The sequence below is a fragment of the Trichosurus vulpecula genome, chromosome 8 (assembly GCF_011100635.1).
Source record: "Trichosurus vulpecula isolate mTriVul1 chromosome 8, mTriVul1.pri, whole genome shotgun sequence".
NCBI classification, from domain to species: domain Eukaryota; kingdom Metazoa; phylum Chordata; class Mammalia; order Diprotodontia; family Phalangeridae; genus Trichosurus; species Trichosurus vulpecula.
The window spans coordinates 197,535,734-197,824,091 of record NC_050580.1 but is presented as its reverse complement, the minus strand read 5'-3'; the positions used below and the strand labels follow the sequence as shown (position 1 = coordinate 197,824,091).

Sequence of the window (288,358 nt, the reverse complement as noted above, 5' to 3'; positions counted from 1 at the left end):
CTCCCACCTCTAGGCAGAGAAGTGGTGAACTAGATTTGCTAGATTGCACTTATTTGTTAGAAGGGAGGATTCTATTCCACAAGGGGGAAATGTATGGGTGTGTGGCGGTGGGAGAAATCCTTAAGACATGACAGTGATGCTGTTTTTTTTAAGTAGCACCAATAAAACATTTTTTTAAAAAAGAAGAATAAGAAGGGGCTTGTGGGGAATCAGAATGAAGAGACCTTTGCTGACATTTTCCATTTTTTGCCTTAGTGTTGGAATGCTCAAGCCCCAAAGTAAGGCCAGCGTCACTATTAAAACTGTCCCCTTCAAGAGTGGCCAGAGGCAGATCCAAGCCAATCTGAAGAGCAACAAATTTAAGGATATCAAAGGATACAAGAATGTGAATATTGCCCCTGAATTATAAAACCTCTGTGGCAGAGCTGTTTATCTCAGGATGCTGCTGAGTTTCAATGTTACAGAGGTTAAAGTTCAACAACTGGCCACCATCTTTTCCTAACAAACACACAGGACTCTTCTGAGCAGCCACAGGGTAATACAGACTCTGGATATCTTGCTTTTACCATTTGCATATCTGTCTAAAGGCCCTCAGTGCCTGTGTTCCAACCTGTCCAAGTGGATACTGCAGGGCATACACACAGATTGAGAAGGAAGACCAGTTGGGACTTCATTGTGATTTGGCTCCCCTGGTGGCCAGGTGGAAAATAAGAGGACCTGAGCAGCTTTGCCTTTTGTAGTTGACTCTCCCCTACCAATAAACATTATTATTGTACTTAACTCTTTTGTGTTCTCTACCCCAGGTACTCCCAGTTCTTCTCCTTCGTCTTTTGTAATTGCCTTCCAGATAGCACCAATCATGCAGTGTCCCAAAAGTCTTAGTGCATTAAGATCTTAAAACTGAATCCTATAACTTCCTTTATTTCCGGGGTTATCTTCTTGTTTTTGCTCTCTGGGCACAAGTAGAGACGATAGAAAATTAGAGGAATGCCACTAAATTGAAATTAAAAAAATTTCACCTGGATTCTTGAGTAGATCCCAGTGGGACCCCCCAACAGAGGAACATAGCTGCAGACTACCCTGTGCTACTCTGCTTATAAACTTGGCATTAATCATTGTAAAGCAAGCAAAACACAGTGAGGAATTCCTGGCCAGGGGAAGAAAGAGAAATAGGAGAGGCTGTGATATAAAAACAAGGTCTTGGGAAAGATGATTGTAGGAGCAGCCCCTTCCCACCCCCGACCCTTCACCCTCCATAAAAACAATGAGCACTTAAACTTTCTTCTGGTCATCCATTCACTCATGTAGTATTTATGGAATTCCTCCTATTGCAAGACATTGTTTTGGTCCACTCAGCGGAAGCTCATGTTCATAATTCACCTTAAAGATCACCTGTCATCTCAGTGGACAGTGTCCTGACATTAACACTACTGTGCCCAATGCAATTTCTCTCTACCATTCTCTTCCCCTTCCCCGCCCCACTCCATGGGGAGCAGTATAATAGAAACATAGAATCAAACCCTCCCCCTGTACAGTGTCCAACGAGTGGTTATGGTTACTCAGTTGCCTGTGAGAGTCATTCAGGGATGGGATGTTTCTATTCCCAAGGCTACCTTTTAGATAATCCTTGTTGCTGGGAAATTTGGCATCATGCTAAGCCAAAGTCTGCCTCCCTGTATAATTGCTCCCTTCTGCCTTCAACAGCAAAGGTTCTTAATATGCATGAACTTGGTTTTTAAAAATATATACTTCTGTAACTTTCAATATAATTGATTTTCTTTGTAATCCTATTTTTTTCATTTAAAAATGTTAATCTAAGAAGGGCTTCAACAGATTGCCACGACACAAATAAGATAAAGAATTCTCACTCTAGGACCAAGCAGAAGAAATATTTTCCCTTTTCCCCATGGCAACCATTCAGGTGTTTGAGGACAGCACCCATGACGCAGTGGATAGAACACCCAACTTGAACTTAGAAAGACCTGAGTTCAAATCCAGCCTCAGATACTTAGTAGCTGTATGACTAGGCAAGTCACTTAATCCTGTTTGCCTCAGTTTCCTCATCTGGAAAATGAACTGGAGAAGGAAATGGCAAACCACTCCAGGATCTTTGCCAAGAAAACCCCAAAATGGGGTCATGAGGTGGACATGACTAAAAATGATTGAGCAGGAATAGGGCCACACTAGCGTGGTTCAGTGGAAAGAGTCCTGGAATTGTAGCAGAAGGACTTGAGTCTGAATGCTAGCTCTGCTACTTCCTGTCTGTGTAATGTTACTTTAGCAAATTGTTTCATCTGTCTGGGTCTTAATTTCTATCTCTATAAAACCAGAGAACTAGACTGCTTGACTTCTATGTTCCTTCTTACTCTAAATTTATGATATAAAGGATCAGCTATAAGGATCATATGAGGCAAATAACTGGCTCAGTGGTTGGAGCTGTAGACCTGGAGTCAGACCATATCTGAGTTCAAAACTAGTTTCACACACTTACTAGCTGGCTGTCACTAGGCAAGTCACCTGACCTCTGCCTCAGTTTCCTTATCTGTAAAATGGGGATAATAATAATAATATAATAATAATAATAAACAACCTTCCAGGGTTGTCACAAGAATAAAATGGCATAATATTTATACTACACTTGGCAAATCATGCTATTATGATGGCTATGATCCATCTAGGTTTTCTCCTCCAGCTCCTTCAATGAGTCCTCTATAGCATTGTTCTATGTGAATCCTCAGGAATAACCCAGAAAATTGCAGAGGAGCTGGTCTGCTGGGATATTTAAAGGTTCTAGAAATCAGAAAGGCTGCCACTGTTTAGAGTTTGGTGGATGTGGAGAACTAGATATTGTGGTCTCCTTTATTCTGTGTGAAGGCCTGCCTCACAGACAGCATGTCTTATAAGCTATTCTCAGGGCTGTTTTCTTTTTTGAGTCCTTGGAGCCCAATATAGAGTTGATGAAGGATTAAGGGCCTGCCACTAAATTGAAATAAGAACCTCTACCATCCCAGTGGTGTAGACAAAGTTTGGCAGAAAGCCAAGCCACACTTGATTGTGTGTGGGGTGCCTATAGAGAGTATGTACAAAAGAAGGTGGTAGAGACGGACAGATGTAATGTGAGCACAGCGGCTGCATTATTTAGCCCCGGTTCTGTTCCCTTTGCATCAGCATTGTGTTGGTTTGGGGGTGGGGCAGAGGGGGAAGAGGGGAGTTGCGTCACTACAGAGCCCATGGACAGCATGCAAAGAAAGGATGTGTTACTCCATGAGGGTGGGGGTTATTTCAGCTTTATTGTTTCCCCAGAACATAGCCCTGGTGTTTCTGGCACATAGGAGACTCTTAATAAATGCTTTTTATTCAGTAAACCAATTGTTGTTTGTCCTTTGTGTCTAAGAGGACCAATGACATCACAGGTGATGTCTTGACTTGTGAATTGGTTCTTAAGTGAGGCACAGTTGCACAAAGTCATCAGCCTCACTCTCTCTTCCAGATTTATCGAAATCCAGTAGCAGAATAAAAGTCAAGAAGACTGGTCATGGCCCAGGATGCAGTGGATGACCTTGGCATCTTCCATGTCTGACAAAGCTCTAACCTCCGTAGCACCTGCTTTGGCCATCTTCACAGCCATTAGAAAAAATTGTTCTCATCCGCCCATTCCTCCAGGGAAAATCTTCACATGCTTGGGGTAGGCATCCCCCTAACTTACCAATGGGTTTGATGCCTGTCAGTTACCCTCAACCTGGTTTAGCCTGTCTTCCGGGATAGTTTTTCTAGGGTGTGGCCACTGCACATGCTTACAGCTTCTTGGAGCCACAGGTAAGAGTTGAGTGAAGGTGGATAAGCAGCCCTGAAAAGGGCTCAACAAGCCCTCACATCCAGAGGTGCTAGGCCTCCCGGGACACTCCGTATACCCCAATAAACCAATAAATATTTAGTAAGTTCTACTATGTCCCAGAAACTGCTAAGAGCCAAGGATGCATTTAATAAAAAGAAAGACATTTGCTGCCCTCAAGGACCTTACAGTCTTAAGGGGAAAATAACACAGAAAAAAGAGGCAGGAAAGCTAGTAGGTGGGGTGGGAGGGTAGGAAAAAGAGAAGACACCAGGGGGTACCCCGTGCTAGGGCATTTTGTTCTTTAGAGTTGAAACAGGGCAGGGCAGCAGAAACAAAATGGAGTTTTCTGTTGATTGAGTCGTGATAATAAGTGAGCAATGATGTTGTGGAATCAGATCCAGCCTAGGCTGTTTATCCTAATGTTGAGATCCCTTTTGGAACTGTCCCCTATATAAGGGTGCTGGCAACTTTACTGGCAAAGGCAGCAGTCAGGTGGTATAGATGCTTGATTCAATTACCCTTATAGCAATCACTAGGAGTTATGTGACAGAGAGAGAGAGAGTGAGAGAGAGAGAGAGAGAGAGAGAGAGAGAGAGAGAGAGAGAGAGAGAGAGAAGCACATTCCTTAAGCATCTACTACGTGCCAGGCACACTGATAAGTGTGGGGATGCAAATATTGTATAAGCAGATAAGACAATCTCTGCTCTCAAAAACTATAATGATGGCTAGCATTTATATAGAGCTTTAAGAAATACCGAATCTCTATTAAAAACACTTTATGTATATCATTATCTCATTTGATCCTCACAACAGCTCTGGGAAGTAGGTGCTATTATTATCTCTCTTTTACAGGTGAGGAAACTGAGACTGAAAAAGATTAAGTGACTTGCCCGGGGTCATAAAGCTAATAAGTATCTGAGGCAGGATTTGAACTAAAGCCCTTCTAACCTCCACACTCTGTCTACTATACCACTACCTTAAGCTCAAGGATCTTAACATTCTCTGTTGCTGTGGTTGTTGTTGAGTCATTTCAGTCATGTCTGACTCTTTGTGATCCCATTTGGGGTTTTCTTGGCAAAGATACTGGAGTAGTTTGCCATTTCCTTCTCCAGCTCATTTTACAGATGAGGAAACTGAGGCAAAGAGTTAAATGACTTGCCCAGGGTCACACAGCCAGGAAGTGTCTGAGGCCAGATCTGAACTCAGGAGGATGAGTCTTCCTGACTCCAGACCCAGTTCTCTATTCACTGCACCCAACAAATGTCATTACAAGCTTTTAGTTTAGAACAGCGTTAAATGAATCATTATTTTTCTCTTTTTGTTTTTTAAGGGTTACCTTAGAGTGGTGCCTCTCAAAGCATTTAGTGTCTCATTAAAATCGTTAACTGCTAGAGTTGGCAGAGACATTAGAGATCATCTGGTCTCATATCACAGATAAGGAACCTGGGGCCCAGATAGGTGAAATAATGGAGGCAGTGAGACAGTGTGGTTCAGTGGAAAGGTCTTGTCTTTGTCCCAAAAGACTTGGATTCAAATACTCCCCCTATCACTTGCTACCTACATGACATCAAACAAGTCACCTCACTTGCATGATTCCCAGTTTTATCATCTGTAAAAAGGAATGCATCAATGTGAAAAAATGGACCAAATAAGTATTAATTAGAGATATACACATTTTTTAAAACTCTGAGGTTCTACTTCGTGCCCATCAGATTGGCAAAGATCTATGTAAAAAATGAAAATGACAAATGATGGAGGGACTGTGGGAAAACAGGCACATCAATGTAATGTTGATAGAGCTGTGAATTGATCCAGCCATTTGAAAAAGCAATTTGGAGTGGTGCCCAAAAAGTTACTAAACTGTGCATGTCCTTTGACCCAACAATACTCTAGGTCTATAAGGCCTATACCCCGAAGAGATGAAAGAAAGAGAAAAAAAGACTCATATGGACAAAAATATTTTAGCAACTCTTTTTGTAGTGGCAAGGAACTGGAAACAAAAGGAATGCCCAACAGCTAGGGAATAGCTGAGAAAATTATGATATATAAATGTAATGAAATATTATTGTTTCATATGAAATTATGAGATATTTTTAGAGAAACCTAGAAAAGTCATAGGAACTGAGGAAAAGAGAAGTGAGTAGAACCAGGAGAACAATGTATACAGCAATAAAATTGGGAAGACTTAAGAACTCTGATCAATGCAGTTACCAACCGTGATTCCAGAGGACCAACGATCAAGTATGCTACCCAAGAAATGATGGACTTGAGATGCAGATAGAAATATACATTTTTTGGACATGAACAAAGCAGGAATTTGTTTCACTTGGCAATGCATATTTGTTACAAGGATTTTCTTTTGCTTTCTTCCTTTTTCCCAATGGGAGGGAGAGGTAAGAAGGAGAGAAAATAGATGGTTATTCGTTGAAAAAATAATAAAATGAATGGGTTGGACTAGATGGCCTCTAAGGCCCCTTTCAACTCTAAATCTGCAATTTTATGATTTATCCAAAAACATTCAACTAATAAGCTCCAAAGCAAAGCTCTCCAGAGTATTCTTTCCACCATAAAGAAAAGGAATAAGCAATTATTAAGCACCTACTATGTGCCAGGCACTGTGCTAAGTACCACAAGGATGCTATGCCTGGCACTGTTTTGAACACTATCAACCCCTGCCCTCCAGGTGTTGACAACATCATTGTCAACAAAGACATTCAAGATATACGTTAAATAAGCATACCTGTTAATCATTTTCATCATAATAAAGCAAAGGGCTGAGCACAGAGAAGGAGATGAGTGAAGAGGGTGTGGTGGGAGTGCCAATTAGGCTGAGCTATGAAAGGCAATAGCCCTCACTTAGGAGTTAGGGGAAATTGGAAGCACCTTACAATTACTGTGTCCTTCAATTACAATGTGACATTAGTCATGTGAAATGGTTTAAGAAAACCCTGTGATTAGGCACATGTTAGACTGTTGGCTTGAAGGTTACCTTTCATGACAAATGCCACTCCCTAAGACTCTGACTAATCCTGAACCCAGCCACAGTATATGTATCTGTTTAATGCATGTCCCCAATCTATAAGTCCCTATCATCTTGTCTTCAGAGCTACCCCCATGCATAAGCAGTATAGATGCCTGCCTACACAATGTGCAATCAGAGGTGCAATAGTTCCTGACTAAATGGAGCTCCATTGGGCCTGCTATAAATTCTAGAAGTTTCCAAAGTTCAGTTATTGTCATTCTTTGGGGTTAAGGTAGTAAGCCTTCCAGAAAGCCTTGATTAAAATGCAAATAGGAGATAAATACATGAATCTAATAACATAGTAATACAATCTTTGCATATTAGATCTACTAGTTGTCATCTTAGAAAGTAGTATCTTCCCAAGGGACATACTGTTGGCCAAGTGAAATTTAATTGGAAAGAGAGATGATTGACATTTCTGGTAGATTTAGGTGCATCCTGGGGGAGGATGTGTTATAGGAAGCTAGGGATCAGGTTGAGGTTGGTTGGTTATTGTCCTTCATTCTTGAAGAGGACCAAAATGACATCGCTATGTTAGAGTCAAGTCACAGTGTGCTCTACCGCAGGTTGGGCACAGGTTGGGCACAGGTTGGGATTCTCTAAATTTGTACATCTTGCACTTGAGATTACAAGGTATTCAAAGAGGGTCTGAACTGATAAGACAGGAGAGCAAGAATAGAGGGTATGGATTGAAGAGAGATTTTGGAAAGGAAACAGATTTTGCAAATAACTGGATATGAAAGGATGAAGAAGAAGGAAGATTGAGGTTTTAAGCCTCATTGACTGAGTACTATCAACAGAAATAGGGAAGTAAGGTGAAGGGGCAGGTTTTGGAGGATAAGTGATGAGTTCATAGGATCTGGAGTTGGTAAGCCCTTAGTCTCTGAAAAATTTGAAAAACACTGCTTCTAAGACTATAAGTTTGGAGAAGATTGCCGTCCTGCATTGGTAGAAGTTCCTCATTGGGAGCTTTCTGCAAGAATAGATTTGCAGGTCCAGTCTACATGTCTATATGCCTATTTATTTACATGTTCTCTCCCCCAATTAGAATATAAGATCTTTGAGGGCAGGGATTATTTTTTTTCTTTTCTCTGTATCTCCAATGTTTGGCAGAGTGCCTGGCACACAGAATGTATTTAATAAATGTTTGTTGATGGATTGGTTGATAAATTGATTGATTGTATTACCCTAAGGGGTTGGACTCTCCATAGAAGGAAAACAAACAGTGTTTCTGGAAAAACAACTGTCTTCCTGTCAAAACTTCACTGTTCAAAAACCCACAGTAATAGCAAAGGCCAAAGTCCAAGTCTCTTGTCACATTTCCAGCTCTGCAGACCGTGTGTGCAGACTACTCTGCAAGAAATTGGTACTGCCTAGGCGTACAGCGCCCCTCTCTCTGTCTCCCTCCCTTCCTCTCTCTGTCTTTCTGTCTCTTTCTCTCTGTCTATCTCTGTCTCTCTGTCTCTGTCTCTCTGTCTCTGTCTGCCTGCCTGTCTGTCTGTCTGTCTCTCTCCTTCTATCTCTCTCTATTCTCTCTTCTCTCTTTCTGTGTCTCTCTGTCTCCCTCCCTTCCTCTCTCTTTCTGTCTCTTTCTCTCTTCTCTCTGTCTATCTCTGTCTCTCTGTCTCTGTCTGTCTGTCTCTCTCTCTCTCTCTCCCCTTCTATCTCTCTCTCTCTATTCTCTCTTCTCTCTTTCTGTGTCTCTCTGTCTCCCTCCCTCCCTCTCTCTATCTCTCTCTCTCTGGCTGGCTGGCTAGCTGGCTGCAGGCATTCAGAATTCAGAAGCTCTAGATTCTTCACCACTGACTTGACTGTTGCCAGGTCATCAAGTTGAGGGGTAAATAGGTAGAGGGGATAATTAGTAGGTCCCCTGAGGAGAGCTGTACCTCTGTTCAGTTGACCCTATAGTCCCAATCTCTGGGATTCTTATCTATGCTAAGTTCTTTGGATCTCTCTAACAAGGGAAAGGGGGGAGACAGGGAGAAAGATGGACTGCTGCTGACTCCCTTTTTATTGACCTAGCACCAAAAAGTATCTCTGATACAAAAAAATGCCTCAACTAATTTATCCCCAATTGAATCCACAATGATTCAAGTCAATAAATTTATTGTCAGTGAGATGCGATTAAAGTCATACACAAAGACTTAACCCACTGTAAGATCATCCACTTCATCCCAGATCATCTTACTAAATACATTTATTTTTAATTTTTAATTTTTTATTATGAATTTAACAAATATCACCCAATGTGAATATTTCAATAAACAAAGGACAAAAAAGTAATGAGGACTGCATGTGAAACTATGAACTTTGTTTTTTCAAGTACATATTAAATTCAACATGATATTAACAAAACTGTCCTGTTTTCATAGCCTTTTCTAAGCTTCCTTCTGGCCTCTTTTGTATATTTTTTTAAAGTTCCACTGATGATCTCTTGTTTTCCTTGTATTCTTTTCTTGTTTCCAGTACTCTCATTACCTACTATCTTGCTTCTCTGGCCTCAAATAAAAACCTTGCCTTTTAATCAATAAGTATAGTCAATGGAACAATGAATGAATGAATAGATAAATAAATGAATAAAATAAATAAACAAGTAAACACATCAGTTATTTCCATAAAATACATATATTGCTCGTTCTGCATGTCTACTACTTCATCTTTATGCAAAGAAGAGGGAAGTATACTATTCACAAGTCTTTTGAAGTCATGATTAGTCACTGTATTGATCAGAACACTGAAGTTTTGTCAAGTGAAACATCCCTACATTAAATCCATACATCTGAAAATGTACATTCTATTCTGTACCTCTATGCTATCACTCCTCTGTCAAGAGGAAGGAGATGTACTTTTTCATTGGTTTTCTGGAGTCACAATTGCTTTGACAAAAACTTTTAAGTCTTTCCTATTTGTTTTCCTTTCCATTATTGTGATCAATCATATAAATTATTCTCCTGGCTCTGTTCTCTTCATATTGCATCAGTTCATGCACATCTTCCAAGGGTTTTTTGAATCCATCATATTTGTCATTTCTTGTGGTGCAACAATATCCGATTACCTTCATATATGGTGATTTGTCCAATTATTCTCCCACTGATGGGCAGCCACCTTGTTTCCAATTCTTTCCTACAACAAAAAGTGCTGCTATGTATGTTGTTGTATACATGGGCCGTTTCTCTTTGTCCTTGATCTCTTTGTGGTCAATATGCCTAAGAGTGGCATCATTGATTCAAAGGGTAAGTACAGCCTAGGGAATTTTGCAGTAGAGTTCCAAAATTATTTCTAGTGTGGTTGTACTAATCTATGATTTTGCCAGTGGTATGTTAATGTGCCCGTCTTTCCACGGCCCTGCCAACAATTGCTATTTTTCTCCTTTGTCATCTTTATCAATTTGATGGATGTGAGGTGGAACCTTAGCGTCTTTATACATTTTCCTAGATAAAAATGGCATTTTCATCTCCATAGAAGTTACATAAGAATGGAAAATGTATGGTTCCTGGGTTCATGGTTGCCTTTATAATTAATCTCAAAAGATTTAGTAGCTTTAGAATACAACAAGTACAACATGCATTTAAGTACTTCTGTGCACAGAAGAGCACTGAACTCCTCATAGGTGAATATTCTAAGTTTATATGAGACACAGTTCCCTGCCCTCGAGGAGTTTACAATCTACTAGAGGTATAAGAGGCCAACAAAGCTAACTATAACCAGGGTTGTGCTGATAAATGCTTAATAACTGGCTCCCCAAAAAACCCCAACATACCCACAACAAATTTTTAAGTTTAGTATGAATTATTAATATTTCCTCCATTACTTTCTTTAGTCTAGACAATCAACAAAACAATAAATCAAGCGCTGACTTGTAGGATTTGTTGATTTCCAAGGTATTAATGTTCACGCTAAAAATTTCACAATTGGCTCTCACTAGCCAGTTTGAGCTAGCTCCAGCACACACTGGCTATAACACACAATATTATATGATAAGCTTATTAATGAGTTATAAAACAAATGCTTCATGAGGCCTTATGTGGAAGGTTGTTATCAATTAGAGAGATCAGGAAAAGCTTAATGGAATATATAGCACTTGAACTGGGCTTTCAAAAATAGGTAGGAACATAGCAAGTGAAGGCTGGAACAGCAAGAGAGAATTGCAGCCACCAGGAAGATCCTGGTACCTTTGGGTACAGAGGTGGGGAGTTCATAGGCACAGGATGGAGAGTTGTCCAGTTTGTCTACAGCACTGAGTGCCTGAAAGGGAATAACATGAGAGGGGACTAGAAAGTTAGGGTGGTGTCAGGTTGTGGAGGGCCTTGAATGTCAAGCAGAGGAGTCTGAACTTTACTTGGCAACAAAAGGAAATTATTCAAGACTTTCTGATGATCCATAAGAAAGATGATTCTGGCAAAGTAGGAAAGAAAGAGTGGAAACAAGAAAACTGTTAAGAAGCTATGTCAATATTGTAGACGGGTGGTAATAAAGCCCTGTATTAGTAAGTGGCAGAGAGAATAAAGAAGAGGGAAAGGACTTGAAGCATAGGGAAAATATTGCACAGGCAGGGGAATCAATCAACAAATATTTATTATATACCTACTATGTGCTAGGTACTGCATGCTGGGAGTACAAAGGACAAAACACTCTCTACTCATAAAGAGCTTACATTCAAATGGAAAAGACAAGTACACATACAAGTATACAGAAAATAAACATAAAGTGAATAAACACAAATTTATACGAGTAGTTAAAAGGTAATTTGGAATGGGAAAACACTAGCAAATGGGAAAGTCAGGAAAGGCTTCACTCAGAAGATGGCACTTGAGTTTTACCTTAAAGAGAAGGAAGCTATTAGTCAGTCAATAAACATTTAAGCACCTACTATGTGCCAGGCACTGTACTAAGTGAAGGGGATACAAAGAGGCAGAAGATAGTCTCTGGCCTTAAATTGAGAGTGAATTCTAGACATTTGAGATGACCAATGCCACGACAAGGAGATGGGAAATGGAGCATCCAATGTGAGGAGAAGCAAGAAGACCAATTTTTCTTGATCAGAGAGTATTGGAGGGGGAGTAAAGTCCAATGAGACTAAAAAGGTAGGTTAAGGCAAGGTTGTAAAGAGCTTTAATACTAAACAAAGGAGTTTATCTTTTTTGCCTAGAGGCAACAGGAAGCTCCTGGATTTGATTGAATTGGGAGTTACTGGTTAGTTACTGCTCTTAGGGAAAGGTTAAGACAATGCATAGGGGTAGTAACTAGGTGGTGCAGTGGTATATTAGGAAGGCAGAATTTATGATTTCAAAGAGAATCATATACATATCTGAATGGTTCAGAACTGCAGAATGTAAGGAATCCCCTAAGTAGAAGGCAGAAGAATTAAAGCGTTTATTCAAGCTCCAAAGTAGCAGACCCATGAACCAGCATCCCCATTTTGATATCTTGGTAAAGAGCTTCCAGGCCCAATAAGTCCACCTTACAAGAGTAGCCAAGAGGCCACAGAAAAACATGATGGCATTAAACCAAATCATATTCATGCTTACCCCTCCAGTAAGAAGATTACCCACTGGCCTCAAGTCCTTGCTCAGCACTCCTCGGTCCACACGCAGGCCAGCCCTGCTACCAGCAGCTCCTGGTCTTCGTCTTCAGCTCCTTTGGCTTCGGCTTTATCTTCAGCTTCAGCTGTAGCTGTCTCTGGCTCCAACAAATCTCAATCTCCAAGCTGTCTTCTCTCCTCTTATAGAGCTTTGGATGTCATCAAGCGTGGTCTGAATGACCAGAGCTTAGGCTCTGGTGATTGGTTCTTGAGTTGACCCCTCCCCTTAGGACCCTGGGAGGTTCACATCCACATAGATTAGGTTAACACCTAATAGGGGTTAGCGCCTGGGGCTTAGCACTTAGTAAGGCATGGCTCTGGAGTTACCAGCTCCCCTTAGCCAGCCCCACCTTGGGCCCCATCCCAGTCACCAATCCACACCCACATAGGTTCCACACCTAATAGGAGTTTGGGCCTGGGGCTTAGCACCTAGTAAGGATTACTCAAAGAAAACAAAGGCCATTTTGCTTACCAACACAAGTGGATAGTGCACAAGTCCTGGAGTCAGGAAGATATGAGTTAAAATTGGGCCTCAGGGGTGGAGCCAAGATGACTGGAAAGCAGGGACTTGCTTAAGCTCTCCCCCAAATCCCTCCAAACACCTCTAAAAAAATGGCTGTGAACAAATTCTAGAGCTGCACAACCCACAAAGTAGCAGAGGGAAGCAGGTCTCCAGCCCAGGATGGCCTGGATGGTCACTGGGAAGGGTCTGTTGCACAGTGCTGGGAGCAGAGTGCAGCCTACCATGGCCATGCAGTAAAAAAGGACTCAGACTCAGACTCAGATTGTAGAATCTTTTTTTGGTGACAAAAGAGATCAAAACATACAGCCAGAAGTCAAAAAAATCAAAGAGTCTACATCAAAAGCCTGAAAGAAAAATATGAATTGGTCTCAGGCCATGGAAGAGCTCAAAAAGGATTTGGAAAAGCAAGTTAGAGAAGTAGAGGAAAAATTGGGAAGATAAATGAAAGAGATGCAAGAAAACCATGAAAAACTTGCTAAAGGAGACCCCAAAAAATACTGAAGAAAATACCTTAAAAATAGACTAACTCAAATGACAAAAGGGCTCCAAAAAGCCAATGAGGAGAAGAATGCCTTGAAAGGCAGAATTAGCCAAATGGAAAAGGAGTTCCAAAAGACCACTGAAGAAAGTACCACCTTAAAAATTAGATTGGAGCAAGTGGAAGCTAGTGACTTGATGAGAAATCAAGATATTATAAAACAGAACCAAAGGAATGAAAAAATGGAAGACAATGTGAAATATCTCATTGGGAAAAACACTGACCTGGAGAATAGATCCAGGAGAGATAATTTAAAAATTATTGGACTACCTGAAAGCCATGATCAAAAAAGAGCCTAGATATCATCTTTCAAGAAGTTATCAAGGAAAACTGCCCTGATATTCTAGAGCCAGAGGGTAAAACAGAAATTGAAAGAATCCACCAATCGCCTCTTGAAAAAGATCCCAAAAAGAAAACTCTTAGGAATATTGTCACCAAATTTCAGAGTTCCCAGGTCAAGGAGAAAATACTGCAAGCTGCCAGAAAGAAACAATTTGAGTATTATGGAAATACAATCATGATAATACAAGATCTAACAGCTTCTACATTAAGGGATCAATGGGCTTGGAATATGGTACTCCAGAGGTCAATGGAGCTAGGATTAAAACCAAGAATCACCTACCCAGCAAAACTGAGTATCATGCTCCAAGGCAAAATATGGATTTTCAATAAAATAGAGGACTTTCAAGCTTTCTCAGTGAAAAGACCAGAGCTGAATAGAAAATTTGACTTTCAAACACAAGAATCAAGAGAAGCATGAAAAGGTAAACAAGAAAGAGAAACTATAAGGGACTTACTAAAGTTGAACCATTTTGTTTACATTCCTACATGGAAGTTTGATGTATGTAATTCATGAGACCTCAGTATTAGGGTAGCTGAAGGGAATATATATACACACACTCATATACGCATACACATATATATTTATACACATATATATATACATATATATATTATATATATATACAGAGGGCACAGTGTAAGTTGAATATGAAAGGATGACATCTAAAAAAAATCAAATTAAGGGATGAGAGAGGAATATATTGAGAGAGGGAGAAAGGGAGAGATAGAATGGGGTAAATCATCTCACATGAAAGTGGCAAGAAAAAACAGTTCTGTTGGAAGGGAAGAGGGAGCAGGTGAAGGGGAATGAGGGAATCTTGCTCTCATTGGATTTAACTTAAGGAGGAAATAACATACACACTCAATTGGGTATCTTACCCCACAGGAAAGTAGGAGGAAGGGGATAAAAAAGGGAGGGATGATAGAAGGGAGGGCAGATGGGGGAGGAGTAGTCAAAAGCAAACACTTTTGAAAAGGGACAGGGTCAAGGGAGAAAAATTGAATAAAGGGGGACAGGATAGGATAGAGGGAAATATAGTTAGTGTTTCATAACATGAGTATTGTGGAAGTGTTTTACATAATGATACATGTGTAGCCTATGCTGAATTGCTTGCCTTCTTAGGGAGGGTGAGTGGGAAGGGAAGAGGGGAGAGAATTTGGAACTCAAAGTTTTAAAATCAGATGCTCAAAAGAAAACGTTTTTGCATGCAACTGAGAAATAAGATATACAGGCAATGGAGCATAGAAATCTATCTTGCCCTACAAGAAAGTACGGGAAAAGGGGATGGGAGGGAGTGGGGTAACAGAAGGGAGGGCTGACTGGGGAATGGGGCAATCAGAATATATGCCATCTTGAAGTGGGGGGAGGGTAGAAATGGGGAGAAAATTTGTAATTCAAAACCTTGTGGGAATCAATGTTGAAAACTAAAATATTAAATAAATAATAAATTTAAATAAATAGATAAAAACAATAAGTATGTAATATTAAAAAAAATAAAAAAATAAAATTGGGCCTCAGACACTTAACTAGCTGTGTGATCCTGGGCAAGTCATTTAACCCCTATTTGCCTCCATTTCTCATCTGTAAAATGGGGTCAAACTAGAGAAGGAAATGACAAAGCGTTCCAATATCTTTGCCAAGAAAACCCAATGGACGAAAGTTCATGGGGTCACATAGAGTCAGACACGACTGAAAGAAAGAGTGAACAACAAGAGAAAGCATGGAGGCAGCAGTGGATAGAGTGCTGAGCTTGGAGTCAGGGAGACCTGAGTTCAAATCCAGCTTCAGACTTACTAGCTGCGTGATCCTGGGAAAGTCATTTAACCTCTGTTTGCCTCAATCCACTGGAGAAGGAAATGGTAAAGCAATCCATTATCTTTGCAAAGAAAAATCCATGGATAGGATTAACGTGCTATGGTCCTCAGGGTCATGAAAAATTGGACATGATGGAAGAACAACAACAATACCAAAGTGTAAGAAATTTAAAAAGGTTTTTTTAAATTTTCATTTATTTATTAATTCATTTATTTATTTTGCCCTGTGAAAAGTGAGGTATCCTCTCTCACCCTACTTTTTCTTCCTGCTTATACAGAAACCTAACTTACTACCAATCGAACTTGAACTTGAACTTGAACAAAAAGAAACGCTAAAGAGTACACCTAACTCTCAGAATAGTATGATTCTTCTAAGGGAGAATATTCGTAGCTAAGGACGTTATTACATCCGAACACCCGCCTCCTCCTCTTTGAGCTCATGTAGGGAAACTTTATGTCAGAATCTCACACGTGATGCTTCTCGCTTCATTGAATCACAGGCGTCACCTGGAAAATCTGAGAACTTCACCCTATAATAATACTCAGGGTGTTGTCACTGACTCTTCTTGCCAGCACACATAAAGCACGAGAAGGGAAAGTTTATTCATAGGTCAAAGAAAGCAAATAGATCTCTTAGCAGAGTTCACGAAAAGCATTAACATCTACCAATGAACAAAACTTTCCCAGTGACCTAGATAGCCTCAGTCATTTACAGTCATGCCACACCAGGAATAGATAGTTTCAGGGATTTTTTCAGTGTGGTACCTATGCAGATTTCTGCACAATCAGGATGGCAATAATCCCAGAAATTCCCTGCAGCAGCACTGTCCTTGCCTGCACTTCTGGGCTCTTCCCAGCAGGGGGCAACACTAGCCCTTTTCCCAGAGAAAGTCCCAGTTACAATATGGCAGAGGAGAGATGGTATTTTCAGCTTTGTTCTGGCAATATCACAGTTCAAGTGAAATAGGGTTCCTCCTCCACACTGCATTTTCAAGTTCTTCCCTGGCTGACCCTTCACCTCACACAAAAGTGTACCAAGGAGTCAGAAATATACTTTATCCCTCCCAACTTGTAGCCAGTCTCCATCACTCACCCATACTGGGTTGGGACAAGAGAACTTCACACTCTAAGGCCCTTTTTCCTCAACTCCCATGCAATGTGTTCTGGACTACCCACGAGCTTAAGAAAGTATCCCAGTTTCTTCCCACTAGACTTTCAAATTCGGGAGTCTTACACACTCTATATATGTACACAAGGGCGATATTCAAAGTCCCCTAACCTGCTTTGTGCCACCACTATGGAAAAGAGGGAGTATCTAGCTCTCTTTGGGAATTAATCCATACCCAAGAAAGTAGAGGAAAGAGGGAAAAATGAAGTTCCTGGTAGAGTTATTTTTTTTAATGAATTCTATATTCTTGTCTCTTTCAAAACAGGCTTAGCCAGAAAGCGCAAATGTTCCGAGTTTTTCTTGACACTTGGAAATGGAAATGCTTGTAAATTCCTCTTTCTTTGGGCTTTTTATTCTCATTGTATCTAAGGCTATATGAGAACTGAGGGGACAGCTGCATAGGTAGGTTGAGTGATATTTGTCTAAGGCCATGAAAATGTATAGCTGTTTTCCCTAGCCTGCTAAGAACACACCCACCCCACAAAACATGGGGTCCAAAGATAAAAGGAAAATGGATCATCTTCAGACAACCTGGTCAGTAAGATAACCAAGGGGAGGGGACAGAAGAGATGGAGCCTGCCTGGGGCCCCTAAAGGGAAAGTGGAAACAAGACATTGACATTAGCAGGTTCTTAAAACACATACTACGCCTTCAACCGTCAGCCTGGGAAACAGAGTCAACGTGGCAGTCCAGAAATAATAGTCTGAGAACCAGTGAGTTGGATAGACCATAAGAACTTGAAGACATGGGACAAGGTAAGCTGGATGTGAGTCTTTCCATACACGAGAAGTTACAATTAGAAGTAAAGATATTGATGGTGGTGATGGAATTAGGAGGTGGATTTCTCATCCTCATTTATGAAGAGTCAGAAATACTTAAGAATTTAAATATGAATATACGTCTTTTTCTTTCTGGTGGGGGAGGGGGAATGAGGAGTAAAGAAAGGAACAGCAATGGTCTGCTGCTGTGGAAACTGTCCAGAGAGTGACCTAGCATTATAGGTATTTACCTGGACTACTTGATGGAAGCATTTGACCATGGAGACTAATGCTTAAGAGGATAAATAAATAAATGACACTGGATAAATTCAGAATTATCTTGATTTATTATGCTATTTTTGGTTGTTTTTTGTTTTTAATATGATTAGTTGCATTAATCATTTTCCTAATTTTGAACTATATTTGTATCTCTGGTATAAATGTAATTTGGTCATAGTGAATTTTTTTTTGGAGATATTGCTGTCATCTTTTTTGTTAGGATTTTATTTAAAATGTTAAAATAGATATTCATCATACTCTGTTTTACCCCTCCTTGACTTGGATACTAGAATTTCATTTGTCTCATTTTAAAAAAGGAGCTTGGTAGAGTATTTTCTATTTCAAATTTTTAGAAAAATATGCATGTGTAGGTATTAATTGTTTAAACATTTGGTGGTATTTGCCTGTAAATCTGTCTGGGCCAGGGTCTTTTCTTTGGTAGTTTCTTTACAGCTACTTCAAATTCCTTTTATGAAAATGGATTGTTTAAGATACTCAGCTACTTCTGAACATAAAGGTGCATATTAATATTTTGACTTCACATTTATAAAGAAAAAAAGACAAAAGTCTCTTACTAACAGTAGGGATGGTTATCTATTGTTCTTTGTATCCCAAGGGATTAACATAGTGTTGTTGGGTCATTTCAGATTCTTAGTGGGTTTTCTTGGCAAAAATACTGGATTGGTTTGCCATTTCTTTTTCCAGCTCATTTTACAGATAAGGAACTGAGGCAAACAGGGTTAAGTGAGTTGCCCAGGGTCACACAACTAGTAAGCGTTTGAGGCTGGATTTGCACTCATGAAGATGAGTAGTGTTCCTGATTCCAGACCTGACACTATTCACTGTGGCACCTTGAGAATAGGGATTTTTTTTAACCAGGGGATTAACATAGTGTCTGGAACCTAGTAGGCATTTAATAACTGGCTGCCCATTTAAAGCTTTGTGCCAAAGTGAAAACCTATACAGTAGAGAGAAGACCTCTGCCATGGCCAGAAATAGGGAGAGGCAAAGTAGACATCTGCGTGGGGTACAATGAGGGATATTTTTTAATATGACCTTTCCTAAATGCACATAGTTTTTTTTAATTAAAGCATTGAGGTGAGGTTTGGGGTATCTGGAGCTGTGATTTCATTGATGTAAAGAAGTCCTAATGTGGAAAATTCCCCCAACTATTTAGCTCTACAACCATTCTATAACATGTGGTGTTGTTCAGTCATGTCCCCATTCTTCTTCATGACCCCATGTTGGGTTTTCTTGGCAAAGATATTGGGGTGTTTTGCCATTTCCTTCTCCTCATTTGACAGATGAGGAACCAAGGCAAATAGGGTTAAGTGACTTGCCCAGGGTCACATAGCAATTAAGTGTCTGAGGCCAGTTTTGAATTCAGGAAGATGATTTTTTTCTGAATTCAGGCCTAGCACTTCATTACTGCACCATTTAGTTGACAATTGGGGGCTGTCTCCAGTCATTCTGATCTATATCTTGGCACTGGACCCAGATGGCTCTGGAGGAGAAAGTGAGGCTGGTGACTCTGCACAGCCCTCCCTCACTTGTATCCAGTTCACCCACATGTCATGGTTTCATCTTTCTGACGTCATGGTCCTCTTCGAGAACAAATGACAGATAACTACAGCAGCAATAGTCGGCAATTACTAAATACTTGTTGATTGATTGGTGACTATAAATACGCAATGACCTGCTGGCCCGTGGACTTCTTGGTTGCCATTATCAGTATGTCCATCACAGTGTGGACCCAAGATAGAGAATCCTGTCTAACTACCCAAGAGAAGCCAATTCCCTATCTCCTCTTATACATCTGGAATCTTACAGAATGGGAAGGGAGGAAGGGAATAGGCATTTGTTAAATACCTGCGATGCTAGGCATTTTACAAGTATTATCTCATTAGATAATAGTAATAAAAAAACCCTAGTTTTAAGCCATTGCTGACTCATACTCTCTTGTCAAGACTTCTGGCTCTCTCTCTGTCATAATTCCACAAAACCAATCCTGCCCAATCTTGCATTTGTATAATTTGTTTTTCCTACTTAAGAAATTATCTGGCACTGTTTATTTCCATTTTCATCTTGTTTCTGTCTGCCCAGTTCTCCAGTTTGCCAAGGTCATGTTTGAATTTGAATGCATTTCTCTAAGACAAGCCACTCTGCCCACTTTGGTGTCACCAGCAAATTTGTGGGCCTCTTTCATTAGCTACATCATCAATAAAAAGGAAGAGAGAAGAAAAAGAAAGAAAGTGATAGATAAAAGTTAAATGACTCACCCTCACTTTCTGAACCTCTAACCTCTTCACCTCTATTTGTCATTATTCTGACTTAAATATAGACATCTAAAGCTTGAAGAGACCTGAAAAGAATGAAAGTTTGAAGAGATCTTAAGCTCTCTTCTCTCATGTTCTCATCAGCTCTACTTGCCCTTCACTCAGACACAGGGTATCAATCTCTACCAATATGGAGAGAATCCCATACCAATGAGCTTCAGGACTGGGATCACATATGAAGTATGCATAAACAAGCAAAACAAATTCCTGCATTGGCCATGTAAAAATGTTATGTCTCATTCTGCATTTTGAGTCCATCATCTCTCTGGCAAGAGATGGGTAGCATTCTTCATCATCAGTCTTCTGAAACTGTGGTTGGTTGTTGCATTTTTCAGAGTCCTTAAGCCTTTCAAAGTTGTTTGTCTTTGCATTGTTTCTCTTACTGTATAAATCGTTCCCCTGGATATACTTACTTCATACTGCATCAGCCATGCAAATCTTCCCATGCTTCTCCCTGGGAACCATCCCTTTCATCATTTCTTATGGTGCAATGATGTACTATTCCATTCACATACCATAATTGGTTCATCCATTTCCCACTTGATGGGCACCCTTTTAGATTCCAGCTCTTTGCTGCTACAAAAAGAGCTACTAGAAATATTTTTTACGCACATGGGTCCTTTTCCTCTTTCATTGATCCCTTCCAGGTATAGATAAATAAATAAATCATTTTAAAAGTCAAATAAAATAAATTGAAATAAATATTTAAGTGAAGAAAGAAAAACAAAACTCCTGTAACAAGTATGCATAGTCAAGCAAAACAAATTCCCAAATGGACCCTTGAATTTGCAGAGAGTTACCTTAAAGAAAAAAGAAATTTGCCATTAAGATTGGACTACCTCTCCAAAGCAGGCCAGGCAAAATCCATACTTCTAAGTCATTAGTGTTGTGATAAAAATTAGGTTAAACTGAGGCACAAAGGTCTGAGCATGTTCAATTTATTAGCAAAGTGTGAATTTACTAATAAATAGGATCTCTGCTTCCCTAGCAAAGTTAAGATCCTGAATGAAGGGGAGAGCTCTCTTTTATAGTTTTGGGGAGCACAGAAAATAGGAAGGGTAGCATAATTGATAGAATAAAATATGATTGGATGGAAATTGGAAAGGAGGGCTAGCAACAACCCCCTCCTTGCCTCCTGTGACTAAGAAATGTTCATTGTTCTGGTTCAGCTTCATCTCCAAGGAACTCTAGAGACAGCAAGCCAGACTTCTTTGGATAACAAACCAGGCGTCCTTGAAGGATAGCTTGGTGATATTAAGGTATTAGACCAGACTCTCAGGTGTCCACTTGCCTCCTTCAAGGATAACAGACTTCCTTGGCACAAGAATAGAACAATGATTAATAGGAGAACTGGATTTCTAAACTTAACTCATTACAAGCCAGCTAATTTCTGAACTAAGTTCAGAGACAAAGAATCATGACAGGCAGTTACAGGAAAAAAATCAATTAATTATAAATGGGATTGATTTTTAAAAGGCACAGAATCAATCTGATTATTTCACTAGTCAGATCCAAACTATGGCAGGAATAATTAGATAAGTGCAAAAATTGAAGGATACCCATTAAGGCAATAAGTGAATGCCCAATTGCCTTCTCATCAAAAAGCTTATTGCGTCAGACTCTTAAAGCAGCTCTTCTCTGTGGGGGGGGGGGGGAAGCAACAACAAAAACAACCAAAAGCTTTCTAACATTGGCTTACAACCCAGATGGTTCCGGAGGAGAAAGTAAGGCTGATGACTTTGCACAGCCCTTCCTCACTTAAATCTGATTCACTTGCATGTCACAGCATCCTGATGTCATGTTCCTCTTGGAGAATGAAGGACAAACAACATCTCTCATTCACCTCTACCTTGAATTCACTGAGTTTCTTTCTTCTTTATCTCTCTGTATCCTTTCCCCTAGTGATCTCATCCACAGAATGAAAGGATTTAGAAATGGAAAAAACATTGGAGGTCATCTTGTCCAGGCCTATCATTTTACAGATCCCTCATCACAGGTCCTAAATCTAGAGTGGGAAGAGATCTTAGAGGCATCCAATGTCTTCATTTTATAGCTGAGGAAAATTAGGCCCCGGGGAAATGGAAAATAAGTGGAGTATCTGTATCTTTCCATTGTATCATTCTGAGTCATCATCATTATCACCGCCACCACCACCATCATCATTATCATCATCATCAATTCTTCCTTACCCAACTCAATTCAATAAACATTTATCAAGCCTCTACTATGTACTAGGCTCTATGCTAAACCCTTGGGATGCAAAAACCAGCAAAAGACAGTCCCTGTCCTGATGAAGTTTACATTTCAATGAGGGAGATGACAGATTGTATGAGAAAAACAAATACAGAGCAGATGAAAGGGCATCTTAGAGGGGGATGGCACCAGTAGCCAGGGGGAACCAGGAGAAGGTCCTTGAGGAGGTGGTGCTTGAACTGAATCTAGGAGTCAGAGGTTGGAGGTGAACATTCAAGACATGGGCAATAGCCAGTGCAAATTAGATGGGGTGTAGTGTTCTAGGGGAAAAAAACCCTCATAGACAAGTATTGCTGGAAAATAGAGTATGTGAAGAGAGCACAAGGTAAGAAAATCAGAAGGTCAGGAAGGACCCAGGTTGTGGAGAGCTTTAAATGCCAAATAAAGAACTTTACATTTCATCCTGGAGGTAATAGGAAGCCACTGAAGTCTGGCAGGAAAGCAGGGAGGTGACATGGCACGAACTACACTTTAGGAAAGATACTTTGGAAGCTAAGTGGAAGATGGATTATAGGCAAACAGAAGAAAGAGAAAAGAAAAAAAGAATTATTTTTAAATGCACAGAAGCAAATTAATCAACCAATAAACATGTATTAAATGCCTACTACATGCCAGGCACTGTGCTAAGTACTGGGGATACAGAAAGGGGCAAAAGACAGTCCCTGCCCTCAAGGAGCTTACAGTCTAATGGGGGAGACAATATGCAAACAAACATATACAATGCAAGCGAAGTGCAGGATTGGTAGTATATAATGAACAGAGGGAAGGCACTGGAATTAAGAGTATTGGGGAAGCCTTCTCGTAGAAGGTGGGATTTTACTTGAGACTAAAAGGAAATCAGTAATCAGAGTAGAGGCAGAAGAGTATTCTAGTCATGGAGGACAGTCAGAGAGAATACCCCATCCATATCCAATCAAGTTCCTAAATTTCACTGATTCCCCACCAAAATATTTCTCTCTTCTTTTCTCTCCTACAACCACCATCCTAGCTCAGGAAATGAACTTGTCTGGACCATCAGTCTCTCCCCTCTCCAATCTAGGCACAGATCTGATCAAATCACTCTTCATGGGCTTCCCAGTGCCTAGTGGATATAATACAAACTTTTTAGCCTGACATTCAAAGTACTCCATAATCTGGGGCCAAGTGCCCTTTCAAGCTTTATTTCACACTGTTTTTCTTAGGGGGGTTTGTCATTTTTGTTTTGTTTTTGCCATTCAGAAATGTCATTTATTAAAGAAATCAGAAGCACGATCACCAGGGAGAGTCACTATGGACAGAAGAGGGGTAGATCAGGGCTTGAACTCTGATTGGAGGGGAATCACATTAGTCTTCTTGGAAGGCGTCTAAGTGGCAAAGTAGATAGAGCACTCAGTCTTGAGTCAGGAACACCTCAGTTCAAATCTAGCCTCAGACACTTACTAGCTAAATAACTCTGAACACGTCATTTAATCTGTCTGCCTCAGTTTCCTTAACTGTAAAATGGAGATAATAGCACCTACCTCATAAGATTTTTGTGAGGATCAAATAAGATAATATTTGTCAAGTGTTTAATTCACTGCCTGGCACACAGTAGGTGTTTAATAAATGCTTGTTTCCTTTCTTTATGCACTCTTCTATGTTCAGGTCAAACTATTCTAATCCTGTGCTGCCCTCTTCTGCCTCCATGTCATTGTATATACTTTCTCAGTGCCTGGAATGAACCTTCTTTCCCATCTTTCAAGGCCCAAGTCAAATACCATCTCTTCCAAGAAGCCTTCCCTGATTCCCCCAGTTAGAAATGACCTTTTTCATCCTCAGCTCTCTTATAACACTCCATTTGGACCTCTTCTATCTACTCAATCTAGCTTGCTGTCTGAGTAGGTGTCAAATCCTCTCTACTGCATCGTAAATTCCTTGAAAGTAAAGTCTCTTTAAAATTTAAAATTTTATTGATATTTTTCACTTTTGTAAATCCTTCATTCCCCAATATATCTTCTTCCCCTCTTTTCCCCAGCAAGTCATCTCTGGCAACAAAGAATAAAAAAGAAAAACAAACAAACAAACAAAATATTCCAAGAAAATGAATTAACATATCAACTAAGTATGACAGTATATACAGTGTTGTAGACCCATAGTCTCCCACATCTGCCAAGAAGGAAAGAGTTGCATTTTCTCTTGGGCCAAGCTTGGACATTATTACACAATATAAGAATTTTTTTTTCTTTCCAGTACTTTTCTTAATATTTCTTATCCATTTATTTCTTGTGGTCTAGTAATGGGCCTCTAGGTGGCACAGTAGAAACAGCATTGAGCCTGAAGACTGGAAGAACGAGGTCCAATTCCAGCCACAAACATTTACTAGCTATGTGACTCTGGTCAAGTCATTTAACCGGTTTGCCTCAGTTTCCCAATCTGTAAAATGGGGACAATAATAGCACCTCTCTCTAGGGGTTTTGGTGAGGATCAAATGACACAGTAATTGTATAGGGCTTAGCACGGTACCTGGCACATAGTAGGGACAATATAAATGTTAGCTATTATTATTATTATACCACCACATTCATATACCTCAATTTTTTTAGACACATCTCCTTTCATTTTATTTCTCGAGAAACACTACATTGCATGTCATAGGCATTTAATGAATGTTTGTTAAACCAAAAGGAACAGACTCTTTAGTTATTTTGGCTTTCCCATCTACATCATGAGAATACCTATCAGCCAATGACAATATGGGGCAGCTAGGCATAGTGGATAGAACTTTGGGCCTGGAGTCAGGAAGACCTAAGTTCAAATCTGGTCTCAGATACTTACTGGCTGTGTGACCCTGGGCAAGTCACTTAACCCAGTTTACCTCAGTTTCCTCATCTGTAAAGTGAGCTGGAGAAGGAAATGGCAAACCCCTCCAGCATCTTTGCCAAGCAAATGCCAAATGGGGTCACGAAGAGTCAGACATGACTGAAAAATGACTGAACACCACCACCAACAAATGCTCCTTCCTTACCTTGAAAAGCTGCTGAGAGATGAATGAAAGGCTGCTAGGGTGAAGTCTTATGAGTATCTAGTCAGGGGTGGGGAACCTGCAGCCTTGAGGCCACATGTGGCCCTCTAGGTCCTCAAGTGGGGCCCTTTGACTGACTCCAAACTTCATAGAACAAATCCTCTTAATAACAGGATTTGTTCTGTAAAACTTGGATTTGGTGAAAGGGTCCCACTTGAGGACCTAGAAGGCCACATGTGGCCTCAAGGCTGCAGGCTCCCCACCCCTGAGTCTAAGTCAAAGGCAGCTAGCTACATGGCACAATGGATAGAATACCGAGCCTAGAATTCGGGAAGACCTGAGTTCAAATATAGTCTCAGATATTTATTAACTGTGTAACTCTGGGTAAGGTGCTTAGCCACTATTTGCCTCAGTTTCTCCAACTGTAAAATAGGAATGATAATAGTAAAACCTCCTGTTGTAAAAATCAAATGAGGGAATTTTTGTAAAGCTCTTAATACAATGCACATAATAGATGCTTAATAAATTCTTGTCCCTTCCTTCTCTTGGATAAATCACTTCACCCTCTTGTTCACCCTTCAGTTTCTTCTCCTAGAAAGGATCTCTAAGGCTCCCTTAAAGTCTACAAGATTCTGTGGTTCTGGGTCAATAGGAATACTGTTATCCCTTCCACACTGCAACTTTCCCCATTGCGGTTTCTCTGTATCGTGAGTCAGAATAAAAGAAACAAGTGGGCTTGCTGACTAGAAGGGCTCCCTTTAACTAGTCTCCTCTCCAATAAGATGATTTGCAAGTCCAGTGGTAGCACCCCCAGCACTTCGACTCAGCTTTACCATATAGTTAGTCATTACAATGACTGCCAGGTGGGCCCCTAGCACATACTTTAAAAGGTTATTATTCGGTTCATTTAAATTGCATTTCTTGCACTATCATTGAATCAAGGTCTGCAACGATAATGGACTCTGAAACTTGGGCCCTGGATTAAGAGACCATTTCATCATTAGACCACAGAAGTGTGTTTTCAGATTTTTAAGAGAGAAACATGTGTGTGTGTGTGTGTGTGTGTGTGCGTATGTGTGTGTATGCAAACTGTCCTTTTACTACACCTACATTGGGTTGTTACAATTCAATTCTTAGGTGTTGCAGAAAATCCATCTCTTTCAGATTGCAGAGGGAAATAGCTGAAAAAGAAAGTGATGTAGAAATCTAGTTTGTGCTAAACACTGCTTTATTTTTACAACCCATATCTGCTTTCACGAGGAAAAGAATTGATTAATGAACAGGCAGTCTTGTTTTGCTTTTCAAAGACATTTTGTAGAGATTTTTCACTAATGTGCATCTAATTTTATCCACTCAATTCTGTATAGATTAAGTAAATATGTATGGTTGAAAAAAACAAATTAAATGGGAATTTGGGGGGAGTTTTGTAGAAGCCACAGATGATACCCAAAGGCCAGAAGATGATGCAGAGTAAGTTGTTTTTTTTTAATTTAATGTTAACCTACACACAGCCTGTGACCCAACACTTAATATAAATTTTACAAGGTATTGTAAACACTCCATAAAAGAAAAAGAAAAATCCAGACTTCTTCTCTAGTCCAAAGGGAGAGTCAAAAAATTTTACACGGATTTTCCAGATCTAAGGGGCACAGCACTCCTAGCCCCCATGATGTGGAAGAGAAAAGTGTATAAGTATTAGTGATCAGAGAGGTTTCATATCTCAGGTTATAGGATGCCAGAGGTGTAGATTGTAGGTTCAAGGACTGTGGTCAGTAAAGATTGGCAACATAACTAGAATGAGCCTGGTCAATGAGCCTGTACTTGATCTGAGATACTGACCCAAACCTCACACTGTCGTTTCCCCCCAAACAGCCCTACGTATCAAGAGCTGTGACCTGAAGGTAGCCAGAAACAACGAGGATCATCACACCAAGGAGATCAGTTCCAGGCGCCTCGTTGTCCGAAGAGGACAACCCTTCACCATCACTCTGCACATCCGCCCCATGGTTCGAGGATTCCTTCGGGCTTTAAAGAAGGTCACCCTTGTGGCTCAGACAGGTCAGTAACCTTGTCCAAGGCTGAACACACTTCCCAGGCGGCTGGGAAACATCGCCCTTCTTGTCCATTTAGAGGCAGCTGGGCGGCGCAATAGATAGAGAGCTGGGCTTGTAGTAAGGAAGACCAGAGTTCAAATCTAGCCGCAGATACTAGCTGTGTGACCCCGGACAAGTCATTTAATGTCCTTGTAGTAGCATGTAGTAGGTGCTTAATAAGTACTTGTCCCTTTTCCTTCTCTTCCATATGTGGTACTGAAGGGTAAAGGCGCAATCGCATCCGATGTTACACACTCTCCAGCTAGCAGACTGGCCCAAATCACTGATGCCAGCCACAGGACTGTGAAATGCCCAAATGATAGAACTTGTAGAGATGGGGAACTCACTTATTGTGGTAGGATATCACTGAAAGGCAAAGGTAAGGACAGTTCAACTCAAGAGAGTTTGGTGACTCTACCCCACACTTCTGGTTTAAAAAATTGCCAGCCATAAGCAATCTCACCAGATAGTCTGCAAGATAGTCTGACTCTGGCTATACTTTTAAAATATTAAATTCTGTTTTTCTGGATTAAAGGAGAAAGTCAGCCAAGGAATGGATTGAGGTTGGAGGTTGGCGGGAGTGGGGGTGGGGGAAGGGAGAGAATGTTAAGAAAGTTGGGCAAATATGGGGCAGCTAGATGGGGCAGTGGATAGATCGTTGAGCCTAGAGTTAGGAGGACTTGAGTTCAAATCCAGTCTCAGATACTTACTAGTGGTGTGACCCTGGGCAAGTCACTAAAGCTCTGTTTGCCTCAGTTTGTTCATTTATAAAATGGGAGGATAGCCCCTACCTCCCAGGGTATGAGGTGATAATCATAAAAGTCCTGGCGCAGAGTAAGCCCTAAATAAATATTAGCTATTAGCTGTTGAGCTGAGTACCATGGGACAGTGGGAAGAGAACCAGACTAGGAATCAGGGGGCCTGTATTTTAGACACAGCATCACCACTAACTAGCCGTGTGACCCGGGCAAGTCGCTCCCTGGGCCTCGATTTTCCCACTTGGCACATGGCCATAATAATGATGATGATAATAATAATAATAATAATAATAATAATAATAATAATGATAATATCTAACCCAATCGCCTTGGAGATTTTTGAGGAAGGCCTAATGAAATAATAATGACCAACTTAAAGTTTGCCAAGTCAGTTCACCACATTCTCTTATTTGAGCCTCACAACACAACCCTCGTGAGGAAGTGCTGTAGGTGCAGATTGCTCCTACTTTACAGGTAAGGAAGCCATGGTCACACAACTGATAAATATCCAAAGTGAGATTTGAACCCAGGTTTTCCCAACTCAGTGGGGCAGCGAGGTGGCACAGGGTATTGAGTGCTGAGCTTGGAGTCAGGAAGTCCTGAGTTCAAATCTGGCCTCAGACTCTTACTAGCTGTGAGACCCTGGACAAGTCGCTTAACTGCTGTTTGCCTCAGTTTCCTCATCTGTAAAATGGGCTAGAGAAGGAAATGGAAAACCACTCCAGTATCTTTGCCAAGAAAACCCCAAATGGGGTCGTGAAGAGTAGGACGTGAATGAAACATCTGAACAACTTCCTAACTCAAAGCCCAGTACTGTACTCTATATGCTCTGTATTGGGTGGGGAACTTGCGGCCTCAAGGCCACATGTGGCCCTCTAGGTCCTCATAGGGCCCTTTGACAGAATCCAAGCTTCACAGAACCAATCCCTTTGGTTCTCTACCCACTTTACTATACTGCCTCTCCAACACGAAAATTCCATTTCTTTTCTTCCTGTCCAATTTTAACATCTTTACAGAAGCTTGTAAAATTCCTAACCAAGGACTTTTGGAGGCAATCAGGGATAAGTGACTTGCCCAGGGTCACACAGCAAATAAGTGCCTGAGGCTAGACTTGAACTCAAGTCCTCCCAACTCCAGGGCCAGTGATCCATCCATCATGCCACCTGGCTGCTACAGATGAAGTGATTTGAACACATATCTCTCTGTACCTCCAATCCCAACTCATTCGTAATCGTACTACCAACTCCTTCTCGTTCTGAGTTATCACCAAAGTTATCAAATACCAGACTGATCCCTTTGTGTCACTGCAGGAAAGCAGCCTTCCAAGACAAACAGGACCAAAGTGAAATTTCCAATCACCAGCCAAGGTAACCCTAAATGGTGGAGCGCAGCGGTAGAAAGTAGAGATTTCCAAAGCTGGACCGTCTCTGTGACCACACCTGCTGATGCCATCATTGGCCACTACTCCCTCCTGCTGCAGGTCTCTCGAAGGACTCAGTACCCCCTTGGCCACTTCACACTGCTCTTTAATCCCTGGGGAAGAGGTAAGTTCTGATTCTAGGGCATCCGCTCTCTGGGGAAGGATATGGGCCCAGAGGACCTGTGTCTGGTGCAGTAGGCAACTAGATGGCACAGTAGACAGAGCACTGGGTCTGAAGTCAGAAAGACCTGAGTTCAAATCTGGCCTCTTACTAGCTATAAGAGCCTGGTCACTTAAGCTGTCTGCCTCAGCTTTTTCATTTGTAAAATAGAGATAATGTCAATATCTATGTCCCAGAGTTGGTGTGAGGCTAAAATAAGGAAATGGTGAGGATAAAAGAAGTTATGAGGGAAAAATCATTTGGGTTTTTTAACATTCATTTTTAAAATTTTGAGTCCTGAATTCTCTCCTGCCATCTAGTCCCTCTCCCATCCATTGAGAAGGCAAGAAATATTGTACTCAAAATAAGGTAACATTTGTAAAGCACTTTGCAAACCTTAAAGTAATATGTGTGTGTGTATTATATATGTATATATTATATATATATGTATATATCCATATATATATGCTAGCTATCATCGTCGTTGTCGTCATCGTCATCATTATCAGCCCCCAGTTGAAAGAAGCTCTCCTAGAGATTACTCTTTGTTAGGTTCAGCAGTACAGCCAGTTAGGTGATGATCTCTAAAGTTAATCCCAGAATTCAATGACTCTAAATGTCCTCTCTATTAACAAACTCTTCATCCAGACTCTTCATTCATCTCTTCTTTTGGTTTCTTTTTTTAAATTTATTTAATTTTTAATTTATGGAATAAAACAAGAATTTCCATAACACAGTCTAACAAAAAGAAGATTGCTCATTAAATAACAAATCTATTATGTACAATTTGCTATTCCTTTTAAATATATAATAAAGTTATCCTATCAATTTCCTCCCTTGGTTTCAATCCAGACACATCACTGTTACCCATTATTAGTCCTGCAGTAGAGGAAGGTAGAAAATGCCAGGGGTTGACTGCAGGAGTACCCACTTCTACCAGCAGCCTCTTCCTTCTAAGGCTATAGGCTAAGGTTCCTTTGGCTCCCAAGGAAATGGAAGTTTTACCTCTAGGGAAGAAATCTTATTATTTGTCAGGATGATCTGTTCAGAGGGAAGTTGGTAAATGTTTAATAATAACTTCTTGGAGGGAAGGGGGAATATACACATACATACTTTTAAGTTTAATCTGAATTATTAATATTTTCTCAATCACCTTAAGTCTAGACAATTTATAAAACAATAAACCAAGCCCTGATTTGTAGCACTTACCTATTTCCAAGGAATAAATGCTCACACTGAAGATTTAACAATTGGCTCTCAAGAGTCCATCTGAGCTGTCTCCAGCCACTGGTCTGATCCTTTCGGCTAGCTTGAGCAGAAGCTCATAAATGACCAGCTTCAGCTGATAACAACCACTTATCTGGTGTTCACTGTATCTATCTCCGTGAGATTTGCAGATGACATAAAGGTAGGAAAGAGAGTGACACACTGGGTGACAGAGAGTTTAACCAGCTAGAACATTGGGCTGACTCTAATAATATGGGATTCCAGAGTAATCAATGTAAAGTCTTACCCCTGGGTCCAAAAAATAATTGCCAAAAGTTAAAGACGGAGGAGCTCTGTCAGCAATTTATCTGCAAACTATGACAGGGAAGGAGGGCTAAGTGAATTGCAAGCCAACTACAAGCCAGCTCTGTGTGTCAACCAAAAAATGAATTTGATTTTGGGTTGAATTGAGAGGTGTTGTTTCCAGGAATAGAAGTGATGATCCCTTTGTACTCTGCCCCTGTCAGCCCACATCTGAAATGCTGTATTCTGTTTTGGAGGCCACCATTTGAAAAAGACACTGATAAATTGAGTATGAAGCAGAGGAGGACAACCAGGAGGGTGACATCCCATATGGCGATGGGCTGAAAGACCTGTAGATGTTCACAAGGAGATGAGACTACTTGGCGGTGACATATTAGCTGTGTTCAAATATTTGAAGGACTGTCAAATGGAAGAAGGATTAAGTTTCTCTTGTTTCACAGGGCAGGATTAAGAACTTTTATTTGCTCATTCGTTTCAGGAATGTTCAACTCTCTGGGACCCCGTTTTGAGGTCTTCTTGGCAAAGATACTGGAGTGGCTTGCCATTTCCTTCTCCAGCTCATTTTATAGATGAGGAAATTGAGGTAAATAGGGTTAAGTGACTTGCCTAGGGTCACACAGCTAGTATGTGTCTGAGGCTAGATTTGAACTCAGGTCTTCCTAACTCCAGGCCCAGCACTCTATCTACTGAGCCACCTAGTAGCCCCTTGAACAAATCTAAGAATATACAAAATAAGCAGAATAAATACAATATAAATAGGAATTAATTTGGAAGGACACAACCACTTGGAAGGATCAGGAAGGTCAAACACGTTGGCTTGTTAGGATCTGGCTCTAGGAGCTTCTTCCTGACTGCAATTGGAAGTGTCTCTCTGGGTGTAAGCATTTTATTGATTTTTCTCATCGGCAGTGTAATTAAATTAATTGTTTTCAAAAATTCATTATAGATTACAGAGACATATAAACCTCACTTGGGTACTGAATCATAAGTCTTCAGTACTCATTAACTTATGGGATGCTTGGAATTGTGTCCTCTTGACCTCAGCAGGAAAATTTAATCAAGATAATGCACAAAGGGGTGTCCTGATTTTAAGCCTAGAACTTAAAAAAAAAAAGGTTATAACCCATAATGAAGGAATGTAGCTATGTGGCTGGAAATGAGTATCTACAATGAGATATCACCTTCTTTTTCTGGAGAACTCCACATTTCAGGAGCACCTTCAAACCTTGGCTTGAGGTTATTCTGAGAGTTGTTGAGTTGTCTTCATAGAAGATACCCAGAATGAAGGGACTGATGGCCCAAGAGGAACGTATGAGATATGGGGAACTGGAGAGAATTATTAGGATGTGCAGCTCCACTTGAGGGTCTTAGAGCCATTCCTTCTAGAGTCGTTCCTTTCCTGTATCCCTGGGGCCATTTTAAACACCCACATGGGTCTAGAGAGGAGCTAGGGCACCTGGGCAACTAGAAATCAGCTTGAGGAGATGTGTGTACTGCCCTAGTTCTGAACTTCTTAGCAAACAGGACACCCACCTTGATAAACACCTATATTTTCTTCTTGAGTTCACCAACCTGTCCTTTCAGGTTAGAAGAACTGAAACTCTTAGAGTGCAAGAAGTCTGTGAGGGTTCTAGATCAACTTAGAACCCCCAGAGTAAAAGAACTCTAGCTCTCATTTCTCTCCTACCTCAATGGCGTATACATCCCTTTCCCCCTCTCCCTCACCTTCTCTCTCCCTGCCATGCTAGGGCAGAAGAGGGATGCCGGGAGTTTCTCAGGATCCTACTCAGATATTCTTTTTCCCCAGAAACGCTCTTGTATCACAACCTGACCTTGATAATTCTTTGCCCCCTTCTTTGAGAAGGAGCATTATTAACGGGCCCACTCAGATGTTCATTGAGCTCCTGTTGTGCTCGTGTGATGCTAATTTCATCTCTTTGGGTGATGCCAATTCCATCTGATGGTGGTTTCTTCTACCTACTTACCTGCCCATCGAAAATAGAGTTCACACCTTCAGTCAGCCAGGTGACTATCAGGGAAGGGCTCCTTAAATTTGCCTCATCAGCCAGTAAAACTCCTGGATATTAAGCACGTGACCATAGAATGTTGTGGGGGACTGAATCTCACTCAATAAAACAGACATGCTATTAGAGTAGGGGATAAGAGAGATGGCACAGTGGATAGAGTGCCAGGTCAAGAAAATGAATTTTCCTGAGTTCAAATCTGGCCTCAGACGCTTACTAGCTGTGTCACCCTGGGCAAGACACTTAACCCTCTCTGCCTCAGTTTCTCATATGTAAAATGAGCTAGAGAAGGAAATGGCAAACCACTCTAGTATTTTTGCCAAGAAAACCCCAACTGGGATCATGAAAAGTCTGACATGACTGAAACAACTGAACAACAACAAAGGAGAGAGGGGAGAAGCTGGTATTTAATGAGAACTAGTGAAATAAACCAATCAATCAACAGAAATTTATTTAGTGCTTATTATGTCTCAGGCACTGTGCTAAGCCCTGGGGATAAAAAGAAAAAGTGAGAAAAATGAAAAGAAACAGTCCCTGCCCTTGAGGAGCTTACATTTCAATGAGGGAGATGATAGATTGATAAATAAATACAGAAGAGGCGCAAGGGCATCTTAGAGGGGATGGCACCAGTAGCTAGGGGGAACCAGGAGAGGGTCCTTGAGGAGGTGTTGTTTGAACTGAATCTTAAAGGAAACCAGGGATTCTAGGGATCAGAGGCTGGGGTGAACATTCAAGACATGGGCAGAAGCTGGTACAAACTAGATAGTGTTTTATTCTAGAAAACAACAAACAGGCCAGTATTGCTGAACAATGGAGTATGTGAAAAGAGTACAACGTAAGAAAATCAGAAGGTCAGGAAGGACCCAGGTTTTGAAGAGCTTTAAAAGACAAATAAAGGACTGCATATTTGATCTTGGAGGGAATAGGGAGCTACTGCAGTTTGGCAGGAAGCAGGGAGGTGACATGGTCAGACCTACACTTTAGCAAAGTCACTTTGGAAGCTAAGATGGATTGTAGACAAAAAAAAGAGACAAGAAAGAAAAGAAACATTTTTTGAATGCACGGGAACAAATCAATCAACCAATAAACATTTATTAAGTGCCTCCTATATGCCAGGCCCTGTGCAAAGTGCTGGGTATACAAAAAGAGGCAAAAGACAGTTCCTGTCCTCAAGGAGCTTACAATCTAGTAGAGGAGACAATATGCAAACAAATATATACAAAAAAAGCCATATACAGGATAAATAGGAAATAATTAACAAAAGAAAGGCACTAGAATTACGATAGGTTGAAAAAGGCTTCCTCTATAGAAGGTAGGATTTTAGTTGAGACTTAAAAGGAAGCCAGGGAGGTCAGGAGTTGGAGCAAAGGAGAGAATGTGCCTGACATTGGGGCCAGCCAGAGAAAATGTCCGGAGCTGAGAGATGGAATGTCTTATTTTTGGAGCAGCCAGGACCACAGAAAGAAGGCCAGAAAGAATCATGAACAAGCAGAATAGCTTTGAAAGTTACATGTTAAATTTAGTCTGTAAAAAAAAAAGTGAATTGTACATAATAGAGATATGCAGTTTCATGTACAATCATCTTTTCCTGTTCTTCTGTGTATGAGGAATATCCATTTTATTTGGTATTTGTTAAGTTCAGAATTTAAAAAAAAACTTTAAAAATAGAGATGGATTGGAATGGGAAGAGATAAGGCAGAGAGATCCATTGAAAGACTATTGAAGGAATGATATCTAAAAAAAATTTAAGGGGTGAGAGAGGAATATATTGGGAGAAGGAGAAAGGGAGAGATAGAATGGGGTAAATCATCTCACATAAAAGTGGCAAGAAAAAGCAGTTCTATTGGAGAGGAAGAGAGGGCAGATGAAAGGGAATGAGTGAATCTTGCTCTCATCGGATTTGACTTGAGCTGGAAATAACATACACACTCAATTGGGTATCTTACCCTACAGGAAAGTAGGGGCGGGAAGAGAATAAGGGGGGAGATGATAGAAGGGAGGGAAGATTGGGGGAGGAGGTAGTCAAAAGCAAACACTTTTGGAAAGGGACAGGGTCAAGGGAGAAAATTGAATAAAGGAGGACAGGATAGAATGGAGGGAAATATAGTTAGTCTTTCACAACATGACTATTATGGAAGTGTTTTGCATAATGATACATGTATGGCCTATGTTGAATTGCTTGCCCTCTTAAGGAGGGTGAGTGGGGAGGGAAGAAGGGAGAAAATTTGGAACTCAAAGTTTTAAAAACAAATGTTAAAAATTGTTTTTACATGCAACTGGGAAATAAGATATACAGGCAATGGGGTATAGAAATCTATCTTGCCCTACAGGAAAATAAGGGGAAAGGAGATAAGGTGGGGGGGAGTGGGGTGACAGAAGGGGAGCAGACTGGGGAAAGGGGCAAACAGAATATATGCCATCTTGGGGTGGCGGAGGGTAGAAATGGGGAGAAAATTTGTAACTCAAAATGTTGTGGAAATCAATGTTGAAAAGTAAAAATATTGAATAATAAAAATAAACTAAAGACTGTTGAAAAGTCCAGCTGAGAGTTGATGAGGCCTGAATTGGGATGGTAGTTGTGTGAGAGGAGAGAAGGAAACACATGTGAGAGATATTATATAGAAAGATTTCAAGAGATCTTTTGGGGAAGGATTTTTGGGAAAATTTCTAACTTAATGCAAATGTATATCAATCGAAAACAACTTTCATAACATGAAAATACAATTTTAAACAATCCTTCTAAAGAAAGAGATATCTACCTATTCCAACAAATAAGACTAAACTAGATAACAAGTCAATACTCTTCCTAGGATCATCATGGGTTTACTTGACACAAAGTCAGGTGGCCTACCAGTTCTAAACCCCAAATGTGAGGATGAAAAGAAGGGAAGGGATAAAACAGAGTAAAAAATAAGTCCAGGCTATGTCTTCTGCTCATCAAAAAAGATAGTGGATATCCTTATATCTCTTCATTATATCCTTCTTACTTCTTTCAGTCTAGTCAAGCCACTTGTAAGAGTCCGACAAAAACATTACCTTTCTCCTTACTATCTCGTGCACCTGAGGGTTAGAGCCAAAACCATACCTTCCGTGGATCTATGCTAGATCTGACGCCAGGTCCATTTGGGGTTATCCCTTTTCAAGAGCTGTATTGACTCTGAATCAAGCAAGTCCTGCCCTATTAATAACAGAAAGATGTCACCTCAATCTAGTCACAAAATTCATCACTACCTTTTTTTTTGGAGACCTACTATTTCAACTGTAGTTGAAAGGACTGGAGTGGACGCAGGGAGGAAAGGATATTATTTTTCCTACCCTCCAAATAGTCAGAAGGTGTCAACTAATAATTATGATGTTAGAAGCCTCATAACATCCCTGGCATCCTCCCCTGCTCTCCACCAAAGAAAGTAGGCCCACATAGCCTGGTTATTGTAGGAGTGGTAAGAGAGAGTCTTCTCATTTTCCCCAGGGCTAGGAACACCTCTACCGCCTTTTTCCCCTGAGTGAGTGGAAGTCATGACATTGAGAATAACTCTGGGAACCACACTTACTTTGATCTTGTCCACTTACCCTTCTAGAGGATGCAGTATTCTTGGAGAATGAGGCACAACGCAGGGAATATTTGCTGAATCAGAATGGCCTCATCTACCTGGGCACATCAGATTGCGTCCAGCCTCAGCCTTGGGACTTTGGCCAGGTACTGGGACTCTTAGGCTAGAATGGACAAAAGTAGGTGGGTCGCAAATCTCAGTGTCCATTTCAGAGATGGAATTTCGAATTTCCTTGTCCTCGGTTCATCTCAGTAGGTCATCCTTGTCCTTTGGATTAACCTCTTGATGGACAAACACCTGCTATAGCATGGAGGAGGAGGAAGAAGAGACAAGACCTAGAGACAGTTCTTGATTGGGCAGAGAGGGTGGAGAAGAGGGGCCAACTGGATTAAAGAAAGGGGGGGGGGTAAATTCTGGAGAAGGATGAGGTGAAGGATATCTCAGATTAGGAGCCTATTTTACAAAGGACTCATTTAAGGGTCATTGGCATATCCTCCTGCATTGCAATTACAGTTTGAGCTCAACGTCATCGATCTCAGCCTGAGTTTACTGGAAGTAGATAAGGAAGTCAACCAGTGGAGCAATCCTGTACATGTGACCCGGGTACTTGGAGCCTTGGTAAGTGAATGGTATGGAGAAGCACAGTGTGTGTGTGTGTGTGTGTGTGTGTGTGTGTGTGTGTGTCTGTCTGTCTGTCTGTCTGTCTGTGTCTGTTTCTGTATCTGTATTTACAAAATAAATATGAAGCAGTTAGGGAAGGGACGGCACTAGCAGTTGCAGGGTTGGGGCAGCAGTGGCCAGAGAAGATCAGAAAAGGCTTCAGGTAGAAAAAGGCAGTACCAAGCTTTGCACCTCACTCTAGCACCTAGCACAGGGCTCTGCACACAGCAGGCATTTAATAAAGGTTGTTGATGACTCACCTTGGAAATAATGGGGGGGGGGGCGGGGACAACCCAATTTTAAGTTCCTAGTTTTTAATCCTACTATCTTTTATTCCTTCTCCCTCCCAGAGGCTAGAGCTCTTGCAAAGTTTCTATCTTTAAGAGACACTATTTTGCTGTTTACATATTTTATTATTTACATATTCATAGAGGTTTGGCTTTTAAATTGTACTTAAGAGTCTAAGGGTCAGGGTCACCCATAATACAATTTCCTAGAGATTCTCCTGGTCCTTTCCTTAGTCTGTCTAAAACCCTTCCTGAAGAATGACATTTTTCATCAGTGACTCTGGTCACCTCGATGAAGAGATGGGTGAGGGGCAGAGGTTTAGGCTAAGAAAGGACATAGAAGTGTCCTGATATAAATTAGGAGAAAAGGAGAAAGAGAAGGAGAGGAGGCAGAGAAGAGATGGAGGGAGAGGAAAAGGAAGGAAGAAGGGAAAGAAGGAGAGGAGAGAGGGAGAAAGAAGAGAAGACAAGAAATGAGGAGGATGAAAAATGAAGGCAGTTCTAGGGGACACCAAACCTGGAAGTAGGACCTTTTCATATGTCGCTTCCATATGGCACAAAGCCTTTCCCACTGAGGTGCCCTAGAATATCGATACTAACTTCTCATTCTCACTCCCACACAGCTTAATGACAGAAAAGAGAGGAGTATTCTGACCACTTCCCAAACACAAGATTCCGAGGACATGAGATTCTTGTACAAACGCCGAGGAAGCTTGCCCATCCTCTGGCACTGGCTCACTGGCCAAGGGCGGCAGGTGCCTGATGGGCAGGCCTGGGTGTTGGCACCTGTCATCTGTTCAGGTAAAAGTCGCTTCCTACCTGCCTAGCTCCCAGAACTCATTAGCTTCACTGCTTTTCTATGCTTTGAAAGAAATACTCTCCCCTTCTCCTCAGAATATTACATCTTCCTCCAAACACAGTTGAAATATTACGTTAACCTTACCCTGCCTCAAGGCTGATTCCATTTCAGCATTCCCTAAGACTCTGCGTATGTAGATGTGTGGATACACATACACAGGGCATACATATTTATGTATATATCCTTATATTATATTACAATATCTCTATGGGTTCTTTTTGCATTCATTTATATATTTTACTTGAAACTCTTCTTTTAAATATTTATTTTATTTTTTGTTGTTACATTTTGAGTTCCAAGTTATCTCCTTTCCTCCCTCCCAACACAGCATTTGAGAAGGCTAAGATACCTATCTATATACGTGCGTGTAGATATGTGTATATATACATATACATACATACATGTGTGTATGTATATCATGTATCATGTATCACATGTATCACATACATATATACACATATATATGTTGCCATAAAACACATACTTCCATCTATCAGTTCTTTGTCTGGAGGTGGGATAGCATTTTCCTTCGCACATCCTTTGTAGTTGATTTGAATGTTCATATTACTCAGAATAAGGGCAGCTAGGTGGTTCAGGGGATAGAGTGCAGGGCCTGGAGTCTGGAAGACTCATCTTCGTGAGTTCAAAAATGGCCTCAGACATTTGCTAGCTGTGTAACCCTGGGCAAGTCACTTCATCCTGTTTGTCTCAGTTTCCTGCAGAAGGAAATGGCAAACCACTCCGTATCTCTGCCAAGAAAAACCTCAAACGAGGTCACGAAGAGTCAGACCTGACTGAAATAACTAAACAACAACAAATTACTCAGAATAGTCATTTACAGTTACTCTTCAAACAGCATTGTTGCTACTGGATACAATATTTCCTTGGTTCTGCTTGTTTATTAGTTCATGCATGTTTTTCCATATTTTTCTAAAACCACTTCTTTAACTTTTTTTCAATTTATTTTTTTTTTGGCGGGGCAAGGCAGGGCAATTGGGGTTAAGTGACGTGCCCAAGGTCACACAGCTGGTAAGTGTGTCAAGTGCCTGAGGCTGGATTTGAACTCAGGTCCTCTTGACTGCAGGGCTGGTGCTCTACTCACTGCGCCACCTAGCTGCCCCCTGCTCATCATTTCTTACAGCACAATAGTATTCTATCACAACCATATACTACAACTTATTTAGTCATTCTTCAATTGATGGGCGTCCCCTCAATTTCCAGTTCCTTTTCCTCTTTCCCTGATCACCTTGGAAAACAGATCTAGTAGTGATATTGCTGGGTCAAAGGGTACACACAGTTTTATAACTCTCTGGCCATAATTCCATATTTCAAAACATTTAGATGTTCTTTTCTCAAGTGTTGCTTCTGTTCAATCGGAGTGTGAATTCCTTGAACTATATCTAGGGACTGTATCTTTTCCTTCTGTTGTGATTTCCACACCACTTACTATAGTGCTCTGTACAGGTGTAGAATGCACAAGATATTCTTTACCATGCTGCCATGGGCCCAGACTTACCCACTATCCCCTTCTCCCACACAGTGCTAAGGTCCCTAGGTATTCCTGCCCGAGTTATCACAATCTTTGACTCAGCCCAGGACACAAAAGGAGACTTGACTGTGAATGAATATTACGATAAGGATGGGCTTCAGACTGGAGAGAACCAAGGAAGCCGAATCTGGTAAGGAAACCCCAGAGGGTGAAAGGGTGTGGGATAGAGGCTGAATTAAGGCAAAGGGGTACAAACAAATAAGCAGGCCATCCGGAGCCATCTGTCCCACCTCCTCTCACTGACATTACCATGATAGGAAGAGCCCACAGACACACACCCAAGGAATAGAGGCAAATGAGGTAACAACTATCCATAAGCCTTCTTCCTATTCAGTTGACAAGCATTTACGAAATGCTTACTATGTAGCAAGGACTGTGCCAAGTGCTGGGGGTACAAAGAAAGGCAAAAACAAGATCAGCAGAAACAACCAATCTCCAGTCTCCTTCCTGGATTCAGGTAGCAATTCTGCTACGTTCCATTCCTTCTTTAATAAAGGTCTACTTTGATGCTTCTCCATGGTATAAAGGAAATCCTGCGTTCTCAAAGGTTAGGGCATAAAGACCAAAAGCTCTGGTAGGACCTATCAAACTGCAAATGTCTTGTGTTCATTATTCAGAGACCAACCTAAGTTCAGAAAGGGTCCTCTCCAGAAAGTTGGCCACCAGGTGCTGACTCTTTTTGACCATAGAAAGAAGGAGGAGGAGGAGGAGGAGGAGGAGGAGGAGGAGAGGAGGAGGAGGATAATGAATCTCCTAAGGTTTAACAGTGCTTGGATCTGCATTGGTGGATAGAATACCCTCACTGAACAAATCAGGGTTCCCTTAAGTATTGAAGCCTCCTATTTCTAGAACCTCGTTAGTACTCCTTTCCCACTTCAGCTTTTCCCTTTTGCCACTCACAGCATCTTCCAAGTCTCAACAGAATGTTGGATGGCAAGACCTGATCTGTCCCCACGTTATGGAGGATGGCAGATTGTGGACACAAGCCTTCAGAAAGAAGGTGGAGCTAATGGTAAGAACGGAAAGCCAGTAAAAAGGATGAGGAGGGACAGAGGGAGAAAGACATAGTGAAATTAGCTGTGAAGTCCTTACACTTCTACTTCTCCATGGTTTCTTGTGCAACCATCTTGAGGATACTTATAACTTATTGCATGGCACATCACCTTTTGATCAAAGCAAAAAGGTGGTTGTTTCTTGTTAGCCCTACCATCAAAGGGTTATAATGCCCTGAGAACTTCTCTAAGACCCCCACTTTCAGAAACTCTATTCCCACTTCTCACATTGATCCTGAGAGAGGAAGAATGATGGCCAGAAACTAAGGCAGGAGGGGAAGGAGGATTGAGAGGAACAGAGCGTGGGGAAAGTCAAAACATCTCTTGCTTTGGGGCAGCTCCTCTCCTTCAGGGGTGGCCAGGAGTTTTCTCTAACCTCACCCGTTTCTTTCTCTCTCTCTCTCAGTCTTGGTGACCTGTGATCTAGTTCCAGTTAGGGCAGTCAAGGAAGGGGCTCTGGAGCTGAACCCTGCGGTGCCAGCCCTTTTTGCCTCACTCAATGCTTCCTGTGCAGTCTGGATAAAGGACAGAGATGGGACAGTGGTTCGAGCTGATGCCAGCCCCAAGTACGTGGGCAACAACATCAGTACCAAAGGTGTCGGAGGGGATCGTTGTGAAGACATCACCCAGAACTACAAATACCATGAAGGTACAAACAGCCAGGCAGGGCAGGCACGTGGCTCTCTTGACACCCAACACAGTGCATGAGGGGAAATGGTTAGGGGGAGTCTTTGCAGGGGACGACAACAGCAATAACAATAATAATGATGTAGTGCTTTAGGGTTTGCAAAGCACTTCCCATATATCACCTCATTTGATCTGATCAAATAGGAATAGGATGAAAGGCAGTGATAAACTAAATGATTGGTGCAGCGGTGCAGTGGATAGAGCCCTGGGCCTGGAGTCAGGAAGATCCAAGTTCAAGTCCAGCCTCAGACACTTCCTAGCTGTGTCACCCTGGGCAAATCACTTAACTCTGTTTGCCTCAGTTTCCTCAACTGTAAAATGACCTGGAAAAGGAGATAGCAAACCACTCCAGTGTCTTTGCCAAGAAAAACCCCAAATGGGGTCAGATAAAAAGTTGAATATGACTAAAACAATTGAACCATAATGACAACAAAAGTGGAGATGGCCTCTAGCAGCAATGTGAAACCACAGCATGCTTTAAATATGAATGCCTAACTCCATGGTATATCTACAGGTCAATTCTTTGTTCCTTTCCAATTATGGTGGTGGTGGTGGTGGTGGTAGTAGTAGTAGTAGTAGTAGTAGTAGTGGTAGCAGTGGTAGTAGTGGTAGTGGTAGTAGTAGTGGTAGTGGTAGTGGTAGTAGTAGTAGTAGTAGTAGTGGTAGTGGTGGTAGTGGTAGTAGTGGTAGTGGTAGTAGTAGTGGTGGTAGTGGTAGTAGTAGTAGTAGTGGTAGTTGTGGTAGTGGTGGTAGTAGTGGTAGTGGTAGTGGTAGTAGTAGTAGTAGTAGTAGTAGTAGAAATATTTTATTCAATTCAATCATCACCTAATTCAGTTTCTCTTCCTCTAATAGTGCCTCCTGACTTTTGTAAAGATTTTTACAGTGTTCGAAATGCTTTCACATCTGACCCTCACAGCAACCATGTATGTAAGGGCCTTTGTTGGCAGAATCAACCAATCAACAAGCATTTATTAAGTGCCCACAATGTTCCAGGCACTGTGCCAGGTCCTAGAGGTACAAAGATGAAAATGAAATAACCCTGCCTTCGTGAAGCTTACATTCTATTGGAGGAAACAACACACACACAGATACACATATATGTATATGTGCATTATATGTATATACAATACACATGTATGTACATGTATCAAAGAAAGGTAATAGTCTTGTTTTTACAGATAAGAAGATGGATATGTAATGATTTTCTTAAGATCACCTAGTTAACAAGTAACAGTGGGGCTAGAATACGGCCTCCATTCCTAGTCTGGTGTTCATAGTCTTCATTGGATCATAGAAACTAGAGTGGAAGGGACCTCAAAGGCCGTATAGTCCAACTCCCTTGTTACAGATGAGGAAATCAAATCCCGGTGAAGGAAAATGACATGTCTAAGGTCACACAAATAGTGTCACAGGTAGGATTTGAACCCAGGTCCTCCTGTCTCCAGACCCAGCCCTATATCCACCGCGCCACCTAGTTATTGAATTCCTACTAAACTGTTACAACCCAACTTAAAGGTCATCTCCTCCATGGAGTCTTCCCAGATTTCCCCAGTCAGTAATGAATTTTCTTTCCCCTCACCTAGCACTTTTGGTATCTCTCCTTCCAAACTCTTATGACTTTTAAAAATCTCACTTTATTTTCTATATATTGTTTACATATTATTTTGAATTACTCAGCTAGGATGACTCAACCCTGATACTCAAAGTTAACATTCATTCGTATAGAATTTTAATGTTTACAAAGCACTTTATACATGTTTTCTCTTCGATCCTCACAACAACCCAGTGTGGTAGGGGTTAGAATTAGTTCCATTTTACAAATGAGGCTGAGTCTGGTCTGAGGCAGCATTTGAACACAGGTCTGCCTGACTCTAAGTCTTACACTCTATCCATTTAGCACCTAATGGCCTCCACCAGATTAAATTCTCCATGAAGACAGGGACTATGTCTTGTCTAAACTTTTATTTTCCCTTACATATTGCCAACACAATATTCACAGTGCTGATGGCGGCTATGAATATGCCTGAATTGCAAAATATAACAGACTCTCTATATGGAAGACAGAACCAAAACATTGATTCAAACACCAGAAAGCCAAATCCATCACAGCAACAAGGAAATCCATACACAATAACAATGCAGGGGGCACCACCATCCCAAAGCCTTCCCCCTGCTCAGGCCTTCCCACAAACAAACACTCACAGCTAGATGCCTGCTTCCTCTCTCTCCCTCCACTCTAACTGCTTTGACCAACTTCCTTTGTTCTGCTCTACCAGTTCAGCAAGCCCCTCCCACCACAGGTTTCCTATAACTTAGGCTTCCATGTGACTTAAACAGGTCACATGGGCCTATTGATGGATGGGAAGATCTTCAAATTAAGCAAAAATACATTATCGATATACCATAACATCTAACACAGTGTTCTACATTCAGCAAGTGCTTAATAAATGCTCATTGAATTTAATTGCTTTATAATTTATAGTTTTCCTTCCAGACCTGCTAATGAACTGAAATGATTTGTTCATAGTCATATGGTGAACTCCTATACTAGGTACCTTCATGGTAACCATGTTGTTGTCCTATGAAGGTGTGCTGAATCCTAGAGACTACTCTATGGAAAAACTAGGAACAATGGGTAGAAACTACAGGGAGGTAGATTTCAGCCCAATGCAAGAAAAAGCTTCCTAATAATTCTAGCTATCCTGAAGTAGAATGAACTGCCTCAATAGGCAGAGAGTTGCCACTTTGAGAAGTCTTTGAGCAAAGGCTTTAAGTAGATGACCATTTGTTGGAAATGTAAAGGAAATCGTCATTCAGGTTTGGGCTAGATGTCCTCTGAAATCTCCTTTGACTGGCAGGTTTGTGATATCTGTGATATTAAAAAGGCCACTCATTGACTTAGAAAGCCACACTCTACATCCTCAATGTGAACAACTTTGATTGGCTTCTCTTTATTATACCAAACACTAGAACTGTGAAGAGCCTGTGTAACGCTGGAATCTGAACAGATTTCAAACCACAATACATCTTAATTCAGATCTTTTACTCAAGAACAACCATATCTCTAGTTGGAGTCATAAAGGACCTCTGAGAACATCTAATCCAGTGGTTCTTAACCTGGGGTCCATGGACTTCCAAGAGTTATGTTAGCAGATCTGTAAGGGTCCACTAAGTTGGAAGGAAAAAAATATTTTGACAATTGTATTTCAATATAATTTCTTCCTTTTGTAATCCTATGTATTATATTTTATACATTTAAAAACATTATTCTGAGAACTGGCCTATAGCCTTCACTATGCTGCCAAAGGTCAGCTATGACATACAAAAAAGGTTAAGAACCCTTGATCCAACCTTTAAAGATTGAGAGGTGAGTTTTCTATATCTTTCATCCTTCAGGGTCTTCACAAAAAAGAGAACTATTGGATAAAGTCTGGAAAAAGAGAGCTGAACTCGGTGAGGTCAATGGGCTCTCCCTCAGTTCAGAGACGTCGGGTCCTCTGTACATGCTCTTGCATTCATCCAGCTCCATGCCTTTGGATGGAGACTTCGAATTAGATGTGAATTTCTTCAGCCATACTAGTGAGGAGAAGGCTGTGGAGCTGTTGATAGGGATTCAGGCCATGGACTACAATGGAGTCACCACCACCCAGCTCTACAAAAAGAAGTTTTTCCTTACATTTCAAGGCAATGAAGGTAAAACGCATTTCCATACTGCCCAAGCCCAGCGCCCTCTGTCTTCCCTTGCAATAGGAGAAACAGCCTCAAAGGAATTTTTGGCAGGTCAATGAGACCTAGCTCAAGTTGCCCTGTTTTTACCTGTTTAGCAGATTTCTTCCATGGAGTAAACTTAAACATGTCCTCAATTTCCCCCAAAGGATCACCACATTCAATCCTACTCAAGGTGTGGAAGCCCACTCTAATAATTTTATTAGGGTAACAGCTGTTTAACCATCCTGTAGCTGTGTGTCTTGTTTTAAAGGGTCTTCCTCCAACCTTTCACTCTCTTCCCTTGGTCTCTGCTCCTCTTGTGTTTCAGTTAGAACCATCAGCATCAGCATTTCCTCCTTCGATTTTATGCAAAGCCCTCCTGAGAACAGCATCCTGAGATTGACAGCTGTGGCAACCCACACAGATCCTGAGATTAGCTACTTTGCTCAACGGGACATTGCCATCTGTAAACCACAGCTCACCATTGAGGTTAGGGGTTGCTCCTCACCTGAATCACTGGTCTGAATTACTTTCCTGAATTATTCTCTCCTATCAAATCATAGCCCTGCTTCAAGAGATGGAATCTGGCCCTTAAAAACAGAATGAGTGAAGAGTACTAGAGAGAGAGCCAGGTGACAATTTTACTGTAATGGCTAGGAGACACTGTGCTGGAGGTTCTCCTTCTGTATTCAAGAGATATTTATTCTTTCTCCCAGAGAGACCTCCATGTAAAATCTAAACTTCTATCTTCCTCAATTGCAAAGATTATGTTTTTGTTTTTTCTTTATTTTTTAAATTTTATTTTATTTTCAGGCCCAAATTCTCTCCCTTCTTCTTCTCCCTCCACCACCACAGAGAAGGCAAGAAAATAAAAACCAATTACAAATATGTGTAGTCATGCAAAATAAATTCCCTCATTACCTAGGAAGAAAGGAATGAAGGAACAAAAGGAATGAAGGAAGGGAGGGAAGGAGAGAGAGAGAAAGAAAAAAGAAAAGAAGAGAAACAAAGGAAAGGGAGGAAGAAAAGAAGGGAGGAAAAGAGAGGGAAAGGAAGGAAGAGAGGGAGGGAGGAAGGGGAGGAAAGGAAGGGGAGAAAGAAAGGAAGGAAAGACAGAAAGAAAGAAAGAAAGAAAGAAAGAAAGAAAGAAAGAAAGAAAGAAAGGAAGGAAGGAAGGAAGAGAAAGAGGAAGGAAGGGAGAGAAAGAAGAAAGGGAGGAAAAGAGGAAGGAAGAAAGGAAGGAAGGAAAGAAGGAAGGAAGGAAGGAAGGAAGGAAGGAAGGAAGGAAGGAAGGAAGGAAGGAAAGAAGGAAGGAAGGAAGGAAGGAAATAAGCTTCAATCTACACTCTGAATCCAAGTTTTCTATCTAGAGGTGGATAGTAGGGTGGGAGGGAAACATATTTCATCATGAGTGAAGGTTTTCTTCAGTTATAGACAACAGATACTGGCCCTGTGCTGATTTCTTTTCTCCTTGTGTAGCCTCTGGCCTCGAGCTCAGGCTGGTATCAGGGTCCAGACTGTGACTATGGGAGGGTTTGAGGAGGCTGGGAATATTGTGTTATTGTGGGGAATAAGTAACTTTCATTCCCTGTAGTTCTTCACTTATAGTCACTGTAATGATAAACATGTCCTCAATACATTCCAAGCCTGCCTTTTGTGGGTATGAAAGGTTCTATTTCTCCCCACAGGTGCCAGAGATGGTAAGACTATATGAACCAGTCACAGCCTCCATCTATGTTCAGAATAAGTTGGACTCTCCCATGGAAGATTGTGTGATGACAGTATTTGGAAGAGGACTCATTTACAGAGAGAGGAGCTATAGGTAAAAAGCTGCTACAAGAAGGGTGGCTGTCCCTTTCTTCTCAGTAATCAGAAGCAATCAAGGCTCTAAGACCAATAGATAATTTTGGGCTGGTGACCAATAGCTATGATTCATGACAACATAGCCCAAATGTCTTCCAGTTATTTATTTGTTTATTCATTCGTTCATTCATTCATTTGTTTGTTTAAAGATTGAGTCTCCCTATCTCACCCAAGTTGGAAGTGCAAGGGCTATACCACTTATTGGGCACAGGAGCTTTGACCTACTCCATTTCCACCCCAGGCAGATTCACCCTTCCTTAGGCAACCCGGTGCCCTTCCCACTTCTGGGGGCTTACCATATTAATACTGAACTTAGTGCAGACACCAAATCGGCATATTCCACTGCAGCTCAGAAATCTTGAGCTCCAGAGATCCCCCAGTCTTAACCTTCTCAGTAGTGAGGATCATAGACCCATACCAACATGCTGCACCTTTCGCTTACTCTTTTATTGAAAAGTAAACTTGATGTTCAAGGTCACAAATATGACCTACCACATCTCCAGGACTGATAATGGATATACTTTGGATTTAGCTGAAGCACTCTTGACTGCCCCCTGACTCTGCCTTCTTTCCCATTGCAGAAGAGCTGTCCAGGGCATGGTATGGTGAGGGGGAGAGATGCGGCCAGTGCTCTGACATCTAAATTGTTCCCAGATGGGGGAAATCACAGGATATCATTGCTCCATGAGAACAGAAAGTGGGTTTCAGCAAGTGAACATTCATTACATTGTAGGATTTTTAAAATTAAAATTGCAAGATATAAGAATTTAAGAACAACATAGGGTGGTAGAGAGTTAGCCTGGACCTGGGTTTATAACCTGATCTCTGATGTAAACTGACCATGTTGACGCTGGTCAAAGCACTTAACCATTCGATGCCCCAAGCAACTCTCTACATTTCAGAGGTGCTGATTTCTATTAGTAGAGAGTTTCCTGCTAAGGAAATGAAATCATAGCTCTGAACCAAAACCAAACAGCAATAGTAACTGACATCTATAGATAATTTGAATGGTAGGCGAGGCGATCTACATTTCTCATTTGAGCCTTCCCGCAACTCCCCATAGTGAATAGACAGACAGCCTTAGAGCTAGAATCGCCGTTGTGGTTATTGTGTGTCCTTCATTCTGAAGAGGACCATGACATCAGGAAGATGAGGCCATGACTTGCAAGTGGATCGGATTTAAGTGAGGGAGGGTTGTGCAAAGTCACCAGCCTTACTCTCTCCTCTGGAGCCATGTGGGTCTAGTGGCAAGATTTACATCAGGATGACAGGAGATGGCCCCTTTAGAGCCAGGAAGACCTGGGTTCAATGACTACCTCTGATATACTGGGGAGGTCACTTAACCCTTTGGTGTCCTAGTCTAGGCAACTCTCTATAAGAAGAAGATGCCACTATGCAGAGATAGTTTTCTCATCCAAGAGTTCCTTATACCAACAGAATTATAATTCTAGTCTCTCTCCCTATCCCATGACAACCCTATGAGGTAGGAGTTATTAATTGTACCCATTTTGCTGTTGAGAAAACTAAGGCTCACATAAATTAAGTGACTTTACTCAGGGTCAAAGAGACTATGGATCAAAAGGTAGTAACTGAACCCACGTCTTGACTCCAATTCTAGCCTTTCATCCATCACAGCATGGTGCTTACATCTAGCTATTGTCTCTGAAGCCAGGGTCAGGCTGATATAAAGCCATGGTCTCAGTATCTAACACCCACCTAGCCCTTGTCTCATCTACAAACAAGACTGGGACTAGTACTAAGTGGAGCCATAGCGCACAAAGTGCCAGGCCTGGAATCAGGAAGACTCATCTTTCTGAGTTCAAATGTGGTCTTAGAATACTTACTAGCTGTGTGATCCTGGGCAAGTCACTTAACCCTGTTTTGCCTCAGCTTCCTCATCTGCAAAATGAGCTGGAGAAGGAAATGGCAAACCATTCTATATTTTTGCCAAGAAAACCCCAAATGAGGTCATGAAGTCAGACATGACTAAAACGATTGAACAAAAGGATGCTGAAGGTTCCCTTTGTAGAGAATGCAAACATTCAAGATGGTTTTTCATGACCTCCCAGGTCACTTATTGCTTGGATATCCCTCACAGGAAAATTGCACATCTCAGGATATAGGTATCACAAGGGAAGGAGGCATTTCCATCTCAAATATCCTGAGGTCACTGTTCCTAAGCATAGCAATTCTAGGCAAATTTAAGATTACAAGTTGCAGATAAAGTGCCAACTTTTACTGAGAGGAGGATTTCTCATCCCTAAGTTTCCTGCCCCAATGAAATCACAGTACCAATCCCTGTCTCTATCCCATAACAACATTATAAGGTGGAAGCTATTATTTATACTCATTTTTCTTTCTTTTTTTTTTTTGAGGCAGTCAGGGTTAAGTGACTTGCCCAGGGTCACACAGCTCATAAGTGTCTAAGGCCAAACTTGAACTCAGATCCTCTTTACTTCAGGGATGATGCTCCACCCACTGTGCCACCTAGCCTCCCCATACTTGTTTTTCAAATGAAGAAAATGAGGATTAGGGGACTTGCCACAGGTCACACAACCAGGTAGGATGGCATGATGAATAGGAGGCTGGGCTTGGAGTGAGGAAGACCCAAGTTTGAATCCTGTCTCCTACACTTGTTGGCTATATAAGCCTGGGCAAGTATCTTAACCTCTCTGAGCTTCAGTTTCCTCCTCAAAAAAAAAAAAATGTGATAGCTCCCTCCCTCAGAAGGTTTTTGTGAGGATCAAAAAATATATGTAAAGCATTTTAGTAACTTTAAGGAGCTATATAAATGTTAGGGATTGTTATTTTAATCTGCAGCTGCTGGAGGAGATTCACCACTCTTGAACCATGAGGTGTAGTGGATGAGAGCGTAAGTTACCACTCAAAGTGAGGATCAGAAAAGACCTTAGGTTAAAAGGGCTAGGGTCTCCCACTGCATCCTGGGCCATCTTCAGTGGTTCTGATGCATATCAGGCTGGACCCAGATGGCTCTGGAAGAGAAAGTGAGGCTGCTGACCTTGCACAGCCCTCCCTCACTCAAATCAAAGTCAACTGCAAGTCATGTCACCATCTCCCTGATGTCACAGTCCTCTTCAAGAACAAAGGACAAAGGATCAGTGGCTTAGATGACAATGTCCTTCTGGTTCTGTGGCCCAGTAAGGCTCCAATATACCGATAACACAAGCCTTCTTATCTGCCGTACAATCAGCTCTGGCTTTAGTGGCAGGAAATCAGGTATGACACAATTTCACTGCTAAATCAGTTTTTCCCAATCTCGTAAGAGGCCATCTAGCCTGACCTCTTTGTTCTAAAGGATGAGGAAGCTGAGGCCCAAAGAGGTTGTGATTAGTCCACAGGTACACGTCAGTGACAAAACAGGAATAAGAACTCTGAGGTCTTAGGAGGCTGCTAACCCTGCCACTGTATCATCTAAACATGTGTGTGTGTGTATACATACATATATATTATACACATGTGTGTGTTGTGCATGTACATACATACATACATACATAAGTGGACAGAGAAAAAGAGATGGAAGGAGAGGGAGACAGGAAGACAGAGGGAGAAAGGGAGGAGGGAGGAGAGGGAGATCCCCCAGGGCAGGTTAGACTAACCAACAGTGGTACAGGACAGAAAGGACTAAGAAAGGAGAAAGGGAACAAGCACTTATTAAGATCGGGCGCTTTATAAATATCTCATTTGATCCTCATAACCCTGAGAGGTAGGTGCTATTCTTATCCTCATACAGTTGAGGAAATTGAGGCAGACAGAAGTTAAGTGACTTGCCTATAGGTAGAAAGTATCTGAGGCTGGATTTGAACTCAGTTCTCCCTGTCTCCCAAGTTTTTCCACAGCTCCCACCTAGTTGCCTAAGAAAAATAGGACTAAAATATAGCAACCTACTTTTTGCTTATTTGTTGTTATTGTAACTTTCAGATTAGGTTCTGTCTCGCCTGGAAATTCCCTCTACCGCCAGATCCAGTTCACTCCAACCCAGGCAGGGCTCCAAAGACTCACCGTAGAAGTGGATTGCAACATGTTCCAGAACCTAATAGGCTACAAGAGTATCAACGTGGTGATGCCTGTATCTCCAGCCTAAGTTTGCCAGATGCACCTTCCCATCTTTAGCTCCCTCCATGGTTGTGAAATGACATGCCCAGACCCACAAGCTAGAGATAAGCACTGCGGGGAGAGGCACACTGCTTAAAGTGTAACCTAGCAGATTCTCTAATGTGTTAATGTCATTTCAGAGTGGGAAGAAAGGTGCTTCTCACAGCTCAAATCATTCCTAAGCCTCTTGTATGAACAGAATAGACCCAACAGGGATGAATATGTAGGGGACTCCTACCACACTGAACTACGGCAGCCTTGAAAATTAGGTGCCTTACTATATTAATACCTTTCTCTTTAACACAATGCTTTATAGCATTCAGAACAAATACTAAATGATAGTTGCATTTATATTGCACATACTATGTGCCAGGCACTGTGCTAAACACTTTACTAATATCATCTCGTGATCTTCACAACAGCCTCGAGAGAGGGGACATGAAGGGAGGAGAAAGGGGGGGTGGATAACAGAAGGGGGAAATTGGAGAGGAGATTCAAATCTGTCCATTTTACACATTTGGCAAAACAAATACAACTCAGGGAATATTTTAAACTATTTCCCCCAAATTAGATTTGGTGATTAATTTTAACCATGTGTCACTATCATCCCTGACCATTACTACAAACAATTGATGTAAATTGCACATAATGGAGTAATAGTAATAGATAACACTTATACCGCACTCTAACATTTTAAAGTGCTTTATGCACGTGATCTTGTGTCCAGCAAGAAGTCTATGAGGTGGGTGCTCTTATCTCCACTTTACAGATGAGGAAAACAGGTTCAGGGAGGTTGACCTCTCCAGAGTCAGTTTGGGTCCCACAGCTGGAAATCTGGTATAACAGAACTGAGTAGAAACAATCAAACATACAAGGAATGGACTACATGAAGCCATAAAGCATTGATATCGCATCTCTATCTCCTTTTTGAGCAACTTTATTCTTCCGGTTGCTCCTTTGTTTTCAAAGAGGACCACCCTTCCCTAAAGGCAGGTAGGTGATACAGGCATAGAGTGCTGGCCCTGGAGTCAGGAAGACCTAAATTCAGATCTGGCCTTGGACACTTACTAGCTGTGTGACCCTGGGCAAGTCACTTAACCCAGCCTGCCTCATCTGGAAAATTAGCTGGAGAAGGAAACAGCAAACCACCCCAGAATCTCTGCCAATAAAAGTCCAAATGGGGTCATGAAGACTTGGACATGACTAATACAACTGAACAATCCTTACCTAATCTTAAGACTATTAAATGGCCCTATGATTTTTAAAAATAAAATGAGAAATTGTAAATAAATGTTGAGCTTTAATAACTTACAACTTTTGGGACTTCCTCTATAAAACCCATGCCTGTCAATGTTTCATATTTAAACATTTCCCTGGATTTCTGTTAACAAGTCAAAATAGCAGAGATTGGTTTAGAGGATGAAAATAGGCTGGGGTGGGGCCTGACACATGAAAAAAATGCTACTGAAATAGCATTCCAAGTTTCTCTCATTCTAAGACAATCCAATATATGAAGACTGAAATTTACACAGAGGCTTCCAAGTCCCTCCAGCGTGTTCCAAAGCATTTGGTTTACAAATATTCGGCTTACACTCTTATAGAGCGTATATACTATTACAGAGTAGATCGTAATACCAAGCTTACAAATCTCCCCTGCCAAGAGAACATGTGGTATATACATTCTTTCACTTTGTTCACACAAACCCTTTGAGGCAGGCAGTACTGTTACCCCCATTTTGTAATGCAACCAGCTCAGACGGGATCAAGCGACTCACTTCTGGTCTCCAGGACAGAAAGAGGCAACAGACAAAAGCATTTCATGAAATCTCTGTTCAACAGCATATCAAACTTAGACACAGCCAAGTTCCAAAGAATCTTAACCATCCCTTGTAATGTCAAGTTCTGCCCTGAAGCTTTGAGGTAGGGAGAAGGTCCTTGGTTCTCTGAAGCTACTATGGCCAGGAAAGCACAAGCTCTAACACAGAGGTCCTAAACAAAGCAGGAAATGTCTCTGGGTCTGTCATCCAAAGACCAGCCGAGCTAAGTTTGGAGAAAGAAAACAGGTTACCATGTGTATTTTTTTTGGGGGGGGGGGCGTGGAAGAGAAGGGGGATGGGGAGGAATGTGTGGTGGTAGGTGCAGTACTGTACCTTCTGAAACCATCTATATCAAAGCACAGAAGGGGTGCCATCGGCATCAGAGAATGAAGTATACACACATATGAAGTCCTAGATCTTTTGCAGTACTAGTTATAGTAAATGGTGGCTCTGCTTTTACTGATAATAAAACCAAAGCAAATGAGCTCAACGCAACAATGCAATCACAGTGATTTGGGTAAAGCTGTTCGGAGTATGCTCTGATTTTATGCATGGCAAGATATGGACAAATATAAACCTTAGGGGATTGCTTCATATTTTTGTATCTGTATCCTCAGCATCCAGAAAAGTGCCTGGCACGTAGCAGGCACTTAATACTTGGTGACTGACTGACTCATAGAAGAACTGCCATTACAGACCTGGCATCATCTCTGGAAACAAAAAAAAAAAGGTATTTTATTGTACAGGACAAAGCTCTGTGGAATCCAAGTAGCATAAATAGGTCATAGAATCATCTTTTGTTTCCACCCATAAAAAGCATCAAGCTCACATGGTTTGCACACATTTAACAGTCTTGGTTACTCGATGGCCTTCCTTTTAAAGTGCAGTCCCAACCCAGGAAGCTTGCTGGCTCTAACAGCTGACATCAGAGCCTGGTTGTGGCACCACGAGAAAAAGAGGAAAAAGGCTCAAAGTTCACCCTGTGTAAGGTTCTTGATTTTGTTCATGTTGTGATCAACGGCACTTGACAGAAACTGGATCCAGTTTTCTTCTTCGTGGGGACACACATGACTTGCCCTGAAGAGTGTGGGGAGAAAAAGAAATTGAATTCTTGATTATTTCAAGGTATAGCCTATCCTCAAACAACCTTTCCTAGACACTTCCCCGGGGAGCAGAGCATCAAATAGGTGCACAATAGGGCAGTTTTCATACAAAGTCCATGTCTACCAATCTGCTCACAGAATTAAAGATATGGTGGCTGAAAGGATAGCTCTGAACCCTCCTGTATATTCTAAGAGGGTTTGGGAACTTCATACTTACTTTGTGATTTCGAGAACCTTTTTCAACACAGATGCAAGTTTTGCAGCCTGTAAATTAAAAGCAGAGAAGTAATTCATTCTGTCAGCAGAAAAGGAAAGCAGAGTGAAGGGAGAGATATTAGGAATAAGCCAAGTCACAAAAGGTCAGTCCCTCCTCACCTCAAGTTCCCCATTCTAGAGAGCCTGGAATATATGCCCAACTGTCAAGTGAGGTGATTGGTATTCTCTCTCACTTTTCCATCAACACACAGAGAATTTTTACACATATCAATATCACGGTAACATGATAGAAGCCTGTATAACAAATTCTACACATTTTAAAGTTACCAAAGATTTAGAAGAACATTAAAACATAAGTATGAAAGTACAAAGAACTTTAAAATTAAATGAAATTTTTTTAAATAATTCAGCATTTGTAATTTTTTACTTGGCTAGACAGAATAAGTATTCTGAAGAGAAATAAAGTATTTTTTCAAGCTCTATCAAATAATTTTTTGGTATTTTGATTGGTATGGCACTGAATAAGTAAATTAGTTTAGGAAGAATTGTCATTTTTATTATATTGGCTTGGCCTACCCATGAGCAAGTGATGTTTTTCCAACTGTTTAGATCTGACTTTATTTGTGTGAAAAGTATTTTGTAATTGTGTTCATGTAGTTCCTGGGTTTGTCTTGGCAGGGAGACTCCTAAGTATTTTATATTGTTCATAGTTGGTCAATAGTCAAGTTGGGTTTATGGAAAAAAAAATTTGCATTCAATTCATTACATAGTTTTCTTTTTAATTTTCAAACTGGAAGCCTTTGGAGGAAGGAGCTAATGATCTCTGCTACAGTCATAAATGAATACACTGCCCCTTTGAGAAAACCCTGCAGAAAACTAGAATGCATATCTGCCAATTCTGTAGTTGCTCCTCTCACATAAATACTTACATTTAGTCGCACAGCCATCCGATTCAAAGGTGGATACATGCTGAGAGCCAACTCATCCACACTAGAAGCAGAAAGCAAGAAGAGTCACTAACAACAAAACTGAAGACACAGGCCCAGGCAGAGACTAGTGAACAAAAGCATTTACAATAAAGAACAAATCAGGTTTTTCCCCTAAATCTCCTGCCTCTGTTCCCTAAAAACACAATGCTCTAGACATGAGAATCCTGACAGAGCTCCCAGTAAGATGCAATTAAACGGAACACATATATATTATACATATAGTATGTACCAGCAATCTATATACGCAGCTGTAAAAATTCCATTTGTATTTTAGAGTGAAAGTGTTTGATCTGCTACAGAAATAGGAAGATGACACCCCAAGCAGAGGCCAGAGTGCTAACGTTTCCACAAATTAAGCTGCACTCATTTATTCATTCAAGAAATATCTACTGTAGTCAACTAGGGAAGATGGGTGAAGACCAATGATCTGTACCTTCAACAGTAAGGGGAGGGCAAATGGAGGCAGATGGGGAGCTGCCCAAAACACACAGACATTAAGTGACTTGCAGACAGCCACAAAGCTAATACGTGTCAGAGATGAGCTATGGATTGAGTTCTTCATGATTTCAAGGCCAGCATTCTAACCATTAAGCGACACTGTCTATTGGGGAGATGAAGATACACTAATGACTGTAATATAATCTAAAATATGAAAAAGGAAAGGGAGATTTAAACTTAGTGCTAAAGCAACATTTCTCAAATCAGTTTAGCTTTGGAAGACTCTTTGTTTTTGTCAGGTGATAAGAGGTACTTATGTGATATGCTGAAAAAACATTGTAGAAACTGCAGTACAATGAGGATATCACTACATTAATGGAATTTATAAATGCTGGTTCCAGGAGCCAGAATACCCTCAAGTTAAAAAGGGGTTGGAGAAATTCAGAGCAAAAGAGAGGGAAATTGAGTCTACTTTGAAACACTGTCATATGTAATGTGTTTTTCTGATACATACAAAATTCCATATTTACTATTTTTGAAGGAAAACTATCTAGATTTCCTCACAGCTTATAGATTCATATTACATGGAATGGCAAGGTTCCTTGGAAGTTTTGGGAAATGTTGTATTATAGGAATTCAGAGGAAGCAAAGAATTTGTTTTGTGAAAGAGAGGGAAGAGGAGACCCAGAGACAGTTTCATGGAAGAACAGAAATCTGAATAGACCAAGAAGGCACAACTGGGGGGTGGGGGTATTCTAGGAAATGAAAACAGCACAAACAAAAGCGAAGGGATGAAATACAGAGCAAGTTTGGAGACCAGCAAATAGTCGAATTTAGCTGGAGTGTAGCTTGTGTTAAGAAGAATTGGGGGCTGGGGGGAGGGGGAGGAGGTGTAATGGAGAGGATGAAGGAAGCTGAAAAGGTCAATTATCTTAAGCTAAAGACTTACCTAGGGCTGATCTCATTGGAAATATCTACAATGTCATCTAGCTGGGCAACCTGATCCGAGACAACTGTCTTCCCATGGGTTTCCACTGATGACCTGACTTTCTTGAGGCAAGCTTTAGAGGCCTTCATCAGTCCCATACATGGAGCTAAGAGCTGTTGGTCCTCTTCTGACCAATACGTGTCCCTATTACCCCGAGATCCCAATTCATCATCTTCCAAGATGTCGCTGTAAGGGTCTCCACCATCCCCCTGTGCCTGGAAGACAATAATAGTAAATTTGGATATCAGACTATCATATTAAATTTTCAGGGGAAAAGGCATCTGATTCTCTTTGGTTCAGCCCCACCCACTAAGAGCCAAGCTCATCTTCTAGTCATTATCAAAACAAACAAAAACCCCACAAACCTCCAAACTGCTGACTGCCTCCTTTGGTAAGATTTACAAATGTAAGCAATTATACTATTGTTACATTCACATAGTAATTGTTAATAAACGGCATAGTAGAAAAAGTACTGGATCCAAATTCTGGCTCTGCCATTCACTAGCTAGATGACTCTAGGCACATCATTTAATCTCTCTGAGCTTCAGTTTCCTCATCTGTGACATGGATATAGTTACACTATCTACCTTTTTAAAAAGGATTGTGAGGATCCGATGAGATAATGGTACTATGCTGTTATTAAGCTGTTTTTATAAACAGTGATAAGGGAATTAGGTCACAAATTAAGCAAACAGTGGAACACAGGATTAACATAAGCAACAGAGTGAAAATAGGATTAAGATGAATTCAGCTGATGTTTAGGAAACAGCTTCACTTTAAAGCTACTTGATTTCCATTACCTATTAACTAAGTGGTTGTTTTCCAATGACTTGGCAGGGATGTGGAATCCCCTTACCTGCTCCATTTCCTCAAGTGCATCCTTCACTACCTTCAGATATGAAGCCAGCATTGAAAGGGCTGCTGCTCTGTTATCTATAAGCAGAATAAGAGAAACCCAAATCAGAGGAACAACCCAAGTTCTCTGTCATCTTACTAAGGAGAACCAATGTTTCTGCGTCATTAATTTTGCCAATGACACCACCATTCACCCAGGGTCCCATGTTTGAAAGCTTGGTGTTACCTTTGATTCTCCCTTCCCTCTCTCTCTTCCTATCAGGTACCAAGTAACATGGATTGTACCTTACTATATATCTCACATCCTTCCCCTAATCTCTATCCCTACCTTAATCACTCTAGTTGTGGTTCAGCTATGTCCAACTCTTTGTATCTTGGAAAGGATACAGGAGTGGTTCCTATCTCTTTCTCCAGTGGATTAAGGCAAACAGAGGTTAAATGACTGGCCCAACTAAGGTCACACAACACCCAGTTAAGTTTCTGAGGCTGTATGTGAACTCAGCTCTTCTTGATTCCAGGCCCAGTGCTCTATCCAGTGAGTTACCCAGCTATTAAGCAGGCCCACATCATTATCTGCTTGGATTATTTAAATAGTCTAATAATAGATCTTGCCCCCCTATTTCATCCTTCATACTGCTGCTGGCATAATCTTTCTTATGCTTAGATCGGGTATGTCATTTCCTGCTCAAAAAACTTCAGTGGCTTCCTAATGAATACTGGATAAATGAGATTCTTTGACCTGGCATTTAAAGACTTCTACCATTTGTCGCTATCCTCCCTTTTCCAATTTTCTCCCATAATACTCTCTACTACTCCTGCCAAACTGAACTGTCCATGCTTTTCTGTTTTTCTTCTTTTTCTCAATATTCAATCATGCTAGGAAAGCCCTCCCTGACCTCCTCTGCCTATGAATTCCTGGCCATTCTTTAAAGCCCAACTCAAATGCCATATTCTCTGGAAAGTTTTCCCCAATCTCCCAGCCCTCTTCACTTTTCTGTACCTCTTATGTGCTTGTCGTATTACTCTGTGTTAGGTATGTGGGGATGTTATACGTATACCTCATAGTTCTCCTGCTTAACTATAAATTCCATGAGGATAAGAGCCCTGTCTTATGTAATCTTTACATTTCCCCCAGCACCCAGCAGGGAGCCTTGTTTAGGCATTTAACAAAAGATTGAGTTTGAATGTAAAATCCCTTCCACTGATACACCCCTTTTTCAGTGTCTAAATAAAGTAAGTCCTTACTCATCCTAAGAAGAATTGAAATGCTCAAATCACGGCCCATTTGGGAATCACTTATTTTAGCCAAGAGTGTCCCATCAGAAACACCTATCTAATGACTATTTCAGCAGTGTTCCTAACACTGAGTAACACTAAATACATGTATCCCAAATATTTCACAAATATTAAAATTCCCTAATAGAATCTGAATAGAAAGGGGAGGGTACTTTGGGGCAATGAGAAAGGAATGATAATTGAGAAGATGGCAACACCAAATTTCCTTTTTCTAACTTTCAGCTAATTCTTTGAAAATCTGTTACTTGTTAAATCTGGATTACATTATGAACGCTACAAAACTGGAAGCAACATGTGAAAAGACACGCTTCTCATACAGCTGAATACAATCAACAACACACCTCCCCCTACCTCACTCACCTTTTGGTAGGTGAGACACCTGGTCACACGTTTCCCAGACACTGCCAGTTGATATGAGATACTCCTGTGATATGCTAAATAGCAAACACAAGGAGGTTGTCAGCAACTCAAATCCTTCCTACTGGTCCCACCCAGATGCCCAAAAGGAGACTCATAGAGCTTTCCTTCCTCCCCAGGCACTATGAATCCCACCAAGTGACAACTAGAACCAGGTCATTACCATTGCGGTCGAGCTCTGACAATCACCTCTGCAAGCTGGGCCATTCCCTCCACTACATCCACGATGGTATCTCGAACCATTTTTCGTAATGTGATACCTGCAACCAAAGCCAAGTTTTAAGCATCCTAGAGGTCTTTCAGGGAGAAATCATTTTCTTCAACCTACCTGAGAGTCTATACACTGCGGGGTGGTAGGTAGTACCTATGCTTCACAAACGACCTGCCTTGTCCTTCCTACCGCTCATCAATCCCCATTAATTTGGTAGTTTTCTCTATCTAGTGAGGAAGTAGTATTCTGTCCAAATGTGATCTGGCACAAGAGTCCTGCTAGAGCTTTCACTCATTCGTCCAAAAATTACAGCCTGAGTACTTAAGTACCTGAGTGTGCAAAGCAGGTTACCTTGGTCTTTGGGAAGCCAGTAGTATGTGGAAACCTCCGCCAATACAGCATTCTGGATACTTTCACAGAGCTTCCTGCAGTCCTACAAAAAACACAGATGCATTCCAAAATGAAGAAGAATGGAGTGACATGATTAAAAGCAATTGCACTACAGAAGAGCAGAGGTTCACGTCAACTTCATCATTATCTATCAAGCATTTCCTGATTACCTACTACATACTATGTAGGGTTTGGATACTGGACACCCAGTTAACAAAATATCTATTGCACGGAAGAAAAAGAATTGACATTCTATTCCAGGATGTCGGTGACCTACTCTGGATTGCACACACCAAGATTTTGGACGGCACATTTTTGGAGAATCCCAACTTAAACCTGAGGGTAACTAGACTGGATTTAATACTCCTTGTGTCTATTTTCCCACAGTGAGCTCTTAATTCTATACTGTGCAAACTTAATTCAGGGCTATAATTCTTTCATTTTAGTGAATTGGTTCATATTAAGTAATCAAACAGACCAAAACACTTAATCCTTTCTCCTCGCCTCCATTTATTTAACATGCTGTGATTTCAAGAACACAATTATCGAGTCTATTTTATAAGTTCTGACAAGTAAAGAAATTCAAGTTAAAGAAGTTCCAGAATTCTAGAAGCTTACATATCAAAACAAATTATATGATTAGAGTACAGGTATATGATCATGTATACTGTAACCTATACGGAGATGTAGCATTAGAACAGAACATAAACAAAATACTACTTTTAATTTCCAACCTGGAGTGAAAACACTGCGATGAATATCTATATTCACTACATAGCTATAGATATCTATATAAAAAAAATTTTATGTTTCTTCATAGCGCCCCTAGGATTTTACCAGTACACCACAAAGGGTTTTAGAAAGAATAGGAAATTTTTGGGGAAAAAAAATCCAACCACTACCTTGTATTTATACAGTCTGCTTTTTATCCAAAGAACTCAAGTACTTTCATATGCATCATCTCAACTGACTGCAGGCATGAAAGGAACATACAGACAAGTTCATCGCTGCAGATGAGGTGAAAATGGGAAAATATTATACATATATATATATATATATATATATTTATATACACATACATACACACACACATATATGGCATCTTGACGTTTGTATATACCGACTTACTTTCACGTAAATGAAAAGAAGGGGAAAAGCAGTGGAGACTTGTGGGTAACCTTACCCTGGAATTTGGTACTAGGTCTGTGAAAACCTTGACACTCGTCTGTCTTTGGTTTTAGAGAAAAGAAGTGAAAAGAGGTAACAGGACGCCAGAGGGGAGAAAAGCAGGGCCTGAGTGGGCAGCAGCAGAACAACCCAAGACAAACCCACCTCTGGGGAAGGCGGGGGAGGTCTTGCGAAGGCCAGGCTCAGCTTCGTGGCTTCCTGAGACACGGCCAGGGCCCTCTGCCCTAGGGGAAGGAAAGGGTCGATGGGGAGAGGGCGGTGCGGAGAAAGCGGCAGCTGGCGCTGATAAGGCCACCCATGCGGGGCTGCGGGCTGGCCGATAACCCCACAGGCAGCCCATCCTCCACCTCCTCACTGTGTGGGCACACTTGTCATCCCGCGGACGCGCCCACCCCCGCAAGCTGACGCTCCGTCCCTAGGACACCTGGGGTGTCTCCTCTGGGCACCCGGGAGGAAGCCGACTCAGTTTCTCCTCCCGTCCGTCTCACAGAGGTGGGCGAGGGCAAGGGGTCTTCTCGCTTCCAGGAGGGAGCCCGGAGGGAAGAGGGGATGTGGGTCCCCTCCCAAACGCCGGGGGTGACGCTCACTCACCGAGGGTGTCCCAAAATCTGTGCGCGTCGAACGCCTCCGTGGTCTCCCGGGCCTCGCCATCTGCGGGGAACGGGGCGGGTCGTGACAGGGGAAAGGAAAGAGGGGACCCCAGCCCCGGCTCCCTCCCGCCGCAGCCCCGGCCCGGGTCCTCACCCCGCACCCGCGGCAGTAAGGAGCGCAGCACCCCGATGAGGCTCCGCAGCTGCGCCACGGGCTCCTCCGGGCTCGGTCCCGCCGCCCCGAGATCCATCGCGTCCAGCTCCGAGACACCGGCGTCCGCTAAGTCGGCGCTCCCGTAGAACGCCCTCAACTTCCGGAGGGGAAGCCCTAGACCTCGACTTCCGGCGCTCTCTGCCCGCTTCCGGCAACAGACGGAGGAGCCGGCTGGGCGTGGGGCAGAGGGTGGTAGCCCGCTACCCGACCGCCGCCGGGCGTGTCTGGGGCGCCCGGTGACCAGTGTTTGCTCTGCCTCCCCCTTTGCCTCCGCCCCTCGACCGAGATACCGCTCAGGGCCGCAAAATGTTCATCCATTTATTTGATTAGTTTAGATCCGTCTCCCCACTGGAGGCAGAGACCCTAAACAACCTGAACTTCGTTTAAACCATCAACAACCCACGCGGGGCGGGCGCCCGGGGTGGGCGGGGCTAACTTCGGGGTCCGGAGCCCAGCACCCCAGTCCCAACGGACCTCCAACCCGGGAGCTGCCCCCGGGGCGCAGCGTTTTCATTCCACAAAGTTCAGTTCATCCCTTTGCTTCGTGGGGAATAAGCAGCAACGATCGGCCATCACAGCATTAATTAGGGGCCGAGAATCAGCACAGAGCCCACCGGCCACAGAGGGTCAAGCGTCTCCCTCAGCAGCAGGGTCAGCCGGCCTTCTATCGGCTTCGGGCGCAGCTCCCCAGGGCGGCCTCCCCGGAGGGTGGCTAGGACCCCGGGCGGCAGCGGCAATAGCAGGCCCAAAGTCTGCCCCGCCGCACATCCATCATTGCCTCTCGGGGCTCCGATGGCTTCTGAGTTCCACTGTGAAGGCTCGGAGTTCCCCAGGGCTCAGAATCCATGCCCAACGAACAAAAATTGGGGCTAACAGCGCCAACCAGGTATATATGGGGGAGAAGAGAACGGCCACAGTGCCATAGGCCTTCCCGAGCAAATAACAGCTACCAAGCTGGCATAAGTAGGAGAGCAGCATGAGGATATGGGCAGGCAGAATCTTGTGGTATCTTCCCTTGAGATGAGTGGAAAAGACGTAACCCTGGCACCGCTGCAACAAGGTCCAGCACAAATAGACCAAAAGGGGTATATTAAAAGACAACAACTAGAAAAGGAAACAGAGAACAATCTTATCACATATGGCAAATCTCGGATAAGGGCAGAATCTAGCCAATTTGTGACCTCAAAGCTGATTCTCTATATGTAACACCTATCTTATATCCAAGAATTTTCACTGAGGATGCAGCACTGGCCTACACCATGCGTCAGTCCTGGCTTAGCCACCAACGAGCCATTATACTTTGTGCGAGTCACCGAAACTCACTAAATCTGAGTTTCTTCATCAGCTTAAAAAAGAAAAAGGATATCACTAATCCTGCCTACTTTTCAGGGTTGGTGACTTATCAAATAAGAAAATTTAGGGGACATTGCTTTTCTTTGTGAACTAGAAAATTCTTTCAAACAAAATTTTATTTACATCACTGTAGGTTTTGTGAATTACCTGAAATCACATCAAGGCAACCAAACCAATGATTTTCATTCATCTAACACTACTTACTCTAACAAGCAGCAGGGAATGTATATTAGAATTGAGAGATCTATGTGCAAGGCACTATGCCAGGTCAGACATGGGATGCAAAGACAAAATTCCTGCTCTCTAGGAGTTTGCATTCAACTGAGAAGGGGAATAAGGAGAGACCTCGTTTAGGAGGCGGCACCTAAGAAATACTATGGAGGCAGGCAGGGATTGTACAAGGTAGAGGTGAAAGGGAGGCCATGTGGCCCTGCGCAGTGTTGGACCCAAAGTCAGGAAGACCTAAGTTTAAATCCCACCTCAGATAATTCACCATTTTGGACGCTGAGCAATTCACTTAACCTCTCTTAGGTCTTTTTCTCATTTGTAAAATTTGGATAGTAAACAGTACCTCCCACACAAGGTTGTTATGAGGGTCAAATGAGATCATAGATGCAATGTACTATGAAAATGTTAGCTATTATTAAGTTATGCAAAGGCCCAGAGGTAGGAGACAGAAGGTTACATATAGCAGGGGTGGGGAACCTGCAGCCTCAAGGCCACATGTGGCCCTCTAGGTCCTCAAGTGTGGCCCTCTGACTGAATTAAAATGTGTTTGTTCTGTGAAGTTTGAATTCAAAGGGCCACACTTGAGGACCTAGAGGGCCACATGTGGCCTTGAGGCTGCAGGTTCCTCACCCTTCATAAGGAGGATAGCTAGAAGGCCAATTTCACCAGAAGAGAAAATGCTTAAGGGGAGTAATATGAAAAAAGATGGAAAAGAGGTGGGAATCAGATTGTGGAGAATTTTAAATGCCAGGCTGAAGATTTTGTATTCTATCCTACAGGCAAGAGAGAGCCAATGAAGACTTTTAACTGGAGGGAGGCAGGAAAGACACGGTCAAATCTGCTTTATGACTATCAGTATGGCAGCTATATGTAGACATTAGATTGCAGAAGGAAGAGATGGGGGTAGGGAGTGGGATGAGGCAGGAAGAATAATTAAGAGACTATTTCTGGGGCAGCTAGGTGCTGAAGTGCATAGAGCACAAGCCTGAATTCAAATCCAGCCTCAGACACTTGACACTTACTAGCTGTGGGATCTTGGGCAAGTCACTTAACCCCAAGTGCCTTCCCCTCTCAAAAAAAAAAAAAAAGACTCTTTCTTTCTTTTTCACTAGTCTAAGAGGTAGTAAGGGTAGAGATTGTATGAGTAGAGAGAAATAGATGGATGTACTGGGGCAACTAGGTGGTGCAGTGGATGGGGCACCAGGTGAATCGGCAAAGCTCATCTTCCTGAGTTCAAATCTGGCCTCAGATACATAGTAGCTGTGTGACTCTGGGCAAGTCTTAACTTAACCCTGTTTGCCTTAGTTTCCTCATCTGTAAAATGAGGTGGAAAAGGAAATGGCAAACCATTCCAGTATCTTTGCCAAGAAAACCCCAAATGGGGCCAGGAAGAGTTGGGACATGACTGAAAAGCAACTGACTAGATGTGTGAACTAAGGAAGAGAGAAGAGTCAAGGGTAATTTCAAGACTGAGAACCTTTAGGCTCATTTTTGATGTTGTCATTTAATGAAACAATACTTTAACAAGTATAAACATAAATTAATTTCTTCATATATTTCCCATATACACATATCTATCTCCAAATAGCGTTATGACTCAACTTTTCCATTTTGCTATAATGCTTTTCAGTCTCTCAGTCCCCCAGGTCACATTAGGGTAACATTTGTACATCTAAATGTTTTCATTTTCTTTTCATTCCTATGTGGTGGATGAGCTTAGGCATGAAAAAAGGAAGTATAGGAAGAGAATTCCTTCTGCTTTCTGGATAATATTTCTGGATAAGCTTTATGTGTTGCTTGGTGTTTGCTTCAGCAACCTTCACAAACATTTACCTTTAAGGTTCAAGTATCTATTTCTATTATCTAAGAGTCACTAGAACTTCTTTTCTGGTTCAATATGCATTGTAAAGAGGTTACAGAAAAAGGGAAGGTACCATGGAACTAAAGAAACAATAATTCTCTAAATGTGGTGAATACTTTCCTCCCTGGAGTGTATTTATCCTTAAATACTTTCTTTATAGATGTATAACTTCTTTAATAATAGCGCTTCTAAAAAGGAATCCAAACTCTGAGTAACTGAGAAGTCTATATGAAACACACCTCCCTCTGCAGAGAGGCAAGGTTCTACAAAGGAAGAACCGAAAATCTGCATACATTATCTGATGTAGTTACTGCACTGAGTTTGGGTTTTTGTATTTGGCATTTCTGGTTTAGTTGCTGTTGGGTTTTTTTGGCTTAACTATTTCCCCTTGTTACAAGACAGTTGTATTTTGAACTTGTATGGTACCATCTGGGAATTTTATGGATGTAAAAACAAACGATATTAATAAGATATTATTTTAAAATAATAGTAAAAATAATTATACATCATAGTTAGGTGCAGGTTTTTAGCACAATACAATATATACGCAACCACTATCGTCTCAATGTAACTTATATCCCACAGATTTCCAAATAAAATTTAACTTTTGTAATTATTTCTCAATTGAAACATATCAGTAAATTATATTTCTTAACCTTTTTTCCCTTAAAAAAAGATTCTGAACATAAAACAACTGCTTTTCAGTGGTAGTGCTACTGAGCTAGATAAAGAAGCAATTTAGAGAGAATTAAACAGGACTAGTGGATAGAGTATTGTGCATACAGTCAGAAGATCTGAGTTCAAATCCTAGCTGAGACACTTACTAGCTATGTGACCCTGGGCAAGTCACTTAACCTCTGTCTGCCTCAGTTTCCTCAACTATAAAATGGGTATTATAACAGCACCTAACTCAAAGGGTTGCTGCAAGGGTCAAATGACATACTGGTAAAGAGCATAGCATAGTGCCTGGCGTGCAGTAGGTGCATGATGAATGCCCATTCTTCTCTCCCTTGCCCTGGTGCTCATGGCAAAGTTGGTTTTTTTTTTGAAGGTGGCGGGGTTGGCCAGGAAGAATCTCAGCACACTGAATGGTAAATTGGCAATATCACAAGAAGGGTTGGAGACTTGTACACAGTTTCTCTTCAAGAATGTCCATGTTTGTTGAGCTCTTTGTGAGTTCAAGATCTGACATGTTTTGAGGTTAGTACACACGTGTAATAGATAAGTTTTATTTGCTTTTGTGAATATTACTGTGTGGGACAAGTAAAATGTACATTAAAGAAGATAATTTATTTTCTTTATCTGCTATCTGCAATATCGTAACATCCCTAATTCTGGGGCACACCGAGCAAAACTCACAACACATACTTTGAGAAACACTGGATTACAACACTGTAAATGGAATCAACAACAAAAAAGAAACTGAACACAGTGTAATTATAGTGACCAAGCACGAAGAAATGAGAAAATTTATCTCCCTTCCTTCTTTACGCAAGTGGGGGAGTATGAGTATAGAACGTGGCATATACTGCTAGGCTCAGCTAATATGTCAATTAGTTTTGTGGAACTGATTCTTTTCCTCTCACTCGTTTTTGTTTCTAGGTAAAGCCACTGGCTAGGCAGAGGAGCAAAGAGGGAAATATTCAGAAATGAAGATGATAAAACCAAATACATCAATAAACAGGTTAAAGAAAACTTTAAAGAATGGTGTATGTCAACTATTATGACCACAGTTTCACTTGCCAATCAAGCCCTTCCATTCCTTCCCCAAAACTGCAATACAAGTACAGGCCAGTGACGGCCTGGAGGTGGTCTGAGGACCAGCTTAGCTAAGGCCAGAGAGCCTCATTCTCATATCTGCTGCAGGGTGATGAACTGTCCATACCTAGCACCTCTCGGAGACGAAGTTATAGAGGGGATGTAGGCCTGCGCTGGAGGCTGGAGAGAACTCTACTCTCACCTCAGTGAGACAGCCCTTTCCTGCTGAAATGCCATGGACATGTGACACGGGGATGGCACGTGAGTGATGTGAATGACACAAGTGACATGTGAGCGACACATTTGCGACATGGAGACGACACATGGGCTACATGCAAGTAACATGTGAGTACCGTGGGGGTGACATGTGAGTGACATGTGACATGAGGGCGACGTGCAAGTGACGTGTGAATGCCACGAGTAACATGAACAACGTGCAAGCAACATAGGAATGACACATGAATGACATGGGGACGGCACACGAGTGACGTGAACGGCATATGAGTGACATGGGTGTGGCATACAAGTGACATGGGGATGACAGGCGGGTGACATGTGAGCAACATGGGGGTGGAATGCAGGTGCCATGTGAACAACATAAGAGACATGTGGCATGTGAACGATATACAAGTGACATGGGGACAACATGCAAGTGACATGGGACTGGTTTGTGGAAGTAAGTTTCATTCAGTACCACTGTTAATCTAATGTTACTCTTGAATGTATTACTCTTAATAAGTTTGGGCTACATTTTGGTCAAAAAGGGAAAATGTTCTCTGTACGTCTTCCTCACCATTTGTTCGTAACAGGGCCAGAGATCTCATAAATGTGTCAAATTATATGCCTCATTTTAATCCCAGGCCCATTTGAAAGTATTTGTTATTCTAGGTTTTCCCGCTACTAAAAATTACTTCTTTTATTGGAGGAAAAATTTTTCATGGCAGTATGATTCCTGAATTTTAACCCGTGTCTCTTACCTGAATAATTCCAATTACAAATGTCATGCTGCCTTGAAAGAACTGCCCATCAACAAATACCCCAAAGGAAAAGCAGCAGCCCATTTTACCATCGATAATTTCACCAACGAACCACGGTCCTGAAAGGGACATTGGACAGGAAGGAAGCAGAATAAATAGGTGGCATTCAGTGACTTCTAAAGATACATTTAGGAGAACGATGAAGACAAGAAACAACAGAGTCCTGATGTTGGAGTAATTTCTGAATCTTCTTTCTAAGTACAGGAAGACCACTGACTCATTATTAGATTTGAGACTGGCATATTTGTGTGGTAATGATAGGAAACGTTTTATCTGCGTCTTCTTCCCACGTGGCTCTTTTTTAGATTGAATACCTGTAAGCCATATGTTTTAGAGAGTTAACTTCTTCAGTCTGTATAATGAAGCTACCCCTGAACATCCCTGTAACCAAAGATAATATCTTATATTTTCAATGAGTAGTCTTCAGACCCATCATTTTCTAGGAAAATTTCTTTTTTGAATAATGACCACGGTACGCCTCATTTTATCTCATTTATCTAATACCAGAGGATGGTCTAGGGGATAGTTGCTGTGAATTTTCCAGGTAAGTGAAGTTTGCCCCTCCAAGTGCAAAAACCATTTATTTCAACCATTTCTGAGTAAATTCCATGATTTCCTATAAATTAACCTTTTTGATGACCAGTTATTTTCATGTACTTCCATTATTGTACAGTAACATTTTTAAGCTCTATTGATGCAGGTCGAGTTCACCTTGCCCTTCCATGTAATTCCCCCCAAATGCTGTGGTTTTGCGATGGATGGTGATTCTGTTTGCTTTATTTGGTTAGAGGTTTTTGTTTTTTTCTCAGTATGCTGCTTTGCGTCTTCCCAATAGCTTCAAAAGGGCTAATGGAAAGTCAGTTCTACATATCAACCCAGTCTCAGTCCTTCCCTACAGTCTCAAAAAAAGTCAATTTTATATATCTCTTCTTAAGAGGAAAACATTAGCAATGGAAAGTGGTTCCTGTTGGCTAGGGAGCATAGCTTTTTCAAAAGCACATGCAATCTCTGTCGACTTACTTTTGTAAAATCCCCAATGAAAATATCTTAGCCTAAATAATGTTTGTCTTTTATTTTCTAGCTTTGACAAAAGGAACAATTTCCAGATGATGTTTTCTAGCTCTATACTGTTTCTTCTTCCTTTTCTTTATGATTTCTTTTTATATCCTGAGCTCTAAATAATCAGGTTTGCTTCTCAGCGTTGGAGGGAAAAAAGGACCTGGACAGTTTCACCCCCTCCCATTTATTCTTTCCAGAAGTTCAAAGTGGAAGAATTTGCCCCCAGAAAGATTTTCTTAATGGATACTTTATATGGCCATTACACAGGATAGAGCCATGCACCAAGCATTTTATTGTAACCATACCTAATTTTCTGTCTTCTCATGCTGAAGCAGAAGAGGAAAAAAGTTGCAAAGGGGAAAAAAAAGCTTGCAAAAGTTGCGAACTGTACTGAAACAATACAACTGTATCATATAGTAGGTGCTTAATAAATGTTTTTGTGCAATGAATTAATCTGTTTCTGAAAATGGGCTATGGTCACCAAGCAACACTGGCAGACCTATGTGGGACTTGAAAGACTATTTCATTTCTATCCAAACACAGTGACTTTCTTAAAGCCCTGGGAACTCCAGGTAACTCCAATGACTCCCTATTACCTCCAGGATCAAATATAAAGTCCTGCTTGGCTTTTAAAACCCTTCCCCATTTGTCCTCTTCCAGCCTTTCCAGTCTTCTTATCTTTGACTCCCTGCCATGTTCTCTATGGTCTAGCAGCTTCTCTGGCCTACTTGGGGTTACAAAGGCACTTCATGACTTTGCACTAGCCAGCTCCCAGTCCTGGAAAGCTCTGCTCCTTCACTGCCAGCTCTTGGCTTCACTGGCTTCCTTTAACACTCGGCCTTGCCTTGCCCAGGCCCCCAGCTGTTAGTGCCTTTCCTCTGAGATTACCTTCCATCTACTTCCACTAGAGCGTAAGCACCTTGAGGGTAGGGACCATGTTTTTGCCTTTCTTTTCAGTCCCAACATATAGTACAGTGCCTGGCATATAGTAGGAGCTTAATAAATACTTGTTGACTGATTAAATGCTTCAAAGATAGTTTGGATAGGATTTCAATTTACTGACCTCAGTTTCTGACTTATCTAGGCTTATTTTTTAGGTGGTACCCACTATTATTATTTTATTATTATAATATATACTATGTGTTATTTATTATATGTATATATATATTCTTATAAATAGTAAAGCTAATTTGTTATTTTGCTTTTACACAAATAAGTTCTTAGACTGTTTCCTCAATATCCTTATAGTCAAATTGCCCTAAACTAATGTACCCTAAGCATTTTAGGTAACAGCTAGATGGTGCAATGAATAGAGGACTGGACCTATAGTCAGGAAGATCTGAGTTCAAATCCAGCATTAGCCACTCACTAGTTGCCAGATAACAGGCAGTGACTAACAGACAGATAACAGTAATTTCACTTAATCTCTTTTTGCCTCAGTTTCCTAGTCTATAAAATGGGCATAATAATAGCACCTCCCTCCTAAGGATTGTTGTGAGGACCAAATGAGATAATATTTGTAAAATACTTAGCATGGTGCCTCCAGGGAGGTAGCAGGTACTATATAAATGCTAGCTATTGCTATTATTATTAGGAAACAGCTAATCAGCCAAGACCATCATTCCAGGAAATGGCTTGTAAAGGTAAACATATATCACTTATTAAAGCAGAAACTAGATAGATGTTGAGAATTTTAATATCATAATCTTTATAAGCATCTTGAAAGAATATTCTAAAACCCCTGGTTTATTAGGCTACTTACCCAAAGCTGAATACAAATTCAGGAACAACACAATGTAGTAGAAGGCGTCTATTTTGCTCAAGACATTAAAGGAAAATATGGCCAGACTTATATATCCTGGAGTTCCTAAGAGAGTAAATTTGAAAAATCCAGTAAATATGAAACATAGTTCAACTTCTTTAAAATATCTTCTAGAAGCAAGGTGTTAAACTCAAATAAAAATGAATCCCTGCGGACAGCATATGGACTTAGAAAACCACAAATTAGCATTATTTATGCTATACTGTATTTGTTTTGTTAAACATTTCTCAATTACATTTTAATCTGATTTGGGCTGTGGGGTGAGTTTGTCACTTCTGTTCTAGAAGAATATGGTCTATAATGATTTCTGCTGTGTATTTATGTTTTGATAAGATGATCAAATGTCTCGTGATCATGTTTCTGGTTGCCTCTGGAAATGCAATAAAATAAACTTCAATCACTCCTTTATTTGCTTCCCCAAAGAGACGCTGTGAGCCATCCTTCCATTTTTGTGTTCTGGTTTCAATTACAGCAATTATGTCAAGATTGAGGTGATTCAGTTGCTCCAGTAGTATGTGTATCCAGTCAACGGACAAGGCCCTTACATTTTAGAGGACCAACAGCTAAGTAAATATTTATAGACAATCTAAAAACTGTGTATGATTCTTAGTACCTTTTGATATTTTTTCCACCACTGAGACACCATTACTACAAACACATGGAAGGGAGAAGCACAGGACTGAGGGCAATTTTGTATTTTTCTTCGCCAAGTAATGCACTAGAGAAGCAATATAAAGGATGCCAACCAGAGAGAGAGATGATCAAAGTAAGCCAATCATGTACTGTGAGTGGGGATAACCAAAGGGCAGCTCTCATGCTCCACTGGTATTCTTGCCATGTGAAGGGGTCTACAGGAAGACCTTAGCACACTGGACAGTCCCAAATAGGATTTCTGGCAGGACAAGGAGTCTAAATTTTACTCAGTGAAAAATAGGGAGGCACTAAAGATTTCTGAATAGAAGATTGATATGTCAGATCTATGTCTAAAAAAGATAAGCTGGGTAAAGGTATAAAGCATGGCTGAAGAGACGGGAAAGTATGGGCTTCAAGAAGGCATTTCTAGCAATTTCAATGACCTCTGCTTAATTAACACAACAAAACTTTAACATTTGTACTTGAAGTTGGGTTGAAAAACACAAGTCTTACATAAGATTTTTCAGGAGTGGGCTTATTAAAAGGCTTAAAGATTGACTGGCAGTGCCTCCCATTCCTCAGTAACATCAATGAGCTATCCATCCACCTAGATGACATTTGGCAAACAAAGAGGACTCGCTACTAAAGAAAGGAAGTATCAGCATCGATCAGGAGCAGATTTAGAGCTGGAAGAAACCTTAGAGGTCATACAGCCTGCTGCCTCACTTTAAAGGGGAGGAAACTGAAGAGAAAGGTTAAGTGATTTGCCTAAGGTCACACAGCTGGTAGGCGGCTGACTAAGATCTGGATCTGGGTTCTAGCACTAAAAATCTGGTTGTTCTTGCCATTGTGTTGTTTCTCATCATCTGGGCTGTCCACACCATGCCTTTAAGGGGCCCAACACTACCTGAACTAGGACCCATGCAACTTGACATGAAGCGAGGAGACGAGATGTCGAACATGCTACAAGAATTAAGATCCAAAAAGACTGTGATGGAAAAGGTGGTAAGGTAAAATTCCTAAGATCTACAGAACCTTTGCTTCAAAACTGGTAAATTACAAGTAGTTGCCTGGCAGTTCAATATGAGTCCACAATGTGATATGGCAGCCAAAAAAGCTCATGTCTGAGATGCAGGGTCTCAAATGAAGGAGGTACAGGGCCTTTATATTCAGCCCTAGTCAGAACTCTACTCCACTTCCGGAGCATGTCCAGAAGATGGCAATAGGATGATGAGAAGACTTAGAGAATATATGGAAGGAACTGGAGATATTTAACTTGAGAAGGTTTGAGGGTAAGCAATATAACTGTCTTCAAGTATTTGAAAATCTATCACATAGAAGAGGGATTCAATTTATTGTGCTTGAAACTAAAAATAAGAACTAGGAACAATGAATGAAAGTTGCTGAGAGACAGATTTATTATTGATATGAGGAAAAACTTCCAAGCAATCTGAGTTGTCCAAGAGTGAAATGAGCTTCACTTCTCATCTGGCCTGCTAATCTTCCCCCCTCTCCATTCCCTCCACTACGTAGCTGCCAAAGTGATATTCCTAAATAATAATAATACCACCTAACATTTAGGTATTACTTGTAAACACTTTCAAGATTTGCAAAGTGCTTTACAAATATTATCTCATTCCACTGCCACCAGAATCCTGAAAGGTAGGTGCTATTATTTTATAGATGAGGATACTAAAGTAGATGGACTGAGTGATTTGCCTAGCACCACAAAGCTAGTAAGTGTCTGCAGCTAGATCTGAGCTCGCACCTTCCTGATTCCAACTCCAGAGTTCTATCTACTGTGTCACCTTGCTGCAGAAGACAACTGAGTCAATCCCCTGCTCAATAAACTGCAGTGGCTATCTGTTATCTCTAGGTTCAAATACAAACTTCTCTAATTAGTTTCTTCCCTCTGGAAGTCTTCAAGAAGAGTCTGGATGGTCACTTGTTGGGGATGTTACTAACTTATGGGTTGGACAAGAAGGTCTACAAAGACCCTTCCAACTCCATAACTCATTTGTAGTTCAGTTCATAGCCATTTAAATGAGAAAGTCTTATGATGGAAGAAAGTCTGCTCTCACTGTTACATACCCTACTAGCATGGCAGGGTCCCAAGAAGACCAGAGTTAGTTCCCATAGTTGCCTGGGCTAGATGTTAGTTCTGGTGGGACAATAAAAAGAGAGGGAACAGAAATAGCACAAGTATTTCCTCATCAGCTAATTGAAACCCACAATAGAGCCGTAACTTCCATCTTGCTACCCTCCCCAATTTTCAACATGCTACTGGGGTTGTTTCTTGAGGGTGCATATGGCTAGTGCTATCAAGACTATATGGAATACACAATGAGGTAAAGGGCCTTTAGGACTTTGGAGAAATATACTGCCCAGGGTGTGATGGAGACATATTTGTCAGAAAGGTATCCCAGAATGTGTAATCTCTCAGGGGAAATCATTGGCAAGAGGTCTAGTACACGAGAAAAGTACATAATTTTCCTCTAATTTGGGAAAATGCTTCTATGATTCCTCTTTCAAAACTGCAGACATGGCCTTATTGGGAGTTCTTAACCTAGTGTCCAAAAACTTTAAAAAAATATTTTACGAAGTGTATTTTAATACAATTGGTTTCATTTGTCAGCCTGTGTCCTTTATTTTATGCACTTAAAAATATCATTCTGAGAAAGGGCCCATGGATAGTACCTGTCTGCCAAAGGGGTTCACGACACAAAAATGAAGAACTCTTGCCTTTGATCAAATGTGCTGACTTGCTTATAAAAATATAAATCATGTGGAGGATTGGCATATTAGGCTTTTCCTGGATTACAAGTTGACTTTGCAAATATAGCAATTCAGTTCAATTCAGCAAGCATTTATCATATACCTATTAAGTACAAGATAGTATATGAGACTCTGTGGAGTTGAAAGATCAAAAAAATAAACCCCAAAACCTTTGCCCCCAAGGAGCTGACATTCTACTGGAATGAACCAACATGCAGAGATTTAAGTAACAAAAAGTATATAACAAGTGAATAAAAAGTAATTCAGGTGTGTATGGACAGCAATAAAAACTAGGGTAAGGAATGACTCCATTAAAGAGGTAGTGCTTGGCACACAGAAAGGCAGAAGAAAAGGGAGAACACTCCAGGCATAGTGAATACCCTGCATGAGGGTACAGAGGTGAGAGTTGGAATGTTGTTTACAGAAATCCACAAAAAAGAGCCAGTTTGACAAGGACGGAGAATGCATCAGGAAGAGTAATATGAAATCAGTCTAGAAGGATGGCCTAGAGCAAGATTGTGAAAGGCTTTAAATGCTAGAAATCTGTATTTTTCCTAGAGATAATAGTGAGCCACTGAAACTTCTTGAACAGGGTTGGTGGGGGGGACTACATGGTCAGATTTGTGCATCAGAAATATCAACTTGGCAGCTTACTGAAAGATAGATTGAAGATAAGGGACATGAACAGGGAAACCAATTTTCAGACTATTGCAATAGTTCAGGTGATAGGTAATACGGCCTGAACTAAGTTGGTGGGTGTGTGAGTAAAGAGACAAGAATAAATAGAATAGGTAAAAAAATATGTAGTGGAAGAATCAACATATTTTGGCAATGTGACCAACCAGTCATTCTTCCAAAAATAAGATTTACATTAAATAACTGTAGTTAAGTTGGCCATTTTAAATTGTTCCATGATTCTATAATATTCAGACTGTGGATTTATTACCAGAAACAAAAAAAAATGGAAATTTTCTTCAAGGGAAGGGTTTTAGAATAAGATAGAAGTCTAAAGGAAGAAACTAAAACTCTCAAGAGCACATACCAAGATAGAATATATTAAGATTTATTATTTTACAATAGAGTTGGCATTCAGTTTACTCAACGGTAAAATGGGGATAATAATAGCACCTACTTCACAGAGTTGTTATAAGGCCCATATGAGATAACATGTAAAGCTCTCTGCAAACCCTACTGTGCTATGTGTTAGTTGTTTTTATTATTATTATTATTATTCAGTTAAACTGGTATTTAAAAATAGTCTTCTTAGCACCAAAATTTTATAGTTTTGTAAAAGCAGTACATCTTACCTTTCAGTTTTATCTTTCTGAAGTGCCTGAAAGCAACAAGGAGGAATTGTGGGACTATCACAATCAAAACAAAAATGACCCGGGCCTACAAAGAAATACATATTAACATGAATTACATAAGTTCTATAAATTCAAGTTAGGGCAGGTATAGATTTTTAATATTTCAAATGGAAATAGCATCATTTATAATGACCAAAGAAGGAAGTAGTATAGTCAGAAAGAAACAAGTAATTCTGAACATCCCCCTATCAAAAGAAAAATTTTAACAACTAGTTTCAATATTAAAATTTCCAACACCTCTTGACTTTCAATAGAAGTGGGGCATTAGGGATGAGCATGGAATGTGGTATAGTCTATGTGGTCAGACAGTCACTGTAATGGTTCATTTAATTTAAATTATTCTTTGTTAAAAAGTTAAAAGTAGGAAGTAAGTTCAAGGGAAAATCAGTGAGGTATATAAATAAAAGGCAACAATAAAATTTGTGTAGTCAATTGATTTTCTATTGTTATTCTGTTCCACAAAGTAGCTCATTTTAGATTGGACTCATAGATTTGGGGTTTTTTTTTTTAAATAAGGTTTTATGGGGTAAATAATATTTACATTTAAAGCAGAGACTTTTTTTTTACACAGTACTTATGTCAAATACATACTTGTAGATTGATTGCTTAACTGGTTTGGATTCAACACATACAACACAGAAAACTACAATATTAAAAATCCTTCACCTAAGCCAACACCACCTGAAATTCCTAGGATTTACGACACTTAGAACCAGGAACCATTATCATCATACTCAGCGTATGTATAGATAAATAGTCCTGCATAGTTTACAAAGTGCTTTCACATCCATTCACTTCATTGTCACAATTTTGTTGTGTTTATTCCAAGTGCTCCTTGTCCGTATGTCTGCTTCTAATTTAAAGTATCTTCAGAGCATTTTATTCACATTTATTTTTAAGACAAGTTCTTTCCATTAGTTTTCTTCGTTTATGTCCTCTTCCCAATTTCACTGGCATAACGGAGTGACCACCTTCTTTAGGAATTTAAAAGTTCCAAAATTCTACATAACTACAAACAGCAACACACAGACACTTCTGGCTGAATGCACTTACCACCAAATAGTGATCAGTTAGGAGAATGAATGATGGCATAAAGTCAAATTTGACATGAATGTCTCCTTTCAGAGAAAATATGTGTTTAACAATATTATTTCTTCCAGTGGAATCCTAGGCATAAAAACAATAGGAGATAAGCTTTCACGCACATTTAATATACTGAAAAATGCACAAAAATATATTTATAAGAAAATTTCCTACATAAGCAGTAATAGTTCTCACCGAATCTCTTAAATTTCTTCTTTAATTCCTTTGCCTCTTTATAAATACAGCCAAACAATGGCTCCTATATTGGTGCGACTTAATTTCTTGCTTAAATTTTTTTGTTTGAAATGTGACAGTGCCTTTAAAACTGAGGTATGAAAATTGCTTTAGTCTTTTGAGTCAGTAAAATTGGAAGCTAGTCTAAGTATCTAGAACCTACTATGCTTCCAGGAACCTTGCAAGTATTCAATTAATGTTAATAGAATGAATGGTTAATATGTGGAGTATAAAAAGGTATAAAGAGGTAAAATTCAGTTTTGAATCCTAAATTCAATTTTAACTTATCAATATTATATATTGAAAGCTGGGGTTCTTCCACTGTTGTATGAAAGGGCTGATAAAAACCTTTTTATATATGATTTCATATATCTTTGAGGATATAGGTAGGTAGAAAATAAAACCTCTTTTTTGCCTCAATTTTTTTTTCAAAAAACGTATTATTTTCAATTCTTTTCTGAGTTCCAAATTCTCTCTCTCTCTCTCTCTCTCTCTCTCTCTCTCTCTCTCTCTCTCTCTCCTTTTATACCTCTCCCCTGCCCATGGAGAAGACAAGCTATATGATATCAATTATACATGTGAAATCATGGAAAGCATATTTCCATAAAAGCCATATCACAACAAAGCAAGAAAAATAAAGAAAGTAAGAAAACTACACTTCAATTTGCACTGAGTCCATCAGTTTTTTCTCTGGAGGTGGATAGCATTTTCCATCATGACTCCTTTGGAATTGATTTGGATCACTGTATTGATTATACTAACTAAGTCTTTCACAGTTGATCATAATTATAACACTGCTGTTACTGTGTACAATGATCTCCTGGTTCTGCTCACTTCATTTTGCATCAGTTCCTATAGGTCTTGCCAAGTTTTTCTAAAACCACCCTCCTCAACATTTCTTATAGTACAAAAGCATTCCATCACAATCATATGCCCCATTTTGTTCAGCTATTCCCCAATTGTTGTGTGTCCTTTCAATTTCCAATTCTATATCACCACAAAAAGAGGTGCTATAAATATTTTTGTATATATAGATCCTTTTCCTTTTTCTTTGATCTCTTTGGGGGTACAGAACTTGTAATGGTATTTCTGGCTCAAAGGACAGGCGTAGTTTTGTAGTTTTTTGTACATACTTCCAAACTGTTCTCCAGAAGGGTTAGACCAGTTCACAACTCCACCAACAGTCCTTTAGTGTACCTATTTCCCCCCATCCCTTTCAGCAATTATTTCTGATAGGTTGAGGTGGTACATCAAAGTTGTTTTAATTTGCATTTCTCTAATCAATAGTGATTTAGAGCATTTTTTCATATGACTATACATGGCTTTAATTTCTTCTTCTCAAAACTGCCTGTTCATATCCCTTGATAATTTACCACTTGGGGAATTGTTCTTTTTTGGTTTGATTTTTTTTTATTTTCTTATTATTTTACTTTTTCCCCAGTTATGTGTAAAAACAATTTTTAAAATTTGTTTTTAAAACTTTTAGTTCCAAATTCTCTCCCTTCCTCCCCACCCCCCACCATTGAGAAGGCAAGCAATTCAATATAGGTTATACATATGTAGTCATGCAAAACATTTCCATAATAGTCACATGGTGAAAGAAAATACAGACCAAAAAAAACCCCTCAAGAACAGTAAAGAAAGCAAAAAAAAAAGTGTGCTTCAATCTGTATTCAGATACCATCAGTTCTTTCTCTGGGGACAGATAGCATTTTTCATCATAAGTCCTTCAGAGTTGTCATGGATCACTGTATTGCTGAGATGAGCTAAGTCATTCACAGTTGATCATCTTACAATATTGCTATTACTTTGTACACAGGACATTTCACTTTGCATCAATTCATGCAAGTCTCTGCAGGCTTTTCTGAGAGCATCCTACTCATCATTTCTTATGTATTCAACAGTATTCCATCACAATCACATACCACAACTTTTTTAGCCCTTCCCCAATTGATGGACATCCCCTTAATTTCCAATTCTTTGCTTTCCAGAAAAGAGCTGTTATAAATATTTTTGTACATATAGGCCCTTTTCCTTTCTGCTTTTTTTTTAATCTCATTTGAGATATAGACACAGTAGTGGTATTGCTAGGTCAAAGGGTATGCATTGTTTTAAAGCCCTTTGGGCCTAGTTCCAAATTGCTCTAAAGAACAGCAGAATCAGTTTACAACTCTGCCAACAGTGCATTAATACCCCAGTTTTCCCACATCTCCTCCATCATTTGTTATTTACCTTTTCTGTCCTATTAGCCAACCTAATAGGTAAGAGGTAGTACCTCAGAATTGTTTTAATTTGCATTTTTCCAATCAATAGTGACAGCACTTTTTCATATGGCTATAGATAGCTTTGATTAGTTCACATGAAAACTCTTCATATCTTTTGATCTTTTATCAGTTGGTGAATGGCTATTATTTTTATAAAATTTGACTCCATTCTCTGTATATTTGATGAGTCCTTTATCAGAAAAACTTGCTTCAAAATTTTTTTCACAGTTACTATTGCTAACCGTATTTCCTTCTATCCTATTCCTCTGCCCCTGTTCATTCTATTCTTTCTCCTTTCACCCTATCCTTCCTCAAAAGTGTTTTGCTTTTGACTATCCCCTCCCCCAATCTACCCTCCCTTCTATTACCCCTACCCCTTTCTTATTCCCTTTCCCTCCTACTTTCCTATAAGATAGATTTCTATACCCAATTGAGTGTATATGTTATTCTGTCTTTGGAATTGCTCTTATTTTTATAAATTTGACTCAATCCCTATATCTGAGAAAAGAGATCTTTATCAGAGAAAGTTGTTATAAACATTTTTTGATATTGCTTCATCATCCATAGTATCTTTTACAGCGAAATATAGTTTCCCTGATTATCTTTTTCAATTAGGTCTATTTGTGCTTCTGCTTTGTCTGAGATTATGATTGCCTTGTTATTCAGTCATGTGAGTCATATCTGAAACTCTGTGACCCCATTTGGGGTTTTCTTGGGAGAGATACTGGAGTGGTCTGCCATTGCCTTCTCCAGCTCATTTTACAGATGAGAAAACTAAAGCAAATAGGGTTAAGCAACTTGCCCAGGGTCACACAGCTAATAAGTGTCTGCGGTCAGATTTGAACCCAGGAAGATGAGTTTTCCTGATTCCAGGCACGGTACCCTATATGCTATGCCACCTAGCTGCCTCATTACTGATACCTCTGCCTTTTTTACTTCAGCTGAAGCATAACAGATTCTGCTCCAGGCCTTTATTTTAAATCTGTGTGTGTGTGTTTCTGTGTGAAGTGTGTCTCTTTGTTGGATTCTGGTTTCTAATTCATTCTGCTGCCCGCTTCTGTTTTATAAATGAATTTATCTCATTCACATTCAGTTACAATTATTGTGTATTTCTCTCCATCGTATTTTCTTCTGCTTATCCTTTTCTCTCTCTTTATCCCATTCTTCCTCAAAAGTCTGTATTACTTCTAACCACTACCTCTCTTAATCTTCCCTCTCTTTTATTATTTCCCCCCACCCTTCCTGTTATCCTCTTCCCCTCCTACTTCCCTACTGGGTAAGATAGATTTCTTTACCCAACTGAGTGTGTATATATATTCTTCCCTCTTTGAACCAATTCTGATGAGAGTGAGGTTCAAGTATTGCCTGCTACCATCACTCTCCATACCCCCTTTACCTTGTGTACCTCTTTTGTGAGAAAAATTTCCCCATTCTACCTCTCTCTTCCCCCTTCTCCCAGTACATCCCTCTTGCACATATCTTCATTTTTTAAAAATCATCCCAAAACACTTGATTCACTCCCTTGCCCTCTGTCCATGTGAATTCCTTCTAACTATCCCTCTAATGACAAAGTTCTTAGGAGTTACATGTATCATCTTCCTATATAAGAATCTAAACAGTTTAACTTTATTGAATCCCTTATGAATATTCTTTCATGTTTGCCTTTTTATGCTTCTTTTGAGTCTTCTACTAGAATGTCAAATTTTCTATTCTGCTCTGGTCTTTTCATCAAGAATTCTTGAAAGTCCTTTATTTCATTAAATATCCATTTCCCCCTGAAGGATTATACTCAGTTTTGCTGGGTAGGTTATTCTTGCCTGTAATCCTTGCTCCTTTGCCTTCCAGAACATCATATTCCAAGCCTTCAGCTCCTTTGATATGGAAGCTGTAAAATCTTGTGTGATATTGACCGTAGCTCCTTGATATTTGAATTATTTCTCTCTGGCTGCTTTCAATATTTTCTCCTTTACCTTGAAGCTCTGGAATCTTACTATAATATTCCTGGGAATTTTCCTTTTGGGATCTCTTTCAGGAGGTAATCAGTAGATTCTTTCCATTTCTATTTTACCCTCTAAGTGTGATATCAGGGCAGTTTTCTTTTATGATTTCTTGAAATACAGTATCTAGGCTCTTTTTAAAATTACGGCTTTCAGTTAGTCAAATAATTCTTAAATTATCTCTCCTTGATTTATTTTCCAGGTTGGTTGTTTTTCTAATGAGACAGTTCACATTTTCTTCTATTTTTTCATTCCTTTGACTTTGTTCTATTGGTTATTGATATCTTAAGAAGTCATTAGCTTCCACTTGCCCAATTCTAATTTTTAAGTATTTTCTTCATTGAATTTTTGTACCTCTTTTTCCATTTGGTCTATTCTGCTTTTAAAGGAATTCTTTTCTTCAGTGAATTTTTGTGCCTCTTACCATTAGGCCAATTCTATTTTTTTAACGTGTTATTTTCTTCAGCATTTTTGTGCTTTTTTCCCCCAAGCTGTTCTATTTTCATAATTTTCTTGCATCACTCTTATTTCTTTCCCCAATTTTTCCTGTACCATGCTTATCTCTTTCTTTACTTCTTCTAGGAATTCTTGTTGAGCTTGTGTCCAATTAGCAATTTTCTTTGAGGCTTTGGTTATAGGGGCTTTCACATTGTTGTCTCCTTCTGAGTTTGTGTCTTGGGCTTCCCTAACTCTGTAATAGCTTTTTATGGTCAAATTCTTTTTTGTTGTTGTTTGCTCATTTTGCAGCCTATTTCTTAACTCTGAACTTTATGTTAAAGTTGGCACTGCTCACCTGGGGGTGAGGAGGCATCATCCCAAGGTTTAAGCTTTTTCATGATGCTGTTTTCAGAGCTAGTTTTGGTAGTCTTCAAGTTCCCAGTGCTTCCAAGGTGGTGTGATCCAAGAAGAGATGTGGTCACTGCTCTCCTGGTCTGCTCTCTGGTCTTTACCCAGTAAGGGCCCCTGCTGTCCTGAAGCCATAAGCATTAATGTTCCTCTCTGCCTTGGAACTGTGACCAACACCCCTACTCCTTTGTGACTGACCACAAAGGCTCCTCTCCACCATGGAGCAGTGATTCAAAACTGAGTATGGGTAATAGAGGTGTTAATCAGTGCCAACTGAATCCAATGCCAGCAAAAGATCCCCTGTAATCTCTTCCTGATGACTGTCTGACCTTCTTACTGACTCTGAGCTGACAGCTCCCCAAGCTGCTGCTGTTGTTGCTGTTACCATTGTTACAGCTGCCTCCAAGGTCCACCACTGGTGCTGCTGCCACTCTCTGGGTTGGTTCCTACCCTATTGTCACAGACCTCTCCTGCTAACCTCCTAAGTTGTTTTAAACTGAAAATATGTCCCTTTCTGACCTTTTGTTGACTCTGCTACTCCATACTTTGATCTCAGGTATTATTTTAAAGTCGTTTGGAAGGGAATGTTGGAAGACTTCAGTTGCATTGCTGCCATCTTGGTTCTACCTCCTGACAATGAGCTTTCAATGTGGCAAATTCAAATTGATTCACTGGAGCCTGGTAAGATTGGGGGAGGGGCGGTGCAGCAGTATAGTGTTCAGCATTCTGGGACTCCTGAACATACATCTTTTGCCTGTGTACATATCTGAAAGTTCTGGAGTTGTCCTTGGATGTGGGTACTATGTACTTCAAGAATCAAGACAGACTCACTACTGGGGAATGCAGAGGTAACGACCTCTGTCCCAAGTTCAGGTTACAGCTATTTATCAGACTTTGCTGACAGAGCCTACTCTTATTTCTTAATATTCCATGGGGACCACAGGATGGAATAATTTAGCGTAGTAAATTTATTTATTTAGAGATTAGCCTTTTGGAACCCTTGAGAATCTGAAACTGTTTTGAGACCCCAAAATAAGTCCCTCGAAAAAGTAATAGCAAAAAACTAGTCCTTGAACAAACAACAATGGAAATAGATCTATCTTCTGAAGGATAACTTTAGTATTTCAACCTGATGTGACATTAGAAGACTAGGTATAAGCAATTAAAAATAGTTGATAAATTGCAAGGCAAAGACAAACCCAGGAACTATATGAACACAATTACAAAACACTTTTCACACAAATAGTCAGATCTGAATTGGAAAAATATTGATTTCTCAAGGGTAGGCCAGGCCAATAAAATAAAAACGACAATTCTACCTAAATTAATTTACTTATTTGGTGCCATACCAACCAAAGTACCAAAAATAAATTTACAGAGCTAGACAAAAATAACAAAACTCATCTGGAAAAAAAGGGTCAAGAATATTAAAAGAAGTAATGGAAAAAAATGTGAAGGAAGGTGGCCTAGCCATACTAGATCTTAAACTATATCACAAAGTGGTAATCATCAAAACAATCTGGTACTGGCTTAGAAACAGAGTGGTGGATCAGCAGAACAGATTAGGTACACAATACACAGTAGGTAATGACACCAGTAATCTAGAGATTCATAAATTCTAAGATCCCAGTTTTGGAGACAAGAATTCATTATTTAGCAAAAACTGCTGGGAAAACTGAAAAGCAGTTCGGCAGAGACTAGGAAAAGACGAACATCTCACATCATATACCAAGATCAAAATGAGTACATGGTTTAGACATAAAGGGTGATACCATAAGCAAGTTAGGGGAACATGGAATAATATACCTGTCAGATCTGTGGAGAAGGGAAGAATTTATAACCAAACAGGAGATAGAGAGCATTACAGGAAGTAAAATGGATAATTTTGGTTACATTAAATTAAAAAAATTTTGTACAAACAAAACCAATGCAGCCAAGATTAGAAGGAAAGCAGAAAACTGGGGCAAATTTTTATAGCAAGTTTCTCTCATAAAGGCCTTATTCTCAAATATATAAAGAACTGAATCAAATTTATTTAAAAATGAGTCATTCCCCAATTGATAAATAGTCAAAGGATACGAATAGGCAATTATCAGACAAATAAATCAAAGCTACTGTCAGGGCCAGCAAAGTGGCTCACTCATTGGAAGAGTGTTGGTATGGAGACTCTGGGTAGCTGTTAAGGAGCCACCAGCTTTGAAAACCCAAATGTTGGTGCTTCTCTCTCTGGTAACTATGTATGTATAGCTTTGGTCAGACAGCTAGAAACCTATCTGTTGATCTGTGTTATTTGCTCTGTTTATACTTTCTCTATTTGTATTTGCTCTGAAGTTCAGCGTGCTGACTTTTTCCCCTGAACTGAGTGAATGACATATGTATGTTTAATTAAAATGAGATTGTAAACCTCTTAAAGTTGCTTTCCTTAGAAAAGCAGATCAAAGAACCTATGCTAGCAGCCCTCCTATGTGCTGGTGTTATTGGTCTTACACAGCCACAGTAGCTGCAAGTAGCATAGTCGGCAGGATCTGCAGATTAAAAGGAAAGCATGGGGCCTGGGATAGTTGTTCACTGTTTCCCAGTTGTGGTAACTATGATTCTGTGGAGCCTGGAGTAGGAGCAGACAGCTGCCTGCGTGCAGAGCTTTGCTTTCTTATGTACTGACAATCAAGATGGTCTCTTAGCACTTCAACCAAGTGCCCTTGAAGAGTTTTGGCCTTTATCTCCTTGATTAAATTAGGTAACTAAGGTGGGGCTCCAGGGGGCCCATGAAGGGAGGTCTGATTATATCTTCGCTCCCAAGTAGGCCCAAAACCCCTAGCTATTAGGTGTTAAGTCGAGTGCATAAAAAGAGAAGACAGAGCTATTAGCTTAGAGCTCTCGCTCTTGGTAGTGTGCTGATGTGGAGATTCTGGGCAGCTGTAGTTAAGAGCCCTCCAGCTTGTAAACCCAGATGCCGGACTTTGTTAAACTCTGGTAACTATGCATTGAGATTTGAATCAGACAAGGTCTGTCTGTTGATGTTTGTAATTTGTTTGTATTTGCTCTGAAGTTCAGGGTGCTGGCTTTTTCCCCTGAACTAAGTGAATGATGTTTGTATACTGGATTAAAGTAAGATTGTTAACCCCTTAATGTTGTTTTCCTTAGTAAAGCAGATCAAAAGAACCTAGGCTTGCAGCATTCTGTGAGCTGGTTGTTGCTGGTTTTACACCCCCACAGCAGCTGCTGCTGGGATTACTGAAACATCCCAGAAACAGAAACTTCAGACAGGAGCCCCTAGAACCTACTGTCAGACAGGAGCAGGAAGAACTTGAAGTGGAGCAGTCCCCATAGCTGAGACAAGGAGCTGCCTGTGTGTAAATCCAGGCAAGAGCTGGGAGTGGTCAGCCCACAGAGGAAGAGACATAGGACTTGAAAGTCAACCTTGGGTCAAGATGAAAAGAGGACTTTACTTGGACATTTCATATTGACTGAGGAGACTGCAACCTGCTGTGACCTAGGGGTGGATGGTGTTTGTATTTTCTGTCACCCCTTAAGGATAATATGTTGTGCTAAGGAAGACCCTGGCCTGGGACCTCCTGCTTCTGTAAACAAGTATTTTGAGAAATGCTACTGAATGATGTTTTGTTTAAGGATGTTGCTATGAATGTTATGGTTTACTTTATTGAACAATGATATATACTGTGTGAGAATTCTGAGAAATACTATAAGATATACTGAATGATATGTTTCATACAAGACTATATGGCCACCTTACTAATAAGTTGTTACGTGATGGGATCGCAAAGTATAGTGCCTCTACTTGCTCCAGGATCCATAGCCATTTAGATTGTAAGGCCAAGGATCCTGGAGGGGTAGAATGTAATGGCAAAGTGGGACTTTTTGTTATCTTTTGCTTTGGAGTGCTTCTCAGCACTAAGGCAATCAAGTGCCTTTGACTGAGTCTTGCCTTTGTAGAAAGCCCCACACCCTTTTGCTAATTATGTCATGAGAGGTGTGAAACCCTCAAGAGGTGTGAAGTGCTCTGAACCTGAAAAAGTATATATATACTCTGAGGTTTGCACTCTGGGGGGCTCATTCATAGGAAGAGCGTTGGTGTGGAGACTCTGGGTAGCTGTTAAGGAGCCCCCAGGCTTTGAAAACCCAGAGTTGGTGCTTCTCTCTCTGGTAACTATGTATGTATAGCTAGAAAACTTGTTGGTTGATCTATGTTATTTGCTCTGTTTATATTTTTTCTGTTTGTAATTTCTTTTTGTATTTCCTCTGAAGTTCAGGGTGCTGACTTTTTCCCCTGAATTAAGTGAATGATATATGTATGTTTAATTAAAGTGAGATTGCAAACCCCTTAAAGTTGCTTTCCTTAGAAAAGCAGATCAAAGAATCTGTGCTAGCAGCCCTCCTGTATGCTGGTGCTATTGGTCTTACACAGCCATAGTAGCAGCTAGTAGCACCGTTGTTACAGTTACCTATAGTCATATGAAAATGCTCTAAATTACTGTGGATTAGAGAAATATAAATTAAAAGAACTCTGAGGTACCACCTCACACCTATAAGATTAGCTAATATGATGGAAAAAAATGACTAATGTTGGAGGGGACATGGGAAAATTGGGATACTGATGCACTATTAGTGGAATTGTGAACTGATCCAAACTCCTCTGGAGAGCAATTTCGAACTATGCTGAAAGGGCTACAAAACTGTGCATACCCTCTGACCCAGCAATACCACTAATAGGTCTATATCCCAAAGAGATTTAAAAAAAAAGGAAAAGGACCTTTATGTACAAAAAGATTTATAGCAGCTTTTTGTGGTAGTGAAGGATTAAAAATTGAGGGAATAAACATCGATTGGGGAATAACTAAACAAGGTGTGATATATGATTGTGAAAGAATATTATTGTTCTATAAGCTGGCTGATTTGAGCAGGCTGATTTCAGAAAAGCCTGGAAAGATCTACATGACCTGATGCAAAGTGAAGTAAGCAGAACCAGAAGAATATTGTACACAGCAACATCAGTACTGTAAGATGATCAACTATGAATGACTTAGCTATTCTCAGCAACACAAAGATCTAAGACAAATCTCAAGGACTTATGATGAAAAATGCTATCCACCTCTAGAGAAAGAACTGATGGAGCCTGAATGCAGAATGAAGCATACCATTTTTTACTTTATTTTTGCAGTGTTTTTTAATCTGTGTTTTCTTTCACAAGAAGTCTATATGGAAATATATTTTGCATGATGTACATATGTTGTTCCTCAGTCGTTTCAGTTACATCTGACTCTTCATGACCCCATTTGGGTTTTGTTTTTTTTGTTGTTGTTTTTTTTTGCAAAGATACTGGAGTGATTTGCCATTTCCTTCTCTAGCTCATTTCACATACATAACCTATATCACATTACTTGTTTTCTTAATGAGCAAGGAGGGGAAGGAGAGAGAGAAAGAATTTGGAACTTACAATTTTTTTTAAAAATGAATGTTAAAAGTTATTTTTACATGTAATTGCATAAAAATAAAATAAAATAAAATAAACAAATTGTAAGGCAAAAGAAAAATGTTATAAATCTTTCGGATTCTGGGCATAGCTAAAGTCAAATATTGACAGCTTTAAAAAACTATGACTGGAACTATGTCTGTAAATAAGTCTTCTTTTTTTTTGGCCTTTTCAAGACAAAGTCTTTAGAAGCCTTGAAGTACAAGTTCTTGAAACAGTATGGAAAAACTTCTCCTTTACATTCTATGATCACAGAGTGATAAATAAGAAAATCACAGGATCACAGATTGAGTGTTGAAATGGACAGTAGAGTCCCTCTAATCCAAACCCTTCATTTCACATATGAGGATATCAAAGCCTAGACATCAAGTGACCTGTCAAAGTGCACACTGGTAACTCAAGGCTTAGGCAAACAAACGGGTGCCTATGGTTACTTTTATTAATGATGTCAAACAAAGACAATAATTGGAATGTTGTTGATAGGTCATAAAACACTGAGAGCAACAATAAAAATAAAAAATTATTATTTTCACAGGATGGTCATGAGAACTACTTGGGAGAAAGCTACTTCAACCTTTGATTTATAAATTAATCTTACTCAAAGGCAAAATATAAATTGCCTATCTTTATATTGCCCCCAAGTTCAGTAGTTGCTTAGCCTTCAATTCACTTTTCTGAAAGGGCAATGGCCAAAAAGTAAGTTTATTTCAAGGAGTTCTTGAAAAAATCAAGTTTGTATGAGAAGGTCATACAAATTCAACTCAATGTCCCACACCATCTATAGCTACAGCTATTGCCATATGGTAAAATAAAAAATGTATATAATGTTGAATATGACTCCTCTGATAAAAAGTTCTTATTCTCAGAATATTCTGAGAAAGCAGGGGAAAAATACTACATATTATAAAGATTTGCAGCAAAAAATGTTTTAAATAGCTGAAGGTCAAAATGCTGGGACTTTTTTAATCTACAAAATTTTTATCCAGACTGAGTCCTTCTCTAATTATGCCAGATAAGTGAGATTTATTGTATTATATTTTGGGTATACTATAGATTAAACAGGATTTTTTGTGCTGCCTATCATTTATAGAACTGTTTCTATGGGAAAATATGTTCTGAGTTCCAGATGACCAACATAAAAATAAACTTTAAGAACTCATTCATAATTTGGGATTGAGTGTAATTGAATCTTTTAAATGCTTGCTAAGTAACTTCTACTTCAAAATTATTACTACTGGTCACCCAGAAGTTAGAGAGGAAGAGAATGTTATTAGGACTGTTTATCAGTGACATAATAATCACGATTTGGGAAAACACTCCTGGGAGAAAAAGAATTGTAGCCAGAGTGATTTCCAAGAAATTAAAATTTTTTTTTCTCTCTCTTCTATTTTCTCCTTTTCCACCACCTCTCCCACACCCTCTGTCTATTCCTTTCTAGCTTAGGTTGCAAAGAGATGAGAAAGCAATCTCTAGATTACAAAAAATTCCCAAAAGCAGAGCCCTTACTATCAAAAGACCATAGTCTAGTAGCTTCTCTGATTTCCCCCTTCTCCCAGTGTTCAGTTTAAAGCAGTCTAAAGGGTTTTTTTGGTATCATAAAAGACTCTTCCTAGAATAATGTTTTTAAATGCATAAAACAAAATGCATAGGATTATAAAGGATTCCTGTTACACTGAAATATAGCTATCAAAATATTAAATAAAACAAGTTAGACAAGGTCTAAGACAATTCCAAAGGACCCTTAAAAAAGGCTATCCACCTCCAGAGAGAAACCTAAGGAATTCTGAGTGCTGATTGAAGCATACCTCTTTTATTTTATTTTTATTGGGATTTTTTTGTGTATTTTCTTTTACAAAATGACTAATATGGAAATATCTTTTGCATAAGTTCACATGTATAATCATTATAATATTGCTTGCTTTCTCAAGGTGTGGGGGAGGGACAGGAGAGAGAGAATTTTTTTAAAATTTATTTTCAGTTTTCAACATTCGCTTCCACAAGATTTTGAATTCCAAATTTTCTCCTCATCTCTCCCCTCCCCCCCACCCCCAGGACAGCATGCATTCTAATTACCCCTTCCTCCAATCTGCCCTCTCTTCTATCACACCCCCCCCCATTCTCTTGTTCCCTTCCCTTCTATTTTCCTGTAGGGCAAGATAAGATTTCTATATCCCTTTGCCTGTATATCTTATTTCCCAGTTGCATGTAAAAATAATTCTCAACATTCATTTTTAAAGCTCTGAGTGCCATATTCTCTCCACTCCTCTCTCCCCACCCACCCTCATTGAGAAAGTAAGCAATTCAATATAGGTTATACATACATGTGCAGTCATGCAAAACACCTCCATGTTGTGAAAGACTAACTATATTTCCCTCTATCCTGTCCTACCCTCCATTTATTCTATTCTCTCCTTTGATCTGTCCCTCCACAAAAGTGTTTGCTTCTCATTACCCCTTCTCCCAATCTGCCATCCCTTCTATTATCCACCCCTCCCCCCCGGCCCTTGTCCCTTTCTCCCTTGCTTTCCTGTAGGGTAAGATAGCTTTCCATACCCAATTGAGTGTGTATGTTATTCCCTCCGTAAGCCTAATCCAATGACACTAAGGCTTACTTATTCCCTCTCACCACCACCCCTTTGTAAAAGCTCTTTCTTGCCATTTATGTAAGATGATTTACTACATTCTACCTCTCCCTTTCTCTTTCTCCCAGTACATTCCTCTCAATACTTAACTTTATTTTTTAGGTATCATCCCTTTACATTCAGCTCACCCTGTGTCCTCTCTCTATACACATACACACACATACATACACATACAAATATATATATATATATATATTCCTTCTAACTACCCTAATACTGAGAAAGATCTCATGAGTTACAAACATCATCTTTCCATATAGGAATGTAAACAGTTCAACTTTAATAAGTCCCTTATGGCTTCTATTTCCTGTTTACCTTTTCATGTTTTTCTTGATCCTTATATTTGAAAGTCAGATTTTCTCTTCAGCTCTGGTCTTTTCAATAAGAATACTTGGAAGTCCTCTATTTCACTGAAATTCCATTTTTTCCTGTGAAGTATTATACTCAGTTTTGCTGGGTAGGTGATTCTTGATTTTAATCCTACCTCCTCTGACCTCTGGAATATCATATTCCAAGCCCTCCAATCCCTTAGAAGCTGCTATATCTTGTGCTATCCTGATTGTGTTTCCACAATACTTGAATTGTTTCTTTCTGACTGCTTGTAATATTTTCTCCGACCTGGGAACTCTAGAATTTGGCTATAATATTCCTAGGAGTTTTCCTTTTGGGATTTCTTTCAGGAGGTGATCAGTAGATTCTTTCCATTTCTATTTTACCCTCTGGTTCTAGAATATTAGAGTTTTCCTTGATAATTTCTCGAAAGATGATGTTTAGGCTCTTTTTTTGATCATGGCTTACAGGCAGTCCAATAACTTTTATCTCTCTTGGTTCTACTTTCCAGGTCACTGGTTCTTCCAATGAGATATTTCACATTGTCTTCTATCTTTTCATTCTTTCAGTTTTGTTTTGTAATTTCTTGATTTCTCATAAAGTCATTAGCTTCCATTTGCTTCATTCTAATTTTTAATCAATTATTTTCTTTAGTGACCTTTTGGACCTCCTTTTCCATTTGGCCATTCTGCTTTTTAAGGCATTATTCTCCTCATTGGCTTTTTGGACCTCTTTTGACATTTAGGTTTGTCTATTTTTAAAGGTGTCATTTTCTTCCGCATTTTTGGGGTTTCCTTTAGCACGCTGTTGACTTGTTTTTCATGATTTTCTTACATCACTCTCATTTCTCTTCCCAGTTTTTCCTCTACTTCTCTTACTTGATTTTCAAAATCCTTTTTGAGCTCTTCCACAGCCTGAAACCATTTCACATTTTTCTTGGTGGCTTTGGATGTAGGAGCTTTGACTTTGTTGTCTTTCTCTGGTTGTATGCTTTGATCTTCCTCACCACCAAGGAGGTAAGAATATACCTTTTCACCAAGAAAGAAAGCTTCTATAGTCTTATTTTTCCCCATTTGCTCATTTTCCCAGCCAATTACTTGACTTTTGAGCTCTTTGTTAAGTGGAGGGTGTAGTGCCCCAAACTTTAGGAGTTTCGGGCAGCTGTTTTCAGAGATATTTCTAGGTACCTGTAAATTTTCAGTTCTTTCAAAGTGGTATGATTAAAGGAGAGGTGTTTACTCCTCACCTGGCCTGTGCTCTGGTCTGTGAGCAATCACAAGCACTCTTTTCTGCCTTGGAACTGTGAGGAGGATTCCCTCTCCACAGCTGCCACAAGCTCCACCACGCCAGCGCTCCTCCTCACCCAAAGACCGCCACCCAGGACTGCTACCCAGAACAGCCACTCAATTCCCCCACCGTCTGTTGGCTGAGAGCTCCAGAAGCAGCCACCACTGCAGCAGTGGTGGCCACCACGCTGGAACACATTCCTCTCTCACTCAGTTGAGAGACCTTTCCCACTGACCTTTGAGGCTGTCTTTGGCATTTGTGGTTTAAGAAGTCTGGAAACTGCCACAGCTGCCAGTGATTCAGTGCCCTGAGGTCTGCTCCAGCCCCATCTATTCTGGCATAGCCCACACTGGGTTGTGCTCCATTCTGAGCCTGGAGCAACAAACCCTTCCTGTTGGCCTTCCAGACTGTCTTGTTCTGGAGATCTGTTTCACCCTGTCATTATGTGGCTTCTGCTGCTCTAGAATTTATTTAGGGTCATTTTTACAGGTATTTTGAGGGGTTTGAGGGGAGAGCTTAAGCAGGTCCCTGCTTCTACTCTGCCATCTTGGCTCCGCCCCCCAAGGGAGAGAATTTTGAACTCAAAATTTTAAAAAATGAACGTTAAAATTTTTTACATGTATTTGGGAAATATTTAATAAGGTAAGTAAAAATAGGTATAAAAAAAACCAAAACATAAATTTATGGACCCCCAAGTTAAGAACCTCTAGTCTAAAGCTACGATTTTTCCTGTGTGTTTCTCTTTAGGACAAAATGAATGTGATGTATAAACAGACTGATGACAAAATCATTTTTTTTACATTTGATGAGAAAATTTCCAAAGCATAGTTAAAAGTGGATTCAACTCAAACTACTAGCTTAAGCATGTGTTTATGGTGCAAATTAAGAAAAAACAAAGACCTTACCTGAACATTTACCTCTATCATATGGGACTCTTCACTATAGTTTCTAGGATTCCACTTCAGTATGAAAATAGGACCAGACAGATGAACAGCATTCCCCAAATAAACATCATTAATCTTAACTGTGACAGAGGTAATGGAGGATGGTGAGAAGGCCAAGATTCTAAAATGAAAATATGCATAAATGTATGACATTAAGAATTTGGGTCTCTTTTTATTAGAAATACTCTAATATGGGAATAATGAAAAGGTACAGTTGAGAAAATGGGTTTTGTTTTTCTGCTTTCTAGGGAAAATACAAACAGTTTACTTTGGACAAAGCTGAATTGCTTAAGAAAGCTGGATCAAATGCTGTTGAGGGCCTTGAACATGAAAACTAACTTCTAAGGTTCCTTCCTATGATCCTATGATTCAAATCTTGAGTTGCATCTAAAATTAGGTGGGTAAGTCAAGGCAGGGCAGCTGGAGTCAAGATGATTTAAGTTCAAATCCAGCCTCAGATACTTACTAGCTATGGAATCCTGGGCAAGTCACCTAATTCTGTTTGCCTCAGTGTCCACATCTGAGGCAAATAAGAAGAAAATGGCAAACCACTGCAGTATCTTTGCCAAGAAAACTCCAAATGGAATCACAAAAGTTGGATATGACTCAAACAACTAAACAATAACCAAAGTGAAGGAAGAATGATCTTGACAATCAGTTTTAACCTAAAGAGGAGCTGGTACTTCTCACATTATCATCATTTGAAACTTTTAGTACATAGCCTAAGGTTGCATACCTTTGATAACATATAATAAATTGGTTTGCCACCGGAAGGTTTATGGTCAAGAAGAAAAAGAATGGACTTACAAAAGAAGTTATTTCAGACACCATCACCAACTGGGATCCCAATGTAACCTAGGTGAATCTTGTGACTATTTTATCTTTACATTTCATGTAATATTCCAAGTGTGGGAAGCACTAGGGCCCACTGGCTACATTTAGCTTATTTAGCTCATGAGTATTAAAACTTTATTTCAAAAAAAAAGAAAGAAATTTATTTCAATGGTACCCAAGGTGTGATTCTGCAATATGACTTTAAAAACTTTTTGCTATGATATTCTAAAAGACCAAGATGTGGATGCTATTCTATGAAGATAGCTTTTTTCCTATGAGATGACATTCCTCAATTTCCAAAGCAAGCAGCGCCTAATTTATAGTAATAATAAATGCTTATTGACTGATAAGGCAAAAGAGAAAATTTTGAGAAATCTTGTACATTCAAAATTAGGGATTAAGACACTATAATAATTCTGGCATGGTTTACCTATTTTTCTTAAATAAAAAAGGTGTAAAATTTTTCAAAATAATTGTATTAGTAAATGATCATTGCTCCGAATGACTAATAAGAGAAATACAAATTAAAACAACTCTGAAGTTTCATCTCATATATTGGCTAGATGGTAAAAGAGAAAAATAGTCAATGTTGGAGGGGCTAAAGGAAGACAGACACACAAATACACTTTTGTTGGAATTGTGAATTGATCCATCCATTTTGGAAAACAATTAGGAATCATTGGAGAAAGAAGTCATGAAATTGTTCATACTCTTTGACTCAGAGATGCTGCTACTCAGCATATATCCCCAAGCAGGTCAGAAAGGCCTCATATATGCCAAAATATGCAGAGCAACACCTTGTGTTGTAGCAAAAAATTGGAAACAAAGTAGGTGCCCACTGATTGGATAACAGTTGGAAAAATTAGTTCTATAACAGAAATATTTCACTGTAAGAAATGGAAAATAGGAGACTTACATGTGAAGATTTGAATGAACTAATGCAAAGTCAAAGAGAGCAGAACCAGAACAAAAAACATAATGAATAAAAATAATGTAAATCAAAAGAACACTAAAACCACTCAACACTGAGTTAACTGGCCCTGAAAGAGGTAAGAAAGTACTCTTAGCAGAGAAGTGGAGACTGTAGTGTGTCAGTTGGTTTTGCTTTGTTGCAAGAGAAAGAGCTCATCTGGACAGGAGTGCAGTAGATTAAAACAATTATAACATAAAAAACAAAGGCATCAGGAGAACTGTTTAGTTTCTTTTTAAAGATCTTTGCCTTACAAAGCTTTCACAGAGTTTGAATTTCTGTCTCAATATAACAGTTCATTGTCTTTCCCTTCCCTAACTCCTTTTCCTTCCTTTCAACTAACCCTCAACTAGAACTAAAATACATTTTTATTAATTCACTGAACAAATGTTTTTTTCAGCACCTACTATACTTCATTGTTGCTTAGAAAAGAATTTAATGTTGGTCCCTGAATTTTTTTTTTAAATGTGGGTTAGGAGTTCCTTACAGAAAACAGATTACTATGATGAAACATACCTAAGATCCTTTGAGCAAAGGCATATTCAAAGTCAGATTCAATTACTCTATTGTTTGTTTTTGCAAAATTGCTTTTCTTTGCTACAATGTAAGTCTAATTACAGGGTCACAAGAAGTGGTAGATCCAGAAATGACAGCTATGTAAAAACAACAGTTATCAATAAAAAACTATTTCTAATAAAAAAGAAAAGAAGTTTCTAAAACTGAAAGTAAAGATCTTTACAAATATGAAATACTGAAATTTAAAGTCACAAATAATACTTTATGCTCTATAACTAACACTAGGGTTTTCAATTTAGTCCTCTCAGAAACATTTTATTTAGCTAGGTAATTTCATGATAGCTTCTGTTTTGAACATATCAAAAAGTTACCCTACATAATCTCAGATAAATATAGTACTCATACTAAAAAGATTAACTACCTCTCTGAGAGAATTATTACCAATGTCCTACTGATATCCTATGAATTTTTATTATCTGTCATAATGAAGGGCTCAGAAAGAAGGGGAGTCAGAACTGACACTAATATAAAGGAATAAAAAGGACATCAATAAAATATATTTTTAAAATACATATTTTATCCTTAAAATATTCATAGAAACTCCTCTAGGAAACTTATACAATGAGAAATGTTTGTTAGAATTGACATTTAATTGTCAAATCAATATTTATCAGTGGGATCAAATGTACCCATCAGAAAAAATAAAGACTCACTTGTTCAAAAAAAAATTTTGTTTTTATCATATTATGCTAGTGGGTCCAGTCTTATCACAGCAAAATTTGTAGTGTACTTTCTGAATAAAGAAGAAAGTTGCTCAATGTATGATATGTAAGATAAGAGGATAACTGATTGGATTTGGATAAGCCCTAAAAATTATCATAGCCAGGTTCCTTTCTGGCTAAAAGATCAGTGACTTATTTGACTGCAAAAAAGGCTACAATGATCCCTTTTAGCAGTGGGTATCATAGAGACAACTGACTCCCCACTTGGTGCCTTCTTAAAGGTAAAAGGCACAGGCTGTATCCCTATTGCCTCAGCAGCAACTCTTCCTTTGCTCTTCTTATGATTGTGAGCTTTCCTCTCCTCTACTCACGACATCACCCTGAGATCCTGCTCCTTTTTGCACTTCAGGTACCATCAAGCAGTAGCAACTACTGCATAGTTATCCATTACAAAGCACTTTCCTAGGTGCAGTGAGGAAGTACAAAGGAAGCCACAGGCACTGTTCCTCAAGGAGCTTATTTAAATTAAAAAAAACCATAAACTGACAGCAAATCTCTCTAGGGGTATTTATTAATTTATTAGCAGCAGCATCTGCCCCCTTCAATATCTCCTGAAGGTTTTTTAAGAGTGGTTGAAGAGAGGCTTGGGGGGGGGGGTGGAGCCAAGATGGTGGTTGGAAAGCAGGGACTTCCTTAAGTTCTCCCCTAGGTCCCTCCAAACATCTATAAAAATGGCTCTGAACAAATTCTAGAGCTGCAGTAAACCCACGAAATAGAAAAGGGAAGCAGGCCTCCAGCACAGTACAGCCTGGATGGTGGCTGGGAAGGGTCTATCGCATGGAGCTAGGAGTGGAGATGAGCAGAGCCCAGCGTGGGCTGCACCAGGACCAACCAGACCAGGAGCCAGGCAGAACAGGCACAGTGCCCTGAATCAGTGAGGCAGTTACTAGACTTCTCAACCCACAAACACCAAAGACAACAGAGAAAGTTAGTGGGAAAAGCTGCTGGGACAGAGTGAAAGGAGTTCACGGTAGGCTACTGCCCCAGGGGTGGCAGAGGTGGTGCAGCTGTGAGGCTGCTTCCAGAGCTACAGCTGCAGTTGCTTCCTGCCCCAGGCCCCCCTGGTAGGAGGAATTAAGGGGTGGATTAGAGCAGGAGTGCAAAGCCTGCTTTGCCCTGCCTGGATCTGGGCCACAATCCTGGTTGGCGATTCTTGGGGGAGAAGGAGCGCTGGTGTGGCAGAGCTTGCTCTGTAGAAGTAGCTCTGAAAATAGCAGCGCAGCCCCTCAAGCTTGGGACAAAGTACTCTTTACTCTACAAGCAGTCATACCCTGACAAAAAGCTCAAGAGTCAAGTAGTTGGCTGGGAACATGAACAGGCAGCGAAAACAGTCTCAGATTCAGACTCAGACTTTGGAATCTTTTTTTGGTGACAAAGAAGAACAAAATATATAGCCAGAATTAGTCAACAAAGTCAAAGAGCCTACAACAAAAGCCTCCAAGAAAAATATGAATTGGTCTCAGGTCATGGAAGAGCTCAAAAAGGATTTGGAAAAGCAAGTAATAGAAGTAGAGGAAAAATTGGGACAAGAAATGAGAGTGATGTGAGAAAACCATGAAAAACAAGTCAATGACTTGCTGAAGGAGACCCAAAAAAATACTGAAGAAAATAACACCTTAAAAAATAGACTAACCCAAACGGCAAAAGAGCTCCAAAAAGCCAATGAGGAGAAGAATGCCTTGAAAGGCAGAATTAGCAAATGGAAAAGGAGGTCCAAAAGACCACTGAAGAAAATACTACCTTAAAAATTAGATTGGAGCAAGTGGAAGCTAGTGACTTTATGAGAAACTAAGATATTATAAAACAGAACCAAAGGAATGAAAAAATGGAAGACAATCTACAATATCTCATTGGGAAAACCACTGACCTGGAAAATAGATCCAGGAGATATAATTTAAAAATTATTGGACTACCTGAAAGCCATGATCAAAAAAGAACCTAGATACCATCTTTCAAGAAATTATCAAGGAAAACTGCCCTGATATTCTAGAGCCACAGGGTAAAATAGAAATTGAAAGAATCCACCGACAGCCTCCTGAAAAAGATCCCAAAAAGAAAACTCCTGGGAATATTGTCACCAAATTCCAGAGCTCCCGGATCAAGGAGAAAATACTGCAAGCATCCAGAAAGAAACATTTTGAGTACTGTGGAAACACCATCAGGATAACACAAGATCTAGCAGTTTCTACATTAAGGGATCGAAGGGCTTAGAATATGATATTCCAGAGGTCAATGGAGCTAGGATTAAAACCAAGAATCACCTACCCAGCAAAACTGAGTATCATGCTCCAAGGCAAAATATGGATTTTCAATAAAACAGAGGATTTTCAAGCTTTCCCAATGAAAAGACCAGAGCTGAATAGAAAATGTGACTTTCAAACACAAGAATCAAGAGAAGCATGAAAAGGTAAACAAGAAAGAGAAATCATAAGGGACTTACTAAAGTTGAACTGTTCTGTTTACATTCCTACATGGAAATTTGTTGTGTGTAATTCATGAGACCTCAGTATTAGGGTAGCTGAAGGGAATATATATGTATAGAGAGAGCGAGGGGCGGGGCACAGGGTGAGTTGTGAGTTGAATATGAAGGGATGACATCTAAAAAAATGAAATAAATTTAAAGGGTGAGAGAGGAATATATTGAGAGAGGGAGAAAGGGACAGATAGAATGGGGTAAATTATCTCACATAAAAGTGGCAAGAAAAAGCAGTTTTGTAGGAAGGGAAGAGGGGGCAGGTAAGGAGGAATGAGTGAATCTTGCTCTCATCAGATCTGACTTGAGAAGGGAATAACATACACACTCAATTGGGTATCTTACCCCACAGAAAAGAAGGAGGAAGGGGATAAAAAGGGGGGATGATAGAAAGCAGGGCAGATAGGGGGAGGAGGTAATCAAAACCAAACACTTTCAAAAAGGGACAGGGTCAAGGGAGAAAACTGAATAAAGGGGGACTGGATAGGAGGGAGCAAAATATACTTAGTCTTTCACAACATGAATATTGTGGAAGGGTTTTACATAATGATACATGTGTGACCTATGTTGAATTGCTTGCCTTCTTAGGGAGGTTGGGTGGGTGGGGAGGGAGGAGGAGAGAGAATTTGGAACTCAAAATTTTAAAAGTAGATGTTCAAAAAAGAAAGTTGTTTTTGCATGCAACTGGGAAATAAGATATACAGGCAATGGGGAATAAAAATCTATCTTGCACTACAAGAAAGTAAGGGAAAAGGGGATGGGGGGGAGTGGGGTGACAGAAAGGAGGGCTGGCTGGGGAACAGGGCAATCAGAATATATGCCATCTTGGAGTGGGTGGGAGGGTAGAAATGGGGAGAAAATTTGTAATTCAAAGTCTTGTGGAAACCAATGCTGAAAACTTAAAACATTAAATAAATAAATAAATGTATAAGATAGAAAAAAAGAGTGGTTGAAGAGGGGCAGCTAGGTAGCACAATGGATAGAGTACTGGTCCTGGAATCAGGAAGACCTGGGTTCAAATCTGGCCTCAGACACTTGACCCCTACTAGCTGTGTGACCGTGGGCAAATCATTTAACTCTGACTGCCTCACTAAAAAAAAATAATGGTTGAAGAAACTAACTGTATATGACTAGTAGAATATTATTCCAACATAAAAATGATAAATATAAGGAATTCAGAGAAACAAGGAAAGAAAAGACTTGTATGAAGTGATACAGGGAGAAGTCTGCAGAACCAGGAAAATAACAAACATAATAGCTACAATGACATAAGGGAAAACAACATTAAAAAGATATATGAATTCAGATTAAATGCGATGAACAATCTCAGAACCAGAGAATGAGAATGAAATAAATGAACTTCCCAACGGCAAGAAAGGAATGCTGTAATATACCAGAGGTAGGTTTTGCTTAAAGGTTTTTCTTTATTACCAAGAAGGGCTGGGAAGAATGTGGTTAAATGTGAAAATCTACTGTACTGTTTAAAAATGGCATTAATAAAAGTTTGAAAAAGAATTTTTGAAATATCTTTATTTAAACGATTTATTTAAATTATTAAATTATTACTTCAATAGTAAATTATTAAAACATAATTTTGCCAAGGGTTTTGCCAAATCTTCAGAGTAGAAGACTGCTATTACTTACAACGGCTTTCCAGTGTGAGGGGAAATTCTACTGGGAGAAGAAAAATGAGTCAAAAGTTCCATGGAAATAGGGGCAGCTAGGTGATAGAGCACTGGCCATGGAGTGAAGAGGACCTAAAGGGTTCAAATCTGACCTCAGACATTTACTAGTTGTGTTGTGACCTTGGGCAAGTCACTTAACCTCAAATGCCTCCCAAAAAAAAATCCCATCGAAAAATCAACAAAAATAATCAATTAGAATTGTGAAAGTTCAGGAAAAAATTTTTAAAATTCAGGAAGAAAATTTGATTGCTTATACCTCCCTTCCCAATGCTGTCCAGCCAAGGCCATTAATAACCAACACAAAATTTAATTGTTACATACTAATTTAAAGCTTAAAGGAAAAGACAGAGTAAGAAAATGCTTGGATGTTTTTCATGTTGCCTAGAAGAAATTAAACTTGGGAAATATAAAGTATTCATGTAGAAGTTCATTCCCAATGGACTACTTCTTTAAATACCAATCTGAAAAAAAAAACCCTCAAGATTTTCCTGTACCTGATGTGTGTGGAGGAGAGCAGTCTCTCTAGTGGCTCATGCGTAGAACTGCTGTAGAGGTATGGTTTCGGGTTTGTGATGAGAACCACTGGCCACTTGTCAAAAACCAAATCTGCAAAGCTAAAGAGGTCATGATCAAAAGCAAAAATCCGGTACCTGAAGGCCAAAGGTTAAAAAGGTAATTTAGTTATATGATATCGATGATTGAGAATTTATATAACAAAGGTTAAAAAACAAAAAAACTAAAAATTCTTGACATCATAATTTTGAATGAATAATAGTGTCATTTTCCCTCTTTCTTTCCTTCTTACCTAACTCTAAATCCTCATCCTTGTCACCTATACTTCATTTGGTCTAGACTGAGATAGTCAATTTCTTTTAATTTAAGCTATTATGAACCAGTTGCTATTTTAAAAGCTATTTGAAATCACCAGAGAGTAAAGAAATATTACTATGATATTCAATTTCCCAGAATCTACTGCAGTGGAAACACCAGATTAACATCTCTACAGTTTGAGTATCAACTTTGCCACCAGCAATGGGACTTTGGGTCAATCATGTAAACTCTCTGACTTAGTTTTCTTTCCTGTAAAATGAAGAGATTACCACAAACTGACATCTAAGTCCTTTCTAAGTCTGAACTTTTAGAAGTCTGTTAGCATAACTTACACTCTCACTAATGCTATTAAACATTTTAAAACCATTTACCTGATTTAAAGTCAATGCACATACATTAAAATTCAGCTTAAAACTTTTTTAAAAGAGTAATTCAGTGGAAAGAGTGTGGGGCTCAGAGTTAGAAGAACTGGGTCTGAATCTTGGTTCTGCTGTGTGACCTTATTAAATAAGCCACCTAACCCTTCACAGTTATGGTTTCCTCATCTACAAAATTAGGGACTTGGTCTTGATGATCTCCAAGGTATGTTCTGGCTCTAGATTCTGCAATTCTGTAATTCCACATAAATCATTAAAACTTGTCAATCTGATTTGAATTTCCAATTTTATTAGAAGCAAAGTCTTTTAAAATTTTATTTTTAAACTGACAAATACAAAACATTCAAAACTACTTACAATTAAATTTTTCTCAATATTAACTCTTCCATTATTTCTTTTGTCCCTTTCTGTTCTTTGTCCATTTTCCTTCTGTATATTTCAGCCATTTTAATCAAATATATACACAGCCAATTCTGCTTTCTTTAGAATGCATTATTTCCTGTTTTCCCATATTTCTTGCATTATTTTAATAATATGGTAACATTCTATTAAATTAAATACCATAATTGTTGAGACATTTTACAATATTAAGACATTTAGGTTATTTTCACATTTTTCACTATTACAAATAATGTACTAAAAACATCAACACAGTTCTTGTTATCTTTTTGATAACATCTTTGGGGTGAATTTCCCAGTAATAAGATTACTGAGTCACAGGATATGATCACTTTTGTAACTCTAACTGTACATTGCCAAAACAGGCTGAAAATGGAATAGTTTACAATGCTACCACACTAAATTAATGTACCACTTGCCCCACATTAAATTTCATTATTTTTAGTTATTTTTGCCAATTTGATGAGTTTAATGTAGCTTCCTTAATTTGCATTTATTAATGAATCATTCAGTAATAAAATGAATACCTTTTTCCAAATGATTTAAAATTTGTGTTTCTGGGGGGTGGAGCCAAGATGGCGGCAGGTAAGCAGGGACTAGAGTGAGCTCCGTACCGAGTCCCTCCAAAAACCTATAAAAAATGGCTCTGAACCAATTCTAGAATGGCAGAACCCACAGAACAGCAGAGGGAAGCAGGGCTCCAGCCCAGGACAGCCTGGATGGTCTCTGGGTGAGGTCTATTCCACACGGAGCTGGGAGCTGGGAGCTGGGAATGGAGTGGAGCAGAGCCCAGCCTGAGCGGTGTGGAACAACCAAACTTGGAGTCGGGCGGATGGGGCCCCTAGCGCCCTGAATATGTGAGCTGCGGCAGTTACCAGACCCCTTGACCCACAAACACCAAAGACTGCGGAGAAGGTTAGTGGGAAAAGCTGTGGGAGTGGAAGGAGTTCGCGGTTCGGCTTCCAGCCCCGGGGGGCAGTGGAGGTGGGGCAGCTACAGCTGTTGTTACTTCTGGCTCCAGGCCCACCTGGTGGGAGGAATTAAGTGGCAGATCAGAGCAGGAGTGCACAGCCTGCCGAAGATCTAAGCCCAGTCCGGGTTGGGGGTTGGGGAAGGAGCAGTGCTGGTGTGGCAGAGCTGGCACCTCCCCCCCAAACATAGAACATAGAACTCGTTAGTCTACAAGCAGTCATACCCCACTGAAAAACTCAAGGGTCAAGTTAGTTGGTTGGGAATATGGCCAGGCAGCGAAAGCACACCCAGATTCAGTCTCAGACTTTGCATTCTTTCTTTGGTGACAAAGAAGACCAAAACATACAGCCTAAAGAAGACAACAAAGTCATAGAGCCTACACCAAAAGCCTCCAAGAAAAATACGAATTGGCCCCAGGCCATAGAAGAACTCAAAAAGGAGTTGGAAAAGCAAGTTAGAGAAGTAGAGGAAAAATTGGGAAGAGAAATGAGAAGGATGCGAGAAAACCATGAAAAACAAGTCAAAGACTTGCTAAAGGAGACCCAAAAAAATACAGAAAAATACACTGGAGAAAACAACACCTTAAAAAAACAGACTAACTCAAATGGCAAAAGAGCTCCAAAAAGCCAATGAGGAGAAGAATGCCTTGAAAGGCAGAATTAGCCAAATGCAAAAGGAGGTCCAAAAGACCACTGAAGAAAATACGACTTTAAAAATTAGATTGGAGCAAGTGGAAGCTAGTGACTTTATGAGAAATCAGGATATTATAAAACAGAACCAAAGGAATGAAAAAATGGAAGACAATGTGAAATATCTCCTTGGAAAAACCACTGACCTGGAAAATAGATCCAGGAGAGATAATTTAAAAACTATTGGACTACCGGAAAGCCATGATCAAAAAAAGAGCCTAGATACCATCTTTCAGGAAATTATCAAGGAGAACTGCCCTGATATTCTAGAGCCACAGGGCAAAATAGAAATTGAAAGAATCCATCGATCACCTCCTCAAATAGATTCCAAAAAGAAATCTCCTAGGAATATTGTCGCCAAATTCCAGAGCTCCCAGATCAAGGAGAAAATACTGCAAGCAGCCAGAAAGAAACAATTTGAGTATTGTGGAAACCCAATCAGAATAATCCAAGATCTGGCAGCTTCTACATTAAGAGATCGAAGGGCTTGGAATGCGATATTCCGGAGGTCAATGGAGCTAGGATTAAAACCTAGAATCACCTACCCAGCAAAACTGAGTATCATGTTCCAAGGCAAAATATGGACTTTCAATAAAATAGAGGACTTTCAAGCTTTCTCAGTGAAAAGACCAGAACTGAATAGAAAATTTGACTTTCAAACACAAGAATCAAGAGAAGCATGAAAAGGTAATCAAGAAACGGAAATTGCAAGGGACTTACTAAAGTTGAACTGTTTTGTTTACATTCCTACATGGAAAGATGATGTGTATGATTCATGAGACCTCAGTATTAGGGTAGTTGAAGGGAATATGCATATATATATATGTTTATGTATATATATAAGTGAATGTGTATGTATGTATATATCTATGTGTATATGTATGTATGTGTATGTATGTATATATATATGTGTGTGTGTTTATATATATATATATATATATGTAAAAGAGAGAGAGCAGACACAGGGTGAGTTGAAGATGAAGGGAAGATATCTAAAAGAAATAAAATGAAATTAAGGGATGAGAGAGCAACATCCTGAGAGAGGGAGATAGGGAGAGATAGAATGGGGTGGATTATCTCGCATAAAGGTGGCAAGAGGAAGCAGTTCTGTGGGAGGAGGGGAGAGGGCAGGTGAGGGGGGAATGAGTGAACCTTGCTGTCATCGGATTTGGCCTGAGGAGGGAATACCATACATACTCAGCTAGGTGTCTTACCCCACAGAAAAGAAGAGGGAGGAAGATAAAAAAAATAAAAGGGGGGGGATGATGGAGAGGAGGGCAGATGGGGGTGGAGGTAATCAAAACAAACACTTTGGAAGGGGGACAGGGTCAAGGGAGAAAATTCAATAAAGTGGGATGGGTTGGGAGGGAGCAAAATGTAGTTAGCCTTTCACAGCATGAGTATTGTGGAAGGGTTATACATAATGATACATGTGTGGCCTAGGTTGAATTGCTCGACTTCTTGGGGAGGGTGGGTGGGAAGGGAAGAGGGGAGAGAATTTGGAACTCAAAGTTTTAAAAACAGATGTTCAAAAACAAAAAAAAAAGTTTTTGCATGCAACTAAAAAATAAGATATACAGGCAATGGGGCGTAGAAATTTATCTTGCCCTACAAGAAAGGAAGGGAAAAGGGGATGAGAGGGGAGGGAGGTGATAGAGGGGAGGGCTGACTGGGGAACAGGGCAACCAGAATATATGCCATCTTGGAGTGGGGGGGAGGGTGGAAATGGGGAGAAAATTTGTAATTCAAACTGTTGTGAAAATCAATGCTGAAAACCAAATATGTTAAATAAATAAATTTAAATTAAAAAAAAAATTTGTGTTTCTTTTGTGAACTGCACATTCATAGCTCTTGACCATTTTCCTATTAAAGACTGGGTATCTCCCTTTTGAGTTTGAATTTGTTGCAGATAAGTTATGAACATCAGGATTCTATCTGCTATATTTATCAAAGAAATTTTCCCCCAATCCACTGTTTTTCTTCCTTTGTAGTCCAAACTTACCTACTTGGTTTCCTATCTTCTTCCAGTTGTTAAATATATAACAATTTATTTCCCTTCTACATTTGTGAAATATTTTATCTTCTTCTAACTTATTTATGCTTTATCTCACTGACTTAAATGGAGTTGGTGATGTATGGTGAAAGAAATACAGGTCTTTACTGATTTTTTGTCATATTACAATCCAGTTTTTCTAATGTCATTTATTAAATGAGGATTACATCCCCTAGTGTTTGCTATCCATTTGGTTATCATACACTGGTATTTTGTATATATTTGATTCAATTTCTGGTTTCTTTATTCACTCCATTTATCTATTTTTTTTTGTCATTGCTTTGGAACAATACCAGATAATTGACAGTTATTGTTTTATATGTTTTGTAAAGTCCAACAGGATAAGTACCCCACTTACTAGCTTTCTCCCCAGAGTTTCTTAATATTATTGACTTCTCTATTTTATTATCACTTAATCCAATATCCCACTAGTACTACAATTGCTAATATATTGAACCCATAAATTATTTTGAGAAGCATTAATACTTTTACCATAAACATTCAAACTACGTGCAAAAGATAACTTTCATTGTTTTAGCTTTCGTCATAATACGTTTTAAATTAGGTTCATAAAGGTCTCAAATAGCTTGGTAAGTTAATAACCAAATAATTGATATTTTATAAATGATTTATTTGTAGTTCTTCTTTATCTATTCCTGCAGTTTATAAGAGTACTGTTAAATTCCGTGTATTATTTTGTATCCTTCTACCATACCGAATTCCTTTCTTATCTCAATTAATATTTTTGTTGCATACTTTAAATTTTCTAGATAGCCACATCATCTTTAAATAGTTTAACCTATTTATTTCCAATGTTATTTTAATTTCTTATTTTACCTTTTAAACAATGTTAAAAAGAATTGGTGAAACCTTTATGTTGCGGTTGTTTTCACTAAGAAAACATAATTTTTCTTCATGTTACCTCCTGGTTTTAACTAGATATTAGTTATCATATTAAAAGAAAGATAACACGTCTATTCTTTTTCATTTTTTAGCATGAATGAGTATTTTATCAAAGACCTTTCCTGAATCTAATGATAAAAATCATATGAGATGAATACTTTGTATGTGATATACTGAAATTACTTTTCCTAATTTTAAAATATGACCTACTTATTCATGATTTTTAAAATGAATTTGCTTGCACATTTTGATGTGTCCAACTTGCTAATATGTAACAGAATATATCCATTCTCATTTGCAAAATTGGCCCATCATTTTTTTATTTACAATGCTGTCTTATTAAACATAATATTTTAAAAGTCTAAGTAAAGTTTGTTGTTATAATACTTTCTTACTAGCTCAGCCCTCAAAAGAAATTCTCAGTATCCTATGTGATACAACAACTATGTAATTATTTTAAAACTTGTTATTGTGTTACATTACAAATGCTCATAAGAAGTAGCTTGGTATAGTAGACAAAAGTCTTGCTACCAGAAAGCCTTAAGTTCAACTACTTCCTCTGACACATACTAGTTGTGTGTTCTTTGGCAAGTAATTTAACCTTTTAATGCTTCAGACCATTTACTAAGAGTTAAAGTTACAGATGAGAGGCAGATATGATCTGCACAAGTGGAGGAATACAATGTTGAAACCAAAGATTTGAACAAATAAATAAATGTTTATAAAATTCTATCCCTTTAAAAGTAGAGCCCCTAACAAGAACCCAGGGAGGAGCACTTTGGCTTAATGAAGAACTTGGTATTACACTAAAATTCTCATTGAGAAAAGGGAGATATTAGAGACAAATTAGTACAGCATAACCTAACAGTGCTGACACATACCACCTGGAGTCTTAAGAATTGTATAAAGTCTTAGAATAATTATAGACCTAAGATACTTCCTGTGATGTCATTTCCAGGGTAACCACAGGAATCAAGCCGCTGCCCAGATCTGTAGCCATTTTTCATCTTATAAAAAATGAGTCCTAGATTAGTTGTACAGTGGAGTAGAGGAAGTTTCAAAACCAACTACTAACCGCTGCTGATGCTGGGAGATAGTATAGTAGATGCTCTTTATAAAACTTTGTTCTGAACCATGGAGTGCTTCTCTTTGTAGAAATCAGTTACCTATTGTTTTTAATAAAGCTCTTTTTTATGTTGGCAGAAGTGGAGAGAAATAGGCACATTAATTTTTTGCTGGCAGAACTGTGGATCAGTCCAGTCAAAATTTAGAATTTTTCAAGAAAGCTTACAGAATTGTTAATTTTTTGACCAAGTGATCTTACTATTGGTTTTATACTTTGAGGAAATTAATGACAAGAAAGATACATGTACAAAAATATTCATAGTAGCACTATCTATAACAGCAAAAATGTAGAGCTTATATGCTCAACAATTAGGGAATAGCTAAAAGACCATGATATAAGAATACAATGTAATATATTACTATACAATAGGGAATGACAAATATGAAATGTGGGAAGACTCACTGAAATATGAGTAAACACATAAAGTGATGCACAGTGAGCACAACAAAATCAATATACACTAGTGCTGAATTTTGTGAATAAAGACAACTTTCAATAGCAGCAATATTCAGATCAAACACATTAGACCATGTGGGTATTAATCCCTACCTTTTAACAAATGGAAAACTGCTAAGCTGTAAAACTGCAAATGCTACCATTTTTATATTTTTATTTAATGGTTTTTAAGAGTTATAGAGAACTTGAGTGCAGAATATGCTTTGTTTTTTTGTGTAATATAGCAAAGCACTTCACCAATAAACACATTTTTATAGATTTATATCTTCAATTAAAGTAGCTTTATCCTGGATTTTATCACCTGTATCTAAAGATAAGTAAACTGAGTGATCAAAGTTCCACATTCCAAAGTCCTACCAAAACCTGGCAGCCTACTAGAAGGCTGGCATCAAGTCCAGGAAAGAACATGGAAACCTCTTGCTGGTTTCCATGGTTCTCTTACCTCCTGTTTTGCTTCCAATCTCCTAGCTCTAGTTCCAGAGTGCCCTTTGGATGTCGAGTGTGCAAAACAGGCATCAGTCCACCAAGTAAATGGAGATGGCCACAGAAATATGCTACGGCAGAACTAAATGATAAAAATCAAACAATGTTTATAGGCTAGGTAAAACATCGTATCTTGAGATGATCCCACAGAACAATGGAATAAAAAAGTATCAAACCTAAACTATCAGTTTTGGATCTAGAAGTTCTGCCTTACCTCATTAATGCTCGTATTCCTGGAGCTGGAGAGACAATAGTAGATGTTGTATAATGTCCAAACCAAATAGTATGGTTGCTATGACTACTCTGCTTAGACAGTAAAAAGAGTTCGTTCATTTGTTTCTGAAATGGGATGGAAATCACAGGATCTTTCATTAGTGCCCAAGCTGAAATATGATCTAGCTAGTATATAATTTTCTTTAAATTATTATAATTATTGTTGACAATATGCCAAATGTATATAATATTTCATATTTTTCTAAGTGTTTTCCTGTATAATCTCTTATGTGGTCCTAACCACAACTCTGTGAAGTAAATAGCACAGTTATTACAAAAATTTTACAAAGATAGAAATATAAAATCATGACTTGTCTAAGGTCAAAAAGTAACTCAGTGACCCTGCAGAAAAAAAAAATGTAGTTCTCCTGTTTAATCCACTTCACCAAGCCTCCTAAAACAAAATATGAAACCAGCCTTTTAAAATTAAATGACTACTATTTATAAGACTACCTCCGCACTGAGCTATAGGGGTAGTAGTCCATAAACAGTCCTGCTGATACTTATAAAATCATTAAAAACTAAAACCCTCATTTAGGTTCCAGAAGTTATATATGTGGTTCAAACCTAAATACTTTTTTATATAGCAAATTATCCATTTTCTCTAAAAAATTATTAACATGTAGGTTTTATAGCAAAATTTCATCTAGAGCTATTTAATGACTAATAGCCAAGATCTGACTTCTGTGATTCTCAAATGTGAACACTACACAAATTTACTGCAGTAATAGTTCAGAGCTAACTCTGGAGAGAAAAAAAAAGCTTTAACTATTTGCTTAGCTTAAAATACGTAGAAAGTGGTAATAGGTGAGGGTCAGACAGTATGAGAGGGCATACAAAGCTGGAATCTTGTCCGATGATGTCAGGAAGAACAGGTTCCCTCTCCCTAAAAGACTGGTGGGGGCAGAGGAGAGAGGGAGGGTTAGAAGGCAGGGGGCCAGAGAAGAAGGATAAGAACAGGTATAATGATGAGAGTTGAAATCAAGGCACATAGCCTTGTCACTAGCTTGTCACAGCAAATTGAGAAGTCAATAATGTTTATTAAGCACTTACTTTATATCAGGCACTGCATTACAAACAGCAACTGCTATAACCAGAGTGAAAACTTAAGACCCCATAGATAAGGTCTCATATACCCAGTAAAGCTCAGGAGGGTCTGATGTACCAAAGCCAGTTAAAAGAAGTAGATTGCAAAGAGAATTCCAAATTTTACCATACCTTATCTAACATTCCATAGAAATTAAAGGGTTTCTTGGGCCCTGGGGTGATGGTTGCATCCACATAGATGAAAGAATAGTTTCCAAATGGGGTCTTATGGATGTAATGCATAGAGCCATGCCTACGTAAAGCAGAGTATCTCCTACAGAAATAAGACAGGGATGTTTTCAGTGCAATCCAAAAAAGAACAAAATTTAAATTTTCACTCTGAGAGTAACCTAAATTTCACTTTCTTATCAAAGGAATAATTTGGCATGTAACAGACAAGGAGTTAAAATGTATTCTAAAAATTGTCTACAGTGATTTTTCACATTCTCTATGTAAATATTCCTTTGAAGTAAAATGCCGAACCCACAAGAGATATGTACCAAATACGTCATGTGGTTAACAAGTGTACCGTGCTTGTTGTTGTTAAGTCATTTTTCAGTCATGTCCAGCTCTTCATGACCCCATTTGTGGTTTTCTTGGCAGAAATACTGGAGTGGTTTGCCATTTCCTTCCCTAGTTCATTTTGCAGATGAGGAATCTGAGACATACAGGATTAAGTGACTTGCCCAGGGTCACACAATTACTACCTGAGGCCAGATTTGAACTCATGAAGAGGAGTCTTCCTGACTCCAGTCCTCGCACTCTGGTGGCAGAGGAAGTCTATCTACGCTATAATTCTCATACATACTGAAACATAATGTGGTAAAGATGTAATCGATTATTCCAGCATGCATTCACTCAAATGTTTTTTTTTCTTTCAACAGCATCCCATGGTATACTTCAGTATATCGATCCTATCCTATCGATCAGAGAAGACAGGATTCCTGCTCTCTAGAATCTATCATTCTAAAGAGACATAGTGTAGGTAGAAAATATGCTTTGCTGAATGTCAAAATTGCAGCAACAAATTGAGTAATTTGGCCAGTACTCTAAGTGTCTACCATGCACATAACCTCTACTGTCCAACTCAAAGTGGTATAGTGATAACCCAGAGTTCACAAAGACTGTGCAAGTAGAATGCAAGCTTTAAAAACCTTTGAATAAACAAGAGATTTCTATTATCAGAGGACCATTCTATATGTCTGAAAAAACTCAAGAGGGTTGGCCACCTGGTGAAACATTTTTTCATCCCCAACAATTCATGAAGACCATTTTCAAAAGCACAGAAGGAATGTTAATCTGTAATGGTAGAAAGAACATCCACGCTGATGAAATCACATATCCTTTAAATATCTGAAGAAGCAGGACCATGACTGTGCTAAGTGCTAGGGAAATGAAAGTTTAGATATGACTTGTGCTCTCACAGAACTAATAGTCTAGTGGAAGGACTTGATACAGATAATTATGATACAAAATACTACATAATAAGTCTATTAGGGAAGGACAAAAATATGTTATATGAGAACTACAGAGGAAGAGGTCATTTTGGAGGAAGAGAAGATATTCTAGGCATAGAGAATAATGGGGGGGCATGCAGGGAAGGCAAGAAAATGCAAGATGTGTAAGGGGGAAAGTCCAACTTGGCTGCAGCACAACAGAACAAGGAGGGGAAAGCAGTATTAGATAAGACTGGAAAAGAAGGATAGTACTAGAATATAGAGGGCCTTGAATGCCAAGCAAAGAAATATGAACTTAATTTGACAGACAACAGACAGCTACTGAGAATTTTGGAATTGAGGAGCAACATGATGCATGTCTGATAGAGATCCCTCTATTGATTGGAGCAGAGAAAGAGTCCTGGTAGGAAGGTTTACTGCCAACAGAGCAGGTAGCTGTAAGCCTCAGGAAGGCAAATAAAACTGGCAGGCCACAGAGTAAGCTATGGCTTACTCTAGGATATCCCTAACATATGAATAGCCAAGTGTCGAAAACAATTTGGAATTTATGTGAGAAAAGTGATTAAACCATTCATATTTTTTGACCAAGAGACCCATCTCATAGCAGTGCATATATTTCAAGGAGGTCAGACAGAAACAAAAGTCATATATATATATATATATATATATGTATATAATATTTTTAGCAGTGCTTTTGTGATAGCAAAAAAAGTTGGAAAGGTGGGTAATCAATTAGGAAATAGCTCAACAAATTGTGGTGTATGAATATATTGCACTGTTATTGCACCATAAGATAAAGTGAATATGAGGAATTCAGAGAAAACAATATACATGATTATTTCAATAATGCAAATGAAGAGAATACTAAGCTGAAGCCAAATTCTGTGTAACCTGAATGACCAGTCTTGGTCCCAGAGAAGAATTAATGGAATCCACCTCCTTCCTTTCCATGGGGAGAGGGACAAAGGCTCAGAGAGATGCTTTCAGTTCAAAATATTGCATATAGTGCCAGATAGTTGCTGTGCCTTCTGGTTTTTGCTTAATCTTTTTTCTTTGTTTCAAGGTAAGATGGGCAGACTGGGGTGGAGTAGGAATATATCAAAAATGACTGTGATGTAAAAACAAAGAATATGAATAACACTTTTAAAAATTAAAATGAAATTAACTGTATTAACTTCCAGGTTATTAGACAGATTAAATAGTATCTGTCTTTCAATAACTAATTTCCATGGTTTTGGTTTGCATATAAAGATTCTTATGTGTAAGTGGTATTTGTGTTTGTGTGTGTGTATTTTTTATTTTATTTTTGAGTGCTTCCTTCAGAGTTTAGGTAGGTATTTTCACCTTGGGACCTATGATGTTGGTGCTTTTTGTTTTAATCCTTTGACATCTGTATTTCAGCACAATTGGTTTCCTTTGCAATGCTACGTATTTTAGTTTGTGCACTAAAATCATTATTCTAAGAACAGGTCCATAGGCTTCATCAGAATTCCAAAGGCATCCCTAACACAAAAAAAGTTAAGAACCCTTACTCTGTGGTATTTTATTAGCAAGCCTTATCTTTGTTTGTCAAATAACAAAAATTATTATTCCTCTTTCTTTGTAAATGGAAATTCCAAGCAAGAGAGCTTCCATTAAAAAAGCTTCTATGACAATGGGGCGTAGAAATTCATCTTGTCCTACAAGAAAGGAAGGGAAAAGGGTATGGGAGGGGAGTGGGGTGACAGAGGGGAGCGCTGACTGGGGAACAGGGCAACCAGAATATACGCCATCTTGGAGTGGGTGGGAGGGTAGAAATGGGGAGAAAATTTGTAATTCAAACTCTTGTGAAAAATCAATGCTGAAAACTAAATATGTTAAATTAAAAAAATAAAAAAAATCATTTAAAAAAAAGGTTTTATGAAAAGGTGGTAATACTTGCTCATATTTAGGTGGTGATTTTCAGTTTATAAAGTATTTTTCTCACATCAACATTATGAGAGATCAATGAAGCATTGTTTTAGAGAAACAAAATAACTTGCCTAAAGTCACAGAGCTAGAAAGTGGCAAAAATGGGAATCCAGCTCAGGTCTTCAAGAACTGGGAATTATTTGACTTAACAACAAATAAGAAAAAGAACAAGGAAATTTCCAAAACTTAAAATTAACATCCTTTTCCACAGCTACCTTTAAGCCACAGGACCTATGAAATACGTATCAAAGTAAATATATTACTTCAGAAATTGTCAGTAATGTTAGAAAACTAGTGTATTTTTGAGGTAAAATATAATTTAAACAAAGGCAGCATATTCTTCTGCCTCTCCTCTCTGATACTTTTTAGATCTCTCCTTTAGGATTTTTCTCCATTTCTGTCTTTATTACAATTTTTATTATTTGTTTTTAATGGCTTATTGTATTTTCATTGTTTTTCCTGAGAATTTCATGATCTCTTACATGCTGTCCTTATACATGTTCAGACATGTTAATACAGAATCTGAAACCAGAGATTAAAATATAGTATTAGTATGCCTATAAGTATTACCAATGTTAGCATGGCAGGTATTCTGAATAAGAAAACTACACTGGCAAGATTAGAACTTTGAGATGTGCATGAATTTCTATGTTATCTCTCTGTGTGTGAATATATGTCTCTGTGCATGTATGTGTGTCTTCCTATATACAAATACACATATAGACAGAGATATCTTGATGTAATGCAGAAAATAAATCTTTGATGCATTGGAGGATGGAAACTAAAATTCTTGGTTTTAAAAAATATAAAGGCAAAGGCAAGAAATCCTGGTAGTCCTCTTTGTTTTTATATTTTCCTTTACTCCCAATATCCAATTAGTCCTATCAACTACTCAAAATGTCTCTTTGTTCCATTCCTGCTTCCATTACCCTCAGTCAAGTCCTCATCAAATCATGCCTAAATCAGGGCTGTCCAAAATGTGGCCCACATGGGGCCCGCAGGGTGATTTATGCTGCCCGCCTACAAGCAAAGAAATTTACATAAATGCTTTAGTAAACAAAGCCGAGCTATGGCAGAGCTCTTGCTAAAATGGCAAATCAAAATATATTGTCTATCATTTCACTAAAAACCTAAATTATCGCTGTAGCCTTCTAACCAGTGTCTTTGCCCCCAAATTCTCTTCTGCACATTGCTGCAGATGAATCTTTGTAAAACACCATTTTTGTTATGCTACTCTCCTATTCGGAACCTGCAAGTCCTATTATTGCCTGTAATATTAAAGCCAAACTCTTCTGCTGAACCACTCAACATCATCCAAAATCTGACCCCAGTCGAATATTATTTTCTATTATTGAACCTTCTCGATTTGCCTCAGTTTCCTCAACTGTAAAATGAGGATAATAATAATAATAATAACAGCTACCTCCCAGGGTTGTTGTGAGGATCAAATGCCTGGCACACAGTAGGAGCTACATAAATGCTAGCTGTTATTGTTACTATTAGAAAGGTACATTAATACACAGAACTGGTAGAGCTCTAAATGTCCAACTGTTCTAGAAATCAAACTAGAATTATGTGAGAAAAGTGACTAACTCTTCATACCGAGCAACCTGTCTACTGAGCATATACCCCAAGGATATGTAGCAGAAAGGTCTTATATAACAATGTATGCAACAAAATATTCACAGCAGCACTTTGTGTTATAGTAAAAAGCTAGAAATAAAATGGGTGACCATCAACTGGACAATGCCTGAACAAGCTGTAGTATATGAATAGAATGAAATGTTATTTCACTAATATTGAAATTAATAAGGGAGTGAGAGAAATAAGGGTGTATGAAATGATGCAAGGAAAACAGAACCAAAAGAACAATAAACACATTGACAACAATTATATAAACAGTAACACTAAAATGCAACCACACAAATGAATTTTAATGAACAATCTGGGTCCTGGAAACTGATAAGGAATTTCACCTTCTTTCTCTCAATAGAGAGGTGGGGACTATGGATAGGGATCATGGAATATAATATTAGATGTGGTCTCTGGGGCCAGTGACTTTGGGGCTTTTTTTTATTTGTTTTTTGTTAAAAGTAAAAATTTAATGGAGAGGAAAGAGGTTTAAGGGGAAATGATTGGCATAAAAATAAAGGTAACAATAAAACTTTTTAAAAATGAATACAAGAAGCTTTTGTCTTAGTAAAGACAATCTCCTTGTCACTCTCCACATGCTCATCTATGCTTCCAGGTCTTCATTCATGCTTTCCCTCTTTCTCTAATGCCCTTCCCTACCCTCTTCAAATCATACCCATTCATCAAGGCCCAAATCAAACTCCTTCAAGTTTCCCCATTAATATCCACACTGATCCCTTACAGTCCCTTCTACCATTTCCTAAAGCATTCATAGTTTGTAAGAAATAATTTAGTAGCAGACTATATACTTTCTTACATTGTTTTTTGATGTTTTCTTAAGCATCTCTTATTTCCTATAAGCTCCTTGAGGACAGAGATCATGTCTCATACTATTCTTGTATCCCTCACAGGGCCCAGCCCAATGTCAAGCACAAAGGTGAAACCCAATGAATACTTATTGTTTTGGTTAATAGGTGTAGAGTAATACTACTGCCAATGTGAAATGTATTAAAAGATGAATCCCTAATCCAGGAAAAGAGAGAAATATCTGGCTAAAGACAGAACAGAAACCATAAACAGAAACAGTAACCATAAGGTTATGAGAATTTTTTTTAAACGCATACAACTGAATGGAAACCCTTTGCTCTCTGCTTTTCTTGTAGCCACAGAAGAGGTAACTCTCTTCTTTTAATAGTACAAAAGGCTCTATATCTGGGTATAAAAAGAACATTTGCTGATCAGTGCTTCCCCCTTCATACTGTGTATCTCCAGTGCCTGACGCAACACCTGGAACATAATAGGCACTCAATAAATGCTTGTTGATTGATTGATATTTGCTCCCCATTGACTTTACTCCTCCCAAATCACTGTCCACACACAGTGACAAGTCTATCTCCGGTTCATTTCAGTACCTGTAATAATTCTGGCTACTCTCCAGACTTGGAATGTTGAATGAATCTATAGGGGAGGAAAAAATCAAAACAAACAAAAAACTCACACAAAGGTTAATGATCAGATAAAAATTATTATTATATCTCTATAAGCACTTTATACAATAGAATCCCATTCACCCAACTAGGAAATTAATGAAGAAGATGGTATTTTGCTAACAGGTAACAAAAGACCTGAAACACTCTGAACTGAATACACGTAATATGAAAATTTTATTAACAAACAAAAGGACATATAATTGACTGAGGAATAATCAATGTTTATCATTATTATTTTGAATAAGCTAATATGGACCTAAAAAAAGTTTGAGGTTTGTTTTTGGTGGGGGGAGGGTAATTCAGCGATTTTTTTTCCACTTGTGATCAACAAAGAATGGGTTTTATTTATTACATTTCAGCGGTCCCATATTTAGGGTAAATACAGTTTTTCTGAACTGTAGATCATTTATACCTACAATAAATGCTTCATCTGTATAAAGTACTCTACGAGGCAATGGAGGATTAGTGACCTATCCTCTCCCTATTTGACCCATGAAGAAATTTTGGGAGTTAGATGGGTTAGAATGGGTTAGAAGAGATTATCGATCCTTTATAAATTCATCTAGGTATGTTGTGATTTCAAAGAAACTAGATGCTTGGTTTCCTTGCCAAAACTATTACTCACTTTTGTCCCCTGGGAATCTATTAAATCTTCATTAACCTAGAGAACAGGCTGAAAATCCAATTGAGGCCAACAATGAAAATTAAGCTAATAAGTCTCAGGCTCACTTTTAACAACCCTCCTGCCAAATGAAGAAACAGTCTTCAAAACCTCTTGAGAGAAACAAACTCGGCCCTCTTAACTAGTGTGAAGGGTTCCCAAGACCTAGAAGAAATTACATAATTTTATTCTAGCAAACACTCTTTAGTATTGAGTGTTTTCAGAGTTTTCAAAAGTTATTTCCTATCTGAAAAAAAGGGGATGAAGCACAAAATTTTCATAAACTCACTCCCGGGGGAAGGCCCTTCGATCTGAAAAGATGTATAAATCTGAGAAAAAAAAAAGGCATAGTATAATAATTATTTTTGTCATCTTAGCATCCATGCAAGGAATATGAGAAAAAGGGCAATGACCTTTTTTTTTGTGTGTCACAAATTCACTATAGGGGTTTTACAGGATGAGATATAGTTCCAGCTCTCAAGAAGTTTACTATCTAAGGAGGATACACATATTTAATACATAAGAATAAAGGTTTATAGATTTAGAGCTGGAAAGGACCTTTGAGGTCAACAATTTAGCCTAACTACAGATATGCTCATATCCGTATCTATGTACACACAGGTCAAATTTTATTGTGATTCTAAGGGACAACTCAAATTATTTAATTATATTAGAATCTGTTTTATTGAATATTATTTGTAGTAAATGACTCAGTTTTTGGCCTTAAAATGTTTGTTACATAGATTTATTATTTATTGCAAAAAAATCTAATGGGTACCACCTAAAAAGATCAGAAAAAGGCAGAATTAGCATCAGAGAATTGCAGCTTAAGTATATTTGAACTAAACTTTGACAGCTGCTTTATAAGAATTATTTTTATATAGAATACTATATCATCAAACAGAGAATTATGCACTTCATCTAATAAGAGAGTCTCATCGACTCCCAAACTGTTAGAACTGTGAGGGCCCTCAGAAATCAACTAGATTAACCCCCGATTTTAGAGATCCTTCCTAAATTCATATACCTACTAAAGGAAAGAGCTGGAACTTCACCTCATTCTTTCGATTCCAAGTATAGGGGACTTGCTACTAGGCTAGGAGGCCTCTCCAAAATAAAGGATAATTCTTAGGGATATACAGTCATTAGCAATGAATAGAATAATAATTCAGACTAATATAAATACCTCAACTGACCAATTAAGACAATCTTTTAAAAGGACACAGGTGTGCTGGGGAGGTTTATAAGCAAATATCTTAATTTGCCATGAATAGCCACATATAAGAATAGTCACTAAAATAATTTCATCCCATATAATACCTTAGAGAACAACTACATTTTCACTTGGTATTAGGCTTTTTTTAATGTTGTGTTTTACACAACCAGATTTGACCTTCAGCATTCAAATCTGTATAAGAATAACCCACTCTATAACTTAGTTCAATAGTATTAGGGCTGGAAAACACAAACTCTGGGAGAAATGTTGGCTTCAATGATACCCAAGTGTTGGCTCCCTCTTACCATGATTTCCTCTGATATCTAGCCACTTGGTTTTTTCCAAGACCCTAGTTCTCTTCAGGACATTTTGATAAGTTTGCCATTCCACTTCAAACTGCTTGGATCCCCAACGATCACTTCTTAAGCTATCTGTGAGGTCACCTGTAAGTACACAAAAAAGTCACCTATCATTCTAAAATAAATTTCCAGAGAGTCGGCAAATAATGTCCATTGTATAATAAACAGAGTAGTTACCCACTACCTACCTGACTAGGAGACCACCTGCATTCAAAGCTACATACTAAAATAGGCAAATTTTTTCAGCATATATTTTATTTATAAAGTCATAAATTATGTTTTAGGTAGATAAGAATAGAGATAGTAACTGGACCTTCAACTGCAGTGGTATAAGGAACTCCTGAATGAGGAAACTCCGTGTAGACTGGCACTTTATCTGCAACGTTTAGTCTTACGGAGTTGCCTAGGGCATTTGTTGTTGTTTCAGAACTGTCCAACTCTCCAAGACCCCATCTGGAGTTTCTTGGCAAAGACGTTGGAGTGGTTTGCCATTTCTTTCTCCAGCTCATTTTACAGATAAGGAAACTGAAGCAGAGTTAAGTGACTTGCCCAGGGTCACACAACTAGTAAGTGTCTGAGGCCGCATTTGAAATCAGGTCCTCCTGATTCCAGGGCTGGTGCTCTGAGAAATTAAATTCCTAGGGTCAGTATGTATAAGAGGAGGAACCTAAGCCAAGGTCTTCCTGGCTTCCATGCCAGCATCCACTGTGGATACCTTACATAACTTCTAGTTCAGGAAAATCCCAACCATCCTCTTCCACAACCTTGCCAACCACCTTACAGGACCCATAACCTAGAAGGAGGTTCATAACCTTTTTTGTGTCATAAATTGTTTTAGCAATCTGGTGAAACCTAGAGACTCCCTTCTTAGACTAATGTTTTTAAATGCATAAAGTACATAAGATTACAAAAGAAACCAGTTATAATGAAATGCAATTATTAAAATTTTTTTAAGAAAAAGTTCATACAACCCAGGTTAAAAAGATCCTAGAGGACTTTCTATCCTGTAATCCCATTGTCCTGGTTGATGACTGTCTCCAGTTTAATGGGGGTCGGGGGTGGGGTGGCCTCAAGGTCACATGTGGCCCTCTAGGTCCTCAAGTGCAGCCCTTTGATTGAATCCAAACTTCACATAACAAATCCCCTTAATAAAAGAATTTGTTCTGTAAAACTTGGACTCAGTCAAAAGTCCACACCCAATAAGGTCACATGTGGCCCCAAGACCACAGGTTCCCCACCCCTTGCACCTCTATTTCGTCTATCCTTCCTTTACCTACTCCCACTCCACTCCTTTCCACGTCCAGAGCCAAGAACCATGATCGAATGTTACTATTCCTGAGTGGGGTGTGTTAACCTGCTCTCCCTGTCTCTGCCATTTACGTAGCAGTTGGCAAAGCATTTAATCCTCATTTAATTGGAGGTAGGCACTATTACTATTCCCATTTTATAGAGAAACTGAGTCCAACGGAATTTAAATGACTTGCCAGGGCCACACAGTTAAGTGTGTGAGACAGGATTTGAACTTCAGGTCTTCCTGACTCCAATCCACTATTCCACCTAACAGCCACTCAATTGTGAAATAACCTCCTTAAAGAGCATGGTACGAATTTCATTATAAGGTTCTAATAGAAAAAAAAAATTACTAAGAAAACTAGTTGAAAATTTGTTTTGCTTGATACCTATTTGTACTTTTTTTTCCCCATTGCCTCTTCAATGAGTGGGGGAGTGGGAGGTGGGAGGATAAGAATTCAGAACGGAAAATAAAATAAAACAGAATTTTAAAAATAATAAAACTAGACTAGGCAAGTACCAGATATCCCCATCAAAGGATCCACCTTGGGGGATATTTGTCAGGCTTCATAAGGGTACTCTGTCAGCTCCAGGGAGAGACAATGGAAAGATTCACCTTCAAAAGTCTATCCCAACAAAGGGTTTAGGAGTTTATTTTTTGAGTCAGTCACTCAACCAGCATTTTTTTGACCCAACATTTATTAAGCACCTACTATGTACCAGGCACAGTGCTAATAGATCAACAATTAAGTAACTGAGCCAGCATCAAAGAAACTAAGGGGTCTGACAACAAAATCTTGAATCAGACATTTCAACCTTCAACAATTCACATTTAGAAAGAAGACTTTGGGCTAGTAGAGTTAGTCCCTCCAAAAAGCTCACTCTTGCTCTACATTAAATTAATTTATTCAACAAATACTTATTAATATTGGTCAAGGTTACTATGTGCAAGGAACTACACTAAGGGAAATACAAAATTTGGATAGGATATAATCCCTGCCTTATAGAGTTTACCATGCAATGGGGATAAGACATAAACATAGATAACGCATAGTACATATTAAAATTAAGGTAATTCCACTGCCTTTCTCTTAGATTCAGAAACAAAAATTTGGAAACCAAAAACAACAGATATGCAAACTCTAGATTCGTGTGTATGTCTATTGTGTTTGTCACTTTATGTTAAAGCATCTCTGAGGAGACCTGTATGTATACAAAAAAGTCCTATCTCATTCTAAAATAAATTCCAGAGGGTCAGGCAAATACTAGGCTTATCTTGGGCAAGTCAGTTGCATTTTGTCTCTCTCCCTTATAACTTTCTGTTATAATATTGATATTTTCTTATCATAAAGGTATGATTTACATATATATGTATGTATTGTGATATTTTAAGTCCCCTCAAGTGAAACGTTATAAATACAATATACTTCAAGTTCCTTAATTTTGCTAATGTGGCTGTTCCCTTTCATAGGCACTATGCATCACTTGTGTTCACCGTAACCCCAGATGGTAAACCCCTCTACAGCTTTTTAAAAACCATTCACTTTTTTCTGAGTTCCAAATTCTCTCCTTCCCCCACCCATTGAGAAGGCAAGCAATACGAGACCCATTATACATGGGAAGTCCTGCAAAACATATTTCCATATTAGCCACCTCTACAATTTACTAGAAGAATGGTCTTAACTAAGATAATAATGAGGGTGACGCGACGATAATGACGATGACGATGACGACACGTTATCTATCACCCCTCACCAGGGAACTCTCCAAATTCAGGTAACACCTGTCCTTGGACGACACGCTTTTCATCACGAGCTGTATTCAACGTCGATATATCCCGGAAGGACCTAGTAGAGCTTATCTATGACAGACTGGTCAGCCCCCGGGGGACCCGGGGAGGCTGAGGTCCACCTCCCGACCCAGCATTGCGAAAGGCAGAGAAGCAAAGCATCCTCCGCCCGGACAGCAAGGAGCCACGGGCTTACCCGTGGCTAAGACGAGTGCAGGCTGGATGACATCGACGGTTTCTGAACAGAACTTCTCCAAGTCTGTGGCTCGGCCTGGATCAAAGAACTTGCTGATGTGGAGGTCCGAGATCTGCAAAGCAGTGGTTAACATGAAACGGGGGCCGGTCGGGGAGGGCAAGCGCGTCGGGCCGGGGGCGGGGTGAGCGAGCCGGGGATTGCAAGGCCTCCCACGGGCTCGGTCCCCGCACGGGGGCTCCCTTCCCGGCCGGGAGGGCGGCTGGGGCTCCTCCCGCTGCCCGCGCTCCTCACCTGCAGGCCCCAGAAGATGTTGGTGTCTTCGGCCCCGGGCGCCGGGAAGGGCCTCTGGGAGGCTTGGGGCCGTACGGGCCATGGCGAGGACATGCCCACAAGGCCATAGTGCTCGAGCAGTACGGCCGCCAGCGCCGCGACCGCCAACCCGGCCACCACTTTGAGCACCAAGCCCAAGGCCATCCAGCCTCCGTACAGCTCCGCCCGGCTGACAGACAGCCCGGGATCCCCGGGAGCCGCTCTGCCACGCACTTCCGGGACTCTATGATCCGCCCGGGCTGGAGCTTGGCCAAAGACCGCAGTCCCGCAGGTCTGCGAACCAATCCGGCCGCCCTGACCCAGGGCATTCTGTAGTGCTTGGAGAAGAAGAAACCTCCGGAAACGTCGCCTAGACCTTTTTACAGATTAGGAAGCGGAGGACTGGGGTGTGTGACTTGTCCAGGTCACACAGACAGGAGTACAGATGTAGAGCTGGAGAGAACCTCAAAGGCCATCTAGAACATTTACAAATAAGGAAACTGAAGCCCAGAGAAGTGACTTGTCTAGGTCATACAAATTATTGGCAAAGGAAGCGGGAATGACAGGAACATAGATCAGGAAGGAACCTCAGAGGCAATATAATCCATTGTACAAATAAGGAAACTGAGGGAAACAAAAAACATCTTCAGGTCACAGATCTAGAACGTAGACCTAGACCTGGAGAGAACCTCAGAGACCAACTAGTATATTGGCAGATAAGGCTACTGAGGGAAGTGAGGTGACTTACTGAGGTCACACAGATAGTTGACATAGGCAACAGGAAATTATAAGATCATAGATTTAGAACTAGAAGAGACCTCAAAAACCAACTAGTTTCAACCTCATCTCACAGATGAAAAAACTGGCATAGGGAGGTCAAGCCATTTGCCCAAGATCATATAGAGATGTGAACCTGGGTCCTGACTCCAGAGCCAGAACCCTTTCCAGGAGGTCCCAGTGGAGCAAATAACTGCCCATTTTCTCCCTCCTAAACCAAGAGTTGCTGAACATTGGCGAAGCTCCAGAAGCCATTAACTTTGACACCTGCCTCCAAATAAGAATAAAAAAAGTACAATCCCCAAACTCATTTTTCCAAGTGCAATTTCCTTAAGTGGGCTAAGTGTCATAGGGTCATAAATGTAGAGCTAGAAGTACCCATAGAGGTCATCTAGTTCAACTCCCTCATTTTTTGTTGTTGTTCAGTCCTGTCTGACTCTTTGTGACCCCATTTGGGGTTTTCTTGGCAGAAATACTAGAGTGGTTTGCCAGTTCCTTCTCCAGCTCATTTTTACAGACAAGAAACTGAGGCAAACAGGGTTAAGTGACTTGCCCAGGGTCCCACAGCTAGTGTCAGGCCATATTTGAATTTAGCCCTTTCTGACTCCAGGCCCAGTGCTCTATCCACTGAGCGATCTAGCTGCTGAAGATCAGGTGTACTCGGTTTCATTCAGGGTACTACATTTTAGGAAGAACATTGGTAAGTTGTAGCATGTTTAGAGGATGACATCCAGGATGTGAAGGACCCAGATTTCATGCCATATGAGGATCAGTTGAGCAAGCTGGGAATGTTTATCTTGGAGAAGACTTAGTTTGAAGGGTTTTCACCTAGGAGAGGAAATAGAGTGGTTCTGCTTGGTTTCAGAGAGAACTAAAAGAGCCAAATTTAGGTTTGATTTAAACTTCCTAACAATTAGAACTATATTAAGAATAGAATTAGTTGCCTTCAAAGGTACTGGGTTCCCCTTCATCAAAAATCTTCAAGCAAAGGCTAGATGATCACTTGAAGGTGTATTGTAGAGTCAGTTCTTTTTCAGATATGGGTTGGAAAATGTTCTTTCCAACTCTAAAATCCTATAATTCTATGGTATCAGGGAGATAAAAGGACATCAGAATCACTACTGCATACCAGCCTTCAACCATCTTTAAGTCTGTCTGACTCTCTGCCTCTCTCTCTCTCTCTCTCTCTCTCTTCTTCCCTATTAAAACCAGTCATCTATCTATGGCACATATGCGCTACTCCTGTTTCTCAAAACCACTCCTTCTACCTGAACTCTGACCAGAAGTTCAGGTCGGCCAAAGCAAGGTTACTGATCCCCTTAGAGTTCTAGGGATAACTTTAAAGGATTGAGATTTTTCTCTAGTACTATCACTCTCAAGTCTCCATCCAGTGTATTACCCTCAGTATGATCTCTAGTTACCATCTTTCCAATATCAATTGCTAGTCAAAAATTCTTGTTACTTAATTATTACTTAACTAGTAATTATTCTAAATTTAAACACCAAAAAAAGAATATTTTCATACATATAAAAGTACATATATATCTGAACAACAAAAAAAGGAAATGGATATCCATTTGTTACTGCTTGCTTCAAAAAAAAAAGTATTTGATAAATTCCACATGCTATTTCCAAAACTACCCTGGATCTATGCTTCTTTTAAACTTCCTATACTTTTATTACTGTTTCAATGGTTCTCTTTTTAAATTGACTGTTGGCAAACCTTCTTCTTCTCCCCACCTCCAAGATGAAAAGCTGAAAGGAGGAAAAACTTTATAAGAAATAAACATAGTTAATTAAAAGGAATCCACACGTTGGCCATATCCAAAAATGTGTGTCATTTTCTATACCTTAAGTCTATCAGACAGATGAAATGGATAACATTTTTCCTCACATGTCTTCTAGAGATATAGTTGGTCATTGCCTTGATCAGAGTTCTTAAATCTTTCAAAACTATTTTTTTCTTTATAACATTATTTTCCATATATAAATTGTTCTCCTGGTTCTGCTTACTTCACTCTGCTACTTCATATTACCCAGGATTCCCTACAACCATATTTTTATTCATTTCCTACAATGTAATATTCTACTACATTCTTATGTCACAATTTCTTCCACCATTTCCTTATTGAAAAGCACTCCCTTAGATTCTAGCTCTAGATTCTAGTTCCAGCTTTTATTTTTTTTCTCCCTTTTAATCCTTCTCTGGCCCACCAGGATCAGGAAGTTTTTTTCCTTGAAGCTATTCCCTCTCTGTTATTGTCCTCCCTTTTACTCCTTCCTATATTTAGTTGAGTTTGATGTATTTGTGTGTGTGTGTGTGTGTGTGTTCAGTTCTCCTTTGTCCATTTCAGATGAGTGAAGTTCACGTGGTGTTCACTTTTTGCACCCCTTCTTCTAATGTTTGTAAACTCTTCTCCTTAGGAAGAATATGAGAAGATTATCCCTCATTATGAAAAATGGCATATCCCACTGTCATGTTCCTCCCTTCTACTCTAGTGTATTTGTTTTGTTCTCCCTTCTGGTTGTCCTCTTCATACTCTTAGAATTGGACCAGTCTGTTCCCCTGATAATGGAGCAATAATAATAGCTAGCATTGATATAGCACTTTAAGGTGTGCAGAGCACTTTATGTACGTTGTCTTCTTTGGTACACAATGACCCTGAGGTGAATGCTATTATTCTACTCATTTTACAGATGAGGAAACTAAGACTGATAGGTTAAATGTTATGCCCAGGATCACCTTTTTTTTAATGTTTATTGTAATCCAATAAAATTCAACCTAAGAACATAATTCTAGAAAGCAGCCTTTGGAACAAGTTAAAGAAAATTTCCATATACGGGTAGTTTTATACAGAAGCATTTCAATAATCTTGGTGTAAAAATTTGGAAACTATCAGGTGTATTGGAAAGAGAACTTCACTGGGCATCAATTAGCAAGCATCTGCAAATGATTCTACTCCAATCTCTTTATCATTAACAAGCTGCATGACTTTGGACATGTATGTCACTGTGGTCCTTTCCTATCCCTAAAATTAAGGAATGAGGCAATGATCTTTAAAGATCTTTTCAGAACTAAAATTCTGTAATTCAATGGAAAGGGATAGGAACTGGCCTAGTATAGGGAAACCCTCTCTACCAATGTAAGCCAGTACTTTCTCAACTTATATCCTTAAATAATGATCTAGAAGACAGAATTAAGTGACTTTCCTAGGGTCACAAAGCCAGTATGTGTAAGAGGTAGGACTTGAACGCAGGTCTTCTTAGCTTCAAGGACTATACCACCCTATCTCCAAAGGAAGAATTAGATTTAAAACATGAGTTTTCAAAAGTTGGAATGTTGTCTTTTGTGTACACTATAAAATATAAGATAGTTATAAGTAGTAATGGTAAAGATCCTAGCAAAGATACTAAGGTCCTGCAATTAAATATAGTATCTCTGCCCAATGAGAGGTTACATGGTATAATGGTTGGTTTTCCTGGCTGCAGAACCAGGAAGACATGGGTTCAAGTTTTAACTCTTATACTTATTGGATGTGACCCTGAGCTAATTGTTTAACTTCTCAGCGCTCTAGGAAACCTCTAAGACCAGCAGTTGCAGAAAAGATGCTAATTTGCATTGATACTGGGAGCTTTCCCACTCAGAGAATTTGCTATACCAATGATATGAGATGTTCAGTCTCTAGTCTCTGTTCAGACAAACCAAATTGCTTAATATATTACTCATGTTTAGTAACAGAGATAAGCTGTTGTATACATCCTTTATAGATAGTCACAGTGACAAAGTAACAAGACCCAAAGAAAAAATAAAATAATTTAAATTTCCTAAGAAAATCTTTTGCATGTGTAACAGTATGCATAGCTTATGTTTGGGGTTGGATGCCATGTAGTTGACAACAACTCTCAAGGCTCTCTAGCTGCTTCTGGTTTATTTCCTAATTAACTCTATCTGGATTCTAAGGCAATCAAGGTATACTCTGATATTTCCTCACAAATTAGTGGAAATGTACAGGTTCTCTCATTGGTCCCCCCTGAACCTCCACCTCAGTTTATAAACTTTTCCCATTAAGTTTTTACTTTTTTCTCTTTTAATAACGGTCCAAAGACTAATGTCACTGACAATATAATTTATTAACAGTGTATTACAAACATTAATATATTTCAACAATATATAAGATGTGAGAAAGATCATAGCCAGAGTCAAATTCTCTTCAGGAAAGCTTCTCCACAACATTAAAAGTTATACTCAGCTTTCCTTTCTTTTTTTTTTGGCAGGGCAATTGGAGTTAAGTGACTTGCCCAGGGTCACACAGCTAGTAAGTGTCTGAGGCTGGATTTGAACTCAGGTCCTCCTGACTCCAGGGCTAGTGTGCTACTCACTGCACCACCTAGCTGCTTCTAAACTTAGTTTTCTTAGAATGCCTCTTTCAGTCTCTTTCAAAAATTCATTTACACATTCTCTCTGGAAAGTTCTTAGTTCTTTCAGGACCTCACCAGAATCTGATAACCATGATAGTTAATTCTCTCTAGACAACAGTTAGACTGATACAGTAACAGTAGCCAAATTTTGTGGCAAAGGGACTATTGAAATTAGTTTAATAACTCCTATCCAGATATATCTGTTACACCCAGACATAGTCAGTGGAGTAGAAAGTAAAAGTCCTTGCTTTTGTTCATCTTTCTTTCTACTAGGAATATTCCCTCTCTTACTTGTCAAAACCCTATACATTATCCCACTCCCAATTCAATTCTCATCTTCCTTATGAAACCTTCCCCCCACCAATGCAGCACTTACTCATCTTCCTCTATACTAATAGAAGTGAGGTGTGAGGCAGCTGGGTGGCTCAGTGGATAGCGCACTGGGCTTGGAGTCAGGAAGACCTGAGTTCAAATGGGAGTTCAAATGTGGCCTCAGACACTTACTATCTGTGAGACCCTGGGCACTTAACCTCTGTTTGACTTAACTTAGTCCACTAGAGAAGGAAATGGCAAACCAGTATCTTTGCCAAGAAAACCCCATACTGGGTCACGAAGAGTTGGCTACCACTGAAGAACAATAACAAAGAAATTAATTTCTTTACCAATTTAGTACTTCATTATATTTTGTTAACTGTTGTTGGTGCCATTAAAACATCCAGGTAAGGAGCACCAGAAAGGAGGGCCACATTGAGAGGGTATCTAAATACTGGAGTCTATCTGCAAAGCCAGGAGGAATGGTGACCCAGAGGTAAAAGACTCTATCTCTTCCTGCACTGCCCTTGCCTTTCTGTTTAAATTCCAAGGTTCAGAGCTGAGACTCTGGATACATATATTTCCCTCCCTTCCCCCATTCCCTTTTCACAAACTGTTAGCAGGGCTCTTTGGGGCCTTTATCAGCCTCCTAAGAGAGAGGAAAAGTTAGCTGGAAGGAGTTTCAGAGACGTTGAGCAGTGACTCCTCATGTGTGGAATGGTTAACAATTTAGAATTTTTGCTTTGCCTAATAAATTATGTAGCTACGGCAAATTAAGTGATTATACTATAAGTTTATATATGTCATATATTTATAGAAAAATGTTTTCTCTCTTGATTTGTATGAATTATTTATACATTAATATAATAGTATAGATTACTAATATAAATTGTTATTTATATAAAAGTATATATAAATTAAGATTATAAAGTGTGTTATTTATAAATATAAATTATTTATAGAAAACATATACATAACATATTACATATACACATATAAATTAAGAGACGAAAGTCTTCTTTCAGGGTAGATTTCTACATTTTTAAATATTCTTGAGCAATATTACATAATTTCCTAGTTTAAATTCAGAATCTGACCAGTGCAGTTGTGAAAAGTCATCCAGTTCAACAGTGATGGGAGGGGGAGTAGTCTGAGCATTTGAAAGCTGAATATCCTATGGTGGTTACTGGAAATATTGCACTATTTTTTGGAAGGCTATGCAATGTAATGGCTGAAACAATTCTGATTATATGATTTGAAAGATTGCTTGTATATAGTGCTATTTGGTGGAGAAACTCAGACATTGCATTTCCTTTTTGGGTAACTGATAAAGTTAACATCCTACTTTCTCACAGATTTAAGAAAGGCAGCATTCAAACTAAGGTGGATTTTGTGTACTAGTGCAGTGACCTCAGTTACCCAGGCTATGCATTGTGTTTCATATAGCATATACCTGTACCCAATACATATTATACCATCGTGTAATTATTGAAACTTTTGTCAAAGGTCTGGGCAACAGATGGGACATTAGAGCTATAAAGTATAGATAATGAAGAGGAACAACCATAGCCATGGAAACCCCACCCAACCAACCTACAAAACATTTTTCCCACTGAAATGCCAAGGCACTACTCCTATCCTGATATCAAACCCCATGCATGTGACTTAACATCTTTGAGTTACAGATTCCACATCTATAAAATGAGGAGGTTGGATTAGATGGCCTCTAAAGTTTCTTAGAGCTCCAAATCTTACGATTTTAAAAATATTATCAAAAGTTCATTTGTCCATAGTGGGTGGTAGCAATGGGTTAGTAAGGGATTAAGAAAAGAGTGACAGGAAAGAAAGTAGAAGCACCTATTAATAGGGCATCTTCCAGGAGGTTAGCCACAAAGAACAGAAACAAGGCAGAAGGATAAAATGAGGATGGGATGGAGGGGGGCAGGTAATGGGGAAGCAATGGGCATGTCTGTAGGCAGTAGGAATAAGGCAGTAGACATAGACTGAAAATAAGTGATAGAGTAGTGACACAGGGGGTGTTGGAGGATGTGTTGGAGGAGATGACAAAAATGGGATTTCTTGTGCAGGAAGTGGGGTTAGCCTTAGGGCACCTCTTCATGTGAGATAGGGGTGAAGGAGGAGAGAATAGAAGGAGCCATTTGAGTGATATGAGATTAGAAGAGAGATCTAATGGAGAATGGCCTCTGTTTTTCTGTAAAATATGAGGAAAAGTTCTCAGCTAAGAGTGGGGGAAGAGGAAGCCACGGGAAGTTTCAGGAGGGACAAAAAGGTCTGGAAAAGCCACTTTGGAGAGTGGGATAGTGAGGTGATAAGGGAAATAGTAGGATTGCCTAGAAGCAGTGAGGGCCCAGTTGTACAACATAAATTTGCAGTGGACCCTATAAGAACAATTAAATGATTTTGCTCAGACTGGGCTGCAAGTACATTTGAAATGTCAATGATCAATGTGTCCTACGAATCACATTAATTCTCACAGCTGTGTTCTTCATTGACACACAAGCCTTGGTTCTAGAGAGCCACACATGCAACTGTCCAAACAACTTCCTGGCTAAGGAACACCCAATGCCAATTCCCACACGTTCTCTTCTCCTTCACCTAGATAGGTACTCAACACTACATTTGATGTGTACCTCTCTACATGTGTTGTTTCAATATGGCTTTAAGAAAACTTGGATAGGTATCTCTGCAATCTGGCTTACCTGCTTCAAGGAAGACTGCAGATTTCTGCCTTGAGGAGCTGGGTGATTTCTCTTTGCCTTATCTATATCCAATATGGGTATTAGAATAGAATTACATCTATTTTCCCTCTCTAATTGTTAGCAAATAAACACATTTATTTTAGAAAAGAGTAAAGAGAAATTAGATAAGTTATATAGACAAAAATATGCCCCCAAATACACAAGTGAATGAGTTTTTGGCTGGGAATGAGATGAGATTTCAGGTCAACCAAAAGGGAGGGCCCAATCTCACCCAAGGGAAAGTATCCAGTCTAGAGAAGCAAGCTAAAAATGGGACATATTGAAAAGCCAGCTTCCCTTATATGTTTGAAGCTTCCAAAGTCTTTCACTATCTTCCCTGGAGTCTGTCTGGAACCAACTGTTGTTTCCTTTAAGAAACTCTGGTACCAACGCTACCTCTCAGTCTTCAACAGTCAGCATTCTTCACACCAATTCAGAATTAGGTCTCCCTTGACAAATACAGCAGTACACACAATGTACCATTCTTGGCTCAAAGAGCCCAGTTACATGTTAAATCCCATAAATTCATATCTAATACACAAGTGGTAGTGAGAGAGAATGAAGTTCTACCTATCTCTCAGGGTTGCTGTGGACATAACCTGTGACTGAAGGACCTAAAGACTGAGCTCACATAGACTAGATAACTACCCTGGTACCGATCCAAGAGGGTAATTTTCTCTCTGTTCCATTATGCCACCACCTAGAGTTTACTTTAGGAAATCTCCAAATACAATTTAACTATATTGCCTATCGAGGTTTCCCTAAATGTAAAAAAGGGAGTCCCTCCTTCTCGTGTAGCATTCTAGGTAACAACCTGGGTATCAAGAACAGGACAGCCTTCTTTTCACTCCACAGAAAATGCAAAAGACACAAATGATTCACAGGAGCCCATAAACAGGCACAGAAAATACACAAGAGACTTAAAGGGCTGAGAGACTCATAAGCAGATAAAGAAAATATAAGACACCCAAATAGCTCATAAACTTCCCCCCAAGGCAATTATATTTGGGAGTTACTGAGGAAGCAACATCATTTCCCACTGGACCTACATTATTCAAGTCACTCACCATAATAGCAAAAGTGACAAGGTCCAGGTGTCTTGCTCTCCCAAAACTTGAGTTCCCAAGCCTTGTGGTATACATATACATCTTCTAAGATGCATTCCTGAGCATTTTCTCTTTGTTGTTGTTCAGCTATTTTCAGTCGTGTCCAACTCCTCATGACCTCATTTGGGGTTTGTCTTGGCAAAGATACTAGAGTAGTTTGCCATTTCCTTCTCCAGCTCATTTTACAGATGAGGAAACGGAGACAAACCAGGTTTATGTGATTTACCCAGGGAAAGATAGCTAATAAGTATCTGAGGTCACATTTGAACTCAGGAAGATGAGTCTTCCTGACTCCAACCCTGGCACTCTATCCATTACACCACCTATTTTCTCTCTAAAGGGGCCAGTTCCTAAACTCTTGAATTTGAGAGCTTTTGAATTTGGACAAAACTGTGAGACCCAAGAAATCTTCCTTCTAGGGTTAGGTTGTCTAACTCTGCCAACCCTCCACTCCACAAAGGTTAGAGTCCATGAATATCATACATGAGCTACCCTCTTGGGCCCAATGGCCTGGCATATATCTATTTCTGCCTTCCGCTTCTCTGAGAACTCTATCGTGGATTGCTCTAGCTAACGCCAACATTTGGCCTAGAAAATTCTATCACAGGTATCCAGTCTCCTAGTTACACTCAAGAAGCTGTGAGGGGAGGGGAAATTGGTAAAGGCTATATGCTTCTTTCCCAAGGTAGGTATTACCAGTTCAGAGGAATAGGGAGAGAGAAGAAATTCTGTGTGTGTGTGTGTGTGCTTGTGCGCAAACAGTGCTTTCCCTCACTCAGAAGAGAGATCTGTTGCTCTCTCATCTGAACAGAGAATACAAGAGTATAATATAGAATACAATACAATATAGAGTACAAAAAAAGGCCAAGCTGCTCTACTAGCTCACTTGTTTTAGACCCTTGCAAAACAGTATCTACTCCAGATGGTTCAACTCCTGAGTCTGAGGCCAGCCAATGATATTTTAGACAGTTTCAGCTACTACAAATGGTTATGGGAATTTTTTATTTCCTTTTATTATCTGGGATTCAGGGCCATTCCTCCTGCAAATTTTGGTTAATATTAACCTCACCTTACCAAAATCTGTTCCATGGGATGTGAAAATTCAGTAAAGAGCTGTAAACAACTCCTTAGTTAAGAAGCCAAAAGAAGAATATCAATTGTCCCTGAATCCTTGGCCACATTTCCTCCTCCTCAATCAGTTTGTGAACCTTCTAAATGTAGTTTTATCTGTATCCTGACTTAGTTTACTTATAGAGTTTTTTTTTGATGAAGTTTATTTTCTGAGAGGATCTATGAGCATATGGCTTTGTTTAGCTATGTTCAACTTTTATGACACCGAAGGAAGTGTGAGATTATGGATCTATCTCTTCTTTAACTTTTATGACCTAAGAGCAATACACAAGATTGTAATATGTAAATGGCTATTTCTTTGTTACTCTGATGAAATTTTGCAATTAAGAAGCCTTGTTAGAATCCTCATGATTGTTCAGGTTTTCTCCGAGGCTTGAACCTATACCTATAAATAAAGGTAGAGTTGGCACCTATACAACCTATTCTTGAACCTATAGCATAATAACAAAACCTAGGTTTTTACTCTCAAAATTTCTGTGTTGTTAAATATATATTTGGTGGCAGTTACCCACCACATGAACTCAGAGAGGAGATATTTCTCCCATAATAAAATCAAAGAGCCAGCTGTCTGTGGCTTTTAAACAAGTTTCCAAGGTGCAAGGCCATAATTGGGCTGCTTCACATCAATCCTTTTACTCTTAACTGGAAAGCAGCATGGTATAGTGAAAAGAGTATTGTACTCAGTATATGATGACATAGGTTCAAATCCTTACTCTGCCACTTATTATCTGCATGACCTTGGGCAAATCGTTAAATCTATTTGAGTCTTAGTTCCTCATCAGTAAAATGAGGTTAAATTAAGATTACTTTTAATGTCCCTTCCAATTCTGAATTTGTGGTCCTATGATGTATGATCAGCTCTATGCCACTCCCTACAGTGGCTGTTTCAGACTTCCTCTTCTCTCAGACTACCTACACTACTTCTTCCCCCTTCCCTTTTAACAAAAGGACTTTTTCTCAGATTTCACTGAAAAAACTGAGGTTATCTATCAATAGGGAACTCCCTGTCCTTCCCAACTCTGCACTTCAAATTACCTCCACATCATCCATCGTTCTCTCTTTTGCACCAGTCTTTTTTAAAAAAATTTATTTAGTATTTTTCCCCGTTACATGTAGAAACAATTAACATTTATTTTTAAAACTGAGTTCCAAATTCTCTCCCTCCCTTCCTCCTTCCCCACCCCACCTCACCGAGAAGGCAAGCAAGTTGACATAGGTTATACAGGTTATACATGTATAGTCATTTAAAACATTTCCATATTAGCCATGTTGCCTTTGCACCAATCTTGGAGGATGAGGTGGCCTTTCTCCTTGCCTAGGGCAGCACCCAAGGAGAGGAAAAATGCTGATGTCCTGTCTCGTCCAGTAGTTTGTCCATCACCCCTTCTCCCATAATTTTCAAACTGTATCCACTGATTCCTCTTCTGTTGCCTGTAAACCTTTCCCGATCTATATCTTTAAAAAACAACCTTCACTTGATCCTACCTTCCCCCCCAAGCTGTCATTCTACGCCTCTCCTCTCTTCACAGCCAAATTCCTAGAAAAAAGTTGTCTATATATTGATTGCCTCCACTTCTCAACTTTCATTCATTTCTCAACCACTTGTAATTTGCCTTCTATACTCACTACTTCACTGAAACTGCTGTCGTTAAGGTTACCCCTCTTAATTGTGAAATCTGATGGTTATTTCTAAATCTTCATCCTTCTTGATTTCTCTGAAGCATTTGATGCTGTTGTCCACCTCCTCCTGGGTTATCTTTCTTTCCCGGGTTTTCTTAAGGTGAAAAGATGTTTAATAGGAATGTACATGCAGAGCCTATATTGGATTGCATGCTGTCTTGAGGAGGGGGAGGGGAAAGAGGGTGAGAAAATTTAAAACTTATGGAAGTGAATGTTGAAAACTAAAAATAAGAAAAAAAAGAAACTGTCTTAGATTCTTCTCAGTTTCTACTGAAGGGTCATCATGAATGTCTTGCCCACTGTGTGGGGGTATAATCTGAGGCTCTGTTTTAGATCCTTTTTTCTTCACTCTCATGTAATGTGATCAGCTTTAAAGGTATTTTATTCAAATGTCTAGTAATATGACAAGAATGTAATGGTTACTTGAAGGCCAGCATAGAAAGGCACTTTATTTTCAGTCCTCATTGTTACTTCTGCTCAAGGGTTTATGAGTGCTGGTTAGACTGGATCCATAAACAATTGATGATCAGGGTGAATGTTTTCAAGGTCAGGGTGAATTCTTTCCCTGGCCCATCCTTGTTTCATAAAGGTGATCTAGTAGTCACTAGCTTCTATTAGATCAATTCAACGTTCACTTCTTGCCCCCTAGCCCCAACTTCTGACTTTATATGCTTATGTGAGGGGCAATGCCTTATTGCTTTGATGTGGTATTTTAAAGAGTAAAACTTCCATGTCTCCTTACAATATGTATTTGTATATTTTTTTCATACTTTTCTTTCCTTTTTTTGTTTTTAGAGACAATCAGGGTTAAGTAACTTGCACAGGGTCACACAGCTAGTAAGTGCATGAAGCCTGATTTGAACTCAGGTCCTCCTGCCTCCAGGGTGGGTACTCTATCTGCTGCACTGCCTAACTGTCCCTATTTTTTTCATACTTTTCAAAGTGTTCTTGTATACTTTATCCCATTTGATCCGAGAAATTATTTAGAGGAAAAAAGACCTTCCATGGGAGACAAATACCATTAACAGTTAAAGAAGAATGGTAACATAGCAAATACTAGTTTAGAAACTCTGAGGAAAAAGTTTTGGGGGGGGGTTGTGATTAAAAAGGCTTATGTATGTCAATGAACTAGTGTCTCAGCAAATCTGCATTTCTAATTCTGACTGCTCCAATTTATTGTATAATCCTGGGCATTTGAGAATGCTACTTAATAAACATTTTGTTGATGATGATTCATTTTATAGAGTGATTCACCTGTAAAACAGGGATAAGCTTGTCATTTACAAAGCTGTTGTGAGCAGAAGCTAATAAAAATAGTTCTTTGAAGGTAAAAAGAGCATAGGACATGCAACAAATACATCTAATCCAATGCTGATTTAAATTAGGCCAAACAGCACTCATATCTTGTTAAAGGACACAAAAAATCCATCATGTTATATGTCTGTCTGTACATCTGTTTTATCTGTCCTATGGTCAATACAATGGACAGGATACTTTCAGTTAACTCTGTGAATGTAACAAATGGCATCGAAACCCTGGCTTCAAATAACTTTAGAATTGAAGATTCTTTCCCAGTTACTGTCTAGTTCATTACCTCAATCAATCGATGGGATCCTGGGAAAGTATCTCTGCTTTTTGTATAACACAGGGTTACGGCATCAACAGTGTGCGATTTGTGTTACCTAATTAAAACTTACAAGTTTGATGCCATGACCAATTATTTAACAAATAATTATTGAGAACTTATTTTGTTCAAAACATTGAGTTGGGTTGCTGTGGAGGACCAAAAGAATGTATAAGATACTCCTGCCCTCAAGTAACTCCCAAACCAGTGAGGTAGATACGTATATGAACAACTGAAATACATAGTGGTATATGATGAGTGTAACCCCTGGTACAATGGAGAAGTTTCCTATATCAAACAGTTTTCATGACTTTTTACAGAGAATGTGAAAATAGATCTTTATTTTCAGCTTTCACAAAAAAAGTATGAATACATATATACATATATACATATGTAGATACATACATGCATTTGTGTATATATACATATCTGTGTATCTATGTATTTACTCATTTTTAAAAACCTGACCCAAAGTGAACCAAAAGAGGCAAATTTAGGTCTATCAGAGAAACAAGATGGACCAATTTTCAAGTACATGCTGTCTTGAAAATAGTTAATTTGTGACATACTAACCCAAATGCAATGCAGAAATTACAAGAAAGGCTCTCAGTCTCTGTTCACTTCTAAGATGAAGGGAATGTAGAATGTGATAGGTCCCTTTCATTTGTAAAATTCTATGAACCTCTTAAAACCTCATTTCTGGCAGGGAATCTTCCCCGTGGAGAAAACAATATTTGAGCAGAGTCCAGAAAGCTAAGTAGGACTGTGGTGGGATGAGATGGGGAAGATGGTATTAGAGGCAGAGGGCTAAGACGAACAAATGTTAGAAAATTGTTTGGTCAAGTGCTGGAGAAACAGGAAGTTCAAGGCATTAAAATTTAAGAAGTATTCCATTATCTCTTACTATCCCCTCTTTTTTTGGTAGAAGTTATGTATTCATTTAAGATGGATATTACTCATTCTACTTTGCCACTGCAGAATTTAAGAATTGTACTACTTTAAATCTTATTTTCATTATTATTTTAGTATTTCTTATTGTTAGAACTTTATTCTGACAGACAGCATTTTAGAGAAGAAACAGCATCAGAGGACAATAAGGTAGTCAGGAGACCTGGGTTCTACTCCTGCTTCTTACACTAATAAATGAACCACTGTCCTCTACCACACTTCGCTGGATTCAAACCAACAAACATGGTTGGCTCCATGCTAGACCTGGAGATAGATACAAGGATGACGCTCAGCCCCACCCTAGAGTGCACAATCTAATAAGAAGGGTGACAGGTAATGACTAAATGTGTAAGAATGGTCAATCAGTGCCTAAGCAAGGCTCATGCTTTCTTTTCAAAAGGGTTTCTAGACTTCATAGATTCAGGATTTATTTTGCCCTTCCAAAAACTAAGAGTAGTAGATATGAAAGCACCCTTGGGAAGCAGGAAGACATGCGTTCAAATCCTTTCTCACACATTCCATCTAGCCTTATGAACAGGAAGACACTTGACACCACAACCCTGTGGGGTGGGTGCTATTGTTATCCCCATCTTGCGGGTGAGGAAACTGAGGCACACAGGCTTGCACACGTGTCTTGCCCAAGGTCATACTGCTAGCCAGGTCTTCGTTCCTACAAGTCCTGCACTCTATCCGTCGCACCACTTAGCCACTTGTAAAATTACACAGGAGCGGCTGATCTCCAACCCCTGGGAGGATTTTCCACCCCAAGAGCTGCTCACCCTTAAGAAATCACAGGTCGGGCCCATCCGTGGAGAAACATCCCGCAATGACAAAGTACCTCCCAAATGCAAACGGCCCAACGTCCTGTCTGGGCCACGGAGTGTGGGCACGGGCCCCGCACTGAGGGCTAGGGGCGGGCGAGGGTCCAGGCTTTACCTGGATGATCGATCTACTTTTACGATCTATCTCGGGGAGACTGGTTAAGTCGCTTAAACACTACGTGCCTCCGTTCCCTCATCTACAAAAGAAGGGGAGGCTGGACCAAACGTTCTCGGTCGCCTTTTAAACCGTTTCTCGATGGGTCTGGACACTGCGGCCACCAACACGACCCCCGGAGCCACGGCCTTCCCGGAAGTTCACCTTCTGCCTTCCGTTCCTTACCCTTCAAGGAAGCCGACCTCAAAGGCTTTGGGGTGTCGAGGGGCGGGGGAGGGGACCACCTCCTGGAGTCTAGACTAGAAAAGGTAGGGTTCGGCGGCGCCCCAGGAAGTGACGTAAGTGCCAGGGACGCAAACCGGAACTTGCTCCCCGGCTCTGCGTCAACCCCTGCCACAGCGACCCTCTCAGGGGGTGTCGCAAAAGTGTCGTCCAGCCCAAGTCCGCTCGGCTCCTGGCTGGCTTTGGGTCGTCTCCTCTTCTGGGTCGGCAACTGCGGTGTCGGTCGGCCGCAAAATGGAGGATGTCGAGCTCTGGGAGGCGGACCAGCCTGGAGACCGGACTGGCGTTCCCGGGAGCGGGTCTTCGCCGAGTGCTCAAGAACTTGCCGCGGTGAGCCTTTCCTCACGGATCCTCTTTGTCGTCGTCCCCCTGCTCGGACTCGTACCGGTCTCGGCCGGGGAGATGCGCTGCCCAGCTAGACCCGGGTGGGGGGTGGGGGTGGGGGGAAGTGCGGCGTGTCGGGGACAGACCCGGCCCCGCCGCCGAGGGGGAGCAAGGGCGCCGGCGCGACTTGTGCTGCTGTCAGAGGGCGAGCCTAGCCGAGCCTGCGGTGGGGAGGCCGGGGGCAGGCGGGGAGCGGGTGCGGGAGCCTCGTCGCCGCCGGGGTCTGTTCCCTGCACCACGGGCTGGGCATCGGGATGGTCCCGGGAAGGAGCTCGCAACGCCGGGTTCGCGCCCCTGCAGTTCAGAAAGCGTTCATCGACCAAACGGCTGCTGTGTGCCTAGTGTCGTGCCCGCCCCGGGGCGGGGGCAGATCAGCCCCGAAACAATCCCTGCCCCGAAGGAACTTGTCTTCCTTTTACTGAGGGCAAACTGTCTGCCAGTCCGCCTGTCTCTCTGTCGGGCTGTCATCAGCCTGTCTGTCTGTCTGTCTCTATCGTAAGCTCTTTGAGGGCACGGACTGCCTTTTACTTTGTTTTCCATCCCCAGCGCTTAGCACAGTGCCTGGCACATAGTAGGTGATTAATAAATGCTTTTGTTTTTTTAAATCTGTCTTTACATATCGTATATTCTATGTATATACACATAACTAAATATATTATTGGGGCAGCTAGGTGGCAGTAGTTAGAGCTCTGGGCCTGGAGTCAGGAAGAGCTGAGTTCAACTGTCACTCAAGACATTTACTACCTGTGACACACTGGGCAAATTACTTAACCTCTGTCTGCCTCATTTTCCTCAGCTGTAAAAAGAGGGTAATAATAGCACGCACCTCCCAGGGTTGATGTGAGGACCAAATGAGATATTTGTAAAGGACTTAGATCAGTGCCTGGCACATAGTAGGCTCTGTACACATGTTAGCTATTATTGTATGTATATACACATAATTAGATATGTATATTCACAGATATGTGTACCTACGTCTACATACATGTGTGTGCAGACACACAGAATTACATACGTGTAGGCACAGACACGTGTAGCATATATTTATGTGTGTACACAGGCATGCGTGCTGTTACCTCTGTACATGTGTCCTGTTTGTATCTGCAGTGTATATTTACATGTGGATACATGCAGTTTACACATGTACATGCATAGATATGTAAATTTATTTACATATGCATATGCACAGATACGTATCTATATGCTGTCATAAGTTTTAATAGCTTAAAACTGCATCATGATTTGCAACACTATATATTTGTGATACAGTATCTACAGCACATGCCTATTTATATAGACATTTACATATGTATGCATCCACATGTATACACACATTTACATATGTACACACATTTACGTTACACATACCTATGCATAGACATGTCAGTGTGTATGCGGAGAGTATATATATGTATACATTAATACACATGTGCACACAGTATCTCAGAAATCAGTGCAGCTTTAAGCTTTTAAGTCTTAGATAATAAATGTAAGGATAGAGGATAGGAAATACATACTGGCCTTGTGATTTCCTTGGTATAGGGAGTAAGGAAATTCCCTCTTCCAATATAGGTTGTTACCTTCTCTTAGACTTAGAATTATCCTTGCCTTTCTTTACATCCCCAGTACTTAGTAAAGTACCTGGCACATAGCAAACACTTACTAAATACTCATTGACCTTTTTCAATTATTCAGCAAACATTTATTAAAGACCTTTTATGTGCTAAGTTCTGTGGGGTACAGAGAAAGACGAAAAAATTTCCCTGCTCTCAAGGAGCCTACAGTCTAGTAGAGGAGACAACATGAAAACAACTATGTACAAACAAGATATATACAGAATAAATTGGAGATAATCAAGAGAGGGAAGGCATTAGCACTAAGGAGGATCAGGAAAGGCTTCTTGTAGAAGGTGAGATTTTAGCTTCAACTCGAAGGAAGCCAGGAAGTGGAGATGAGGAGGGAGAGGATTCCAGGCATGGAAGAGCAGCTGATGAAAATGCCTGGAATTGGGAGATGAAGTGTCTTATTCAATGAACAGCAAAGAGACCAGTGCCACTAGAGTACTTGGGAGTGAGTAAAGGGTGAGAAGACAAGAGGGGGCCAGGTTATGAAGGACTGTGATGCTGGACAGTGTTTTATATTTGGATATGATGGGGAGCCCCTGAAGTTTTTTGAATAGGGGAATGACGTAGTCAGACTTGCATTTTAGGAAAATCAGTTGGACAACTTAGTGGAGGAAAGACTAGAGTGGGAAGAGACTTGAGGCTGACAGACCCACCAATAGGCTATTGCAATTATCTAGGCATAAGGTGATGAGAGCCTATATCAGAGTGCTGGCAGTGTCAGAAAAGAGAAGAGGGCATATGTAAAGAGATGTTACAGAGGTGAAATTGATAGGCTTTGGCACCGGATTGACTATGGGGGGGTAAGAGAGATTAAGGAGTGAGGATTGGAGGATAATACCTAGGTTGTGAGCCCAGGAGACTAGTAGGATGGTGGTACCCTTGAGAAAACCTCTTAACCAAGAAGTTAAGTGACTTGCCTAGGTCATACCAATAATATATGTCAGAGTTTGGACTTGAACCCAAGTTTTCCTGACCTTGAGGTCAGTTCTTTATTTGCTACAAATTGTTACCTTTTCAACATAGCATATATACAGGGGAGTTCCTGTGGGGGAAGAGTACTAACAATTGAGGAGAACCAGAAAGAGAGATCAGAAATGACTTAAGAGTTCTAGGAGGTGGCACCAGAACTGAGCTTTGAAGGGAACTAGGAATTCCAAGAGGTGGAGATGAGGAAGCACAGTATTCAGTCAATGTTTGAGGGCTAGTGAGAGACCGCCACAGTTTTACATTGATGATTTGAGTCGCATTTTGAAAACTTGGTGTTTTGATGGGCTGACCCTTTTTGCTGTACTAATCTGTAAAACTCAGACAGCTCTCCACAGTTCAGCTGTGTAGGCATGGCCTCTGATAAGTGGCACTTTAGTGCCACTTGGCTTGCTGAAGTAGCTTTCATTTAGTAGTGCATTGCTTCCTTGATTGCCACAACTGAAAGTGTGCTGTCCCTCCTCAGATTTTCTGAGAGCACTTTGAATCTCTCTTTTGTCCCTCTGCTTAGTATCCCTTGTGTTATATTTAGCTGTGTAAGTATTTCATTCCACATCCCTTCTCCCATATATAATGTATGCTTCTTGAGGATGATGTCTCCAGTACCTTGTACTTACTAGGTCAGTCAGTAAGCCTTTATTAAACACCTACTATGTGCTGTGCTAAGAACTTGGGGATACAAAGACAAAAGACAGTCTTTGCGCTTCTGGAGCTAAGTGCTTAATAAGTGTTTGTTGAATTAAACTGAACTTGTTAAAGTGAACCTGTACATTTTGAGAATAGAAAGACTTTCTTTTGGAAGTATTGTGTGTTCTGAATATGGAAAGTAATGTCTTTGGAGAAAAGGTATTAGAAAAATTTAATAACAAAGAAAGTTAAGGGGTTAAATACTTTTGTCGTGTGGCCTCCAGCAGAACTAAAAAAATTGAATTAAAAGTCAATAGCAACATTTTATACTGTCCTGTTCTGTGAAATAGAATTACTTTATCATTTATCAGCAAAGGAAAACTATATCTCCTGGTAGTATGTACTTTTGCCCAGAGTGGAAACAGCTGGTGATGCTGTTAGATGTTGATTTAAGTGAGAGGTGGAGTTGGAAGAAAGAGTGTTTTATAAGAATAAAGGGTTCCAAATCTCTTGGGATTGTGTAATTTGAAGATGTATAGCCACTGTTACTATATTTCTAAGACATTGTATATTTGCTTAGGGTCTGCTAATGACGGGAGATCCTAGGTGCATACTTGTTTTTACTTTGGAGCATAGAGGCAGGGACTGGTGCTGTGGTTTCATTGGGTTATTAAACTGTCAGGGAAGGAAACTTTCCCCTGCAGTTTTTCTAGTGAGCTGTCTAGAAAGCTGAGAAGTTAAGTGATTTGCCCACGGTTCACCCAGTCAGCCACCATTTGTCAAAGGAAGGACTTAAACCCAGGTCTTTCTGGCAACTTTTAGGTAGTGAAGATTCTAGTTAGAGCTGTATAGTGGAAGTAGAGCTGGACTTGAAGGCAGAAGACCTAGTTTTTAACGCTGGCTCTGACACTAGCCGTGAAATGTTTTATAATTTATTTTTAGTTTTTATTATTATGGACTTGAAAAACATCAACAGATATGAACGTTCTCATAGACAAAGAATAGAAAAAGAGGATTGTATGTGAATCTGCAAATCTATTACAGCTTTTGTTTTGTTTAAAGAATATGACAGATTCAGGACATAAATTTCAAAACTGTCTTGCTTAACTGTGTCTCCCTCTGTGAACTCCAATTTCTCTTTTCTGCATTTAAAAACTTGTTTTATTGATAGCTGTGTGATCTTGGGCAAGACATACTAACTTTCTGACTCAATTTCCTTGACTATAAAATAGGCATAGTTAACAACCCTATTACCTTCATTACAAGGTTATTGTGAGAAAAGTTTATTGTAAACCTTAAAGAGATACATACATTTGAGTTATTAGGCCTGTACGTAAAAGATTAGGGGAATCCCAACCTTTATGATCATTCTAACACTTCATTTTACAAATAAGAAAACTGAATTCAAGAAATGTTAAATGACTTGCCCAACATACAGGTTTTGTTGTAGTTGTTCAGTTGTTTAAGTTGTGGCCAACTCTTTGCGAACCCATTTGGGGTTTTCTTGCCAAAGATACTGGAGTGGTTTGCCATTTCCTTCTCCAAAGGAACTAAGGCAAACAGGGTTAAATGACTTGCCCAGGATCACATAGCTAGTAAGTGTTTGAGGCTAGATTTGAACTCAGGAAAATGAGTCTTCCTGACTGTCACTCTGTCTACTGCGCCACCTGGCTACCCTAACTCACACGTAATTCAGTTCAATTCAGTAAACATTTATTAAACATTTACCTACTGTGCCAGGCACCGTGCTAAGCTCTCGGTAATAATAGCTAACATCTATTAACATTTTACGGTTTTCAAAGTGTTTTACATTATCTCATTTGATTGTCAAAACAACCTTGTGAGGTAGGTGCTGTTATATCTCCATTTTATTGATGAGGAAACTGAGACTAAGGGAAGTTAAATGACTGGTCTAGTAGAATCATACAGCTAATAAACCCTGAGGCAGGATTAAAATTCAGGTCTTCCTAACTCCAAGTTCAGCACCTTAGCCACTGTACTACCTACTTGCCCTCAAATAGGAGAGCGACTGATGACTATCCCCTCCTTTGGTATATATCCTTGTTTACTTATCTGTGAACGTTTCAACTTCTGGTAGAATATAAGTTCCATGAAGGCAGTGTCTATCATTTTTATCTTTTTTCTCTTGTGCCTACACGGTGAATAAGTGCTTTCCGATTAATTATTTGCAAAGCAGAGGGGAATATAAATACATAAGCTTACAGTGGAATTAGGTAAGGGGAGTAAATTAAAATACAGATATGTAGATATAGACACATGTAATAGGATATATATATATATAAAAACATATACACATGCATATATGTTTGTATATGTGTATATAATATATAAATGTGTGTCGATGTGTATATGTATGTATGTGTTTCTATACATGTCTATATGTATATGTATATGTGTGTAGACATAGATATAAATATGAGGGAGAATTTGATAGTGCAAACGAGGCATAGTGCTATGAGGTATTTGAGATGAGATAGATCACTTTATGATTATTAATATCAAGTGAGGCATAAAACAAGAAGAGGGCTTGCTACAATGTTCACCTCTGTAATAGATGAGATTCAGTATATGTAGAATTCTGTAATGGAGCAAGGATTCTTAACCTTTTTTCATGTCATAGACCCCTTAATAGTGTATGTAAATGAATAGAATACATGGGATTACAAAGGAAATCAATTATGTTGAATTACAATTATCAAAAAAATTCTTAAAAAGCTAGTTGGTGGACTCCCTGCTATAGATGGTGAGAAGCTGGAGAGTAAGGAACTTCTAACAACCACTTATACTATTGACTAAATGGGGTAGCGTCTCATAAAAATACAAGTTCAGACTCATTTTGATCTTGTGGGTGACAGAAGAATAGGATTCTATCTGAGGTAATGGGTTAGGAGAGTGAGTAAAGTTTAAGACCAAAAGGTCCTGCATCCTAAATTTTTTGGTAGCTTATTCTTTTACCCTCTAAAAGGTATTGCTCCCTCAAAGAAGAAGCAGTCTGTATAGTTGTCCTGAAATGCAAAAACATCTTTTTTGTACAAGGTGACTATGGCATGTAAAATAATGCTTTGGCCTATAAGACTGAGATGATATAGCAAAATCCCACATAGACTATACTAACTTGGAACTACTAATAAGTGAGTAGGAGGTTCTTCATAGTAGAGGGCAAGGTTTATTTAGTGAATCCATTCAATACTTGAAGGAGTTTGGCAAGGGGAAGAGGAGAAAGTTTAAAGTACTTTAAGATATTTTAAAATTTTGATTTGTAGATTATACTAACTACATAGTGTGTGAAACCTTTTTAAACTCTTAGATGTGACTATATGGTTTTGTATTTTGTTGTTTTTTTTTCACTTAAAATGATGAGATGTTCATGTGTCTTTTGGCATTGAAAAGGGTAGGTGCCACAGTTCAGTATATATTTCAAGCAACAACAGAGCCCTCCATAATGTTTCTGTAACTAGTAGAAGAACTAAGGTAAAAACTCAAGTCTTATTCCCAGGCAATTCAGTGCAGCACACATTAAGTTTCAGTTATGTTCAAGGTGCTATGGTTGGAAAAGAAATACCTCTTCTTTAGTGACTTGGGCAAAGGAGGAGAGAACAAGAAATTATAGTTAAGTAGATTTTGAGGATAGTAGGGAATGGGAGTAGATATTGAGCTAGTACTAAAGTAATTGAGAAAATTAGGAGAATGACCAATAGATAATTAGATGATAACAACAAAGATTAGAAGGGGAAAGATTGAAAGAAATCCATTGCATGGACCTTAGAAGATGATTGAGAAAAAAAGTAGAATAAATGGTATACTGGAGAATAGTTTGCTCTTCCTACGTTGTAGAAGTCGGGGAGAATGAGAGAAATAGACTCCAGTAGACTGGGTTACAAAGTTAGGGTGTCCTAAAAAACGAAAACTTGTGAAAACAGCAAAGCAGTATAGCAGAAATTAGTTTTAGATCAACATGTCATGCCATATGCTAAAATAAGCTCCAAAGAATACCTGACTAAAAAAGTCACATCATAAATAAACTATAGGAGCAAGGAAAGAAATACCTTTCACAGCTATAGATAAGGGAAAACCAAAGGAGGGATGGAGAGAATCAAAGGAGACAAAATTAAGAATTTTTTTTTTTACATAAAATTAAAACTTTCTTTTGTAAAAGTCAAGTGAACAAGCATATAAGTGCTTACTACGTGCTACGCATTGTGATACAAATTACACATACAAATTGTGGCCAGAACTGTCACTAGGCTCAAGGAACTCCAATATAGTAGAGGAGCCCTCATGCAAACAACTATGTACAAACAAGATATATACAGGATAACTGGGAGGCATTAATATTAAGTGAGACAAGGAAAGACTACTGGCAGAAAGTAAGGTTTTCACTAATACTTGAAGGAAGCCACTGGGGGAAACAAGGAGGGAGAGCATTCCAGGTTTGAAGGACAACCAGTGAAAAAGCACACATTTGGGAGATGAAGTGTCATGTTCAAAGAGCAGTGAGCAGATCAGTGTCACTGGATTATAGAGTGCATCATAGAGTAAGTACATGGAGGAGAGTAATAGTGTAAGAGGACAGGAAAGTTATGAAGGGTTTTACAGTCCAAATAGAATGTTATATTTAATTCTGGAGGTAATAGAGAACCTCCAGAGTTTATTGAATAGGGAGTGACATGGTCAAACCTGTGTTTTGATATTGGAGGATAGACTAGAATGTGGAGAGATAGGAGTCAGGGAGACCAGTTAGCAGGCTATTGTAATAGTCCAGTTGTGAAGTAATGAGATCCTGTGCCAGGGTGGTAGCAGTCAGAGGAGACAAGGCAGCATATGTGAGAGATGTGAAAAAGGTGACACAGATAGCCTTTCCAACAGATTGGATGTGGAGTGTGAGAGAGTGAGGAGTTGAAGATGACCTATGGTTTGGAGAAAAAGATGATTTGGACATGTTGAATTTAAGATATCTGTGGGACTTCCAGTTTGAGATGTCTAATAGTTGGAGATGTAAAAATGGGAGTGAGTTTAGAGCTTGCTTAGTATATTTGAAATCATCAGCATAGAGATAATTGAATCCACGGAAGCTGATGAGACCACCAAATGAAGTAGTATGGAAAGAGAAGAGAAGAAGGTCTAAGGGATACCCAGGATTAGTAGGTATGACTGAGATGAACATCCAGCAAAGGAGATTGAACAGGAGATCCAGGATAGAGGAGTGTCATGAAAACCTAGAGAGAAAAAGGTGTCAAGAGAAGAAGGTGATGACAGTGTCAGAGACTGCAGAGAGCTCATGGAGGTGAGGATTGATATTTTGCATTAGATTTGGCAAATAAGAAATCATTGGCAACTTTGGAGACAACAGTGTAGGTTGAATGATGAAGTCAGAAGCCAAACTTTAGAGAATTAAAGAGGGAGTGAGGTGCCTCAAGAGAGAACTGATGAACTCTTGAGTGCGAATTGAAGTATAATTTTTTCACTTTATTTTTTCACTCTTTTTTTTGCAACATGACTAATATGTGTATTTACATCCATATTTTATATGATATTGCTTACCTTCTAAATGGGTGGAGAAGGAGCTGGAGGAAGGGAGAGAATTTGGAACTCAAAAAAAAAAGAATGTTAAAAATAAATGATTTTTAAAAAATAAGAGAGAGAGAGGAAAGCAAGTGGAGGAAATAGGGGACTTCTGATTGTAGACTGCCTTCATAAGAAGTTTAGTCACAAAAGTGAGGAGAGGTGTAAGACAGTAGGGAACAGCAATGGATATTTCAAGTGAGGGTTTTCTCTTTCTCCCTCCATCCCCTTCCTCATTCTTTGAAAAGGCAAAAAATGAAATTATTAACCATGTTGTAGAACAAAAAGTAAGAAAAATAAAGAAAAAAAATGCTTCAATCTGCACTCAAGTCCATCATTCTTTATCTGGTGAGAATAAAAAAAGGACCTGCCCCAGAGGGTCATGACCCACAGTTTAAGAAGTGCTGATGGGGTCCCAAGTGGAAAAAGTTTAAGAAGCCCTGTTCTATATCCCAGTTAGCCACTTTGGAAAGGAGTTCATAAAAACATTATGTTATTATTAAATGCTATTTGCATTTGAGATAGTGGGACTGACCATGATTGGGGAAGTAAATAGTATAGCATAGTAGAATTAACTCAGGATTTGCAGAATTAATTCACCCTACTAAATGATGATAGAGAGTTTTGAAAGAGTTACTGTACTTAAGTGTATGCCTTTTACCACCAGGTACTGGAGAAAGTGGAGCCCATTGTTTCTGTATTCACTTGGTTTATTTTTATGTCTAAGATTTTACTGAACCTTGTACTACTCTTCAGAATCAGCTTTGTTTGGGAGTATGGGCCTATATAATTGAATGGGTGTCCATAATAGGCAAAGCAATAATCATTGTATTGACTGGCAAGTTTTGTTATAAAAAAACTTGATGTGACCAAAAGATTTCTACTTTAATCAGTCAACAGGCATTTAAGATCTTACCATATGCCAGACTCTTGCCCCAGAGAGTTTAAAGAAGGGAAAAATACAGAAAGGCAAGTTGGAGATGATTTTTTTTTATTGCTGTAGCAAATTCCAACAAAAGAAAGGAATCTGGACTGTTTCTTGGATTTTGTTTTGATGATATTTTACTTACACTACTTCTTCCCATTCCTTTTGAAAATTAATTTTTAGAATTCTAAATTTAAATAACCAAATAAAATGAGCATTTTTTTTATTTAGTTTTCAGCATTGATTTTCACAAGAGTTTGAATTACAAATTTTCTCCCCATTTCTACCCTCCCCCCCACTCCAAGATGGCGTATATTCTGGTTGCCCTGTTCCCCAGTCAGCCCTCCCTTCTGTCACCCCACTCCCCTCCCATCCCCTTTTCCCTTCCTTTCTTGTAAGGCAAGATAAATTTCTATGCCCCATTGCCTGTGTATCTTATTTCCTAGTTGCATGCAAAAACTTTTTTTGTTTGTTTTTAAACATCTGTTTTTAAAACTTTGAGTTCCAAATTCTCTCTCCTCTTCTCTTCCCACCCACCCTCCCTAAGAAGTCAAACAATTCAACATAGGCCACATGCGTATCATTATGTGTAACCCTTCCACAATACTCATGTTGTGAAAGACTAACTATATTTTGCTCCTTCCAAACCTATCCCCCTTTATTGAATTTTCTCCCTTGGCCCTGTCCCCTTTTGAAAGTGTTTGTTTTTGATTACTTTCACCCCTATCTGCCCTCCCTTCTATCATTCCCCCTTTTTTTTATCTTCTTCCTCCTTTTTTCCTGTGGGGTAAGATACCCAAATGAGTATGTATGGTATTCCCTCCTCAGGTCATTTGATGAGAGCAAGATTCACTCAATCCCCCTCACCTGCCTTCTCTTCTCTTCTCTTCCTATGGAACTGCTTTTTCTTGCCACTTTTGTGCGAGATAATTTACCCCATTCTATCTCTCCCTATCTCCCTCTCTCAATATATTCCTCTCTCATCCCTTAATTTGATTTTATTTCTTTTAGATATCTTCCCTTCATCTTCAACTCACCCTGTGCCCTCTCTCTCTCTCTCTCTCTCTCTCTCTCGCTCTCGCTCTCGCTCTCTCCCCCTCCCCCTCTCTCCACATACATATATACATACATACACACTCACATATACATATATATATATATATATACATAAACATATATATGCATATTCCCTTCAGCTACCCTAATACTGAGGTCTCATGAATCATACACATCATCTTTCCATGTAGGAATGTAAACAAAACAGTTCAACTGTAGTAAGTCCCTTGAAATTTCTTTTTCTTGTTCTTTTTCTTGATTACCTTTTCATGCTTCTCTTGATTCTTGTGTTTGAAAGTCAAATTTTCTATTCAGTTCTGGTCTTTCCACTGAGAAAGCTTGAAAGTCCTCTATTTTATTAAAGTCCATATTTTGCCTTGGAGCATGATACTCAGTTTTGCTGGGTAGGTGATTCTTGGTTTTAATCCTAGCTCCATTGACCTCCAGAATATTGTATTCCAAGCCCTTCTGTCTCTTAATGTAGAAGCTGCTAGATCTTGGGTTATTCTGATTGTGTTTCCACAATACTCAAATTGTTTCTTTCTGGCTGCTTGCAGTGTTTTCTACTTGATCTGGGAGCTCTGGAATTTGGTGACAATATTCCTAGGAGATTTCTTTTTGGGATTTATTTGAGGAGGCGATCCGTGGATTCTTTCAATTTCTATTTTGCCCTGTGGCTCTAGAATATCAGGGCAGTTCTCCTTGATAATTTCTTGAAAGATGACATCTAGGCTCTTTTTTTGATCATGGCTTTCAGGTTGTCCAATAATTTTTAAATTATCTCTCCTGGATCTATCTTCCAGGTCAGTGGTTTTTCCAATGAGATATTTCACATTGTCTTCCATTTTTTCTTTCCTTTGGTTCTGTTTTATAATATCATGATTTCTCATAAAGTCACTAGCTTCCACTTGCTGCAATCTAATTTTTAAGGTAGTGTTTTCTTCAGTGGTCTTTTGGACCTCCTTTTGCATTTGGCTAATTCTGCCTTTCAAGGCATTCTTCTCCTCATTGGCTTTTTGGAGCTCTTTTGCCATTTGAGTTAAGGTGTTGTTTTCTTCAGTATATTTTTCAGTATTTTTTTGGGTCTCTTTTAGCAAGTCATTGACTTGTTTTTCATGGTTTTCTCACATCCTTCTCATTTCTCTTCCCAGTTTTTCCTCTACTTCTCTAACTTGCTTTTCCAACTCCATTTTGAGCTCTTCCATGGCCTGAGACCAGTTCATGTTTTTCTTGGAGGCTTTTGTTGTGGGCTCTTTGACTTTTTTGACTTCGTCTGGCTGTATGTTTTGGTCTTCTTTGTCACCAAAGAAAGATTCCAAAGTCTGAGACTGAATCGGGGTGTGTTTTCGCTGCCTGGCCATGTTCCCAGCCAACTTACTTGACCCTTGAGGTTTTTGTCGGGGTATGACTGCTTGTAGAGTTAAGGGAACTATGTTCCAAGCCTGCGGGGATGTGCCAGCTCTGCCACACCAGCGCTCCTCCTTCCTCAAGAACCCCCAACCCGGACTGGACTTAGATCTTCAGCCGGCTCTTCACTCCTGTTCTGATCCACCACTTAATTCCTCCCACCAGGTGGGCCTGGGGCCAGAAGCAAATGCAGCTGTAGTTCTGTAGCTGCCCCACCTCCTCTGCCCCTGCGGTAGACAGACCAGGAACTCCTTCCAGGTCCGAAGCTTTTCCCACTAACCTTCCCTGTTGTCTTTGGTGTTTGTGGGTTGAGAAGTCTGGTAACTGCTGCAGCTCACTGATTCAGGGCGCTAGGGCCCGCTCTGTCCGGCTTCTGGTCTGGTTGGTCCGCGCTGCCCACGCTGGGCTCTGCTCCGTTCCCAGCTCCGTGGGATAGACCTCACCCAGAGATCATCCAGGCTGTCCTGGGCTGGAGCCCTGCTTCCCTGTGCTATTTTCTGGGATCTGCAGTTCTAGAATTGGTTCAGAGCCATTTTTTATAGGGTTTTGGAGGGGCTTGGTGGGGAGCTCACGCTAGTCTCTGCTTTCCAGCCCAAAATGAGCATTTTATGTAATGGAACATAGTATACATATACATAGAACAGAAAAAGAGCATTTTATATGAAACTGATTTCTGTTATGTACAATTTGCTTTTCTTTTTAAATAGATAAAATAGTTTCAGCTTGTAACTTTCAAAGCTGTCCTGACTCTCTGTGATTCATCTTGATTTTCTATGCTATTTCTACTTCTCTGCATTTAAAAAAAAAAAGCTCCAGTGACCCTATTTTCTTTCTTTTCTTGGGCTACTCTTATCTCTAGTGTTGCCTAGCCCATTTCCTCCTCCCACCCATCCCCCTTGGGAAAAAGAAAAAAAGAAAAACAAAGTCCTTGTAACAAATATGCATCGTCTGTGAAACAAATTCGCACATTTTCCATATCTGAAAATGTCTGTCTTATTTTGTATCTTGAAGTCATTACCCCTCTTGTCTTAGAAGGTTTTATACAACATTTGAAAAATAAATTAGAATTACAGGATACATAAGGGCTGAAATGGTCTATGAGTCTATTTCTAGACTACTTCTGGGAGTAGACCAGAAGTATGAAAAATAGTGCTTTGGAGCCTAAGCAGAAGGGAGATATTGTAATTAAAATTTTTTTCAAATGTTCCCAAACTTGTATATAAATCCCTGGAACAGAGCTGAGAATATATCTTTTTGTCTCCTTGGGGATGAGGAAAATGCCTGGAATGTTTGGGAATATAAATGCTGTGAGAACTTGTTCTACAAGTTGGCTATATATCAGCAAAGTTTTCCCTTGACCTTAAGTGCTGAGAAAAGGTTTGGTACTGTCTTATGATTATTGAAATATATTTCTGTCCCAAATAAACACATACACAAACTCCTGTAGCTAATATTAACTGACCTCATCAAATATATTTTTTATTCTTTAATTTGTTCAGTCTTTTGGGACACGTTGTAATATTGTAATTTAATCTTTCGTGGCACTATTGCCTTAGTAGCACTACCTTGTTTTAAATAAATCTCTTTGAAAAAGAGAATAATAATAGTTTGGCATATAGAAAAATTTAAAAAATGTTTTTGTTGTTGTTCAGTTGTATCTGACTCTTTGTGACCCCATTTTGGATTTTTTTGGCAAAGTTACTGAAGTGGTTTGCCATTTCCTTCTCTAGTTCATTTTACCGTTGAGGAAACTGAGGCAAACAGGGTTAAGTGACTTGCCCAGGGATACCCAGCTAGTAAATGTCTGAGGCCAGATTTGAACTCAGAAAGATGAGTCTTCCTGACTCCAGGCCTGACACTCTATCCACTGTGCCACCTAGCTGCCTAAAAATGTTTTAGGAGATTTTAAAATACCATTACTACTCTAAGGTAGGCAACTAAATATTAAATTGTTTGTAGTAATAAGGCAAATGCTTTATTTTATTTTCTTAGCACTTTGAGGTGATGTATGTAAAGCAAGTGCTTAAATGGATTTGTGATTTCATTGATTAGAAAGTTTCCTCCAAGAGTACAGATCAGAAACCATGTATGTCTGCGTATAATGTTCAGCCCTTGTCAATATTCTTCCTTATATTTGGGGCACTGGAACCATCGTGCTGGAGGCCTTCCTGTCTTGTTTGTTGACGTAGCAAGGATGCCATTGGAATACTCTGATTTTCTATGTTAGGTCTGATGTTATGTCTGATATTAGGTTCATCATTCTTGCCACCTGACCAGTTCATCTTCTCTTCCTGTCATACAACTCCTTGATGATATCTGTTGCAGCTGCTCACATTTACCATGCCATCTCCATTGCCCTCTGTATGATAATCATTTTTAAGTCTTAGAGATACTTGCATTCCATCTTTTGCTGCTATATAGCAACACTGATAGAATGTTAGTGTTAAAAATATGGGCCTTTGCTTTAATGGGAAGTTTGGAATAAATATATAAATAGTAATAATTATTTATTTTAAAAAATTGATCTTAATTTTTTTTTTCAGATAACAGGCATTTATTTTCTTTCCCCATCTCCTCCTCCCCCACTGGGAAAAAAAAAAAAAACAAAGAAAACCAAAACTCTTGTAAGACACATACATGGTCAAGTAGAACAAATTCCCACATTGGCCATGTGGAAACTTCTGTCTTATTCTGCATCTTGAGTCCCTCTCTGGCAGGAATTACATAGCATTCTTCATTATTGGTCTCCTGGAATCATGTTCCCCTGCCTGGTTTCCTGTCTCCTTTGGGAAGAGAAGAAATACCCCCTCATCATGCACCATTCCCTTTTCTTTGGTATAAGGGGAACTCTTTCGTTGTAGGAATGTCCTGCCTTTCACTGGAAGAAAAGAAACATTCAGTCAAGCATCAGACTCATCCTTCCAGGGAAGATGAGAAAAAAACATTCCATCAAGTCTCTATCCAGCCAGTCTCTTACCTAGGGGTAACAGATAACACCATTCTGTTATCTGTAACCAGTAGGGTTCAGAACTCTCAAAACCTCCTTGAGGACTTCACTCTGAGGCCAGACACTTATTGACAAAGAAGACCTCCCTGAACTCTTTCCTGCAGGATTAACAAACTCCACCCTGGTTCATACCCTCCCCCTCTCAAGGGATTCTGAACCCAGGATGTCATCATTCACACCTCACTTTTCATCCCCCATAGTCTTATTCCCATTTCCCTTAACCCAGGCCCTCTTCTCCATGTACCACTCTAAAGCTACCCACTTCTTCCACTGTCCTCTCTGGAACACATGCTCTGTAGGTGACAAATTTGCCTTCCCTTCTTATCCTAGGTGCATTAATTTTGTCAGTGCAGAAGCTTTTTAGTTTCATGTAACCAGTTATCTGTTTTATCTTTTGTAATTGCATCTGTCATTTATTTCATTAAGAATACATCTACCCATAGCTGAGAAGTATATGATCTGCTTTTCTAGTTTTTTTTGTTTTTTTTATGGTATGATCTTTAATATTAAGTTCATGTATCCATTTGGAATATATTGTGGAATATGGTGTAAATGTTGGTCTAAGCCTAATTTCTGGCAGATTCCAGTGTTCTCTTACTGGCCAAATCTAATAGCTTTTTCTGAATCCTCACCCTTTATGACCTCTCTGCAGTCTTTGATGCTTTCATCACCCTCTTCTCTCTAGGTTTTCATGACACTTCCTTAGCCTAATTCTCCTTCTCAATCTCCTCTGTTGGATTTTCATCCAGGTCATACCTGCTAATACTAGGTGTCCCCTAAGGCTCTGTCCTGGACCCTCTTCTCTTTTTCCTCTATACTATTTCACTTGGTGATCCCATCAGCTCCCATGGATTCCGCTATCATCTCTATGCTGATAATTCTCAAATCTACTTATTCAGTCCTAACCTCCCTTAACTCCCAGTCTTTCATTGCCATCTGTCAGACTGGATGTCCTGTGCCACCAGCGGCCATGGGGCCAGGATACCAGAGGGAAAAAGTATGCTGCAGAGAGTGGAAAGAGTACACGGGCCAGGCAGAAGAGTATAGCACAGCTCCGTTTAACTGAGGGAAAGGGCTTATGTACTTTTTAGACAAGCAGATAAACTAGTTCTCACGCAAAACATTTTGTTACATTGCATGACTTCCTCGTGCTTTGTTCCCTTTTGCTGCAACAATATTGTGTTAATAGCCTACGGAGGGTATTTAGCACGTGTGTGCCTAGGGGGTTTGGAGAGCCCACATCCTGAATTATCAGCACAAGGACAAGAACAGACTTCAGTAAAAACCTGGCCTGTATTTTGTCCCAGAATGGACTTTCTCAGAGCTGGCCCTTTACAATCCTGTAAACATCTTAAACTCAACATGACCAAAACTGAACTCATCTTTTCCTTCCTATCTTCCCTACTACTGTCCAGGGTACCACCAACCTTCTGGTTACCCAAGCTCACAATCTCCTGTTATCTTTGACTCCTCACTCTCTCACCCACCCACCCACCCCTGCAGTAGCCAATCTATTGCCAAGGCCTGTTGATTTCACCTTTGTAACATCTCTTGTGTGTGATCCCTTCTGTCCTCCGACACTACTGTCACCCTGGTGCAGCTTCTCATCATCTTACAAGTAGACTATTACAATCAAGAGCTGGTTTAGTCATCCTGCCTCATCTCTACTCACTGCAGTCCATCATCTATTTAGTTGTCAAATTAATCTTCCTCAAGTGCAGATATAACCGTGTCAACTCAACACCACCACCACCACCACCACCACCACCACCCCCCTCCCCCCAGCTCAACCCGTTACCTTAATGATCAAATGTAATATCCTCTATTTAGTAAGTATTCAAAGCCCTTCACAACCTGACCCCCTCCTACCTCCACAATCTTTTTATACACTATTTACTTCCACATACACTGTAATCCAGTGATACTGACCTTTTTGCTATTTCTTAAAAACCACATATTCCAGTTTCTATTTCCAGGCATTTTCACTGGCAGTTGACCATACCTGGAATACTTTTCTCTGCTCATGTCAGCTTCCTGGTTTTCTTCAAGTCAAAGCTAGAATCCCATCTTCTGTAAGAAGCTTTTAGTGATACCCCTAATACTAGTGACTTCCTCCTCCTGATTATCTCCGATTTATCCTTTGTCTGTTTTGTTTGTACATAGTTATTTTCATGTTGTCTCCCACATTAGACTTTGAGCTTCATTACTGTTCTTTGCTTTTCTTTGTATCCCCAGAATTTGGCATAGTACCTGGCATATAGTAGGTACTTTAAAATGCTTAGTGATTGATTCCCACCCACTCCTTTTTTTCCGTAGTCTTCTACTTGCACACCCAAATTACAGGAGATAATTTCCCTTACCTTTACTCTTTTTTTCCCTTGTAGTATGTTCCTTTTCCACTCTCTTTCCTTTCTTTTAAGATCATCAGAATATTAAAGAAAAAAAAAGATCCTACTGGGTTATCTTTCTTATTAGACTCTTTCTATGACTTTTGATGATATGTTATCATATTAGAATGTAAACATTTCATCCATGTTTGCTTCCTTAGCTCTCGTGTTTGTATTTCAAAGTTTTTGTGCAGTTTGTGGCTTTTTCATCTAGGATTCTTTGAAGTTCTCTATTTCATTAAGGGTCCATTTTTTCCCATGTAGGAATGTTTTTAGTTTTGCTGCATAGGATCTTCTGGGATGTAAGTCTCTATCTTTTGTCTTCTGGAATGTTGTATTCCATGTTTTCTGTTTCTTTTTTAGTCATAATTGCCAAATCTACTACAGTTCCTTGTTACTTAAATACTTTCTTCCTGGCTACTTGCGGTATCTTTCTTTGACGTGGAAATTCTGGATTTTGGCCACGATGTTACTGAGAATTTTTATTTTGGGGGTTTCTTTTAGGAGGTAATTGGTAGATTCTTTCTATTTTCACTTTTACATTATGGTTATGGTTTCAGGTAGTCCAGTGATTCTAAAATTCTTTCTCTTTCAACTGTTTCCCAGGTAATTGTTTAAAATGTGAGATACTTTACATTTTTTCGTATTTTTAAAAGACGTTTGATTCTGTTTTAATATTTCTTCTTGTCTTATGGAGTCATTAGCTTCTATTTGATCCATTCTAATTTCCATTCTAATTTTCAAGGCATCTGTTGCTTGGTTAAGGTTTTGTACCTCTTGTACCAGTTCGTTCTTTGGTTCTCATTTCTTTTCCAAAATTTTCCCCTAGTATTCCTGTTCCTTTTCCATTTTTCCTTCCATTGCATTTATTTCAATTATAATTTTTAGCTCCTTTTTAATATTCTTGTTTCATTTCTTCTAGAATTCTATTTGAATTTGTGACCAAATTATGCTTTTCCTTGAGCCTTTGCTTATAGGTGTTTTGGAGTTTTAGTCTTCCATCTGGGTTTATATCTTGTGTCTTTGTCACCATAATAGTTCTTTATGGTGGGATTCTTTTTGTTTGCTCATTTTTTTCCAGTCATACTTCCTGTATTTGGTCTTTGTGTTAAGGCCAAGTTCAGTATTTGAGCCAAGGGTGGGGAACCTGTGACCTCGAAGCCACATGTGGCCCTCTGTGTCCTTAAGTGCAGCCCTTTGACTGAATACAAACTTCACAGAACAAATCCTTTCTCTGAAGTTTGGAGTCAGTCAAAGGGCCACACTTGAGGACCTGGCAGGCCACATGTGGCCTCGAGGCTGCAGATTTCCCAGTCATGGACTTTGAGCTATAGGGCCATTGCTTGCTTCCGTACTTGTTTGTTATTCAGTACACAGCTTAGGGCACATTACTTCTCCTTGCCCTCAGCCGTTCCCATAGGTCCCTCTTCAGTCCACTTTGGATCTGTGACTCAGCACTGTTTAGTAAGTGACAGAGCTGCCAATTGGCACCTGCTTCTACTTCCTGCACAAAGTTAGGATCCTCTGTGCCAGATCTGGAATCTCTACTTGCCGTGATGCACAGTTGCAGGCAGGCCCTTATTCAGTCCATGTGTTTGAGAGCTCTTTGTGGCCTTTTCTGGCTGGACCCTGTCCCCAGTGACCACTGACCTCTTTCTATCTCCTAACCTGACCTGAGCTGGAAATATGACTCACTGTGATTTTTTTCTCGTATTTCCTAATCAGGACTTATTTTGGTACATTTTCTAGATCTTTGTGGAGTAGCTGTAGGAGATAGCTTGGCTGTATTCTTCTGTTACTCCGCTATCTTGGCTAGTCTCCTGTTGTTATAGGAGCTTTGAAATTTCCAAAAGGCCTGCTCTTTTCCCTCTGTTTAACTCTGGGGACTACTCATTGTCCAAATGGATATACATGCTGATGGGCAAGCTCTGGTGAATTTCTGTCCAGATTAATGTTAAAATCTGAGCAATAGAAATTCTTCTTCCACTTACTCCTTCCTGTGTGGGTGTAACAGCTGAACTCTTTTATGGGATTATAGATCTCTTCCAGGAGGCTCTGTAATGTTCTTCCAAGAATGTTTGCATCCTTGATGCAATTGTCACTGTGTCCTACAGAAGAATCTGTCTTTGACCTGACCTGAATCTCCTCCATCACGGTGGTGACATCTACCTGTTATGACTTGCCTGGTGTATCAGGGGATGCTTGAACAAGGTTATTTCTATAGTTAGATCTTCTAAGAAACTTTGAATGATTTTGATGGGAGACACAACTTATTGTAAAAATGAGCCTATATGCAACCTTGTGTTTTACCCAATCAAATGCTTTTTTGTTATAAACAAATGGTGAAAGTATTGTAATCTAATATCCTCTGCATTTTTCAGTTAATTGTGAAATAGTAAAGGTGTGATCTTGTGGTTGAATATCACCTGCAAAACCCTGCTTGTTCCCTATTAATTTCCTCTTTGAAGACATACAAAATGGATAACTCTCATAATGATTTTGAATAGATGGCAAAATAGGCCTATAGATTGGTAGTTATTGATAATTCTCTCAGTTCCTTTTTTCATTATTAATAAGGCCAAAAAAATATAAAAAAATTTTTTTAAAAGGGCCAAGATTCTTTTCATGTCTTTGGTATCTTCTTCTCCTTCTGATACCTTGTATATAGGTCCCTTAGTGCCCTCATAATTTTGTTACCACTGTCATAGATCTGTTCTATGTATATTTATTCAGTCTGGCTGCTCTTCCTGCCTTTGGCCTATTTAACACTATTTCTACCTCCTCTATGAGCACATCCTGGACTATGATGTTAAAGAGTAAATATGAAGATTCTATTTTTCTTGATGGATGATATGTTATAATAATTTTTGCAAATCTTTTCCATTTTAATTTTTGTTTGTAATCTTCCATTTTCATCATTGCAGTGACTTTGCTTAATTGGATATCTTGCCAAACTTTCTTTAAATTAATTTTTACCTGCTATTGCCTCCCTCTACTTTAAGCAATGATATCGATAATAATCATCATTTTTTCTTCAGATTTTATAAATTAGTTTCTAACATCATGTTGCATTTGGCAGCCGTTTTTCTCAGTTTGACTAGGAAGTCAAATGCTTGTTGACTAAGGCACTTTCTGTGCTCTTTTGGATTTGTTGTGGCAACCAATTTACAGTGGTTAAATTTTTAAAATAAAATTAGAGTAAATCAGCAGAGGGAAGGCACTAGCATTAAGGGGGATCAGGAAAGACTTCTTGTAGAAGGTGAGATTTTAGCTGGGACTTGAAGAAGCCAGGAGGTGGAGATGAGGAAGGAGAGAATTCTAGGTGGCAGATAGAGGGGAACCTAGATTTGGGAGATGGAATGTCTTGTTTGAGGAATAGCAAGGAGGCCAGTGTCACTGGATCATAGAGTACTTGGGAGTGAATAAAGTGTAAGAATACTGGAAAGATGTCAGGGAAATGAGGTTTTGAAGGGCTTTGAATGCCAAATGGAGGATTTTATATTTGATCCTAGAGGTGAAAGGGAATCACTGGAGTTGACTGAGTAGGTAAGTGACATGGTTAAACTTGTTTCTTTAGGAAGATGATTCTGACAGCTGAGTGGAGAATGGTCTAGAATGGGGAGAAGCTTGAGAGAGGGAGACCAACCAGCAATTGCTGAGGTCAAGATATGGAGTAATAAGAGTCTGCACCAGGGTGGTGGCAGTGTCAGAAGTGAGAAGGAGATGTGTAGGAGAACTGTTAGGGAGATACCTGGCAACAGATTATATATGGGGAAGGGGGTTCAGAGAGTAAGGAGTCAAAGATGACACCTAAGTTGTGAGCCTGGGTGATTGGGAAAATGGTGGTAATAAGGAAATTAAGAAGAGGGGAGGGTTTGGAGGGAAAGCTAATTAATTCAGTTTTAGTCATGTTGAGTTTAAGATGCCTATCAGTTTGAGATATCCAATAGGCAGCTGGTCAACAGAGAGGTTAGGGCTGGAAAAGTAGATTATACTTTTCTTCCCACAGCTTCTCCAACATTGACTGTGTTTTTTTAAAACTCATCTTTGCCTTTTTTTTTTTTTTTTTACTGTAAGGTGAAACCTAAGGATTGTTTTAATTTATATTTCTCTTGTTAATAGTGATTTGGAGCATTCACAGGTATTGATACTCTGTAATTCTTCTTGTTTATACCCTTTTATTACTTAACTATTATCAATTAATTATGGCTCCTTATGTTATATATTTTTATCAATTTCTTATATATCTTGGATATCAGACTGTTTTCAAAGCTATTTGAATCAAAGATTTTTCTCTATTTGGTATTTTTCCTTTTATTCTATCTGCATTGATTTTGTTAGTACAAAAAGTTTTTAATTTTACCAAGGGACTTTCAGGGTTAATATAAATATAACTATAAAATGTTCCTTGTAGAAATATGGGAAACCATGCTAATAAACAAAATTGGTGAGTCTACCTAAACTTAACTACAGATTTTGTGTAAGACAGACCAAAAAACAAAACAAAACAGTAGCCTAATGTTTGTGATAAACCCAAGAACATAAATTATAGGGGGAAATAGTCTCTATTTGACAATAGGTGTTAGGAAAATTGAAAAGCATTTTGGCAGAAATTAGGCTTAGATCAGCATCTTGTATCATATTTTATAATAAACTCAGATACAGATGGCTATTAACAGTCACATTATAAAAAAATTAGGGGAGAGAAAAGGAGGTACATTTTACAAGTACAATGAAGGCTTGCATTCTTTTTTTTCTTTAAAAAACTTAATTTTGTCGTTTATTTTTGTACCTTTTCATTTGCATATATCTCTTTCCATTATTCCTTGTAAAAAGAAGAGAGAAGAAACTAGTTGAGTAAAACTAACCAACATATCATCTGAGTTTGACATGCAATATCCCTCAGACATTGAACCTTATGCCTCTTCAAAGAAGAGAAGGGATGCGTTTTCCCATCTTTTACCACAGGAACAAGCTTAGTCATTAGAATTACATAGTATTAAGTTGTTTTTTTCTTTTTCTTTTTTTTGTTCCTTCTATTTATATTGTTGTAGTCATTATGTTAGGAAGAGTATTCTTAACTAAATGGGATAGAGTTGATCATAAAACACAAAATAGTTTTGATAACATAAAATTGTCCCTCATTTTTGTTACCTGACCAGCTTACCTCCTTTTCCAATAACACATCTTTCTGATAACGTCCTTTAAGCCACTCCTTCTGAGCAGTTCTTCTTTAGTAATATGTTGAAGCCTGCTCATGCTAACACATCTTTCTGTTGCACTTTGGTGGACCTTTAAGCCTTTGGAATCTGATATTCTCTAATATAAGCAGTAAGTGATAAATACTAAATATGCAACTAGTAACTACTTATTCAGAAGAAGAGATTACCCTGAGCTGTGGTAGTACCAATCTTCAAAGAAAAAGCTAACAACCATTTTGTTTGCAAAAGCAAACAACAAACAGTATAGAGAAAAAACAAATCTTAAAAACCTAGGAATGCACCTAAATACTTGTAGTTTCTCTTTATTAAACTATAATGCATTTACATTCATTAAGTTGCCTAAATTTTTATTGAATCCAATATTTTTTTTATGAAATCATGTGCAACTCTTTGTGACCCCGTTTGGGGTTTTCTTGGCAAAAATGCTAGAGTCGTTTGCCATTTCCTTCTCCTGTTCATATCACAGTTGAGGAACTGAGGCAAACAGGCTGAAGTGACTTACTTGCTTAATGTCACAAGTTTAGTAAGTTCTGAGGCCAAATTTGAACTCAGAAAAGATGAGTCTTCCTGGCCTCAGGCCCAGCACTCTATCTAGTATACCACCTTCCTGCTCTAATACTTTGATTACTGGCTGTGTAAAGTGAATTTTCTCCCAGTAGCGTATATACTTATATCTGCTAAGCTTTGGTGGTTACCTAATTGATGTTAACAAGTATAGTGCCTGGCACGTAGTAGCTGCTTAATAAATGCTTGCTGATTGAATGTTATGAACAATAAGTTCATGTTCATCTTGTATCTGTGAAGAAATGACCTGATCATGATGGGGTTTAAGCAGAGCAGCTGGCCAAGTATTGACTTCATTTTATTCCCCAAAAGTAAACAACAAGAGCTACTGTTCTGGGCCTGATTCTGATTAATAAAGAGAAACTGGTTTCCAAAATAGAAGTGATTTGGGGGGGGGGGGCGGGGAAGGCAGGGCAATTGGGGTTAAGTGACTTGCCCAAGGTCACACAGCTAGTAAGTGTGTCAAGTGTCAGAGTCCGGATTTGAACTCAGGTCCTCCTGACTCCAGGACTGGTGCTGTACTCACTGTGCTACCTAGCTGCCCCTAAAGTAGAAGTGATAAGAACCTGAAGAAGAAATGAGCAAGACATCTTAGAGTTCTTGATTAATAAGGAGATGAATTTAGGAAGTAGTCTGATATCCACTCTTAATTATGGGAGCAGGTATTTATTTATTTGTCTATGTATCTATCTATTTATTTTTTAAATTAAGATTTTTTTATTTTTAGGTTACCACACTCAGTTCTGCATGTTTTTGAGTTCCAGATTTTCTTCCTCTCCCCCCTCCCCCTTAAGACAGCATAGCGTCCGATATATCTTCTACATATACTTTCACATTAAACTTATTTACACAATAGTCAAGTTGTAAAGAATTATGACCAATGGAAGGAATCATGAGAAAAGAAGAAACAAAGCCAAAAAAAGAGACCAAATAGTTTGCCTCAATCTGCATCCAGACTCCATAGTTCTTTCTCTCGATGTAGATAGCTCTCTCCATCATGAGTCCTTTGGAGTTGTCTTTGAACCTTGTATCACCGAGAAGAGCCAAGTCTATCAAAGTTAGTCATCACAGAATCAATAGATCTGTGGCTGGGGAGTAGGTATTTAAAGAAAAGAAAGACCAGATAGGAACCCCTTATCTAAGATTATTTTTTTCACCAACATATATTGTGTTTTATTTTTAACAGTTTTTTGATTTCTTGTCATATAGCTTTTATTTTCTTTTTTAATTAAAATTTTTTAAAATACATGAAAATCTACATTCCCTCCTTCTTTCTCCTTCCTAATGAGAAGAAAAATAAAACCCCTGTTGCAAACACATATAGTCAAGCAACACAAATTCCTTCATTGACCATGTCCCAAAACCATTATTTCTCATACTGCACATTCATTTTCCAATATATTCTTCCCTCCCCCCCCCCAGTTTTACCTTATAAAGACAAAGAAAAAAAGGGGGGAAAGTTCAGCCATATTAACGAATATGCCACTGACCATATATGCAGTGTTCCATGTTCCTAGTCCTCCACCTCTCCAAATAAGGGAAGGAAATACATTTCCCTATCTCTGTTCTTTTGTTTCAAACCCGGTCATTGTAATTACATAACTTTCAGTTTTGATTTTTCTTCTTATTTGCACTTATTGTTGTAGTTATTATGTGTATGGTTTGCCTAATTCTCCTTACTTCACTTTGCATCATTTTAGAAGTCTTCTCACGCCTCCTTGTATTCCTCATCGTCATTATTTCTTATGACACAGTAATATTTCATCATAGTCATATATCACAGTATGTTTAGCCATTCTCCAGGCAATGGTTTCTAGGTCTTTGCTCCAAGCCTTTATTAAGCACCTACCACTTTCAGTGATTGTACTAGCTATTCAGGATACAAATGCTATGCAAAGAATGAAATTATCTCTGCTCTGAAGGGATGATAAGAAAGCAAAAAGGGAACTGTCTAAACAAATTAGTCAGCAAACATTCATCAAGCAGTTACTGTATATCAGGCATTGTGCTAGGTAATGGGGATACAAAGAAAAGCAAAAACAGTCCCTAACTTAAGGGGGCTCACATTCTTTTTTTCTTTTTTGATATATTTTTATTTCATTAAATTTTTCCAAATTACATGTAAAAAAATTTTAACATTCATTTTATAAAATTTTGAGTTCCAAATTCTCTCCCTCCTGCCAGTCCCCCAGCCCTTGAGAATACAAGTAATACGACATTGATTATAGGTGTGGTCATGCAAAACATATTTCCCTATTAACCATATTGTAAAAGAGAACACACGTACAGAAAAAAGAAAAAGAAAGTAAAAAAAAGTATGCTTCAGTCTGCACTCAGAGTTCATCAGTTTTCTTTCTGGAGGTGGATAGCATTTTTCATCTGGATCCTTTGGAATTGTCTTGGATCATTGTCTTAATCAGAGTAGCCAAGTCTTTTACAGTTGATTATTATTACAATATTGCTGTTACTGTGTGCAATATTCTCTTGGCTTTACTTACTTCACTTTTCATTAGTTCATATAAGTCTTCCCAGGTTTTTCTGAAATCAGTTCAGCCCTTCCTCAATTGATGGTCATCCCTTCAGTTTCCAATTCTTTACCATCACAAAAAGCGCTGCTGTAAATATTTTTGTATATATAAGTCCTTTTCCCATTTCTTTGAATTCTTTAGGATACAGACCCACTAGTGGTATGCACAGTTTTATAGCCCTTTGAGTATAGTTCCAGATTATTCTCCAGAATAATTGAACTAGTTTCCAACTCTACCAGTAGTAGATTAGTGTCCCAATTTTTCCACATCCCCTCCGGCATTTTTCATTTTTCTTTTCTGTCATGTAAGCCTATCTGTTAGGTGTGATGTGGTATCTGAGAGTTGTTTTAATTTGCATTTCTCTAATTAGTAGTGATTTAGACTGTGTGGAGGGAAGTACTGGAAGGGGCTGTGTTGTGGGGAGCTATAAGAGCCAAACGAAACATTTAATACTTCATCCTGGAGGCAGTATGGAGCCACTGGAATTTATTGAGGCAGGGGCATGGGAGGTGACATGGTCAAACCTGTCTTTTTGGAAGATTAATAGCTGACTCTTCACTGTATCAGAGTGTGTAGATTGTAGTGAGAAGAGACTTATGGCATGGAAACCAACCAGCAGCCTATTGCAATAGTCTAGGCATGAGGTGACCAACTGCCTGTCCCAGGGTGGTATCTGTGCGCTTGGAGAGAAGGGGATGTATGAGAGATATTGTGGAAGTGGGTTCAACAAAACTTGGCAGTGGATTAGTTATGTGGGGTGAGTGAAAGTGAAGAATCAATGACAACACCAGAGATAATGAGATAAGGTGACTGGAACAATGGGATATCCTCACAATAATAGGAAAGTTGGAAGGTTTTAGGGTAGAAAGATAATGAGTTTTTCTTTGGACTTGGTAAATTTAAGATGTCTATGACATCCAGTTCAAGGTGTCCAATAGGTAGTTGGTGATGTGAAACTGGAGGTCAGGAAAGAGGATAGTTCTATAAATGGATATGAGAAACTGATGTGTATATACAAGGAACACTTCTTAGAACATGGTATGAAAATTCCCCAGACCATCTTGCTCACACACATCTGGACTTATTTCAAAGATGTCTTTCCTAAAACGTGGTGCCCAGAACTGAAAACAGTGCTTCACTTGTGGTTTGACCATGGAAGATCGTGGCAAAAAATCTCTCCCCCCAACCCCTTTTTCTGGATGCTTCCTGCTTTCTAATGCTATTGGTCCATGCCTTCCGGGATTGCAGGGCATAGAGAGAGAAAGCTTCACATTTAGGATATTGAGGTTGTTTATTTTTGATCTCCTCACTGCCACATGAGTCTCATTGTTGGCTCTGATTCTAAAGCAGCCTAGACAGTAGTCCCAGGCTCCTGCTAGCCTTACCTAGAACTTGTAGGCTAGAGCTGAGCAGGCTCAGGGTTGGAGTCCATTAGGTATCTACTGAGATAGACCAAGGGAAGTAGAACATTTTATAAATATACCACAAGCATAGACTCCAGCTGTTTTTAAAATACACTTGTAAAGAATAAGTGTAGCATAAGGATAAGCAGAGTGGTTAGTGGAATGCCTTTGGTGTTAAGAACTGTACTTAATAAGCTTATCAGACATTGGGGTTGTTTCTGTCCTCTCTGGGGGAAAGGAAGCCCTTCTAAGCAGACTGCATTAGTGACATAACATCCTGTTAGCTTTTTGTGATAATTGAAGTTTATTTACCCTAACCTTTGAACTTTTTCTTGTGAAGTATTGTTTAGTCATCTCTCCATTATCTTGTACTTGTATAGTTGGTTTATTTAACACAAGTGTAGAAATTTACATTTATTCCTATTAAATTTCATTTTACTTGATTTGGCTTAATAGTCTAACCTGTGAGGATTTTTTTTTTAATTTTCACCCTCTTTGGATCCAGAGTGTTAGCTGTCCATTTTGGCTTGCATTAGCTTCAAATTTTATGATGCAGCCTGTTATAGTAGATAGAGAGTTGGCCTCAGAGGCAAGAAAACCTGACTTCAATTACTGCCTCTGACATTCTAGTTGTATAATTCTGAGGAAGTCATTTAACTTTTCAATGCCCTAGATAACTTTAAAAATATAACTTGTAGATATGATGCCAGCTGTCATTGGTTGATGGAGTTTATACAAATGAAATCATAGACCCAGTCTCTATCCCTTTCTTCACAGATCCTTTTGAATCCTGACTCTGTCATCCTAAGTATTAGCTACCCATCCTGGCTTTGAGTTAGGTATTGCAACAAAACTATTTGATTACTCAATCATGCATGTCTCCTCTTTTCAAATGTATGTAGATCCTATGCATTTATTGTTTGTATGTAATTGTTTTCATATTGTTTCTCCCATTGGATTGTGATGGGTGTGAGTGAATTGGAGTATTCTTTCTAATGAATGTTCATCAAACGTTTTTCTTAGATGTTAGAGGAGGCTGGGTATTATAGGGTATCCTATGTATGATACCTTTTCTAATTAAATAGAATTATACTTGATTTAATTTTGTCTGTAGAGTCTTAAGAAGTAATGTGTTCCAAGATATAAATTATTTTACTCTTATTTTCTTGCAGTGGTGGCATCAGCAAGTTGATTTTCATTCTACCTTCTTATACTATTTGGCACAAACTGTACCAGACATTTACTTTGATGAAATAGACCCAGAATTGGAAAAACAGGAGGAAGCTGCTCAGATGATGATATTAACTCCACTGGAATGGTTCTTATTTAAAGAAGATCCAGTTATTTCCTTAGAGAAATTGAAACAAAGTGGAGCATTTCAGCTTTGTGGGAAGGTTTTCAAAAGTGGGGAGACAACATACTCTTGTAGGTAAGAACTGGAAATTTATAGAATTAGTATATTTGTACTCTCTGCATTCTTCCTATTACCAGTAGTGTACCTTTTTTTAGCTTTACTGCCAGGGCTGTTTTCAAGAACTGTCCACTTAAAGCCCAGTCAGGTACAGGGAGTCTTTTTCTTAGTCATACCTGCTTGAAACTTGAAACATTTTTGGCTTTTGAAGTTGAGTTTTGGCTTTTTCCTTTTCTCCTGTCTAAAAACTAACATGAGATTGTGAATATCTTATTTATTTAAGGACAGATTGGTTTTTTTCTGTTTTATAAAAATTTCTGAGAACATGAAAAACATGAAAACATATACATGTATAAGATTTATACAAAATATTTAGAAAAGGAAAAAGTTTAACTATTAGAATAATTTGCTTTTGGGGTTAGACAAAATTACTGTGCTGTGTAGTAAGCTTCATTAAAATTCTTGAATATTTTTATTTTAATCAGAATTACAGGGTTGTTAAAGCGCTCTGCAAATCCAATTTAGCCCAATTCCCTCATCTTATTGGTGAGGAAACTGAAGCGTAGAAGGGTTAAGTTGAATCAGACTTGTTAGGTTTTCACAAAATGCTACCGCCATACTATAATGATTAGATAAGACTTCTTTTTAAAAAGGTTTTAACAGTTTTGTGTTTTATCTTTCAAAAATCAAGGATGTGTCAGTATTTGTCTTTTGAGCATCATGTAGCAATTTTCCATAGAGTAGTATTAGTTGAAGGTAAATAATGAATTCTTAAAAGAGTTAACATGCTAATTGAATGTTTTTTGCTACTACTTAGGAAAATATAGTCAGTGAGTCATCTCCAATACAGTCATTTCCAATTTACAGCAAAGGAAGGTGTAGAAAGGTTACGTGAGATATCCAGGATCACAAGTTAGCCTTTTCTTTTCTTTTTTCCCCCTGTGATAGCAATTTAAAAATAATTTCCCTAGATTTCCAAAGAATTTTTGTTAACTTTTAAAAATCTACTTTTTAAACTTTTAGGAAGTTCATGTCCTTTCCCAAATAATTTGAAAAAGGTATTTAGCAAATAAACCCTTCTATCCTGTTGGGTTGTTTTTTTTTTTTTACTCAAAATATTAAGATGATTTATTTTAAAATTTATTATTTTGAGTAAGTGGAGGTAAGGTTCTTTCCACAAACCTCAACTAGCAATATGGAATCTCCCTATTAGTGAAGTACTTTTTATAGGATGTTTGGAATTTTCTCCGTTAGACAGGAATGTTCTGACATTTTAAATTAGGTCAGGGCAGAAATTAGCCATTCAAATCATATAATATAAGGTGAGACTATTAGGTAATCACAGATTATCTTTTTTTAACAAATAATAACAAACATTAAAAAACTACATGCAAGTGGAGGTTTTCCACTACATGCTTATCCTAGTCAAGCTACTCTTATTCAAAATATTTTTGGAACTTTTTTTGCATTCATCTTTAGAACCAATTTATGAACTACACAAGAATATAAGTTTCCTTACTTTATAGTCATATCCCATCATCCTTTTTCCTATCTCCTCTAAGTAGTATTATTCAGTTATTATTATTATTCAGCCATATTATTCACCAGACTTAGCTCTGAATAACTTTTGTCTATTTATGAAAATCAAATCTACTCTAAAAGTGTGAGAATTTGCCAACAATGGGGATATTCTGCTTCTTGCCTTCCCTGCTCTGCCCCCCACCAAAAACAATGCCATTGGCTCTGAGGGTACAGTGATATAGTAGAAAGCTCATTGCATTTTGAGGACCCAGCTTCTAGTCCTGGCTGCACTATTGACTTGGACAGATACTGCAGTCTCACTGAACTTCAGTTTCTTCATCTGTAAAATAGGCATAAAAATACACTACATGGGATTGTTGGAAGGAAAGTGATTTGTAAACTGAAACATACTCTATCAATATAAACTACTATTTATTGAAGGCAAAGACATTAATTTCTGTACATAAGTGTGGTATATTTCTTTAAAATAAGTCTGTTATTTTAGGGTCTATGTAGATCTGTGTTTGAAACGATATTGATCTAAAATTTAGACTAACTTGAAATCTCTTCTTTAGGGACTGTGCAATTGATCCAACATGTGTCCTCTGCATGAACTGTTTCCAGAACAGTGTTCACAAAAATCATCGTTATAAGGTTTGATTGAATTTTGAAATGTGTTTGGTTCTCTGACTTTTTAAAGACTAAAGGTTTGGAGTAAAATTTTGCCCTTGTTTTAATGTTTATTTGATTTTTGATGATGGTTAATATTTCTCTTTTTAGTAAAAATATTAAGATGATTTGGAAAGTTTATAGGCATTGACTTTGGAGAATTTTAGAGCTGGAAGGGATCTTAGCTTGAGGAGATAGAATTTTTACTTTGGGGTATTCATCTCTAACAAACTGATCCAAAAATCTTCTTCCTAAATCTTCCTAAGTCACTAGGAGTTGAGCAGCCTCTTAAGGTATAGTTCAGATGAACAGGACCCTGGACATAAAGAGGAAGGAGGGAATGAGATCATTACAGACAAAGTAGTGACACCATTTAATCAACAGAAACTTTGTTTCCATTTGAGGCCCTCCAGTTGACTGTTTTCAGCTGTGGATAGTAAGACTTGTAGCTAATGAGATAAAACACTCCTTTGGATAGCATATTTTACCTAACTTTCTAATTTCCTTTAAACAGCAAGATTATAAATAGAAGTAGATACAGCTATTTATACATATAATATTTTTCTATAGGCAATACAGAAGTGTTGGAGTTAGAATTAGAGTACCTTGCTTTTGGTTCTGCTGCGTAATACCTGTGTGATTTTGATCAAGTCACTGAACTTCTGGGACTTAATTTCTTTACTGGTAAAATGAGAACCAGATTACTTCTGAGGTCCCTTTTAACTCTAAATCGATGATGAAGAAGCTGATGATGATTATGCCCATAATAGCTTCTTAGTTCTTTCTTCTGTTTCCTCTGTCACTTACTACTTGTGTGACTTTGAGCAGATGACTTCACCACTCTGTGCCTCAATTTTTCATCTGTAAAATGAGAGGGTTGGACTGAATGACCTCTAAAGTCCCTTTTAGCTCTAAATCTATGATCTGTTTTGTTTATTCATTTACTTTAGAGCTCTAATTCATCAGGAACCACATAGATACAATTTTTTTTTCTGTATTCTCCTTTTAGGAGAAAGGCAAATCCATAAGAAAACAAGCTGATGAAAGGGATTAATTTAAAAATCAGTATCCAGTATATTATATCCTGTAGTATATATGCTTTTCACAACCCGAGACCAACCTTTCTTTCCATCCTTATAATATATTACTACTCTTTCACTGTACTCTCTGGTCTAGCTTCATGTACCAATCTAGTCCAGACTTCTTTCCATGCTTCAGATATGACATTTGATTATTTATCTTTGTACCTTTGCACAGACTGCCATCCATTCCTAGAATGTATTTCTTCCTTACCACTACCTCTTAGAACTAGTTTCCTTCAAAGCTCAGCTCAGACACCACCTTATAAATGAGTCATTTTCTGATCTTTGCAGCAGTGTTAAGTGCCTGTACCAAAATTAACCCTGTATTTTTTTTATGTACATATACATCTATATGTTGTTTTCCCCAATAAAATGTGTATTCTTTGTGGGGAAGAACTGTTTCATTTTTGTCATTGTGTTCCTCGTATCTAGCATAGTACCTGACACACGTGTGCTTAATAAATATTAACTAATAATTGCAGTATCTACAAAATTGGGTAATGGGAACTGATATCTGTAATCTTGAAATATAGTAAGATGTTTAATTGACAAAGAAAAATTCAATTATCTTTAATGTGTTATATTTACAAGGGTGGGAAAACAGGTTAAGTACATTTAAAAAAATCTTTACCAGCAAGGTTTAAAAAAAATCGATTAAGTGTTTAGTTATATTAGCCAGAACACTCCATTCTTTAAGCATACCTGTTACTTGAAATTTTTTTTTATAAATTAAATTTGTACCATTTGTATTTCTGCTTTCCTCCATTATTATAGCAAATAGAAAATGTGTAAAAGCAAAAAAAGAAAACCACTTTTTAAAAATTGTCCTGTTAAAACCCATATTTATAGGGCCCAAGTTTTTCTGTGAAGGGCTAGTTTTGCTAGTTATCATTATGCAATTAGAATTATTTTTAGGTATTTAGAAATGCATATAAAGGCCATGGTATTTGAAATGCCACTAGGTATTTTCGTTGAATCATTTTGTTTATCCTTGTCTTTTAACATATTTTAATAAAAAAGCATTCTTATTTTTTGTTTAGATGCATACTTCTACTGGAGGAGGATTTTGTGATTGTGGAGACACAGAGGCATGGAAAACTGGCCCATTTTGTACAAACCATGAACCTAGAACAGTAAGGTCTAATGAGGTAAGGTTACTATTTAAAATAGAATGATGTCGAAGTCTCCATGGTTGGTGGAGGTTTGGTAAAAACTATAGTATATATTTAGGATCATGTATTTATAGCTAGAAAGGACCTTAGAAGTCAGTTTTTTCAACCCCCTGTTTTCTACAAGAGGGAACTGGGCTCATAGTGGTTAAATGGCTGCAGCTAGTCAGCAACTGAGGTGGGACTGAGCTTAAGTTTTCTTGACTCCAAGTCCAGCACTTTATCTGTTTCATTCAGGTGCCATTGAACCTTCATGAGGCATATGCTCTTTTGTTTCTAGTTGATTTCAATGAAAATGACATTTCTAGGAGATAATATTTTAAATCTAGAGAATTATTTGAGATGAAGTAGAACTGATAAGGTAGTGTAATATAATTGATACAGTACTTTGTTTGGAGCTGGGCAGACCTCTGCTGAGAGGGAGGAAGAAGCAAATGGTACAGGAGACTTGAGAGAAGGAAAGGTTTGGATCAACAATTTTGCATAGTCTGATAGTCATTTAGGATAGAATAAAAGGATGCATTATCTTGCTTAAGTGAGAGTACAGTTGAAATTAGATAACATAAGGAGGAAGGGAAGGGAATAAACATTTATTAAACATTTCCTATGTTACAGGTGCTGATCTATTTGGCTTATCAAATATTATTGCATTTGATAAAAAAGTAAATTTTAATCATTTGTTCAAAATATAAATTTTTAGTGACCTAGTCAATACAGTTGTGTGATTTTTCTTTAGTATTTTTCAGTAGTACATGTGAAAGAGATAGGTAGTTGTACACATGGTAAGTGTAATATACGGTTGGGGTGTGGCAAATGGCAAGTGGCAAATCCACTGTACCACTTAATGGTAAGCTGTGTTAGAAGTTGGACAGTGGTTAAGGATAATAAGGACTGGAAAAAGGACACATGTGGAGGTTACTAGTGACCTTTAAAAGCAATTTCAGTGATGATGATTGAAGCCAAATTATGAGGGTTTCAGGAGAGACTTTATTATAAGGATGGGGATGCCTCAGGTATAGACTGCTTTTCCAGAAATTTAGCTCTGAAGGTGGGTGAGGTGAGTGTTAACCTGAAAGACAAGAAGGTCATAGGAATACTTTTTTAGGTCTGGGAAAACCTGAGCACAATTTTAAGTAAATGGGTTGGAGGCAATGGTGAGGGACAGATGACTGATAGATGACTGTTAGAGCAAGGTCTTAGAGGAAGTGGGAAGAAATGGGGTCAAGAACCCAGACAGAACGATTAGACCTAATGGTAAGGTTATCTTTTTTTTTTCCAATATATATTTTTTTATTTAATATTTTAGTTTTCAACATTGATTTCCACAAGATTTTGAGTTACAAATTTTCTCCCCATTTCTACCCTCCCCCCATTCCAAGATGGCATATATTCTGATTGCCTCGTTCCCCAGTCAGCACTCCTCTCTTTCACCCCATTTCCCCCACCTCCAACCCCCATCCCCTTTCCCCTTACTTTTTTGTAGGGCAGGATAGATTTCTATGCCCCATTTCCTATATATCTTGTTCCCCAGCTGCATGCAAAAAAATTTTTTTTAAATTTTTTTAAGCATCTGCTTTTAAAACTTTGAGTTCCAAATTCTCTCCCCTCTTCCCTTCCTACCTACCCTCCCTAGGAAGGCAAGCAATTCAACATAGATCACACATGTATCATTATGCAAAACACTTCCACAATGCTTATGTTGTGAAAGGCTAACTATATTTCCTTCCATCCCATCCTGTCCCCCTTTATTCAGTTTTCTTCCTTGACCCTGTCCCTTTTCAAATGTGCTTGCTTTTGGTTACCTCTTCCCCCATCTGCCCTCCCTTCTGTCATCCCCCCTTTTTTTATCCGCTTCCCCTTACTTTCCTGTGGAGTAAGATACCCAATTGAGTCTGTATGTTATTCCCTCCTCAAGTCGAACCTGATGAGAGTAAGATTTGCTCATTCTCCCTCACCTGCCCCCTCTTCCCTTCCAACAGAACTGCTTTTTCTTGCCACTTTTATGTGAGATAATTTACCCCATTCTATCTGTCCCTTTCTCCCTCTCTCAATATATTCCTCTCTCACCCCTTAAATTTATTTCATTTTTTTAGATATCATCCCTTCATATTCAAGTCATCTTGTGCCTTCTGTCTATATTCCCTTCAACTTCCCTAATACTGAGAAAGGTCTCATGAATTACACACATCATCTTTCCATGTAGGAATGTAAACATAGCAGTTCAACTTTAGTAAGTCCCTTATGAATTCTCTTTCTTGTTTACCTTTTCATGCTTCTCTTGATTCTTGTATATGAAAGTCAAATTTTCTGTTCAGCTCTGGTCTTTTTGTTGAGAAAGCTTGAAAGTTCTCTATTTTATTGAAAGTCCATATTTTGCCTTGGAGCATTATACTCATTTTTGCTGGGTAGGTGATTCTTGGTTTTAATCCTAGCTCCTTTGACTTCCGGAATATCATATTCCAAGCCCTTCGATGCCTTAATGTAGAAGCTGCTAGATCTTGTGTTATTCTGATTGTGTTTCCACAATATTCAAATTATTTCTTTCTGGCTGCGTGCAGTATTTTCTCCTTGACCTGGAAACTCTGGAATTTGGTGACAACATTCCTAGGAGTTTTCTTTTTGGGATCTTTTTGAGGAGGTGATTGCTGGATTCTTTCAATTTCTATTTTACCCTCTGGTTCTAGAATCTCAAGGCAGTTTTCCTTGATAATTTCTTGAAAGATGATGTCTAGGCTCTTTTTTTGATCATGGCTTTCCGGTAGTCCAATAATTTTTAAGTTATCTCTCCTGGATCTGTTTTCCAGGTCAGTGGTTTTTCCAGTGAGATATTTGACATCGTCTTCCATTTTGTTTCAGAGATACTTCTAAGGACCTGTAAGTTTTCAGTTCTTCCAGGATTGTTTGATCTAAAGAGAGATGTTTTCTACTCTCCTGGCCTGTGCTCTGATCTTTGAGCAACCACAAGAAATTGACAAATTAAAATCACTTTATTCAAAATCCATTAAACAAAGACGTGTTACTAAATAATGATCACTAGAGGTAGCTTTATCAGCAAAAAAGTGGCAGATGTCATGGTGGGTGAGGGTGTGCAGTCACCTTGGCATGTAACCAGCAAACAATCCCATTACTCACTGCCTGACTCCTGGGCTCTTTTCTTTTAATTCATCCTCCTTTGACTTAGAGAGGATGATGCGCTAATGCTTGCAAGAGGCATAAGGAACCTTAGAGACCATCTAGTCAAACCCACTAAGCTTACAGATGGGAACACTGAGGCCTAAGGGTACAAGGTCACATGGGTAGTAAGTGGAAGAACAAGGACAATACCTGCTTTCTTTAGACTCCACGTTCTGTATTTTGACCACAAGCATTCTTTTCTGCCCTGGAACCGTGAGGCAGGTCCTCTTTCCACTGCTGCCACAAACTCTGCTATTCTAATGCTCCTTCTTGCCTTGGGACAGCCACCCGGGACGGGGACCTGGACCCAAGTGTAGGGAAGGCAACAGAGTCTTGCCTCAGTTCTAGCAAAGAGACCGCTATAATCTCCTTCTCACCAGTTCTTTAACCCCCTGCCACTGCCATTGCTGATTCAGTCACTCCCAAGGTCTGCTCCTGATCTGCTGGGACTGTGCTGTGCTGGTCAGGCCTGTACTGGACTGTGCTCCACTCCTACCTTGGGGCAACAGACCCTTCCTGCTGACTTTCTAAGTTGTCCCTGGTGTCTGTGGACCAAGAGATCCGGAAACCACCACTGTTGTCAGCAATTCAGCTGCCCTGAGGTCTGCTGTGGTCTTGTTAGGGCCTTGTCTGTGCTGGTGCTGGTGGTCTGCGCTGGTTCTGGCATGGCCTGTATTAGACTGCACTCCTCTCTGCCTAGTGCAACAGATGTTTCCTCTCAAGTTTGTAAATTGTCTTGGGCTGGAAATTTGTTTCACTCCATCTTTTTATGGGTTCTACTTCTCTAGAATTTATTTAGAGTCATTTTTTAAAAGGTATTTGGAGGGTTTTGGAGAAGATCTCAAGTGAGTCCCTTCCTTTACCATCTTGGCTCTGCTCTTAACATTCATTTTAAAAACTTTGAGTTCCAAATTCTCTCCCTTCCTTTCCCCCTACCCCCATTGAGAAGGCAAGCAGTTGATATAGGTTATACATGTGTAGTATGCAAAACATTTCAATAATAGTCATGTTGTGAAAGAAAACAAAGACAAAAAAAAACTTCAAGAAAAATAAAGTAAAAAAAAGTATGCCTCAATCTCTATTCAGACACCATAAGTTCTTTGTCTGGGGATGGATATCATTATTCATCATAAATTCTTCAGAGTTGACTTGGGATCACTCATCTTTAAAAAACAAAACAAAACATGCACTAGATCCTACTGTCTCCTAAAGAAGATTTTTCTTTTCCCCTCTTTTCCAGCCAGACACCTAGAAAAAGTTCTTTATACTCATTGCCTGTACTTCCTTACCTTTCACTTCTCAGCTCATTATAGTTTGACTTCCAGCCTCATCACTCAATTGAAATTTCTTCCTGAAAAGTTACTAGTAAGCTCTTTTTAAAAAAAAAAAGCACTTTTATTGATGTCTTTTGTTTTTACAGTCACCTAAATTTCCCCCTGTATCACTCTTCCACCTTCCAAGGAGCCATCCTATATAACAAGGAATATTTTTTAAAAGAAAAACCAATCAACAGAACTGATCAGTACATTGAAAACAATTTGAAAATAGATGCAATTTCCCACTTCATGAACCTCCTACCTGATCAGTACATTGAAAACAACTTGAAAATAGATGCAATTTCCTACTTCATGAGCCTCCTACCTTTTCTTTTCTTTTTTTTTTTTTTTTGTTTTTGAACATCTGTTTTTAAAACTTTGAGTTCCAAATTCTCTCCCCTCTTCCCTCCCCACCCACCCTCCCTAAGAAGGCAAGCAATTCAACATAGGCCACATGCGTATCATTATGTAAAACCCTTCCACAATACTCATGTTGTGAAAGATTAACTATGTTTTGCTCCTTCCTAACCTATCCGCCTTTATTGAATTTTCTCCCTTGATCCTGTCCCTTTTTGAAAGTGTTTGTTTTTGATTACCTCCTCCCCCTGTCTGCCCTCCCTTCTATCATCCCCCCTTTTTTATCTTCTTCCTCCTTCTTTCCTGTGGGGTAGGATAAATCCGATGAGAGCAAGATTTACTCATTCCCCCTCACCTGCCCCCTCTTCCCTTCCTACAGAACCACTTTTTCTTGCCACTTTTATGAGAGATAATTTACCCCATTCTATCTCTCCCTTTCTCCCTCTCTCAATATATTCCTCTCTTATCCCTTAAATTGATTTTATTTTTTTAGATATCATCCCTTCATATTCAACTCACCCTGTGTCCTTTGTGTGTGTGTTTGTATACACACACACACACACGTATATACTTACATATATACATATATAGACACACACACGTGTGTGTGTGTGTGTGTATATATTTATATATATATATATGTATGTATACACACACACACACACATATATATATATATATATATCTATATGCATATTCCTTTCAGCTACTATGATATTGAGGTCTCATGAATCATGCACATCATCTTTCTATGTAGGAATGTAAGGAAAACAGTTCAATTTTAGTAAGTCCCTTATGATTTCTGTTTCTTGTTAACCTTTTCATGCTTCTCTTGATTCTTGTGTTTGAAAGTCAAATTTTCTATTCAGTTCTGGTCTTTTCACTGAGAAAGCTTGAAAGTCCTCTATTTTATTGAAAATCCATATTTTGCCTTGGAGCATTATACTCAGTTTTGCTGGGTAGGTGATTCTTGGTTTTAATCCTAGCTCCATTGACCTCCGGAATATCATATTCCAAGCCCTTCGGTCCCTTAATGTGGAAGCTGCCAGATCCTGTGTTATTCTGATTGTTTTTCCACAATATTCAAATTGTTTCTTTCTGGCTGCTTGCAGTATTTTCTCCTTGACCTGGGAGCTCTGGAATTTGGCAACAATGTTCCTAGGAGTTTTCTTTTAGGGATCTATTTGAGGAGGCGATCTGTGGATTCTTTCAATTTCTATTTTACCCTCTGGCTCTAGAATATCAGGGCAATTCTCCTTGATAATTTCTTGAAAGATGATATCTAGGCTCTTTTTTTTGATCATGGCTTTCAGGTAGTCCAATCATTTTTAAATTATCTCTCCTGGATCTATTTTCTAGGTCAGTGGATTTCCAGTGAGATATTTGACATTGTCTTCCATTTTTTTCATTCCTTTGGTTCTGTTTTATAATATCTTGATTTCTCATCAAGTCACTAGCTTCCACTTGCTCCAATCTCATTTTTAAGGTAGTATTTTCTTCAGTGGTCTTTTGGATGTCCTTTTGCATTTGGCTAATTCTGCCTTTCAAGGCATTCTCCTCCTCATTGGCTTTTTGGAGCTCTTTTGACATTTGAATTGGTCTATTTTTTAAAGTGTCGTTTTCTTCAATATTTTTTTCAGTATTTTTTTGGGTCTCCTTTAGCAAGTCATTGACTTGTTTTTCATGGTTTTCTTGCATCCTTCTCATTTCTCTTCCCAATTTTTCCTCTCCTTCTCTAACTTGCTTTTCCAAATCCTTTTTGAACTCTTCCATGGCCTGAGACCAGTTCATGTTTTTTTTTGGAGGCTTTTGGTGTAGGCTCTTGGACTTTGTTGACTTCTTCAGGCCATATGTTTTGGTCTTCTTTGTCACCAAAGAAAGATTCCAAAGTCTGAGACTGAATCGGGGTGTGTTTTTGCTGCCTGGCCATGTTCCCAGCCAACTTACTTGACCCTTGAGGTTTTTGTCGGGGTATGACTGCTTGTAGAGTAAAGAGTACTTTGTTCCAAGCTTGAGGGGATGCGCTGTTGTTTTCAGAGCTATTTCTATACAGCCAGCTCTGCCACCCCAGCACTCCTCCTTCCTCAAGAACCACCAACCTGGACCTGACACAAATCTTCAGCAGGCTGTGCACTCCTGCTCTGATCCACCACTAAATTCTTCCCACCATGTGGGCCTGGGGCTGGAAGTAACTGCAGCTGTAGTTCTGTAGCTGCACCTCCCCCTGCTGCCCCTGGGGCGGTGGCCGAACCTCGAACTCTGTCCCCCACAGCTTTTCCCACTAACCTTCTCTGTTGTCTTTGGTGTTTGTGGGTTGAGAAGTCTGGTAACTGCCACAGCTCACTGATTCAGGGTGCTAGGGCCTGTCCTGCCCAGCTCCTGGTCTGGTTGATCCTGCTGCCTCCCACACTGAGCTCTGCTCCTCTCCACTCCGTGCGCGATAGACTTCATCCAGCGACCATCCAGGCTGTCCTGGGCTGGATCCCTGCTTCCCTTTGCTATTTTGTGGGTTCTGCAGTTCTTGAATTTGTTCAGAGCCATTTTTTATAGGTTTTTGGAGGGATGTGGTGGGGAGCTCATGCAAGTCCCTGCTTTCCAGCCTCCATCTTGGCTCCACCCCCGGAAGAAGCGCCTCCTACCTTTTCAAAAAAGTTAGGGAGGCAGTTTTTTGTCATAACTCTTCTTGGAACCATGCTTTTTCTTTGTACTTTTAGAATATTCTCTTTCAATTGTTTAGTGGTTGTACCTTCCATTTACATTGTTGTAGTCCATTGTATACAAGCCAGATGGTGCAGTGGATAGAGTGCCAGGCCTGAAATCAAGAATATTCATCTTCCTGAATTCACATTACCACCTGTGTGACCCTGGGCAAGTCACTTTACCTTGTTTACCTCAGTTCTCATTTGTAAAATGAGCTGGAGAAGGAAATGGCAAACTACTCCAATATCTTTACCAAGAAAACCCCAAAATGGGGTGATGAAGAGTAAGATATGACTGAAATGACTGAAAAACAACAACAAAATCATATATATTGTTTTCTTGGCTCTGTTTCTGTATCACTTCATATAAGTCTTCCCATGCTTTTTTTGTCTTCATCATATTTGTGGTTTCTTACAGCACAGTAATATTCTATTACATGCACATATCACAGTTTCTTTAGCCATTCTGCATTGATGAGCATCTACTTTGTTTCCAATTCTTTTCTTCCATGAAAAGTACTGCTTTAAATATTTTGGTATTTATGGAGACTTTCTTTTTAATCCATTATCACTTTGGGATATATGCCTAATGATAAGAGTTAAAAGATATGGATATTTTATAATTGCCAAAGTTAACACTAATCTCTAAATTGCTAAATTTGATAGTCTTCTTAATCTTCATTCTTTTTAACTTTAACATTTGACAGCGTTGTGCCCTTTCTTTTTTGTTACCATCCCCGCTGAGTCTGTGTGACACTCTCCTCTGTAGGGTCTCTTCCTACCTATCTTACCATTCTTTCTCAGTCTCCCTTGTTGGTTTATCATTCATATTATACCCTCTGTAGGTGTGCCCCAAGGCTCTGTCCTAGGTCCTCTTCTCTCTCTGCACCAAGGGTTCTTAGAAACCTAGGAGCCACTTAATTTTTTTTTTAATGCTTTGTTAAGTATTTTAGTATAACTAATTTCCTTTGGGATCCTATGCATTTTATTTCATACATGTAAAAACATTATTCTGAGAAGGTATCTTTAAGTTTCATTAGACAACCAAAGAGGGTCCATGATACAAAAAAGCTTAAGAACTCCTGCTCTACACTTTTTGTACTCTCATCAGCTCCCATGGCTTTAATTGTCATCTCAGTGCAGATGTCTCCCAGCTGTATATGTCTAGCCCTAGACTCCTGAGCTAATCCTGCCTATTAATCATTTTAAACTGGATGTCCTGTAGGCTTCTCAAATTCAATGTGTCCAAAAGACAATTGAGCATAGTTCTCCTTACTCTTGCTCTTTTAATGAACTTCCTTATTTCCAGTGAAGGTACCACAGTCTTTCCAGTCACCAAGGTTTGCAGCTACATATTATCCTCTCACCAGACCTTTCTCCATATCCAGTCAGTTGCCAAATCTTGTCATTCTACCAAAGTATCCCTCAGATCTGTTCTTTTCTCTCTCATGGCTACACCCCAGTACAGGCCATATTTCCTGGACTTTGGCAAAACTTCTTAATTGATATTTCAGCCTCAAAGCTCTCCCTACTCCAGTCCATCCTCCACACAACTATCGAAGTGATTTCCCAAAGTATAGGTCTGGCTATGTAATTTACCTACCCATTGGGTCTCTATTGCTTTTAGGATCAAATATAGTCTTGTCTATTTTTCTTTCAAGGCCTTTCAGAGTCTGGCCCCAGCCTACCTTACCAACCATGTAGTACATTATTCCTTTCTCTCTGAGGTTCAGCCAGATTGGCTTACATGTAGCAGCCTACCTTCTATTTCTTTGACAGGTTGTCCCCTGTGTCTAAATATACATTTTTCTCTTCATCTCTGCCTCTTAGAATCTCTTGTTTCCTTCAAAATTCAGCTCAAACACCACTTTCTACATTACTCCTTCCTTAATTTTCTCAGCTATTTAAGGTCTCCTCTGAGCAAATTACCTTGTATTTAATTTGTAAATATTTTGTTTATGTTTATGTACAGTGTTGTCCCTTCCCCCAACTCCAGTAGAATGTGAGCTCTTTGAGGGCAAGGGCTGTTTCATTTTTTTCTTTGTATTCCCAGTGTCTGACATATAATAGGCATTTAATAAATATTTGTTGATTGATTGATTGCCTCTCCAGGAAAGGATACTGGGCAATTGTCTTTAAATGCTGAGAAAATAATAGAAATTGGAATGTCACAAAGAATTTGGTAAGATAGAATAGTTGACCTAGAGAGTAAATAGGTGGGTGAGTAGTTAGCATGGTGACTAAGCCAAGTAAAATTATATAGTGCCATGTATAATTGAATAAAAATTTACCATTTAGTGACATGTGGGCATGCTGAATTTTAAAACATCAATTTAAGCATGGTGTGTACTGGGGGCAGTCATCACTTTACTTATGGAAATTGCATATATCCAAAGAAGAAAGTGGCAGAAAATGCAGCCTCTATGGGCACTTTTCCCTCAGTTTTCTACTCTTCATTATTCTATATCTTAGCCAAGAGTGCTTTAAGCGAAATAGACCTAACTATAATCTCATGAGCCCAGCTTGAAGAATTAATTCCTCGAAAATGATATAAAGCTGTCATTTAAAAATGTTTAAAATGAGTAATTTTTTCTTTCTTCTCCATTGCCTATAGATATATATGTATCAGTAATAATTTCTTACCATCCCTTTTTGCAGAATCCAGGTTGTTCATTGAGTGAAGAGGTAATTGGCCAAGCCAAGAAGATATTCCCTTCAGTGATAAAATACATGGTAGACATGACTGTTTGGGAAGAGGAAAAAGACCTGCCTACTAAACTCCAGCTTAGGTATAGAATGTTATCTTTATCTTCTATGAACTAATGGGGACCTCTTGTGCTCTTCTTCCTAGTTACCTGCTCTTCTCTATGGCTTTTGACCTAGCAGTTATTTCTGGATAGCACTCTCCTTCTGCCCTTTTCTTTAGTTTAAAACCACATTTTATTAGATCAGCAAGTCCCCTAGCAAGGAGATTCTTCCTTACTATTGTTACTTGGACTCCACCCCTAGTCAAGTACCCAAAGAATCATTAAGTACTATGTGCCAGGCACTGTGATAAATACTGAGGATACAAAGAAAGGCAAAAACAGACTTTGCCATCAAAGTGCTTTATTGTACTAGGAGTACAACACATAAGCCATAAGGAAGAACTGGAGAGTAGTAACGGGAGAGAGGAGAAGGAAGGGAAATGCGGCTAGTGAGGAGGATGAGAAGCATGGAGAGTGGAGTCAAGAATAGATTTCAGCATTTCTGGCTTTTCTCCTGAAATAGTGATCTATATAAGCAGTCACCAGTTAGGAGAGCCAGGCATCAGACATATTTGCTACTCTCAGAGAACTTAGGAAGACCATTAAGAGAGTTAGAACATATATATCAGTATTTATAATGCAAGGTAGGAAATAAAAATGCAGTAAGAGAAACAAAATATTCTAGTTAGAGTAAGAAGAGATTACTTCCACCTGTGGGGAATTTAGAAGAATTTCATTTAGGATACTTCCTGCTGAGGTGGCTCAAATTTAAAAGAAAGTAAAAAGGCCAAAAAAGATGAGCAAAAAGCCACAACAAAAAAAGAATCTGACCATAGGAAATTATTGTGGTGACAGGGAAGATCAAGACACAAACTCAGAAGAGGACAACAGTGTCAAAACACCTATGGGCAGAACCCCAAAGAAAAATGAGAAGTGGTCTCAAGCCCTGAAAGAACTCATGAAAGAGCTCAAAAAGGAGCTTAAAAATCATATAAGAGAGATAGAAGAAAAAATGGGAAAAGAGATGAGAGTGATGCAAGAGAATTATGAAAAAGAGTCAGCAACTTGGAAAAAGAAAACAACTGCTTAAAAAGTAGAATTGGTCAAATGGAAAAGAAAGTACAAAAGCTAACTGAGGAAAACAACTCCTTCAAAGTTAGAATTGGGCAAGTGGAAGGTAGTAACTCTAAGAGAAACAAATTCTAAAGAATGAAAAAAATAGAAGAAAATATAAAATACCTCATTGGAAAAACAACTGACCTGGAAAATAGATCCAGGAGAAATAGCATCAGAATCATTGGACCACCTGAAAGCCATAATCAAAAAGAGGACCTGGAAAGCATCTCTCAAGAAATTATCAGGGAAAATTGTGCTGAAATCCTGGAACCAGAGGGAAAAATAGGCATTGAAAAAAATCCACCGATCACCTAGAGGAAAGAGATCCCAAAATAAAAACTCCAAGGAACATTATAGCCAAATTACAGAACTCTCAGGTCAAGGAAAAAAATACTGCAAACAGCGAGAAAGAAACAATTCAAATATAGGGGAGTCACAATACAGGACTTAGCAGCTACAACAAAGAATCAAAGGTTATGGACCATGATACTCTAGAAGGCAAAGGAGCTAGGACTACAACCAAGAATCACCTGCTTGGTGAAATTAAGCATAATACTTCAAGGGAAAAAATGATCATTCCATGAACTAGAAAGATTGCAAGCTTTCATAAGGAGAAGACAAGAATTGAACAAAAAATTTGATCTCTAATATCAAGACCCAAAAGAAGCTTAAAAAAAGGAAAAAGGGAAAAGAAAATGTAAGGGATTCAGTGGAGTTGAACTGTTTACATCCCTGCAAAGGAAGATGATACTTGTAATTCTTAAAAATTATACCACTAATAGAGCAACTAGAAGGAATGTACATGGACAGAGGGTACAGGTATAAAGTGAATTTGAGGGAGTGGCATAAAAAAAAATAACTGAGGGATGTGAAAGAGTACACTCAGTGCAGAAGGAAGGGAAAGGTAGAATGGGGTGAATTATTTCACATGAAGAGGTAGGAAGAACCTATTATAGTAGAGGGGAAGATGGGAGGGTGGTCAATGGACATTTCTTGAACCTTACTCTCTTCAGTGTTTGCTCAAAGAGGGAATAATATACGCAGTCAGTTGAATTTAGAAATCTGTCTTACCCAACAGGGAAGTAGGAGGGGAGTAGATGAAGTCAAGGGGTGAGGAGACTGACAGAAGGGAGGGCAGATTGGGGGAAGTGGGAGACAGAAGCAAAAACATGGTGAGGAGGGAAAGAGTGAAAGGAGAGAGAGGATAAACAGGAGGAAAAATAGGATGGAGGGAAATATACAGGAATCATAACTGTGAATGTGAATGTGATGAACTCTCCCATAAGATGGAAGCTGATAGTAGAGTGAATCAAAAACCAGAATCCAACAGTATGTTGTTTATAAGAAACATACTTGAAGCAGAGAGACACACAGAATAGAGGTAAGAGGCTGAAGCAGAATCTATTATGCTTCAGCTGAAGTTAAAAAAAAAAACAAGGGTAGCAATTCTGATCTCAGACAAAGCAAAAGCAAAAATAGGCTTAAGTAAAAGAGATACGGCTATCCATTATCACCCCTGTTATTCAATTTGGTACTAGAAATATTAGCTTTAGCAACAAGAGAAGAAAAAGAAATAGAAGGAATTAGAATAGTCAAAGAAGAAACTAAGTTATCACTCCTTGCAGATGATGTGATGATTTACTTAGAGAATCATTTAAAAAACTACTTGAAATAATAAAAAACTTTAGCAAAGTTGCAGGATAGTAAAATAAACCCACATAAATCCTTGGCATTCCTATATATTACTAACAAAGCCCAACAGCAAGAATTAGAAAGAGAAATTCCATTTAAAGTTATTGTAGACACTATAAAATATTTGGGAGTCTACCTGCCAAGACAAACCTAAGGCCTATATAAACACAATTACAAAACACTTTTACATAAATAAAGTCAGATCTAAATAAATGGAAAAACATCAGTTGCTCATGGTTAGGCCGAGCTAATATAATAAAAATGACAACTTTACCTAATTAATTTACTTATTCAGTGCCATATCAATCAAACTACCAAAAAATTATTTTACAGAGCTGGATAAAATAATAACAAAATTCATCTGGAAGAACAAAAGGTCCAGAATATCGAGGGAATTAATGAAAAGAAATGCTAGGGTAGGTGGCCTAGCCATACCATGTTATATAACCTGTGTTATAAAGCAGCAGTCATCAGAACTACTTGGTACTGGCTAAGAAACAGAGTGGTGGATCGGTGGAATAGCTTAGGTACACAAGGTGCAGTAGTCAACAACTAGAGCAATCTATTCTTTGATAAACCCAAAGAATCCAGCTTCTGGTTTAAAAATTCACTGTTTCACAAAAACTGCTGGGAAAATTGGAAAATGGTATGGCAGAAACTGGGCATAAACCATATGCACCATATAACAAAATAAAGTCAAAATGGGCTTATGATTTAGGAATAAAGGCTGATACTATAAGCAGTTTGGGAGAGCAAGGAATAGTTTACCTGTCAGATTTATGGGAAAGGAAAGAATTCATGACTCAGTAAGAGATAGAAAGTGTTACAAAATGCAAAATGGATAATTTTGACTGTGTTAAATTGATAAGTTTTTTATAAACAAAGCCAATGCAACAAAGATTAGGAGGGAAGCAGAAAATTGGGAAAAAAATCTTTACAACCAGTGTCTCTGATAAAGGCCTCATATCTAAAATAAACAGGGAACTGAATCAAGTTGTCAGGAATACAAGTCATTCCACAATTGATAAATGGTCAAAGGATATGAACAGGGAGTTTTCAGAGGAAGAAATTAAAAGATATCTATAGCCATATGAAAAAATACTCTAAATCACTGTTGATTAGAGAAATGCAAATCAAAACAACATTTAGGTATCACATATCTCCTGTCAGATTGGCTAACTTGAGAACACAGGAAAATGATAAACGCTGGAGAGGATGTGGGAAAATTGGAACATTGTTACATTGTTGGTGGAGTTGTGAACTGATCCAGCCATTCTGGAGAGCAATTTGGAACTATGCCCAAAGGGCTATAAAAATATGCATACCCTTTGACCCAGCAATACCACTTCTAGGGCTATATCCCAAGGAGCTCATACAAGTGGGAAAGGGACTAGTATGTACAAAAATATTTATAGCAGCTCTTTTTGTGGTGGCAAAGAATTGGAAATCAAGGGGATGCCCATCAATTTGGGAATGGCTAAACAAATTGTGGTAATTGTGTAATGGAATACTATTGTGCAATAAGAAATGAGGAACAGGAGGACTTTATTACAACCTGGAAAGACTTATATGAACTGATGCTGAGTAAGGGAAGCAGAACCAGGAGATCATTATACATAATTACAGACATGCAGTATCTGTAAAGGCTAACTTTGATAGACTTGGTTCCTCTTACCAATGCAAGGTTCAAAGATAGCTCCAAAAGACTCATGATGGAAAAAACCATACACATCCAGAGAAAGAATTATGGCGTGTGAATGCAGATTGAGGCAGACTATTTGCACTCTCTTTTTTTTTTTCCTTTTTTGGTTTCATTTTTTCTTTCTCATGATTCATTCCATTGGTTATAATTCTTCTTTACAACTGCACTATTATGTAAATAAGTTCAATGTGAAAGTAAATGTAGAACTTACATTGAATTACACGCCATCTTGGGGGGGAGGGGGGAGGAGAGGGAGGGAGAGAAAATTTGGAACCTAAAAACCTGTGGAACTGAATGTTGTAAACTAAAAATAAAAAATAAACTATGAAAAAAAAAGAGATAATGAATAGACAATGAAGTAATATCAATACTAAGCATATATGCACCAGTGATATAGCATCCAGATTCTTAAGGGAGAAGTTGAGTTACAGGTTTGTGACCAAACAAGACATAGCATTACAAAATGTCAAATGGATAATTTTGGTTATATTAAATGAAAAAGCTTTTGCACACACAAAACCAATGCAACCAAGATTAAAAGGAAAACAGAAAGCTAGGAAACAATCTTTACAGCGAGTGTCTCTGATAAAGACCTCATTTCTCAAATATATAGATAACTGAATTTATAAGAATACAAGTCATTCCCCAATTGATAGATTGTCAAAAGGTGTGACCAGGCAGTTTTCAGATGAAGAAATCAAAGTTCTCTATGGGCATATGAAGAAGTGCTCCAAATCACTTTTGATTAGAGAAATGCAAATTAAAATAACTCTGAGGTACCACCTCACACTGATCACAGTGGCTAATATGACAAAAAAGAAAACGATGAATGTTGGAGAGGATGTGGGAAATTTAGGACACTAATGCACCGTTGGTAGAGTTGTGAACTGATCTACCCATTCTGGAGAGCAATTTGGAACTATGCCCAAAAGGCTACCAAACTGTACATACCCTTTGATCCAGCAATACCGCTGCTAGGTCTCTATTCCAAAGAGATCATAAAAAAGGGAAAAGGACCTGCATGTGCAAATATATTTATAGCAGCCCTTTTCATCGTGGGAAAATATTGGAAATTGAGAGGATGCTCATCAATTGGGGTGTGGCTGAACAAGCTGTGGTATATGAAAGTAATAGAATACTACTGTGAGTAAGAAATGAACAAGCAGATTTCAGGAAAATCTGGAAAGGCATATATGAACTGATGTAAAGTGAAATGAGAAGAACCAAAACACTGTACACAGTATCAGCAACATCGTGTGATGGTCAACTATGAATAACTCAGTTCTTCTCAGCAACACAATGATCCAAGACAAGTACAAAGGATTCATGAAGGAAAATGCGATCCACATCAAAATGAAGAACCAATGAACTGTAAATGCAGATCAACATACTATTTCACTTACTTTATTCTTTTTCTTGTTTTTTTTCCTTTTGATCTGTTTCTTTCACAACTGTAACTAATATGGAAATATGTACTACATGATAGCACATATATAGTCTATATCAGTTTGCCTACCATTTTAGGAAGAGAGAAAGAGAGGGAAGGAGGGAGAACTCCAAATCCTGTAAAAATCTTGTAAAAAATGAGTGCTAAAAATTGTCTTGACATGTAATTGGGAAGAAAAAAACCAAAATACCATTAAAATAAAAACAGTTCAAGAGCTCTCTGATCTACATAATGACCAACCATGTCTCAAGAAGATTTGTGAGGAAGCATGCCACCCTCCTGACAGAGAAAAAAGACATGCATTTTGGGACGTGGCCACTTGTGGTCTTGTTTTTCTTAGCTATGCTTATTTGTTACAGGGGTTTGGCTTTTTTCCCCCACCTTGGATTTTTTTTTTTTTAATTCGTGGGGGGAAGTTAGGAGATAGTAATGCTGATACCAGAAAAAGAGTCATTGAAACACTTTTGAAATGTACAGAAGAGAACAGAAGGAGGCACAAACAGGACAGATTTTAAAGTGATGCAAGGGATTTATCATATACTTTTAAAAATCCAGGTGATATGAAATGGAGATTCACAATTTCATATATAATCTTCTTTTTGTGTTTTGTGCTGCACATGGAAATACTCCCCATTTGGATGTTTAAGTTCATAATTTAAAAAAAAATTTTTAAAGATTTCATCAAAGGAATGTCATTTAAGTTTAGACCTTGAAGGCCCCAAGGCTTAGTATAGCTCCCCTCTGAACTTTGCGTATTCTTGGTTTATAAATTCTCAAGGTATAGAGGGATGAGAATGGGAGGGGAACCTGGGAAGGCAGTAATATTGGTAGCACCACAATGATAATGAGGTACTTTAGTTTAAAAGAACATTAACTATTTCTAGCCTAGAAACTACTTGTCAGACAATCTAAATGGGGAATAAAGGCAAAGAGAATAAAGGATACTGTACATCAAGTACCTAATGTAGGATAGTTGATAGTGTCACCTATTATTTGGCATTTGCATCTTTCCAGCATTGTTATATATTATTCTTCTTCCTGTACTCAACCTTCCAGCCAAACTGGTCTTCTTACTGTTCCTCACACATGACATTCCAGGTCTTATGTCTTTTCCTTTGCTCTCACTGTTCCCCAGTGAATACCCTTCTTTCTTACCTCCCTTTCCTAGAAACCCTTGTTCCAAGCTTCTACTCAAGTACCACTTTCTAAATGAAGCCTTTCTTCATAACCAAACTATCTCATATTTATTTTGTATACATCTTCTATATATTTCTACGTACGTACTGTTTCCCTCAATAGAAGGTGGGCTTCTTGAGGGCAGGAGCCGTTTCATTTTTGTTTTTATCTTCAGTACCTAGTTTAGGATCTGGCATAACATTCTTAGAATCCAGATCTAGGGCTGGAAGGGACCTCAGAGACCAATGATTTCACACCTCTCATTTTGCAGATCGTGAAACTGAGGTCCATGGAAATTAATTGTCTTTCTCAGGATTTCACAGCTAATAGACAACGGAGGTGGGGTTTGAACCACGACCTTCTGACTTCAGATACAGTGTTCTTTCCACTGTCTCACACTGCTATCTTATAGAAGGCATTTAATAAATGCTTGTTGATTGGTTAACTTAATACTTAAAAAAGACTTATGAGGATAAGTCTAATGCCAAGAATCTACCTGTGAATAATGGAATTTTCTTATTATGTTTTATTTGTATATGTATGCCAAGTATATTTTTCATGTTTTCCTTTGATTATCTAATTGTCTCATTTTTTCTTTATTAGGGAGAAAACTGAGAGATACTACTGTGTCCTGTTCAACGATGAGCACCATTCTTATGACCATGTTATATATAGTCTGCAGAAAGCTCTTAAATGTGAACTTGCAGAAGCTCAATTGCATACCACTGCCATAGACAAAGAGGTTAGGGAAATGTCAATCTATTGCAATTACATTGTCCTGTGTGTTCATCAACAGTCAGTTCAGTAGATATTTATTTAACATTTACTAGCTTTATCAGGCACTAGCCTCCTTTCAATTTAATCTTCATATTATATTAACTATCCTACAATAATGAAATAAGAAGAAAAATTTCACCAAATATTTGGTTAGTTCTTTTGATCTGTCTGAGGTTTTGAATAATCTCGCTCCCAGTCTTTTTCCTATCATTTTGATAATTAAGATGAGTATATTTAGTAACACCCAGGATTATATATGTAGCAGATTTTAATATAATGGAAAAACAGACCAGGTAAACCTGCTATTGTTGCTTTGCTTCAATTTATTTTCTTTGGTCTATGAAGTTGTTTAATTTTTATATCACTTAGTATTAATTTTGAATAATTTTAATAATTTATTCATTATTAAGCATTCATTTACTATATACATATTCTACTCACTAAATTCTAGGGGAGTTAAAGAAGCAGTAGAAGACCTAGTCCCTGCTTTTGAGCTATTTGTAATCTGATTGGGAAAACATACTATTTATATATGAAAGATTTTGGTTTTCCTCATGCTATTCCTGCACAGGCATTTTAAACTAGAATGTTTTAACTTTCTTCCTCTTGTATTTCTGCACTGCTTATGGAGGTAGTAATTGTAAAAGGATCAAAAGGCAACACACAGAAGGGAAGAGCAGTAAAGAGTCTTAAACAGTCTACATGTTGAATAATCAGTTGAATAATGAGTAATCAAGAGTTGAGCCTACTATGTTTTACATAATTGACAGCAATCAGATTTCTTACCAACTTTTTAATGCATGTTTTAAAAGTCTTGCATATATGCATAATATATGTGATGTAAATTGTTTCTTTTTATGTTATGTTTATTTATGCTAAAACACAATCAACTTTTCCTTTAGGTATGCTATCAAATTACTTTTAAAAAGAATGTACATACTAAGGGACAACATTGCCTTCTTTTGAACGTTTATTCTAAGGACATGTTTGTTTTGTTTTTAATGAGAGATTTACTTCTATCCTGTGAATGTAATGATATTATATACATAAAGTACTTTCTGAACCTTAAAGTATTATGTGAATGTAAGTTGTTATATCATTATTCATAATTTTATCTCCCAGATGGAGTTGAAAGCAGAAGTACTATATCTAATGGTTTAAAAGCGTTTAAATTCTCTAATGGTTTAAAAGCATTTAAATTCTTTTAATAACTGACTCTATGTTATAGCCAGATGATTGCTTTGTATTAAGCTTTGGCCTACACAGTAGAATGTGGTGACTAATTTAGTTAGTAGTAATTATTAACATTTACATATCACAGATGCTAGCCTCCATGAGACTGACATATATTCTCCAGGATGTAAAACCCATCTTCTCTTGTGCCATTCCAGAGGTGAATAGAATAGTCAAAGGCCTGGAAATTATGCCATATAAGAATCAGTTTCAGGAACTGATCTGATTCCTATCTTATTCCTCTCTCAGTTGCTAGCCCTTCACATATTTGAAGACAGTTATGTCTCTCTTACCACCTCTAAGCCTTTTCATAAAGTAGTAGTTATAGTCTGGCAAGGAAGTGAGTTTTCAGTCACTTGAGAGCTTCCAAGGGGAGACTCACTGACCACTTCCCTGGGATGTTGAAGATGGGATTTGAGCTTTGGTTGGGGGTGAACCAGGTGATTTTTGAGGTACTCACCAACTCTGTGATTGTGTGAGTTCTAGATGATGTGAAGATCATCGTGCTGCTACACTTCAATGACTTTTCATAGCTCCAAGTCTGTGAAGCTCAGTACTGGTCCCAGTACTTATTTCTTAGGCAGGTTTAAAACAGAGTCTATTACTTTCATAAAAAAAGACCATAAACTTAAGACAAAGGTGCAGTTCTGATCTTATTAATATCCTGAAGCCATAGGGTTAGAGAGCTTTGGGCTGCGAAGCCACCAGCCTTCACTTTTCCTTTTTAGAATTCCAAGTGAACATGGTGGAGACAGATTCATCTTTGGTCTAGGCTTCAGCAAGCAAGTTTTAATAATTCATAGTCTGTTAGACTTTTAGCACCAGTGTTGCTTAGTGTCAATGTCACTCTGTTACTTAATAGTCCTCCAAATTTTGTTTATAATTAGGGTCGTCGGGCTGTTAAACTAGGATCTTGTGTTCATTGTCGAGAAGCAAAGGAAAGTATCAAGGTAACTGCTTTTGGAAGTATTTGAACATACAAAGGGAACCATGAGAGAGCTGTGTCAGTGGAGGGGAAGCTGAGAGTTTTGGTCTAGAGGGGATGGTTATAGGAGGGGGAACAAGACATTCCACAGTATAAACTTGGCTGTACAAACTAAATCAAATCGACATGATCACTGCCTTCCAGGAGCTTGATGGCTCACTGTTTAATGTATCGTTCTGTTCTTCTTTCCCCATTTGCCATAATCCTCATGAACAGAAAATTAACAATAGAAGGAAGAAGTTAAATAAAGATGAAAGGCAATTGAGATAAATTTTAGATGAATTCAACAAATTATAAGATTCTGTTGGTTAAATTAACATCTGAAGGCAGTTAAGCTTAGTTTTTAGTTATGCTTTAGGTTTTCCTAACAATCTATTCTTTGTTTTCTTTAATTATTTCCTGTATCTCTAGTTTCATTCAGAAAATGTTTCTCAGCATCCACTTCATGTAGAAGTTCTACATGCTGATGTTATGGCTCATCAGAAATTTGCTTTGCGTCTTGGCACCTGGTTGAACAAACTTATGAGCTACTCAAGTAAGCACATATTCCTTCATATTTCTTATAAACATTCTTTTCTTACCCATGGCTTTAAAATCTGACTAAATAGACTGCATTTGAAATTAAGGTGATCATATTAATCTATTCCCTCCGTTGTTAAGCTTTTGATATATTTTCAGGGTCATACCTTGTATTTTTCGTAGGTTCTTAATTGTTTTCTTAATTGGCTCTTAATTCCTTAAAATAAAGCAGCCAGTTGTTAATGTTTGAAACTAGTAATCCTGATATTTTAAGACAAGATGGTTTATGTGTTTTTGGAGAAGGATTGAGAAAAGTATGAATGTTTGCATTGACTTTTCTTTCCCAGGTGATTTTCGACAGATCTTCTGCCAGGCCTGCCTCCAGGAAGATGTCCCTGATGATCCCTGCCACATAAGCAGGTTAATGCTTTGGGATGCAAAGCTTTATAAAGGTGAATAGATCTTATTGCTTTGAGTAAGAGCCATAATCCATTTTAACAAGTACTTCCCTCAATGTTAAATTGACTGACTTTGTTGATTTTAAAATGCTATGATACCTTAAGGTGAAGAGATCATTTAGTCACTTATTAGTAAAAAGGGTATTCTTTTAGGCCAACCTCAGTTATCAAGCTAGTATTTCTCTGACTTCAATCTCCTCTATTAGTCAGGGGCAGTAAATAATATTTACTCATTGATCTTATCCAAGTTTCTCTCGAAAATTTCTTCATGAGAGAGAAAAAAGTAAAGGAGAGGACAGAGGAGAAGAGGAATGATGGTGATAAAATGAGAAAAAAGATAGAAGAGACTTTTCAAGTAAGGATATTCCTTCCATATTTATAATAAATCCACACTTATCACATAAATACGAAATAAGAGGAAAGGCGAAGCGAGGACATAAAATAAATTGAGGAATTATAGAAATGCTGGTATGTGAAGAAAACAAGAAAAGCCACACTTATGGCTTTATATTATTAACAATGCCAAATTAATGTTTTGGTTGAGGCCTATTAACATGTTCATTATTTTTAGAATATCCTGGAAAATTTCCCTGCCTTCTACCCCCATAAAATGTTATTTTTCACAGGTGCACGTAAGATACTTCACGAATTGATCTTCAGTAGTTTTTTCATGGAAATAGAATATAAAAAACTGTTTGCCATGGAATTTGTGAAGGTAATTGTCTGTTATCTATATCTATATGAAAATATCAGTCTGTGCCTATGAATATGGTGATTTTTATAAGTAAAAGAATAGAAATAGAAGTGGAGTGCTTTTGAAAAGCTTGATTTTTATAGTTCATTTTTATTGTTTAATTTCAGCACCTGATAGTCTCATAAACGGTTTCCTGCAGAGAATATAAAACCATGCAAGGAGAGGACATACTATCCCACTCACAGAAATACTCAATCTACTTAATCTCTTCATTCATTAATGTATTGAAGTAGAAGATGAGTTAGAGAAGTGATTTCAGATTAAGGGGCGGAAGAGTTATATGGCTGAGAAGGAAGAATCAGGATAGGCACTAGAATTATACTTGTATTTTCAAGGTTAAAATGAAAAGGGAAGCTTTAATCCTATCTCCTCCACTGTTATACCCTGATAAATTTATGCTTTCATTGGTGTGGATATTTCTTCCAGTGATGCAGTTTTTTTTTCCGTCTTTCCTTCCTTAAATCTTCCACAGAGGATTCACCGAATACTCTAATTCTTTTATCCCCATTATTTATTTTTTGCATTATTGCTTACTTTTTCACACTTTCAAAATTTGTTTTCTCAATTCCTTTTACCCTCCATAAGCCTTACACATAGATGTTCAATAAATATTAACTGATTCAATTTTGATTTTTAAGCAGTTCTGAGAGACCTGAGACTGGTCCAAGAAAAAGAGTCAGGCTTAGATTGGAAGTAGAAAGTGGAATGAAGATTGTGGTAGACAGTGTAGAGAGTATGATGAGATAGGCCAAAGTAACAAATTGAAATCTGTGCAAGAATGAACTTATGAATAACCAATCCATAACATGATGTGTCATTAAGAATAAATTAGGATCTTTTGGGATACACCCTTGAATTTTAAAGTTGATAGCAAGGAAGGCAGTCATGTTGTTCTAAAACATACCCTTTTTTGTCATTATCAGGCAGAACATTGAACATGAGTGTAGCCAAAATAATTTTTAGGCAAAGGCTTGAGTCCCCTCTACAGGTGATATTTGTTTGGATCTAATACCATAGCTGCATCTTATGAATGAGAATTTTTAAAATGATAGCCCTAAAATTCTGAGTCAATTTGGTGAAAACTCTTCTTAGTGGTTTGTCACCAAGAAGCGAGGTACATAGAAGGGTTTATCCCTACAGTAACAGATTGACTTTGTAAGGTATAAAGAGATGATTTCTACCTTGCAACTGCCCCAGCTATCTTCTCGCTTTCAAATTAGAGCCATTCTGAATATGAACCCACATTCTGAATAATTACTAGCATACGCATGCTGTATTACTTCCACTCCTCAATTCTAGAGTTACCTCTTCTCTGTAGGGATGCCTTCTCACTTTAGGAAATTCCTTTGTGTTTTAAAAAAACTTTAAAAAGTATTGTTACTTAGTAAAAAAAAAGTATTTTTATCATGAACTTAATAATCATGCACAGACACAAAGAGGAAACCCCTTGTTCTCTGCTGAGTACTTCCTCAGATCCTAGAATTATGAGGAGAGTCCCACCCAATCCTAGCTCTTTGGAGCTGCCTCTGGGATATTTCATAGTTATCAGATTTGTTGCTTTGGATCATTGAACTAATATTTATGCGTCTTTTTCAGGTGTTTGCAAAATGTTATTAATGTTTAGTCTAGCCCTATAGATGTAGAACTTAGGGGCACACAAGAGTAATAGGCCTAGGGATAGAATTCAGGTTTCTTGATGTTTCTGATATTGTTGTCTCTGTGTATGAGTTAAATTTAATTGTTGAAAAAGTTTCTAATAACAGTTTGTAATCAAGATTCTCTAAAAATCTTTCAGTTTTATAAACCACTACAGAAAGACTACATCAGTGATGATCATGATAGAAGTCTCTCTGTGACTGCATTATCAGTTCAGATGTTTACTGTTCCTACTCTGGTATGTACACGTTACTGCTTTGTTCCTACTTTTTGTGGTTCATATTACTTTTACATTTTCTTAAAATCAAAGCAATCAGTAAACTTGCCACTCATCTATTTGCCACCCAAACCACATATATACCTGAGTATCTGGGAATGGATGTGAGGAGTCTTATCAAGGTCCACCTAGCTATTCTGGGCCCATGCAGTTAAGTCAAACCTGCTTTCTGAATGTGTGTGTATATGTATTTGTGTATGTGAAAAATTTGTTTTTGTTAAATATTCTTTCATTCCTAATTTTTTTTTGTTTTGTTTTGGAATAAGAAGCCAGGATAAGAGGGAGATTTACTGAAGGTTTCTAGTTGTTGGAGATTATGGTACCTAGCCCTCGAGAATAGAGAGCCCTGCTTTCCTTTATGTCTCCTGAGAGATCAGCTCTGTTCTCTTTGTGTATTTTCAGCAGACTGGATAATAGTTTGAGGGAGCAGAATAGAAAGCATGATTCAGTGGAAAGAAGTTAGTGGACCTGAATTCAAAGCCCAGCTTTTTTATTTGGGAAGGTCACTTAACTTCTGGGTTTCAGAGGGGCTGGACTAGATGATTTCCACTTTTTCCTGGTTCTAAATCTTAATTCTATGATTATAAGAAAGGTGGTAGTTCTAGAGCAGATACTTACATGGTCGGTTTTGAAAAGTATGTCATTTTCTATACTGTTCCTCACATGAACATTGATAATGATTATATATCCTGGTTCTCTATTTGCTTCTTCTCTAACGGGGATGGTTGAAGATTTTTACATTGAGTGCTGACTTCGTTTTCTGTAATTTGCTGAATAAACAAATGATGTACATTTGAGGGCTTAATATTAAAGTAAGTATTATTGAAATACTATGTAGGCTCGTCATCTCATTGAAGAGCAGAATGTTATCTCTGTCATTACTGAAACACTGCTAGAAGTTTTACCAGAATACTTGGACAAGAACAACAAATTCAACTTCCAGGGTTACAGCCAGGACAAATTGGGAAGGGTATATGCGGTTATATGTGACCTCAAGTAAGTTGATTTTGGGAAATGGTGTGTGTGGGTTATCTTTTAAGTAGTATGTATTCTTAATTTATTTCTCCCTCTGAGATAAACCATGAATATATTTTGTTATATAAGATTTTATTTGAAGAAGAGTAAGAAACAAAGGATTGCTGTGTATTTATGCCCATATTCATAATTGGGATAATTTTGCCTTGTCAAATCCTAGTTTAATTGTGCCTAAACCTCAGTTTGGATATTAGGGAGAAATTGCTGGTCATAGAGAGTGACCAAAAGAGCTTTCCTTGTGGTAACTGCAGTTCTAAGTGATGATGTGTTGAACACTGGACCACAAGGACAGAATGCTGCTGATGCAGGTGGGTTTTGAGAAACCCTGCTGTAAAGTGGTTAGAACAATCCTACTTTGAACCTGCAGACAGCCTTTGGTGTTTTATTAAGGCTGTAACAAGGGTTTTCTCCTTCTCCAAAGCTTGGATGTATGGAGTATGGAGCTTGGATCCCTTGGATCTCTTCTATCTCTCCCAAACTGATGTGAAACACACTTATTAGTCCCTTTGGGAACCACTGAGTTTGATCAGTAACTATTCTGTGTTCATGCTTTTCTCTTCAAGTCTTCTGATGGCTAGGTAAGCAGTGATGGACAAATTGTCTATTTAAATGTATAAGAATTTAATGTGTTTTTTCCTGAAGAAAAGGAAAAGAAGGAAATTAGGCTATATCTTTTCATTTGTTTTTGTCTTTGTACCAAGCTTTCTCTAAACATTTCCCTCGGGTGGTTTCTTGTTCTTTTTGCAGGATTTGCATATTTGTAGATGATTTTATATTCTAAACCAGTGTTGCCCTTTACTGCTATAAACGTCAAAGAGACAAAATGTTTGTTGGCTGAGGCAGTTTCTAGGCTCTTTTAGTCTTCTCTTTGTAGTAATTGCTTTACGTTAATTACACTTAAATTAAATTATGGGATGCTAGTTTGGTGATTGTTCTTTTGTCCATTTCTTCCCCCTCCACCTTTTTTTTAAGTACCAGAAGCTTGTTTAAATAGATCCTTTTGGAGCTGCCTCAAGTACATGCTCTGTCTTCCTCTTTTTGATATCAATTTTGATCTTTGCTTTGACAAATCTGACCATACCTTGCTGATTTGAAAATGATTCCCTCATTGATAACCAGTCATATCTTATATTAGAATCTAATCAATTAAATTTTTTTGTGTTATTTAATGCTTGTCATGTTTCACACCTCCTGACTCTCTTAAAGAAAGTTTTTGAACTACATAGGCTACAGGAATGTGGCTTCTGAATAGTCTTTGGCCCCTTTATTTTCTTATTCCTGAACAAGGTTTTACAACATATACTGACAATTGCATTGAAGACACAAAGTATTAAAGTGTATGTTTTGAGTGTCTTAGAAATTCTTTGAATCAGGGTTATCCCTATGAAGTTTTCCATAGGATTGCTATCTCCTTACGTTCTGCAACAGAATCTACACACAGACTGCAGTTATCTTCATGGTCATCTTTTTTGCAAATGCATACCATAAGTACTTGGTTATTTGGATGACTAAGAATCCCATGAAATGATACCTCTTATCTGTGTGATAAAACCATCCCTGCCAACTCCTTTATTCGCCTCTTTATAGCAAGTCTGTGAGCCGTCTCTCCATTTAGCAGGATGTGGGTTTGGATTACATGCAACCTAGGAAATCTCTGTGGAAGCCTTTGTTAGGTTAGGTCAGTTCTTTGCCCAGTTAAGGAGCCATACCTGCCTCACAGGATATAGTATGTAAGTATTTTTTCTTCCTTGTCTGACATTTGCCAGAGTACAAATTCATATCCTAGCTTTATTAGCCAGAAAATAAATTAGCATATCCAGATCCCTATTTACTGGAGCTTGATGTTATTGCAGTGAATGAGATGGTGGTTTTTTGTTGCATTATTTAAAGAATGTTAATGATAGTGTTTGTAATCCAGTGAACTATAAAATTATTTCTAGGTAGGTAAGTAACATATTTCGTTGTCTTTTGAAACAGGTATGTCCTTATCAGTAAGCCTGCACTATGGTCAGAGAAGTTAAAAGTACAATTTCTTGAAGGTTTTCGATCTTTCTTGAAGATTCTTGCATGTATGCAGGTACTTTATTATTTCTTGTCATCATTAATGGAAGACATAGAGGAATGATATTAAATCTATCTAAAATCATTCTGATCTTTTTATCTTTAAGGATCATGTATGACAAATTTTCTTTTTTTGCTATATGGAAGAGGCAGCCTAGTATAAGGGAAGGAATGCTAACTCTAGAGTCAAACAACCTGGATTTTCAAACCCTGCCTCTGATACTACCTGTGTGACCTTGGGAAAGTCACTTAAACTCCCATAACCTCAGTTTCCTCATATATAAAATGAGAGGGTTGGGCTAGATGACCTCTGAGGTTTCTTCCTGCTGCAGAGCCCTGATCCTATAAATATTTGTAATGATTTGTGCTTTTTATTTTGAAGATAATTACCTTAATTGAGAAAGAACAAAGTAGAAGTTTTATCATGTGTGTCCCCAAATAGGATTTCTATTATAGACTCATTTAATATTCTGTTAGTATTTCACTTTACCTCTTTATAAAATGAACCAGTCTTTTTTTTTTAAGTTCTCCAGTATGTTTAGTTTATGTAAATTAAAGATACTTTTATTATTCATTTTTCTGTTAAAATGTATTTCTTTGGATTGTGACAATATTACCTTTTTTTTTTTTTTTGGAGGGGGGAAGGCAGGACAATTGGGATTAAGTGACTTGCCCAGGGTCTCACAGCTAGGACAATACTACTTTTAAAAAAAGAGAAAAGCCATGTTTTTATACACACACAACCACATACACACATGTACATATATGTACACATGTGTGTATGCGTTTACATACATCTATAGCTATGTTTTTAAAATATGTGTGTGTGTTGTTGGGTTTTATTCTCAGGGAATGGAAGAGATCAAAAGGCAAGTAGGGCAGCATATTGAAGTGGAGCCAGACTGGGAGGCTGCTATTGCTATTCAGATGCAGTTGAAAAACATTCTTTTAATGTTCCAAGAATGGTGCGCTTCTGATGTAAGTAAATCTTATCTGTGAGATTTTTTTTTTCCTCTTTTATGTCTTTGCTTTCCATACAGGAATATCCTCCCTCTCTCTTTCCAGCTTATAAAATCACACCCGTCCTTTTAGGCCCAGTTCACATAGCACCCATTTCAGAACTCTTACTTTTATCCCAGCTAGAAGTTGTTGCTACTTCTGTTCTTTGGCACTTAATTTATATTGTTTATATGGCAACTAACACATACTACCTTATGTTTGATTTATTTGTGTACATTTCTTATCTTCTTTAGAGAGTCAGACCACCCATAAATGCCATGGCTTTCTTTGTATTCAAAAGATAGTCTAACACTGTGCTTTGTACATAGTAATAATTCAGTAAATATTTGTTGAATGAGTAAGTCCCACATATCTAATAAGAAGCTTATTTTCTTTACCTTGGACCTTTTCCTCCTTCTGACATCACTTTTTATATCAGTGGTGTTCACCCATTTTTCAAGGTTTGAAACCTGATGTTATCTTTGATTTTTTCCTCTCCCTCACCTCTCATAGTCTGGTTACCAAGACCTATGGTTTCTGCCCCCATGACATCTCTTATACCCATTCCCTTTCTTTTTCGTCCTAGTGCCAGCACCCTAGTAGAGATTGTCATTACTATTTAATTGGACGATTTATTTTATTAGCCTCCTCACAAACCTTTATTCTACTCTCTCACCCTTCTAGGCTATCTAATGATTTAATCATATTGCTACTCTACTCAGAAATCTTCGTTGATTCCCCACTGCCTACTGAACAAAGTTCACATTCTTTTACCTGGCTTTTAAGGCCCCACCATCCCCACCCCAAGCCCTCCCCCACAGTATGTCATCACCCTACCTTTCAAGCTTTCTATTACTCCCAGCAAAGATTTGGAAAGGACCGCAGAGGCTATCTCATCCAAAAGTGGCCTCTAACTTATCCTATACAAGGTCACCCAAACTTTACTTCAGTGCTTTTTGAGAGGTTGAATGTACTGCTTCTAAAAGTGGACCATTCTACTTTTCAATAGTTTTAAGTCATTAGGACATTTTTCCTTAGAGCAAGCCTACATTTTCCTCATTAAAACTTCTATCCATTGCTACTTATTTAACCTTCCATTGCCAAGAAGATCATATCTAATTACTCTTCCATTTAATAGCCTTTCAAATACTTTATGGTGACTGTTATATGTTAGTAAATGTTCTCTTTTTAGAAGCAGAACATCCCCAGCATCTTCAAGTGATCCTCATATATCACTTTCTCTAGGCCCTTTACCATCTTAGTTGCCCTCTATGTACTCCATGTATTTATAGACAAGTAGACCACCTTTTGTCTCTTGTGTAAGCCCTGTCCTTTCTTGTTCCTATGTTTTATGCTCATGCCTTTTGAGATCTTTCAGAAACGGATTACATGCCTTAAATGCCGTCTATCTTTGCCTGTTCTTCAGTTCTTACCCAGCTTGACTCAAATGCCACCTTCTTCCAGAAGCTGTTTTCCCTGCTCCTACCTAAGTCAATGACAACCTTTTACTCACCTCACAAAGTGCTTTGTGTTATAATTCTCTAATGAATTTTTGTAGTATTTTAGTTATTTGTGTATGCCGTATTCCCCAGCTAGATGGTAAAGAACCATATCTTATCTATACTTTGTATTTCTCTCTTCCCAAGTACCCTACATAGTACTCTTTACATGTGGTTGAGGTTTAGCAAATTTTTGCTGAACAGAATTAAATAGCTAGTTAACATTCTTGTATTTTTTGTTTGTTTTCAGGAAGAGCTCTTATTAGTGGCTTATAAAGATTGTCATGAAGCTGTGATGAAATGTACTTTAAGTAACATTTCTCATGAAAAGTCTGTCATTTACTTGTATGGCCACACCTTGGAATGCAAGCCCCACAAAGTGTCTGTAGATCCTGTCAGCATACATTTGCCACTCTCCAGGACGCTTGCTGGTGAGTTTCTTTCTGACTTGTTACATGATCTTTGGTTTTTGTATACTCAAAGTGATAAAACCTGCTCTTGCTTCCAGAATAGATCTTTATTCAGAAAGTTCTTTTTAATTCAGAAAACCATGTTACAAATGCTACTCTAGGAGCATATCCTAGTTCTTTTTATTATAGAAGTTAAGCACAAGCTGACTAGAGAGATTTCTCCATCAATGTCTCTCTCTGTCTCTCTATATGAACATATGTAGCTATATATCTGTATGCCTCCCTAAATGTATGTGTGTATATATCCATCTCTACATATCTATCTTTTTATATAGAGAGATGTATGATTGTATCTCTATCTGTCTCTCTAGCTCAGATAGCTCATATTCCTACTTATACGTACTATGAACTCACCAGTCACTTAGGAAACTGGGGATATCGTATGCCTGGCTCTTTGAGCAACTGATCAATAGTCTGATAAGGGAGGAAATAAGATTTTTCAAAATTCAGGAGGATACTTAGTACCCTTCTTGATCCAATAGTTGCAGCTAGTGGCCCTCACTACTTAAAATTTTACAGAACTTTCTTTTTCTTATCATTTGCATTGAGTCAGATGGTTTCCTGAATTTATCAAGAACTTGAAGGCCTACTTCCATTTTTAACACTCTTACTTTTCATTCCACTTATTAATCTACTTCAGTAGAACTGCATTGGACTTAATGGACCTAAAGAGGCATAATTATGTCTTTAAGATACTGTTAAATAGCAGCACTCAAACTTTTTGGATCACTAGGCCATTTTAATTTAGCAGCTCATCATTTGGGATGCTTGCTTCTGCTCAGAACATGCCAAGTATGGGCTGGTTGATTTTTTTATTGATCAATCTTATGATTTCATCAGCATATCAACTCTTGTAAAGGAAACTCTTATCTATCTATGCCATCAGTGCAGCTTAGAGTATTAGAGTTTTGCCTCAGGCCCTGAAAAGTTAAATGATTTGCCCGGGTAGATATTGGGGGCAGGACTTGCATGTTAAGAGCCCTGCTTTCTATCCACAGTGAGAAGCTGTGCTGCTTCTCACCAAATATTGTATGCCATACATTGCTGCTTGCCCAGTTCTGTCTTGAGCCCCTTACTTTCTCTAACAGATTTAGACCATCTCTAAGAACTTTTCACATTACACTTTTGAAAATAGCTGTTCTATATTATGCACCTAATCAACAGAAACAAACACATAGCTGTTTGTTCCTGATATTTCCCACTGTCCAGTGTCACCATCGTATTGCTAATGTCACCATACTTCCCTGCTAAAATGCTTGAAATGATAAACAGGATGCTTTCAGAAAAACCCGGAAAGACTTACATGAAATCACGCAAAGTGAAGTGAACAGAATCAGGAGGACATTGTACACAGTAACAGCAGTATTGTACAATGATCAACTGTGAATGACTTAGCTATTCTCAGCAATATAATGATCTAAGATAATTCTGAAGGATTCATGATGAAAAATGCTATCTACCTCCAGAGAAAGAACTGATGGAGTCTACAAATAGCAACATACTATTTTTTTTTTTTACTTTTTAAATTTTTCTTGGGGCTTTTTTTTATCTTTTTTTTCTTTCTCAACATGACTAATAAGGAAATACATTTTGCATAACTACACATGTATAACCTGTATCAAATCGCTTGCCTTCTTAATGTGGAGGGCGGGCGGGAGGAGGGAGAGAGAGAATAGGAAGCTCAAAATTTTAAAAAATGATTGTTAAAAAAAATTTACTTGTAATTGGAAAAAATAAAATATTTTTAAAACATGCTTGCTTTTGTCTTTGACTCCTTATATTCTTTTATTCCTGTTTTCTGTCATTCATCTAATTGTGATGGTTTTTCTTTTTTAATTGATGATAGTTCCAAACTATATCCCCTTGTTTCCCTCCTGTCAGGTTCTGATTGTTTCACACCTGATGGTTCATACTTCTTTAGACTTAATCTGATTAAGCAACTGTTTTCAGGGCAAAATCAATATCAGTCCTTCTCTATAACATTTAAGTGATAACAGAACGACCTTGCACTTAATCCTTAACATCACATTATTTTGTATCAACATTCTAACTCATCTTAAGAAGAAAGTTTTTTTTGTGTGTCTTTAAATATCTTCTGAATGTGGATTAAATTTAGAATGATGTCCATATTTTTTGTATAATGTATAAGCATGTCACTTCTTAAATTTATTGTTGTATACACATATGTTATATGTGTGTGTATACATATATATATATATATAGATATAGATATAGATATATACACCAATTGCCTTTGAGTGATATAGAGTTATAAATTTTGATTAATGGCAGTGTGACATAATGGGTACTGGATTTGGAGTTAGAGAACCTAAGTTCATGTTTTCCCTCAGCCACCTTTTACCTATGTGGCCTTGAGGAAGTTCTTTCTCCTCTCTGGACTTCAGTATCTAAAAAATCTAATCGAATAAAAGAGGAGGTTGTGTTTGATAATCTTTATGATCCTATCTAACTCTAAATTTTTTATACTATACTGGCATTTATTAATAACCTTGATTAAGAATTTAATCAGAAATTGAAAGATAAGAGTACTTTGAAATAAATCTTATCAACAAAAAGCAAACTTTTTTAAAGGATTATCCTGTTATCCATAAGGTATCGAGTTGACTTGAGCAATATGAGTTGGATTTTGTCATACTCATTTTTCTTTCATGTTTCAGGTCTTCATGTACGTTTAAGTAAGATCGGCGCCTTTTCAAGACTGCATGAATTCGTGCCTTCAGTAAGTGTTTAAGGGTTGATTTTTCTTATCTTTCATTTCTAAACACTTCCTAGTTGATGAATAGTAAAGAATATTATGAAGAAATAGTGAAGAAGGAAAAAAAAAGGATACCTTGAAAATCCACTTGAAATTCTTACTTAGAAAGTTTTCCTCTGTGGCATGTTGAAATTACCTTAAAATTTTATAGCAAGAATTGACCTGAGAAATCCCTAGTTCAACTTATACATCTTAAAGATGAGAAGGTTGAAATGCAGAGAGGTCAAATGAGTTGCCCAGAGTCACAAGCCAGGTAGTAACAAAATTAGAACTAGAACCCAAATCTCCTTCCTTCTGGTCCAGTGCCCTTTTTATGTCACAAAAGTATTTAAATCTTTACTGTTTTGTGTGAGCTATGTCACATTACTTGTGGAGCATGTTCCTAGGTTTAAAAAATTAATTTTTACAAAAATGTATGTTTTACACTTGGAGTTTTTTTCTTGTGAGCATACCTTGCCATCTGTTAAGGGGTAATCCCAGAGGAAGGCAGGTTATTCTGCCACCCTTCCTCCTACATTATCTCCCATTTATTCCCAGTAAAGCTAGAACAACAGCGGGAGAGGTGGATAGGTTATCTCCACTCTCAGTTTTCCCAAGCTGCTTGCTCTACATATTAGCAGTTTCACTACAGCTCCAAAATAGACAATCCTGTCTCTACAAATAAATCTATTTATATTAAAATACTGACATTCTGTGCTCTTTACTTTTAGGAAGATTTTCAAGTAGAGTTGCTGGTGGAATATCCCTTGCGTTGTCTAGTTTTGGTTGCCCAAGTTGGGGCTGATATGTGGCGAAGAAATGGTCTTTCTTTAATTAGCCAGGTACATCAAACTCTGCTCTTCACATATATGAATCTAAATAGTCTCTGAACCTCTTCATTAATGGGTCTACATGTGGACCCATTAATTTGGTTTTGGTTTGCCCAAGTTGGGGCTGATATGTGGCGAAGAAATGGTCTTTCTTTAATTAGCCAGGTACATCAAACTCTGCTCTTCACATATATGAATCTAAATAGTCTCTGAACCTCTTCATTAATGGGTCTACATGTGGACTGTTATGGTTGTGTGTTGCATGACTATACATGTATAACCTATATGGAATTGCTTGTCTTCTCAATGAGTGGGGGTGGGGAGGAAGAAAGGGAGAGAATTTGGAATTCAAGAGTTTTAAAAACGAATGTTAAAAATTGTTTTTACATGTAACTGGGGAAAAATAAAATACTAATTTTAAAAAAAAGAGTCTACATGTGCAGTGAGGCTAGTCCTCAAACAGCAAATGGGGTATTGCCAGGCCTGTTTCTGAAGCCTTTCCTGATCAATAGGACCTGCTACAGCTTGTGCTCTACTGGCATAATTTTCAAGAACCTTTGCCCGCATCAGGGTGAAGGATCAGACTAAGACTTTAGTGGTGGATAATTTCACATATTGAGTTCATTCATTCAATGAGCTTGTATTAATTACCCGCTGTTTGCCATCTACTATACTAAGGGTTTAGGATACAAATACAAAAATAAAACAGTTCCTGCTCTCAAGGAGTTTACATTCTGTTAAACAGATAAAAAATATTGATACTGATTTACAAAATCTACTTTGTTAAGAGTAAATCGATTGTCTCAGGCTTACCTGTTGAATTCTTTCCTGTCCTTTAAAGCCTAACTCAAATATCCCTTCCAAGAAGCTTTCCCTGGTCCACCCTGGGATTGGGGGAGAAAGTAATGACCTTCACCCTTATGCCTCATATTGTACTTTCTTTTGCAACTCCTTAATATAACTATCATTTATTATTGTTTGTTTAGTTATCTTTTTTTAAACTCAGTGGATGAGCAGGGTGGGGGGTGGAGAGTGGGGAGCAGTGCCATGCCATGTTCTGCACAGAAGAGCTCCTTAAGAAATGTTTGCTGATTGGCATGCAGGTCACAATTTTTATATTCAAAGTTGTCTCTTTATACAGTCTTAATTATCTTACAGTATCATGCTCTCTCTTCATTATAAAAGGGAAGGGAAAATTTTGAGAGCTGGCCCTCAAATATGACTAGAGCAACTGATAAACATTGAATATTCATGAACCCCAAAGAAAAGAGAAAGGGGACTGACACTTACCCACTAGTACAACTTCCTTAACTTCTTACTGTCTTTAGATAATGTCTAGATTTGTTGTCGCTGTTGTTCATTTGTTCAGTTGTGTCCAACTCTTTGTGGCCCTGTGGATCATAGCATGCCAGTGCTGTCCATATACTGGAATGGTTTGTCATTTCCTTCTCCAATTTCTAGATTAGTAAGAATTATTTGTTGTTGTTAACCTTAATTACAGTTTCTTCCTTTTACATCTATTTACTTGTTTTTACCTTGTAGGTATTTTATTATCAAGATGTTAAATGCAGAGAGGAAATGTATGACAAAGATATCATCATGCTTCAGGTAGTAATCTCTAGTTATAACTGCTGTTTATTGCCTTATTACTCCTCAAAATCTTCTGTACTAAAGCTATTATAGTTATTTCTTAATTTTATCAACTTTTATTTCATTGCTAGTGCAGAGTATGATAGAATAATGATGAAAACTGCTACTGGATGATCTTGCACTAGCTTCTTTTGTAATTTTTCTGACAGTTATATGAAAACCAAGTTACAATTATTAGCAAATGAGAAAATTTATGTTTATGTATACTTCTGGGTATGTCACACAGATTGGTGCATCTTTGATGGATCCCAACACTTTCTTGTTATTGATACTTCAGAGATATGAACTGATTGAGGCATTTAAGAAACTTGTCCCCAGCAAGGACCAGGTAAGTAACAGAACAGGGTAGGTGAATTCATTCCATTGACATCAATATTGAACATCCTTTTATTGCATTAAATTTTTCATTGCATTAGTATTTGGAGGTTACCATGCCAGTTGATCATTTGGGATGTACAAAATAGTACCACTTACCTATTTGGAGTCTCTTGCAAGGCTCTAGATGATAGGACGAGACATTAGAAAGCTTTTTTAAAAAATTAATCATATAATGTTCACTTTCTGCAACTGAATATCCACTTTTAGTAAGTAAAGTATAATCCCACCATGGGTGACAGCCTTGAATCTGAAACTACTTTTTCTTCCAACCAGGGAAGGAAGAAACTAATAATAGAGGAAAGGAGTAAAGGTTAGTTAGAATTAGTTTCATTGTTTAATGCTCTTTTATAGAAAGCTAGTAATATGGGGAGGGGTACATCCTTAGCCTTTTGAGGTTGACTAGCATTGCCTTGGTGCCACAGTCAGAGCCTGGAAATATGGAAATAAATGAACCATTGAACTGACATTTTTCAGTTCTTATGTTCTAATGTAACTGATTTATTCTTTTTAAAAATTCTGTAGGATATGGTTAAACAATATAATGCACTAATAGAAGAAATGCTTCAGCTCATCATCTACATTGTGGGTAAGAATCTAGAGGTAACAAGACTAAAACAGATATTTTTGAAGTAGAATATTATTGCTTTTAGAAGGAAAATTAATGAGGTTGCTGCAGTTTTATTTAATCCATTCTCCTAATGCAATGCAGAACACTAATTTTAAGATAAATTGTGACTAAAAAGCTTAGGTAACCATTGCCAGAAAGCATAGAATTTAGAGATTTGCCTTTGGTTACTTGATGTATATTGACTTAGAAGTGATACTTTGTCTCAAGGTGGGGAAACTTAGATGAAGAAAACCTGCAGATCTGGTGTTGACAGCTGTTTAGGCATGGGAAGATATTGAAGATATTGTAGGTGTTATGAGAAGTAAGATACTATTTTAGCTTTTATTTTCATTGTTTTCTATCACAATGACATGGAAATGTTGGATATTTTTGCGTGAATGGTGATCAGGGAAAGCAAAACTATATTCTGTACCGTCAGTAATCTTGGTCATTTACATTGACTGTTAGAGATGGAAATTTTATAATACAGCTGCAGTTAACCTAAGTATCCCTTGATTAACAGAAATCAGTTTACAGGTTCTGAATTTAAAACTCAAGAACAGTTTCCTTGTTTGGCAGCTTGGGTAGAGCAGAAAGCACTGAGTATGGACTTTAGAAGACCAGTTCAAGTCCCAGGTGTCCTTTACTGACAAGCTCTGTGACCTGGGCCAAGGCACATGGTCTCTCTGAACTTCAATCTCTTCATGTAGAAAGTGAGGAGAATAATACCCGGTTGTCTTATCTACCCCTTTGGCAGTGGTAGCATGGATCAAATGAAATAAAATACGTAAAGTGACATATAAAACTCATATACATGTGAGCTATTATACTTGATCTGTTTCAAATAGCTGTTTGCTAGGTAATCACATTTTTCAACAGATGATGTAGTTAAGCTGTCATTGCAGACAAGAACTCAATATTTGGTCTTTAGAAGTATGTATTACATTTCCCCTGCCCAACCCCAGTCCACTGATTATATAGGCATTACTGGCTGCAGGTAAGAGAGCAGTAAAATGTAAAGGAAAAGTTCAGAAAGATAGTCATAGAATTATTTAAGATTTATTTAAGATAAAGTTAGGCATTTAAGGTGTTTTTAGGTTTACAGAAATGCCAAACTCTTAAGACTTTAGGAATTGCTTTTTCTTTAGTGGAGATAAAGAGAAAAGTTCTTAATATAATATTATTTTCATTTTTAATATATTTGTTCTGAATATTTAAAATAATGTTCATATTTTTTACTTTTTTAATCAGAAATATGTGACTAGAAGAGAGGCAATATGGTATAATAGAGAGAAAGCAAATGTTCTTATAAGGAAGCCCTCAGTTCAAGTCCTAGGCTGCTCATGTCAAATTCAAATAGAAACAGGTTCCCTAAACCATACAAGGATCGTTGTATCTGTTATGTTGACTCAGCAAACTACATATTAACATTATCTATGTTCTTTTGTATTTTTATCTAGTTAATTAAATATTCTCCAATTGCGTTTTTAATCTAGTTCCACATATTTCAGGCCTTCATGCCTGTGTTTGACTCCTCTGCCTTAGGCACCTCTTCAAGAAAATATAAATTCATTTGGTGGCCAAAATATCTTCAAAAGAGTTTTCATAGTAAAAGGCAATGTGCTATACTGTAGAGAATGACTCCTGGAATACGGGTCACAGATGTAGCTGATCACTCTGGTGTTACTGCTAGCTCTGTGACCTTAAAGAAGCTTTTTTTTTTTTTTCCTGAATTTCAGTTGCCTTATTTGTAAAATGGTGAGGTTGGGTTAGATAGGCTGTCAGGGCCTTTATGGCTCTAGGATTCTGTGATTTTAAGTCTGTTCAGTTCAGCAAACATTTACTATGTATGCCATGATGCAGAAGACATCATCCTTGTCCTTATGGAGAGTATAACCAGTAGCAAAGGGGCACTTTTTGGGGTAGCAGAAAATTGGAAACAGTAGATTACCATCAGCTGGAGAATAGCCAAACAAATTGTGGTACATGAATATAATGAAACATTACTGTGCTATAAGAAATGAAGTAGGGCAGCTAGGTAGCACAGTGGGTAGAGTGCAAATCATGGAGTCAGGAGGATATGAATTCAAATCCAGCTTCAGACATTTATTAGCTGTGTGACCCTGGGCAAGTCACTTAACTCTGTTTGCCTCAGTTTCTCATCTGTAAAATGAGCTGGAGAAGAAAATGAAAACCACTCCAGTATCTTTGTCAAGAAAACTCCAAATGGGGTTACAAAGAATTGGACATGACTGAAACAAGAACAACAACAAGAAACAGTGATATACATGCTGAATATAGAGAAGCATGGGAAGATTTACATGAAAGAAAGATTCAGAGTGGAGTAAGCAGAGCCAGAATACAGGTAGTCAGCCAGCATTTATTAAGCATCTACTACAGCAGTGCCAATTTAAAGAACAACCACGAAACAAAAATGAATGTTGCGTAATTACAAAGAATAAGATTGGCCTCTAGCTAGACATATGAGAAGATACCGTCACCCCATTCCTTTGCAGAGATGGGGGATCAATGAATGTGGAACATTGCATATGTTGTTAGATTATATATTTATTTACATATATATAAAGAGAGCGAGAGAGCTAGGTTTTGCTGATTTTTTTTCCTCTTTTTCCTTTTAAAAAATTTCTTTGTTATATGGAATTACTCTAGAATTAGAAGAAGGGACACATGGAGGAAATTTAAATGATGTAAAGATATCAGTAACATTTATTTTTAGAAAAAGTAGTAGCACAGTGAAGACAGGCATAATGTGGTGTTATAGAAGAACTGAAATAAAGTCTATGGGAACACAAAGTAGAGAGGTGGCATTTCAACAGGCTAAGCAATTATAATTATTATCTGAGCCAAGCCTGCAATCAGGATACCTGGTATCCATTACACAATGGTAGTGGCAGGCAGGTAATCAAACCCTATTGGCTTACAAGTTGTGTATTAGCTATTTAAGTATTTTTCTGCTCAAAATCTCGGGTAGCTCATTTCCTAGGGTCATTTGGACCTCATATTGGATGCTTAAGCTGTAGATACTGGGAGCAGTTAAGTAACTTGGTCAGAATTGCCTTCAGGATTCCTCTGTCTCTTGGAAATTGGAAGTTTAATGGATGGACAAATGATTTACTGTAGAGTAAATTTCTGAACTACAACAATTCCATTAAGCAAGGGATCCCTCTCATGCCAAGGCGAAGTGTTATTACAAGTACCATCACAGAAGCTAATGGTAAGGAGTTCCAGAAACTGGAACTGGCATCTAGATGGCAATTGTAGCATGAGAGGGTCCTTGTTACTGCTAATAGGCTTGTGTGATTCATAGCAGTGATAAAGAAGAATCTGGCTGTATGGTCTTCCTTTTGAAAATTTGGATTAGTGAAGTTGCAATTATAGCAATACCAGGTTGTCCCTATTTTTTGGTTGTTGTTGTTTACTAATAAAGGTATCTTGCCAAATCCTTTAAAAAGTGGCTTTTAAAAAAGAACTGTCATTTTATTCCTTTTTGAGAACAGGAAGACAAGGGGCAAGTTATTGATTAGTGAAGTGTTTGAAGAAGAAACAGTTCAGTGATATCAACTCTTCAGGTACTCTGTGCTTGATTTAAATTGACTAGAGGTTGTCATAATTAGAAATACTTTTTAATTTAGTTGAAGGGATATGTAGTTTGAAGAATAGATGGATAGATGTATGAATGAATGAGTCATTATTAAGTGTTACTTTCCTAGAGGGTTTAAATTTAGAGAGCCTTTGCAAATAGTATTTATCATTTAACACACAAGTTGAGATTTCATGAAATGTTATTTTTTAAGTGCCATATGGGCAATTACCATTTAAATAAATAGTACTGTTGTTCTAACATGCCTCATTCTTCATTTTTCCTTTGTTATTCTTATTAGGAGAGCGTTATGTGCCTGGAGTGGGTAATGTGAACAAAGAAGAGGTTATCATGAGGGAAATTATCCACTTACTTTGCATTGAGCCCATGCCTCATAGTATCATTGCCAAATCATTACCAGAGAATGTGAGTAGGTTTTCCCCCCCTTTAATTAAAAACTCTTCACTTTTTAGTCCCCCTAGTCCTTTGCTAATTATAAAATCAAAGCTTCCTTAAAAAGGGGTTTTCTGGAAATATTGTGATATATTTATATCTGTGTAGACAGAGATCTCAAAAGTTTTACCACCATGTAATGGTTGCATTTTTGGATACAGAAATTCAAAATCTGCTGAAGCATGGCAGAGTTGTGACCTCTATTAGTATAGGGAGTATTTGAACTAATAAAAAATCAAAGATCTTTTGGATTATTAAAAATACATGTATGTATCTTCAAGTCGTAGCCCCAAAGAGTGTTATTATTATAACCCATTCATTTTTCTACTAAGATAGTAAGTGGTCATTTAATAGCATTTTAAGCCTTATAAAGTGCTTTCCTTTATAACAGTCCTCTGTGGTATATAGTGTAATTGCATTCACTTTACAATGAGAAAACTGAAATTCAGAATTCCTCATACTTGCCAGCGATTATGCAGAATGCATTAGAGTGGGATTCCAACTCCAAATGCAATCAATACTCTTTCAATTACACTAGGCTAGTTTTGAATTAGAATAAAATTTAAATGTGAAGTAATCTAGTAGTTGGTTCTATTTTTTATTCCCTCTATAGAAGTGGAATAGATATATTCCTCGTTATCAATGCTTTGTTAGTTACTTCAGATTATTTATATTCCTTTACAATTTCATTATAACAGGAGTGATTTTTTTCCTTGTAAATTTCAGAAACTCATCAAAATAGTCTTCAGTGAAAAACTCAGTTTTACTTATAAGTCAGGGCCACCTTAAATCTTTCACTCCTTAACTCGTCATTCATTTTTTAGTTGTGTCCAGCTCTTCATGACCCCGTTTGGGCTTTTCTTGGCAAAGATACTGGAGGGGTTTGCCATTTCCTTCTCCAGCTCATTTTATAGATGAGGAGACTGAGGCAAACAGGGTGAAGTGACTTGCCCAGGGTCACACAGCTAGTTTGTAAGGCCAGATTTAAACTCAGGGAGATGAGTCTTCCTGACTCCAGGCCTGGCATTTTATCCACTGTGCCACCTAGCTGCCCCATCTTATCTTGAGAGACGTGTATTTTTTTTTAAAAGAAGCATACATTTCCAGGTTTTGTAAGAGAGAGACTATAAATACCCAAATATTATTTTGAATTTTCTTATTATAAACAGCTTTTTCTGACACAGCATCCAGAGAGTGAACACTTAGAAACTTACATTCAACAAATAATAGCTTAAGCTTATTAGAAAGAATGTTTGTGAATTAATTTGAATAACTACATAAAGATACATTTTGGTATAGATCACAAGTTGAATTCTCTATTTTGTAGCCTTATTTTATAGGTATTGGTACATTTGTATGCATACTACTTTTGATGATGATTATGTGAGAAGTCAGGTGAATATAAGTGTATCTTCAAATACTTTTTTTTTTTCAGAAATGTGAACAAAAATATTTCCAACCTTATATTGCAGAAACCATGAATGCTACATATTCACTCAGTAGTGAGAGTATGTAGTAATATGAACATTAGAGATTAATAATGTGTATAAAAAATTGAAAATCCACCTTACTTATTGATTCATCCTCATACTTTGCAACAAAAAGATCTTTATGCTTGATCAACTGATAATTTATAAAAAAATTATATGAAGCCATACTTTACTAGAAGGTTGATAACATTGCTGTCTGAAACAGATGAGACAATTGAGATTTTGGTTAGGATATTTGCCCAAAAAAATTAATTTAATTTCCTCTTTATTGTACTGCAAATTCACTTTTTATTATCATTTACAGAGCAATATAGTTGCCTGGCAGAATTGTGAAGATTTCTGTCATGTGAGTAACAGAAAAAGAATGACATATAAAGGCAAATAACAAAAATATTATTTCCACAGGAAAACAATGAAACTGGCTTAGAGAAAGTCATCAACAAAGTGGCCATATTTAAGTAAGTGCTTAGTATTTTTTCTTATTATATTTCTTTTTTATTATTTATTTAATATTTTTAGTTTTCAGCATTTATTTCCACAAGATTTTGAATTACGAATTTTCTCCCCATTTCTACCCTCCCCCCGCCCCCACTCCAAGATGGCATATATTCTGATTGCCCTATTCCCCAGTCCGCCCTCCCTTCTGTCACCCCACTCCCCCCCATCCCCTTTTCCCTTACTTTCTTGTAGGGCAAGATAGATTTCTATGCTACATTGCCTGTATTTCCCAGTTGCATGCAAAAACAACTTTTTTTTTTGAACATCTGCTTTTTAAACTTTGAGTTCCAAATTCTCTCCCCTCTTCCCTCCCCACCCACCCTCCCTAAGAAGGCAAGCAATTCAACATAGGCCACATGTGTGTTATTATGCGAAACCCTTCCATAACTCATGTTATGAAAGACTAACTATATTTTGCTCCCTCCTATCCAGTCCCCCTTTATTCAATTTTCTCCCTTTACCATGTCCCTTTTTGAAAGTGTTTGCTTTTGATTACCTCCTCTCCCATCTGCCCTCCCTTCTATCATCCCCCCTTTTTTATTCCCTTCCTCCTTCTTTCCTGTAGGGTAAGGTACCCAATTGAATGTGTATGTTATTCCCTCCTCAAGTCAAAACTGATGTGAGCAAGATTCACTCATTTCCCCTCGCCTGCCTCTTCTTCCCTTCCCACAGAACTGCTTTTTCTTGCCACTTTTATGTGAGATACTTTACCCCATTCTGTCTCTCCCTTTCTCCCTCTCTCAATATATTCCTCTGTCATCCCTTAATTTGATTTTATTTTTTTAGATATCCCTTCATATTCAACTCACCCTGCACCCTCTGTCTATATGTGTGTGTGTATACATATATATGTATATATGTACGTACGTATGTATGTATATTCCCTTCAGCTACCCTAATACTGAGAAAGGTCTCATGAATTACACACATCACCTTTCCATGTAGGAATGTAAACAAAGCAGTTTAACTTTAGTAAGTCCCTTATGATTTCTCTTTCTTGTTTACCTTTTCATGCTTCTCTTGATTCTTGTGTTTGAAAGTCAGATTTTCTATTCAGCTCTGGTCTTTTCACTGCGAAAGCTTGAAAGTCCTCTATTTTATTGAAAATCCATATTTTGCCTTGGAGCATGATAACTCAGTTTTGCTGGGTAGGTGATTCTTGGTTTTAGTTTTAGCTCCATTGACCTCCAGAATACCACATTCCAAGCCCTTCAGTCCCTTAATGTAGAACCTGCTAGATCTTGTGTCATCCTGATTGTGTTTCCACAAAATCAAATTGTTTTTTTCTGGCTGCTTACAGTATTTTCTGCTTGATCTGGGAGCTCTGGAATTTGGCGACAATATTCCTGGGAGATTTCTTTTTGGGATCTATTTGAGGAGGCGATCGATGGATTCTTTCAATTTCTATTTTACCCTCTGGCTCTAGAATATCAGGGCAGTTCTCCCTGATAATTTCTTGAAAGATGATATCTAGGCTCTTTTTTTGATCATGGCTTTCAGGTTGTCCAATAATTTTAAAATTATCTCTCCTGGATCTATTTTCCAGGTCAGTGGTTTTTTCCAATGGGGTATTTCACATTGTCTTCCATTTTTTCATTCCTTTGGTTCTGTTTTATAATATCTTGATTTCTCATAAAGTCACTAGCTTCCACTTGCTCCAATCTAATTTTTAAGGTAGTATTTTCTTCAGTGGTCTTTTGGACCTCCTTTTCCATTTGGCTAATTCTGCCTTTCAAGGCATTCTTCTCCTCATTGGCTTTTTGGAGCTCTTTTGCCATTTGAGTTAGTCTATTTTTTAAGGTGTTGTTTTCTTCAGTGTATTTTTCAGTATTTTTTTGGGTCTCCTTTAGCAAGTCATTGACTTGTTTTTCATGGTTTTCTCGCATCCTTCTCATTTCTCTTCCCAATTTTTCCTCTACTTCTCTAACTTGCTTTTCGAAATCCTTTTTGAGCTCTTCCATGGCCTGAGACCAGTTGATGTTTTTCTTGGCGGCTTTTGATGTAGTCTCTTTGACTTTATTTACTTCTTCCGGCTGTATGTTTTGGTCCTCTTTGTCACCAAAAAAAAAATTCCGAGTCTGAGTCTGAGACTGTTTTCGCTGCCTGTTCATGTTCCCAGCCAGCTACTTGACCCTTGAGCTTTTTGTTGGGGTACAACTGCTTGTAGAGTAGAGAGTACTTTGTCCCAGGCTTAAGGGGCTGCACTGCTATTTTCAGAGCTACTTCTACACAGCAAGCTCTGCCACAAGCTCTCCCCCAAGAACTGCCAACCAGGATTGTCGCCCAGATCCAGGCAGGGCAAAGCAAGCTGTGCACTCCTGTGCTCTAATCCGCTGCTTAATCCCTCCCACCAGGTGGGCCTGGGGCCAGAAGCAACTACAGCTGTAGCTCTGGAAGCAGCCTCAGAGCTGCACCACTTCTGCGGCGGGCAGTGCCTGACCGCGAACTCCTTTCACTCTGTCCCAGCAGCTTTTCCCTCCAACCTTCTCTGTTGTCTTTGGTGTTTTGGGGTTGAGAACTCTGATAACTGCCACAGGTCACTGATTTAGGGCGCTACACCTATTCCACCCAGCTCTCAGTCTGGTTAGTCCTGGCATGGTCCATGCAGGGCTCTGCTCCACTTTGCTCCCAGCTCTGTGTGATAGACCCTTCCCAGCGACCATCCAGACTGTCCTGGGCTGGAGCCCTGCTTCACTTTGATATTTCTTGGGTTCTGAAGCTCTAGAATTTGTTCAGAGCCATTTTTATAGGTGTTTGGAGGGACCTGGTGGGGAGCTAAAGCAAGTCCCTGCTTTCCAGCCACCATCTTGGCTCCCTCTTCAAGTGCTTAGTATTTGAAGTTATTTTAAAAGTTAGTATGATTATTATTCATGTGCTTTATAGAAGTTAAAGAATGCTTATCTGAATTTTCAGAATTCTAACCCTCTGAAATATTTATTTCCAAGGTTACAAAGAAGAATTTACATGTTAATTCAATACTATTAGGAACTAGGGGACCTTTTTTATTTCTTTTAAAAGATTTTGTTATAAAACCTCAAGAAAAGGTATTTCTTAATTGTCTGTATTAAAATTATGGCAAAGCCAAATGATGTTCAGTCTTGGACATAGAGCACCATGATTCTATAGCTATAATTTGCCATGTAGAGAAAGCCTATCATTTCTTCATTATAGCATTATTGCTTTGAGTTTAAAGCCTTTTTCATGTTCTCTATTTAAAATATAAATACTTCTGAGACTGGCCATACCTTAAGTTAATTTTACTTTAGGACATCCAAAGCCTAGGGGGATCACTGAGGGAGTTTGTTAAATGTGAATAAGTTCAGACAATTAGAGATCTTTAGTGAGATGAGGGTTGGGAGGAAAGGACTCAAATCCAGCAAGTCTTATTTTTTTTTTTTGAGGGGGAAAGGCAGGGCAATTGGGGTTAAATGACTTGCCCAAGATCACACAGCTAGTAAGTGTCTGAGGCCAGATTTGAAATTAGGTCCTCCAGGGCCAGTGCTGTACTCACTGCGCCACCTAGCTGCCCCTCAGCAAGTCTTAACAAAGTAGTTGACTGACAAATGACAGCAAGAATTGGCCATGGAGTAGATTATTTTGGGGAGTCATTAAAAAGGCATCTAGGGAAAGTATCGTGGTTGGACTTAAGGAAGTAAGGACTATGAAAATAAAGGGAATTTGTAAGGTTACAGAAGGGCACCTTATATAATTTGGCCAACTTCATTTGACTATGGCTCATTCTTCCTGGAAGTTATAAGAGTGAACCTTACAAGTATTTGTATAGCCCATAGGCTCAGTCTGATGATCCATTCTCTCCAGGTACTTTTAGTTCTAAGAGCAGAGCTCTTATTGTACAATAAAAAATAATTGCAGGGAGTTTAAAAACAGTAGCTAACCTGGGAACATCTAAAGGTAATTTAATTAAGTAACCATAAACTGTGATATTTAGGCATAAATTATGATATTATAATTGTCGTGCATTTCGGTAGCATTTCCATGGCGTCTTTTTTTAAAAAATCTCTTGACCCACAAAATATTATTTTGTTTAAAGAAAAAACTAGCTATTGGTTGAAGGAAAAATACGTTTTATTAATTTAAAAAATTCTGTCCCTGGGTTTATTTTTTTAATATTTTATATTTTTTAAATTTATTTTAAATAAATGGATGCTGTCACTGCTGTGAATGTGTTCTGATTCATGTCTATGAAGAGTTTATGATAGAAACTTTAAAAAACTGCAAAATTATATTATGAATTTTGAAGAATATTTTGAGGAAGGTGTGTAGGTTTGATTCTCTAGTGTCATCTGGGAATAGAATTTAGAGGATGGAACATAGATGAAAATCTATGTCTTATTTCCTGTCTTTTCTGTACATATATTTTCTCAGTGTTTGCTTCATCTCCCAAAGGTTCAGTTATCTGTCATTTTCCTTATTAAGGAATCATGTGAAGCCTTTCTGAGTTTCAACCTCCAAAGAAGGTTTCTGCAAGCATACTTCATATTGACCTAGATACTGCCATCCTCCCTTGGAAGGGTCTTAACTCCAGATACCTTCTTCCTTCAGTGGGCATTTTTATGTCAACAGGGTTCAGTTTTGTTCAGTTATTCTTAGAGGCGACTAATAAGCAAAGGAGTGTTTGTTGAGAAACCGTGCTAATGGCTTTTGGGCATGAAGTCCAGTTGAGTGTCAGAACACACATTAGAAGAAGCTAGTAGTTGTTTACTCTTTTTAAGATTTATTTTGTAATACTAGTGAAGAAAGCAAAATTTGATGGCAGTCAGATTTTTAGAGCTATATGTATGTATGTATGCATGCATGTATATATGTATACACACATATAAATATATGTGCATATGTGTATATATGTGTTTGTATATGTATATATACATGTATGTGTGTGTACACATATACATATACGTGTGTGTGTGTGTGTATGAATTTGACTGGCTAATAGACTAAAACAATAACTGCCTTTGGAAAGAACTTTATGCTTTGCCTCCACATTTTTTGTCTAAAGCCCTTCTGATTTGATCTCTGCTCTGCTATGTACTCCCCTTCTGTCCTCCCCACCCTGGGATATGACTCGCTGGTCATAGCAAGTACTCTTTTTCGCCAAATTGCCAAAAGGCATTTCTGTGCATGGATATCACCATATGGTCAATATAGAAATCAGATTGTTTATATACTTTACAGCCAAAGGTAGAGAAGCTCTATATAGTCAGTTAAAACAAGACTTGAAGCTGACTGTGGCTTGGATCATGAGCTGATTCCAAAATTCAGAGTTAACTTGAAGAAAGTAGGGAAAACCACCAGACCATATAGGCATGACCTAAGTAACATCCCTTATAAATATGAAGTGGAGGTAATGAATAGATTTAGGGGATTAGATATGATAGATAGAGTGCCTAAAGAACTATGGACAGAGGTTATAACAGAAACAGAAGCAAAAACATTCCAAAGAAAAAGAAGAGCAAGAAATCAAAATGGCTGTCTGATGAGGCTTTACAAATAGCTGAGGAAAGAAAAGGGAAAGGGAAAGGAGAAAAAGAAAGAAATACCCGACCGAATGAAGAATTCCAGAATTTTCATTTTCATGGGACAAAATAAGTTCTACTGGATGAATAGGTATGAATTGGGTTATAGTCTGCATTGTAGGTCTCATTACATTTTCTCCCAAGCTCATCTCCTTTTTGAATTTTCCTTTTTTTATTGAGGGTATCAGTGCCCATCTAGTCACTCGAGTTCACAACCTTGGTGTCATAAGCAGCACTTCACTTTCACCAAAGCTGAATACCTGGTTAGTTGCCAGATCTTCTTGTTTACATTATCATATTTCTCAAATCTGTCCCTTCCTTTTTACTTACCATTGCTACCACCTTGGTTTAGGCCCTAGTCACCTCTTGCCTGAACTATTTCAGTAGCTTTCTAACTTTCTGTCTCTTTTTACTTGTGTCTTCCACACAAGTGAAAACTGCTAAAGTGAATTTCCCAAAGGTCTGACCCTGTCATTCCCCTATTCAGTTTACTCTAGTGGCTTCCTGTTGTCTCTAGGAACATATATTTTCTCCTTGTTTCTATCTTTTAAAAATTTCTATTGTGTGTTGTTTTATAGTACAATTATTAGTATATTTGTGATGTATATAATTCATAAGTTAATAAATTTACATCTCTTGGGGGTATGTGCTCAACATGTTTTTGTTGATGGGGTAGCATGATCAAAAAAGTTTGGACTTCTGGTCTGAACAGTAGGCATTCATTTATCTACTTCATTTACTTTGGGTTGTTAAGTTGAACTTTTGAGTGGTTGTATATCTCTTTTAGGGGTCTTCGTAGTGTTCTAAGCTTTGATCCAGTCATTGTAACATCATCTGCAAATAGGACCATTTGGTTCAACATCATCTATAGAGAACGCTTTTTCCATTTGCTCTTTGAACTTTACTCTGGGCATACAGGACAGTACCATTTTTTCCTTTCAGGGAAATAATTTATTAATGTATTTTGTTTAGACACAGCAATCACCTCCTAGTAACCTTCTCCTTATTTTTGCTCCTATTTCCGTGGATCTGCATCCTCTTTAATATGGGCACACCCTTCCCCCCCTGCAAAAAATAATAATAAAATGTATACTTCTTCTGACAGTGCAGATCATAACCCATCCAAAGCTTCCCATATCATACCGTTTTAGAGTCTCTCTAGAATGTGAGCAGCTACATGGTACAGTTGGTAGAGCACTAGACTTGGAATCAAGAAGACTTATCTTCATGAGTTCAAATTTGGCCTGAGACATTTATTAGCAGTGTGACCCTGGACAAGTCCTTAACCCTGTTTGCCTCAGTTTCCTCATCTGTAAAATAAGCTGAAAAAGGAATGGCAAACCACTCCATTATCTTTGACAAGAAAGCCCCAAATGGGGTTCAAAGAGCCTGACATGACTGAAAAATGACTTAACAACAACTCTTGTAACAAATTTTCATATTTGCACATTCAAGCAAAACAAATTCCTATATTGGCTATGTCCAAAAAATATGTGTCTCAATCCATACATATGTCATCAACTCAGTAGGAAGTAAGTAGTGCACTTCTTCATTGGGTCTCTGGAATCATGGATGGTCATTGCATTTATCATAGTTTTTAAGGCTTTCGAAATTTGTCTTTACATCGATGTATAAGTTATTCTGATTCTGATCACTTCATTCCTCATCAGTTTATATAAATCTTCCCAAGTTTCTCTGAAACTTCATTGATTTCAGCATAATTGTATTCTATTACATTCATATTCTATGCATTATTCCCTGTGGCTTTCTACTGTAACAGAAGTTTCTTTTTCCATCAGATAAGCTGAATAGAATATGATTTTAATTTTTGTTTGCTTTTTCAGATTTTGTAGTTTGTATTAATTTTCCAGTTTTTATTCTGTCTGAACAAGGCTTTTAAGCATTACTGTTGATGTGCTTATTTTAAATCTTTTTAGGAAACCTGGCGTATCAGGTCATGGAGTTTATGAGCTGAGGGAGGAATGCATGAAAGAATTCAATATGTTCTTTTATCACTACTCCAAAACACAACACAGCAAGGTAGGAAATAATATCTAAAGGACAAAAAGGTAGCATTACTACTTTCTTCTTTTCTCTTCTTCCTAAAGAAAATTGAACAGAATAAAAAGGTACCCCAACTTGGAAGAGGAATAGGGAAAACCCAAACACATTTGAAAAATAGTTTAACATATTTCCCAAATTAGTCTTGAGGTCATTGTTTGATTTTGTTTTCATATATGTGTTTTTTAATTGTAAATTTAAAATATCATGGTCTGTTGTCTCAGATCACATCGACAGAATTAAAGGCAGTCTGTGTGCAACGCACACACACCACTCCCACCCCAAAGCCACATTTTTGGACATTTTGTTTTAAATAAGCCTTTTTGTGTACATTTGTCTAAAAAGATGAATCCTAAAAATAATGTAGGACAGCTAGGCGGTGGAGTAGACAAAGCACCAGGCCTGGAGTCAAGAAGACTCGTCTCCTTGAGTTGAAATCCAGGCCTAGACACTATCTGTATGACCCTGAGCAAGTCACTTAACCCTGTAACCTCAGTTTCTTCATCTGCAGAATGAACTAGAGAAGGAAATGGCAAACCACTCTAGTATCTTTGCCAAGTAAATGACTGAACAACGACAAAAATAGTTGAGTTAGAATTCTTCTGGATACTATTAGCAGCACAGTGTTTCTAGCTCTTTTCTGAATTTATAAGTTCAGCAAGCAATCCTGGAATGTTTTATGCTTTCTTACACCAAGAATAAATAATTTGGTTTTCTTTTTGCTATTCCGTTCTAAGTTTCACTAATATGGGAACATTGAATGAGCATCAGTATTAGTTTTAGTCATTTTTGTAGTCACTAAATGGTGCCAGTTGCAAAATGTTTCTTGCAAGATCATTTTTTTTGCATTCCTAAGAAGAAAAGCCAGTCCTGGAACAGTAAAGTCATCTCCTAATAAACAAATTCCTTTTATCTAAATTTCCTACTGCAGTTAAATTATGAAAGTTTAAGTGCCTGTAACACAGAATCTTTTTTTAAAAAAATTTTCATTGGTATATTTTGCTTGTATATTGTCTAATTTATCTAACTCCTGAAAATCCATCTCCTAAATCCTTCCCCTAAAAACCAACTCTTAAAATATTTTTTTTAAAAGAGGAAGAAAAGAAAAAAAACCAGCACAACTGATTAATACCTGGAAAAATCTGAAGTATAAAACATGTTTCACACCCAGGGACTGCAATGCCACTAATCCAATCCTTCCTCCCCACCCTAGGCCCACCCTGCTTCTAATTAAAATAGAAATCCCTCCATTCTATGACATTAAACATTTTAATTGAATATACCAGGGATGATATAGGCACAAAAACAATCAAGTCTCCTACCTTTCTACCTCTTGTGACATGGGAACTTAACACTAAGCTAGGAGGGAGGTCTATAGAGGAGGGCACTTCACATTCTATTCTCCCCTTCCTGCCCATAACCCTGCCTCCTCTCCAACCAGGACTCCAGTTTTAGGAACTGCAGAAAGTTCCCCAAAGTCTTCTTAGAGCAACTTATAAAGCATTGGAAGAATGCTATCCTAAACCACTTTCTGATTTCTAGGTTGACATAACCCTATTGATTGTTGAGTCATTTTGATTGAACACAGTGGTTGTCAAAATATGTGTGGCCCATTAAGATCTTTCAGTGGGTAGGCCTTTTACATCAGTATTTCTAATGTGATAGCACTTACATTTATCTTTTTGTTTCTTTTAAGAATTAATTTGGCATTTTTTCCAGAACAGTATCTAGGGCCATACTAAGAATTTCAAGGGACCTTAGAGTTCATCTTTCCTACCCCCTCATTTTATAAATGTGGAAAATGATACAGAGAGACTAAGAATCTAAAATGCCCTAATATTAGTCATGCCTGCTTAAAATTAACTCTTCTCTGTTATATTGTAATTTGGAATAATAATGTAATTTGGGATAAATTTTCTTTTATAGGCTGAACATATGCAGAAGAAAAGGAAAAAACAAGAAAACAAGGATGAAGGTAAGAAGTAAGATGGCCCTGCTATCTGGGTCTGAAGGAGGCCTCTGTTTTCCAAGGCATGGATTCTTTTCTTGACACTGACTTTCTCTGATTTTTATGTAGCAAAAACCTGCTTGCGTTCCATTATGTCCTTAGTCATTTGTATTTGTGTATCATGTAATGAAATATAGTTGTTACAATAGACATTTACATATATGTGGCCTTCTTTCCACCAGCGCTACCACCACCACCACCTCCTGAATTCTGCCCTGCTTTCAGCAAGGTGGTTAACATTCTCAAGTGTGATATCATGATATACCTCCTTACAACCATACTGCGGAGAGCAGTGGAACTGGATAGTCACTTATGGACTGAAGCTATGATTCAGATGGTATGTATAATGGCAATATGTATCCATAAGAAAAGTCCCCTAGACCAGCTGTCTGCTTTCAGATAAGACTGCACTGTTTATCTAAGCTGTTCTTGAAAACCCCTAGAGGAGATTCTACAGCTTCTCTTAGTAGCACGTTCTCGTGTTTAACAATTTCTACTCAGTTCCTTTTACTTATCACCTCCTAGATATAGTGTAAATAATACTGGTCTTTGGGTTAAAGGATCTGTGTTCAAATCCCAGATCCCTCCTTACTAGCTGCCTGTGGGAAAGATATTTTACATCACTGAGGTTCATTATCCTCATCTATACAATGGACACAGTGATGATGGTGATGATTATACAATAATAACAAAGCACAGAAAGTTCTCTGTAAACCTTTTAAGTATTATCTAAGTGTGGGTTGTTTTGACTTCTGTTGTACAAAGTGCCTTTGTTTTTCCTAAGAATTTCTGCTCGTCTTCAGAGGTGTGAATAATGCATTTTTTTATTTTTTTAAATCCCTCTTACATTTAAAAAATTAATGCAGGCTCTATAACCATCTGGTTATAACAAAAACTAGAAAGATAAATAATCAAATAAACATAAAAATAAGGAAGAAAAATCTTACATAAACCCTTATCCTTTAACAATGTAGAACTAAACAAATGAGCAAAAAATAGACAAGAATTGCCTTCTCTGTGTCTTTTTCTAAATCTGTTTGAAGTCTTACTACTTTTGGTTTTGTTTTATTGTAGTCAGTGTGTTTATAGTTCTCGTTTTCCTTATGCCACTTTGTTTTGCCATGTATGAGTTTAGTTTTTACACATGTTTACTTGTGTTTATATTTCTTTATCGTTGTTTTTCTGAATCCTCAAGTTTTAAGGAATTTGAACAAAGTCATTCACTTCCAAAGTCTTCCTTACTCATCTTTCTTGCTCTATTAGGTATTTCATCTTCTTGCTCTGGGTCTGCTTGAAGAGAAACAACAGCTCCAAAGAGCTCCTGAAGAAGAAGTGACATTTGACTTTTACTATAAGGCTTCACGTATGTCTGATTATGATTTTTCAGTGAAATTCTGATTTGTAAGTGAAATTTCAGGATTGTAATCCCCAAGACTTAGCCTTCTATAGCTGAGAAGATGTCTCTAGCATCGTTTAGTGCTTGCTTAATAATTTTTACGAATAGAATCTCTGACTTTGGTTACTACCAGAGCAATAACTAGCTCTAACTGCACCTGAGGCAAATGTACTTGAGTAAGTGGGAAGCAAAGGGGCGTGGTATGTGGCAGCATCAGTACAGAACACTTTCTGACTGCAGTTGTGCTTGGTTGCCTGGCTGTAGAAATTGGAGAAATGTGGTCCAAGAGAAGACTACCACAGTGATGACCCCTGAGGATAGTGACTCGGGTACTATACAGTGCTGATTATTACCAGTGTGAAGACCGCAGTCATCAGGGCAAGGGAGAGTAGTACAGTTCTTTCTGCCCCAATCAGAGGAGGCACACCTACCGCATCTCAACCCCTAGATGTTTGCACCTTTGTGCAAAGACCTGTTGAGCCCTTGTTCAGCAGTAAGAGCTATGCATCTCATTGCTTGTCACAACTTTTTGGCAGAGCATATCAGCTGTTCCCAATGATTTTGGTGCTCATTTATTTCAGGATTAACAAGTTATTTACATATCACCTTTCTAGTTGGTATTCCATTATCCATATAGTAGGGCAAGATCCTAGTCTTGAGAAGATTACCATTTGTAAGATATTTCCAAAAAGTCTCCCTAAAGTCTTATTTTAATGCCTCTTTACAATATTCAGGTAACTCTAGGTAACCACTGGCTCAGTCTATCATGCTGAGAAGGCTTCTTGTATAGGCCGAGCAATGGGGCACAGACCTGTTGTCCAAGAACCAGACTACTTAAATTTGACTAGAATGACTAAAGAGTGTTTAATCTTTCAGCCATAACCACTTAGAAACACCTGTGAGAAAGACATAATGGAGCTACAGTCTGTGTCAGGAGAGGAACTACCTACACTAACAAAATCCCAAAACCTTGTAGTAGAAGTTGCAGAAATCATTCATGTGCTTGAATCAAACTTAGAATATCTCTGAAGCAACAGTAACAGTGAATAAATATTTTTTGAACTCTGATTTGGAGCAAAACTATGCAGGTGTAATTTATAACACTAAACACGAAAGTTTTAGATTCATAATTTGGATAGGTTTCTTTTTTTCTACTTTTTCAAGCCATTGAAACACATTTTCCAGAAAGCTTATAGGACTTTCTTTCAGAGAGGTATTGAAGACCAGGAAAGAGAGTCTGATTCTTTTATTGGACCATTACTCATCAACCAATAACCAGTAGGTGGAGTAAAGCAAAAGATCTCCTTTACTAAAATTTCATAATACATTTTTGATTATTTAGAAATACAACATAATTATGTATATAACCTCTCTTTGTTTTATTATTATTATTTTATATTATTATATTTTTTTCTTTATTTTATTCTTTATTATCCCCTTCAGTGAAGAGTGAATAAAAGAAGGGAAAATGTGTATTTTACCTATCAGTTGGTTTTACTACATCTTAACTTTGTTAAAAGATTTGGTAGGGGAAAAATGGAAATGTTTAAGTAATAAGGATTTTTCATTATAATTGCCAATAATTATAATTATAAAACTAAATTCATACACTTCGTGTACTTTATTGTGAAGGTATTGTAAAATGTGCTTAATTTGTGCAATTTTACTTTTACTTCCTGAAAAAGGGTTAGCAAGTTCATCTGGGAATGTTCAAAATATACAAACACTTTTGGAAAAACTGAAAGGAATTCCCCAGCTGGAGGCTCAAAAGGACATGATAGCTTGGATACTACAGGTAGATAAGAAAAATAAAATAATCGTATCTTGAGTGATACATAAATCAAATAAGTGTATCTTAGTTTTATTCTATCCCTAGTTTTTTTTTTATTATTTTTCTAACTCTGTATTGCTCTTCTCTGCCCTCCAGTACTAAACAGCCCCTTCCTCTGACAATAGATTTATTTGCTTTCTAGTTCATTATCATTTATCTGTCTTGTTGACAGTATTCTCACTTTTGCTCATGTTTGTGTTTTTAAAAAATGTATCTACACTAAAAAGGATCTTTGCCAGGCTATCTTTTTAGTGTGCAGTGTATTGTTAGAACAGAACAAAATGTAATGAATCCTGTCTCCTTTACGATAGGAAATTTTCGAATAGAAATTACTATTAAAAATTAAACCACAATTCGGCTAGGGGGCATCAGGTGCGGAGTCAGGAAGGCCTGAGTTCAAATCTTGCTTCCAGCTCTTACTAACTGTGTGACCCTGAGCAACCCACAGTTCCTTATCTGTCAAATGAACTAGAGAAAGAAATGGCAAACCACTCCAGTATCTTTGCCAAGAAACCCCCAATCGGGGTCACAGAGTCAGACACAGGTGAAACTGTTGAACAGCAACAACAATAATATTTAGAATTTGAGCAAATACCACATTTCCTTGCATTTCATTTTAGGAAAGTTATACTCGTGCAGTTGTTCAGTCTTGTCTAACTCTTTGTGACCCCCTGAACCATACTGTCCATGGCTTTTCTCTTGGTAAAGATACTGAAATGGTTCATCATTTCCTTCTCCAGTGGATTAAGGCAAACAGGTTAAGTGACTTGCCCAAGGTCACACAGCTAGTAAGTGTCTGGAGGCAGTATTTGAACTCAGATCTTCCTGACTCCACTCCCATTGCTGTATCCACTGAGCCATCTATCTGCCCCTAGGTTATATTTAGGACTATTACAACCTGGATTTCTATATTTGAGTTGGCTCAGTGTAAGCAATGACCATTGAAAGTGCTTTCAGACACCTTTCCCAACTACTTTGCAGAGGTCCATGGGTATGATATATTGAATATATTTTCAGATTCTTTCAATTTATTAATTGGTTTAGCTATTTTTTTTCTTTCTGAAAAAATTCTTTATTTTGGAATATGGCTCTCAGGTGGAGAAAGGAAGGAGGGATACTTGGAGAAATTTACCTAACACAAAAACAAAGGATATCAGTAACAGTTTCAAGAAAGAAAGTGCTTCAAGTAGATTTCATAAAATTTCATGTTTACATAAGATTTTCTCTGACAACTGATTAAGAAAGCCAAAAGCTAAAATAGAAAACTATGCCTTTATGGAAAAAAACCATTTAAATTAATGCTATAAGTGGGGCCATGTTCATAAGGGAGGATAAGATAATTTACCTTGCTTATTTATGCCACCTACATCTTTTCTTTTAATATTTCATTCTTTCTTCATAGATGTTTGACACAGTGAAACGATTGAGGGAAAAATCTAGTTTATCAGTAGCAACTGTATCGGGATCAGAACTTATCAAGAGTGATGAGGTAATAAAACAGGACAATGTGGGTCTTTCCACAATAATTTCAATTAGTTTCTCCCTTGACCTTGAGCATTATGGATGTTTTATAGGTATTTATTATTAAGGTACCTTACTGCAGTTCTAAATGAATATCAAGACTTACTTTTTTTTTTCCTCTTATACTCTCTTCTTATTTCTTTTGTTAGTCTATTATGCCTTGTAGATCGAGAAGTACTTGGAAAGTTATTCAAATTTTTTGTCATAAGAATCAGAGAAACTTGAAGGAAGAGCTATATCCCAGTAATATTTATTGGGGTTGTCTGGGTCTATTATGTACTAGGTCTGGTGAATTAAATTTATAGATGTTATATTTTGACTCAGTGGGTTGACAATGATATTGGTGTTTATAAAGCTGTTACCAAGGAAAGTGATATTTTATTAATCAGTGTAAAAAGAACTATGCTGAGACAAGACTAGTAAATAGAGAAGTGCCAAGAAATCCCAAGTGATCTTGTAAATTTTCTTTCTTAAAAAATCTCAGTAGCTTTCAAAGTAGGAACTTTAAAATATTTTCAATTTCTGTTTAGACTTCATCTTTTGATTTGAAACAAATGATTTAAAAATTTCTTTGAGTTGATGTTACCCTTTAATTATATAATTGAGGTAAAGGCTCATCAATTTAAAAACAATATAAGTTACCAAAGGGAGAAAACCTACTTCAATAGAAATCCCTCAACACAACAGAAATAGGAAGGGTAGGACTTTGCCTCAAAAATTAAGGGAATTCAGTTTAGATAGTGTGATCTGGTCTGTTACATGTACTTAACTCTGTGATAACAGGTTTCATCTGTATTCTCTGTTATTGTTTTTCTTTAAATTCAGAGTATGCAGGATAAAGAAAAGGCAGAACGCAAGAGAAAGGCAGAAGCTGCTAGGCTGCATCGCCAGAAGATCATGGCACAGATGTCAGCCTTACAGCGGAATTTCATTGAAACTCACAAATTATTGTATGAGAATACCTTAGATATACAAGGGAAAGAAAATTCCGTTGTAGAGGAAGAGAGGTAAGAAACAATATTAACTCTGCACTTTCATAAGAAAAATTAAATGCTTTACAAAATATATTTCCTAATATACATGATGAAATTGATGACTTCCAAGAGGTTTTAATCTGCATATTGAATATGATCTTACCAAAGCATCAACACACCCTGTCTATTAAGAAATATACTTATTTTTAAAACAATTCTACCACCTAAATTCAGTTAAGTCTTTGGGCAGAAGCTGCCTAATAATTTCTATGGGTTAAAAAAAAAGGCAAATAGTATCTTAAAGTTTATGTAACTAGAAGTGATCATTCTTAATCATCTGATTTTTGGAGGTTCTTTTTTTGTCCTTCATGAGCGTTTGCTTGCTGTCTACAAATTCTGCTTCATCTCTACATGAAGAATACTGGCATTTAATTTAGACACTGAATAACAAGTATTGACTGTGTATCATATTAGTCACAGAAACAAATTCAGGAAATCAGAAGGCAAACAAATAAAAATTAAGAAACACTATTGTATATTGGAAAAGTGACATTGGTCAAAAGTTAAGAGGGGCAGCGACTGCAAGTAAAACTTGTAGTCATTCAGCAGCCCAGCAATCAGCAGTCAATCAAGAAACCCTAAGTTTCTACTGTGTGCTAATCCTGGTGTTGGGGATGGAGAGAGGCAGAAACAGCCTCTGCTTTTAAGGAGCTTGTATTCTAATGATCGAGATGTCAATAACCTAATGTAAACATGTAAATCTAAAACAGGTATTTACGACATACATACAGAGTAAATGCAAGGTTGCCTGGAAAAGTTGACTAGCAGAGGCTTCCTGCAGAAGGTGGGTTTTGAACTGAGTCTTGAAGGGAGCCAGGAATTCTCAGAGAAAGAGCTGAGAAGAGAGAACGTTTCAGGTAGGGGGATCAGTCAGTGTTAAGTCACAGAGACAAGAGATAGAGCATCATGTGGGAGGAGCGGCAAGTAGGCCAGTACATCTGGATCACAGAAAGCTTGGTGGGGGTGAGGGTATAAATAAAACATATGAAGACTGGAAAGGTAGGAAAGGGCCAGATTTTGAGGAATTTTAAATGCCAAACAAAGGACTTTATATTTGATCCTGGAGGTAACAAGGAGTCAGTAGAGTATTGAATATGAGGATGTGACACTATCAGACCTAATGGGATCAATTGCTGTTTGTCCTTCATTCTCAAAGAAGATCATGATGTCAGGGAGGTGATGCCATGATATGCAAATGAATTGGATTTCAGTGAGGGAGGGCTATGCAAAGTCATCAGCCTCACTTTCTCCTCTGGAGCCATCTTGGCCCAGTGGCCAGATATAGATCAGGATGGCCTTTTCAAGCTAAGGTCTTTAACAGGTCTCAGTTTAACTGAGGCAACGCCCATTCAGTGATTGAGGGTTAATAAGAATTGAGGCAGAGAATGGCTTCTTTACCTAGCTAAAAAATAAATAAATAAATATACTTTAGTATTTTATTTTAGTAGCTGAATAGAAGATTGTCTTCATTAGGTAGAGATTTGAGTTAGAAGAACTAATTAGAAGGCTATTGGAACAGTCTCTGAAATTTCAAAGGGCCACAGTTGAAGACCTAAAAGGCCACATGTGGCCTTGGGGCTGCAGGTTCCCCACCCCTGCTAGTTCAACTTCTTCATTTTACAGATTAAAGTCCCAGATCACCTAAGGGTGCTTGCCCAAGGCTATACAGGTAGTATGTGAAGAGCAGAAATTCATACTTAGATCGGTTTGTTTGGGACTCTGTGATTCTTGCAGTATTGACTGAAATTCAAGTAAACATTTTTTAATCTCTGTTCATTTCTTTTGGTAGTGTGCCTATGGCCATTGACTACTCTAGAATTGCACTGGGACCTAAACGTGGTCCTTCTCTTAGTGAAAAGGAAATGCTGACCTGCATCCTCTGTCAAGAGGAGCAAGAAGTGAAATTAGAAAATGCTGCCATGGTTTTATCAGCCTGTATCCAGAAATCCAGTGCTTTAACGCAGCAGAGGGGAAAGCCTCTGGAACTCTCAGGGGGTATGTATATTCTAACAGGTTATACCTGTTTTTGTATTCTCTCTCTCTCTCTCTCTCTCTCTCTCTCTCTCTCTCTTTCTCTCTCTCTCTCTCTGTGTATGTGTTAGAACATGCTGTTTGTAGAGAAATTTGAAATTGAGACTTTGCTTTCATTATCATTTGCATAAATTGCTTTAACTGTTATCAGCCATGATTTATCCCTCTGTAAGGTTTATTTTTTATATGTCATTTAAACTGCTTTTACTTAAAAAGTACTCTGAAGTAGATAAAAGCTATTCTGATTTGAAGTTCCTTCAAAAGGGTGATATCTTCACAATTTTAAAATATTTGGCCGTTATCTAATTATTAGGAAGTTCTTATATTGAGCTGAAATTTATCTCCCTATAATTTCTACCTGTTGGCCCCTGTGCCCTCTGGGAAATAAGTCTAAAATCTTTATTGTATGACAACCCTTCTCATATTTGGATATAGCAGTTATGTGACCCTGAGTCCTCTCTGATCCAAGATAAACATGACCAGTTCCTTTAGTTATTTCCTTTATTATCTTTGTCACTCTGTCAGCTCTGGAAGAACTTAAGCTTATCAATAGCCTTAAATTTTGATGTCCAAAATTTTTGCACAGTATTACAGATTTAGTATAATCAGAAGTAGTTTTGCTGGTACTTAGCAGTTTTTAGCCTCTCTTTCCTTTCTTACAAAGAAAACAAGCAATTAAGGGGAAAGACCATGTTCGTACAGTCATGTTGTCATTTGCTCTTCAGATTTTTGTATCTAAACTTTACTTTTGGCTAAGGCAATTTCCTAAACTTTCTCAGTTCATGGCACCCTTAGTGTCTGAGTAATGTTTTCACAGTACCCCTTGGCCAAAAGAAATATCTAACAGTTCTGTTTATTAAGTGGTTAGGTCCAAACAACTTAATTTTATAGCCTAACAACTTAGCCAGTTGGAAAAATACTACACATAAATTGTAAGAATTTTCTTTTTTGCATTTTTATTGCATTCTTAAATAACCGCAGCTACTTGCTAATAGGATTTGTGTGCCTTTTGGGAATTGCATAACTTCTCAAACCTCAAATTAGGACACTACCTCTCTCATTTTCCTGTTTCACATTGATTTTCACATAGTACTTGCCTCAGGACAACTGCCGAAAACTCAATTTTGCCAAAGTATAAACCTCACAAATGAAAACATTCAAGAAGTTACTGATATAGCCAAAAATACAAGTAAAAAAAACAAACCCACATACCTCAAACATTTGAGAACATCATTGAAAGAATTGAAAGTAATATAAGATGATATAGTGTTGAAATTATGAACTACCTTGAGCTAGTAGATCTCACACTGCCTGACAGATGTTGAGTATCTCTGTTTCCTTCAGAAATTAAAAATACCTTGGTTAACTTCTGTGAGTTTACCTCAAGTTTGGGTTAAGGTGCTGTAGGTAGTTCATACAAAACTAATATTTCTCTTGTCTTCATGCGGTAAACAATAGAAGACCCTTCTGACACCCTTGTTCAGTATGTTGCTTCATCTTAAATATTAGTCTTTTGTAGATCAATTATACTATTTTCATTAAACCAAAAGACATTCTTTTACCTCTACCAAGTTGACAAAAATTTGGGCTTATGATTAAATGATTTGTTTTAATGTCTCTAATTTTTTGTCCAGTGGTCTTCTGAAAGAATGGGAGCATGCAAAGCAATACTATTTGCCAAGCATTGTGAGCTCTGAAGTATGCATAATATGAATCCCCAGGCTATCCTACAAGTACTCCCTTCAGTGCTTTTAAAAGAAGAGATTTTACTATCTTAAAGTAGCCTTTTGCTTTTGTTTTTAAGATATCAGATGTCAGTGTTATAGATGGCTGAGCTGATCTGATTGAATTATAGAAAAGGTTCTCTAGAAAACCACATATTTTCTAAGTATTCCTACATCAAAATAAACTAAAAAACCAAAGCTATGATTTGGAGATTAATTTACTCATAGAATTATATTTTGCAAAAGTTGATTCATGTTTATATTTTATAGGACTATATTTTGTGGTCCATATTTATATTTTATCCCTTTACCATGTTATGAAAATATATCTAGGAAGGAGGGAAAATCATTATTTTACTACTACTAAGGAAAATCCTAAGGTTGTTGACACTGGGATTGGGATAGGGACTAGACCTGTGATTTTATTGGTGTAAGGAACTCTCAGACAAGGAAACCTTCAATCAGTGCAAACTGACACCTCTGCAACTTGATAGTCTTAGAGAACTGCCAGAACACTGAAAGGTTAGGTGACTTACCCACTGTCACAGCCAGTCTGTATTGGAGGCAGGACTTAAACCCAGCCTGTCATATGGCAGGCACTTAATAAATATTGATTGATATATTCAAGGCTGCCTCTTTGCCCATGTCTTATATACTATGTCTCTAATGGCGGCTAGGTATAAGCTTGGAGTCAGAAAGATATTAATTCAAATCCAGCCTCAGATACTTACTAGCTGTTTGATCCTGGTCAAGTCACGTAAGCCCTGGCTGCCTTAGTTTACTCAACTATAAAATGGGGATAATAATGGCAGCTACCTCCCAGGATTATTGTAAGGATCAGATGAGATAATATTTGTGAAGAAATGATTAGCACAGTGCCTGGCACATAGTAGACGCTATATAAATATTTGTAGTGAGGCCATTTACTGGATAATATTAATTTTTCTTGATAGGAGAAATTGTTTCATAGCCTTAATTTATATCTTGTTCTCTTAGAAACACCAGATCCACTCTTCATGGATCCTAACCTGGCATGTGGAACCCACACTGGCAGCTGTGGCCATGTCATGCATGCAGTTTGCTGGCAGAAGTAAGTCCATTCTGTTTTTATTTCAGTAATTTCTTAGAAGAAACAAATTGAATTAAATTCAGTGTTTGTTGCCCAAAACATTACATTTTCTTATATATCTTCTTCCCCAACCATACTTCTTTCTCTTCTCTTCCATCACCTTCCTTTACCCTTTTTAAACTTTTTCTTGTCACTCCCATGTTCTTTCCCTCTGTGTTCCTGTACCTCTTTTCTTTCTTTTTAGTTAGGAAGCAACTGTGTACATGTCTAATAAGATTAAGGTGGGAGCAGCAAACATGGAAGTGATAGAGGAATAGGGGCTAAGATTTCAAGGAACAAAAAAAAAAAACAAACCACCAAAAAAAATAAATAATAATAAGAAAGATTTCAAGGAACAAAAATAAGCAAATCTTTGGCATAAGAGTTAGGTTATATGATTACATATGTATTATAAATATTCATAATTATATATAGTTGGTCTTCAAGTCAAGAAGACCCAGGGGTAAGTAAGTCAGTGCTCCTAACAGGACTCAAACAATAGTACTTACAGGGAAGTTGCTGATCTGCATAAGTAGAGGAAGTTTCTATACCAGGAGTTCCCAGAATGGATGAAATCACAAGTATAGACCAAAAAAAAATTTTTTTGACACATAAATTTGTATACACATGCACACAATTTACTTTAAATATGTAATATTTTAAAAATTATTTTTATTATGCTCCCCATTAGGTCCAGCTAGGTTGGTGGATTTTGGGTTGGTCCGTGAGTCAGGAAGATCTAGGATCAGGTCCTGCCTTCAAGGCATCTACAGTGGGCGAGTCAGTTGACCTCTCCGTAGCCCAGTTTACTCTCTAAGAATATAAATTACAAAGGTGTTAGTAGCCTGCTGCATTGGAGAGGGCATTTCCATACATTGATAAAAATCAGTTTTGTACAACAAAGTGTGTATGTGTGTGTGTGTGTGTGTGTGTGTGTGTGCACGCACGCGCGTGCATGCATGCAAATTGCAAAATTGCAAATATAACTAGGGCTATGTAATAAATTTATATTCAATTAAACTATCCTACTTTCAAATGGCTTAATACTTAAGCATAGTCCATTTTTATTTCTGGTCTTAGTTTTAATCACTGTTACTATTTGCGTTATATAACGATCAGTTTTGGAAATAGCATCTGGAAGATCAGTTATTTATGATTTTCAATACTTCCTCTACTGACATTGAAAAGAAACATAGAAATTTACATAAATAGCCACAAATATTATAGAACTACCGCAGAAAAAAGTATTCCAAAGATAGAAAAATGGGACAAGAGGATCCATGTTTCATCTCTTCTGGGAAAGGAGAAACCCTAAGAAATTGTATTTCTTAAATTTGTCTCAGGCAAAGCTTTTTTAACCTGAGCAGAATTTGTAGGTCTAGCCTTTTCTAGCTGATCAATTTATTCTGATGACCAGAAACTAAAGGGAATAGGCTTTTTATTATATATCTGGTTAGGTAGGACAACACTTGCAGTAAAACTTCAGGCCTTTTAAATTTTTACTGCCATTTTCCCCTGGGCAAGAAAGCCAATTTACTTTTGTTATAATGAATCAGTCCTTTGTATTTGCATTCTTAAGATATATTGTGATGGAAGCAACTTTTAAAAGCACACAAGCAATTATTAGTAGAATGTCTAGGAAAAAAAATCAACTGTTTTTATGTGAATAACTGAAGACTAGACATGTGGAAATACCTTGAGAAAATTTATTATATCTAGCACACCCCTACCTTTTTTATGCTATATGAGATTTTATGATCATCAAATTTTAGGTATTTGCACAACATTAAACTAATCCATTTCATTTGGAATTTTGCAGGTACTTTGAAGCTATACAGATTAATTCTCGTCAGCGCCTTCATGTTGAGTTTTTTGACTTGGAGAATGGAGAATATCTTTGTCCTCTTTGCAAATCTTTGTGCAATACTGTGATCCCCATTGTTCCTTTACAAATACAAAAGATAAACAGGTATATTTTGTTTGTATACTTAGCCTCATTTCTAAAAAGCTGGTCTCTAGTACCTCTTAGTGATCCCCATCTTATTTGGAGACTACATGTCAGTTTTTCACTAATCAAACATTTTTTTGCCCTGTGATTTTTAATGTTTACTTCAGTACTTTACTATTCTATCCATCAGTGTAATTATTAATACTTGTTATTAGTAATTACTGCTAGTAATAACCAGTAGAGATTGCAACCCATTCATGCCTCATAATAATAGCAATAATAGAAATGTATTTAGCACTTTAAAGTTTGCAAAGTACTTTCCATACATTCTCTCACTTACATACATTTTGTGCAACAGTCCTGAGGTAAGTACCACAGATATGATTAGCTCCATTTTACTGATGATGAAACCAAACCTGGGAGACATGCCCAGATGTGTCACACAGGAATAAGAGGTCGGATTCAAGCCCAGGTCTTCCTGTTTCCCAGGTTCAGCACTCTCTTCATTATGGTTCACTGCCTCTCATGCAAATAAGTACAATTCTTGTAATGTTGGCCCGGCAGGGAGGTGATGGGCTCAGGACACAAAAGGAGATATATTTTTTGGTTATGGCCGGTGCAGGAATTTGTTTTGCTTGACTGTGCATACTTGTCACAGAAGTTTTGTTTTTGTTTTCTTCTTTTTTCCCCCACTGGTGGAGGAAGGTAAGAATAAGCACAAATAGGGTTGGTTATTTTTTGTTAATTGAAGGAAAAAATAAAATGTTTAAAAGCCCTTCTTTTATGTCTTTAAGAACTAGCATATGGTCGCAGGTTCTTACTTTGTATGAATCTGTCATCAAATATTCAGTGTGACTACTCTCATTTTATCTCTTAGTATCACAGAGGGAATCCATAAGATAGTAAAAACTGACCAATCTTTGTCAAATATCCCATAACTTATCATTGCTATTATGAACCCTTCATTTTTTTTTAATATTTACAGCTGTATTCTCTGTATCCCTTTGGAATTTCCTACCCCCTTAGGGGTGGGTGGGTGTGAATCTCAATCCTTCATTTAGAGACATGGATAAAATGAAATAATAGATGTAAAATTGCTTTTGAAAACTTTTGAAGTGCCTCTAGGATGTGCATGAGCAGGGCTTCTTGTAATGCTGGCCATGAACTTGGTTTTACACATTTTTTTATAACCATTTCAGTTATCAAACTTGTTTTCCTTTGTAATTCTATATATTTTATTCATTTAAGAACATTATTCTGAACAGGGTCTATACTTTCTTAATTTAGGTAGTAGGTATAATAAAAATAAGTTGCAAATAGACTTTAAAGGCACATTTATTAACACTTTTTAGAACAACCAAAGTACACAGTTATATATTTTAACATACCATCCCATATGGCATAGTATTTGTTCTAATTTTCCAACTCTTAAATTAATTGAGTTAATAATGTTGGTCATAAATTCCATCAAAGCAGGTAGGATTTTTTTTTCTTTACTGAACTATATATTTTTGACATGTTCCGTAACATGAAAGTCAAGTGGCAACCCTTCACATGAATAAGGTGGGAACATGTAACTTAGGAAATACATATGTTAAGGGTGTAGTGGTATGGAGCTCTGTGGAATTAGAATCAGACTTAATTCTACTATTTTTTTGTGGATTCCTGTGAAATGCTTTATGTACAATTGCTGCAGTTTTCTCATGGGCTCCAAATCCCTGCAACCATAGAACCATTCACAGAACCCATTTCTTTGAATATATTAATCCACTTACAAGTTCAAATTCAATGTTGTTCATCTTTCTGTGAGTGGTGGATTTTCTTCTCAGTTTTAACTTGATCATTATCTGCTAGCCAAAGGATCAAGAACTTTCTTACAGTAGCCATTTTTTCTTTGTTCACATAATCTGACATGAAACTGTATTGCAATATAGTTGCCCTAACTTTAATCAGTCTTTTTTTAAATGTCTTTTATATACGTAAATGTCATCACTACAATCTTAAGTTATTCAGGTTTAGAAGTTCATAAGGATTTTATGAAGCCCCCAAAAATGTAATGTATTATAAGAGGAAAAGATGGTTATAACTGGTCAGTCTATACTTAACTTTCTGAGAACTGAGAAACTTTCAGATCAGATATTGATCTGTCAATTCTTATGGGTTTTATTCTCATTTCATTTTAAGAAGTTCTTTTCTGAAAAAAATTTTAATTTATTATCTAGTTTTTTAAAAGCTATCCATGGTTCCTCTTAATATTCTTTTATTTATTATTGAGAATCAGTTTCGCTTTAACTAGTAGGTAGTGGTGTTCAAATTTAACATCTGTGGTCTGATGCTTAAAATACTTTTATCCATGTTCCTTATACATAGACCATCTTTAGAGGTCATAGATGTTATAGTTACTTAGAGAAACTTGACTTCTTATGCTTCTTTAAGAGAAGATTCCAAATCTGGAACATAATTATGAGTGATAACCCTATATTTTTAGTTACTTTTTCATTTTATTTTTTCAGTGAGAATGCAGAAGCTGTTGCTCAACTTTTATCCTTGCCACGGTGGATAGAAACTGTCATGGCCCGAATATCAGGTTACAGTGTGAAAAATGCTAAAGGTTTGATTTATGTCTTATTTTCAAATAAACTGCAGGAGAACCTAACTGTCAACAATTTAGTTATGAAATTTATTGTCAGAAAAAGTAGATGAATTCCCTAACTACTTTTTCAGATATGATTTTCAAGTGCAAATGTGTTAGATTTTGCAAAATGCAGGCAATGTGAATTAAAGCAGGTTTAATCTAAATCTAGTAGATTAAATCACTAGGAAGATCAGCCCTGAAAACGCCTGATGACACAAATGGTCAAGTTGGTAGGGGGAGCCAGTTTGAGGCAGAAGAAGTTGTGTTGTTTGTCTGGGATCGTATTTGGAAATGCAGATCTGCCATACTAGTAAGAGATCAGGACTAGAGATAAAGATTTGCAAGTCATCCAAATGGATATTTGAAGCAATAAAAATGGATGGACTTTTTGAAGAAGAAAGTATAGAGAGAGAATAAATGGCTAAAAACTGAGTTCTGGAGAATGCCCACATTTAGAAAGTAAGAAGATGCAGGGGAGAGAGGAGCAGTAAGATATAGGCATAAAATCTGGCAAGAATAGCATCACGGAGGACTTGAGCTTCTTTTATTAAGAAGAATTTTGAAAAGGTAGTCAACAATTCTGTAGATTCTGATTTTAAAAAAGAAAAAGAATGAAGACAGAGAAAGGGCTATTAGATTTAGCAAAAAGGAAACAATTGGTGACCTTTAAGAGAATAGTTGCTATTAACAAAAATATTATCTTTGGAGCCCATATATCTCTAATAGGCTCTTCTAGATTAAGAACTGACATAGATCTAAACACGAACTTCCATAGTATTGGGTCCCTAATGTTCGTATGCTATTGTGAGTTATTTAATTATCCATATAGAGAAAATCTAATGGATGGAGACTTCTTATCATCCAGACTGTGACATTCAGTTACATATACAGCATATACAGCTTATTCATCAGTACCTGTATCTTATACAGTGGATGCAAACGGACAGTGAGCTGGACCTAACATGCTAGATTGCCTTCCCGAAATTATGAAGTTCTTTTAGTTACACTGCCCCCACCCCACGCTTCATGAAACCAAAGGTCATTTTTTAGAAAAATAATAGTATTGTTCTAAAGTTTAGACTTACCCAAAGATGAGTATTCAAAAAAATGTAACAAGTCTTGGGGGGAAGAAGGAACCTTTTGCCATTGATACTTGATAAAAAGATTTTTTTATATTTCCTAACTGGCTTTGTAGCCATTGTCATTCTAGGCCTTGGCACATTGAGAGCTCAACAGAAGTATGACTGCTTAATGATGGTATCAGCTCTTATCCTTATTTTCTAGACATTCCTCTAACTGATGTGTGATGGTAATCTTTTGCCAAATATTCTTCTTGAATACTATTTCGTTAACTTTTGTCTTTAGACCTAACACTCTTTCAGGAACATTACCACCACTTAGAATGAATATTTTTTTTTTACCAGCATGAAACTAGAGATATAAAAGAAAGTTAACTCTTAAAATTTGAGTAAACAAGATTGTTTCTGAATAGATAAAAACCAACCTATGTACTGGAACAATTATTTTCTGAATAGTTTACACCAAAACTGCCTTATGCTTCTCTGGTATAATGGTAATGTCTGTGTTCCTGTTGTGGCTGACATGGTGAGAATCTCCCAGTCTATTTTGAGGAAATAGCTTATGCCTGCTTCACTGTAATGGAAATAGGAATCTATGCTTTAATCATGATTTTTCTTTATTCCTGTACTATAATTCCAATTGAGAGGTGGTTTTGTATAGTGAATAGAGAGCTTCTTCAGAGTCCTGAAGGACTGGGTTGAAGCCCCATCTCTGACATTTTAGTTGTATGACTGTGACTCTCCACTTAAGTCTCTAAGTGCCTCTGGGAACTAAGTTTATAAATTGTAGGGCATTTGCCAACCTGCATTGGTGGAGAGAGGAGTTTCCTCACTAGGAGTTCTGTATGTTGATGACATTAGAGGTTTAGACAAAAAGGTAAAGATTCCATTTATTCTTTAATATTCCAATAAAGAAAATTCACATGTGATAACAAGCCACAGCGACTTTAGGTAAGGAAAGACCATGAAATTGCTAAGGAATACATTGGCAGTCTTTATTCTAATTAGCTCTTAAAGTTTGATAGCCCAGATCCCTCTTAAATTCTTCTTTGGTGATTTGGTATGTACTGTGTGACTTTGGGAATGCCTAATTATTCCCCAATTTTCTATTTTTTAATTTATTAATTACTTTGTAATCTTAGTGTTTTTAAAAGCAACATGAAAACTTTTCAGAAAATGATAGGTTGATATTTGGGGAAAAAGTGGAAGATGATTATAACATGTATTACAAAATCTCCTTAAGCATTTTTCAGACTAAGAAAATTAATTTATCTTTTTTTTCCTCTTTCCTCATTTTAAGGAGAGAAGCCAAAAGTTTCAGTCTTGGTCAATCAAGGAATGGGTGATACTACTTTGGAGTTCCATTCTATACTGAATTTTGGAATCCAGCCTTCGTAAGTGTTTCAGTATTTATCAGACATTTTTCAGTATGAACCGAATTGAAAGTTAATATTTGCCCTGTAAGAAATGCTATATAAATTTTTCTGTCTTGTTTTTTTTAAACTATCTCTCCCTCATGAAATATAAATAATAATAACAGCAGCTGACATGAATATAATATTTTGAGATTTTCAAAGAACAGGATATATGTATTTTGACCCATAGCACCCTGTGAAGGTGGTACTATGGGAATTATTACCCCCATTTTACAAATGAGGAAACTGAGGCTCAGATTTTACATGACTTGTGTATGATCATAAAGGATAAGTGTCACATTTGAGCCTAGGTCTCTTGTAAGTACAGGCTTAGCACAGGCTTTTCCCCAGTATACCTAGCTGTATTCTCTTTCTCTTTACCTAGATAGTGTCAAGTGAACAGGAGTGTGGTATGTTGAAATGTGTGCTTGAATTTGGAGTGAGAGAAGCTACTTCAAGTTCTGGTGCTGCTTACTGTGGGAAAGCCTACTTAACCTCCTTGTCTGTAAAAGGAGAAGCTGAATGGATGGCTTCTAAGATCCTGTCTGGCTTCAAATCTATGATTCTGTGAAGTATTTCCTGATGCTCTTCTTAGAGCTTCGGTTAGTGGATAGTACTCTAAGAGATGACATAGAAAAATGACTGGACTAGGAAGCATAAAAGACTCATGAGTTCAGATTATCACTCTGCTGCTGATTCGCCATCGTCTCAGACAAATCTTGCCTTTGTGAACTTGTCTGCTAAATGGGGGTCATTAAACCTGCCCTGTGTATTTCAGAAGCTAGTTGTTAGGGTAAAATTAAATAATATATGGGTTAATACTTTGAAAAGTATCTGGTGTTTTACAAATAAAAATTGGTATCATATGCTTAGTTTTTAGGGTATGCTCTACCAGATGTGACTCTTTCTGATGTTTTTTTATCCTCTTCTTGTCCCAGATGTTCATTATCAGTGAAAGCCCAGAGAACCAGAAACTGCTAACTTCTATGTTATCATGCAAACATGTTAGCACTAATACTTACTGGTTCCCTCTCCAGACCCAGATCTGAGCACATAATGTCAGATCTATTTTCTCCTTTTCCTTCCAGTTTGACAGTCACTTTGCCATTGGTTTTATGTACAGGGTTGAAATCCTGGTAAATATGATAAACTGCTCACTACTTAGGTGTTAACAAATGGTAGAATCATATTACCCCCTTCAACAATTTTTTTTTCCTAGAGGCAACATTGTATTCTCCTTTGTTTTAGGACGAATATCTCCACCTTTCCCATATTTGTTTACTAAAGGAACTTTTAAAATAGCATATATCTGTAATTTCACAAAGAACAGCAGGCCTATATCATAAAAGGTTAAATTTCTTTCTGTTTTAGAATCTCTCGACTCCCCTCAGTAGGCAATACTTTCATTAATTCACTTGCTGAACTTTTCTTTTTTTCTTTTCAGAGTCAAATTCTCTAGCAGCATAAAAGAGATGTTGGTTCTCTTTGCCACAACAATTTATAGAGTTGTACTGAAGGTGCCTCCTGATGAAACTGATCCTCGGATTCCTGCAATGACCTGGGGCACCTGTGCTTTCACCATCCAGTCAATTGGTAAAATATATAACAGAATTGATTGTTGGATTAATTAGAACAGCTTCTTTTCAAAATTTACCATATTTTTGGTGTGTGGTTGTTTTTTTTTTCCTGAAAAGATCTTTAGATATGTCTAAGGATTAAGTTAGGATATAGTGAGAAGGACAACCTGCATCTGCATAACACTTGAAGCTTTGCAAAGTACTTTCTTTTTTATAACCCTGTAGGGTGGGTAGCACAAATATTATCCCATTTTACATATAAGGAAATGGGCTTTTAGAATTGTGTATGGTAACACAGCTATTAAGTGTCAGAGGCAAGATTCAAACTTAGGACTTGACTATGCAACGTTACTTGCCATTGTCTGAGTTTGAGAGATTTGATGAATTTTTTTGTCAATGGATTTGAAAGGACAAAGCTTGATTTGTATTGTATGTCATTTAAATACCAATGGTAAAAAGTTTAATTCTGGTTTATGAAAGGTCTCACTTATTGATTGTAAAATAATTTTCCCATCTACTTCTTTGGCCACTAAACTCTCTGTCTTTCTTTGGGGATAAAGGAGGGACTTAATTTAGCCAGAAGATAGAAATACACAAAGCACCCCATTTTTATCAGGTTTCTTGATTCTTCTCTCTTTTTTTCTGACTACAAGTTTTCATTTGAGCGTTAATACCTTGCATGTAGTAAGTGTTAAATAAATTTTTAATTGAAGAACTACCATTGTTAATTATATAAACTATAACGTTTTGAGAACTCCCAAACCTTTAACTGAACCCTTTGAAATCCATTCATAATATCTAAGCTGCATGTGAGTCTGTGTTCGGCTTTCGTTTCCTTCTTATGTACCTCATGCTCTATGATGGAGTAGTCACTTGCCCCCAAGGTTTCTATCGTTTCTCCTTCATCAGCTCATTCCTCCTTAATGATTAGAATCAGATGCAAAAAAGCAGTTCCTCTTGTTGGTTCCTTCCCCTTTTAATAGATAAACTTATCATTCAGGCATGTTGTGTTTTTAAGCTGCTCTGATTTCGGCAGAGACAAAGCTTCAGCATCGAAGCCCCTCGTCACTACAATAGAATGCTCTTATGCCAGGTTTATGATACATTTCAAACTTCTTATAACAACTTCTTCTATCATGGTGGTCTCTAGTGTAACTTCACAACAATATTGTTTCTGTTTCTCCCTCCATTGAGACTAACCCAAGAGTTCTTTGCCATCTTTCCCACCCATCCCCTACACCTCACGGGGTTCCTGGATTGGCTCATAACATGTCCCATAGGCATCTCAAACTTAACTTGTCCATAACAGAACTCATATCTTCCCCTTTAAATATACACCTCTTCTAAACTTTGCTATTACTGTCAAGGGCACTACCATCCTTCTAGTCACTGTGGTTCAGAACCTTGGTATCATCTTCAATTCTTCACTCTTACTCCCCTGCAATGCTAACCAGTTGCCATAGCTTGTTTCTGCCTCTAAAGTATTTCTTAAAGATGTCTTCTCTTTTACATTCACGTAATTCCCGTCCAAGTTTAAGCCTGCCTCAGCTCTAACGTGGACTTTTGCAATAGCCTCTTGTTTTGTCTCCCTGTCTTAAGCTTCTCCCCAGTGCAATCTATCCTCTGCACAGCCACCAAGGAGACTTTCCTAAAATATAGGTTTGATCATGGCAGTCCCTCAGCTTATTAAATTATAGTAGTTCCCTGTTGCTTCTAGAAACAAGTATAAACCTCTTTTTAAGTCTCTTCACAAGATGGCCTCATTCTACCTTTCTAGTCTCCCTATATTTTCCTCCTCTATTTATACTCTCACACTCTGCAATTCAGCCTTACTGATTTATTCTTCTGTTCTGCACACAGGATCTCTCTGGTCTGTGCTTTAGCTTTGTTTCACCTGTCCCTCATGCCTGCATTGTACTCCCTTCTCATCTCCATCTCTTGGAACCCTGGTTTCCTTTATAACTCTGCTTGAGCACCAACTCCTTTTAAAAAAAAAATATTTTTTTTCAGCTATCAAGCTTTCTTTATTTTTTTCTCCCTCCCACTGTCCCCTACCCACTGGGATGCTTCACATCAGAACAGCCAAGTAGTCTTCTTGAACAGGAGTGTAATATTCAAAGGGCGCCTGTAGGCACAAAACTCCTACCTGTAGCTAAACCAGATTAAAATGTAATTGTGAAATATTTAATAAAAGAAATTAAATGCCATACAACATAATATTAATTTGTGGTTTTCTAAATTAATATAAATCTATCACTATTTGAGCTTTACACCACTGCCCTAGAATCATGGTTGACCATTCACCTGGTTAGAGTTCATCAATCTTTCAAAATTGTTCTTTTTTATAATATTGTTAGAGTAAAAATTGTTCTTATTCTGGTCATTTCTGGTCTTCCTAGCTGCTAGTGCACTCCTTCCCCAAACTGCCCTGTATTTATTTTGTATACTTAAAAGTGCTTATGTTTTCTCCACATTAGAATATAACCTAACTCCTTGAGTGCTGGGTCACCTTTACGTCTGTTTTTGTATCCTCTGCACTTAGTCTAGTGCCTGGCACATGTTGTTGTTGTTGTTCAGTGGTTTCAGTCATGTCCAACTCTATGGGACCCAACTTGGGGTTTTCTTGGCAAAGATAGTGGAGAGTTTGCCATTTCCTTCTTCAGCTCACTTTACAGATGAGGAAACTGAGGCAAAGAGAATTGAGTGACTTGCCCAGGGTCACATAACATCTCAGTATGTGAAAAACAGTGGTACTAATGGCCATTAAATCCCATTTTGAAAATGATAAATTCTATTTGGAATTTTAATAAGCCATATTTTCCATTTCATGAAGTAGGAAGATGATAGGGAAAACTGATCAGAGTGCTAAATAAAATCACCTGCAAGAAAAAGATGCAGTTAACATGGGGGTTGGGGAGCAGGAATAATGGAGTGGGAGTAAGCTGGAATGCTTATGCTTTTCCAGACCGATCACTTAGCTGTATCACAATGCAGTCTTTGAAATTAAACTGCATAAATTATAAGTTACCTCTGTTTGATCACCTAATACTCATTCATTTAGAAAATTGGGGAAATTTGCATCTGGCTTGGGATTGAAGTTTGAAGGGAAACATGTCAAACTATTATAATTAGAACAAACTGATCTGACTGGAACAGTGGGGGCCATGCACAGAAAGTATCACAATATATACTATGGTTATTAGAATCCATAATTTTAATGCTTTTTTTGTTTATTTTTAAGACAACCTGCTGGAAGATGAAGGCAAACCTCTGTTTGGAGCCCTTCAGAATAGACAGGTATATCCTAACTACCTTATTATTATTATTATTATTATTATCCTAAGTAACATATTATTTACATTGTGTTTTCTTAGGAGTCCAGTGTGAACCCATTGATTATATTTAACCCTCATTAACTTCCTATTGTTTGCAAGAAAACAGAACTAAAAAATATTAATTGGTATCTTGTTGAAGAATAGATACCTACTTCCTAGCACATTTACAAAACTATCCTCATTTTAGAATTAGTTACTCATGGAACAGATTCCAGAGAGTAACATACAAAATCATTTCAAATGATACTTGTTCCTTTTATTCCAAGTAATCAGTTTTCAGGAAGCTGGCCTTTGTTATCTCCTGGCTACTTGGCTTTATACTCCCCATCAAAATCCCAGCTTCCCAGTACTCTAGAGATTTGTGGGGTGGCAAGAGAGGGACCTTGAACCAGTTTCACTCAAAAAACTCCCTTTAAAGCAGACAATGGGTCATTTATCTCTCTAGATCAGAAGAGAGAATTCCCCTGCCTCTCCACAAACCCCCTTTGTCCAATACCATTTCCCTCGTGTCTTCTTAGCAACTAGCTTGGTAGTCTTCTGAGTAACAAATGTGTTTGTAGTCATGATCCTGAACTTGGGGACCCTTGCCTTTCCTAACAGTCATTCCTCTGCCTTCTAAGAGAGCAGTCTTTTAGCAATGGAACTATTTGGAATTGAACATATGTGGAACTCTTATTCCCATAACAAATGCCCAACTTTTTAAATGTGCAAAATACTTTGGTCCTATGAGCGTGATCATGAGATGAGTATAGATTTGTACAATCCAGATTTGGGGGAGATAGGAATTTTATATTAGTCCAGTATAGTAGCTACTTTGAGTTGTTTGCAGGAAATATGGTGAGGATGCCCAAAGCTAATAAACTCTTCATGAGTTAAGCATTCATTACAATTATTCCTCTGTCATTATCTGCTTTAGAATTTCTTGATTCATATTAGCATAGGCATACGGTTCTAAGATTCAAAGTAAACCAAGTTAATACTCAAAGGTTGCGTTCTGAGGTAGTAAGACTTTTTATCAAAGTTGAAATAAATACTTCTTTGGGGTAAAAGCTTAAGATTTTAGCTAGCTGGGGCAGCTAGGTGGTGCAGTGAGTAGAGCACCAGCCCTGGAGTCAGGAGGACCTGGGTTCAAATCCAGCCTCAGACACTTGACACACTTACTAGCTGTGTGACCTTGGGCAAGTCACTTAAGCCCAATTTACCTGCCTTCCCCCTTCCCCCCCAAATTTTTTTTTAGCTAGCTGATACTGAATTACTTAAGTTTTCCAGTAAGTAAATGAATGAAAAGGCATTTATTAATAAGTACTTAGTACGTGGCAAGCACCATGCTAAGTATTAGGGATATAAATAGAAAAAGAGGCAACAGCCCTTGCTCCTAAGGAGCTCATATACTCATATTCTTAATTGGGGGACACAACACATATAAAAGTGGTCAGCTGCAAGGTAGATTGAAAGCCCTAGAAGGCCTAAGGACACAGTGGTTGGGCAGATGGAAAGGCCCAGGACTTGTTAGGGTATATCAGCAAGTCAAATGGCAGTGCCCATCGTGCCCGTGAATCTGGAAGGCATAGCAGCAGGATAGATGGTAAGGCTTGATGTAGTCCTCTCTCTCACTTCAAGGGTTATGGTTGGAAGACTTCTAGTTCATCTAAGTGTTCTTCCTGCCTGGCAGTCTGAGCGGCCCAAGGTCCTTAGAGGAAAGTTGATGGGGCAGGCAAGAGGAAGGGAAGGGTGCACTTATTAGTGGTTCTCTTTATCTGCATGGGGTTGAGGTGCCTGTCACACCTGTAATGTCCATCATCTTTTCTTTCTTTCTTTCTGTCTATCTATCTACATATACGTATTATCTATGTGTGTATATATGTATATATCACAAATCTGTATTATGAACTTAAGCCATTTTAAAATAAAAAAAGTTACTGACATATTTCACACATTTATTTTATATAATTATGGGCATATAACTTGTAAGGTTTTTTATTTCACTAAACTATTTAATATATATATATTTCCAAGTATTGGTATAGTATTCCTACTTTTCATTTTTAATAGTTGTATGTATTCCATTATTACTGTCAGAATTGACTTAGCCATTCCTTTGTTATATTGTTTCCAATTTTCCCGTTAGTTTAACATGTATCTTTATACAAATTCAGCCTTTCTTTTTTGCCCCCCTTTTTCTTCTTTCTTCCGATTTAGCACAGTGGCGTGAAAGCATTAGTACAGTTTGCTGTGGCACAGAGGATTACCTCTCCTCAGAGCCTGATACAGAAGCATCTAGTCCGTCTTCTATCAGGTAGAGTGTTTGAATTGTTTCTTTCTCTCCTTACATTTTCTGTTGCACTTCTGTTGTTATGAAAATAGATTCCCTAGAAAATAGTATATTCCAATAATTTAAGAAGATGCTCAATCATATTGGTGTCTGTATAGCCTGGCAAGAAGCAAGTCCATAATGAATACCTAGCTCATGAAGAAACAGACATCTTCCACAAGCACCCAATTGCATACCACTCTAAATGGAGAGTTCTTAGAATACTGCTTCTCTTAGTCTGCTGTAACCAGGGGTGGGGAACCTGTGGCCTTGAGGCCACGTGTGGCCCTCTAGGTACTCAAGTGTGGCCTTTTGACTGAATCCAAACTTCACAGAATAAATTTCCTTAATAAAAGGATTTGTTCTGTGAAGTTTGGATTCATTCAAAGGGCCATACTTGAGGACCTACAGGGCCACATGTTGCTTCAAGGCCACAGGTTCCCCAACATGGCTAGCCCATTTAGTTTTTTTTTTTCTTATTCATTCTGTTAGCTCAGGGTTGCTGACAACTACAGCTATTAGTATTGTCTCTTTCCAGTAGAAAAGGGTGTGTGTGTGTGTGTGTGTGTGTGTGTGTGTGTGTTTTGAACTACATTGTGGGTAATTCTGTTTAAGATCCTAAAGTAGATGATAAATCAAGTAGAACTAAATTGAAACCATCAAAATACCAAATAATAATTTATTTTCAGCACTTAGCCATATACCCTTTCTGAGAGGCACACAGTAGTAGGACCGGCAGGATACTGACAATTCAATAATATACTAAAAGTACATACATGGTTCCAAATTGCTACAAAAGAAAAATAATAATCATGATGAAGAAGAAATGCAGATTGGTGTTTTCTTTATCATAAAAGTTTTTTTGAATACCTACTATTTGTCCTTATTGTGGTAGGTGCCAAAGGTATAGGAATATAAGCCACAGTTGTCTGTCTTCAAAGGGTTCACAATTGATCTGGGACACTTCTAGAAAAAGAGAAGTTATATTAGATGCATTACAAGGTAGCATACACTAAGTATCAGATGAGGAATACAGAAGATGCCAGAGGATTTAGGAAAGAAACATCATTTAGGACAAGGAGAATCAGAAAAAGTCTCACAGAAAAAGTGAGACTTGAACTTGGCCTTGAAGGGCTGACAGGACTTGCTTGAGGGAGAAGAAGAAAGAGAGAATTCCAGTCATAAGAATTTTTATGAGGAAAGTCCAAGTTATGTTTGCACATAAGTCAATTTGGCTGGCGTTGTAAGGTTCATGTAAGTAAGTGTATGAGAACAAGTTTGATAAGTAAAAGATAGCTAATGGCCTTGAAAGACAAAATGAGAATTGTGTTCTTCTTTAGGAAGTGAAAAGTCATTGAAGGTTGGTCAGAAAGGAATAAAGCATAAAAAATTGTGGGTTAGGACAATAAAGTTGCTTAGTTATGTGTAGATTAGAAGGGCTCCAGCATTAAGGAAGGAGACTAGTAAGGAGATAATTGCAAGAGTAGAAGCTGAGGTAATAGACAACTGGTAGTGGGAATTGTGATAGATGGAAGGGAGAGGAGTAGATGGGTAGAAAAGATTAAGAGGAAATGTCAGAACTTTGTAACGGGAGGGAGGGAAGGAGGGGAGAGAGAGAGAGAGAGAGAGAGAGAGAGAGAGAGAGAGAGAGAGAGAGAGAGAGATGAACATGAAGCTTAAGAAGGTAGGAAATTTGACAATACCTAGAGGTAATACTAAAGTGAAGGATTTTCCTTCCATCTTTTTAAAAATAAGCATTTATTGAACATCTCAGGTGTCAGTATTACTATACAAGATGTTGCTTATTTAGAAAAGACAGTCCTTTTGGAAGGAGGTACTTGAATGCTGGTCAAAGGAATTTAAACATTACTTGATGAGTAATAGGTAGCCATTAAACATTTTTTTTTCACAAAGCTATGCCATTACATCCCAGTTCAGATACTTACTACATTTATGACCTTAGGGAAGTTATTAATTTTTTCTGGGCCTCAGTTTATTTGCAAAATGAGGAGCTTGAATTAGATGGCCTCTTTGGTCCATTCCAACCCTAATCCTATTATCCTGAGACCAGACCAATAAATAAGAAAGATGAGTCTTCCATTAGTATGAAAGATGGATTAAAGGGTAGAAAGAAGGCAGGAAGACTTATTAGGAGACTATTGCAACAATGTCCTGCCTTTTCTAATGCAGTGGTCTAGGCAAGTTGTAATGAAGACCTGTACTAGAGGAGTAGAGAGGAGTGGACAGATGTGAGAGATGTGGTGAAATCTCGAGTACATTAGAACTGATTGGATATGAGAAATAAAGTAGAGGAGAGTCAAAGAAAACTCTTAAGTTCAGAACATGGAAGACGGTAGTGATGATAAAGTGAAGTCAGGAGTTGTAGCATGATGGCTAAGTGAATGGCTGTGACTAAGTCCAGCTTCTCTGTACCTTGAAACAACTACAAATGCACCAAATTAAAGAACAATTTGTTTATTTATTGATATCTTTGTAAGAAGATCACCTTAATTTCCAAATATTGCCCTTCCCCTTCCAAAAACCTTATAACGAAGCTTTTAAAAGAAAAAATAGTTCAGGAAAACCAGCCAACCACATCAGCCATGTGTTGACATTGTATATAGTTCTCCACACTCATAGTCTCCTACTTCTTCAAAGAATAGATTGAGATACATTTTCTCATCCCTTTTCTGGGGCCACACTTGATCATTATAATTATACAACATTCATTTTCAGAAAAGAATAGCTTTTTATAAAAGAAACTTTCACAGAAAAAAATCTCTCTTAGGAAAACTAAGAGACCATAAGAATGAATAGGCTCCAGTATAGTGAATAAACAGTATAGAATAAAGAAGACAAGAAGCAACCTCCAGAAGAAAAGAAAATAGACTGCAGTGACAACCACTTTATTTCTAGAAGAGATAACAGGCATACCACAAGATCCTCTCAAATCATAAAAAGTGAGATAAAAGAAGATCTGGCATCTATATGATTGGAAAAAATATTGTTAAAGACTTCAAGGAGACTATTTTGAGAATAGATATTATAGAAAAGATGGTAGAAAACCTCATTGAAGCATTGGATTCTTTGTTGAATAAAAAATGCCTTAATCAGAATGAAATAAATTCACAGATGGAATATCAGTAACAGATTAAAATGACATTTAAAATGGGAAAGCTAGAAAAATCTCAGATCTTCACAAACTAAAGCAATAGGGGTAGAGGACAGAGCTTGGAGTAACAATTTGGGAATTATTGGGCTCACAGAAAAAAAAAACCAAACGATCTGAATTTCGTTCTAGACAATCATTTAAGAAAATTCCCTGGAAGTATTGTAAACAGAAGGTAGAGTGTACACATTAGTAGAATCTACAGGACACTGACAAAAAAGGAATCTTACTTTTATGTTACTTATCAATACAGTTGCCAAGTTTGGTGCTTTAGCGTCAAAAAATGAATTTTATAAACGACCATAAAGAAGCAGTTTATATAGCAAAAGGCATCACCTAGGATTGAGAGACTACCTTGTATGTGAAAGGGATATAAAGAATAAAGACAAACAGTCTTTGTTCTCAAGGTGCTTACAATCTAGTGATGATGGGGTGGGGCATATAGCAATGTATATTTATAAATAAATACAAAATGTGAAGTAAAGCAACTGGAAGGATGGGAGAACTTGAAGAGGGGAGCTCACCTTAAGAAGAAAATAGTACTTAGTACTTAAGCTGATCTTTGAAGGAACTTATGGATTCTAAGAGTTGGCGGTGAAAAGTCAGAGATAAACAACAACAACAAGTAAAATAAGAAGCAAGGGAAATTGGCCTGCACCCTATAATACCTCCCCTGAAAAACCAAATATGTGCCTTTTGGGAAAAGATGATTCTTTAGAAATGTCAGAAGCTATAATTATTTCCTGTGGAAAAATAACAAACTGGACACAGCCTTTGATGTGTAAGTTGACCAAACAGCTGAAACTTAAGGAAGTAATGTGGAATTGAATGCAAGTAATGCCTAAAGGATGATTCCATGTTAAAATGACTAAGGAGGTGGTAAGGCTACTATATTTTTTCAGCCCAGGTCTTTGTGAAAACACAAAAGTCATGAGGGTAGAAAAAGAAACATAGAACGAGATCAGTGGTGGACTGAAGGAAAAGATAGGGAGAGAATTGAAAAAACTGGAATTTAGATATGCAAGTGAAGTTTAATCAAACAAAGAGGGGGCAATTGAGAGACATAGTAAAAACCCTAGATAAAAGAATCCTGGCTTTGCTACTTGCTGCCTGTGTGACCTTGGACAAATTACTTAAGCTTTCTAGGTCTGTTTCCTCATCTATACAACAAGGTGGTTGGACTAGATGACTTTTAAGATCTCTTACCACACTAAGTCTCCAGTCAATTCTATTCAATGAGCTTTTATTAAATACCTACCACAGGCCCTCTGGATACAAAGATAAAAACTAAACAATCCAAAGCTCATACTCTACAAGGAGATATAACATCAACTGAGAAAAGTAAACATAAAATAGATGTCAAGTAATGGGGAGGAGAGAATGACCCATGGGGGGCTTAACCAAGCCCTCCTAGAGAAAGTAGCATTTAATGGATTCCAAGAGGTGAAGATGGGGAGGGAGAATATTCCAGGCTATTTGAAGTAGTTGTCCAGAGACATGGAAGATGGGATGCAATGTACAGAGAATAACAAGTAGACTTTAAGTGTAGAATGTGTAAAGGGAATTAATATGAAATATCCAGAAAGATCAATTGGATCCAATTTGTGAAAAAACTTAAACACCAAATAATAGGATTTGTATTTTATCCTAAAGGCAGTAGGGGAGCCATTGAAGTTTCTTGAGCCTGAGGAGTGGCGTGGTCAGACCCTTTCAGAAATATCATTTTGGCACCTGTGTGGAGGATATCTGGAGGCAGGGAAAGCAGTTAGGAGGTAGCTGCAATAATTCAGGCAAGAAGTAATGAGAACCTGAAGTAGTGTGGTAGCTGTGGGAGTGTAGACAAGGGGATGATATCATAGATGCTATGGAGTTAGGAACCACAAGTTAGGACATGGCTACTTATTGGATTTGAAGGGAGAGGAAGACTGAAGGAAAGAGGGAAAGTGAAGAGTAGAAGATGACTTCAGAATTGCCAGGCTGGGAAACTGGAAAGATGATGGTGCTCTTAATAGAAACAGGAAGGGGAATGGAGGGGTTTTTTGGTGGGTGGGGGTGGGGACAGCAGTGGGGAGGCAGGGAGATCATTTGTTATGTTTTGGACACGTTGAGCCTGAGATGCCTTTGGCCCATCCAGGTAAAGATGTCTACCAGGCAATTGATGATATGGGACTAGAGTTCAGAATAGAAATGACACTTGAATGTGTAGATTTGAGAGTCAACTACATAGATATAATAATCTGTGGGAACTGATGAAATCACCATTGAGAGACTTAAGAAAGAAGAGAACAGTGCTTAGGACAGAACCCTTGGATGCCCTAATCCTAGATTGCAAGGGGATGAGGAGGTGGTAGGGTCATTTGAAAAATTAAGTCATTAAAGAAATTAATAGTTTTTTCGAGAAATTTAACACTGAAGTAGAAGACAGAGAAATATGGTCATACCTGGTAGCAGTGGAAGGGGAAAGAGAAGGGTCTGGGGTTTTATTCATTTTTTTTAAGGATTGAGAACACATTTGTAAACTGAATGACAGAGTCAGTGGAGAGGGTGATGTTGCAGATGCCCAAGAAAGAGAATTTCTGCTTAGAACACGGTTCTGTGGAGGTGAGAGGGAATAAAATCAAGTATATAAGCAAAAGTGATGCTGATGGGGCAGCGAGTAGAGCACTGGCCCTGGAGTCAGGAGGACCTGGGTTCAAATCCACACACTTGCTAGCTGTGTGACCTTGGGCAAGTCACTTAACCCCAATTGCCCTGCCTTCCCCCCTCCAGAAAAAAAAAGTGATGCTGTTTGAGGGGGTTCAGGGACCCCTCAAGGAGCAGAGTACTGGATAGCTTTGTCTGGAATGAATTCACGGACTCAAACATTCTTTAAGTCAAGGTGGCAAAAGTTTATTGTTATACTTTTCAGCAAGCAAAAGTTCTTAAGGAACCTTGACCTTAGAGGGGTACAGTTAAAAGTTTATATAGGATAAACTATAGTAAACATGTGCCAAATATGCTAATTAGGTGATGTAGGGTGGGGTTAGGGAGTGGTTAAGGAGTAGTCAGTTCTTAAAGGAACATGCACTTTTTGTATCTACGGTGCACGCATTTTAGCCAGAATTCATTGGGAAAAGCCCAAAGGGGATACTACAGGGAGGTGTTGTTTTTAGGTCTGCAACTTCACTAAGTCAACTAGCAATCAGGGCTAACTGAGGAATACCTGGTCCACCACCCATCAATGTCTGGTTTGACAAGATAGATGTAGGGAGTGTGTGTGTGTGTGTGTGTGTGTGTGTGTGTGTTCAGTTTGTTGTATATGTATATATACATATGTGTTGTATATGTATATATACAGATAGATAGATAGATAGATAGATAGATAGATAGATAGATAGATAGATAGATGTAGGGAGTGTATATATATATGTATGTGCAGTTTGTTACTGTACTAGGGAGAGAGATAAGTATTTGGCTGGGGCCTACTAATGAGTAATTGTTAGGCATAGTGTCCTTGGGCTGGGGAGGAGCTACCAAGGATAGTGTTTTCAGACTAGGGAGAAATGTGATTTTGGAATTTGGGTCCAAGCACAGGCACCCAAGCACCCCATCAGAAGGACTAGCTGAAAGGAACAGAATCTTCTGTTTGTGTGACTAGAGAGAAGGAGAGAGTGGGTAATTGATAATATCATGCTCTGCCCACAGAATTTAAACAATAAGACACTTGTAAAGTGATGTGCCTGCTCAAATTTCACTTTCAGTGTTCTGCTCCTTTACAGGAGTTTAATGTTTCTGGGAATGGAGGGCAGAGAGAGTTGGCTGAAGCAAGGCCTCTACAAAATCTGATAGGGGCAGCCTGAACCTTTTTTATAGCTAGAGGAGAGTAGCCATTCCATCAGAGAGATGGAAGATTTAAGAAAGAGGTGATGATTGAATGAGGTGAAGAGGACAGATTGAGATAGGATCAAAAATACAGGTGAAGGGGTTAACTTTGGAAAGGGGGCATATCTCTTCTTCCATGGGGATAGAAGAGAAGACACATGATGGAAAAGTAGTTGAAAATACTTCTTAAAACTTCAGGAGACTTATGGTATATCAGTACTCGTTGTACCAGCATAGATCATAACTCCTTTGTGCTTTAATAGGCAGCATTTATCAGTTACTTTGGCCAAAATTATTCAACACCTACAAAATATAGCTACACTGTCCCTTTGTGACAGACACACAGTCCATTGCTGAGTTTGTACTGAAAGCCATTGCAGGTGTTGGGGCTTGCCAAAATTCATATTCCTCTTGCACTGTCTTAAGAACCCAGGGTCACCTCCACACTTTGACGAGACATTTATTTAAAAAAAACATATATATAAATGAAAGGAAAAAAGAGAATAAGAATTTATATAGCATCTACTATGTGCCAGTCACTGTGCTAAACATTTTTTCCCCCAAATATCTCATTTGATCCTCACAACAATCCTAGGAGGTAGGTGCTATTATCATCCCCATTTTTCACCTAAGGAAATTGAGGCAAACAAAGGTTAAGTGACTTGCTCAGGGTCACGTAAGTGTCTGAGGTCATATTTGAACTCAGGTCTTCCTAATCCAAGCCTAGCAGTCTATCTACTATACCACTAGCTGCCTCAAAAATATAAAAGTTTTTCAGGTGGAGAGGAGGCTAAATAAAAGTATAGGTGGTAAGAACATTGGTTGAAATTCAGCAAAAGAAGGTAGGATTTAAGACTTAACAAAAATGGAGTGGTTTTGGAATAGCCACTGTAAGAAATGTGCTAAGAAGTCAACAAAAGGTGAATAGAAGAATTGCCAGCAAAAGTGTGGACACAACTCAAGTTAGATTTCATTAACTTGTGGTTAGTCTAGTCTTTGTCTGAGACAATGTCTTAAGGGAAAGTTTAGCCAATGTTACTTTGCACTGTTACGAAATAATAAATTTAGGAATCAACGAGCCCAACTGATTATTAACTATTCACTTTCTTGACTGCTAGAATTATGATCATCAAGCAGGATTAATTACACAACATATTAAATGGAGAGTAGAAATAAATAAAAGTATAGTGTGTTATTTTGAAAACATGATTAAATGATAGCACCTAGACTAAGAGAGTACCAACAGTTTTAGCCAAGTGTCCTTATTTGACAGTGACCTAAATGTAGCAGAAATGGACTGTGTGAAGAGAAGCCTGCTCACTGAAATTGAATCCATCAGATAAGAGGTTTCAGACTAGTGAGGACTCGCATAAAAGCAGTTGAATTTCTACTAATAATGAATCAGGCTAGTCTTAGGATGATGAAAAGACAAAAATGAAGCAAGAACCAGCAATGAAATTGAATGAATATCTGGAAGATCAGTGTTTCAGGTAGTAGACAAATTTTTTTTACGTTGGCGCGACTATATGTAGAGACACAGCACAACACAGAAACAACATAAAGATATACATTTTTTAAAAGCTGGGCTTCAAAAAGCTGTTGCCTTGATATATGAATAATATAGATAACTTGAAATATGTACAGTATATTATTTAGTAGTAGATATACCAATTGTAACAGTTGCTCTAAAATGTGTTCTACAGCATAATAAAAAACCACTGAACCATATAATTTTAATTTAATACCAAGAATGAAATGTGAATAGAAAAAGACAAATAGACAACTTTAAGGTGAGAGAGAATCTGGGAAGGCTTAGCCATACCAGAAACTATCACAGTAATAAAATAAATCTCCTGAGACATTCTCTTCACTAAAAAAAGGTAAATATAAATTCTAAAGTAAAAAAATAATTGATCTACACATGCCCAAATTGGCTTTTCATTCTCAGAGATTACAGATAAAGCCCCAATGCTGTTAGACTCCCTTGATATGTTGGTTAGCTCTGCTGAACTGCTTTTTTCCTTTCTCTTTCTCCTTTATTTCTTGTTAGAAGGATTGGCTCACTAGATAAGGGAATGATTTGTTTTGAAGTGAAGGTAATATAAAAACAAAAATCAACAAAAATGAAAAATTTAAGAAAATTCCTGATTAAAAGAATTTAAAATACGTAACTAGTGGGAAAGGGAAGATAGTTATGTAAGAACTTGTGTGCTAGAAATAATGCCTTAATGTATAACATCTGGTCCCTTCCAGCTAATAAAATTAACATGACCTATATACATGCAATATGTTTTATTACCATCTTCTACTTACGCCTTCATTTAATAAAATTTTTATTTATATAAATATTTTATTTATATTTTTATATTCTTCATTTCTAAATATATCCCTCTGTCCTTCTCTGTCCAACAATGTATTCTTTTTTAAAAAACCAAATAAAGGAGCAGTTCAGCAAAACTAAAGTGCCCCTGTGAAGTCCTATTGAAGAACTATTAGTTCATATTTGCAATGTTTTACATATAGAATCTCCCACTTCTGCAAAGAACTGAGAGAAGTTAATTTTCTCATTTCTTCTCTGAGGCCAGGTTTGATTATTATAACAGCATAGTATTTGGTTTTGTTGTTATTCTTTCTTTACCTTTTTACAGCTGTTTTGTATACTGTTTTCATGGTTCTGCTTACTTCCCTCTTCATCGTTGGTATCAAACTCAAATGGAAATGCCAACCACTAAATGATGCATAAGGATCCCAGTGGGCTGCATATTGACTTAGAAAACCATGTGTTAACATTATGCTCTATTCTATTTTTATTTATTGCGTTAAATATTTCCCACTTTAATCTGCTTTGTGATTGCTGCCCTCAGGTTATATTACTTTGACACTAATGTTCTTCATCTGTTCATATAAGTCTTCTCATTCCTTTCTGAATTCATCTTGTTCATCATTTATTACCACAGTGATATTTCATTACATTCATGTAACATGATTTATTTAGCCATTCTTGAATCTGTCAATCTACATTTATTTTGTTTCCAATTCTTGGCTATCACAAAAAGGCCTGCTATGAATATTTTGTGTTTTATGTGACCTTTCTGTCTTTGACTTTCTTGCCTCCCACCCATTCTTACTACCAAAGCATTTTTCCATATTTGAAACTAATGAAACCACTATTTGCAAATTAATTATCATTCTCTGGTTCCTGAGAGAGGTTGATGACATTGGGCTCAAACAAAGGAGAAGAAAGGAATAAACTGGAGGAGGAGATAGCCATGGGAAATTGGAAACAGGCCATTTGATTTGAGAATTGTGCTTCGTAAATATTTATGTCTGTCTGGGATATTTGTTTGTTCAGAGACTTCACTGAAGTGAATCTCTGTCTCTGTAAATTTTTCAAAGCCTTCTAACTTTTATATCAATCTCGTATTCATAGAACAGACAATTTTTATGAATATATAATTTTGCATTCATAACCCCCACTTCTTAATCCTGTAAATGTTATATTCCAGTTTCTGGTTGTCTCTTGTGATTCTGTAGTAGAGTTTAGAATCAGAAGAGTCAGGTTCAGATTTTGCCTATGCCACTTACTATCCCTGTGACTTTGGCCAAGTTATTTGAAGTTCTCAACTTCCCCAACTATATAATGAGAGGGTTGGATTAGATGACCTTTTACAGTCCCTTCCTGCCAGGGATGGCCAGTAAATGTTTAATAACCAGCTTTCTAGGAGGGAAATATGCATGTGACATAATTTTTGTGGGGTGGGGGGAAGGCAGGGCAATTGGGGTTAAGTGACTTGCCCAAGGTCACACAGCTAGTACATGTGTCAAATGTATCAAGTGTCTGAGGCCGGATTTAAACTCAGGTCCTCCTGACTCCAGGGCTAGTGCTCTACTCACTGCGCCACCTAGCTGCTCCCACATGACATATTTTAAAGTTTAATTTTAATATTTTTGTTTTGTTTTGGGGGGGTGGGGTTTGGTTTTGGGGGGCAGGGCAATTGGGCTTAAGTGACTTGCCCAAGGTCACACAGCTAGTACATGTGTCAAATGTCTGAGGCTGGATTTGAACTCCGGTCCTCTTGACTCCAGGGCTGATGTTGTACTCACTGCGCCACCTAGCTGCCCCTAATTTTTATTTTTAACATTTTCTCCATCACTTTCTTAAGACTTGAAATCAGCAAAACAATAAATCAAGTCTTGATTTGTAGCATTTGCTAATTTTCATGGGATAAATGCTCCCGCTGAAAATTTAGCGATCAACTCTCACAAACTTATTTAAGCTGTCTCCAGCAGGCCCTAGCACATCCCTGCTTCCAGCTATGTGATCTTATGAACATACCTGATTATTGTTCCTTGTTAAGAGATTTCGTTCCTTTTTTGGCAGCTTGTATTTTTTCCCTTATGTTCTAGTAATCCTATGACTCTTAGGGCATTATTTAGATATATATTTTTCAGTGATTTGCATAATTTCATGATTTTCAGAGCCTATATTTCCAGCTGTTTCTGCATTGCATATAATTCTGTTTTGTAAAAGTAAGATTATTATTGGTTACTTCTATTGATTTGGGGGAGGGAGTGGAGAGGTTTTTCTAATGTGCTCTATTGCATGACCATACCAGTGATTTTCTTAATTGTTTATTTCTTCTTGATCTTTTTTAGCATCTTTTAATTCTGATTGGTTTCTTCCTATGACTTTTTAACTTTTTTCCAAGTTCTTCTTTTATTTGGTCTTAAAATTTTTTTAATCAGTGCCAGTTCTTACTTAATTTCTTTAAGTATGCTATGTATTTATCTATTTTAGGTTGTCTTTCAAGATGTCTGGTATAGTTTCTTTTTCCTTCTCTCTGGCTTCTAATACATTAGTTAATTTAGTTGTTCCATAGTATTGCCTTTTTGTATCAGAACTATGCTTTGACCATTTAAAAAAATAATTGAATAGTTTTCAGAATCTTTTTTTTCTCTTTTTAGGGTATTGTTTTGTTTTGCAGGTAAAGAGAAGAGGGAATCTTACCTCACTTTCATTTTGTCACTTTGTCATTTTGCATCATTCTTCTTCATCATTAATTTGCTAGTCCTCAGAGAAAAGTTAGTTTAAAGACAGCTAACGTTGAAGCTAGAATAACCTTCTCTTTATCTCTACCAACAGGCACATAGGCCACAACCTGGGGGGTTGTTCCCCACCCCACCCACCACAAATTACTTCCTTTCATCCTTATTTGGTTTGTTATAAACTTTTAAAACATAGAGGTATGTCATAGAGGTTAGGAAACATTGTTTTAAATCCATTTGTTTTTATTCATCCATTCACTCATCTATCCATTCAACAAATAGCCTGTTCCCTTGCAACTCAAATTATCCTGGATCCTTTAACTTTTATTCTTAGATTTTATTTTTTAACCCTAAAATCACCTCCATATTTTTCTTCTAAGCCCAGTATAAATTCAGAAATTCTTTAGTTGTAGCTTCCAAGATTAGACATAGCGGTTAAAGGTTTGAATGTTAAGTGTGAGTCCCATACCTATTCATTTGAATAGTATGTAATGTCTCTTTTTTTTCTTTATTAAACTGCATTTTTCTTTTACTAAAATTCTACTTTGGTGGCTCTTCTTGGTATAGAGGTGACTCTGGGGTCTTGAAGGATATGTCAGTAGTTGAGAAACTTTAGAAATCTGAAAAGATTTCGGTATAAGGTCTGGTAATGGACTGCCTGGTTATTATCTGAGGACCAACTTGACTATGTTCATGGGGCCATTAACTAGACTGCTGACCCCCAGGTGATGAATGTTGTCCATCCTGTGCACTCATTGAGATCTCCTATGAGGCTATAGAGGGGTTGTGTTCTGTGTCAATGATTAAGTCACAGATCCTTGAATTATTAAAATGCTAAATTGCTGACTAAATTAAATGTGTGTTGTTGTTGTTTTAGTTATTCTTCCTAACCTGAAATCTGAAGATACACCATGCCTTCTTTCTGTAGATCTGTTTCATGTTTTGGTAAGTAAGGACTACCATTGCTTTGTCCTACTCCAGTGCTTCACCAGTGTGTGAAAATGACAAGAGGTTCTTGAAGATTGTGCCATTGAAGTAAAAGCTCTCACAGTTTCTTTCATAATGGAAAGCCTTCACGGATGATCCCAGCAGCAGACCATGTTTGCTTTCAGAAGACCTAGCCAAACTAAACATGCAGAGGCTTGTCACAAGAAGGCTGTCTAGTTGGTGATGAATTCCTTGGCAGTAGCAACCCATGAAAAAAAGAAAAATACAAAATATCCCTCAGTCATGTGCATCTCCTCTACCTCCCACTTCTGTAGTGATGGTGACAGAAGATACTAAGAATCATAAAGTTTTTAGGCTGTCTATAAATGCTGGCTTAGATGTTGGTGCTCTCATTGTGAAAAAATAATTTATTAATGATATCAGAATCATCCTTGAACCTCTTATCTGTGTATAAGTAGAACACTGGCTTCTTTGATAAAAGATCAAAATTCACATGAAGTTACAAGAGAGTGAGGGTGATTTGACATGTAGTTAAAACACCTCCAGCCTATCCTCTTTGCACTAGGAATTGACATAAAATTACCAAATGGATAGAGGAAAGGACATCAACATAAATTAAGATCATTTCATGTAGACATATATATAGTTACAAATCAATTGCTGTAATGAGAAGACCAAGAGAACCAAAATGCCATCTTAGCAAACAGTAGTCCGTTTACCAAGTACGCAGATATGGTAGCCAAGAGCAGCACTGGTAAAGAACATAAACTCACATGTAAAATTTTACGTATTAGTGGAATATTATGAACAGTATTACCTCATGAAACAGTGTGTAATGGTGGAGGGAAAAAACAGTTTAGGGAAAACTTGGCAAGATATCCAGCTAAAAAAAAGTGATCCTAATGGTTTTCACAATAAAAATGGAATGAAAACAACAAACTAAAGAAAGAAAAGATCTCCAAAGATTTTTACAACAACCTTTTCACCGTCAAGAACAGAGGAGTCAACACATTTGTTTGGAATCCATCCTCACAGTTCAGAATATACTTATAGAGAGAAATAGAAATGGCAGTGAAGGGCAGCTACATGGCACAGTGAGTAGAGCACTGGCCCTGGAGTCAGGAGGACCTGAGTTCAAATCCGGCCTCAGACACTTAACACATGTACTAGCTGTGTGACCTTGGGCAAGTCACTTAACCCCAATTGCCCTGCCCCGCCAAAAAAGAAATGGCAATGAAAAAACAGAGATGGGTAAAGCAGCAATCAGTTCTCAGGGTATCGGAAAGAAAGGAAGATACCAAAGGTGTGAGAAAAATCTTGGATCTCATTACTAACAAAAAATGGTAATCAAGAGAACATCAGTAACTTAAAACCCATATGCATCTTTTTCCATCTATATAAAGCTTTTACAAGAGTAATTACCCTATGATCTTTTCATTTTCATGGTAGACCATAGCCTTACAATCATATAATTGATTGAAAGACAGTAGAGAATACTAGATCCTACTGTCTTTATTGTTTATTACTTTTAAAAATCAGTTGATTTGGTAGAGCAAAACACCACCTTAAAGGCTATTCTCCTATAAGATGTCTCTGTCAAAATGAAATACCCTGAAAGATACAACAACAGAAATAATCTTGTTTGATAACTCCCTAATCGTTAATATCAAACAAGGAATAAAGCAGAAACACAAGTGCTTGCCCTGTCATGGAAGTGAACCAGACCTCAAATCGAAGAAGGATTCTCTGTAGACGGTAAGGTTCTCTGGATGCACTTGTTTGTAAATGTCGTTGTGTTAAATGCATCAAACATTGGGACGTTGTCAAAGTTCCTAAGTGAAACACAGTCAACTAAAAGAGTTCAATTTAACTAGTCCTAAAGGAGGAAAAAATGCCTATTGGACAAACAATAACACGCAGTTATATTTATCCATCCATGTATACATATCCTATACATACACTGCAAATGGACAATCTTTTGGGCTTAGAGCCAAACAGGAGAGTGTGCTAGATTGCTTTAGGAAATTCCAAAGTTCTTTTAATGACACCAGATTTCTCCCTAAAATGAAGGTCTGTTGTTTTAATTCTCATATTCTCCTGGTAAGGTTATATGACTGCAAAAAAACAGAATACTACAGTTTTCAAAGAACTGAAGTTGAGGATCACCCAGAGAACAACAGAGAAGCTCCTTCCACTGAGAGTAGTGGTCATGAGGATGTTGTAACACATTATAAACAAGAATCATAAAAAAGAAGTCATGTAAAGCATGTCATCTGAGTCACATGTGATCAAAAAAGAAAATGGGTTGGTAACATGGTGAGAATGAGGGATGGATAACCCAGGTGCATCATTGGTATCCTTGTGTTGTCAGGAGAAATCAAAGAAGACTCTCCACTCCCCCTCCCCAAAATTTGGATAGACCTCATGTAGCAAACTTAAAGGAGAACCAGAATAAGAGGCACACAGGACAGACAAGCATGGATGAGTTGCTACTTGCAACATTAGAGGGACTAATACCTTTAATAAGATTACATATCCATTCAAGTTTTTTGAGTATTTGAGCAGTGCAAATCTAAAACATCTCTTTAGTTTAGAAATATCTTTCATTTAAATTTACATCCTTTGTAAAGTAGGATGAGTTCTTGGTCTTTGACTCAGTTAAATATCTTATTCATTCATTCATTCATCTTTCAGCAAATGTGTTAAGGACCTACTTTGTTCTAGCACAGTTCACTGTGGTAGTCAGTAAGGGAGATAGAAAAGTAGGTTCTCATGCTTTGGCTAGTTCTATATGCTTTGTTCGTAAGCAATTGGAAGGTTCCTTTGGATGCTGTCATTTAATTTGACTAAATCACCTAAATTGATTTCACATTATGTCTGGTCTTATTTGATAATTTGTAAATCATCTCTACAAAGCAAGCATTTTCTGGCCTTTATATGATTTGGCCCTAAACCATATTATTTTGTTCATTTTTGCTTGTCTGGTTGCGCTGTCTGGGAGGGCAGGAACCCTTGGGGATAAGGATCAGGTTCTGTATACAAAAAACCTGCCAACACCCGGGGACTGATGTTACCCCACTGCGTGCTCCTCGCGGGCCCTTCCATCTGAGGATCTCTGTGCTTCTGTGACTGCTGCACAAAACTAAGCTTTCTCTGATCTCTCAGTTTCCTGTTCCCACTGACAGCACCCTAATTGAGGCTCTCATTTCAATGTGATATACTGAAAAAAGTGCTAGATTCAGGTTCTAGAGCAGCCTCAGTTTGAATCCCACCTCTAATGCTGGCTCTGTGACCATGGGTGTGCCACAGAGCTTCCCTGAGCCTCAGTTTCTTCATCTGCAAAACAGGAGTAACAATACCTGTAGTGCCCATTTACAGGGTTGTTAGGAGTCTCAAATGAGATATTGTGAGAAAAGTGCTTTGTAAACCTTAAAACTTGAGTTTCTCACTAATATCATCCTTTCCTAGACCAGTCCCCTAACTGTTCTTCCCATCTCAGTCGCTTATTTCCAATCCATGTAGATTCATGTTCCTAAGCCATAGTTTGCTTTGTTACTCCTTTGCTCAGAAGCTTTTAATGACTTACGTGAACTTCCAGTAGCTAACGTTGTATTAGCACTTTGAGGTTTGCAAAGCTTATTGGACATATTACCTCATTTGGTCCTCACAGTGACGGGGGTGGGGGGGTGGGGGGGGTAGGTGGTTTTGTTATCTCCATTTTACAAATGAAGAAGCTGAGGGAGATAGAGGTTAAGTTGACTTGCCCAGGTTCATAGTGCTGGTAAGTGTCTGAAGCTGGATTCAAACTCAGATCTTGCTGACTCTAGCATTAGGCCACTTAGCTGCCAAAGTAATAGCCAAAGGCATTTCTACCCCTTCTTCCCATTGTTTGTTTTCATGTACTTTATTATAATATATTTGCTAGTGCCCAAACATAAAATTGTATTTTTCCACCTTTGTCCTTTTATCCTGCTGTTGCTTCCATTACCATTTCATACTTTCCCTGTTTCCTTATACACCTTCCCTCATCTAGTGAGTTGTGAGTTTATTTTTCTTCTGAACTCATATAGTAATTTTTAAGCTTTTCTTATGTGGTATAGTAGAAAGAGCAGTGGATTCAAAGTGAAAGGACCCAGAGTTCATTAGTCAGCTAGCATTTATTAAGCTTAATATGTTCCAAGCACTGTGCAAAGTGCTGGGGAATACAGAGTGAACGAAAAAGAAAGATGGTCCCTGGCCTTAAGGAGCTTATCTTATAATAGAAGAAGACAATATAAAAGCAAACCAGAAAGTGTGATGGGGAGAGAGGAAGTGACAAAGTTTAGACAGAAGCAAATCTGGGAGAGGAATTGAAGAATGGATGGCTTGGGTCCTTCCTCAATACAGAGCTTCCAAGAAGACCTCAGTGGGAGAATGTAGTTGCAAGAGTAGAAGGATATTCCAGGGTGAGAAGGTCACAGGTCCTGAGAGAAGTTCAGGGTGAGAAAGCAGCCTAGGGATGGTGGAAGTCCAGAGTCAGAAGCAGAACTAAGAGAGGAAAAATTCAAATTCTGCTTCTGCCACTCACCTATATGATTTTGGGCAAATCATTTAATCTCTCATTTCATTTTCTTCCTTAAAAGTGAGGGGTTTGACTAGATGGCCTCCAAGGTCCCTTCCAGCTCTAAATTTTACTTAAGTGATCCTTTGATCCATATTCAGTTGGCACATTCTACCTCATGTATTTGTCTAATTTTCTATTAGATTTTAAACTCTGTAAGAAAATGAATGACTTAATCATCTTTACATCAATGCAAAAATTAGCCAATTTTTCATATATAAGGCGCTCAGTGAAATTGAATTAGGGAAGGAATCTGGGGTTCTGGATGTGCATGCTTACTGCCTGATCTAGTACTCTTCATTGCTGGCATACCTATCACTTTAGAGAGTTGTCCTGATGGTGAGATGGGAGCTTACCTCTTAGGTAGCTTCTCCCAACATGGTGGCAAGAACAGCTTCACCTGTTGTACCCAGTGACATATCACTTGGTACTTTTCTGTATAAGTGGTGGTAAAAGTTGGTGGAAATTTAAACGATGACCATCTGGGCCATTTTCATTTAGCTGTGAAACTGATTTTGTTGATCTCTTTATTTTACAGATATTGATATTCATTTTTTTTCTTTCACAGGTGGGTGCTGTTTCATCTTTCCCATCTTTGTATTGGGATGATGCTGTTGCCTTGCAACCTTCATCAGTCAGCTCTTCCTACAACCACCTCTATCTCTTCCATTTGATCACGATGGCTCATATATTCCAGATACTTCTCACCATAGAGACAGGTAAAGTTCCCTCCACTTTGATGGCCATAAATAACATCTGCTTTCCCTATACACACTTTTTTTTTTTCCTGTCTTCATAGCATAGAGAATTAATTTTGCTTGTGATAACAATCATCTCACATTTCTACAAGTTCTCAGTGATTTCCTTTGGTAAAGGATCAGACATTTACTTCAGAATGAATTTGTTCTAATTGTGTGGGAAAAATTAAACATGGCTGTGAAAGAATTAAACAACTGAACTGCCTGTCCTCATTCTTCAGATGCTGCCATAAATATATGTAGAAAGTTCCTAGCTTCTTAAATTTTTTTCATTCCAGATCCCACAGCCTCAGTTTCTCCATATCATCCTTATACATTTCTCTACTTATTTAACACTTAGTCCTTTAACAGGTTTGCCAAAAATTTACTGCATTAAATAGGCCCCTCAGCATACTTACGATGAAACCTTTATTGTGCTTCTGCTTATGAGAGGGAGAACAAATGCCTTGGGAGAAATAGTGTTAGATAAGGAGGATCCACCAGAGTATGTTGGCTTTTCAAGAAGGACTCCTAGAGATCTGATCTTTACCACTAACACACTCATGGCTTTGGCACTTTATCAAAGGTCCACTCAGACCTCATATCCTTGTTCTTTCATCCCCTTAAGGGGCCACTCATTGTTAAGAGATTGAATGAGATTCTTTAGCATTCTCCAAAGTAGACATTTCTTCCAACATTAGTTAACAAGAATAACAAAGGGGTCATGAAAAAAACAAAATAGAGAACATTTCTTTAAAAAAAAAAAACAGGTCTGCATTTTCAAGGTTTAAGATACTATGACTTTTTCTTTCCCACTGACAGGTAGCAAGCAAAAAAGTGGTCAGGGACCCTAGTGTGTGGGTTATGATAATGTGTGGCAAAGGAGTCTCCTAGTAGTCTGGATTCTGTGAATGGTAGGAAAATCAAGAAATTAGCTGGAGTCAGATAGTTTGGTGAAAAGGGGTTCCTCCCACAACTTTGTGAATTGTTGTATTGTTTGCTGATGACACCAAGCTCAAGGAAAGGTAGTAAGGATGAATACTTCTTTCAGAATGATCTTGATTTCATGAGAAGTGCTCAGGAGCAAAGAGAATGAAATTTGATAAGTGTAACGACAGAGTAATATGGTTAGCACGAATCATAAAAAGTATACAAGCACAGTAAAAACAAATGACATGCAGCATAAAAAATAGGAAATGTTTAAGTGATATAGAAAGAAATCAATGGGGAATTCATGATGAATAACAAGGCAAATAACTAATTTTCTTTATTGTTTTGTGATTTATGAAGTACTTTTCTCACAACAATTCTAAGTAAGTCATATATTTGCCCTATACCACTGCAGAAAAATACTGTCAGGACACCCCAAAGTACAACCTTAAACCAGTCATACAGATGATTTGCTAGGAAACAGCAACACATAGACCAGCTTTTTTAGCAGCAAATGGAAATGAACCAGCAGTCTTTCGATAAAGATCTCATTAGACCATTATTGAATACCTACCATGTGCAATTAAATTGTCTCCAAATGTTCTTTTTCTTTAGCTTCCTCTAGCCTTCCACCACTGCATCTTATTTCTCCCAATAACCAAAGGAAGATATCTAGGAATTCTATGCCACTTGTGAATCATCACATAATACATTTTTTGAACACATAGTTTGTACAAGTGTTAGGGTCATTGAAGAATACAAAGAAGTATGAGATGTAATATCTCTTCAAGGCATTTATAGTCTTAGTTTATAGCTAACATAATATAATGTAATAGCTAACAACCAGAACCATAACAAATACCTTTCAGTGACCTCTGGATTGGTGCCCTGGACCAAATTTCCAGTTGCTCAGCCCTAGTTAAAGCTTTGATGACAATAGGCAGTATATGATAAGAACCAAATGATTAACAGACAAAAGTGCTATAGGACCTCATAGGAGACTGATCCATATGATCTGGATTCTTCTAGGAAAGTTGGATGGAGCTTAAATTCTGCCTAGAGGAATAGATAGCGTTCCTATAGATGGTGAAGATGGGGTAGGCATTTCATAAAGAGGAAGTAGCAGGTGGCCTGTATGACAAGAATCAGCTGTAGCCAGCAATTAGTTTTATAAGGTGGGGCTTTGAAAACAAAGCAGAGTCCTCGCAGGTTTTCATTGTGGAAAAGATGACTGCTATGCGTTAACCTTTTTAACCACTATATTCACATATAGATAACATTAGGATCATTTTTTTAATACAGATTTGGTTGGACACATTTATATGACACACAATTCTATGCTTCAGGGAACCACAGTTCTGTTGATTTTTGCATACTCATGGCCAGCCAGGCCACTCCCTCTGTGCTCTTCAGGAAACAAAAGTCATTATCATCTCCTACAGTGAACTTCTCTGACCTTGATGATGAGCTTCTCAGATCTACTAAGGAACATAGTAAGGGACCCAGGCCTAACGACTTCTTTGACCATGGCCTGTGCTTCACTAGTGGAGCTTTAAGAGCCTTGCATTCTGGAGTCTGGCTCCAGAAGGGGAGAATGGAGCTGGAACAGGACTTCAGTCTGATAGATGCCACACCGTTCTATTTAGTCCAGCAGATAGTTATTTGTCACCTCTTCTACACACAAAAGGCACCTGGGATACAGTGACAAAAAATGAGAAACAGTTTCTCCCTTCAAGGAGCTTATGTTCTTTTGAGTAATGCAACATATGCACAAGTAAGAATACTATAATGAAAACTGAGAAAGTAAAAGGCACTCTTTCAGTTCAGTCCAGTAACCATTAAGTGCCAACAAGGTAGAAAGCACTGAGCTAGGTGCTAGATATACCCAGACAAAAGCAACAGTGTCCAACCTGAAGGGACTTCCATTCTACTAGAAGAGACAACATATTATAATCACAATACTTAGCATTAATATAGTGCTTTAAGGTTTGCAAAATGCTTTACAAATATTCTTATTTGATCCTCTCAACAGCTCTGGGAGGTAAGTACTGTTATGGCCATTTTACAGATGAAGAACCTGAGTCAGAGGCTAATTGACTTGCCCAGAGTCACACAGCTAGTAAGTGGATTTGAACTCAGGTTTTCTTGTCTCCATATTTAGCACTTTATCCACTACACCTCTTTGCTACCTAACATGTAAACCAATAAGTAAATACAAAACCATTTGAAGAGGGTGAGAGCACTAGGAGTTTCAAGAAGGGCTTCCCAAAGGAGATTGTACCTGAGCTGAGCCTTGAGGATTCCTGAGGATTCCAAGAGTCAAAGGTATTCATTCCAGGTTTGGCACCTCATGGAGAGGTACAGAAGTAAATTGTAGAGGTGGCAGGTAGGCCAGTTTGGCTATAATAGAGAATGTGAGGAGAAGTAGTGTGAAGTAAGTCTAGAATGGCCAGCTAGTTCCAGATTATAAAGGTCTTTAATAGCCAAGCTAAGGAGTTTACATTTTATCATAGAAACCCACAAGGAACCACTGAAAATTCTTGAGTAGGAGAGTAACATAGTCTGACTTATTCCTTAGAAAGACTGCTTTGCTAGCTGTGTGGATGATGATTTGGAAAGAAAAGAGGTTAGAAGCAGGAAATCCAAATAATTTTAGAAATCCAAGTTTGAGGTGATCATGGTTTAAATTTGGGAGATGACTGAGTAGAAACAAGGAGATGTATGTGAGCAATTTTATGAGGTAGCATTGCCAAGACATGGCAACTAATTGGTATAGGAAGGGAATGCGTAAGAAAGACTCTGTGGTTGTGAATCTAGATGATGGTAACAATGGTAGTGTCTTTAACAGAAATCAAGAAATTTGGAGCAAGAGTATTTAGAACATGTTGAGTTTGAGATACCTATGAGTTATCTGGATGGAAATGACCAACTAGCAGGTGTGGAACTGTCTTTCAAGAGAAAAATTAGAGTTAGACACATAGATTTGGGTCAGCTGAATAGAGTTAATACTTGAACCCATGGTAGTTGATAAGATTTCCAATATAGTGAGCTTAAAAGGAGAAGAGAAAAATACCTAGGATAGAGCCCTGGAGAAAACCCACTTTAAGGGAGCAAGAGATGAACAAAGGATACCATGAAGTAGCAACAGTTTGGAGGAGAAGCAAGAAAGAGCAGTATGCCAAGGAAGGGTAAGTTATCCAATATGGAGGCATGGGCAACAGTGTTCATAATTGCAGAGTGTTAAGGGGATAAGAAGTGAGAAGAAAGTGGGTGATAAGAATGTGGAGGCAGCAGGAATAGATGGTTCTGGAAGTTTGACAATGAAAGACAGGTAAGCTATAGTATAATAGCTTGAGGACATATCAGGGTCAAGTAGGAGTTTTTTAAGGGTGAGATAGGAATAGAGATATTTGTAATTAGTGGAGGAAAAGCCAGTAGATATGAAAGATTGGAGATAAGAAAGAGACTGGATGATTAATGAAGCGTTACCAGGAGGGAGGTTGCCCTTGGCAAAGGAAAGGACACTTTTGTCCAAGGGAGGAGTGAAGAAAGATGAAGCTGAAGAGCGATTTTGAAGTGTCAAGTAGGAAATAAGGAACTCACCATGGGTGGATTACCTGTGTTTCTCCAGTGAAATAGGAGGCTAGGACATCTGCTAAGAGGGGGTGGAGGAGGATTCCAAGAATAATAAAGGTAGTCCAGAAGGAATAAAAGCTTTGCCTTGTTTTCCAGTTGAGATTAGATAACATAAATTTGCAGTGGACTCAGTTAACATAGTAATGTGACTTCTTCCAGTGGCATCAGCTTGAGAATGAGCAGAGAAGGTAGTTGGTGAGAGTGTTCCAAAACTGAGGGTTAGAAGGATGTGTATGGCAGGGGACAAAAGGAGTCATGGATAAAGGACAGTGCATGACTGAAGTAGTCAACTACAGGATCAAAACAAGGGAGAGAAGAAAAAGTGAGGGTGGAACAAGAATGCTAGAGAACAAGACGAAAGAGAGGAATTGGAGGTTGCAGTGAGGACAGAAAATAGGTTGTGAACTGGAGTGCCTGAGGGAATATCAGCCTGTGTGTTAGAAGTCTTCAGGTAGAAGGCAATGTTTAAATTCTAGTACAATGCTATGATCTAGGTACTGAACCCCTCAAGAAATAGGAAGAGTGACTTAAAAGCTAGCAAATGACTACAATAAGGCCATAGATGGATGAGATGAACCACAGAGGAAAGGGGGCTACCGATGATGGTGGCAGAAAGGATTAAGACGTGGCAGTGGAGAAAGAGAACAAGCTAGTTCCTTTTCCTGACCCAGTATTTCTTGAAACATGAGAGAAAATTCAATAAGAAATAGTACTGTATCTTCTAAAGAAATCCAGGCTATTGTGCCTGAGGGATGTAGGAAAAGCATGAAAAGGAGAAATCAAAGAAAAATGGAAGTTTGTTAACAACTGAGTGGCAGATTCTAGAGGACATAATGGAAAAGGAGGACAGATTAGGAAACCGGACTGGGAAAATGGTTGGATTAAACTGGGTGGAGACTAATACAAAGAAAGGCATTTAGGGAAGGGGGCGCTTGACTAAAGAGATGTGAACATTCAGTCACTGGGATCAGGGATATAGCAGGTACTGATTTACTAGTTACAGCCACTAGTTGTCTGGGACCTCTACCTTCTAGTATCCTGTGATGATGGAAGTTGGGGATGGTAGTGTTTTCCCTGTCTAAAGACTAGAGAACAAGAAGTCAGACTAGAGACCTAGATCCCCCTGGACTGTAATTTCCCATGAGGTGCTAGCTCAGTACACATATCTTAAAATGTTGGGAGATGGAACACCCTCAGAAAATATCTCACATGTGGCACATGCGCTCTGGCAGTCCTGGTTTCCAAGTTCTGGACCTTTTGTCATTGAGTCTGTTGTCAGAGGCCCTAACTAAGGTAGCTTTATGTCCTTTCTTGATATCCCAGTCTTTCCATTTTTAGGCCCAGTAGAAATTATGTAAATAGTTATATATGACATAGTATTCTTTAAGCTAGCAGTCCACAGAATGTGGTCTAAGGGTATTCCTTAGATCCTTTCAAGGAGTCCACAAGATCAAAAATATTTTAATAATAATGACTATGCCATTTTAAATTCTAATATGATAAATACTGATAGATGTAACCCGCATAAACAAAAGTTCTTTGGGGTGGCCCTCAGTAATTTTTAAGAGTGTAAATGGGTCCCAAGACTAAAATGTTTGAGGACCACTGATATATATCTGATATATAAGTTTAAAAGCTATAAACACACACACATATACTTACATCCATACGTCTCTGTGTGTGTGTGTGTGTGTGTGTGTGTGTGTGTGTGTGTGTGTGTGTGTATCCTTGACCTCATAGTCTTCCTCTCTAATCTAATCCCTACCTTTCATTTTACATCCGTTGACTTTCCATTCCTGTTGCTGCTATCCAAGTTCAGTCCCACATCACACCTCCCCTGTACTACATGTACTATATGTTCTCCTGCCTTTGGTCTACCCCTGCTCCAGTCCAATGTAAACAGATCTGTCATTTCCTCTATCAAAAGCTTTCTTTCATTCCCCATTATCTACCAAATGAAATCCAAGTTCCTTACCATGTCTCTCAGGACCTTCATTGATCCAGTCCCACCCTATCATTCCAACTATATCACTTAGCACTTCATGAATCTTATATTGGAGCCAAATTGGACAACTCTCCATTGCCAGAACATTCTTTACACATTCCTACCTCCATGCTTTTGCTCACATTTTTTTCCAACACCTGGAATTCTCTTTCCTCTGACTTCTGCCTGTAAAAACTCTTCTAGGCCCAGTTCACTTGCCAGTAGAATGGAATTTCTCCCGTGAATTCTAATAGTCCTTTATATCTTTTTTTAATTCCCTTATGTTCAGTTTTATATTATAGTTACTTGTAGGCATATCCTATCTTTGCTTCCCTCCTATATTTATTATTCATCCTTATATCCCTTAGAACACCTAGTACAGTGTCTCATATGTGGAGGGGGACAGGAAGGGAACAAGTATTTATTAAGTGGCCACCATGTGCCCGGCTCTGTGCTTCACAAATATTATTTCAATCGGTACTCTCAGCAACACTGGGAGGTAGGTGCTGTTATTACCCCTTTTGTAGTTGAGGAAACTGAGGCTTTCCTTGCTGCAGACCTAGCACTCTTTCCTACTGTCCTACCTAGCTGCCTTACTAGTGATATACCCCAAGGAAATTTTGAATGAAAAGCTTGAGGATACATAAATAATATGAGATGTTGGAACTGTCCTTACCTTTTATGCTCAATACTTCTTTGAGTATTATGGACATTTATGGGGTCAGCCGTTAAGGAGAGATATGGAAGGCCCAGTGGGAATTCAGAAGAGGAACACAGAAGACTAAAAGCATGAGATAAAATATAGGAGTAAAAGTAAAAGGAAATGGCATTTTTCAGCCCAAAGCCATAAAGGCAATTTAGTAATAATTTTCAGGAATATGAAGATTTTCATACTATTGGAATGGGTTGACAAGGGAGGTTTTGGAAATCCTTTCTCTCAAAGTTGTTAAAATTAAGATAGATTCTCATCTTTCTGGGATGGTTTAGGTATGGCCTTGCCTGAAGACAGGGGGATGAACTAAATGACCTCACAAAGTCCCAGCCCTATGCTTCTAAGATTGAGCTTGGTGGCAGCAGCAGCAGGAGCAGCAATCTGCTTCCCCATTTGCAGGTTGAATTCCTACCAGCCTGGCTAAAATTCCTAGGCACCCAGGGTAGGTGGATGACTGCTAATCTATGTGATTATTATGTTAATGGTCAACATTTATTAAACACCCATATTTAGCAAGGTCTTGTTCTAGCAAAGTTGACTTAACAGTACTAATCTGCAGAATTAACCGTTTGGAGTCAGAAGTTCTCTTTTACATCTTTTTATGGGAATATAAAGCATTTCAGCCCTGTGGAACATAGGGTTTGCAATTTGTAACTGAGCAATAAATGAGTGAAATGATTTTATGGATTATTTTCTTCGCAGACAGCCTACCTATCCAGTTACAAGAAGATAGTGAGGAGGCTCATTCTGCATCTTCTCTCTACTCAGAAATTTGTCAGTATATTGGTGGGTAAGTAGCACTTCGAGTTTGTTCAGAAATTCTTTCAACTAGGAGAAATGGGATCTTTTGGGAAAGGCATGCTTGTCCAGCTGGGGTCCAGTAATTGTGGGTGAAAGAGAAGAAATCAACCTGAAAATGAAGAAATTTATTAGCATGCTAAGGAACACTGATATCTCTCTGAGAGCAGCTATAGGCTCCTAGAATACAGATTTGATTTTTGTAACCTTTCAAGCCCACTTAGATTCCACAGACAGTCAACAGCTTTTTGCACCAACTTAGATAGGTAAGTAAAGCATTTTCACAGAGAAAGAGAGGGATCAACTAAAGCAGAAAAAGGGAGTATTTTGGATGCAACTAGCAGATTTATTATCAAAATAAAAAACCATTCTCTGTTAAAAGTCATGAGACAAGGAGAAATGACCAAATACTTTTACGATTATGAAAAAAAGTCCATTAGATCATACTACAAGGTTTCTTACCCAAGAACAAAATGTAGTCATATGCATATATGGCTGTTAGTATTGGAGAATTACAGGCCTTTAATGTGTGACTTCATTTGCTACTGGTGAGTAAATACAAAGTCTATGATAACACAAGGGGGGTTTTCTGTGAATTAAGGCCTCAGTGGATCATGTGAACAAATAACTGAAGCCATCTCTGAAAATAAAATGGATTTTGGTCTAACTTTTTTAAAAGGAGTGTTTTAGTAATACAGCAAATTGCTCTTTCAGTCCTGTAACCCAACTGACCCTCATATAGCACTTCATTTAGCTATACACTTGCTCATAGTAAAGCACTTAAGAACAATTAAGTAATGTAAGTAAAATATGTTGATACCACAAAACTTTAAAATGTCATACTTCACTTTGTTTCGGCATGTCTGCAGCCTGGCTTCCCTAGTCTTCCTTTTTTCTCTTTCAACACACAAATAGCAAAGCTAAGAGAATATAGATTAATATTGTAACTCCTTATTTATATTAGTGTTTTATGATTTACAGTTTTCTGATTTACATTTTATTACTGAAGGTTAATCCTTTCAAGAGTAGGTTCAAAGAATATGGGTAGTAAAGTCTGAACTGTGTTGTAGCATGAAATTCTGAATTTCTTTAATTTTTTTTTAAACCTAAGAGTAAAAGTGTGAAAAAAAAGACAGGAGGAAAGTGGGGGGAAGAATAGTTTCTTGCTGCAGAAACTATTGAAGGTTGCTAGAAATATTGTTTTTATCCCAGAAAATTATAGAACAAATTCTAAATAAACAAATCTTAAACATTTTTTGTCTTAAAGAGCTATGAAATAAAATATAGGCAAAAATTCTGTGGTTTTTGTTGTTGTTGTTTTAAGAAAATGAAGGACAAATTTAAGACCTTAGGATTTTATTCTTTTCAGTATTTTGATCTGCAGTCTTTTGGAATTTCTCTCCTATAGATGCGTCAGCTGTAATGTTCCTGGTTGGTATTTATGGGATTGTGTGAAGAGAGGCATTACCCCTTACCTTCGATGTGCTGCTTTATTTTTCCATTATTTGCTGAGAGTGCCACCACCTGAAGAATTACTTTCAGGTAAATAAGAATGGCATTCCATATTGAAAATAAGCCAGAGAGCTGGAAATTTGGGGGTTCCCGGAGAAAATTCATTTGTCTCCTTCAAGCTCAAGGGTAGAGGCAATATAGTTTAATAAAGTCGAAGGAAAACCACTTGCCCATAGAATCTATTCTTACACTGTATACGTGGATTAGCCCTGGCTCCATGCTAATGTTGCATCTACACGTCATTCAGAAATGAGATCATATAGAAAGCTATCTTCATATTCTCTAAGTCACATCTTGGCCTGTATTTAGAATGGTCCTTTCACATACAAAATGCACACATGAGGCAAGGCCAGTGGCAGTTGGAAGCATGTTTCTATAAAGCAGGTATCATTTCTTCCTTTGTTTGGCTATAATGATAGGTGGTAGCAACAGAAGAGATTACCTGATCCCCTAGCCCTCCCTGTCTGGCCTGGGGAATGTGTATTGCTTAATATAAAAGCAAGAATAAGGTCCATTTTGCGCTGCCTGACAGCTAAATAGCTGAGCTTTTCAGGATCATCTGGTTTTAGATTCTTATACACTAGTTGCTTAATACCTAGAATTTGGCCATTATTATTTTGACTGATCATATCATATAGCTCATATGATTTTAAGCTGAAAGGGACCTTAGCATCTCCTCATTTTATGATGAAATAACTGAGGCCCAGAGAGGTTTTGACTTCCCCAGTGTCACACAGATTGAAAGTAACAAAGTCAAGAATCAAACCAAACCTCTTAATCCAAACCCAGTGTTCTTTCTATAGTAATGTGTCACCCAGAGCCAAGAGATATTTTTAACTTTGCCCTCATTCCGTTTTTATTGGGGATTTCTGAATTAGCTCTTGCCCACTATCCAAGTAGGTTATACGCCTTGAGATTTGAGTTCAAGAATCAAGAAAGCCTCCAGGTCTTAATCTTTCTATAAGCTTCATTCTTTTCTCTTGGTGTGTTAATTGAGGGGGTGAATTCATCTCTTAGGTAATACCCCACTTTAGCCAATATGTATGCCTTGTAACTGTTAAGGTTATCGATAAAGTAGGTGGCTTTTTCCCCTAGCAATTATGAATACACAGATTATTTCCCAGTGTTTTGTTTTGTTCTCTTGTATGATTTTACTGTGCAGATGATGACTTATTTGCAAACTTCATTTTCATAAAGATATAAAAAATGTAAAATAGAAACTCTAATAATATGATCCCTAGTTTAGGACAGTATGCTCACTAAATGTGTTTTTCTTTTCTTACAGTTTGTGAGGAAGGTCAATTCAATGCACTCTGTAGTTATTTATCCTTACCCACCAATCTGTTCCTGCTTTTCCAAGAATATCGGGATACTATAGGCCCCTTGCTCCAGAGGTACTAAGTAGGCAAAATGTCATTTTAATTCGGTATCAGGACAACACATAACTTGAGAAATTTGAAAAGACTGCCTTAGACTGATCATCAGTGAATGAACAGGGCTAGTATTGGCTTATACCAACTAGGAGGTTTACTGCTTTCTTTCACTCAAAAGAATGTCTACTCTGCTGACATTGCTTCCTCAAAAGGGAAGATAGTGTACTTTTCTTCTCAATTCCTATCATCTGTTTTTTACAAAAAAATTTTCATTTTAAAATTTATTTTTTAATCATTCATCCACTCATTTGTTCTGTAGACTTTTTTCTGTGACTTGCATCCACTTCTCCTACTTCTCTCATTCTTCTCTCTACTTTCCCCCCTCCTCTCCTTTTTTTCTTTCCTCTCCTTTTTGTCCACTTCTCTATTTTCTCCCCTCCCTTTCTTCCTTCTGTCTCCCTTCTCTCCTTTTTCTCCTTCCCTTCTTGCCCTACTTTTCTCCACCATTCTTTCCCTTCTCTTCTTTTCCCTTTCTTTCTCTCCTATACCTCACACTTCCCTCTCCCACAATCAATTAATCAGTTTTAAAATCTGCCATGATTTGTGTTGAGTGTAATTGTGACGGGTTATGCTAATTTTAGTCAGAATTTTAGTATTCTTAGAATTTTTGACTGTTGAATTTCTTGTATAAGTTTATTCAAGTATATTCTGTTTATTCCATTTCAACCTTTGTAACCATGATCCATGGCATAATAAAAACAGTAACAATAGAAGAAAGGAATTAAAGGGAAATAAGATAAGGGACAAGATGTCAGCTTAAAAGAAATGAGATACAAAGGATAGGAGAAGAAAGCCACATTCTTTGCCATTGGTCTTTAGTTGTAATATCATACTCACCTTTTTTTGTTGTTGTTGGGGGTGGTGGTTCTGCTATCCAGGTGGTGTTCTGATCCTGCCTTACACAGCCTTTTGAAAGGAAACAACACTGTGGTCAGGTAGGTTCTACTTTTTCAACTTTCTTTTCCTCTCAAGTTGTGCATTCTGAAGTAGTTATTATGCCTGCCACTGTGTATGTAAGGTACCTACCAACCTACTCCTTCATCCTCTCTTCCTCATTGTATGTGGTATGTGTGTGTGTGTGTGTGTGTGTGTGTGTGTACACACTTTTTTTAAAATGTGTGGGTTCTTTGCCTGAAATTAATTCTCCCATTCTCTTCATCTCACGACTCCTTGATCTCATCTCTCACTCTTCCTTCCTTCCTCCCTGGCTCTTATAAAGAGGTATTCCCTTTACTAGCTAAGACTAACTTCTCTATATGTACACTTGATCCCATCTCCTCTCATCTTCTCTAGTGCATTGCTTCCTGAATTATTCTCCCTTCCAGATCTTCAACCTTTTCCTATCAACTGATTGCTTCGCTACTGACTTCAAACATGCCCAAGTCTCACCCAACCCTAAGAAACCTTCACTGGACCCTATTGTCTCCTCAAGCTATTGCCCAATATTTCTCCTCCTTTTCTCAACCAACTCCTTTGAAACAACAAAATGATAGTATTCGCTGTACCAATGGATTCTCAGACCCCTTGCAGTATGTCTGTGGTATATGTATATAAGGTTTGGGAATCATCCTCCTAATTAAAAGCAGTCACAGAAATGACCTGCCAGTGTTGGATGACATTACCATCTACATGGCAGGGGGCAGAGTGGGGTGTGTCTGGGGCAAACAGAACTTAGACTGTCACAAGTGAGGCATTTGCCACATTTTCCTCATCTTCCATACTTCTTTATGTAAATATTCCTAGAGAGTAGAAAACTTCACTCTGTCTCTAGTGCCAACTACTTTGTTCTTAAGATCGGCTTTTCTGTTACATAACAGAGGGAAGGGCATAGAATTATAAGGAAGGACAGAATAAGCTAAGCTAATAAAAGAACTAGAACAGAACTAGAACTAGCCAGAACACCCCATCTGGAGACCTAACCGGGAACTAACACCATAGCTCTGCATCTCAATTTAACAATTAGCACCCAGAGCTTTACACTGTGACCCCAGGATGGTGCTAAGGTAAAGCAGGATACACAGTCTTACAGCAGATAATTAGAGGGATAATGTATACATAGGTTAAAAAAAAGACAATGTAAATTAAAATGTACTATTGTATATCACAGACTTTTTTATTATAGGAATTCCCAGAAAGAAAAAAAAATCATTCCATGCTTAGGGAAGTCTGTGACAGAAGAGGGTTTGAGAAGATATTCTGAAGTGATGTGCAGGATTTAGATAGGTGGAATGGAGCAGGGAATATATTTAAGAAGGGAAATAGTGTGTTCAAAGGCAGAAATGAGCATAGTATGGGCTAAGGGTAATATGAGAAGATCTGACTGCAACAGGTTCTCAACAATGCAACAAGGAGGGAGCCTAGCAGTTATAGAAGAACACATGCCAGGAGAGAACCGCATGGGTATGTGGCCCCCACTTCCCCGCATTTCCCATGGGCAGCACAGGGCTGGTGGCCTGGACTTGCAGTGTTACTCACACTCCAATTGTGCAGCAGCCAAGGGCCACTCAGGGCACAGACTTTTTTTTATAGAGTTTTTAGACAGAGAGGTGATATGGCACTTATGGCAGAGTACCCTCTCACCAGTGGTACAAGGCAGTGGGAAATTTTAGACCAATGGCCTTGAAAAAAAACAAGGATACTGTTTCATACATAAAGATCTCTGCCAACTGCATTTTGACTTAGAAAACCACATATTAATATTCTATTGTATTTTTATTTATTTTATTAAATATTCCCAATTGTATTTTAATTTGGTTATAGTGGAGTGTTTGACCCCTGCGGTGTAGACTACTAAAATGAGTATAATCTCTGAATTGCTTAATAAGGAGTGAGGAATTGATGGCAGGGAGCCAGGAAACTTAACTCTAACTGTGCCACAGCAAGCTAGCATCTGGGGAGGGGGGACAGAGGCCAGTCTTCCAGTCTGTTAAGCCTTTGTATACATGCACCTGGGCTGGGGATACACCAGTCAAACAGGGTTTCACCAGCTCACAGGAGCAGTGAAAAATAAAATTAAATAGAAACATGGAACAAGTTGGAGGACTTTGAATCTCAATATTATTAGTTTGCCCTCTTTAGTATGTAATAGAATTCAGTGTAGGGTCTAAAGCAGAGGGAGACTAATTCTCTTCCCTCACCCTAGTCTGCTTTAAGTTTATACTTACATGAAATGTGATCTCTTATATTAAATGCTTAGGTACCCCAGAAAAAGAAATAAATTGATAGAACTTCCAGAAGACTACAGCTATCTCCTAAACCAGGCTTCTCAATTCAGGTAAGGAGTTATTCAAAGATGGTGATCATTTTCCCCTTAAGTCCTTTGTTCTTCTAATTAAACAGTTCTTGTTTCTTCATCTGATTCGTGTACAATACAATTTCCAGTGTCCTCATCCTCCTCTTGACATGATCTAGCCCATCATTGTCCCTTCTAAAATGTGGCACCATCCTGGATACATAGTATACCAGATGGGATCTGCTGAGGGAAGAAAGACAGAAGGCCCAGCCCAGGGATGGGGAACCTGTGGTCTCAGGGCCACATGTGGCCTTCTAGGTCCTTGGGTGCAGCATTTTGACTGAGTCCAAGTTTTATAAAACAAATCCTTTTGTTAAGGGGATTTGTTCTGTGCAGTTTGGATTCAGTTAAAGGGCTGCCCTTGAGGACCTAGAGGGCCACATGTGGCCTTGAGGCTGCGGGCTCCCCACCACTGGCCTAACTCCTCTGTCACTATACTCAATATGGTTCTATTGATGCAGTGTAAGTTAGCATTAGCTTTTCTGGTTGCCCTAGCATATGGCTGACTCATTGAAGAGGAAGTCTGCTAAAGTCCCAGAGTCATACAACCAACATATGTCAGAAGCAGGACTTGAACCCCAGGTCTTCCTGGCTTCCAAGGCCAACCCCTCTGTCCATTGCACTACACTGCTTCTCAACAACAATAATATCTATCATTTATAAAGCACTTTAAGGCTGGTAAAACACTTTATATGTACTTTCTTATTTGATTTGATTAAGGTAAGATGGGGGTAGGATGTGAACAATTTAAATGCAAAATAAAGGCATATATAGTTGGTACTAAAGGTAGTAGGGGTCTACTGGAATTTAATGAGTAAGGGTGTGTGGGGAGGCATGTCTGACCTCCTTTTGGGGATGGATTAGAGTGTAGAGAGAAGTAGGAGCTAGGGACTAATGAAGCCACTTCAGTAGTGCAAGTGAAAGGTGATGTATGCCAACTCAGAAAGTGGTTTTGTGAGTAGGAAAGGGGATATATTGAAAAGATGTGACAAGATTTGGCAACTGATTGGATATGTGGGGGTGAGTGAGAGTGATAAGACATTGAGTAGGACGCTGAGGTTGTGATGGCCAGATTGGTTTTTCAGGATACTTAAAACTAATCCTACCATTAACAATGTGCCTATTTCCCTATTCAGCCCCAGTTTGAATTTTATCATCATTCACTATTCTTGCAAATTTGATAGGTATAAAGTGGTGCCTTAAAGTTGTTTTTAATGTGTTTCTATTATTAGTAGAGAGTTTAAACAGTTTTTCAAGTTGTTAGCTAGCAGCTTATATTTCGTCCTTTAAAAATTGTATGTTCATGCTCTTTAACCAGTTTACTGTTGAGAAATGGGTATTATAGATTTTTTTTCAGTTTGTTGTAGACTGCAGAAGTCACATTTTTATCACATATTTACTGAAAATATTTTTTTCAATTGTTTTCTCTTGGGAGGAGAAATTTGCCTGTTATGCAAAATTTTTGTATAACCAAATCCACAAATTTTGTCGTATTTGTTCAATGAATTTTTTTTTCTTTCTACAACTCAAATAAATGATACTCAGTTTGAATTTTATTACCAAACCGAATTAAATCATGAGGCTTCTATAAATTTTAGGTTTTTCTTCCTATGAAATTGTCAAGAAATATTTTGATGAAATTTATTTGGCAGGTATTAAAGGAAAGAAGAGGAGTATTTCTGACGAGATATTGCTTGGTATTTTAGGAACTTTCTTTCTAGAAAATAGACACGTGGGTTTATAATACAAAACCTTAGAATATTGCTTTTTTTGTGCACTGTGACCTTTTTTCCTCAACTTCAATTCAGTGTTCTCTCTTTGCTTTTAAGGTGCCCAAGGTCTTCAGATGATGAACGAAAGCATCCAGTCCTGTGTCTCTTCTGTGGAACCATGTTGTGCTCTCAGAATATTTGCTGCCAAGAAATTGTGAATGGGGAGGAGGTTGGAGCTTGCATTTTTCATGCTATTCATTGTGGAGCTGGAGTCTGCATGTTCCTAAAGTAAGTAATGAATTACTAGAGATTTTTATGATGAATTTAGGGAATCTAGAACCCTTCAAAGGAACCTAACATTGGAAGATAGTTATTAATTATAGATAATGATGTGAAGTTTGTTTGTATATTTGTGTTAGTATAAGAGTAAAATTTAGAGTATCTTTTGAAAATGTGGCAAATGACTGTAGTATTTGATAATTTTATGGAAAGTCTTGTAGATATGCACTGAGACTTTGTTCATATTTTTTTATAAATCAGAGTATGAAATTATCATGTCTATAAAATAACCAGGAAAAACAGAAATGCAGCTTTCTGGTTTTTAAATTTTAAGATTTAAAATTTAAAATGAGGGCTCCTGGGTTTCAACTGGGAGGAAAGTGGGGAGTGGGGAAAGAATGAGGACCTGGAACCTTAGAACTCACAAAGTACTAAAGCCTATGGACCAAACTCCCTACATAGTATTTGGCTCACCTGGGGCATCTGGAGCTATTAAATTAACCAGCTTATACTTTGGTTCTTTAACTTTAACCTCACTACAGGTTTGTTGTAAGGAACAAACACATGTAAGAACATTTTAAGCACCATGTGCATTTTTTCCCAACAATTCTCTTTCTTCCTACTCAAATTCTCTGGCTCATCTCTAGTAATTACTTACTCCTACACAAGTTCATGTGCACATTCTCCCTTTCCCACGTACTATTCAGAATGAATACTTTTTGAGTACTACTGGGAGATAAGTATATGGGAAAGCATTATATACCCTAATGATATTTATTGAATTCTTTTGTGTTAGGACTGGCAGACTATGATCTGAAGGCCATGTCTAGCCAGCTATTTTTGTACTGTCCATGAGCTAAGAACGGTTTTTACATTTTTAAATACAATAAAACTTTATTTTAGAAAGTAAAAACCATTCTTAGCTTCTGGAGATCTGCATTTGGCTTGCTAATATTCTGGACTTTTGTTAGATTGTAGCTAGAAAGAGAAAATGTTCCTCAACTTGAACCCCAGCCTGGTTAGAGATCATAAGGCTATTAAAATTTGTAGAGGACCTCTTAGAGGCATTCCAGCACTAAAATTTTATGCAGCTATATAGTTCAAATCTTTTGCTAAGCCCTTTCCCTCTTTCTGATATATCTGACAAGATACTAACTAGAAGCTCCAGCTATTCTTTCAAGGAGGCTCAGATAGAACTCCCACTGGTCCTTCTTCCTCTGACATGTACTACCCCTACTTCTGAACCTATTTGCCTTAGTCCTGCTGGATCTTCACGTTTTGATCCAGTGACACAGGCCTCCTTGCTGTTCCATAAACAAAACATTCCATCTCTCAGCTCTGGGCATTTTCTCTGACTTGCCCTCATGCCTGGAATGCCCTCCCTCATTTCTACCTACTGGTTTCTCTAGCTTCCTTCAAGTCTCAGCTGAAATCCCACCTACTACAGGAAGCCTTTCCTGACCCCTCTTAATTATAGGACCTTCCCTCTGAGGTTACTTCTAATTTATCCTTACTTGAACTTGTTCGTACATAGTTATTGGCATGTTATCTCCCCATTAGATTGTGAGCTCCTCAAAAGAGACATTGTCTCTATCACTTGGAACAAAGTAGGGCACCTAATAAATGTTAGTGACTAGTTGACTAATCGATTTTTCCATAACCCTGACTTCTAAACACATAATCTTTTTAAATTATTATTTATTTATTTATTTAATATTTTTAGTTTTCAGCATTGATTTTTCACAAGTTTGAATTAAAGATTTTCTCCCCATTTCTAGCCTCCCCGCCACTCCAAGATGGCATATATTTTTATTGCCCCATTCCGCAGTCAGCCCTCCCTTCTGTCACCCCACTCCCCCCATCCCCTTTTCCCATACTTTCATGTAGGGCAAGATAGATAGATAGATAGATAGATAGATAGATAGATAGATAGATAGATAGATAGATAGGCGGGCCTGTTCTGCCCGCCTCCCAGTCTGGTTGTTCAGGCGCGTCCCACACTGGGCTCTGCTCCCAGCTCCGTGCAATAGACCTTACCCAGCGACCATCCAGGCTGTCCTGGCTGGAGCCATGCTTCCCTCTGCTATTTCGTGGGTTCTGCAGTTCTAGAATTTGTTCAGAGACATTTTTATAGTTGTTCGGAGGGTCCTGGGGGAGAGCTTTAGGCAAGTCCCTGCTTTCCAGCTGCCATCTTGGCTCCGCCCTCCTAAGCACATAATCTTAATGAAAACAGTGATTCTTCTGTGCCCAATATTTGGATGTCTGTGCTTGTGGTTGTAATGGATAAAAATAATTTGTTTTCTTGGAATTACTTTTGGCACAGTGCCTAACCTAGCACTATTATCATGTGAATGACATTTTGTTCTTTCAGGATCAGGGAGTGCAAAGTGGTCCTGATTGAAGGCAGAGCCAGAGGCTGTTTGTTTCCAGCCCCCTACCTGGATGAATATGGAGAAACAGACCCTGGGCTAAAGTAAGGACACTTGAGGTCATGCAGTCATGGGGAACTGGAATTTATTCCTTTTCCATGATCTTTTTAGCTACATACACACATCTGGATTGCAGTGACCATCATAACTTAGAAGTTTGCAGACCTCTCCCATCACTACTACTGATTCGTTCTTACTAAACATGAAGCCACTTTCTTTTTCATGTAATATTTTTAATAATTTGCTACTACTCCAATTACAATTGTGAAATAGCATATTATATTTCTTAAGCATTTTTAAACAGTGACTAAAAAAACAGATTGTAATTAAACACTATTACAAAGGGCTCTAGGACACAGATGGATTTTTGTTGTTGCTGTTATGCTAGAATTTTGTCGTTCTTAGTATGCCTCAAAAAGAGTAGGCTAGTAGTTCTAGTGGAAAATTAAAACTCCTTAAGTTATACAGTTTTTTAAATCTTTTTAAATCATAATGGTATTTGTTGTCCTGTAGAGTAATAGAATCTGGGCACAGAGGGAAGAAAACTGAGAAAATAGGATGTTATCATATTGTGGGGGAAATCTTTAATGATTGAATGTATGTGATTTCTGTTATTCCAGAAAGCATCTCACTGTGCTCCATTACTGGCTAGATCCAAGCCAGAGCCCTTTTGTGTCAACTGCTCTATAACAGTTCCTCCCAGAGTCACAAGATGACTCATATGTAAATAATTGTCCTAAAAAGATTAAATAGAATATCACCTTAATGTGGTTTTTTTGAGAGGAAAGGGAGGAATTAAGTTCTTACTGGGAGCCAGTGTCCCCAGTCAACCATCCACCCCATAACTTCCTCCCTTTGTCTACTTTCTGTTCCCAAGGTCTTAGTCCAGTTACATTGGCCTGTGGTGCCTTGGAGAGAAAGAATAGAGTTCTGACTTTCTGTGAAAGCAGTTAGTATCCCACTTGGTCTAACCAGCATGGAGGGGTCAGGGTAGGGCAGTGAGTTCTCCTCTCCTGAAAAGGAGAACTTGCAGTTTCCAATGTCATCCTGAGGTCTAGGCTTTATCATTCACTGGCTTGTTTTTTGGATTGTCAGAATTTAATTAGAGTGAGTTTCTCTTTCACTTGCCAAGTATAGGTAAACATTTGCTCTATTTTTCCCCCAAGTCTTGTCCTGATAACTATTTCAGTAGAATAAATTTAATTTAAATCAGCAAGCATTTATTAAGTGCCCATTATGTACCTAAGCACTGAGTCCAGAGACATCTCAAGGCCTCAGGCTATGTAGGCTGCCAGAAGGTATTGGAGGTTGTTTGACTCAAGCTAACATATGTTCATTTCTTTTCCTGTGAAGGAGGGGCAACCCCCTGCATTTATCTCATGAGCGTTATCAGAAACTCCATTTGCTGTGGCAGCAACATCGAATTATAGAAGAAATTGCAAGGAGTCAAGAAACTAATCAGATCTTATTTGGATTCAACTGGCAGTTACTTTGAGTCCCAGTTCCACAGAAGAGTCACAGATGAAGGCAATAATGAAGACAGGTCTGGAATTCTGGATACATTTAAGAGGACTGAGGGAGGGGTGGGGGGTTGGCAATGGGGTCATTCCTCGGTTCCTGATTCACATCTTTCAATAAAATATCCCTTAATGGATTTTTGCTTTCAATCAGCAAGCTTGATGCCTCAAGATAAAGCATATGCATACCTATATCAACGTGTCTCTGTTGTAAAACACTGAAGAAAATAACTTGTCTGCCCCACAGTTTAAGATTCTGCTAATAGTTTAAGGAAATCATTTTCCCCTTTAGAGCCTTCCCTTCTTCAATAATCATGCCAGAAATGGGAGGGTATTTCATAGTTCTGACTATATAATTGGTGTCATTTTTAAGCAAAAGCTCCATCTAAGAAGCTGTTGGATTTTTTTTTAAGTCTTTGTGATACTAGCCATCAAACTAGAGCTGCTAATTCTCATTATGACTGTTTCTGGTCTTTTGTTCTTGCTTGGCTTTAATCAACTGGACCAATAGTTGTGTTGAAATGGCAGAAGAAAAGCAGCAGTGACAAGGTT

The 288,358-nt window shown here is 38.2% G+C and overlaps 5 protein-coding genes across 6 annotated transcripts in view; 3 read left to right on the top strand and 2 right to left on the bottom strand.

Annotated features, from left to right (window-relative positions):
- The window catches only part of TGM5 (transglutaminase 5), a 69,104-nt gene extending 68,695 nt beyond the window's left edge, over positions 1-409 (top strand). The window contains exon 13 of the mRNA XM_036736692.1: positions 256-409. Coding sequence (XP_036592587.1) covers positions 256-409 — 154 coding nt within the window. The remainder of the gene's footprint in view (positions 1-255) is intronic.
- A 17,160-nt stretch (positions 410-17,569) lies between these two features.
- EPB42 (erythrocyte membrane protein band 4.2) lies at positions 17,570-52,077 on the top strand. Its single transcript, XM_036736389.1, has 13 exons — positions 17,570-17,579; positions 27,303-27,488; positions 29,592-29,825; positions 36,994-37,112; positions 37,480-37,584; positions 38,537-38,714; positions 40,313-40,451; positions 41,224-41,333; positions 41,780-42,022; positions 45,457-45,753; positions 46,097-46,257; positions 47,457-47,590; positions 51,571-52,077. Exons 1-13 carry the CDS (start codon positions 17,570-17,572, stop codon positions 51,731-51,733), a joined length of 2,079 nt encoding a protein of 692 aa, XP_036592284.1. The 3' UTR covers positions 51,734-52,077.
- A 1,499-nt stretch (positions 52,078-53,576) lies between these two features.
- On the bottom strand, positions 53,577-62,576 carry CCNDBP1 (cyclin D1 binding protein 1). The gene is made up of 11 exons (XM_036769619.1): positions 62,397-62,576; positions 62,244-62,303; positions 61,797-61,876; positions 60,426-60,507; positions 60,027-60,123; positions 59,807-59,880; positions 58,152-58,228; positions 57,257-57,510; positions 55,810-55,870; positions 54,882-54,928; positions 53,577-54,638 (listed from the first exon to the last, which is right to left on the bottom strand). The coding sequence occupies exons 1-11, from the start codon at positions 62,491-62,493 to the stop codon at positions 54,530-54,532; spliced, it is 1,038 nt and encodes a 345-aa protein (XP_036625514.1). The 5' UTR covers positions 62,494-62,576; the 3' UTR covers positions 53,577-54,529.
- A 184-nt stretch (positions 62,577-62,760) lies between these two features.
- TMEM62 (transmembrane protein 62) lies at positions 62,761-122,938 on the bottom strand. Of its 2 annotated transcripts, XM_036735988.1 has the most exons (14): positions 122,707-122,938; positions 122,416-122,527; positions 119,087-119,224; positions 116,827-116,872; positions 110,508-110,649; positions 109,231-109,355; positions 108,976-109,098; positions 101,222-101,377; positions 93,429-93,588; positions 77,403-77,516; positions 76,290-76,374; positions 71,515-71,619; positions 68,634-68,752; positions 62,761-63,560 (listed from the first exon to the last, which is right to left on the bottom strand). In XM_036735988.1, exons 1-14 carry the CDS (start codon positions 122,887-122,889, stop codon positions 63,228-63,230), a joined length of 1,941 nt encoding a protein of 646 aa, XP_036591883.1. In that variant the 5' UTR covers positions 122,890-122,938; the 3' UTR covers positions 62,761-63,227. The 2 variants fall into 2 exon arrangements, with proteins under 2 accessions (XP_036591883.1, XP_036591884.1); XM_036735989.1 differs by lacking the exons at positions 116,827-116,872; positions 122,416-122,527; positions 122,707-122,938 and having other exon boundaries at positions 119,087-119,174.
- Positions 122,939-138,817: 15,879 nt separating this feature from the next.
- Positions 138,818-287,943, top strand: UBR1 (ubiquitin protein ligase E3 component n-recognin 1). The gene is made up of 47 exons (XM_036734149.1): positions 138,818-139,028; positions 167,573-167,829; positions 169,908-169,986; positions 172,124-172,231; positions 182,457-182,587; positions 190,282-190,420; positions 192,576-192,638; positions 193,085-193,208; positions 193,540-193,644; positions 194,277-194,365; positions 196,200-196,298; positions 197,176-197,333; positions 199,350-199,449; positions 200,283-200,411; positions 202,182-202,362; positions 205,080-205,141; positions 205,888-205,998; positions 207,529-207,594; positions 207,863-207,964; positions 208,537-208,600; positions 212,524-212,648; positions 214,571-214,623; positions 222,135-222,237; positions 224,185-224,233; positions 224,449-224,603; positions 225,530-225,629; positions 227,348-227,457; positions 228,896-228,982; positions 229,840-230,021; positions 231,838-232,043; positions 234,800-234,893; positions 236,731-236,880; positions 239,373-239,470; positions 241,874-241,967; positions 243,433-243,581; positions 246,807-246,862; positions 249,100-249,196; positions 262,165-262,232; positions 267,404-267,554; positions 275,537-275,624; positions 277,041-277,174; positions 278,430-278,538; positions 279,456-279,512; positions 281,774-281,851; positions 283,699-283,869; positions 286,232-286,333; positions 287,643-287,943. The coding sequence occupies exons 1-47, from the start codon at positions 138,933-138,935 to the stop codon at positions 287,782-287,784; spliced, it is 5,271 nt and encodes a 1,756-aa protein (XP_036590044.1). The 5' UTR covers positions 138,818-138,932; the 3' UTR covers positions 287,785-287,943.
- Positions 287,944-288,358: the final 415 nt, after the last annotated feature.

Bases quoted from the DNA above. Each gene is read 5' to 3' on its own strand.
- EPB42 (XM_036736389.1), top strand. The intron at 27,489-29,591 runs GTCAGTAACCTT...GTGTCACTGCAG, and splicing joins CACCCTTGTGGCTCAGACAG to GAAAGCAGCCTTCCAAGACA. The intron at 45,754-46,096 runs GTAAAACGCATT...CTTGTGTTTCAG, and splicing joins TACATTTCAAGGCAATGAAG to TTAGAACCATCAGCATCAGC.
- CCNDBP1 (XM_036769619.1), bottom strand. From the start codon at position 62,493: ATGGATCTCGGGGCGGCGGGACCGAGCCCGGAGGAGCCCGTGGCGCAG. The intron at 59,881-60,026 runs GTAATGACCTGG...TTTGCTATTTAG, and splicing joins GTCAGAGCTCGACCGCAATG to CATATCACAGGAGTATCTCA. The intron at 54,929-55,809 runs GTAAGTATTTAT...TTTAATTTACAG, and splicing joins GGATGGCTGTGCGACTAAAT to GCTGCAAAACTTGCATCTGT.
- TMEM62 (XM_036735988.1), bottom strand. From the start codon at position 122,889: ATGGCCTTGGGCTTGGTGCTCAAAGTGGTGGCCGGGTTGGCGGTCGCG. The intron at 122,528-122,706 runs GTGAGGAGCGCG...ACTGCTTTGCAG, and splicing joins ACATCTTCTGGGGCCTGCAG to ATCTCGGACCTCCACATCAG. The intron at 119,225-122,415 runs GTAAGCCCGTGG...GTGTACTTACAG, and splicing joins TGCACTCGTCTTAGCCACGG to GTGACCTCACAGATAGCTTA.
- UBR1 (XM_036734149.1), top strand. From the start codon at position 138,933: ATGGAGGATGTCGAGCTCTGGGAGGCGGACCAGCCTGGAGACCGGACT. The intron at 139,029-167,572 runs GTGAGCCTTTCC...ATTTTCTTGCAG, and splicing joins GTGCTCAAGAACTTGCCGCG to TGGTGGCATCAGCAAGTTGA. The intron at 232,044-234,799 runs GTATGTATATTC...TTGTTCTCTTAG, and splicing joins GCCTCTGGAACTCTCAGGGG to AAACACCAGATCCACTCTTC.